The sequence below is a fragment of the Aspergillus bombycis genome, assembly GCF_001792695.1.
Source record: "Aspergillus bombycis strain NRRL26010 chromosome Unknown contig00037, whole genome shotgun sequence".
Classification (NCBI taxonomy): Eukaryota; Fungi; Ascomycota; class Eurotiomycetes; order Eurotiales; family Aspergillaceae; genus Aspergillus; species Aspergillus bombycis.
The window spans coordinates 1-274,624 of NW_019170039.1; the positions used below are offsets into that span (position 1 = coordinate 1).

A 274,624-nucleotide genomic window follows, 5' to 3' on the forward strand; every position below is an offset into this window, starting at 1 on the left:
AGAAAGTCTCTGCATGAATGGTCGTGCACTCAACGAGAAGGCCATTGAGGTCTCCCCATCCTCTAGCCGCGTTCTCGATCGTGCCGCAGAGATCCTCACCCCGTTCCCTCCCTCGAAGAACCGCCCTCGTCCCGGTGACTGGACCTGCCCCTCCTGTGGATTCTCGAACTTCCAGCGCCGTACCGCTTGTTTCCGTTGCTCGTTCCCCGCCATGGCCGCTGCCCCGGATCCGATGGGGTATGGGGCTTTCGGCTACGGCCCACCCTCCATGATGCCACCTCACATGGGTCACGGTCACGGTATGGGCCATTCTCGTGGCATGGGCGGCAACGGCGGTGTGGTTCCCTTCCGTGCGGGTGACTGGAAGTGCGGCTCGGAGGGTTGTGGCTACCATAACTTCGCTAAGAACATCAACTGTCTGCGTTGTGGTGCACCCCGCTCGGGAGCCGCGGTGGTTGCGGACTCCGCTTTCCCATCACCCATGGACCCTCCCTCGGGCTTTGGAATGGGCCCTAACTCCATGGCGAGCACCCCGGCGCCTGGCCCCTTTACCTCCACCGCCGGTGGCTTTGGCGGATTCAGCCAGCAGTTTGGAGCGCCTCCGAACAACTACGCTCTACCCTCGGCGCTGGGTAGTGGCCCCGGAGGATATCCCCCTATGGGTCAGATGAACGCCGGCTACGGCTCCAGCAACACCTCTCACTCCGCCACTTCGTTCGCTAACCCTGCTACGCAGGCCGCTTTCACCGGAGCTGACCATGCAACCTCCACCAGCGCTTCGAACGGCGCTTTCTACGGAGCGGATGGATCTAACGATCCGTTTGCCTTCCTGTCTACCGGCTTGGGCGGCCTGTCTGTCGGTGACGACGGCCACTCCCGCCGCAACGGTACCGGTGCTAGCAAATCTCCTGCTTAAAGCCGCCGCAGTGAATCACTAAGGCGGGGTGGTTGTACTTTTTCCATTTTTCTGTGACGGACCCCCCCATTTTTTGTTTGTGAATACGGTCATCTAGATTGTCGGTATATGCGACGGTTGATTCTCGTTGATGCGCGTTTGTATAGGGAATTCAGCAGTTCTGGTGCATTCGGTTGGGAGGAGCAGGCCGGTAGCGTGTCGTCGTTTCATCGGATTGGATCCTTTATCTTTTGTTATTTTGTCTCTCGCGGCCTTTACGTTGACCCTTTTCGGTATGTTTTACTATTGCGTCTTTGAAGCGATGTTTAAGGGTATAGAAGGCCATCCTGGCAGATGGGCTCGGTTGGTTTCGTACATCCATTCGCGAGTCACTGGGGCTTCTCGTTCTTATTTTCCTTCGATCGGCATGAGCTTCGCACTTTTCTTCGCTTTCATCGTTGTGCATCTGATGAAAGGCATCGCTTGTTTCGATCGCAGTGCGACCAGACGTGGGGGCTCTATCATGGCATTGCATTCTAGATATTTGGTCATCTTATTTTTTGCTTGTCTTGTTTTTTTTATTTTTCCCAGTTCATCTCTGCGCTCTTTGGCAACAGGAATCATTGGAGAATCACGGTATTGATCACGGATGGGATACACTGGAACGGACTCTGTTGGGGGTGTTGGGGATATTCCTTTTGAGCCATGAAAATTTCAGCCGACGGCGGATTTCAGATATGCGAGGCAACGGGTCGGGAATCGTGAGTGCAACAGGGTTGTTCTGAATGTCCATAATTCATTTTTGTGTGTTTTTGATCGTTTCTTACTTTCCTTTACCACCTGTCTTCTATTGGTATCCATGTTCTTTTTTCTTTTTGTCTCTGCAAGAAAAGTCGATGAGTCATCATTCTGGATCTACGCAGTACAGACTTAGAGACAGTATATTGTCTTCCATTTTGTATAGGAATCGATGGGGCATTGTGAGCGAGAGCGAGGCGTTGGGGTAGACCAGGACGCATTGGTTATTATCTGCTGTCTACCTTCTTTTCTACTATAATGTCACATCATGTATGATCCAGCGTTGGTCTCGAGTGATCGTATAAAAGCCTTTAGGCAATATTCAGTCAATTGACCTCATTATTCGCTTTATTGCTATCGCTTTGATTTTGTGGAAATATAAATTTGTCCCTTGAATATATATTTCTTCTCATAGTGCATAACATGATGAAGTTAGGGGAGGATTCGCTAAGTGAAGAGATTGAAACTTGCGAAGAATATTCTCTGTGGGGAAGACAACAATATCGTCAGATCTACGAAACTGGTACAAGCTATATCCCAATTATGCCAATCAAGTATAGAGATCTAGGAGTGGGTGATGGAACTTGGAAGTGGGTAAACGCGCGCCTATGGCGCTAGAGGGGGAGCTCTAGAGGTCTGGAGGCAACCGCGGGACTCGCGTCCACCTCCATCTGTCATCGCTCAAGACGGCTCCCCATCCCAGCATTCTACGATCCGAATCCCACGAATTGCCCTTTCCAATAGCTTTCTCGTCCTCATACTATCTAGTTTTATTTCTCCGCTTTTATTTCGGTTTTCACTGTTTTCCTGTCGCCCATAATGTCCGGATATGACCGAGCTCTTTCAGGTAAGATAGCTTAGTACCTTAGTTCCATGTGCTTCTCTGTGGGATGATCAACTGATTCTAACCAACCTGCAGTATTCAGGTATGGGAACCGTCTTCTGCAGCATTCTGTACAGCTCTTTGACCCCTTTTCAGCCCTGATGGGCACGTCTTCCAGGTGGAGTATGCCATGGAAGCTGTGAAGAGAGGTACGTCACCGCCAACCAGGTCGGCCACGCCCTCCTGCCTGACCACTATCGTTCTTCTCATCTAGGAACATGCGCCGTCGGAGTAAAAGGTAAAGATGTTGTCGTGCTGGGCTGCGAGAAGCGCTCCGCCTTGAAGCTCCAAGATACCCGCATCACACCGTCGAAGATCGCCGTGCTTGACAACCATGCCGTTCTCGCTTTCGCTGGATTGAACGCCGATGCCCGTATCCTCATCGATAAGGCTAGACTAGAGGCCCAGTCACACCGCTTGACCGTTGAAGACCCCGTCACCATCGAATACATCACCAAATACATCGCCGGTGTGCAGCAGCGGTACACGCAAAGCGGAGGTGTTCGACCCTTCGGTATTAGTACCCTGGTTGTGGGATTCGATCCGAACGACACGGTGCCGAGATTATATCAGACTGAGCCATCGGGTATCTATTCTGCTTGGTAGGTGGCTCTGGTGGTCGGTTTTAGAACCCAAGAAGAAAGGCTAATGGGGGTGTGTGTGGGGTGATATAGGAAAGCCAACGCTATCGGCCGTTCTAGCAAGACCGTTCGGGAATTCCTCGAGCGCAACCACCAGGATGATATGGACCGTGAGCAGACGATTCAGCTTACCATCAAGTCGTTGTTGGAGGTCGTGCAGACCGGCGCCAAGAACATCGAGGTGGCTATCATGTCGCCCGGGCAGACGATCGAGATGCTGCCAGAAGATCAGATCGAGGCCTACGTTAAGAGTATAGAAACCGAGAAGCAAGAGGAGGCTGCGAAGAAGAAGACGGCCCGGACCAGCACCACGACGGCGGCTATCCTAACAAGAGGTGGCGGAGAGTCCAGCGACGCCTAGGAGTAGGCTGGTTTAGTGAATTAGAGCTACATGCCTCTGGTTGACGTCCTACACACGTTTTTCCTTTATAATATCGGAGATCTTGCCGAAGCGACTTTACGACAATAAAGAACTCTTTCCCCGTCGTTTATACACAGAGACCCCCGAGGGGTCTCTCTAGGAATATCGTCGTCTAAAGAATTGTAGCCTGACTGCCGGCAGGAGATAGAAAGCATTATATCGTAATCGTCGTAATCCACAGTCGGTCGCCTCCACTTATCCCAGACGATCTTCGGCATCCCTGACGTTGAAGATCGACCGCTCCTGGTGACCGCGCACTCGGTCATCCTTGAGCATTCTTTCCCGCACATCAGTATCCAATCCTGACAAATCGAAAAAGGGAGAAGTAAGTACCTGCTGTCAACACGAGCATCCTCACCCTCTACCTGCAATGCGGGCTTGGGTGTGACGGCCTCCAGCACGAAGTGGTTATCGCAATGCGGGCAATATTCGTCGCTATCAAAAGTTTCCCCTTAGTCATGTGTTCAACGCGTCGCGAAGGATTGACCTACCTCTCTTCGAATTCTGTCGAGTCCTTCCGGAAACACTTCTTGCACTTTTTACAGGCGAAAATCTGTACCAATCTCCTTTAGAATTTCTATGGGCTTGAGAGGGGAGGTAAATGGGAGGAGTACCATTTCGGTGGTCTTCATGAGGGCATGGGATTCTTGTTCATGGTGGCATTCGGCGCAGTCGAACCACTTCCGGCCTGGATTTCGTATGAGTAGGACGATGGCTGTGGTGAATTTGTAATAGACTCACAGCATGCCGAACGAATGGCCACTTGGGCGTTGAGGATGTGTTTACTGCGCGGGAGGGTGTCAGTTGACCGGTTGATGGATTTGCTTAAATTTTTTTTTTTTCTCTCTCTCTCTCTCTTTCTTTCCTTCCCCCCACAGTGGCTTGACAAGGAAGACGGGATCATCAACGTACCACATGATGAAGAGGGATTTGAGTCAGGGGATGAGGGTCTACGTGGGTGGTGGAGGCTCAGGTGGTTTTAAGTGAGGAAAATCGAAGGAAGAGGGTAGGTATATCACGATCCTTAATGGGGAAGCAATCGCGATTATTGGGGAGGGATTAATTTAAAATTATTGGCAGGGCGGAAGCTAAAAATAAAGGCGAGAAGGACGGTCTTTTACCATGGATTCGGGCAGTGGGAACTCTAACAAGAATGACATCGTTATACTCGTTAGGGAGGCAGGTGGTGCTTTGGATAGTAATTTTATTTTATTTTTGGGACCGACAGATTGAATTCGGTATTACGATTGTTGTCAGAGTATTTATTGAATATTTTCGTAGTGGTTGTTTCTTGTTTTATCTTATTTTCGTCTATTTTCGACTATTTTCTCTTTACGCAAAAGACTGGTCTGCTGTACTCGTCATTTTGCCTTCTCCTTTAAGTTCACATTGTCCCCTTTCTATCGCGAGATCGTCGTTACTCCTCAACCGCTCTTTCAACTCTCGCTTTCTCCTTCGCTTTCAAACTCTCCCTACTCTCTCTCTCTCTCTCTCTCTCTCTCTTTATTCCCCCCCTGCAGCCCTCCTTCATTCCCTCCCGCCCGGAAGATCCATTCCGCTCAACGTTTCCCCTCCCTCTCCGCTCCGTCTGTATTTATAGCAGCCGATTCGTTTCCGCCTGACGAACTGCCCGCAACTCCGCCACAGTCTCGACCCCTCGGGTCTGTTAACCGCAACGCTGTTAACCTCGGGGTGAACCACCATACATACCATTGACCCTATTGTCCCTAAGATCTTACCTCTATCGTATCCACCGTTCCATTGAAGCCTATGATCTATCTTTCCAACCCGTCATCGTGTCGGATCTATAGTCGTGGCCATGGAGGGAAACGGTAGATCGAGGGACGGCACCGATAGTGCTCCCATTGTACGTCTGGCGCATTGTCCCTAATGCTGATGAGGGACCCCCTGCTCACACAATCAACCTCTACAGAGACCAGTGTCTTCCCTTCTGTCTCATTTCGAGAACCTATCCCATCGCCGAACTCCGTCCGCCTCTCCAAGCGGCCCCCGCGACCCGACCCCGTACCTGAAATCCCCTGAACCCGTGGACGATTTTCGCTCGGCCCGCGCCTCTCTGGACTTGTCTCGTCCGCGGTCTCCTTGGGTCCCCTCCACAGACTTTCAGAATGGTCAGGGGACCGAGTATCGAAATGGCGCTCCGCGTCCACGTGGGGTGTCCCCGGGACGATCGCCAGGCAGACGGCAAAGCAGACCTATGTCGATGAACCTACATTCCTCGCCGCAACTGGCGCCTACCCTCACAGTAGACTCACCGCGATCCCCTCCACGAGGCTTTGGGACGCATCCGGCCCATAATGAGGATATCCGGGCGTCTCGCAGCCCACCGAATGCTCCGCCGGAGTCATTACCGCCCAGGCCGATTGCGCAGGCAAACTCCCTTACTCGACCGGCCACTCCTACCTATCCATCGTCGGTGCCGACCGAACACAGAATTGCTCACCTGTCTCCAGGCCATCCAGATTCTGCTGCATCGACGCGCGACAGTCCGTCGGAGCGACGGTTGAAGAGTGCTTCGTTACCCCCACCCGCTAACCGAGCGGAGAAGCCTAAAATTCCAGCCAAACCCGCTGGTTTGTCCTTTCATGATGGGAATGGCCTGGCTCCTCGTCAGGAACGTCCCCATGTAGAGGATGGGGTATCTCCCTTCAACACACCCCCGGGCAGTCCCGACAAGTCACCGCCGAAAGTACCATCTGCCACAAAGCCGCAGCCGCAGCCTTCCCCATCTGCACCCGTACCCCCGCCAGCTCGGAGATCATTCGACGAAAGGAGACCTCACCCGAGTGCGCTTGGCTTGTCGGAGCGGCCGCAACCTCCTCGGCGGCCATCTCCGAGACCGACACGAGACACGAAGCCCCTGATGGTGCAAATTCCGCCGCGGCAAAGCTCTCAGCAGGAAACCATGTCTGCTATTCCACATACCGCGCACCGTCTCCAGGGGTTTGAAAGTCCAAGGGAGCCCCCTGGCCTTCCCCCACGGCAGCCGTCAATAGCACGTCGAGGTGCTCGGTCGCCAGGACCACAGCTTGATCGCTTAAGGAGTCCGGTCCAGCCTGAGTGGCCCCCTCGACCGGAATTGCGCCCACACCATACCGGTGAGGTTCATACACCGAGACAGCTTCAACGACAGCCGTCGTTTTCGCGAGAAACCAAGCCCGGACCTCCCCCTGCCATTCCGGAGCGCTCTGTTGTCGATCGGCCGGTTGTGGAGAGGCAACCTGTGCGCCCAGTTCCCGCCCCGAGCGAGGATGAGCAACCTCTCGATGAGGCCCCCGCCCCACGGACGGACTACCCAGATGCGTCTTTGGCCAACCGGCGACCGCCGCTTCTGAAGAAAGGCCCTCAGGAGATCCCGACGCGCTATGACACGCGACTCATGGATGTGTGTGGAAAGTATGTATGCACCACTGGCTATCTGACCCGCGTTTGGGATCTCACGACGGGCGAACAAATCATGACCCTCAGTCATGGCGAAACCGTCAAGTGTCTGTCGCTAGCTTTCAAACCGGGGAAGGGTCTGGAGGACGAGGGACAGCGACTGTGGCTTGGTACCAGCGCTGGTGATCTTCACGAGGTTGATATTGCCACTCAGTCGGTTGTGGCATCACGATCCTATCCATCCCGCAGGGAAGTGATCAAGATCCATCGGCATAAGAAAGAGATGTGGACTCTTGATGACGAGGGGCGCTTGCTCGTTTGGCCACCTGACGAGTCCGGGACTCCTAATCTCCAGTATAGCTACCATAATCCTTATGACCGGGTTGCGCGTGGACATACATTCTCGGTCGTCGTAGGCGATACGCTGTGGCTGGCAACGGGTAGAGAGGTACAGATCTATCGACCCAATGCGCGCGACGACGTATCCTTCAAAGTACTCAAGCGGCCGCTGGGCTCACAGCATTCGGGAGAGGTGACATCTGGTGCTTATACGACCAAAGACGGCGGCCGTGTGTACCTGGGACACGCTGATGGAAAGGTGACTATATACTCCGCTCATGATTATACGTGTCTCGGGATTGTAAACGTCAGTGTCTACAAGATCAACTGCTTAGGTATTGTTGGGGATTATCTTTGGGCTGGGTACAAGACGGGCATGATCTACGTATACGATACGTCAACCAATCCGTGGATGGTGCGGAAGGATTGGCGGGCTCATGACAGCCCGGTGTCTGCATTCCTCCTCGACACCAGCAGCGTGTGGACGATGAACCGGCTTCAAGTGACGTCGTTAGGAACAGATAACTGCATTCGTCTGTGGGACGGCATGCTGGAGGATGATTGGATGGGTAAGTTGCCTGGATCGTCACTGCATGCAACGCAACTAACGAGCGGACAGAATCTCGGATGCAAGCCAAGGACGTGGAGTACTGTACCTTCCGGGAAATCCGCGCGTCAATTTTGACGTGGAATGCCGGTGCCTCCACTCCGGGCAGCGCGCGCACATCGACCTTTATCCAAGACGCTATTCATCCCGAGGACCCCCCGGAGATTCTAGTCTTTGGATTCCAAGAACTGGTGGATCTCGAGAATAAGAAAATTACAGCCAGTGCGTATCTTGTACCTGAAACCTGGGTCCCGTTGATGTTGACTAACGTGTTGCAGAGAGCTTGCTTATGGGAAGTAAGAAGAAGGAGAGCAGTGAGAAAGAGCATATCAGCCGTCAGTACCGCGTGTGGATGGAACATCTAACACGGGTTATCAACGAGTGCATGCCCCTTGACGAGTCGTATGTGCTTTTGCATAGCGCGAATATGATTGGTTTGTTCACATGTATCTTTGTGAAACATAAAGAGCGACAGCGGATCAAGGATATGAGCGCTGCAGAGGTGAAGCGTGGAATGGGTGGATTGCATGGAAACAAGGTACGCGTGCAGCATGACAATGTCTGCCCTCAGGCTGACTGGACCCTGTAGGGCGCACTTATCCTCCGCTTCATTCTTGACGACAGTTCTCTCTGCTTTGTGAACTGCCATTTGGCAGCCGGGCAGTCGCACACGACACATCGCAACAATGATATCGCCGCCATCCTGGAGTCGGAGTCCCTGCCGCCTGAAACTAGTCTCATGACTCGCGCAGATCGTTTTGTCAGTGGCGGGGATGGCTCGATGATCATGGATCACGAGATTTGTATCTTGAACGGAGACCTCAACTATCGCATTGACTCTATACCGCGCAACGTCATTATCGAGGACATTCGCAACAACAAGTTCACGAAGTTGCTCGAACGGGACCAATTGCTGGCATCGAGACGCAAGAATCCAGGTTTCCGCCTGCGATCGTTCATCGAGGCCCCGATCACGTTTGCGCCGACATACAAGTATGACGTGGGCACAGATGACTACGACACTAGCGACAAGAAACGTTCTCCCGCATGGTGTGACCGCGTCCTGTACCGGGGAATAGGCCGGGTGAAGCAGCTCGAATACCGGCGACACGAAGCCAGAGCCTCTGACCACCGTCCAGTCAGCGCATCATTCAAACTCCGGGTCAAGACCGTCCAGCCCAACGAACGCGCGGCAGTGTGGGAATCCTGCCAACAGGAGTTCCAGAAGGAAAAGCGCCGACTTGCCTCGGAAGCAAGGTACGTCCTACTCCGCGACCATTGACCTCTCCACCCAGCCAGATCTGCTAACTGAGAACCTCACAGCATTGAATACCTTATCAGCATTCTCGGCACCGAGCCCCAACAAGCTCGCGCATTGATTCTGGGGGATGGGAACTAATTCACCCTATCTTTAGACCCCCTTCGTTCATTGTTTCCCTAGATGCAGTTACATTGGCTATTGAGCGGATAAGAAGACTAGAGATTAGCGCAAGGCGATGTGTACGACTAATGATTTCACGATAGATATGTATCATGAGCTGGGTTAGATTATGGGGATGGGTAGAGCCTATAGTTACTTGCCTTAATTTTAATTGTGCTGTATCTATACGATGCCGGCTTTGCTGGGAATATCAATAGACTATGTTCTCTGATAGATTGGCACCACCTGACTGTCAATGGTAAATGCTAACCGCCACCAGATGTGGTATAGCGTGCCTAATCTGGTCAAGCGTCTAGCTGCCGCTTGGCGTCGTGGTGCGTGGCTTTTAAAGATGGACGGCAAGATAATCGCCTCCATGTGGGGCTGACTCGAGAACATAACTTTCGACTTTGGCACGTTCCGAGCCGTTGTCACATCGACCTAATCCATTCTAAATAAAGCCATTGTTGTAAACTTGTAATGACCTCCCATTCAATGACAGTCATCACGGAGTCGACCTCAGCTTCAATTGCGGAGAATGCCTGTGCTGCTTGCAGAGAGCAGAAAAGGGGATGCGACAAGATGTTGCCATCCTGCGGCCGGTGCACCAGGTACTGCAATGCATCTTTGACTACGAATCTGTTTGTCTTGCAACACCACTGAGAATGGGAAAAGGCTGAATCGTTCGTGCAATTATCTCTGGCATACCGCCTCCGACGTATCTCCGTCTGAAGGGCTGGCTTTTTTGCTGCGGCCGGAGTTGGACAACCCCAAAACGCCTGGCCTTGATGTCGATCTATTGTACTGTAATATGCTGCACCAAGCCCTGGAAGAACACAGTTCGACTCTCGCTCGGCTTGTGGACGAATACCTTTCCTACCTGCCATGGTTACCGGTTGTTATGGAGCGGCCTTTTATGGAAAGGCTTGAGAGACTAGGTCATGAACATAATGCAGATACTGCGCTACTTGCTCTCACCATACTTCTTGTCGTGCAGGGAGCCCTACCCGATAGAGCTACAAATCCGTCAGATCGAAATTACATCCTGTGCAAAGACCTTTACGCTGTTCTTCAGCTAAGGCGCGCGCCTTCATTACAACTGGTACAGAGTGGTCTTCTGATAGCCTTATATGAGATTGGTGAATCATCCCCGGGAGCGGCCTCGTTGACCATAGCAAGCTGTGCGAGGTTAGGCTACTCAATGAAACTCAATATAGACGATGGGGGTGACTACGAAGATTATCTCTCCTGGGAGGCTGCTGAGGAACGAAGACGGGTGTGGACTGGGATATATTTGCTGGATCGGTATCAGCGTCTCATGAGTAACTGCAATTTTGGAAGGGGCTGACCTTGTTTTGGTACAGCGTCATATACCAGGTAGTAACCGAATTCAAAGCGCCTCATGTATCAGAAGACCTGGCCGATCACTTCCGACTGCCTGTAGATGATGCATGCTTGAGAACAAACAAAAATGAAGCGACCCAGACTCCCTCCCACCAGCCGGTGTCCGTGCCGGTCGATGTTCCAGTCTGCTATTACGCCCGGGAGATCCAGGCTGTTCGTTTTCTCAGTGAAGTACAGTTGCTACAAAGACACGTCGACGTCAATTTGCAGCCGGAGCAATTCCAATCTCTGGACCACCGACTAATGCAGTTTGCGGAAAAGCTGTTTGAGCAGACGCCCCGGGGGTGGGCAGTCTTATGTGGAGCTAATGCGATCACCCTAACGTGAGATGCCTACCAGTACCAATCTAGGGCCGGTACTAATGGACGATAGGGCTGCATTGACCCTTCATTGGATTCGAATTGATTGTGCGGTGAAGTCCCAAACCTTCGGGGCATCTGATGATGCAGAAGCGTCGCTCCTAGCCTTGACTTCGTTTATTAATATGGCCCGCGACACATGCAATAATTTTAATATGCTCAGTGCGCATGAAAAAGTCCCATCTGCACCGCTACCTGCTGTTGTGTGTACGGGGGAAGCTGTCCTTACTGGGATTAGGATGAAGGAGCTGCTTGGAGAGCAGTTTCAGCTAGACTATGAGCCATTCCGACTGGCATTGCTTTACGCGAGGAAATCGTGGAAATTGGCTGGTATGTGTACCACCTTATGTACCATGGATTCGGGATGCTAACTCCCTCAGACCAATATTTGCAGCAAATGGGATGACCGTTGAATCTTGCTCGTGCCTCAAATACCTGTTTTCAATCTCCCTCAACTTGTCTCACTGAAAACATTGTTCATCTGTGCCACTATTGATCGGACTTCCGATCGAGCATCGTCCACAAGCTGCTTAACAGTGGTCACCTCCTTAATGGACCCAACCCCGGTGCCCCTGTTTGTCTTGTGTGAGTAGAGCTCCAAATATTTTTCACGTAGAGGCACTCACGCCCATATAATGGTTCTGTCGTTTTCTCCCCTTTCTCTAGCGTCCCTGTGCCGTTTAACGATTTCTTCATCTGTAACGCCGCTTCGAAAGTCCTCATAGCTGCGACCGATGATGGCCCTGCCATCATATTGCCTAGGCCAGATGTCGGTCGAATTGAACACATCGTGCTTCCGTGATTTAATTGTTGCTGTGGCTCCGTCAGTAGTGGAAACGAGCTTTTCTTTTGTGGAATCCGGAGCTCCGCATTCAACGGTGGCAAGGAACTGAGTTCAATGCGTTAGTATTCAGACGTGCTGGAGAAGTGAGGCCACGACTTGCTCTGGTTCCCATAACGACTCCATCCGCACCTTGCATATGAATATCATTAGCATCGTCCCTATGCTGTATATCATAACCTCTCGAAGATAAATGAAGCTCACCTAACCCCAGAGCCGCAACCATCCCCCTCGCATCAACAATACCACCCGCAGCCAGCAAACGGACCTCCTCCGTCTTACCCAATTCACGAAGCAGCCCCTTCACCTCCGGCACGAGCGCAAGCAGACTCGCCCCCTGCGCCCACTGGTGCCCACCCGCATCCGACCCCTGAACGACGAGTACGTCCGCCCCATGGTCGATCGCTTCCCTAGCGGCCTGGACTGTCCCGACCTGCACGAACACTTTCACATCCCAATTCTCCTTCTCTCTGAGCTGATGAACAGCCGTGATGACAGGCGCATATTCCAATGCATTCGCCGGAAACGAAAGCCAGATCCCGGTTGCCCGCGCGGCGCATAGAATCGGAAGCACATTTTCGATTAGGCCTTCTGGATGGAGCATAAGACAGCCTACACCGATGGGGAGTTTTGCATCTGGAGTTGCGATGCCGAGGAGTGATCGGGTTGCGTTGAGCTCCGCTTGCAGTCTTTCAAGCTGTGGAGACCCCGTTCTGAAGTCGAAGCCACCGGCTATGAATCCTATAATCGAGTTTCTGAGTCTTGGTATTGCTTAACTAGAAGGGAAGGGGGGGGTGTGTTTATAGGGTTGTACCGTAGCCCCCCGTAGATGAAACAGCGCTTGCTAGACGGCTATATGCATAGCCCTCCATGGGCCCATTGGCAATGAAGGGGGACTTAGTGTTTGGGAAGAGTTGATGCATGTTTCCCGTCTCTTTCTCGAGTGATATATGTTGGTGTAAAAATGGCGAAGGAAGAAGAAGAGGGGGCCAACAGCTGTGGTTTAATAGTACGTACGTACTGTCTTTTGGCGCTTATAGACGCTCTTTTGTTGGCTGCCAATGAAAGCTCTCGGTCCAGCATTGGAAGTGCGGCCGCTAGTGCCACCCCACTTGTTTCACTCAACCCCCGTGTCCCTCAGGACGGACACCAAGTGCGGCCGCTAGCGTGAAGTAGTGGCGCTGCCATACTACTTGAACGTTGACTGTTTCATCATATGGGCGCGGCCGCTAGCGTGTTGGTCAGCATCGTCCGTCCTACTCCCATGGCTAAGAATGGAATTGATTGATGAGAATACAGATTTGCCTCCGAATATGTATAAAAGGAGGTTCAGACAGCCAGTTTTTATTTCACACAATACGAACCTCCCCTCCTGCCTGATACGATCGTTTACTTTGGTTGTGCTTTACTTCTTAATCTATACCTCTCATTCACCATGGACCCAGCCTCGGCAAGAACACTCCTATTGATAGGCTCTGGTCCCGGAATAGGTGTGGCGGTGGCATCCTTGTTTGCCCAAAAGCACTTTGATCATATTGCCCTGTTCGCCCGGAATCCATCGCAACTACAAGCCGATAAGGAGACGATTCTATCCTCTGCTGCAGATGTTGGTCGCCAAGTGAAGGTCCGGACGTGGAAAGTCGACATCAGTGATCTGGAGCAATTCAAGGCGGCTTTAACAGAAGTCCAGTCCTTTGGGACACTGGAATGTGTCTATTTCAACGCGGCTCGCGTGGGCGGAAGCAACTTCTTTGATTTCGCTGTTGAAGATATCGAGTTGGATCTGAAGGTAACTGGAATATATTTCTGTCACTGCAGGGCATTGTCTAACGAAAATTAATCGACTCTCTCTAGGTCTCGGTTACGGCCCTCTACGTTGCTGTGCAATGGGCCATACCGATCCTGGCCAGTACCATGCAAACGAACCCAGGAATCGGCGGCATCAAGCCGACTATTCTAGTGACGAGCAGTCTCTTGCCTGTTGATCCGATTCCGGAATACTTTTCTTTGTCAATGGCCAAAGCTGCACAGGCAAACCTGGTCAAGTCGCTGCAGAAATTTGTCGCCAAGGGAACTCGCGTAGGAATGGTTATTGTGGGAGGCATTATATCACCGGACTCGGATTTCTTGAATCCTATCACCATTGCTGAGCAAGCATGGCAGCTATTCAACCAAGATGGCGCCAATTGGAAAGCTCAGGTGAGTATTCTGGAGGATGGAATTGATTGGTGCCCACGCCTTTGAGAATACCTTCCTGTCCTTCTATCCCAGCATAATTAGAGACTTGTTGTGACTCAGCCCGATGCGGCGCAGCTCTATTATAGTTTGTACTGTAGTAATATCCAGAAACATACTCTTGGATGAGAAACGAAAGCATCTTTAGTAGACTATGGTACTGTATTTTAATGCCTTGTTGTTGGTACTTCTGATGTACACACCGACTATACTGATCCCTTTGAAAACCAAAGACCATGCACAGCCATGGCCTTTCTACCGTCACCCACCGTCACTCTGTATAACTGTGTTATCTCCGTTGTCAACTCAGAGTTACTCTGTATACTCTGTAGCACGGGGTGCTGTGTGTACTATACTGGAACTGGAAGCCGGTAATCAGGGAGAAACAAAGGGAAATCACGGTAATTACTGCGAATAACCCCTTAGTCCAGAACAGTACCCATGCCATAACACAACCAGAAAAGAAAAATGAATCTTATGCGGGTGGGTAAATGGATCGCATCCCACGTCACCCAGCTTGGCGAGGGTCGAGTACCGGATGGGACGGGACGGGACGAGACGAGACGGTCCTGGTGATCATATCCTACCCTTATGTAGTGTCCTAATATCCGTATTTTGCGGACATGCCGGATAGTATGCCACGGAGAACCAATAAGAGATATCTCCACACAATGGAGGGTCTTTCTATAACCCGAAGCAGCTTAGTGTAGACCATACGTCTTACCAGTTCAAGTTTAGATCAAGGCAAGGCTGACGACCTTCGCCTTGAAGTTCGACCAGTGATTGGAAGTTCGTCATGAAGTTCGATATGTGGAGTTTATCATGAATCTCGACATGTGGAGTTCGCCAGCCATGGCCAAGTCATTTTATACCGGGCCAGTGGCTGATCACCACCAATGACATACGCTGTAGCAAAAGTCCAAATCTAACGGCCAGTGAGTCTACTACTAACCATAGGCTACCTATCTGGGGAATCTTGAATGTACGAATGTTGCGCAGGGCGGCTGACATACTTGTTTTTATTAAAGGACTTTTTATATGTTGCACACATCTACCTATAAATATGCATTGGAGGACATCTCTATATCCCTCATAGCTTTGCTATATTCATACATCATCGTCTAGGCTATTTTCAATTGCCCTATTCTCTCTGCATCTTTCTTTCCCCGTCAGTTGCTTGTTATGGAAGAGACAATTAGAGGTTCTGTACGGGGAACTTCGGAACCTTTGATCACGGAGGCCCAACAAGTTGAACCTACATTTCCACACCAGGGACAGGACTATTTAGACCCGTATCAGTCATATGCACCGATGACTGCTGTTCCATATCCTTCCCAGTCACCATCCTGCGTGGTGCCCTCAGACCCGAATTTTCCCAATTCATCGTCTGTCTTCTTTCCCTGGCTGCTCAATGACACTATATCGAGACCTACCCCTGTCAATGACGATATTACCAACTCTCAAGCAACTGTCGCCACATACATATCATCTCATGGCCACACCCCAACGCACCCCGGCTCCCCGAGTCCCAATATCCGGTATCCACCTCAGTCATCAACCACCACCACCAACAACAACACCTTAACAACGGACCAGAATTTCAATACCCAGTCCAAAACGACTAAAATCCAGTAAGCTCCTAAGCCCTTAGGTGCTACTTTATCATATCTTGTCCTCCCCCTCTAACAATGCTCTCCACAGGGCCAACAACTCAGCCAACCCCAAACAATGGCGCTGCGACTGGAAGGACTGCAAATACCGGGGCACATTCCGCCATAAGGCAGAGCTGATGCGTCATATTGAGTTCTTGCATGTTGCCCCAGGTTCACACAAGTGTCCGTCTTGCAGGAGGAAGCATAATCGTAAGGATAATCTTGGTGAGCATTTGAAGGTTCGGCACTGAGGGCTTTTGTACCTCCCTTAAATCCCTGCCGTTCCTCGTCTGGTTTTGGAGATATTAGCATGAATGCTCATCTCTCATTTCGGGGTTTGCCGTTTGTGGCGTTGCTTGGTAAGCAGAGCTATGGATTATAGGTTGTTGTTGTTGGATTTGAAAATATTTGGATTATTGAAGTGTTGCTTGTATTCTTTGCTGCGCATCGAGTATATCGAATACTCTGGGAAAGTTGTGTTAAGAATGCATGCGCAGGTGAAATCCACAGGGATGCAACTTTTAATGAGACTTGGTAAACTATTATATAGCATGATCGCACAATTCAGGCACAAGAACAAGATTATGTTCGCATTGCATCAAAAGGACTCTCCACATTAAGCTTATACTAGGCACTGGCTTAAAAAAATTCAATCTACAATCGGGCCACGTCCTTCTCGGCGTTTCTCTCCAAGTCGGCCACTGCCACTCTCTCCCTTCATACTCTTCCATTCCATAGTCAATGCCCCGATCCCCGTAGCACAGGCACAGGCAACCCCAACATAGAACGCATTGACCACAGCCGAGTTATAGCCAGGCAATATCAGAGCCAATTGTTCAGCACTGACAACCTCCCGCAGAGCCGTAGCACCCACCGATACAACATCCCGGGCATCCACCCCCGCAATGCCAGCGACATTCCGCGCCAGACAATTCGCAAAGACATTATTCGCGACGGAAATCCACAATGCACCGCCAAAATACTGCGCAAAGAAAACCAACGAGATACCCGTCGAGACATCCGCCGGGGGAAGCACAGTCTGCGCCGCGGCCGCGGGCTGCTGCATGCCGAGCCCTAGCCCTAGGCCAAAGCAGACCTGGTACCCGATCCAGGCGCTGTGGCCGGTCGTCGTGGTGAAAGTGGTCATCAGACCGGACCCGACCGCCATGAGGATAGAAGCGACGATCATGAACGGAGTGTAGTATCCGGATCTGGTTACGCCTGCGCCGGCGACGATGCTGCCCACCACCAGGCCGATGATCATGGGGAGTGTCATTATGCCGGATTTTACGGCGTTGGCGTCCTTGATTACCTGGAACCAGATCGGGAGGTAGTATAGTATGACCATCATCGCGCCGTTGAGCATGAATAAGTACCAGAAGCCGGAGAGGATGCTGCGTTGCAGGAAGATCCGGGGTGGCACTGTTCCGTTGTCTTGTTTCCATGTTTGGATGCCGATGAAGGATAGGAGGAGGATTCCGGCGAGGACGAGGAGGGCTATTACTCGGCTGTTGCTCCAGGCGTAGGTGGTGCCGCCCCATTGCAGCGCGAGGAGGAGACAGATCATTCCGGGTAGGAATACCGCTGTGCCGAGGGGGTCTAGCTTTGCTAGCCGCTCGCGGGTTGGGAGGTTGTTGTGTGGGGGGTCAGGGAGCTTCAAGATTAATGTGATGATGGCCATTGCGACGGCCCCGATGGGCAAGTTGATGTAGAAACACCATCGCCATGAGACGTTCTCCGTGAAGGCACCGCCCATCAGGGGGGCGATGACGGACGCAATGCCGAACACGGCGCCGATGAGCCCGGTGTACATGGGTCGTTTGTGCAGCGGTGCAATGTAGACGATGATGACGACGCTGCCTGACATGAGTCCCGAGGCACCTATGCCGGCGATGGATCGTCCTACAATGAAGGCCGTTGAGGACGGTGCGGCGCCACAGATCACCGAGCCAATTTCGAAGAGAAGGGTGGCACTTAGGAAGACCCATTTTGGGGAGTAGAATGTATAGATCCGGCCGAAGACCAACTGGAATGAGCAGCATGTGAGCAAGTAGGCACTGCCGTACCAACCGATGTCGCCGAGGGAATGGAAGGTATCTGTGATGCGTGGAATGGCCGTTGCAATGATCGTTCGATCCTTTGATTGTTAGTATTGCTGGTAATGCAAAGGAGGGGGATCTCTAATGAGCGTACTAGTGCTACCAAGAAGATCGCCAGGTATAAAGCGATTGTGATCATGATTACCCTCGGCAACGGGGGATATTCATGGAGATCCTGCTGCGAATGACTCTTGGTCTCATTGATTTGCTCTTCCTGTGTACCCATATTAACATTGGCTGAAGAAGGGGACTTTTGAAGATCGATAGACCGGCTGTCGCTCAGTGTAGCCATATTGAGGAGGGTTGTATATCTAGTTGTATGTGCGTTTGACTAGTTGAACATACACCATATGGTATATTGAGAATATGTGTAATGGGGATTCAGGAAGGGTATAGATATGCCATCAACAACACAGCAATCGTTCGCTTTATAGTTCTCATTGACGCCTAAATATGTCCAGCAGAAGATACCAAATCAGCCTCGGGGTCTATCTCGGGTAGTGAAATGTCTCGGGCCCGAGACCAAGTAAGCCCTAACAAACCACCAATAATGTACCATGAATACACATATGACCTGCCTCGTATTCGGGCACAGCCTCCTGATATCTCATACTAGCAGCTCGGTCGAAAGTCCTCCTGTCCCGAATCCTTATCCGAACTCAAACATACCAATGGACGAGAGTGTAGTATCTCAGAAAGGCTATAACCATACCCTTAGCTACACATCATCTCCCAACATTCTGCGCTGCAGTTATCCTTTCACTTCTCTTAGTCCAAGACTTGTCAGCTGTCTACCTTTCATTTTCACCCTTCCTGAACAAACCTATGACAATGGTAACCGCTAATACCATTTATCGACTCGTTGCTGTTTTCAAAACGTGTATTGCATTTGTCTCAGATATTCCGCAGACCACAGCTGCAGGAAGGGACCAAACCAGTGGCATAGGATTGAAGAACATTATGACGGTATGGAGCTGCCATTTGTCGGTAATAGCAGTTTCCGACAGCCGTGGATGGTTCAATGGGTGGAGTAGTCAAGGTGCCTAGTTCTACTTCGACATCCTCATCCTCTCTTTGCGTCATTTATCAGCAAGTGATGTAGCTTACCATAACATTTAGCACTGGCTGGTGACTCATTTAGCTGAGGCGTGAATCAAATTCAGCTAGTCTCTGCTGTTTGTGTTATTGATGACCCAAACACAACACGGTCAGCACAAAGTGTATATCATCGTCTGATTTCTCTGCGTGAAGCCACCCATTTGCCCAGATATATTCAAGATCTTTTTTTGAATCTGTATCCTTATTTTCAAAGCTAGACCCGTAGATCCCGATCCATAGGTTGTTCTATTTCTAGCAAGGGTGGGAAATCTGTTCTATTCCCGTAGTATGTCATTGACAACCTCTCCACGGCCGGTTGCGTTAATTATACTTGCGATTAGGTAGCGCGTCTCGATAAGGATTGGGCTCGGACGAGGATATCTGCGGTCCTGGGATTGTACAGTGATGGTTCTGTGTTGTGGGAAATCTAGAAGATCAAGGATCACTGTCCAAGACATATAGAGCACGGTATTTTAAATAAGCCGAGAATGCGCTATAAGCAACCTGCAAAGCTTTAGTTTAGTTAGACTATCTTGAACTATTTCTGTTCGTGTGATAAGCAGATTGAATAATTCAAGTAATACACTTGCCACTATCACTTTACCATCCCCCAGTCTCATACTTCAGAACTCAGTTAATGAGTGGCTTCAAGCATGCCACCTAATATTCCAGCCCTTGATTCCACACAGCATGGGAAATATTATGCGAGGGCCCCATTATGGTAATAATGGGCATAGCCGGGAGGGTCCGGTTTTCCAAGCTGGGATGGGTAGAAAGTCCGGCCTCCCAGTCATTTTTGTCGACTTAGATTTCTATGTTGAACTCTAAATCAAATAGCCCTGGTCAAAGAGCTTTTGCCTCACTAGAATTGTTTGTAGTTTAGTATTTCGTGTGCCTTCAGGAGACATTCCATAGATCACCTCTTTGTATGGCGATTCAATGGCCAATCTACCGCCCATCACTAAATCATTTGCTGATGTTTGAGAGCATTGGAGATCCCAAAATTGGGGTGCCTATAGATGTGAGACAGTTATATGATAAATCCGGATCAGTTCCAGGGTTCCCAACGAAGGATCCTCGAGAGGGATCGGGATTTATGCTAATTAGTTGGATAGGTTTTACCTTGGCATTGGTTTATTGAATCCATTGGGACAGTCTTTTGTTTCCCGTTCCTGAATTACTCCGTAATATCTCCGGCCATGGGTATTCTGCATCGTACGTTAAGATCCCACGATTGTGGACGATGAGAGTGGGAAACACTCGAAGCGAGGCCGGAAATTAACCATATAGCCCATCTGAAAGTCGGCTAAATGTGTGCCTATCATTTCTCCACATGGCTTGCCATTCTGCAGCGATTCTTCACTGACATCATGGTCTAGGTAGCCTTCATTTATGCCGGAGATATTAATCCACTAGGGCCAAGACACTACGGACCATCCGATCCTTCCACGTGCAGCCAACACACCTTGAAGAATAGCAGTCTAAGGTCTTAGTATGGACTACTCCTGCACTAGGCGCATGCTCGTCACCAACGGCAGTTCTGCTAACATCGAGGATAGATTAAACCGTCGGAGTGCCCCTTTTCATCATCCGAGCGACGATCCCCAAGATGCAAGTACATTAAGGCCGGGCCCAGCGACGATCACTCTCCTCTTTTTCTTCACTTGCGACCTGGCACTTTTCCTCCCAGGCAAGGATCGGAGAAATCAAAGAAAATTAGGGAAGAAAATGCGCTCTATCGCATACCTTGCTAGCGGTCTCCCGGTCGCTTTGGCAGCCACTTCCGGCCAATTCGATGTTCTCTCCTTCAACGTAGCCGGTCTTCCGGCTATCCTCAACGGCAACGAAGTGCCCGGCGATAAAACCACCAATTCCGAAGCAATTGGAACCAAGTTCGCCGAATACGATTATGATGTGATCCATGTGCAAGAGGACTTCAACTACCACGCTTACATATACAAGACCGACACCCATCCTTATCGCACCGCCACCTCCGGAGGGGCGGGCATCGGATCGGGTCTGAACACACTTGCCAACTACCCTTGGGTGGACTTCGAGCGCGTCAAGTGGGAAACATGCTCTGACGCCTCTGGTGCCGATTGTTTGACTCCCAAGGGATTCACCACGATGCGTGTGCGTTTGGACGAGGGTGTCTATGTGGACTTTTACAATTTGCATGCAGATGCCGGGTATGAACTTCCAACTCCAAAAACTACATATGCCGGTACTGATGTGTCCCAGTTCTGAGACCGACGATGTCAAAGCCCGCAGTGCCAATTTGCAGCAGGTGGCCGATTATATCGGAAACAATTCCGCGGGCAATGCGGTTCTGGTCTTCGGCGATACTAACGCACGATACACTTCTTCTGGCGAGAATATTCGTGTGTTCGGAACAGAGCAGGACATGAAGAACCCTTGGGTAGAGCTTATCCTGAATGGTGTCGAGCCTACGGAGGGAAGTGATCCCTGGATGTGTGACAACCCGACGACGAACAACACCTGCGAGACGGTTGATAAGATCTTGTAAGCGACCCGTGGAGTTAATGTATTGTCGAGTCTTAACTAAACGACAGGATAGTTACCGGGGAAGCCGTTCCATCGAGTTAAGTTCGACCTTCTGGAGCTATGTGGGCACCAAGTTCGAACTCGATGGCCATATTCTCTCCGATCATAACCCTATCGCTTCCAACTTCACATGGACTTTGTCTGACTCAGTGCGCCAGAGTGATCTTTTCGGTGGTCCTCATGGGTATGTATTACTCTCGCCACCCATACATTGACATTCCACTAAGCCAAGCATCACAGAAACTGGTTCAACGACCTCTCCTCTGTTCCCTCATCGTCAACGGGCGAGAACAAACCAAGCAAGATCACCCTTCGGGGCGAAAACCGCGTGGACAGTGTAGGCTTAGCTTTGACTTCGGGTCAGACCTACACCCACGGAGGAACAGGCGGCACTGCATCTGAACTTGCCCTGGCGGAAGACGAATACTGGACTCAGGCGAAGCTCTGCCAGGATAAATACGATAATCATACTCGCATCTTCTACTTGCTGGCGACGACTAGCGCTGGCAATACGGTCAGTACCGGGAAAACGACAGACGACTGCAAGGAATTCACCGCGCCGGACGCGTGGCAGATTGTTGGGTTCTATGGACGGGATGGAGATGAGGTCGATGAGTTGGGATTCATTTATGCGCCGCAGTGATGGGGGTAGCGCCATGGAGGGATTTATCATTCCTTGTATATACTACGAGATCTATTCTGGAAAATATGCTGGGTATTTAGAAAGGCTTTCCAAGTATGTTAGTTTCGAGTGAGATATCGTCTTCAAATGGGGTCGTAGGCTATTTGTTCCCAAGGCATTAAAGCAAGAAAGCATTTTGGAAGCCCAGGAGAGGTATACCATACCACTGGGCGTCTTGACACACTCAACCTTTCGATATCAATTTCTAAACATCCGATAAACAGCAATGGCTATCAAGATAGACCAGTTCAGCATCGTGTGGTGACACTCTCTACGCTTGGGTATCAAGTGTCAATGACAATGCTCGTCTTCAGGTCAGGGTTTTCATTTTCAATAATCAGATAGGAGTTATGTCACAAAATTGGAACCATCCGCGCATATCGGTTGCGGTTGATTCTGTAACACTTCCTCAAGATGTGTGAATTGATCTACCAAGGCACAATGCCTTGATGGCCCATTCACTGATATTAAAGTCAAGTGAATTCAAACAGGCGGCCTTGGTAGCCTTGGGCAAATGGTAGACCTTTAAATATCAGGGAACAATTCTGCTTTCTGATCCAAAGCTCGTATTTTTCCTTCTTCTTCTAACCTCTAGTTTCCTTTAGGTCTTGAGATCTCATACAACACACCATACTTCATAGAAAGGCTACTCTATCCTAGTCATTAACAGGTTGAACTTTTCTTTGTCATTGACTGGAAAGGATCATTACGTTAAAATTCATAAACCATGGCAGAAAAGCGCCCTCATGATAATGAAGATGCCAGTGACAGCAAACACGCTATGCCCTACCAGAAAGCTTCAACAGTGAAGCTTAAACGTCCAAGGTAGGTAATCAACCAAAGGAGACCTCCAACATCTTAATAACTCAAATTAGACGGAACATACCCCTGCCAGGGACGTCCTCATCCCCACTAGTTGATGCACTTCGCCTCGCCAGACAAATACCAGCTACACCAAACGAAACCCCGAAGAAACTTTCGAGTCTCAACCTCCTCTCCAGTGGTGAAACAGCCCAAGTCAATAGTGAGAGCTCAGGGCTTCAGCCTAAGCCTTTGGAAAAGTTAGACACAGTGGTTAAAGATTTCTTTCGCGATGGTCCTGTTGTTGCGTCTGTTAAATTCTATGGTCTTCAGAAATGTGTGCGGGCAGGACGAACACGGATTCAACAGTGTCACTTAGCTCCTTTGGTCATGACACCACTCATTGCCTGCTCGATACCGTGGAACTCCTGCAAGCTCGCTGCCACCCTTGTCCTTCTACTTGCCTCGCCTCCAGAACCTACGTCTACGTTCGAGGCTCTCAAGTTTCTATCTAGATCTCTAGGCGGGCTTCCCACGATGGCAGACGTTCTCAAAACTCCATCAGCTGACCTCGCGAAACGGTTTGTGCAGGCGAAAAAAGCAGCGATTGATGGGAAGGAGGACAAGGTGACAGTGCTAGGGGTCAACCTTGTTGATGTGGAGATGCTTAAGGGTGGTGAAAAGGAGAGCCGCGATATGAACTACTTGTCATTGTCGCATTCTTTTGTTATAGCTATAGCAAGAGAGGGCTTTCGCATTTACCAATCATGGGAAGAGCATGGATATCGTCTGGATCAGTATGTGATGAGAGGAGGTTCTAGACTTCGGTCCTGGGAGGATGCAACGGCTTTCCTTAAGATGTTTCAGAAGCTTTGTCGCTTTCAGGTACGTGGTTTATTATATAACAGCAACCTCTCCGGAGAAATTTAACAATGTACAGGAAACCTGGACAGGTGAACTGAATGTTGCCTATGAACAGTGTTTTGGGGTGGATATCATGTTGATATGTGGTCGAGACAAGCTGCAGCCTCCTACTGTCCGACCCTATCGGCCTTGGGTGAGAATATTTGAGATCAATGACGTGAAGACGGAGAACTTTGAAAAGTTTACTTGGGAAGGATACGTTCAAGGAATGGAGGCGTTGCACTCTCGGAGCCAGAGTGGTTTCTCTAGGGAATGGGTCGGAAGAGCAGACTGGACCTGACTGAAGCAAAGGGTTGTGTTATGTTGATCTTCAGCGCATTGGGAGAGAGAATCAAGAATAATTTATAGGATGTATCGTGTCAAGCCTGTCAGCAGGTAGGAGTGTGACTGCCCTGAATGAACTACTCTCCTTCTAACACCCCTTACTATATTCGTATCTACCTGCCCCTCAGTTTCATCTTCCTCGTCCTAATTTCCTGTTCTTCTTTGCCCTTGGCCTCAGGAACTTGGTCAGTCAATCACCTCTAGGGGTTTCCTACCTTTCTTCACTCCCATCCAAGCCATTTTTGCATATGCCTTGGGTTCCCGGTCGCGTAGTTGTTCTTACCAGTGTCATCTGTACGTCTGGAGAACGTTATATGCGGACATAGGAAGAACAAACGAGGGATAGGAAGACGAGGGAGAGAGAAACGAGGGTCGAAGGGAGTAAATCGTATTCCGAATATCTGTATTATCAGATCGGTATGTTAGTATAACTTGAATGGCATGGCTGAAAGATATATGACTTGCTCATACCGCAGTAGTAAGCGATACTGTATAGGATGTGCGTGGCTCGGGGTTCTCAATGCTGGTGGAAGTTTTCAAAGGGTGAAAATCTCTGATAAAATGATATATCATTGAGACAAAATTGATGACACGCAACTATTCAATAAAGTATTGTTGCCGATGAAGAAATAGAAAAACAACGAACTTCGATTATTCAAAGGAAAGATCCCTCAAGAGACATACTATAGGTACCTTTTTGTTCTCCCAATCTCTAACTTACCAATGCTAGCTGATTCATGAAACCGTGTGACCGCTTGGTCCATCCCCAAATGTGGCCTCAAACTGCACTGACCTATTAATAGACTCCATGGGGTAGCCACTACAAGATAAAAGTATCTATTAGTAAACCCCTTTTGAAAAGGATATCTTGAGCTTACACTTATCGCTGTTATGTTAGTCGTGCCAGTATGTCCTCAACCAGAAAGCAACATTGGTAGTTCTTCTAAGCCTATCGTACAGTACGCCCAATCCACCGCTTGAAGCAGTGACAAATATCTTCCTACTTTGCTGCAAGAATCTCCATTGTCTCCTATCTTACATATATCAAGGTGAAACTTAGGCAATGGGCAACAGGACCACACGCGAACCATTCATGCAAAGCCCAAAACATATTCTGTAATCACAGGTTATGGAGTACCCTGTTCAAATATCGCCATGTAACAATGATGCAAAGAAACCATGTAAATGTCGCAATTAGAGGCATCGCCGTATAATCGTACATGGGTCTTCTTTAAGACATATCTCGTAATTGGTAGACAGGTCATGAAAATTTGTATGCACTCACCGCAACGACCACCACGCCATTTTCATTTCTTCTCGCTGACAGCCCAACCCGATTCCAATAGTATAGTTATCCAGATCTCCATATGGCCATCAAGTCACGCTTTAACTAGATTAATTCAGAGACGGGCCTATAAACCTATACTCTTTCCAAAGCAAAAGCGGAAGTCATCCGAGTGTTCCGCTCCCACTCAGGAAATTAACGATAGACACTCACACATAGAAATCAATGCTGACGATCAGGGTCAGCTCAACGCTCACCGACTCAGGAAAATGTCAACTTCTTACAGGCCGCCAACGCTATTAATATGTCTGTAGTGTACTAGTAGGATCCAAGTACAGGCGTTTCTCCTGATCAAGACCTCCACTTGAGATAAGTTAATATAAACTCGGGCTGTTCGGGATGCCGGAAGTCGGTATTGGGCCCATAAATATACTCATAGTATTTATATATAATATTGTTCTGTGCGTTTATGATTGCCTTTCCGTTGAATATGATTATCAATTATTGATCTCAAAACATTAGTATTTAGTTTATAGTGCACCAGAAAAGTCTCTGGTCATTATGCGTGTGTTATGATTAGCTGCCTCACACTATCAATTAGAAATGATCATCAAATCTCAGACCATGTATGTCACAATAGAGTTCGATTGCCAGGGCTCGGCAGCCAGGATCCGGCGCCCAAATTGCGTAAGCCACGAGTCTTGCTGCCTGCATGCAGCAAACATATGACAGGTGTAACGCCAGCCAATCCTTTACGTTCACTACAATATTCTAGTTCATCGTCTTTTACGAACAAGACTGGTGGCGTAGCGGAACGTGGATTCCATAAAGTCCGTTAAAGTTCACTTAGGGTTATGTGTAGCAGTCTGAAACTCGGCGAAGATCCCGTGTCCAGTAGAGAGGGCAGGAAGGTGCTCCGTCGAAAATAGGGCAAGCCACCAGAAGGTTAAGAGCCGACTGTTTGGTCCCTTCATTTATTTTCGGCGGCTCTTCAGATACGCGAGCTCCACAGAGTCCACTGTTTCAAGCTCATCTTTACCCCTTTTACTCATTCCACGGCACACACGGGCCATGTTCCAGGTTTCCAGAACCGCACTGCCCATTCTGACCATTACCGTTGAAGAAAAGTCTCTGGGTGTTTCACATTTTGACCCTTTTTACCGTTTTGGCTCCTTAAACGCTGGAGAGCTTCGAATGGGCCCTGTTCGAAGCTTCTGTTCCCTGATAGATCAGATCATACGAAATGGACCCAATGGGCGCCAGAAGATCATTTCCTATTCATCCACGGAGCTCTATACTCTTTGCTGTGTATATGATTATCGAATACTGGTTGACAGGCTATATAAGCCATGAAGCACCCCTTGGATAGCACTTCATACCAAACACAACTCTGCCAACTACCAACCTCACACATTCATTTCAATCATTTACTCTTTCACTCCTTCTATCCAACCAAGTATTCACAATGAAGCTTTCTCTGAACCTTCTGCTCCTCCCCATGGCCCTCGGTGCCGCTATCAGTGTCCGTGACGAGGGCCGCCGCGGCAACTACTCTGTCCAGGGCTTGGGCGAGCGCAAGCAGGCCATCGTCAGCGCCGGCGGTAACACCATGGACCTGGCAATTGCCATGCTGGAGAAGTAAGCTCCACCCCTTTTAAACCAGGCATCAAAAAGTATACTGACGGGCAAACGTTAAAGCGACAAGATGGACCCCAGCACCTACCCCTACGGTAAATCTATACCCACCTAGACTGGTCCCGATGAGCCAGCTATTCTAACAGAACACAGGCGACGGCAAGACCGGTGATGCCACCAACTTCGGTATCTTCAAGCAGAATTGGATGATGCTGCGCACCTCTGCCACCGAGTTCCTCGGCGAGAAGGTTGAGGATGTCAAGAACGGCGAGGTCCTGAAGTAAGACACTCTACTGCGTTGTTCTCCTCCACAAGATCTAATATATTTGCAGCACCAACCTCGAGAAGGACATCAAGGCCCGTCACGACGGCGAGAAGAAGTACGGTTTCGATGTCTGGTACGCCGGTCATCGCAACGGCGCGTCCGGTCTCGAGAACCCCAACACCCAGGATATCAACAGTATGTTTTTCGATAATTCCGCATTGATGCCTATGCTCACCAGATGATTAGACTACAAGAGCGCCGTCAAGTGGATCAAGTCTCAGATCGAGAGTGACAAGAAGTACCAGAGCGATGACACCCGTTTCTGGGTCGATGTCGTTGCTATCTAAGCGGCTCATCGTGATGGTGGCTGTTCGCTAGGGACAGATGACATGTGGCGGTTTGGTATTCGGCAGACTTTCATTCTTTTTCTACATTTAGACTCCGGGACTGGTTCCCTGTCGCTCCTTTAAATTTACTTTCAATAGACCGTGCTATTTTACTTAGGTTTCCGTTATTTGTCCGTCTGCGCTATATTCTATAGTGTGAGGTGGGATCAACTCCTAATAGATGCTTTAGACTGAATAAATACTGGCTGACATGTAATACCTATAATACATACATATGGTCATCTACAAAAAGCACATAGTATATGAAAAACAAAAAAGAAACACCTTAAATCCCAGTAACACCAGGCTTCACCCTCTGCAAATTCTTATAGGATGAGATCTCTAGTTTTCAGACTTCGTAGATGCCGGGGCGATTCGTGGAGGATTCGATGGACTGTCGGACTTCGTAGCATGCGGTGGTGTTGCGGATAGCCAAGATAATTTTCATTGAATCGAAGCAGACAATGCGGTTGGGTGCCTCAAGGCCTAAGCATATGTTGTCGCCTGTTGTTATGATCGTTTGGTCGGTGAAGGGGCGGTTGGCCATTCTGGGTGGTGGAAGAGCTGGCCGTAGATAAAGGAAAGGAAAGAGATCAATGAATGTGTTTGTATTGAACTTGTATTATTTCTTGTGATGGTGGTTTGGTGCCATTATTGTATTCTGTGAGGTTGTATATATATATATATAATTGCTTTCGTATATGTCGTGAGTCCTGGACATACCAGCTTTAACGGTGGCGGAAATTAGGCCGGGTATGTCCAACTGGGGTCGCTGTAACTATGAGTTCATGTTTCTTTTCTTGAAAGGGGCATGTCGTTTGTAAAAGATGACGTATAAGCCGAATAGAAAGGCCATTCAGTATGACCTGATTCTCCTTAGAAAAAGCACAGACGTGCAATCAAAGACCAAATGATAAGATCATTGTCTAGGTAACCGCCAGAAGGGACCTCCAGCTATTCCATTTCTGTCATGACGTCTTTTCTGGCCACTGTCGTCCTCATCGGGAGAGGAGAGGAGAGTTAATGGAGGCGAAGATACCTCAAGCGAAGGCGTAGTGTCACCCACATTGCATGTGTCTGTCACATCTCCCAGATAATCTTGAGCTAGAGCAAGGGTAGGCTGGGTGGACATCGTATCGAAGTGCGGTGCCTGAGCTAGCCATCGCTTTACGATAGTAACCGCTTGACATGTTGCCGGGTAGTTATCATTCTCCGAGCACACAGTCACAGAGTCATCGTCTGAGTCAGACAGAGTCAATTCATCTCTATCCGGGTTAGGGAAAAGCTCTGGGAACAGGAAGCGCAGACGCCGCTCAATTCGATCCAGTCTCTTTGATAGGTCTTCGATGGCAGATCTGTGTTTGTCAGTCAATGGCCCTCTTTAGGTGTACACTGCGAGGAGCAAAAAGGGATGTACAGACCTATCACTCCCCTGCCCTTCCTTCCCTGCCGCATCTGTTGGCAGACACTGGTCCCTGGTAGTCCTCCAGTGGTGCACGCCAACGGTCTTCTTGCAACAGTCTCGCCCAGGCAATAGACATGACTGGGAAAGCGATACGTTGTCACACTATTGGGCTAGTCAGTCGTCATCCATGCAAGATGAAACAAGGTAAAGAGATAATATTATCTTACCCTAATCTCTCTCCCCCTGCAATAGTCGCTGTTTGGGTCAGCAATTCCCTCAGACTCAGTGTATAACAAATGCAGCAGATTATCTCAGACCTACCACGTCTTTGACCGAGACCTGGCCCATAACTGCCGTTTCTTGATAGGCCAATCCGGTTCACTATCACTATGGGAGTCATATGCAGGGCGCTTGGCGCCTGTTTGGTGGCAGGCAGTTGTATCGCTCAGGGTGCGTGCCATTATGGTTTATAAACGTCCGTATGTTGTTTGTATTCTGACACATTGCACCTTGATAGTTGTGACTCCCACTCATTTGTATGTACTATCGGCAGGACTCCCGTTACCCGAGCGTGGCGGCCGGGAAACCCCCAGATCGTTCCGCCACTCGGAACGGAACGATTAGTCAATGTCTACGGAATTACGGGAATTGATGCCTTCGGGTGAGTATGTGCATATTCCCTGTCGGATATTACGGATACAGCGAATTTAAAACGTTGATATTAATAGCTCCTTGTGCACAAGCTTGACTGTTGTGTTGAGTGGCCCTTAACTGGCCCGGAATTATCGGAACGAGGGACGGAGGAGACCGTAGCTTTCGGCGAACCTTATTTGCGATCTTATTTGTATTCCAAGGTTCTGGAAATATTGATCACAAATGCCAACTGACGTTGGGTTTATAATCATATCATGACGTACGTGAAGTGTTAACATGGGCTTGTAGTCCTTCAGAAAACAAGACTATAATCATATTCAACTCATTAACTAGTACATATTATCAAGATTATTAGGTTACACTAGACATGAATATACAGTAATCATAAACAAACACAGAGCATAAATCACAAAGCACTAATGGAAATACGCTTGGCTCCCGCATTGCCATTCAACAATGCTGATCCACTGGTCTGTCTCAAGTGGTTGTGGTGCGTGTCCAGGTCCTCGACATCAAAACTGAATCGACGGGGTCGCTCCCAGACACCAACACTCTCATCAGCATCAGTGACCGCTTCGAGCTGCTCCGACGAGAGGCCAAACTTGGTGGCAATTTGCTGCACTCGTTCTTGTGCGGCTGCCAGATCAACACCGCCACCCTGGCCCTCCTTGGCAAGACGGGCTTGCGCATGTTGAAGCAGCTCCAGATGCTGTGTAACAGCCTCGATGGCACCTTCCTGGTGATCGGTGTCACTGTTGAGCAGCTCGGCAAGTGCGGACTCGTGCAACGCTGCAGCAGCGAGGTGGTTACCCGAGGCCGTGTACAGGCCGGACAGCAGCTTGGTCATTTCCAGAGTGACGGGGTCACAGTTACCCCAGACTTGACGGAGGTTGTAGCAGATATCTTTACCAAGTTGCGTGGCGGATGAGACGCGACCGCGGCAGAAACGTGTCTCGACCAGTCGGCGTCCGATCCAGACAACGGCTGGGAGTGACCAGGTTTTTTGGACAATACGCGAGGTCCAGAGCTCGGTGAGAATGGCCTGATTTGTTAGCATATCCATTTTTCTGTATTTTAAGAAAACCCATACCTCCAAATCTTCAAACATTTCATGTTCACCTAGCACAGTGACAAGGTCGTTCAACTCGGCGAAAGGAAGCTCGGTGAACTCCAGCGGGAGTTCCTTGGTCTTGGTCATAATTTCCTGTAGTAACATCTGAGACTCCAATGACATATTCTTTGCAGTTGTCTCTTCGGTACACTTCTTGGTCTGATATCCGTTCAAGTACATGCAGAGTTTGATAGCAGTGAAGATGCTTTCCGGCGTACGCAATCCGTCGGTCAGATGCACAAAGGAGTGGAACACCCCAGTCACATCTGCTGCATCTTGGAACTGCGAACGATCGCAGAGGTCCTTCACCATACTCATGGTCGAAGTAACTATGTTGATATTATAGTCGTCCTGGAGTGATTCCCGCCTGCAAAGAGCGTAGAATTGCTGCACGGTATCCTTCTTTCGGAGCGGCTGTGCCACAGACAAAGTGTTGCAGAAGTAATCGTACAGCCTGTCCTGAGTATCCTGAGCGGAGCTGTAGCGCTTCTGGTTCGTTTGAAGCGTATGAAGCTTCTCTCCAGCTGCCAAGGTAGGCATGAGATCATGGCTGGATAGACTTCGTTGGAAGGCACTGTAGACCTGACCCTCACGGGACAGTTCGTCAAGGATCTGCTTCGACGAGCGTTGCTTACCAAAGACCTCCTCAAATGCAGCGACGAAGACGGCTGGGCGATACTCATTGAGTGATTGGCGTTGAGCGGCAGGTGTCTCGTTGATTACACGCTGGTGCAGGTCGTCAATCAGCCGGTTGCCCTCATCGATGTAGCCTAATTCCAGGTAGATCTCGGCCAGTCTGTGAGCACGGTCAACCAATGCTTCATGGTTAGCAGTAACGTGCACCACTTCATCGACATGGTCATCGAGTAGAGCTGCACCCTGACGACGAGACTCGGGAGATGTTTGAATGGCATGCATCCGGGCAATCTCGCGTAGCCACAAAAGTGTGGTCGGAGCGGAGAGCCCCTGCTGCTGTTTGGCCAATGCTAGCTCCTCAGCATACAGGGAACGTGCGGGTTCCGAAGTGTCCTTCTGGCGGAGATACAGCTGCGCCATTTGGTGCTTAATGCTAATTGGAAGGGGCTCGGACATATCGGGCAAAGCACGCGAACTTTCTGAGGGTGACACCCAGTCATGGGTATTCAAAACCTGGTGGTAGTGGTTAAGAGCTTCCCCAGCATGCTGATCGCTATCCGCGCAGAGAGCAGCAAGTGTAAGGGTTGCATCGCGTGTCCGTGCATCTGTGGGGCCATACAACTTGCGGCATAGCTGCTGGTGCTGGGATGCAACTTGGTATCGCTCTGCGTGACTTCCATGTTCAGATTTGTTCAGAAGTTCCATATAGCCAGTGTAAGTTTTGGGCAGTAGTCCCTCAAGCAGAGCACGGTCATAGCCGTCCTTTTCATCAAATCGTACAAGGGTAGGCCACAGATGGCGGTAAACCTCGAGGGCTGAATCCCACTGCTTGTTCTGCACGTGGATGTTTACCAAGGCCACTGCAGCCTTGACACCAGAAGAACTAACTTTACCATCGCGAATGCATGCTTCGTAAATGCGACGATAGCTGCTCTCAGCTTCGGCTCGCTTATCCAGACGCAAAGCCAAATCACCTTCATAGTATCGAGTGTCGATTGTGTGCTTGTCGTGATCGCCCAGTCGAGATCCAAAGAACTCACTGACCTGATGAAGGAGAACCAGGGCCTTTTCAAACTGGAAGGTAGTCTCATAGAACTCAACCACAGTCTTCACCACAGCGGTGACTGAAGGGACGGCCACCTGATCTGCCGTGATAGAGGCCTTGAATGCATTACCATATACCACGGAAGCAGTCTGTATATCCAGTCGGCGGAACAAACAATATGCATGGTCCAGGGCCAGGTTAGCCAGAATAGGAGCCTCACTTGAAGCGAACTTGGCTTTCGACCGAGGGTCTTCCACTGTGGGCCATGCATGCTTCAGGACCGCCCACGCAGTGTCACTGCCCTCCCGCCACTCTTCATCACGAATGTGTTGTGTTGTCAGTTGATGGCAGAGTGTTAACAGTGGTAAGGTTCGTTTCTCAGCTCCTGCAGAGGCAATAGAATCAATCCAACCTGGAAGGAGCTTACTCTCTTCGGGAGACAAGGCCCCCATGCTTTCCACATTACCCTGGGTCGGGAGGGATCCGCTGGCCAGTGACTCTGCCAGGATAACAGCCTCTGGCGAATATTGCTGACCGCTAGCTTGATAATATTTCCAGATCTGTAGCGACAACGCGCGATCCATATCATCCAAGCCCATTTCGCGTGCTTCGACGCGTAGTTCCTCGGCCCGTGAAGCCATCTCCGGGGATTTGACACCACCCTCAGCCTCCAAGTCTGCTGACAGTTGGCGGAGAATGGCAGTCGCTTCATCAGGTCGTCCTTGACGGCGAAGGAACTGTGAGTAGTAGAAAGCGACCTTTGTCTTTTGATCCCAGGCGGGACTCGTGTCGACACTGCGCGCTGAAAGGCCTGACCAAAGCCGGGTCAAAACAGCTTCAGCCTTGGCCGGCTGCCTGCTATCTTCGTACATTTGAGCCAGCTGTAGCGAGTAGGCAACACGACGTGGATCGGTGGCATCCATAGAGCGCATCATGGTCTCATACTTGTTCCGTGCGATTTCTAGAGCCATCTCATCGGGGGGCGCGATGTTGAAATGTTGAGTGAGGAAGTCAGCAGCCTGCATCGCTTCGGACGAATGGGAACCGTATGTCATGACCGTCTGTCGGTAGAACTGCTTTGAAGCATTGTATGCTGCATCTTCTTGGTTATTATCTCTGTGAGATTTTACCAGCCGATCAAGATATTGCAGGCGTTGGGCAAAACTAATATCGGATGAATCCCATCCAGACAGTGCCATATCACGTAGTGCGTCAGTCTTGAAGCCGGCTACTTGGTCTGCCTTACCACGGCCCTCAGGAGTGGCTACAAGGAGCTGCTCCAACTCGCGGGTGATGGGATCCGATGCGCCAAGCTGGGAACGGCTACGCATCCAGGCCTCATACAGATGATCATTCGCCCAGGAAGCCTTCGCCATGTCTGCTGCACGTGCACTGAGGATCAAACTCTGTAGTAAGGCAGGTGAATCACCGCCCAGTACACTGCGGCGTACTGTAACAGCTAAGCGGTACAGCTCTACAATGCTGGATCGAGTAAACTGAGACTCGCGGTTCGTCAGCTCCAGCTGAGCAAACAGGACTGAATCTGGCATGGCCTGACGGAACGGCTTCTGGAAGTTCAGCTCGTCGCGCTTAGAGCTAGCAATTGGAGACGCTAGCATATGGGAAAGCCAGTAGCGAGCCGTGTACTCCAGCAAAGTATATGCGTCTAGATAACGATCCCGAGCAGTGACGCGAAGCTTATCCCAAGAAACCGCAGTCTCATCAGTGAGCGACTTGCGAACCCAAGCCAATGAGCGAATCAATAGATCATAGTGGGCTTCAGATAGCGAGAAGGGCACTTCTTGGCCCATCAGCGCCCGAGCTTGTATGTGGTCACGAATCAGGTGATGCTTGAAAGTAACAAAACCGTCACGGACGGAGATCAACCGAGCTAGAGGTTGGAAGACTTCACGTTCAGTATTAGATGGGCGGGATGAAACCTTCAGAGTCTTCAAATCCACCGCCAATAGTTGCTCTATCTCCTGGATACGTAAAGGACGCTCTGCAGCCAGGAGCCAGGCAAGGAGACTCTGGGTTCCTACACGGTTGAGGTCAATGCTGCGTATATGTCGATCAATCACATCACCCAAAGTATGCGGGGAGGTCTTTACTGCAGATTGCATTTCATTAAAAGTTGCTAGGTGTCGAATGGCCTCAACGGTGAGCTGAGCCCACACAAAACATCCCTGCGCCCGAGGAACTATGGCCGCTGCCAACGAATCTCGCTGCGATGCATCAAGACCAGAGAATGCAGCATCGGATGTCATCGTATCAACTAAAGCTGTATGGAGGTCATGCTGTGTCAACGAGACATTCATAGAAATATGTTGAGTCGTTGATGCCTCCCGCATGGGCATCTGTGTAGCAGCGAGCGGTCGGCTGAAGACAATGAGCTTGGACGGCGTATTGCGCTCAGAGATAGCATCTTGAAGGCGTTTCAAGAAGGGGCCAACAGCTACTTCCGGATGTTTGATCTGGTCAATGCCATCTACCACTAGCATGAAATGCATGTTTGACTGTAACGCTATATGAATAGCAGTCCATAGCTGGTCCTCCACCCGCGGGTCTGGCGCTCCAGTCACAGCGAGCTCCAGAGCATTCATAACGCCGGAGAGAATAGACTCATGGGTCTTTCGGCTAGTGACACAGCGATCGAGAATCTGAGTTAGGAGACCCTTAAGGATGCTTAACGGCAATGTTGTAATGGGTACATCTGATCTGATTGAGATGGGAATGACGTTCCAGATATCAAATTCCGAAGATACCTGCAACTTTTCCATTGTCCACTGGGCCAATGCACTCTTTCCTGAGCCAGGATTGCCAGTAACCAGCAGCATATTACGCCTGTTGATAGTAAACGTAGTCAAATGTGGATCAAACCATGCAAATGAGCCATCAGACAACGAATGATTATGGCCTTCTAGCAACATATGCAGGGGTCGATCTTGTAGCTCGAGGAATTGGTAAATGGCAGCGAGGTCTAAGGGAGTCTGCTGTTTAGGTGCCCCGGTAGCCAAAGCGACTTGCGACATCCGGCGCCAGTGAGTGGTAAATCGGTTGAAGTAGCAAAAGAATGAGCTATTCACCGCCTCACTCATGGATTGCCAGTGCTGTGAGCGCTCTGCTTCGCGGTATTCCATGGTGACATGCATGACAAGTTGAAGCACATGGGCGTAGATTTCTGCGACCTCTCGCTGCAGGGCTCGGTAGGTCTGAAAGTAGCTTTCCTGCTGAAGAAGCAATGAAATTCCCAGTGTCACCCTGCCATACTGTCCGAATAGACTATCGAGGATGTCGATGTGCTCAATGCCCAGCTACAATGGTCAGCCACTCTTACAGCAAATAGAGTAAAATTTCTCCCTTTACGACTTACTTCGAGTTGTAACAAAATAGCTCCCCAAATCATCATGGCTGCCTCGTCTGCTCCGTCCATAAAGCCGGCCACGGAGTCTCTCAATGAGCCTACCGCAAAGGCTAAACGAGAAGCTCGGTGGAGAGCGCCATCTAACCTACTGCCATCTGGTGGCATACGTCGTAGTCTTTCTGCGGCAATGGCATCAAAGAATACGTCGACGGTTGGAGATTTTGTCAGAATCTCATTTGGAGACATTCCTAACCGTGCCGGACACTCCTTGGAGACATATTCGAGTGTCTCCCGAAGGAGTGGCTGCGAGTTAGAGTCCCCATTTTCAGCAGTGTTCTCCGCCACGGATGAGGAAGACATGCTGTGCAATTAGTTTACTCAATGATGGAGTGCATTAATTAGACATCGAGTACATGCACATGTACCGTTAAGAGATGATTTTTTGAAACTGCGATATCGTCCGTGACAGCCCTTGTTAAGGGTAGGCCCTTTGTCTCCGGTACTTCATGCAATACTGACATCATGAGAGCGATTTCCCCAGTAATATATTCCAAGGCTCATCATCGATCCCCGATTGCGATAAGGACCGTGGTTCGCAGAAGTTAATTGAGCGAAAGATCAATACTGATTGTTGGATGCTCAAGGGAAGAGCAAGGGCTCAAGGAGAACCACATGGATTTGGCGTAGTGTGGTGTCATAAGAAATCATCGCAGTCAGTTACTAGTGGTCAATGTTTGGTTCAATGCGTCATGGCCAATGTTTTGAGGGGTTGTAGGCGTTGATGTCGATGACATCACAGGCTTCGGGTTGGCCGTCGGAACATGTGACATCCGGCCTAGAAGGAATCAGTAAAGTACTAGAATTGGCCGAAATAACAGACATAGTTTGTCCATTGTGCTCTGATAAATTCGTGATGACTTGCCTTGGAGTGTGGTATTGTCTGGCCTTGGGGAGTGATGTATGCAACCACCAATCCATTGCCACTAGTACTAAGTAGTACTAGTAGTAGTACAAAGTTGAATTGGGGTTACCATACCGGATGCCGGCTATATGTTTCATTGGTCAGCAAACTTTATGACGTTATAGCTAATCCAATCAGTAATCGTACTACAAAGGCGGTAGGTATGGATCGTTCACACATAGGCATTAGCTGTATCTAGCGGATCTATAGTTTTTCGCTCATGCACCTTGAAAGAAGATACCTTTGAGACTGTCAACGAAGATGTCGGATGAAACGGTCATTGTGAGCCATCCCGGTACAACAACTGGAAACCGGCATATGTAGAGCTTCAACTGTCGTACAATTTGCGAGACACACCCATATATGTCCTAATAATAAGACTGTAAACACTGTATTCAATTCCCTCCCAGCTTGCTTCGGATGGTGGGAGGTCAACTTGTATGAATCTTATGATACTGCCCAATTAACCCCTCGAAGGGGGCGGAGAAAACATTTTGGATTTATACAATCCCACAAGGGAAATTCATACCCAACGATCCTCAGAAACTACATAGCGCGATGGATCAAATCGCTCGGTTTGTCGTATCAAAGACAAGGCCGGTATCGATAGACGAAATTCAAAGGTTCATGTGAGGCTACACGAGTGGACAAGGGCATTGAGTCCACTGAAAGGAAATGGCCAAATTTACGTGGATGAACTCCATCGAATTCTACTCGTTCGATAACTAACGTCATAGAGCTCGGACTAGCCTCACTAAGCACTTTGCTCTGGGCAAGCCAGGCCAGAGAGAGAAGAGCTCTCGGGCCATACTAAATCTCCAGCGGAAAGATAGTCGTGCTGATGATTACGTGCGATGTATGTCAGAATTTTCTTTCTCGGTCGCCGCTAGGCATTTTACAAGAGTACCTCCCGACGAATTGTTAACTGCAACATCTACCACGAGTTCTTGGGCAGTGCCCACATGTAGTAGTTAAACTGACTGAAGACCACCTGAAACTCGATAAAGGGTGCCAAATAGATGCAGGGAATGCCTCATCTGCTGCCGATCTGGAAGCAATCTGGAACAAATTTGGTATATTGCTAAGCCCTTCCATGCATGGACGTATCCCACGTACTGAGTTGCATATCTTGAGAACATTTCTTCTGCCAAACAGTTAACCTGGGCGGCCATCTGTGGAGTATCCAGTATGTTAAAGAGAGCGAGCAGGAGGACAACACATCCGATCAAAAAGGTGCTCTTGACCATACGGCACATGCGAGATTCAGAAGTCAATATGCGAACGACTCGTGTAGTTATTCCTATCACGAGCAGAATTCACCTCTCGAGGGCAACAGTTCTGCAGCGAAGGGTCTCATTTATCTGGAACGCGCTTGGAGGAAACATCGCCAAGCATATACAGTACGTGGGACGGTTCACGAATCATCTCTGTATAGTTCATGCGTTGCTGACCAGATGTATCCAGTCCAGCGGTATGGGTGGACACTGTGAAGAAGTCCTCCCTTTGTGAGTTGCAGATGTAAGTACTACTGTAAACCTATATTAACCGGTTTATTGTTCACCTCTAAGTTTAGACAACTCACATAAACCAAGTCTTTTATTAAGACACCCAAGCCATCACTATGACAACATCCCATCAATAGGTAGCCAAACGGCCCCAGGTCTGCACAATGTAGAATTCTAAGACCAAACACACGCTACGTCCATCAGTCAGACACATCACAATCAAAGACCAGCCTAGACTCATGCGAGTCAAAATTTACACCTTTCAGCTATACCCAATCCCTATGCAAAGTTCCGGAAACGATTTCCTATTGAACCTCACCTGACCAAGGAATGAGTAAACAAAAGGAACTAGAAGCCGACAGCAATGTCCAAGTATAACCTTTCTCCACGGTTGTAACCAAGGTTGCCAAGCATACTCAACCGTAGGTGCTTACGGGAATAAGTATATATACCAATCAATTCCGTGGTTGAAATGTACTAGAGCTAAGATATGAGACAACGATTTACTGTCAGTATGCTTGTATGGGATGCTGAGAACACCCAAACAGACGAATCATGATGAAATTGATTGAAAATTTAAAACTTCCCTTGGCCAAACTATCGGCAGGGTAGTTAAGACCCGTATATCGTGAATCTCTCACAAATGAATGGATTAGAACAACGAAATGGTGGCGTACGGTAATCACACGGCTTATCATGTTGGGAAGCGCTTACTGATGCGTCAACATTACTCAACAGCCATATTTGGACATTGGTAGCTTATATCGTATCTACAGGAAGTGGGACCGTCCGTGAGTCTCTTACTCTCTAAGAGGGTGTTGCAATCAACTAGGCAGGTCTTATCACTATTCACAATCTTCAGACTCCCTGATATCTATAAATTACTCGATTAATCGAACACGCAATTTTTTGTACCAAATCAAGTCACCAGTTTTTGCCCCAATGATGCAACTACGCTATCGGTATGCAATCTCTTTCATCTTCCGGTTTAGCGGAAGCCCTGGCGTGGTATATCTACGAAGCACTAATATTAGAGCCAACAGTATTAACTCCGAGTACTATGCCCCCTTGAACTACCCCCGAACCCTGGATGAAGCCAAGGAGCGTCTCCGCGTACAAGCAGAACACACCGCCCAGTATGCCAGTGCTCTGGCGGAAGACTTCCAGCGCAAAGCCGAGCAGTTTGAAATGTCCGGTTTATCGAACGAGGAATTCGAGGAAGAAATTGACAAGATGGGTCAAGAAGCAAGGGAGGACATCAATAGACATATAGAAGAAACCACTAAATATCTGAAGGCTTTCATGAGGCACATCTCTAGGACAGAAATGGGAGAGGCAAGAAGGCGGCTGTTGATGGATTGTGCCAAAGAGGCTTTTCATGCCGCGTGGAAAGCTCTCGACTGCTTCCTCTTGATCTGTGTGGAGATTCAACAGAGACTATTGGGGGTTGTAGAAGAATCACAATGGGTGGCTCAGGCAACTAGATGGTCGGTTAGGCGCGCTCTCTCTCATATACGGCAGGTCCTCCAGGAGGATGTTCACTCGATATATGGTTGGTGATGGCCAGTTAGATGTTCTGAAGTTTAGTGGAGTCGGGACACGTTTACGGTGTCAGCTTTAGGTACTACTGCTGGAATTTGCACGAAATTTTATTATTTTAGGAGGTGGACAAAAGACTGCCAGCAGTGTTTCTTCCCTAGATAAGCTTCTATCTCAATGGGCTTTCTTTTCCCAACCCAGCGTAGAGATAACATCAGTCGCAATGTAGCAATAAAAACCCCTCCACTCCAACTGAGACATTCATTATACTTTTACGAACACCCTAAATTAGCGCCTTCCATGAAAAGCTACCCCTATACTGTGGGCGAGGCTAATATTACGATTACTATGAGAGTCTATCAATCACTTTCTTGCATGGTTTCGAGGGGCATATGACGGGCCTGTGCACGTATAATGGACATGGAGATAATTCCCACAAAGGAGCCGCATTCTTTGTTCTTTGGTTGAAGTTTCAAAGACAACGTGGATGCCTCGGCGTGGGGCGTTTGTTACCCACTTGATATATCGATCGAGATTTCAAGCGACCCCATTCGTCGGCTTTTCTTAGTTGAGATTTACTTTCATCTGCCTTTTCGATATTGTTGACATTTATAGCACGCGCCACTCTAGGCTTCCACATAAGCTACTAGGTCCACGGCAGTGGGAGTACGAACACTAGCAATGGATCGTTTCTGCCAAGTAATCACGCAATCATGGATATCAATTTCATGTCAAGCAGGACGCTGATCAATTGAAAACTACTAGTAGCAACTTTATGCGTGAATCCAGCGCCAAGCTGCTAGTTCCATCCAAAAAAATGCTTAGCATGCAATCGGGTTATAAATTCCAGCTGAAAAGCTGCAACACACGCCTCCGTGTGGATAACTTTTAACAAGAAGCTTTCAGCATGTACAATAGACATCCAAATAAAGACAAAGATTGCGGCATATATCGTAACGAGATGGAGACAACGAAACCAGAAAGGGGTATTTATATACAAAAACTACCAGAAGTACGGGTTTCCATAAACATCTGCATAACACTGCAGTGAATCGGGGCAGCTGAAAAGAATGAGTTAGCATAATGTCATCACTACCATGATCTCGATATACTTACTACACCGGATCCTTCCCGAAAATGATGTGCCAAGAATACTCCATCACCCGCGAGGTGACATCGTCTGGCAAGTCATTGGTCAGAACCCAATTATAGTACTGCATATATTCTTCGAAAGAACGCTTCAAAACCTGGTCGCGTGACACGGCGAACTGCGAGCAGCACGGCGCACCAATGACTTCTGGAACTTCGGTATTGTTAAACAGCTCCTTCCAGGCCTGCGCGTAGACCGCCTCGGTCGTTTGTCCGGGGCGCGGAGGGTTCCGTAAGGGCCTGAGCTCTTCGGGGCAGCCAGGTGTTTCCTGGCATCGGAGATTGGCGTAGCCGCTCTGCTGAATAAAGTCGGCTTGGAGGTTGCGGATCGCCACGACGTTGCTGTACTCCATGTTATCGGTGTGCCAGGCAGCCGGCCAGCCGTCTTTATGGCTATGGATGAACACGATGAGCGATGGGAGATCGTGGTAATGTTCGATGATGTAATGGAGGTATGCCAGACTTTCGCGTCCCTTATTGATGGGGGTATGCCGCGTAGCGCTCAAATCATCAACGGTGTAGATCACATTCCGCCATCTGACCTGTCAGAAAACCGCATCCAGGAATGCGACGGACCGAACTCACTCATTTAAATCATTAGCGACCCATGACGTATCCTCCGAAGCCAACTTCGCCATCACAAGCGCTCGGTCATTGGGGACGATGATCGGGGTGGTCTCGTAATTCTGCGGGGAGATCACATCCGATTCCATGGCTGTTTTGTCTACCTGGTCACCCTGATTGCCGTTGTCGGAACCCGCGGAACTACCCCCGAAGCGCCAGAAGGATGATAGCGGCACACGCGAATCATCCTGAACGGTGTCGAGATGGCGCTTGATCAGGAAGATGGCGAGGATCAGGAGTGCGGCCGTACCAACACGGATGGATAGTCTCATTTCATAATATTAGTTGTCGACCCGGTTGAACAATTTGTAGATATGCAGATTCCCGCGGGATCGAAGGGAGGGGGGAAGGAAATGCGGCGCTGTCGGTGGTAATTAAAGGGGGGGAGCTGTTAAGCGGCGTGTTACATGAACGACTAAGTCAAACCCCGGCGACGAGCGTAGGTCGTGCAAAGAGAGGGGAAACAAAAGAAGAATAAAGAGTCCCCAGATTCTAAGCCAAAAATGAAGGGATTGGAAGACAGCGGCGATTATGAGGCCATAGGATGGATAAAGAATGCGTCGGAAACTTGATACGAGAGACAAGTGAAGAAGAGGGGAACAAAAGATACAAAGAAAGAAAGGAAAAGAAAAGAAGACGGGGAAAATTAAAAAATAAAAAAGAATGAGGCAGAAAAATGTGAACCATAGGAATGGCCACGATGCCCTCCCTGAGCAGTGCGAACAGAAAAAAAAAATGCTTATCACTGAGAGGCGTTGACACGCGGATTGGTGGGAATGGAAGGGGCGAGACACAGCTGATCTGCAGGGGCCATCAAGACCTCTTGTTGCGTACGCTTGAAACGAGTTCCATGTTCCCAGTAGATTGGCTGAGATGACCAAGGACTAATTCGACAACGACAATTGTTCTACAAAAGCCGAGTCTTCCTTATGGAGCATCACTTAATCTTGATTTCCTTGCCATTGATTGATTAAATCTCCTAAACACAGCGACACAATTGACTTGTGTTGTCAATCTTCGAAAATTAGGGGGTTAGTCAGCCTCCCAGCCAACCATGGCTAATAATGGGCTAAGATAACCATACCCAACTACCGACGCATAATTCGTCCACCTCGCTTCGTGGCCAAAAGGCTTGATCGTCAACGCCGGCCAAATACAACTCCGTCGGCCTCCGGATGTCACACATCTTGTCCCTCTGTCTCTATATATCATCTGGGCAGAGACGATGTACCCTCTTCAGAACTCAATACAGGGCCCCCGACTGTCGTCCTTCTCCTTCGGTCAACAAAACCCGAAGATCCCGTCTTACAATGATCTAATATGGTTACGATCCACAGTGGAGGAGTCTATCTCTAACGGCCCACCAAGCCTTCTAGTTTGACTGGTTGAATGGTCCGTGGCAGTGGCTCCCGTAGCGCCATCATTTTATTCTTTCAATTTTCCATCTCGCGATTCAAGACTGGAATATACTTCAATAACCACACCCTATATTAACCTTGATGGAAGTCGCACACGCCGGGATTACGTGAACAATCCACCCAGAACGTGGTAATTTCATCACGAAACTCCCAGGCCGATCGTTGAGCTCATAAATATCCGAGAGAGCCCCTAAGGGACCAAGGGTCTACGGAGTCGGGTTGTGCGTCCATGGCCCGGTGATCGACATGTGAAGTCCCTTTTACATCCAGGGTCAGGTTTAAAACTAACCACTTCGGACCATCCTCCTTGTCTGAATGAAGTAAACAATTCTCGGCGAAATCGTGGCCCGCCAGGTGATGACGACGACGCTGGAGACATGCAATTGAGACATGACTTTTGCGTTTTATTGTACTCCATAGCCGATATCGAGTTACCCACGGAGCATTTACCTGAAAATGCGGGGCTGAAACGTCGGTTTCTCTTGCCCGCTTTCTTAATCTATTTTTTCCGGGTTGCTGTGAGGCTCGGTCGTATATCGGGTTTCCCCTGCATTGTTCAGCATCTATATGCTCCCTTCTTGGTCCGACCGGCCCCATCTACAAGTTACCATAACTGTACATTCAAGCAAAGAAGGAAAAAGGAAAACAGAGAGTTTTTTCCAGCCCCAAGGTTATTACCTAAAAACTCACGAAAATATCGCGCAGCGGAGTCGATATCAAAAAGCGGATAGATCAAGCACGGAGACGTAAGGGCACAACTTTCAACGGATAAGTAGAGAACTCTATATTATACTTTTTATTTTTTATTTTTTGGGCGGACGAACGGCGGAGGAATGCAGGTGGCGTTTGCTTACTTTGTTTTGCCTGGGGAGGGAAAAAAAAATAATTAAAAAATAAAATGCCAACCCAAACCCATCAGTCCCTACAAAAAGATGATAGATCTATATATTCCATACAATCAAGGGGCACTACATACCGCTCTACTCAAGGTAAATTTTGTGTAATAAAACATCAATCTGAAAACAAGTAATTGTAATTTTGAGTACATAGTATCAGTCAATGCATTATCCATCGAATTGCAGCAAGCAGGCAGGAAAGAATGTGTATATATGGATCGTAGAACCACGGCTTGGTCACATGCCTATCTTATAGTTATGTTCTGGTGCATACCGATAGACAACCCGTTAGCATTCCCCTGTATTATGATATCATTTTTAGCAAGATTGCTGCAGAAGTGTTGATGCATGGTTGAATGACAGGGAGTGGCGGGTGGGTTTAATATCAGGCCAGGCGTTCCTGGTGACTATATCAACGGTCCAATCGGGTTGTTTTGGAATTCTTCAGGCGAGAATTCCTCGGCGACAGACGTCACGTTTATACTCCGAGACGCTTGCAATGCCTTTCCATTGCTTCGCAGTTTAGATGAAGTCAGCTGTGAATGTGAGTGGTAGGGAGTTGTATCATATAGTACTCTGGTTCTTTTCGTCTGTCAAGTTCTAACTTCAGGGTGCGCGTCTATTGAGTAGTATATTTGGGTATGTTCTCGGACCCTTTGCTGTTTAGAAACTGTAACTTGACTGGGGGAAAAGTGTTATATTCAATGTCTAGGTAAGGATTATGTGGCATACGCTGGTGTCAACATGCTTATAGTCATGTAAACTTCGAGTCATTTTCACTCTCATATTCACCCTCGGAAATATGAACATCAAAACCATGCTTTAAACATACCCAGGCGCCTGCGCCTTCGCCTTGCACACATAAATCATCTTGCCTCGTATAGGAACGTCAACTCACAGAACGATATCAACTTTCCTCACAAAAGGCTAACAGAGAAATAAACAAACCGAAAATTCCAAGAAATGTAACATGCAATATACAATATGCAGCGAACGCCGGACCAATCCAATGCGGATGAAAGAAATATCAGAGAAGAATGTGAATATCGAGAGATTGTCAATGAGGAAACACGGTGGTCAGCTCATGTTGCCCCAACCCGGATTTTAACTGGGTGTCGCAAAATAATGCAATGCGAGAATTGAGAAGATATTTCGCCTGCATCATGATGAGGGTGACAGGAGAGCTGCGCGGATGTCAAGGGTCCTTGATATCAGCGAAAGTCGGTGTCGGACTGGGAGCGCCGAAAAGAGCTCAGCAACATTTTCCTTTCTTCTTGGTGATTTCAATTCTCTCATCGAGCTCATCTCCGACACTACTCGGCGGGAATCCAAGCCAGCTTCGACGCTTGTCACCATGTCCCAACCTAAAACTACCGTTGCCTTCCAGAGTCCCCGGCCCCACCGGCGATGTAACGCCGTCCAGGCCTAATGTAGATCCCTGGGATGAGGTAATGCCAAGTTGTTTATTGCGCTGCTCCACCAGCTTGCGCGTGATGACCTGGAAAACCTCCTCGATGCCCTCGCCGTCCTTGGCGCTGATTTCATGACAGCAGTCCCATCCAATATCTTGTCCCCAAAATCCGCTGCTGCGCTTGCTGTCGAGACCTTGGAGCGTGGTGCTAGACGAATGGCTGACACCAGCCGTCGGTGGGGGAGTGGACGCCTGAGACGGATACAGCTGCTCGGCGACGTAGGCGATGGTACGTTCAAAGGGGACTCGACGACAGGATGGATCCAATGCTACAATGTCCGATTTCGTTCCGACGACATGGATTACAACAGGGTCCTCATCGCCCAAGTTCTTCTTCAATTCCAGTAACCACCCCGTCATTTCCTGGAAGCTTTGTTCGTCCGTAATGTCGTAACACAGGAGACAGGCGTTGGCGCCACGGTAGTACAACCTAGAGATACTGCGAAACCGCTCCTGTCCAGCAGTGTCCCAAATTTGCAGGCGGACAATGGTATCCGAGGAACTGTCGAGGACACGCTTGGTGACGAAGGATGCGCCGACGGTGGACGCGGTTCCCACAGGATTGAAAGCGTTCTTCACATAGCGTTGGACCAAAGACGTTTTGCCAACGCCTGAAACAAGTTGTTAGTCATGAGCGAGAAAGGGGGGAGAGACAAGGAAACTCGGTGTCCGTACCTTGTGAGCCCAAGATGACGATCTTGGCCTCGAGAGATGAACTCATGGCGGGGTAGACGCAAAGGCGGGGCCGCTGGAGAACTGAATTTGCATGTTCCAGCAATATTAATGGTAACCGTAGGACGAAATGGAAGCAACCCGGCAGTGAAAACTACTAGTAGTACTCGTATGCAACGGCATGCACGTCAGATCCCGATGGTAAAATAATCAAGATAAATAAATACTGATATAAAGGAGAGAGAGAAAGAAAGAAAAATATCCCGACAGAAGAAACACAGTGGGTAATAATCAAACAAATCCGGACAATAGCAAAGACGGAAAATCCTCTTTCACAGCCAAAATATGTGGGAGAGGAGAAAAGGAACGAGAAGATGTTTCAGTGGTCGATGGCGGAGACGAGGCTCAAGAGAATTTTACGAGAACATTTTAATTAGAATACCAGTCATCGCGATCATCGACGAAACGTACATTTTACAAGGCGTGACAGGGCGAAGTCAATCAGCTGACCCCCACAGAAATCAAGATCCGGTCAGGTGTCAACCCCATCTTCATTGTTTCCGGATTTATTTCTTCTCGTCAACGCTCAAGTCGATTGTCTTTCTGCTTGGATTTTCTCACCTGACTCTGGGGGGTTTTTTTTTTCTTTCAACGGGAACAATCGAGAACCATTCGAATCGCCAGTAATTACCGATCAACAATCGTTAGTGCGCTCAGACAAGGGGACAAATCCCTTACATTCTTGGCTTTGAAACGAACAATAACAACATGACGGAACACTAATGAGACCTTCAAGCAAGTTTTCGCTTCATGCGAAAACTCTGTTTCGATGATCTATCATGATCAGTTGGAAACTATATGATTTTCATCCACACCGCGATCCTTTAAAATAACTATATACCTCCGATGACATCATCCAGGTACCTCATTTAAATTGGAATCTGCTGTGGACCCCCAGATTAGATCAGCCTAATTACGGATACATAGCCCATGGAATTCCAGATTGTGGACTCTCGTGCCATAGTCCCGGAGTACCCCAGAACCAGGCGGATATCTAGTCTGGGAATATCTGGGATGATTTGACTGCTGGCTTTGCGACACATTCGGTCTCGGACAAACTCTAATTATGAAACAGCGACGACGGTGCATGGGGCCCTACATGCTTCTCAAGCTCGTATATTGAATGATGAATCAAGTGATGTCTGTGGACCGACAAGGAACGCGCAGCAGAAAAAATACATTATAATCTATACAAACAAGGTGCTTTCTCCACAGCGTCCCAATACCCCAAGGAATATGAAATATTATTGTGGAGGATCCAGGAATATAAGATGGCACACCGGGATTACAATAACTCTACAGCCTTGTAGAAAGTATTTGGCAGAATTGTCTAGGTATTGACCCTTGATGCGTGATAGCACGCGATCAAAGACTTCTTCGTGGCACCAGTTCTTTAGCAGCCGTCATGTTGGACGTGACTACCTATAGTTGATGCGGAGATTATGATATACGAACGGCTGCGATACGGCTCGGTTGAAGGTATATAACTTGGAATCGAATCCAGCCTCGCCTTTCCGTCTTTCATCAACTGTCTATATATCAGCTAACACTAAGAATACCATATTAATCTTAGTTACCAGCAGCCTAGGGTACTCTTCTAACCTAGAAATTACTGTGTTCTTTGAGAATACTACAGTTAGTCGCCCAACCTGTGATGACTATAATAGAGAGAATCTTGGTGGCTGTGCAAGGCGTGTGCAGCTACTTTGCCTGTGTCGGATCTAGTTCCGATAAGGTTGCTCAGTTTCACGTCAAGTCCCTTCAGCTGAGGGTAGAAACTGTGCATCTTGGTTGAACTATATATGGCTCCTTTGCATCTCAGGCTGCATTCGGAAGGGAGAACCTCATTACATTCATGTCGTGAATCGAATACGAGCCGAGCCGTCCGTTACCCGAATGTTACCCTGGCACATGATAGTCATACGTCGGAAACTCACCTGAGTGTCCGGGGCAGGGAAGGAATCTCGTAATTGAGCGTGAGGCTGCTGCATCAGTGATCGGTGTATCCGATTCCTCCGTTGAGGTAGCGGATTCCTGGGTCTCATACTCTCTATACCAATTCATTAGATCATGAGGCGTTCATTGCGAGCCCTATTTAATAAACTTTTAGAGGATGAAGAGCAAAGGACAACAGGGGTTATCATAAACCGACGTTATCTAAGCTTGACGGATTCCTAGGGCTGATTACGGCTTAGTTTTCTAGTAGATTTGTGATGTGGTATTATCGAGGGGACATTAGAAGGCAGCGTGAGAGAATAAACAAGTGTTTAGATTAATGCAATCCGGAGATTGATGAAGGACGTTATAGAGTTCCTCCTTGAAAGAGGAGCCTCCGCATCTGCGAATGTTATGCAACCGATCAATAATATCTTAATTGCATTGGAGACAAGAACCACAATCGTAAGAGGCTATATTGTGGTTTACGGTGCTCTGGTGACTTCTCATTCAGAAATTGGCCCACTAGACTCCCCTAACCCTCCCAACATCATTCGAAATTTAGAAGTCAATACTTGATAGACATGCGCTGCATTCAGGTAGTCGGTGTGAGATAATTCATTAGATATAGAAACCAAACTTCATACGCAGTCCGAAAGGTAATAACATCAGCTTCTACATAACTTGAGCTTTCCAGCAGGTAGATGATCCCATTCTCTATCCTTTCCCGCGACCTGTTACAAGGGGCTTCGACAATGCAGTCAATATTTGGCCCATTGGCACACATCTTGCTGATGAGCCACAACACGTTCAGCCGATTGGGGCGGGTTAAGTCCCATTTAGCGATTTACCAAAAGGAATGGGGGTGGGGAACATTGTTGAGATTGCATGTGTACACATATAGGTATAAGAGGAGGACGTGACAAAACCGAAGGTCAAATTTGGTGCGGCTGACTCTTCTGTGTACCCGAGAAGGCTTCGCAACTGAGCAATCCCAGCCGACCTCCTCTCACCCTTACAGTTTCATATCAGAAGAAGGTGAGGACTAGTATAGCAGAGCTTGATGCTGCAGCAAGGGTCGCTATGTCCCAAATCTCAGAGGATTCATTGCGGGGAAGCAGTAAGGATTCAGGATTGTGCAGTAGAGAATGGTCCTACGTATCTTTAGGTAGGAGCCCTACTGGAGTAAGAAGTAGTGTGTTTGGTGACATTGCCACCGTTTGTCCCACAAAGGGTTCTGTTGGTAATCTGCCACAATGCTCATGCTGTGGAATCATCCCCACACCGTATTCTCGAGGGGGACACTTTAGGGGATGCCATTGATGACTTCCCCACATAGGCGTGGGGACTGACTGAACTTTGACTTGAACATATGGGCCGTGTCAAATAACGATGTCTAGTGCCTAGGGGCGGACTAGTATTGTTTTATTAGGACTGTGCCCAAGAGATTACTATCTCGAATGGCTATCAGTGCTCCGTTTGCATTAACTGGAGGTAATTTGGTCGCTCATTTTGGTAATGCGACAGTTGCTTATGTTCCAGATCGGTATTATGCACGCCTATTGGTACTTAATTTCTTACTTTCTTTTTCGAGAGCAATATGAGAAATGTGAAGATTGACTTCGATATTCTATTCATATCAAGTCTAATGCAAATGATCGTCATTCATGACAATCCTCAAAAGTATACACATGATTTGCTCTTTGGCAAGAAAAAAATTCCACAGCATCCGTTCCACGGAGAAAACTCAGGGGGTAGTCATATCTGAAAGCCAAATAAACAAAACGGGGAATCAATTGAATAGCTGCACCGACTCAGGGCAGCCACGGCGCCGAATCCATCGGCATTAAAAAAACGTCAATATAAGAATGGTATATAGAAAGGAGAACCCGGAAATAGAAAATCGGCATTTCACAGGCTTCAGGGTGACCGATGGGGGGAAATATCTCTCCCGATGACACCCATGCACTTTTTTACTTTTGTTTTGGAGAGAGAATTGATCAATCTATTTACTCCGAGGTCGAAGGGGAGTATTCGGCAGCGGCGACCTTCTCAGGATCTTCGGTGGAGTTGCCGAATCCATACTCGTTCGCCTTCTGCTCAATCTCCTCATCAGAAAGCTTCGGCAGTTCCTTGGAGGCCTTGACGTAGCTGATGTTCTCAGTGTAACCCTTGGCGAAGATGATGTCGATTTCCTCCAGGCTTCGGTTGGCGGTCTCGGGGTAGAAGAGCCAGATGATAGGAATGAATAAGGCGTTCAGGGCAGCGAAGAACAGGTAAGTACCCCAGCCAATGTGAGCAATCATGACGGGAGTAATCATGACAACGGTGAAGTTAAAGAGCCAGTTGCTGCAGGTGGAAACAGCGTTGGCCTTGGCACGAGTCTTGATAGGAGACAACTCAGCGGGGTACAACCAGGGAAGAGGGAGCCAAGCAGCACCGAAGGCAGCCATATACAAGAATAGACCGAACACAGCACCCTTAGATATCTGCTTATCATCAGGAATCAAACAAGCGAAGGTGATAACCATGGCAATGGTCTGGATAATAGAACCACCCAAGAACAGCTTGCGACGACCGATCTTCTCGATAAAGAACCACGAAAAGGTGGCAAAGATGGCATAAACAATCATGTTGATGCCACCAATCAGAAGGGCTTCGTCGTTGCTCTGATGCAGGGACTGCTTCAGAAGGACGGGCAGGTAGTAGATCACTGCATTGCAACCTGAAAGTTGTTGGAAGATTTGAGAAGAAGAGCCGATAAGCATACGACGCAGATGTTGAGTACGGCCGCCAGTCAGAAGGTCCCTGTAGCGAGTGGTGGCTCCAGCACCGGAACTATTATTCAAGTTAGTCACTGTCACATCGGGTTAAAGTTTTTTAAGGCAGCAAACATACGCTCTGATAGAATCGATGACCAGGTTCTTCTGGATTTGAGTCTCCTGGTCATGAATCTCAAAACCACCAAGGGCAGCGAGCACGTACTCGCCCTCCTGGATGCGGTCCTTGGAGATCAAATAACGAGGAGAGTCGGGAAGGAAGAACATTCCAACAATAATGATGACACCGAAGACGATCTGGAAAGCAATGGGGAAACGCCACACCAAGTCATCGGGGCCATAGTGGGCTCCAAAGTCAATCCAGTAGGCAATTGCAGTACCAATAGCAATTACACCACCCTCGATGCAAATCAGGAGACCACGGTTACTGGTCTTGGAGCATTCGGCCTGGTATGTGGGAATGGTAGAAGTGTTCATGCCGTTACCAATACCTGTGATAACACGACCAATGAAGAACTGAAGCAGAGGAATATGGTCGACAAATGAGGTAACCTGGATGATGACGCCAATGATCATGACAATGGCACCGGAGAAGATCATCCACCGACGGCCAGTGTGGTCACCAAATATTAGGGCAAATATAGCACCTGCCAAACAACCCAATTCGTAAACAGCGGTTACCAACGCTTGCATTGTATCATCGTCCTTGGTGGCAGTAAAAACATTGTTGAACGCCTTGTCACTAATGATACCAGACATGACACCCTCTGCAAACGATTAGCCTTCCCATATCTTCGACATATTTCCCTAGTTAGAGGCGAGGGATAGGGTAAGAATGACTTACGGTCATATCCGAAAAGTAAGAAACCCATCGTCGCGACGGTGGACACGGCCAACGACAGTGGCCTGCCCGACAAACCAGCAAATGTAGGCGCCATGCTGGGCTAGGTATTCTGAAGAGAGGAATAGGCCAACAAGAGGGATATGCACAACTCGATATGAATCTCCGGTGCAGAAAAAGGAGATCGAGGAACAGTCGCGATCGTTTCCCGGCGGTTTCGTTCCGTTCTTATTGCCTGAGGATCGAACCTAAGAAGATTGACAGGGAAAGTGAAAGACAAGCGATCAAACGCGGAGAAGTCGGGGGGGGAAAGGGGGGATTATTTCTATTTCTCCAGGTACAGGCAGTTGTGGCGATCAGGCATGCCTACTGGGCAGCCATCTGTTATTCCCCCAAAATGATACTCCACCAACCTACCATTTTTCATAGTTAACCGTACCATTGTTTGTTTTGTGGAGCAGGGGACCGGATGCATCAATAACGCTGGTTTAAGCATTTTTTTGGCGCGGTTTGCAAGGGGCTCCACAGCTCAGTGGGCCCAATGGAGTAGTACAGCTGTGACATCACGCATGGGGTTCAGAGGAAAGAAAAAAAAAAAACAAATAAAGAATAATGGGTAAATTCTAAAAAGTCCAGTTTTAAAAAAGAAAAGATCATTCACGCTACTTGATGGATCCCCTGAAGACCTCTCGGCCCACTATCATTGGCACATTCTTCCGTTCCCGATGGCTTCTTCAACTTCTTGGACCTCTGAATGCACAGTTTGCCGACTGTTGCCTCCACCGGGTAGGTATTCGGGTCCACCTTGTGCTTCGGTCGGCCTTTCTCATTCCTCGGTCGCTTTATCAAAGAATTCCGTAGAAGTCTCATTCCGTGTGTAGGGGGTTATGTTTACTCCGTATGGGGAGTAGGGCACAGCGGACGTCACATGGAGCATCCCCGACAGGGCCGACACAGGCTTGACTTTCCTTTTTCATCTCCACGCCCCAGCCCTTTGGGGAAAGTAGAGCGAGGGTTTTCCGTTCCCATGGGGTATTGCCCTTGATCACGGCCGCATGACCTGATGAGATCATCTACCATACCTCTCATCCAGTGCTATTCAAGCCTTCAATCTACGCCATACTACGTTCTCATCAGCAAAATTCGAATGCGGGCTATAGCTTCACGCCATTCCCATCGCTAATAACGGGATCCACGGTCTACCAAAGCTTCTCACGATCGTGCCGAGAAGACGGCTTGAACGCTATCCTCGGACGCTGTTCGGGAAGCCGTTCCCGTTTATTGGTTTCCCGACCGCGGCTAGCGTTAACCTGCAAGGAGAGATGTTAGATGGTGCCAATAATATTCGTGCATAGATCAAAAAATGAGATTATTCATAAGAAGACGACAAAGCAATTTCCATGAGTAATCACAACTGCTTTAGCGAAGGTAGCATCTGTTAAGGAACTTAGGTAGGCGTATCATTTGCCTATCACAGCAGTGATGGGAGATGATAATCCGTGATTTGACGCCGGACCTGATGACCGCATGGGTATCCTCCACCTTGGGTGTGATTGTTGGCTTCTGATAGACTCAAACACGGATTGGTCTCCACGTCCCCAATTTTTTGGTTTCCCATCTTTGGATTTGCATGGGTGATTTTCCTTGCGTGGGTTCGACCCAATGATTGTTTTTTCTCGGCCTGCCGCGGTCTTCGGGACCCGAGAATCCCAACTCCTTACCTTTAGCTGATATTGCTCCGACACAATTGTTCCACCAGATACACCGGCTGAAAACGTATAGTCAATATCGGCTGATCCAAATAACATAGACAAGGGCGACCAGTAAGAAAACTCCTAATATGCCCCGTTTTGTGTAGAAACGGACGCACCAGTCATGTTGCACATCACACGGCATAAGCTTAGTAACTCATATGTACAATGCTCCCTCGTGTCCCATGCGGAGCCCTCGAGCAGAAGTCCACTTCGATAAGCTTCTGCCTTGCTTCGAAAAAAATTCTGTTAGTACCGCACTGCTACACCAAAATCCCACGTTCACGTTCTGTCTGTCGCACCGTGCCCAAACAAATCGTCAAGCCGACAACAACATCCCACGACAGTAACCAGAACAGGAACTACATACGTCAATGCGGCCCCTCACGGATAGACTGCCAAGCGCCAAGGGATTTAAGAAGCAGGGTCAGGAATAAAGCTCTTGATATTGCCGCCTTAGCAGGGATAAGAATTGGACAAGCCCTCTTAGCAAATAGCCCTAAGCGGTGGAGAACAAAGGGTGGTGGAGGCGAAGGTGGGGAGCAGCCAATGCTCGAACAGATCCAAGTGGATGTCAGTAGATCCACAAACGACGCGCACGAAGTGAAAATCGTCATCATATCTGCCAATGACAATAAATTTGTTGCCTGTCCTCTTCGTTAAACACCAATGACAGTTGATCGTTCCTGAGCTCCCAGCGGGCCTGCGGTATACCCTAACTCGTCAGAATTCTTTGGCCCCTCAGGTCCCCATCCAGCTTCACATGGGCCCATGTCCACACGCACACTAACATTTTCATCTCACTACGTCAGAGGCGCATGTTGCATCCGGAATGCGGCGGATGGCTCTCGAGCAATCATCGTGTGTACAGCGAAACAAAATGCTCCGCAAAACCCACACATTCGACTGAAACAGTCGCGATAGTAGCACGGGCGATGTTCACACTTCACGCCCACCACGAGACGAGGCTCGCTCGTTCTCCGAAAAAGGGCTCACGCCCCGGTCGGATACCTGCAAGATGATGTTATCTGACAAACGAACGGTGATAGTCCGATCTGATATCTACTCTGTACGCTGTGACAGCTGTCGATGACGACCACACGTGCGGCGTCTCCCGCAGAAGGATCATGAGATCAGTCTTTAGAATGACGTCGCAGCTGTCACATGCCTGTCCGTTGACACATCCTATATCAGTGGCTGCATACTCGTGTATAGCCGCTGTAGCGTCGAAACATCTGATGCCTGTCTGGGCTTCAGAGGGCTAAATCTGACACCATTCCTCATCAGTCGTACGGTGCATCACTGCATGCAGTCCGCCGTCTTCTTCTACGCCAAAACCCACCATATTGCATTGGTCTCAGCGTCCAGGCAAAACTTCGGCCACCTTCAGACCCATCCCGAGTTATAGAGTCGAGACAGCGGGCCGATGCCGAATTTTCTCGGTCGGCTTGAGGTAACCGGCCCGCCTGCCGGGCAGAGAGGTCTTGGCTAGCCGGTGAAGCTCCGACGGGACAGTAAGAAATGGACGTTGAAAAATGGAAAAGAAAAATCTGCAAGCACACACCGAATACCGAAACAATTGGTTGGTTTGATTAGGTGGAACAAATATGCGAATGAGAATGAAGGTTAGTCATCGTGTTGCTATAGGTTGAGTGCCAAGTGTTAATGGTACTCAACATTAAGTAATAGGAAATATATGATGAGCTTTTGACATGATCAGACGTAGGAGTGCTGTGATGTAGAGAAGCTTGCCAGTAAAATGCGAAGTGTGTAGACCAGTGTTATACCAAAATTCCAGGGCTGGCTACACAGGAGGAAACAGGTCGGGAAGCCGAGAGCTTAAGTACAACAGACTCGGCACGCCGGTGCCGATAGAGCTCGGTGTATGCCGGAGGGCCCGGAAGTAGTCACGAGGCAGAGAAAGGAATAGAATCACGACGCGCCTCAGGGGCAAGATTCCACAGAGATCTTATTATAGCCTGAGACTGGTCTAGATGCTTCAATAAATTAATTCATGCAGTGACGTGGGAAATCTGAAAGATACCTTGTCATTGGATGCATGTTCCCTAAAACAAGGCATGTAGAGTATAGGGGACTGTGATGAAGTCATCAGCCATGCTAGGAGTACGGCAATGATGCACAGTACAATAAAGGGGGAAAGAGATCCATTTTACGATTTCTTCGAGAGTTGAAACTACAACCCAGCTTCTACTGCGCAGTACGTTGCGTATCTTCAGTGTGACAGTCATGTCTCCGTTTGAGCTCTATTCATGCCTTCGAAAACAGAGCCGGGCGTCTCAGTTAGTTGTATTTCATGACTACTTCCTAAGCGCGGGGTCCTAAGATTGAATTATATCATGTTCTTCAAAAGCATAAAAGCGTAAATTGCACTTGAGTTCAAAATGGACGTTGTCGACGACGCATTACTAGTCAAATCACATTGCAAGAAACCAGATGAATGACAGATATTTATCAGCAAACTTAATCACCACAGCGGTATTCATGATGCGGTTTTTGAAGCAGAGGCTTCCTGCTTCCGAGACTGCTTATCTCGTGCATTTGCCTACTAGCAACTATAGAGCATGACGGGTGCTGGATCAACAAAGAAATTCGCCATTTCGAAGGCTTGCGGGAAAGCGCTACGGCCACCAGATAACTGCGCATTGGTAATATATGATTGAAGATCGTCAGCCTTACATCCCAGATCAGCTTCATGCGATTCGAGACCCTAAAGAATTGATGCCTTGCCGCCTGAAAGTTCTGGCCATCGTCCCTAGCATCGTTTGCATAGTTTGCAATTCACTCGGCAATGTTTCTCTCTTTGCTAACCTATATTCTTCTTTCATTGAGCTGAGACACATTCAGCATTCCATATTTGGAAATGTATGCAGAATGTCTCTGCATGTTTACTATTCTTGTCGACCAGCCCTTGTTCCATTCGTTCTGGAAAGCGTGTGTCACAACATCGTGCCCCTTGCTTGGCTTGTTACATGAGTCTTAAGATTCAATTCATGTTTCTGCAAGTCTAGGCCCAATAATGTCTGAAGTTGTATTAACTCGATACTTTTAATTAAACATTGCAATCCAGACTGCATATGCAAGGGGAAGAGAAGGGAAGAAAAAATGTTCATCTGATGTGTTGCCACCTACATACTTGATATGCAAATCGGACTCTCCGCTGTCTATTTTGAAGTCCCCGATCCAGCCAGCCCCAGAAGAATGAAGAGCTGCCAAAACTACTTCAGAAATGATTCACCTCATGGGGACCGCGAGTCAATATACGTAGATCAATTGTAGGGGATGTCCGGCGCTATTCATTCCCAGATCATACCCGATCTAGAGAAATGAATTCCCAGAGAATTTAAAGGGGCTTTAAGGGGGCACCCTTTGTGTTGCCGTGAAATGTTCTCGGGAAAATTGTTAGTAGGTTGTTTGTTCCACCATGAACGTTGTACCAACCGACTGGAACTTGGCAGCTGCCGCAACAAAGTCGGCCGAGAAACACGGTCGCCCGAATCGGATCCCCGCAATGGTTCCCCAGGCTTCGCGGTTTAGCACATCAACTCCCGTTCTTTATCGTTTATCCGACCAACGAGTGCCCTCCGATTGCTGCGAGCCCCATTTCAATTCGCTGTCCATTATCCCGAGGTCCATTCATGCGGTCAGCCTAAGCCCATCTTGTAACCTCGTCTCTTGAATTTCTGGGACAAGACTTTTACTATCTCGCCCACATATATAACTTCCTTGGGACCTCCGGTTTCTCTTCTACCCTTCGATCAGTTCGTCTTGCCACGGAAACAATTCCTACCACTTTTTTTTTTTTTCATTTCCCTTCCAAGATGAGCAAAGGCAAGCTCACCGGCGCTGATGTCGCCCAGCACAACTCCCGCGACTCTTGCTGGGTCATTGTCCACGGAAAGGCGTACGATGTGACCGAATTCTTACCAGGTATAGTACATTGCGGATCTTCAGGCTTGGAGTTATCTAACGGTAGCAACAGAACATCCCGGTGGCCAGAAGATCATCCTGAAGTACGCAGGCAAGGATGCGACCGAGGAATTCGATCCCATCCACCCTCCGGACACCCTAGACAAATACCTCGATGGCTCTAAGCACCTGGGCGAGGTCGACATGAGCACCGTCGAACAAGAAGAAAAGGTTGCCGACCCCGAAGAAACAGAGCGGCAAGAACGGATCAAGCGGATGCCCCCGCTGCAAGCATGCTACAACTTGATGGACTTTGAGGCCGTCGCACGGGATGTGATGAAGAAGACCGCTTGGGGGTACTACTCCAGCGGTGCCGATGATGAAATTGTAGGTGGCGACATTACAGATCACAATATACCAACAGGCTAATTCGACCGCTCTAGACTATGCGTGAAAACCACTCTGCCTTCCACAAGATCTGGTTCCGTCCTCAGATTCTTGTTGACGTGGAGAATGTTGACTTCTCCACGACCATGCTCGGAGCGAAAACATCGATTCCCTTCTACGTGACCGCCACTGCCCTCGGAAAGCTGGGTAACCCTGAGGGTGAAGTGGTGCTCACTCGCGCTGCTCACGACCACGATGTCATCCAGATGATCCCCACATTAGCTTCCTGCTCCTTTGATGAGATCGTCGACGCCAAGAAGGGTGATCAGGTACAATGGCTGCAGCTTTACGTGAACAAGGACCGCGAAATCACCAAGCGCATTGTCCAGCACGCTGAAGCCCGCGGCTGCAAGGGTCTATTCATCACTGTAGATGCCCCTCAACTCGGCCGTCGTGAGAAGGATATGCGTTCCAAGTTCTCCGAGGAGGGCTCCAACGTCCAAGCCAGCGGAGGCGATGCTGTTGATCGCTCCCAGGGTGCCGCCAGAGCCATCTCGTCGTTCATCGACCCTTCTCTTTCCTGGAAGGACATCCCTTGGTTCCAGTCCATCACAAAGATGCCCATCGTCCTAAAGGGCGTCCAGCGCGTCGAGGACGTCCTCCGTGCCGCCGAGATGGGCCTGGACGGTGTTGTCCTCTCCAACCACGGCGGTCGCCAGCTGGATACCGCGCCCTCTGGCATCGAAGTCCTCGCAGAGGTCATGCCCATCCTCCGGGAGCGCGGCTGGGAAAACAAGATCGAGGTCTTCATTGACGGTGGTGTCCGTCGTTCCACGGATATTCTGAAGGCCCTGTGTCTAGGCGCCCGTGGTGTAGGTATCGGACGGCCATTCCTGTACGCCATGTCCACGTACGGGCAGGCCGGTGTGGACCGCGCGATGCAGCTCCTCAAGGACGAGATGGAAATGAACATGCGTTTGATTGGAGCCACTAAGATTGCAGACCTCAACCCCAGCCTAATCGACGTGCGTGGCCTGAGCAGCGGTCACCATGCTTCTGTTCCCTCCGACACCTTGACCCTCCGTGCCTATGATCCTCTCCAGGCCCCTCGGTTTAGCGAGAAGGCTAAGCTGTAGTGGTTGAAGGTTCTCTTCATCTTTGCGCCTCTGGGCTTCTTGGCCTCCTTTCCTTTTGCATGTCCTTCTCATGAACCTTGTTTTGCGGTTATGTTGTTGACGGTCGTTGGTTGATAGATTCGCCACCTTGCCGATTGTATATACCCCATCGTCAGATTTGGACCGACGATATATGATGGCGATTCCTGTACATTTAGTGAAAAGACGTTACACACTACCAGACATATAGACATGATGTCTGGGTTATAAATATAAACACAAAGAATAGATCCCAAATTTGAATAACTTTTATTATCTGCTTTCAACTAGTCCCATACAAGAATTAAGAATAATTATAAGATGTAACGCCGCTAAAACACCATGCATAGCGCACCAAACGACCCTATGTACATGCACACGTCAAACATTACCTCCCCAGGCTATTTACAACCCCCAAGAACAAGACCGACATAAGTCTATCGGCCTTATAAAACCACAACCTGCGGCTTATTTGACAACCCTTTCGAATCACGAGACATGCAAGCTGCATTCACCATCCATCCGCAGCCGCGATTTTCACCACCCCAAACCTTAGCCCACACCACTCCCAAAACACCATATACTACGACCCGGGTCGAGTCAACCCATCCGGAAATATCAAACAGATCTCGGAGGAAGCCAAAGAGCGAGCTGAACCGGCCGTTACGGGCCCGTCGTCGCCGCGACGCACAGAGTCGTTCCCACGCTTTCTGCGCCTCATCCCAGTAGACTGGCTCCATGCCGTAACCAGCGTGGATGTGCCCAAATACGTGGAGGGCGGGCTGGACGCGCCATGCTTCTGTGAGGAGGAATGGGCAGCCGGTGGAGTAGACGGGGGAGAGATCGAGATGGGATTGTGGTGGGGTGTGGGTGACAAGGATGTCGGTGTTTAGGGGCACGGTGCCTGACCAGGCGTCGTAGTGGGGTGGGTAAGTGAAGGCATGTTCGGGGCCGAAGGGGACAAGGGCGGGGATTTGAGGGGCGCCGTAGATGGTGAGGGAGCGGGCGCGAGATCCGGCGGGTGAAGGTGGGGGGAAGGAGATGGTGACCGCGGAGTGTTGGAGGTAGTGGATGTCGCCCCAGTCGATGCGGTGGGGACTTTCGAGGTCATCGATGGAGCGAAGAGAGGCTGTGGAGGAGGAGACCGTTGCGAAAGATTTGTCCCGGTCTTCTTCCAGTCGTGACCGTACGTCAAAGTAGCTGTCATGATTGCCACAAATGACTACTTTGTGGGGATGTGGTAGTCCTTGGAGCCAGTCTACCGCTGCTTGGATCTCGCGCACGCTGCCATCATTGCATAGATCACCAGCGTGAATTAAAAGGTCACCGTCTGGCACATCGTCCCACTCGAGGGTGTGGGTGTCGGAGATGCAGACTACTCGGATGGGGTGGGCGTCTGGTGGAGGTAATCGAGGTGGTCCGCGGAGTCTGAGGAGAATGTGGTGGAGAGGATAGAGGAAGGCGGCAAGTGGGGAGGCGAGGAAGTAATCTGGTATAGGACGGCGATGGTAGGGGGAGGTCATGGTTGAGGAGGCGTTAGGGTGCAGAGGGCAAGTGTAGGCCGGGGGAGACCCGAAGGTAGTCTTTATCCTCGACTGCTGGCCTTCCTTGCCTGAGGTGGAGAAATTGTTCTGCGGAGGTCACTGACGTTGTCTACCGTTCAGCCAATCAGAGGCTTTGTCACCTGCATGAGATCACTAACTTCAACTTCGTTGGCATTCTTTACCACCAATGCCAGCACTTTATGGTTAGATATTAAGTTTTATGTGATGATGTGGATATATTCTTGAGTATCCATGTGTTCTTGCTTGACTTCCATAATCTTTTAATATTTCACAGCTCAGCTTATAAAGCCAGATGTTTCATTCGGCACAATATCATCTGCGGGGAAACGGCATCCGTAGTAACTACTAACTACTAGTATATACATTACCTCACCCGCCTTGAACCTAACTACTAGTACAGTCTTCCTCTAATAGATCTATGCTCTACCCCGGGGCTATATCATGAAGTGTTCCCATTTATAATTCTTGTCTTAATTTACATGAATTAAGGAGCCTTGCTCCGCTACTTTTGAAGTTATACGATATTGTGACTTTCCAAGACAGTCATCTGATTGATTGGGTTGGCTTTGTCGTCCAAGTCCTTATTGGTGCTTATCAATCAAAGACACCGAGATGTCACATTAAGAACTTCTTAGATGACATGCCATCACAGAACAAGTATCAGACCATGTTTACCCATGGAGACCTATGCCTCGCGAATTTCATGCTCAACGATGGAAATGTCACTGGAATTATGGACTGGGAGTCTGTTGGTATCCCGAATACTGGCAGTTCTCAAAGGCTCTCGCAGTCTAGATATAGCAAAATGGTTGGTCCGGCTAACTACAGCAGACCATGAAAGCATATTACTCTGAATCAGCATTCTTGACTCCAACACTGGAGTGATATTCTGTCATGTTATTGCTATCATCTCAGCTGCGGCCGGAGCGCCACCAACGCAAGTAGTCTTTTACCTCCATGGTCAACGCGTATGTACTACTGCTTCATATCCCTAACCACCGTCCTAAGAAACTTCACCATGATAAATTCATAGAAAACGCTGTACATGGCTGATTACGTCAGCCATGGAGATTGATCTTTATACTTGTACATATTAGGAATAGTGATTACCGGTCCTATCTACCGCTAATCATATCGGTTAGGCGGTCTTTTGTTCTGCCCGCTTAAATCCAACCTCTCCATCTCACTCTAACTCCCCCCGTCTTTTAGTTGCTGCTTTATTCTTGTTGCCTATCTCATCTTGTACAGTATTATTCTGGTGTGCATCTCTCATTATGGATGGATCTGACTCTGTTGAGTCGCGGTGGCTTACGCAACTGGCTGCCATGCGGCAGGCCATTGCAGAGCTAAAGCTTCCGAAAGACCCCGCTACAGACCAGCTTGGCTATGGCAGTGACTTGGATCTAGATCTTGACGAGGATTATTCTTCGCCCGGTACTGTCGACGATATTTGGGATGTCATCAGCTCCGATGATGAGTCTAGTGCTGATTTCGAGGAGCTCGATGGTTTTGCTTCTCCCTCAGCGTCGTCTTATGACCAGTTTTGGCTAGAGCAGAAATGCCAGAGCCTAACATCTCAAAAGCCCGGGCTGAGTGCCAATGAGCTAGCCCAACAGATCACAGCTGCGCTAGCGACCGACAGCGGAGACGACGAACTGCAAATGTCCCTGGCTGAGATTGTTGGGTTCGACGACCTGGACTTCGTGATTGAGTTGATCGCACACCGGACGGAAATCCTCAGGAGCGTTCACACTGGCCCAGAGGCGCAAACAGACGGTCTTTTCTCAGGAAGGTTGCAGACAAGGGCAGAACGGGAACAGGCTCTGCGGCAGCAGGACTTCGAACACAAGAATGCTCCATTAATGCCGGCGCAAACGAGACAGGAGCCACAGTATCCCCATGTTTTTAAGTCGCATGACAATAGGAACGTACTTTCGTTTAGTGGAAAGAAATATGGGCTGCCTCTTGGGAGCAAGCAGATAGATGAGCAGAAATACACCGAAGTGGAGGTTCCAGCATCCAGGGTAGGCACTTTGGGAGCCACGCAAAAGCTGGTGCAAATATCTTCATTGGATGGTCTATGTCAAGGCACCTTCAAAGGCTACAAATCACTGAACAGGATGCAAAGTTTGCTGTATGAAGTTGCTTACAAGACAAGCGAAAACATGCTTATTTGTGCTCCAACTGGTGCTGGTAAGACAGACGCCGCGATGCTGACGATCCTCAATGCCATTGGCAAGAATACTATTCCGAACCCTGTTGAACAACCAGAGGCAACAGAGTTTGCCGTTCAGGTAGATGACTTCAAGATTGTTTATGTGGCTCCGATGAAAGCGCTGGCTGCTGAAGTCACTGAGAAGCTTGGGAAGCGATTGGCCTGGCTCGGAATCCAGGTCCGTGAACTGACTGGTGACATGCAACTGACGAAGCGCGAGATCGTAGAAACACAAATTATTGTTACCACCCCTGAGAAATGGGATGTGGTAACACGGAAGAGCACTGGAGACACTGAGCTTGTGCAGAAAGTACGGTTGCTGATCATCGATGAGGTTCATATGCTCCACGACGAACGTGGTGCCGTTATCGAATCTTTGGTAGCCCGTACCCAGCGTCAGGTCGAAAGTACGCAATCACTCATTCGTATCGTTGGTCTTTCTGCCACTCTACCCAACTACCTCGATGTTGCCGATTTCCTCAAGGTGAATAAGATGGCTGGTCTATTCTACTTTGACAGTTCGTTCCGGCCTGTTCCTCTTGAGCAACACTTCATTGGCGTTAAAGGAAAGCCTGGCTCCAAACAATCGCGAGAAAACATCGATGTTGTATCTTACGAGAAAGTGCGCGATATGCTTGAGAGGGGACATCAGGTCATGGTCTTCGTGCATTCGCGGAAAGATACTGTCTTAACTGCTCGAATGTTGAAACAAATGGCTGCTGATGAGGGCTGTGAGAATCTCTTCAGCTGCCAAGATCACGAAAATTACTCAAATGGGCTTAGGGATATGAAACATGCTCGTGCTCGTGAGTTGCGGGATCTGTTCGCCAGTGGTTTTGGAACTCATCATGCTGGAATGAGTCGGAGCGACCGCAATTTGATGGAACGTATGTTCTCCGAAGGTCTGATTAAAGTTCTTTGCTGTACCGCTACACTGGCATGGGGTGTCAACCTTCCTGCTGCTGCGGTTGTTATTAAGGGCACACAATTATACAATCCCCAGGAGGGAAAGTTCGTTGATCTTGGCATTCTCGATGTCCTTCAGATCTTTGGTCGTGCTGGTCGTCCCCAGTTCCAAGATACTGGCATCGGCTTCATCTGTACCACACATGATAAGCTGCACCATTATCTCTCTGCAGTGACATCTCAACAGCCGATCGAGTCTCGTTTCTCCAGCCGACTTGTAGACAATCTAAATGCCGAGATTTCTCTTGGCACGGTCACGTCCGTCCCAGAAGCCGTGCAGTGGCTAGGATATTCTTACCTCTTTGTGCGCATGAAGCGTGAGCCTAGGAATTATGGCATCGAGTGGGCTGAGATACGTGACGACCCCATGTTGGTGCAAAGGCGTCGCCAATTGATCATTCAGGCTGCCCTCGTATTGCAAAAAAGTCAAATGATCATCTTCAACGAACGGACAGAGGAACTTCGAGCGAAGGATGTGGGGCGCATTGCAAGCCAGTACTACGTTCTGCAGAACAGTATCGAAATTTTCAACGAATTAATGCGTGCCGAAGCAGGAGAAGCAGACGTGCTGAAAATGATCAGCATGAGTGGTGAATTCGACAATATCCAATCGAGAGAAAATGAGTCAAAGGAGCTGAACAGGCTACGGGAAGAAGCCGTTCAGACAGAAATAGAGGGTGGAAATGATTCTGCTCATGCAAAAACCAACATTCTGCTACAGTCCTATATTTCGCGTGCTAAGGTTGAAGATTTCGCATTGGTATCGGACACCGGCTATGTTGCACAAAATGCAGCTCGTATATGCCGCGCTCTTTTTATGATTGCATTGAACCGACGTTGGGGTTACCAATGTCAAGTTTTGTTGTCAATGTGCAAGTCCATTGAGAAGCAGATCTGGCCTTTCGATCACCCATTCCATCAGTTTGATCTTCCCCAGCCTGTCCTCAGAAATCTGGATGAGAGGCTGCCCAGTTCCTCTATAGAATCGATGAGGGATATGGATGTTGCAGAGATCGGACAACTGGTTCACAACCAGAAAATGGGCAAGACTCTAGCAAAATTATTAGACAATTTCCCTACCCTCAGCGTGGAGGCTGAAATCGCACCGCTGAACCGCGACGTCCTGCGCATTCGCCTATGCCTCTATCCCGAGTATACTTGGAATGACAGGCATCATGGAGCTTCAGAGTCCTACTGGATCTGGGTAGAGAACTCGGAAACTTCCGAGATCTACCATCATGAGTATTTCATCCTCAGCCGGAAGAAACTTCATGACGAGCACGAGCTCAACTTCACCATCCCACTTTCGGACCCATTACCAAGTCAAATTTATGTCCGTGCGATATCAGATCGATGGTTAGGTGCAGAAACTGTAACTCCAGTCTCATTCCAACATCTTATTCGTCCCGACACAGAGAGCGTTTATACAGACCTTCTGAACCTCCAGCCACTGCCTATTTCTGCCCTCCAAAATCCCATTCTCGAGGAACTCTATGGACAGCGATTCCAGTTCTTTAACCCGATGCAAACACAGATTTTCCACCTTCTCTATCACACTTCTGCCAACGTCCTCCTAGGCTCCCCTACTGGAAGTGGAAAGACGGTGGCTGCAGAGCTGGCTATGTGGTGGGCTTTTAGAGAAAAGCCTGGATCAAAGGTTGTGTACATCGCACCGATGAAAGCACTCGTCCGTGAGCGAGTCCACGATTGGAAAAAGCGCCTCACAGGTCCTATGGGCCTGAAGTTGGTCGAGTTGACCGGTGATAATACTCCGGACACGCGAACCATTCGAGATGCAGACATCATTATCACAACCCCTGAGAAATGGGATGGTATCTCTCGTAGTTGGCAGACCAGAGATTACGTTCGCAAGGTCAGCTTGGTGATCATTGATGAAATCCACTTGCTAGGCGGTGACCGAGGACCTATTCTTGAGATTATTGTATCTCGAATGAATTACATTGCTTCGCAGTCTAAGGGATCCGTTCGGCTGATGGGTATGTCTACTGCTTGTGCAAATGCCACCGATTTGGCGAATTGGCTGGGTGTGAAAGAAGGACTGTACAATTTCCGGCACTCGGTGCGTCCTGTGCCTCTCGAGATTTACATTGATGGCTTCCCTGAGCAACGTGGATTCTGTCCACTCATGCAGTCTATGAACCGACCAACTTTCCTAGCTATCAAAAACCACTCTCCAGAAAAGCCCGTGATTGTTTTCGTTGCTTCTCGTAGGCAAACCCGTCTAACTGCCAAGGATCTGATCAATTATTGCGGAATGGAGGATAATCCTCGTCGATTTGTTCGCATGTCGGAGGATGATTTGGAGTTGAATCTCGCGCGAGTCAAAGACGATGCATTGCGGGAAGCGCTCAGTTTCGGCATCGGTCTGCACCATGCTGGTTTGGTGGAATCTGATCGTCAGCTAGCCGAGGAGCTTTTCGCAAACAACAAGATACAGATTCTTGTCGCGACTAGTACACTGGCATGGGGTGTTAACCTTCCAGCACACCTTGTAGTTGTCAAAGGAACCCAGTTCTTTGATGCAAAGATCGAGGGTTATAGGGACATGGACTTGACTGACGTTCTGCAAATGCTGGGTCGTGCAGGTCGTCCGCAGTTCGACTCGTCTGGTATTGCTCGAATTTTCACTCAAGATTCAAAGAAAGCCTTTTACAAGCATTTCTTGCACACTGGGTTCCCAGTAGAATCCACTTTGCACAAAGTCCTCGATAACCACTTGGGGGCTGAAGTTTCTGCAGGAACAATCACAACAAAACAGGATGCACTGGATTACCTGACGTGGACGTTTTTCTTCCGGAGACTGCATAAGAACCCTTCATACTATGGCTTGGAGATCTCGGCCGAGGAGCACAACACTATCGCCGCTCAGACTATCGCCCAAGATTTCATGATTGACCTGGTCGATAAGTCGCTCGGCGAGCTAGCAGCGTCGTCATGTGTTGTGCTTGATTCCACGACAGGTGAAGTTGACCCGACACCATTTGGCAAGGTGATGAGCTACTACTATTTGTCACACAAGACAATTCGATACCTCATGGCACATGCAAAGCCGAATCCTACATTCCATGATGTCTTGAGCTGGATGTGTTCCGCGACAGAATTCGATGAGCTGCCTGTTCGACATAATGAAGATCTCATTAACGCAGAGTTGGCTCAAAACCTACCGCTATCTGTTGAATCAATGGGAGACCTACCAATGTGGGACCCCCACGTGAAAGCGTTCTTATTGCTTCAAGCCTACATGTCGCGAATTGATCTTCCGATTTCCGATTATGTCGGAGATCAGACCTCTGTTTTAGATCAGGGCATCCGTATTCTGCAAGCTTCGATTGATGTCATGGCCGAATTAGGCTACCTACATGCTTGTCAAATGCTCATGTCCCTTCTTCAATGCATTAAGTCAGCTAGGTGGCCTGAAGATATCCCACTGTCGATTCTTCCAGGCGTTGGTGTTGGCGCCAGAGCACCCTTCCTCCCAGGTTCCCTCGCTGCACTCTCATCTCTACCTACGGGTGCCGTTTCAATTCTTTCTAAGAAACTACAGCTTTCTCCTTCCCAGGCCGCCCAATTTACCAAAGCTGCCTCCTATCTGCCGAATCTGTCGGTATCAGTCTCCAAGGTCTCGTCAATTGGTATTAGTGTGTCCTTGACCAGGCGCAACCCTGCAATGGACTCGGGATACAGGATCTACGCACCTCGATTCCCAAAGCCACAAACAGAAGGTTTCTTCTTGATTGTCTGCAGTGCAGCCTCAGACGGTAAAGACGGAGAACTACTTGCTCTGAAGAGAATCTCCTGGCCTCCTGTCGAGAAGCAGCGCAACTACCGTGGTAATAATAACGCCGGATCGCAGCGCAACGACCGCGGCAACAATAACGCCGGATCGAGCAAGCCCGCAGAGAAGAACAATCATAGAGGTGGCCCTCCTCTCACAATCCGGTCGTCTGTCAAATTCCCAGATACGGCAGCTAAGAATGGCATCAAGGTCAAGGTCATCAGCGATTCGTATCCTGGCATGGAATGGACGCTACCAACCGTGGAAGTGGATATGGGTCCTGAAAAACAGGTTGTGCAAGAGTCGGCCAATTACCCAGAGAAGAGTTGAATGGTTTTCTATACATAGAGATAGAGGTTTAAATAGAAGTCTATGAAACAATTCAAATTGGGTGATCTAAAGCCAAAATACGCGAACAAATGGGAGTATATAAAATGCACGGAATGGATGAACCTAACCGGAGAGAAAAATGTAAAACACCTAATCATCGTCCACTACTCCTGTCCTTTTAAAGATAATCCAAGCTCTCATGAGAAGAAATGCAAAAGAAGATCCGGCTCTCGCTTTCGGCGCCGCCAAAAAAAAGAAGTCATGAAGTTAGAAAAGAAAGACTGAACGCGAGGCTGTGCTCAAGAGGAATGAAAGGAAAGGCAAATCGCCGTCAATGACGTAACGAATACGCCTAGTATAAACCAGAAAAGAAAAGAAGAATAAAACCCATCAGTCGCAATGCTGGTTTCCAGGGCAATCAGAGAGATACGGAGCAAAAGGGTCGTGAAAATAGAAGACCAAACCAAGTCGCTACTCAGGCGCCAGATGCAACAGGAGAAAGGCAGCAAGTGTTAATCCCAAGCACATCATACACTTTCAATACGAGCATCCTGAGAATTGCCATGTCGATGACCGTACTGCCCATCCACCATTTGGGGAGTTCTAGCCCGGGGAGTAAGACGGTCTGGCCGCCGTCCCACCGGGACCAAGACTTGCTTCCTCTTTGATACGGAAACAGATCTTGCGATGGAGATCTCGATGGTCGGGAGGGGATCGGCCGGCTCTGGGTCTTGCTCGTCGTGCTCCTGTTCGGCTTCTGACTCCAGTTCCTCATCCGGGATGGGATCTGCGAGCTCATGCTCATCCGTCGTCTTGTCGTCTTCTTCAGGTTTGGTTTCGTTGGCGAGGGGCATTCGGATGGTGTCTGCTGGTGAGACGGCAGATTTATTACTATCCGAGGGCGATAACGGAGAGAATCTTTGTTGGACGGCGGCAAGAGGCGAGAGGATCGGAGATGATGCCGTCGACTCACTGTTCACTAGCTCCGGCGATAGTTCTTGGGTGTTGAGGGAAAGCGCTGGGGTTGACTTCTGCGATTTTGTTTCGTCTGCAGATGGTTTCCGCTTGTTGATCATCTCCCATTCTGGCTCGCCTTTGGGGTCGACGTAGGTTTGGACTGGCTTGAGTTTTTGCAGGAGGAATTTTTCGTCTTCTGAGTTGATGGTTGTGCTTGAAATAAATGAGGATACTGAGTCTTGGGGTTTGTGGGAGCTTCTTGTGTCGCTGTGAATCATGAGGAGAATGTGATCTTGTTCATTGGACAAATCTTCCTGCCGTGACTCTGCTCTGGATACTTGGTTTCGGAGTAAGGGACTGGGGCCCGGGGGAGGTTTTGCGTGCCTAGCACCTTGGAAGCTTTGCTCTTGTGTGTTGCTGGGAATAGTGAGAGTCTTGGGGAGTTTGAGCGTGTAGGCGAGGTGGCCCTTCGTCGGGGCGGGGGCAGATCTGGTGATGGCGGCGATGCCTGGTGTGGGTTTAGTATTTGGTAGGTGATGTATACCGCAGGGGATGTTGAATGATTTACCTCGGTGTTGGGAGCGCTCATGTTTTCTAGGGTTCTGCTGCGTCTGTTCAACGGGGAAGGCTCGTTTTTGTTGAGTAGAGCGCTGAACATAACGCTGTATCGTTCCAACTCAACACTTGGGATGTCAACCTGCAGTAGAGGTCCCGATTTCGACTCTGCAGGCCGTTGTCTATCCTGAGCTGGCACCTGTGCGACACTGGCATTTTGCTGCTTCTCTTCGGCCTTGACCTCCGGCTCAAGACACGGCCACACCTCCGTATCCATGACATGGTTGGATTTCGCCTCGCGGGCCTGATAGTCAATGGAATGCGAAGAGCCCTGTGCAAGAGGCGCCTGACTACCTTGAACCTGGACCTGGTAAAAAGGCTGGCTTGCGCCCGACGCAACAGCATTCCTCGCCTTGAACAACCCGCCGATTTTCCTCCACTTGCTCGGCTTCCGCTGGATCTGCGGGGCTGCTTTGGGGCGTTCGCGCGCAGACTCCAGCGCTTTCTCTTGCATCTGGGAAAAGGTGTTCTGTGGCTCCACCAAACGGGGACTACCTAGAGCGATCCCGATCATATTTTCTTCCGAGCCATTTTCGCTGTTTGTCGGCGATTGTATCGCGTCAGCTGGAGGCACCGCTATGCGAAAATCGAACCCAGGCCCGGGTATTTCTACCCTCCTGCCCTGTTGACCTGCGTCTGATGTCCGGGGGCGCTGGGTGTCGCAGTTAGCCTGCTGCATCGGCCGATGGTGCGTTGTGCTACCATTTTTCAGGGCCTTGAGGTCATTTCGTGGTACTGCGTCTGTATGCTTAAAGATGGGATTGGAAATGTCTGTCTCCCGTGGGGCACGGGGTTTCCCCAGAAAGAGACCTCGGGCCATTTGCGCAATTTTGCGGCTCAGCGATGCTGAATTTTAATGATAGTATGAGCTGATGGATTCAGACAAAGAAATGACTTCAAATAAAGAAACTAAACGAGTGAAAGGGTGTGAAGGTAAGCTGACATGAGACTCTATCTCAGCATCGGACACGAAGATAATAATAACAATAAAAAAAGGAACGGACAGCCTTCCAGAAGGCCCTGAATGGTGAAACAGCACACGAGAGAAAGAAAAGAGCCAGTCAGTCCATGATAAAAGGAAAAGGAGGGTTCAAGGATGAGGAGGGTTTGGACGCAGTGGAGATTGTCGCAGAGTTATGGATCGATCTAATCAGACACGGGTTGGCCAAGTGTCGCAATTTAATTTCCAGTAGATTGGACGAAGAGAGATCTTCTCAAACAAACCAACGAAAGTCTCAGACCGATGCTGTGGCCGTTGATCAAGCGCCGGGGCGCTTGAGTCCAAACTGTCACAAAGAGGTCCCTCAGCCCCTCCATTGGACCACGCATGGGAGGAACGTGGACGGCCTGGTGCTCATGGCCTTCATGGACTGGTAGCGGTGGATGGAGTCCCTCATTCCCGCGTACCCTATCACGATGCTTATCTGGAAGGTTGCAAATGAGCGTTGATGCTGCGAAATTAAGGGAGGGCATCGTAAGTGACCCACTCGAGTGACCTTTCTTACCCTAGATCAGTCTAGCGGGAGGTGCATGATTGGACTCTCATCTCCCGTGCCCTAACTGCCAGATTAGCGTCAAAGCGTCGGCGGAGACTTTCGTTTGCGTTATAGCCTCACTCCGTCATTTAAAGAGTAATGGGTGGATATCCTGACTCAGAGGTAGACACAATGAAGATCTTTGGTCCAACACAGTTGGGCTGGAGGCGGCAAGTCTCCGTAGTAACGTGATGCTGATTATCCGCATTGGTAAGATACAAAGACTCATATAGAACAACCGGGAGAGGCAATAAAAAAATTAAATGGCAAAAAGATATGGGGCGAGCCGGGATCGAACCAGCGACCTCCCGATCACCAGGTGGTGTTTGAGATGAAGTTGAAACTTCAGTCGAGCGCTCTCCCAACTGAGCTATCGCCCCATTAGATGTTAATTTGGCTCAAATTATTGCATTATCAAAATTTTCCATATATCTAAGGTACAATATGACTGAACATTGGTTTGTAAAAGCAAGCCGGAACAGAACCAATATGTAGTACTCTCATATAGCCAAATAATATCGAATCCTGTGCACCAGAATATAAGACAGATCAGAATTCTCATCTGCAGAATCCACCCAAGTTATTTCATAATCACCGACATTCATGTCTTTTTCATTCATATATTCCTTCCTCAAACATTTCTCTCCAGGGCATTACTACTACTCCTACTCCGCCAAGTTCATTTTCTCGATTGCCGTCTCCACGGCTGCCTCCTTCTCCTTCGCCTTTTTCTCCTCATAGACTTATATTAGCTTGACAATGTCTTTTCAAATAACAACTGCATTCAATCGGCATTCTTGGCCCGTTGGGCCCGCCTTAGCCTGGCCTTCTTTGACTTTGACAGCCCGGGAGCAGGGGCGACAGGAGGCTGGCTGGGGTCGGTGGTGGTTGTGGCGCCAGCAGCACCAGCACCTGCAGCAGGAGCCGCAGTCTAGATTAAATAATGTTAGCAAGAAGAAACCCTCTCCTACCTATGTTAACTTACCCTCTTTCTCGTTTTGCCCCGCAGCTGTCTGCTCCTGCTGCTGCTGCTGTTGGTTTGCATACGCAAACTTCCAGAGCAATAAGTACAAAATAGTACATGAGAACTGGAAAACTTATCCCAGTGAAAACCCCCTGACTATGGTGAAAAGCGGAGCAGATGGACACATTCCCTGGATTTGAGGAAAGTAGGCGGTAGATTTGGATTGGCAGCATTGATTCGCAGGGCAGCAAGAGGCCAAAGCCTGACCACTCAAGGAGTGCTAGAAAAGGCACATGTAGGGGAACCCAATGGCTTTGTAAAGAACTCGATTGGGGTACTAAGTGGCCTGGGATTGGTATACCCAAAGGCCCCTAGTTGAAGGGTTCCAGTCCTCGGAGCAGGGCTCTAGATTAAGGTAAAGCATTGCAATGCCCTATATCCGTAATATCTGCAGTATACACACGGTTGCTGATATAATGAGCAATCGAGGCGTAAATTGCGCGGTTTATATTAAAAACCTTCATATAGACGGTTCAGACAAGCGTGGGGCTATATCCTAGAACCAAGTGCTTTATCATCTCGTAAGCCTCATCAGCGAGTTTAATGGATGGAACTAGTAATCAGCTCCTGTACAAGCGAAGGCTCTATCTATAGAACAAGCCAGCTTCTTAAAGGCAGTGAGATCTGTTCCCATTGACCATATTCAGCTAGGGTCGAGACACTTGAAAACAAGAAGTGTTCATAGGCAGTGAGCTTACAGCGAGTTTTGTGTGTAGAACCCCCAAAGTTCAAGGAGCGATTTTTCACGCATCCAGGAAGGCCATATATGCTGTCAGGGCATTTAGCAGGAATATGATCCACCAGATATGATCCACCAGAGTAGTACATAGTCAGGCCCTGCTGTACAGACCACCACTGAGTATAAAAAGAGATATCCTAGAGATGAGTATAAGTCTTAACTAGTATTGTAGTCCTGAGTTGTGTGGAAACTGCCCTATATATATACCACCTAAATGATTCACTGCTTGTTCAGAAATGAATTGTGAGCGGTTTCCTCAGTGGTTAGGTGACTTAATTAGAAGAATCACATTATAGAATTCAAGTATTCCATATTAACTAGATCTGTACTAGTTAATAGTCTGGGGTCTAAAACACCATTAATAACTGTCAGAGATTGAATAACCATTCAGTCTGATGACTGGACAGTATACCCTATCTCTGGTGTATAGACAATTCGGTGGCCAATCGGTAACAATGGAGTATGTATTCACTGCCTTTTCGATACCGATGAGTGGTCTTTATGCCTGGATAGGACTACAATTTGGGAATATTCTATAGGAATACATCTCCAAGAACCAGTCTCTTGTCTTGATTCTTCATCATCTCGTGCCAAAGGATTCCCATCTAGCTGACAGTTCCTCAAAGTTTATTATAAGCGGGGAAGAATCGGATTCTTCGATTTCGTATAATAAGCATAGAGATCTTATAAGCTGGATTTTAGAAGATCCAGAGATCCATGTACTCGTACGGCCTTTTGTGATGCCAGTGCAAAGTCCCATGATGTGCGCATAGGTCGGGGCATAGGGGAAGGAGAGGAGGAAGGGGACCACAGTAGATATCTACATGATACAAGTCGAGACAAAAGCTGTAGCTAGAGAGACGATTATTATAAAAGGCTTTTGCCAGATGACGAAGGCGAGGAAACATAATTCGATGACAGCACGCCTTGAATTTCTTTTTTTTTCTTTTGCGTAGCTCGCCGAAAATGAGAGTGCCACCACTACATGCACTGCACGAACAAGGTCATTTTCAAGAAAAGAATATATTGTTTATTACCAAAAGAGATCCTACTTTCATGGTGGTTGGTAATACAAAATTTTTATCTAGACAGACATTGTCTGTCCCTGGTAACATGCAGCTATACTAATCAAAACGCAATTACACCTCGTACTCTATAGTGCAAGCAAGGTCTGGGAAACTGGTGCTGCTGAATCCAAGCAAGTTAAGTCCTACACTTTATTTTTTTCCAAAAATAGCAACAACTCGCCCTTATAGCTCAGTGGTACGAGCGCATCACTCGTAGCCTGAGGCATCCATTGGAAGCCTTGAAAGCCATGAGGCATGATGAGGTCCGCGGTTCAATCCCGCGTGGGGGCAAGTTACTTTTTTGTTTTTTTACCATCGTTTAAGTGATGAATGAATGGACTGGAGTAGTTCCGCAACATCCTCAAATTGACGGTCCTAGCTAGTACAGATATTGTATATACCATGAATAGATTAGTGTTAATTCAGGAATGCGCATTGTTCGGCGGCACCTCTTCTTGTCGCAGCTCCCTTCACATATGCCCCATTGAGATCTCACCGCATACTCCCTCCCTCCCCATGGGGATAACAACACATTACTTCGGTGATCAACGATACGATCCGATCTAGGTAACTAATTGTATTGCTGCGTTGGAAACGAGAAAATATATTATAAATTACCCGACCCTACTTCCCAATGGCAACGAACAACCTATCGCCGATGTCACCTAAGCCAGGAACTATCATGCCTCGTTCATTGCATTTTTCGTCCACCGCCCCTGTCCAGAACTCTACTCCCCCAGGCCAAGAGTCTACAGCTCGACGAATGCCCGTCTCGGAGCCCAGTACACTCAGCATCACCACTCGCTTCACGCCCCACTCACGCAGAAGGTGAATTGCCGCTTCGGCCGTAGCGCCTGTGGCGACGATGGGGTCAAGAAGGATAGCTGTGTCAGCAGCGGCGGTGTTGGAGTCAGAGCCATCCTGGCGTTGGTAGGGGAGATTATTGTAATATTCGACGGGTTGAAGGGTGAACTTCTCGCGGAAGAGACCTAAATGGTAGATGGGAACCGGGGCCGGGAGCAGGCTGTTGATTGCTAAATAGTTGGACAGATAATCAGCATTGGGGCCTTTCGAGCGAGTCGGACAACGTACCCTCAGTCATGCCCAGTCCGGATCGAAGAATGGGTACCATGGCGACATTGGCGGGCTCAATATCTTGGGTATCATATTCGATACCTAACGGGGTTTGATCCTGGGAAGTGGATCAACGTCGTCGATCCGATACGATCAGGGGTGATCAATCCTTACCGTTCCCCGCTTTTTAGTTTTCAATACTGTTGAGAAGGCCTCCACACCTAGGATAGTTGTGATCTCATGGACAAGGCTCCTGGTTTCGCGGGTGGAGGTTTTATGGGACCGTAGCTGGGATATCTTGGCTTGTAGGCACGGGTGGGATGAGATATGGACATTCGGGGGAAGAGACATCGTGGTTGAGGTATTCTGGAATATCGTATGGTTCTCAAGGTCGTATGAAAAGAGGGAGATAAGGAGAAGGAAGCTTGTGAGGGGGGACAGAAGCAAGAAATATATACACAATCAGAGAAGTGAGGGGTCGGGGTGTGTCGTGTCACCTGCTCAGGTACTGTACGGTATGTGTGTACATGTACCTTGATGTCAGCGTCCCTTTCTTTTTCTCCGCTTCAAATTCCAAGTCCCTCTTCCTTACCTTGTCATTCCTTCTCTTCCTTCTCATTTCTGCTCTCTTTATCTTCACCTCTAGCCCCTCTCATTGTCGGTTATCAGGAGCTGATAAGCTATCAACAATCACTTATCAGCCGTCTATCCACAACCAAATCATTGTTTATCCACTAAGATACCCACATACTACCATGACCCACTCTCTCCATCCAATCTTCACTCCTTCCATGCTGACTTTTCACAGCTCCTAATTTTCCTTCCCAGCACTACCCTTCACGATAGAGATTATGTGAATCATATTGCGCATTGTCATTCGCCATGCAATCAACAAGCGCCATGCCTGCCAGCGACACCGAACAGATGCCTGAAACTCAAGCGCCACCTCCCACCACCGAGGAAGCTTCGCAGCGCCAAGCCTGGCCATCCGAAGGATATGGGCTTCCCACCAGTGACAAGCCTCCTTACGGCCCCGTTGAACCAACGCTCTCACGAAGGGAACCTGGCGCAAGACCCCTCTCCAAACATGCTACGCAGCTTTTTACCCTTTCATACCTGGTCTTCTTCGCCATTTTCGGCACTTTGGCGCGTCTCGGTCTCCAAGCCCTGACCATCTACCCGGGAGCGCCCGTGGTAACGGGCGTCCTCTGGGCCAACGTAGGTGGATCGCTACTAATGGGCTTCTTCCTCGAAGACAAGAACCTCTTCCGGGAAGAATGGGGCGATGTGGACCAAAACAACAACAACAATACCACGGGAGCCGACCCGAGCGCCGAATCGAAACGTCACAAGTCTGTTAAAAAGACAATCCCATTATATGTCGGCCTAACAACCGGCTTCTGCGGCTGCTTCACCTCCTTCTCAAGCTTCATCCGTGACATTTTCCTCGCGCTATCCAACGATCTGTCGGACCCCTCAGCCCCCAATGGTGGATACAGCTTCATGGCTCTGGTAGCTATCATCCTGACCACAGTCGCGCTCAGTCTCGGCGCGCTCATCTTTGGCGCCCATCTCGCTCTCGCTCTTGATCCCCTAACCCCATCCTTCCCATTCCGCTTCACGCGTCGATTCATAGACCCCCTTTTCGTCATCCTCGGCTGGGGATGCTGGCTGGGCGCCGTCTTCCTCGCAATCTGGCCCCCAGATCGCCATGATAATGGACCAGAGTTCTGGCGTGGTCGCGCAGTGTTCGCTGTCGTTTTCGCACCACTCGGCTGCTTTTTACGTTACTACGTTTCTCTAGTGCTGAATGCCCGACTCCCCTCCTTCCCGCTAGGTACGTTCGCCGTGAATATCTTCGGAACTATCATCCTTGCCATGTGCTATGACTTGCAGCATGTTGATGGCATCGGGGCCTCCTCGCTTGGCTCTGGGACTAGTTTGTCGATACTCACGAGCTGCCAGGTGCTTGCTGGGGTTATGGATGGGTTCTGCGGTTCAGCAACTACGATTAGTACGTGGGTGGCTGAATTGAATGGGCTGAGTCGGCGACGACATGCCTATTTCTACGGAATTGTCAGCATCGGGGTTGCCTTGGGATTTTTTGTAATTATTACGGGTTCCTTGAGGTGGACGAGGGGGTTCATGGAACCCGTTTGTAAGTGATATGTTAGCTGTATGTATTCTATAACTTTATGGAGATGTATAAGATAAAAACCTAATATTAGTTAATGATAAAATGGATGAAATAACACTACAGCTACTATTGGTGTGTAGTTTGTAGTTTGATGTGTACTACTACTGTTTACTGTGTAGATAATAGCAATTGAATTCCCCGCTCAAACAAATTGTATTTTGTGCTAGAATTACTTATAGTACAGGGTACTACAACGCAAAACCATGTGCAGGCCAACAAAAAATAATATCAAACAAACACTGTAAATATAAAGATACGCAATGAACAATCTTCAAGAAAGGAATATCAAAGCATGCAAAACAGTTGCGTCAAACAGAACACGTCAAAAAATATGAGGGGGGTGAGATAGAACGCAAACATTAACGGCGGGGACGGCATAGACACATAAACTCAGAACGATTCTAACTCAAATACATTAAGGCAAAAGCTCAAAAGGAGGTAAAAAATAGTAAACCAAAGTATATGAGAACGAGTGACTTGAAGAGAAGCTTTAAAGTGGTAAGATGAATAGATAACGGACAAGGTATCAAATGATCAGGGGACAAATCGACTGGCAAATTGACCAAACACGCTGATGCGTAGAAGAGAAGCACTAAGGATTAAGAGTGTAATGATGAGTATCAAGAAAACAACAACTCCACCGAGTGCTAAAGTGAAGAACACACAGGACCAGCCGGGTGTCGAGATGTTGCCTTGGGAAACTGCCCGTAAAAACAAAAAAATGATCACACCGGACTCCTGTGAGCTCTTGCAAAAACCAACAGGAATGACGATAAATAACGCAAAGACGTAACGAAACGATTAACGATGAACAAACGTCAGTCAGGAGACACCAGCAAGAAGCATTATGCGGCGGTTCAGATCATAGCATTCCATAACCGGAAATCAAACTTCGCCGCCCACCTTCTTGCACCTCCATCCCGACCCTAAAAATCCGAGATTCCGCCAGTGTCCAAATGCCCAGGAAACGAGAGGAAGAAAAATTGAAAACGTTCATTGATGAATGGGACCCGAGTCAGAGCGAGAAACACCAAGAGTGAAACCCAGCCCCGAGGGCCGAAAAGAGCATCACGGCGATAAAAAAGAAAGGTCAATGATAGTGCGAAATTTCGAACCGAACGTACTTATAGCCTAGTACGCCGTGCCCACACTAGCAAGTGTCTTTGTTGGCATTGGGTGAATAGGTTGGTCCTTGGCGACGCGCAATGAATCTTCGTAGCCAACCAAGGCCTGCGAGTGAAGTTTGAACGATTCGCCCATGAGCTTGGTAATTCTGAGATGGTGTCAGTAACTTGGCTTTAATATTGTGTGTTGAACAGATTGAAACTTACCCCCATACTACCACTCCGTCTAGGATGTTACCCCATACACGGGCCACAGTGGAGCTGAGTTTACCAAAGGCATCGACGGCGTCATCATCGAACAGATTCCGGACTTTGTTGTAGATGGCCATCTCAGCCTCAGTCGCAGGCTCCTCGTCATGTTCCAGGCGATAGAGCCAGAGACTCAAGATGACCATCAGGTCCAAGCCACAGAGCGGATGCTCGACACTCCAGTTGGTTGCAGATGTCTTCGCAACCCAGTTAATTCCCTGGACGGCAGCAATCTCGATGCATTCGAAGCAGGACTGAATAACATTGTTCATCTCCTGGGAGCGCTTCACCTTTTCACGAGCAACTGTCATAGCAGCAGCCACTTCATAAGACGAATGGTACCGCAAGGCCTCCTGGATCGACTTAAGGTCGACCTCCAACCGAGCGCGCGTGTTGCGATAAACAGCCATAGAGTTGAAGATCAATGGATGGCCTTTCTGAGGAGTGCTGAGGGGTACCACGATCGTCTCTGGCTCACAAACTTCAAGAGAATTCTCCCATGTTTCGAGTGCGAGACGGAGCTTATATTCAGTCACAACGTCTTGGAGAGCCTCGAAGCTCCGCTTGTGGTTCCAAACCTGCAAGAACAGAGCGTTTATCAAGACACGAGTCGCAAAAGCACTGTACCGAACTTGTTCGCCTTGGAAGAGGCAGTCGTGAGCTTCGCGAACTGTTAGGGTAGTGGTCGAAGCCAGGCTACGGCGCCATGCCTCATCATCCGTCACATTAAGGTTCCACAGCGATTCTGATGATGGAAGCTCCAGATTATCAAATTCGTCGAAGCTCATTGCGGGAGTGTGGTTGAAGGTCAGCGTGAGCATGCCAAAAAAGATGTAGACCGCGTAGTAGGTTCGACGGCATGACTCGTCTTCAATCCATTCTTCCCGGGTGGGCTTGGCCCCCTCGCGAGCCTCTGTACGAAGCTTCAGTTGATAGCGGTTACCAGCGACCATGTTAGCGAGCAAGCTCTTGATGGAACATGTCCATTCCAGGCCTTTCGGGTCGCCGCTCCAACTCTCGAAGATCATGTTCAGCAGGCTGCTTTGCATAGCCCACAGCGGACATTTTCTCGAATCGAAGTTGTCCTTGTGTTGCAGAAACTGCGTAACAAGCATCTTTGAGCCAACATGGAGCATAAATGCGTGCTGACGCTCAAATGTGTACAGGGCGCCAATGGAGAGTACGGCTAACAATAGCGGAGGCGAGGTGTTTGTAGGCTTGAAAGACTCCTGATGCAAGAAGGGCAAATGATGGTGATACAAATTGAAATACGTCGACAGATACTTGTTCAAGGCTGCCGTCGATGGAAGCTGGAAACTATCGGGAAGCGATCCAAGCGCGTCGGCATTCCTGATACGTTCTACGATCATATTCCGCTCAACTTCATTTGCGATTTGAGGAGCCTTGGGCAGTGTTAGTGCTTGGCTGGGTCCAGGAGACTTCCGGTAGTTCACCGGGCTAACAGGGCCTGTCATCGAGGGATATGGTGACAAGGCGTTCGGAGTAGAATTTCCAGACACTGGTAACGAGTTGACGAGTGAGTGAAGCGAGGGTGCAAGCGCATCACCAACCGGCCCATGTCGCTCCATGCTCGACGATAGTGTATGCGAGTCTGGGCCATTGTCTTGGGTCATGAAGTGTTTCGTATCAACTGGAGAGACCAGGGTGTCCCAAGGCATTTGGGGTAACGTCGCGTTGCCCGACAAATAGGATACAGAGGGTTCTAGTAGTGGACCGCGTCCGGGGGAGAAAGAGCGATCCGATTCAGCACGTTCATTAACCTGGCTGGTAGCAGCGGCTGCGGCCTTATGTTGGAAATCTGTCATCAACATGGCTGCAGTTTCAAGGTCGACCATACCGTCACTGCTTGCCTCAATTTGTTCCAATGTAGCAGGGTCAATTGTAATTGAAGGCTTGGGAGGAGCAGGTGCAGGGGAGGACTTCTGGACACCTGCGCCGCCACGTCGACGGCCCTCGGAAACAAGTGGGATCCCGCCATCCTTGGCGTGAACAGTACGGTCATGGCGAAGCAGGAGATCTCGGCGAACAAAGGTACTCCTACATTTTAGGCACTTGAAGGGCCTCTCTTTTGTGTCTGTTCGAGCAACGCGTCAGCATTGTCCATGTTCAAATACCATTTCTCCATGATGCAAAACTGAAAATCGCGTCCAGAAGCCATATTACAAACGCGACCAAGCCCCGCATGTGAGGATATAACAGCAGTTGTGACTTACGGGAACGTTCATGTCGACTGCGATGTTCACTTCTGCTAAAAGCGCGATTGCAAAATTGGCACTTGTATTTCTTCTCTGGTGCGGATGTCTTCTTGGCCGGCGAGTTGCTGGCCGTGTTCGATGCGGATGGAGCCATTTCTTAGACGGTGCAGCGAAAGGCGGACCACAGATCTTCTCAGCAAAACGATTGTTCGGAAGATTGCGATATCGTCCCTTTTGTGACTTCACACCGGTTCTGAAAGCGAGATAATGACAAGAAGTCTGTGGGTTGTCTGATCATCCTTGGGCGGGGAAAACACTGAAGCACACTATGATATCGGAAGGGGGTCCAGCCACAGGCGGACCGAGGGGGAGGAAAACGAAGCCGTGGCTTACAAGCCAGGAGGGGAAAACGGAATCAAAGGAATCGCAAATACTAAACAGGTCGATCGTAAGAGTATGTAGAAAAGAAAAAAAGAGAAAAAGAGGAGGGGGGGAGGGTGGAAGAGGAGAGAAGAGGGAAAGTGGTAAGGAAAAAAGAGAAGAAAAGAAGAGGAGGAGGGGGAAATATGGATGGATGAGGAGAAAGTGAGTTTAGGGAAGTTCTGGTTGAAGGGAAGGGGAGCGAGGGGGTGGGTATTGAGAAGCGAGTGTGAGAAAAGTCGCGCCAGGACGTGGGCACAAGCCGATGGCAGATTTGGGGCGATCGCTGAATCGCGACAGTGAGGCGGTCGTGTCCAGTGTCGGTGTTGGCGATTTGGGCGGCGAGAAAGCACAACAACAAGGAGAGTGGGAGCAGAGGCACTGGCCAGGAAAAGAGGGGCTTCCGGGCGGGACTCACGGAGGGGGAACAAGCGAACAGACTGTCTCCGAAATCTCCACGCACTGGGTCCTTTAACACCACCGCCAATTCCACCGATAGCCAATCAGCACTCTTGTTGCCCCTTCTGACTAACTGGATAACGAAACTAAACGCTACCCGGTTAGTACACGTCCTTCCGTACTCCGTCCCATACGACTAAATACAGCTTGCATACGGGCCAAAGTATACATCCAAACAAAGCACATCAACCAGCCCACTGCAGCCCACATGGACTGCTGTAAGTTCAAACCCGTCAACCCGGGTCAACCGGGGGGTCTAGAAAGACTTGTTCATTCCGCCGTTTTGTTAGTCCTCAGAGTCTCTCCCATTTTCTTTTTTGAATGTGAGGGACCATCTACATATCCACTTTGCACTACCCATGTACACTGACTCCATTTTCCACATAACACAACGCATTGGGCCCCAAAAAGTTGAAGTGGAAAAATAAAATAAAATAAAATAAATCATATACCGCCATCTTCATCAAGATCTGATTATCATTTTCACAATCTATCCTATTTTATTCTGCACATGCATGGCATTGGGCAGCACCGACATGACATTCATCAGAGCATCCCATGGAATGAATCTGCCATTCCTTACTCATTGGGAGGTTGAAGCATTGCCTTGCCTAAGGAGAGAAAGTGTGTGCTCTCTCCGTGGATGGAAGAGGGTGTTCTCCTCGTATGGACTCCGGAGTTTGATATTATGAGACACCACGAAATGATAACTACAAAGCATAATTTTAATCCTTCACCTGCTCATCCCTGTTAAAGGGAAGCAAGAGGGTCACTTACGGAGTATACTACCGTTCCTTCTCTTATATTAAAAGTCGAACGTCCCGTTGTATCCTCCCTTCCTACATAGCCCTAGGAAACTTTGCTTGATTGAGGATAGTCTACTCTGTAGAATTAGTGTATGATTACGATTTCTTTTATCGATATTATTTCATTGTGGGGTTGGGCCTGGCATGAGCCCATCTTTATCTGGTATGGTATGTAACTCTGTTCGATGGGTTCCATCGGCAGGTACGTAGTGCCGTATACCACCAATACAAGACAGGTTAGTCGGTTCAGAAGAAGTCGATACAAAGCACTTGAGCCTTTCTCAGAAAGTGGTCGGCCGTTGGTTCTGGAGTATCTCGGTCGCAAATAATCCCTATCATTTTATCCCTATCTGACAGCGCAGAACCACGACCCTGGTACACAAAACTGCTGCGGGGCTATGACCACCGAGAGGTTTTCTTTTCATGGTCTATTTGACCTATACAAAGGGAGATGGTACTTATGGAGTGGCAATTGATTAGAATTCTAATCTTGCAGCTTATTGTCGCAGGGTACGGAATACTAAAAGCGGTAGGCTTAAATAATAGGCCTAACTGCTGCTAAGACAGTTCAATCACACGCACCTATGGATAGCCCCTCCAAATGGTCTAAATGCTGTTTTATTTTTTATTTTTATTTTATTTTTATTTTGTTTTACTTTTTTTGTACTTGCTCTCTCGGATTATGACCATTCTCAGCCCCTCGTCAGCGGGGACCCCTTGCCCCTCCAACAAGGATCGAACAGCTTCAAATGCCACGGAATTGTGCGCTTACCGACCTGATTTGTGTGTTCACTCCTTTCATTTCCACCAGCGAGATTCTTTGCACACAGACTCTCGTTGGAATATTTTATTCTATTTTATTTTCTTTTTGCCTAGACCCTCATTCCATTTTATCATTCTTCAACTTGTTCTCTTCATTTTTAGTAATTATTGCAGATCATTTCCGGTGTCTTGAATTATTTTTTATATGGTTTCATTTCATTTCATTTTTTTTTAATAATAAATTTTCCATCCCCAGGAAAAGGTATCTTTGTGATTAATTAAAATTTGGGAGGGGAACCCCTCTCTTAAACCCGCCACCGGACTTATCCTGTTAACAGCCCCTCGGTCCCCTCTTGTCCCTCTTCCCTTCTCTGGCACTGGAAATACCCCCCCCCCCCCCTTCGAATCCACCGATTGATCAACCCCTCCTTCGTTCCCTTGCCAGGAAGCTGCACTGGTAATCCTACGTAATAAACCCCAGTTATTTGGTAATTCACGAATCAGTCGCCTATCACCGAGGTTGCTTCTACTCACCACCCAATCAACGCGTGACAGAAGAACCTGATTGCCTAAAAAGCACCTCTAAACTCGCACCTGGTGGATCTTGGACATTGAGCTCGGCCCTTGGTTCCAGACTCCCTCACCTCATGTCGGCATGACGAAGGAACTAATCTTAAACGTGAGAGCGGAGTACCTATAGCCCAGTCGTAACCCTGGAGAAGAGATCGAGCTGCCTTTCTTGCCGACCAAATTATGCCACTTTTCATGTTTTCTGGAGAGGTCGTCATTGCCAAGTCAGAGATCTTATGTGTACAGAAGTAGGCTTGGCTGATCAGCCACCCGTCATCACATAGCAATAGGAGAATATTGAACGATGTGATATCTCGAGGCGGACTGACAGATCATCAGCCACTCCCCGGCAGATTGGACGATATCCAATTAAATCTTTTGATTTATGAGAAAGAAAAAAAGTAAATTTTGTATGGCGGTTGGCAGTATTGAATTTTATACAACTAAATTTTGTAACTAGCTGAACCTCGACAGAAAAAGAAAATATAATAAAATTCCCCGTGAAGAATAAAGGGACCAGAGGGCAGTGTTGACAGTTGTTTGCCTCTGGTCTTGGCCCCTCCAGCTCCCCAGGTCAGCTGCTCATGAAAGTGGACAATCCAAGGCGCTGCAAGTTTCGACTGTGCGCATTCCCAGCACAGGGCCCGAACAGCAGCTCCTTCTGCCCGCGAGTCAGTCTTAACTTGAGACAGTCAGTCAGGCTACATAATAATGTAACCAATATTATCCATCTACACAGCCTGGGCTTGAAACAACCAGTGTCTTTTGTCTTCCAGGAGACAGTATGTCAGGTGATGTCGGGTTTCCTTTTGCGCCTGCAGAACTACATCATCAGATACAGATTTGTTGCTGTTTTTGGAAATCCAGCACCCAAGCAGACGGCGCATCCTGAATACCTGATCCCATCTGCATCAATGGCATGGGGGATCTGTTCTGGATAGGGACAGAGTTTAGTTTTAGTTTCGGGTTAGTTGGCTTCGGTCAGTTGTGGCTGCCTGCAGGCCAGCAATCGCAATCGCGCCTAATCCCAGCCTCACTCGGAGACGCGCCTTCGTTCCGCGTGCCCCCAAGAGAGCTCCACCGTCAATGGGACAGATTACAGGGTACATCCCTCTCGTTTCCAGGTCAGATGAGTCGTTGCTGGTGTCATCGTCACTACTTCGGCATCCGTGTGCTTGTTCATCCCCCTTTTTTTAAAGTTTCTTAGGCTTTACAAGCTAGGTCATGACGGCAACTGGCTCTATAGCCACAATCTGCCTGAACTATTAGATCGGATACGTTTTTAGATGGGTTTATTATTTGTTTCATTGTTAACAAAGATAGTTTCCTAGAAATAAAGTACAAAGAATCATTCAAAAGGACTCCGTAAAATCCCGGCATGCCAGTGGGGGCCTCCAATACTGAAGGGGGTTGGGAACCCGAGGAGCCCGTCAGACACGGTTAGTTACTAGGGTAACGCACATGACTTCAAGAAGTACCACAAGGACGGTGTACCTTATGCGACAACGTCACTGTCACTTCTGTGCTCACATAGATTGTACACTTCATAGGAGGAACATTACTTTCTATCCTGGTAGTGGTTTTCAACGCGTAGAATGTATTACCCCTCAATGGGCCTGACCCTTGTCGCAAGGCTCCACGACCTGGCATCACCGCTATCCCACCTACTTTTGATGCTCGACAATCAGCACCCACCGCGGTCTTCAGATGCAGGACCCATATATCCACAGTGCCACACTCCACCTTACTGATAACCAAGCCGTTAGTTTATCACTAAGACGAGTTATGTATGTACGTACTTTTTTCTTACCTTCACCGCTTTAATCTGCCAGTGTTGTTGAAGGGAGAGAGCGGTGAGCCGGCAGGCTTACTCTTTTGAGAAGGAAATTTGCCTCGGGCCAGACAAAAGAACCCATTAACTACTATTCGTCCTTCCCTTATGCGCCCAGCCTCTTAAATTCCTTCGAGCTTGAACAACTCGTCGCGAAATCTACTCTGACAACTGGCGGGATTTCTCTTTTTCTCTCTGAGTCTCTATTCGATCCACTTCCCGGTCATGCAGCGGTCCGACCCAGAAACGCCCAGGATACGGAGTTGATGACCATGGGTTCCTGTTGGTGGATAACTAAGTTTACGTGTCGAGAATATGGCGGCTTTCTCGAACACTGTCGGTATTGATTGATAGATATTGCATGCTTTGTTGTACAGATCCAATTGTGGCCTCAGGATAAGAGAGAAACTCGATGTTAAACGGCCTGCGGACTCCGTCTCATCACTATCGATCTAGGCTCGCGCACGGGACCAGAAGAAGAAAATAGTGCAAAATCCTCCGTGCATACCGATCCATCCATTCATGATCGATCATTTCCAGTCCAAGCTCATATTTTCCGGGCGTGTGGCCCCCCATTCCAGTGATGATTCGGTGGGTTTCGCTTCGGGTGGTTTATATTATGTCTATCACTCACTCGTTGTTTCTCTTTAATGCTCGGATCATCATCACGCCCATCGTGTTCATTGCCGTTCCAGAAAGGGGTAGAGAAGCAAAAAAGAAAAAGGTCAAAGTTAAAATCTGAAAGAGCTGGAAACCTTGAAGACTCTCCTGCGCTCAACAAGCGAGTTGATTTGCTGCAGCTACCCGTCTTTATCGTCCCTCTGGTCCTATAGTTTGGTACGCAACCACATAGTCTCAGATGCAATAATGGATCTACGGCCAGTCGATCGCTCCAAAGGAGTGGAAACCCCAAAGAAGATGAATTTTTGAATCATGAAATTCCATCATTCCCGATTTCCGTCCCCACCAGGTACCGTTGCAGGATCCTAGGAACCTCTTCCCCGAAGACCCCGTCCCTACACTAGTGAGCATCGGCAGCATGCAAACCGCCTTTTGGCTGCCGTCCCGGCAACTTCGCGAGATTCCTGGATATGAATAAATGCAGGTTTAGCGGAATCCCCCTCTCTTCCTTTCCCCCCTTCGCCGGCGGGGGGGAGAATATCGGTCTGGAATCCCTTAAACAGGCCATAGCCTTAAAGTCGGTGAGTGCTGGCCATCAGGTTTGGGCAAATTCCTTGATACGGCGGCGCACGTTGTCGGGGATCATATTTTCCCTTTGTTGATTCCTTGACCGCTTCTATATATATTACACATGGCAGTGAGAAACTGGAGTGTTGGGTTCCGTTGGTCCCCACCGATTAGTAAGTGCAAGAGAAAAAAAAAATAAATCCAGAAACACTCCAGATCGAAAAAAAAAAATTTAGAGTGAAAGAGGGCCACCGCCCAATTTAGATCTTTTTCAGTTAGAGTAGCATCTTTCTCATTCTCTCCCTCGCCCGTTTCTTTAAAAAAAATAATTTCTTTTCTCGAACTTCTCGACCTCAACGAGTTTTTTGTGCGGTTTCGCTAACCTGGATTGAAACCTAAGTCTGCCTCAGGCTAGAGTAATTTACAATGCATAAGACGATTCCTACCCACTCACTAATGAGTTCTAGAACACCTTGTAGTTAAAACTCTCTGATTCACCAAGAGATATGTTGTAGCACGTTACTATTTCCTCATGACATTCAAATGTAGCTTTGATAGAGCTGAACCATGGAATTTACCCGTCTGTCCACACTTGAGCGAGTGGCGTTCCATGGTTCACACCCGCTGAACTTCCATGTCAGATGTAAAGTTGTCTCCAGAGAACACGACAGGCTTTTCTGGCGTCTCATTCCAGTCGGCGGGTGAGACCAACTCGGCGTGCATTCGTTTGTCTAATTCTCTGTGTGCTTGGCAATTCGTAAATAGGTTTGCATGGGTAGATTAATTATGGTTAAGCGTATATGCGCTTTTTCGGCGCCTGGCGCGATGGTCTGCCTCGAATTATATATTTCCGAGATACCTAGTCGTAAGCTCACTTAGCACTATGAGCACGTCTAGCTTAGTAGAAAAATGCTTGTTACATAAACTCAACTACCAGGGCGTATATTGAAATGACCTTCTTTTCTCCCTTTAGGGCTAGTTCTTATGATGCGTGTGTCTAGGTTTGAGGTTTGTGTTCAGCTCTTTGTCTTTTGCAAGTCGTACTCGATCTCTCGAAGAGGTTACTGCATGTTTCAGACGGACAACTGAAGTATGCCGCTTTTCCCAATCGTTACTCTCTCATGTACAAAGTATGCTAATAATAATAATAATAATAATACGTACGTACTTAAAGTTTCACAGCATAATAAATACCGTCTTGTGAAGAATTTACCACACAAAAGCAATCATTCATCTAACAAACAAGTGATCGCGTAAAAAAAAAAGAAAAAAAAGAAAAGAAAAGAAAAAACCCCACGGAGGACTACTTTGGACGACCAACACCAACCAACCGGTTCGCTAATCACCGATATACGTCTCCCACCCCCCACCAGAAACGGCCGATTGGAATCAAAGAAGGCTTCTGGAAGAGTATCGGCGTCGATTCTGCGACATCCGGCACAATCTCTGGACCAACCGTCGTCTCCCGGGAAGTTGGAAAGGGGGGCCGGAGCGAAGCCAAAAAAAAGGGGGAGGGGCAGGGAGCGCGCACAAACTAGAGTTCCACCGATTCAGCCTTGAGACTATCGAAATTTCCCTGGTTTATTTCGGATGCATGCTCGCTCGCTTGCCTGTATAGGGAAGGACCAGACAAGGTATTCGGAATATGTTGGTTTTCTTTCGGGATGGTTTTTTCGTAAGGGGTAGTCTTGCGGGATGATCGGAAGGCCTTTTTGGTCCGATAGGCGTGTACCTGGGAAGGATCCTGGTGTTGTGTGAGACATAGTTGAAGTTACTAAGTTACAGGGAGAACCTTGGGGTAGTTATTTGCCGTTCCCATGGCCGTGGGTTGCGTCGTGGATGTTTCCTTGTGTTGATGTTTATGTGTACTTCGAACCTATCGAACTTTAGAGAGATCTGTACGGAGTTTTGGGAATCTTGTACTCCGTACGATTACTTTCTGAATAAACCACTCGTATGGGCCTTACTAGTTCTGGCCATCGACTCACTAGAGAGATAACACTGCCCATAGCCAAATTTAATCCTGTACGGAGTATCCATCGCTTTAATTCTCTAGTAGTCCCAGTAACTAACTTAGGCAGCCGTCGTTTCCGTCAGGGGGATCTACAATTAGATGGTAAAGCAACGGCTACATCGGCACTCACTCAATTCATCAGCCCCATCCACTCCATAGTGGGATAGAGATTGTCATTTGCATGTGAGGGGCTTTCTCTTCCCCCCTCCTCACCCCTCTTACGATGGGGATTCCCCTTGCTAATCTTTTGTCTATCTTTGTATATGTTCCTGATTATCGGTTCCCCCGCTGATTAACTTTATATTGGACGCTGCAAGGAGGGAGATTACGGTGTATATCAGGTTCTGAGTTGGGGTGTCTCGGGGCTTTTTTCGAGTTTGAGAGGCTATGCTTGTCTTGCTTTGGTGTGATTGTTGTGTTATGGTCTTTCGTGGGATTTTCCTGCTCTTAGGGTCTGGTTTAGGCTCGTTGTTTGGATATGGTGTGCTGGGTGACAATTGTCATAGGACGAGGGATAGTTCTACTTTACTATCAGTGCTCTGGAGTAGGTCGTTGACTACAGTATGCAAGTATTATAATAGTAGAAGGTGGTTAAAGTATATATAGTTCAAGCGTAGAGAAATCCGGTGACCCATCGCCGTCGGTGATGTGTACGCATAGTCCATCTTAGGGCCATGTGTAGTAACATTATGCCCTGTGAACATTTAATGACTCGCTATACCATCCCAGAGGCTTTTTGCAAAGCATATAACAACCTTTTAGTAGGATTTCATGGTTGACAGAAGACATATATCCGAATTCGTACTCAGGCTTTCTCTACTTCTTGAGAGCACATAAGTAGACAAACAAGATAGCCTGCACCTGGACACCACTTCGAAAAACACATATGGAAAAGACATTGGGCTACATATCTAGCTAGAGAGAACCTCGTCTTCATTTTTACTCTCGACTTTTGGCTGTGAAATGTACTGGCCATCTGCGGCTTCTCATTCAATGTTCCTGTCGGCTGATGGTTAGATCAAATCACCTCGACCCTGGTGTTTTATCCACTGGTAGGATGGTAGAGTGTCATCCAATGCATATCTCTATCTGTGGGCTGTAAAATGATTCCAAGATCAAAAATTCATGCATTCTAAAGCCAAGAATGCTCTGAATCTTGACTCCGATATATGTTCTGTACCTGGTGGGACCATGCATGATATTGAATATTTCGCCGAAGAACCCCCAAAGTAAAGCACTAGTGTCAGACACACTCTTCATGGCGTCTGCAATAGCTGATATATTCTCTAAATATGTTTAAATCGAGCATACTCCCACTATATGAGTTACTCAGCGACCTAGGCACCGTGCATAGTCAACCATCACGTCGGAGGAGGAAGCGTATAGTTTTATAGAAACGTCGATGACGACGAACGAGGATGCATGTCTACTAAAAGATAAAGAGAGACGCCGGTGGTGTCTCTGATCATTTCATGAGGATGAGACATAGTCGTGTGACTTCTATGTGTGGTTGCGAGCTGCTACCCCCCAGGTCAATAGTCATGGCCGCTTCTAGTACTATTCATTGTACACAACTGCACACCTTATTCTTGGAACCAAACGACATATAAGGTCTAATATACCCCGTAGGTAGTGTTACTTCAAGGCTCGGGTCTGTTAGTATCTTGTCGTAAGTCTGCCACAGCAGGAATCCATCGAAGCTGCTCAGGGAAACGGAGTTGCATCGAAGTGATGACGGTGAGATGGCGGGTGTAGTTCATCACTTTTAGTAACAGTTTACATGATGTACATCTATGGCTCTGCAATATCAAGAATAACTATCTACACCTTCGCTATATAGTACACAATATGTCAACACCCATCCCCATCGCAGATATACGAACGATATAGACATAGAGAACACCACTCCAAGAAAGATCACTTACACACAACAGATACTCTACCTATACCACACACACATCATTCCCTCACACATCCCCTCAATAACCATACCCATCGTCTAAAAGTCCCCAAAACCAAACCCCAGACCCCACAACCTCGTATCCCCATCCTTCCCACCCCTGAACCAAACCTGATATGCCTCCTTTCGCCACTCCAGCCCAACACCCATAGCCTAAAAAAATACAAAGTACAATATCTACGAGAACTCATACCCCTCTCCATAACCAATGTTACGATGTATATAACGCATGGACCACCGGAACAATGCCATGGTCTCAAAGTTAAGGAGGTCAAAGCTGCGCAGGGCAACCACGGTGTACGTCAATGGCGTGGGCAATGCGAGTTGGGGTAAATGCGAAACAAAGCTATGCGTAAAAGTGTATTTGGCTAAGGCGTTGGAACACGTGGTTTTTGGGGTCAGTGCTGGGTATTTTTTGGGGGTGTGGTAGGTGTTGGGATCCTGGGTGGGCTCGATCGTTTGAGGGGTTGTTGGGGTTATATTGATATTGAAATATGGAAGGGCGGATACTAGTATTGGGGAGAAGGTATGATAACATGTGGGGTTGTTTTCGGGGATTAATGGATGGCAATCGAAGGTATGTATAGTTACTGGGGAGGAGTTGACAGTTTGTTGTATATCTAAGTACGGAGTAGACTTACTCTGTGGGAAATTTGGGTTTGCAAGTAACTTAAGGCCGTGAGGGAACAAGATAACTGATCGAAAAGTACGAGAAGTAGAAATGACTATTTCCATATTGACGGGGGTTATCTTGAAGGTACTTTTTCATGCTCCAATATCCTGATAACTCCTCAACAGGCCCAAAGCGTTAGTCTGGAGGCAAGGAGCGATAATGGGAATGAAGCCACAGGACCATGATAGGTTGAATATATTGAGGGTCAGTTCTCCAAAATCGAGAGATCCAATTTCCAGCTCAGGGATGTAGCTAAGCTACCGGATTAAGATTCCGGTTGAAAGGGTACAGAGATACTTCCTATCTATCTATATATCACAATTGGATGTCGGCAACAGTCTGATAGGACGAACTTTGAACGCAGCAAAACTTCGCCCTATGTGGCGTCTGACAGCTCACCTGCAAGGTGGTATGACTTGCTTTGACGTTGCGTTGTGTGTCAAGTGACTCGCGGACTTCTTCGATTCTGGTTCTATGAATCGATAGCGGTCGCTTGGACCGTACATGATATGATAAATGGGGGATACTACCCATAGTGCTCCATACACTGGAAAGATCACATGGGGCGTATACTGTATACTGAAAGTACATTCGGGAATCTCAAAAATAAGGTAGCCCGAGAAAGGAAGCCCGACACAGAAACTTTGCTAACCACCAATTATTATTGCGGATCACAGAAAGAAGGTTAACTAATTAACTAATAGTAACGGCTCACAAGTTCTAGAAATCCTAAAAGCCCCTGATCTGCCGCATACCTCGTCATAATTTGTAGAGCCTGAACGGTCTCGGCTTTGTTCCTTGGGACCTTGACGCGAAACTCCAGTATCAGGGCTGTCCAGGATTACATCACTTTGTTCTGTTCCATGGGTAAGCTCGTATCGAGACTTCTATAATCACTTCTACGAAGAGGGTGGCATGGCATCTCCATATGTGATTGATGGACGGGCGATTGTGTGGGGCTCGTGTGAGTAAGCTATTATCAGCATAGTTTAATAGGGTATTGGCATTGGCATTAGCAGATTTATAACATGTGCCGCTTCATTGTGAACGGTTACCCATAATGGTAGTTAAAGACACTGAGTATTTACCCCCGAGTGACTTCGACTCGGTAGTTACTATCCGAAAATGGTGAGTGGCACTGCGGTTGATCATGAATTGGGTGCCTTCATGCGACCTGCCGCACATAGAGGCAAATCATGGACTATACATCGCATTGAATTGTGATTAATCCTCCGGGAAACACACGCACCGGACATTCCCCATGCGCATGCATATAATGGTAGGAAAGCGGAATACCGAATAAGGCCGGTATGGTTCATGCGTTGAATTCCAGACTTCTCCAGGTTCATGGATGACTATATGTATGGTACGCGGCCTTGTAGGTGCAATAGGGTTTCCCGCGCGTCCCTATGGTGTGAGAGTGATGGTAATTATTGAAGTAATACGTAGTAATATATATGATTCTACTAAGACCCAATTCATTTCGTAAAGTCCCCATCAGTCGAGACTGTTGCGGAGTATTTTTGGAGTGCAACGCGAGCTAAAATTCTCCACAGGAAATGGAGACAACAAGTGGGTGAAAATACAAGTCGGTCAGATACCCAAGATTACGAATGAAACGATCCTGTCTTTTTTTTTTTTTTTTCTTTCTATTTTCCTTTTACTCTTTCGGAGGAATGGAAAGCAGGTATAATGGACAACAAGATCATGTTTATAACTTTATCTGGAGTATCGACGTTTGCCCCCAAAACAATAAAACTAAATAAACCATTTCCCAACTTTATATATTGCATAGTCAACCCAATCATATCTGCCTGGGAAGTCAAGAGTAGCGGAAATGCAGCCGAAATCCCCTAGGTTCCAGCCTCTTTGTTCCGAGAACCACGGCTTCAGACGCGCTTTTAAATCGTAGAGTGATCTGTTTAAAAAACGGAGCAATGAGGGTTGGGTGTTTGTGGTACGGGGAACTGGTTAGACTTTTTAGCGACCAGCAAGCGCCTATCAACGCATCAAAGGCGACAGTTTATGCATGGCCCGTAAAGTCAAAAGGTCCAGAGGGCTCGTGCTGGCTGCTGGTCCGCGTCTCTGTATCGACCTTATTTGGTTTCGTTACCTGTAATCTACCAGGTACTCCATACGTGAGGCTTATGGCCTACACACACAGGGCGCAGTAGTGACTTGGGGCAATTTATAGCCCCCAAGCTGAATGTTTGTGGCAAAAAAAAAAGACAAGCAGGAGGGAAATAAAAATTTATACCCCAACCAACAAGAGTGCATCCTTACACCTTGCCCGATATTATTGTTCCCTATCAGCTGAATGCGGGTGAGAAAAGGGCCAAGAATAAAATTAAAAAGAAAAAAAAGTTATCGAACAAAAAGTGCCCCTCAACTTTCGTTGACCGGCTGTATCAACCACGGGTACGGAGTAGATAGGGTAGGTTTCTTAACAGGTAACTGGAGTACGAGGAAATGGGTAGGTACGGTAATTTAGGTAGGGTGGTATTGAAAATTTACAGACCTACTTCCCGTAGTGGTACCCTCCATAGTAATCGGTGGACGGACCAGACGGTATTGCAGGTTGTCACTTTCCTCCACTCACACCCAGCCCATCTGCCCACCAGCCGAATGGACGGACGGTTGCGAACCTCCCCTAAAACTCCCTGAGACCCTCTCTTTCACTCGCTCTCTTCCTCTCCTGGATGGTCTTTCAGGATCTTGCTCTCCTTTTCTTCGATTTCTACATCCTCAGTGTTCTTCACTCACTCTTCCTTTCAGTCTCACATTGAAACAAAGATCTTCACTGGACGCCATATCCGGGTCCCATTCCAACCGTGTCCTTGCCACTTTTATCGTTATCGCCTTTTGCCCTGCCACCAACCCGTGCGGTGAACCCACTATAGTCTACTACATTTCTCCCACCGCGTGATTCTGCAACCAACCCGCAGCGCATTCCCCTCCTAACGGATCCTTCGACACTTGCTTGCCGATCTAGTCATGACCAACGCCTTTTGTTAAGCTCGTCCAGCCGTTTGTCGCATGGGACGTAGCGTACTGATTACCAGTTTATCCTTGTCTCCCCCCGCCCCCTACCGTCTCCCATTTTACGTAGTATCTACCACAGTCAATTGGAATGCACGACACCCGTTTGACAGAGCCATTGGTTATCGACACTAAATCAGCGCTGGCGACCAAGGCGGGTACTACTATCACAACCACGTTTGCATTTACCGAGGAGCAGGCGTCCACTCCCACGACTGCCCCCGGGAGTCGCAGTCGTGGAAGCAGCCTCTCTTTCCACTACAGAGATAATAGTGTCAATCAGTCGCCTCAAGGAAATCAATCACCCGCTAAGATGGCTGCCACCGGACGCTTTACTCCCAGTCCCGAACCAGCACCTGCTCTGTTCGTGCGGGCCATGTATGACTACGATGCCGACGACCATACCAGTCTAAGTTTTCGGAGAGGTGATATCATTCAGGTTCTGAACCAACTGGAGACCGGCTGGTGGGACGGAGTGATCAACAATAGCGTTCGGGGCTGGTTCCCTAGCAATTACTGCACCATCATTACAGACCTCAGCGAGCTCGAGGAGCATGTATCGAACGGGCATGAGGATGGAGACATCAGTGCGGAGTCTGGCCTGGGAGAGGAGTATGAGGAGGACCGCGAGGAAGACGAGGTTGACTCTGCAGGAAACCCGCGCGACTCACAACCGATCCTGCCTATTGAAGGCACGGGACCTCCAAACGAGCAGGAAGAGGCCGCCTTTTGGATTCCACAAGCGACCCCCGATGGCCGTTTATTCTACTTCAACACTCTCACCGGCTACAGCACCATGGAGTTGCCGTTCGAAAACCCGTCTACGAACGAAACAGGCCCTTACGACCGCAATACCTTCTGTGTGCCCAACCAGACTAGACCCCCCCCAGAACTGATGGCCCGTGGTTTCGAACGAGACGAGGATGAATATGATGGCTCCGCGTCCGAAGCGGAAGGTGAATCATTGATGCTTGCTTCTCACGATTCTATGTCCCGGAGACGGCAGTCCTATATCGACGGCGTATCCCCCGCAACTTCCATGGATTCTTTACATCCACCGTCTGCCACCAAATCGATTAATGAAGGGAAGAGCTCGTTTCGAAGCCTGTCTAAGGCGTACAGCTTTGGCACCGCCACTAGCAGTACTACATCGCTTTCCGACAATTTCCACCGACCTTCTATCTCTTCGGAAGCGCCCTCGCATTTTGTCGACGATGGTGCATCGGCTCCCCTGACATGGCCATTGCTCGTTGATAACATGCGCACCGCTGTCGAGGCCTATCGCCAGACTTTGTTGAACGGGGATCGTTCGGAATACGTGAGAAAGGCCGAAGATATATCTGACCATCTGCGTATGCTTCTGGCTGCCGGTTCCGACACCACGGACAATCACTCCGGAAACCCGTCGATTATCTCTACAAATAAAGCTCTGTACCCTCACTTTAGGGATATGATGTCGAAATTCTCCAAATTAGTGCTCTCATCGCACATTGCTGCAGCCGACTGGCCAAGCCCGGATTCCGTCAATAAGTGTCTGCAAGAGGCAGATGGGGTTATGCAAGGAGTGTATGGTTATGTCGATATTGCAAGACAGCAACGTGGTGACTTTATCCGACGGATCGTTCCGGGCTTTGTGGTAGGTAGCTGTTCAGGCGGTGGCTGGCAGAATAACGGTGTCACTCTCAATGATTCAGGCCCGACGTCGTTCTTAGACCAGGATGGAGGGGACACTCGAGCTGAACCAGCGGTGCCACTTGATGCGGCGCTTTTGGATCATATTGATATTTTGCGGAGGTCATTTGTGGGGAGTATTCGCCGACTAGAGGAACGGTTGTCACTTAACCAGAAGAAGATCGTCACGATTGCTGAGCATCACGAAATCGGCGATTCTGTCTCGGCCGCCGCTATCAAGGTCATCGAGCAGTTTCGTCCTTGGGTCTCTTCTGTCGAGTCGATCAATCTGGCGCCTCTGGGAACCAGTTTTCAAAATCCCCAATTGGTCGATTTCAGTTTACAGAAACAACGAGTGTACGATGCAATTGCCGATTTTGTTCTTGGCTGTCAGGCTGTCACGAGCCCCCTAGGTGACGAATGGGCTGAATTGCGCGGAGACTCTCTCGAAGATCGTTTGAACGCCGTGCGAGGTGTTGCTAGGCAACTCGAGAACTACGTTTCTCAAATCGGATTCTCCCTGTCTCTCCTGCTTGAGCAGATCCCCGAGTCTGCTACAGCTTTCCGTAGCGAGAGTCGTCTGAGTCAAGATAACGACGGTTTGAAGGCTCTGCATAGCCGTGCGGAATCCCAGGCTAAAATTGCGGACGAGTCTATTGGAATTCCATCTTCATACTCCGTCAATCCCCCACATGACAAAGTGCGGCGCAATATGGATAAGGCACAGAGATTCTTTGGACAAGCCCCACCGACTGCAATTCCTCGAGAACCAATCCGAGAGCCTGTCCGAGAGCCGGAAGAAACGCCTTGGTTCTTGAAGATGGATCATGAAGGCGAAGTATTTTACGATACCAAAAACGATGTGCCTACCTTGAAATGTGGCACGCTAGCAGGACTAGTGGAGCACCTGACTCGACATGACAAACTTGATGCTTCTTTCAACAATACTTTCCTCCTTACTTACCGTTCTTTTACTACTGCCGCCGAGCTCTTCGAGTTGCTAACTCAGCGATTCAATATCCAGCCTCCGTTCGGCCTAAACCAAGAAGAGATGCAGATGTGGATTGACAGGAAGCAAAAGCCTATTCGATTCCGTATAGTCAACATCCTCAAGAGCTGGTTTGAAAACTTTTGGATGGAACCGAATGATGAAGCGCATATGAAGCTTCTGGAACGTGTTCATGCTTTCACCAAGGATTCTATCGCTACTACGAAAACACCCGGTTCGCCTCCATTGTTGACGGTTATCGAGCAACGTCTTCGTGGCCAGGACACGACTGTCAAACGACTTGTTCCTACACAAGCGGTTCCCGCCCCGTCTCCTATTATCCCGAAGAACATGAAGAAGCTTAAATTTTTGGACATTGATCCAACAGAGTTCGCTCGCCAGCTTACAATCATCGAATCGCGTCTTTACTCCAAGATTCGACCTATAGAATGTTTGAATAAAACGTGGCAAAAGAAAGTTGGGCCTGACGAACCAGAGCCTGCGACTAACGTGAAAGCTCTCATCCTTCATTCGAACCAGCTGACAAACTGGGTTGCGGAGATGATTCTCAGTCAGTCTGATGTCAAAAAGCGTGTGGTTGTTATCAAGCACTTCGTTAACGTAGCAGATGTATGGGTATTTCCCACCATTTTGATGGCTATTGCTGACAAAATTATCAGAAATGTCGTGCCCTGAACAACTACTCTACCCTGACATCTATCATTTCTGCCCTCGGAACGGCGCCGATCCATCGACTTGGTCGGACATGGGGTCAAGTTAGTGGCCGCACGTCCACAATCTTAGAACAAATGCGTAAACTCATGGCTAGTACGAAAAACTTCGGCGAATACCGTGAAACCCTACACCTAGCAAACCCGCCATGCATTCCATTTTTTGGTACGAGATTAGGATTGATCGACCTAACCCCACCTCTGCCCTCCATTTCTTAGATGTGGAGACTAACTTCAATCTACCTAGGTGTTTATTTGACCGATTTGACCTTTATTGAAGACGGTATTCCATCTCTTACGCCATCGGAGCTGATCAACTTCAACAAACGCGCCAAAACCGCGGAAGTAATCCGAGACATTCAGCAGTATCAAAACGTCCCCTATCTCCTGCAGCCCGTCCCTGAATTGCAGGATTACATTCTCAGTAATTTACAAGCGGCGGGCGACGTGCATGACATGTACGACCGGAGTTTGGAAGTGGAGCCCAGAGAACGGGAGGACGAAAAGATTGCGAGGTATGCTACTACAGCAGGTATAGACATGAGCACATTGGCTATTGCGACCTTGGCCATGTCGATGCGATAATGCTTTTCCTTCTTCTTCTTTTTTTTTCCAAGTTCACCTTCCCACTTGATGCCCCTTTTCATGACCTTGGGTGTTTGCTTCGGTGTTTAGGCCTGGTGTGGCGATACCCATATCTTTTTCAGATACTATTTCTCTTTGAAGGACGTCTTGATTGATCGATTGATTACATGATGACTGACTGTGTTTTTCCTAACGCGTAGACTGCTGTCTGAATCGGGCTTCCTGTAAGTCGGCGAACTCCGTTTCTCCGTCGGGGCATAGATTGCGATACGTGGAGACCCCTGTCGCTGCATCCACTACGCACGTGCCGAGCTGTTCCACCGGCAACCCGACAAAGTTTATCAGGAGCGATCACCCACGCCAATGGCTTCTATGCGAGGTGATTGGCGGCGATAAAATCCCTGGCGTTTACAACGACTCACTAGAACGACGCCGTCTACCATCAATGCGACCGTGCGAAAGAAGGATCAGTCGACATGGCCTTATCAAATTACATGACGCGGCATATTGGAACCTGGGATCAACCTTCAAGGCATACTTGCGCTGCTCGAAAGTGCCAGTGCACCCTTGCTCCAACCGCTCACCAGGATTCCTTGACATCTCCTTCAAGCTGCTTTGATTTCATATGACGCGACGTTCATGTCCATGTCATTATCTAAACCGAAAGGTTATGGCTCGGGCGCTATATGATCATTCGATCATCCTGAGCATATTGTCCTGAGTTGGTCTATCGAACAGCCTGAGAAACAAAATATTTTAAAAGGAAAAAAAAAAGAAATAAAAAGAATAAAACGGACAAGTTGAGGGGGCTTCGAACATTATACGAACTCCCCGACTTTAGCGCCCCACAGCTACTTGAATCGCATGTGATAGAACGATTGCAGTGGAAGCTTGTGATACCCTTGACCTGTTGTTTATGCCTTTTATCTTCAATCCTGCGGACGAGACCACTCTTTACCTTCAGACGCTACCAACTCAACCCCGGCACAGCTCTGCCATCTCTTTTGTTCTTTTCCGCCTTCATCTCCGCGGTCTTACAGTCCCTTGATTTTTTTTCTTTATCTCACCATTTACCTGCATATATTCTTGACCGTCTCGATCGTTTTGTACAGTGGCTTGGCCCGTTTTCCTTTTTTTGTATAAGATTGTCGTCCGTGTCTTGGTTCCCCAGCCTCATGATAAGGGTTTCCACGGGACTGTGGTCTCGTTCACGATTGATAATGATACGTCATGACATAGGATAACATTGTATGTTGTCCCAGCTTTGTACACTCCAAGTGTGAATCTTTCTGTTCTTGTACCTACCTGTTTAACTACGAAGGTATATATGTTTAGTCTTATGTGTTACATCCATGGAGAGTAATTGTACAAGAAAACTGCAGATGCGTAGTCATAAATCGTCGTGTTGTCCAGGAGCATCTAACACTTATGGGCCCAGAAGTGTCGTTGACACCGAAATAAACGCTCGGTAGAAGCTGAAAACCCAACGTAGAGTCGTATCACCAGTTCATAATATCTGTTTCAGTTGAGGCTATGGCTGCTTATGTTTCTGCCTTGCTGTTCTCTCCGATGCCTTGGAAGAGCTTCATTTTAACTTCAGCTGCCAAGAGACCCTTGACTTCCTCCGATACAATTCGCTGCCCATCTCGCACAACCTTTTCCAATTGTTGATCTTTGACAGTAGTGGGTCCGCTCCGTGAGGGATTGCTTTCAATGCCGCGAGCGGCCCGTCTAACTTTCTGGCTAAGATCCATCATCTGTTTGCTACCATAATCACGGGTGGTAAACAGAGGGCTCTGACTGAGGGTAGCGACCCAGTATTTGTTCCACAGAAGTGACAGAATCTCGGTATCAAGAACGCTCTTAAAATGTGATACCTCAAGTGAATAGTAATGGGATGCATGTGCTCCAAAGTCCTCCGCTTTGTTAAGCGGTACCGTCTGGTACTCATCATCCTCTTGCTCTTCTTTGGGTGGCGTGTAATCCTTAGGGAACGTTCTAAACGCTCCGATATCTACCTTCCCCGCGGAAATGGTACGCTCTGGATCAATGACCACGGCAACAAACGGCCCGCCGAGCTGCTGCATATCCTGCGTGGTGACATCGATCCCTGATAACCAGCAACCATACCCGGGGTGACTGTGATACCAGCCGACTGCATTTTCCATCCGTCCCGCATCCCGACATGCCTGGAGATAAGACACCATGTATTCGTTTGCTTCGTCTTGGGCGTTCACTCGAGTCTCTGTCCCTTCGACAGGGAGGCGAAATGCATCGGTTACGACAAAGGTTTCTGGCAGGATGTAGCCTTGCATTAAGCCCATGACTTCGAGGGATCCACCTGAGCGTGCATGCATTACCATCTTCAGTAGCGCGACGGCTGAGATCCGTATCGATTTGAAATAGTGGGGGTCTTTGGCCCATGGGCGCTGCGCGCTAAGGGCTTTGTGTGTTTCTTCATCGTACTGGTAAAGGGCGTCTCTTTGGGGATCTATGAGACTGATGGCATTTTCGAGCTCTGGAGTGGGAGGAAGGTTGTTGTTAGTAATGTGTATTGTCCATGATAATATCGGGGTAATGCATAGTACGAACCCCAAGACTGCTGTGCAGCCTTCTGCATGCTGATGAATGGGTGGTGGTAGTTTTGACAGCAAAGGATGATGGAGCTGTGGGGTAAAATGGTGGAGGAATAGTAGTTTATAGAAAGATTTGTGGACAAGAGGAGTTAAAAACAACTGGCTGACTTTTGGTGACGTCTGATCTATCAGATCTGATCTACGTTAAGCAAGCAGTTGGAGTCCAGACGTGGAGCGGGCGGTGAGCTAACCCATGGCAGAACGGGGCGGTGAGGAGCTGAGTAGACTGTTGCTGGAGTAACGGAACGCCATCAACAGGGGCCGGGATGGAATCTCGATCGCGGCTGCATCTCGAGGTAGCGGCACTATTATTATTGTTCTATCTCATCGCATCACTGCCTCGATTGATTGCCCCCCCTCCCTTCCCCTCTCCACCCTTGCATACGTCTGCAAGTGCTCAGCTATACATAAAGCCTGCGGGTAGCCCCTTGTTCTCGCAGATGACATCCGACCTCTGAGTCAATCGTTTGCTGTTGTTGCAGATTCACGCTGGTGGATTTTGGTGTCTCACAGCTGCAGTGCTGAAGGCGCATCGCCGCCAGAGACTACATGATCACGAAACCTTAAAGACGTGAACATACTCTCGTTATATTTCTTTTGTTAACTTAAAGCGCCGGCATACGCGATGGCCGTGGACACCAGCTACTTGACCACCCAGGTCAACAACATTGTCGCTCAACTGCATGGAATCTATGATGAGATCGGTGTTCCAAGCCATGAGCGCGACTCTCGAGAGGCAGAGGTTAGCTTGCTTGACTCTTCCTTGTTTTTCAATTGATATTAACAAACAACTATAGCTTTTCAGTGCGCTATCCGATACTCTAAACAATCATCTCAAGCTTGTTGACAAGTGAGTTTTACTGGCTTTTCAGCCTGACGGAGGGGCCTCTCGGATGTTAATGGAAATAATAGTGAGAAAAATGAGATGACAGAGGAAGCGCGACAGCTTATACTTGCAATCGAGCAAATGGAGGAGTCTCTACAAGACGAGAAAGCCAATGGCGAGTATCAGCTGAATCGCGATGACTTGCGCATAACTTATCCCCTCAAACGCTGCCTTGCTTTCCTCCGCGAAAAGCATAATGCGCTCAGCAAATTACATCACGAGCGCTTCGAACAGGTCAAGAGTATGTTATGCTGCCGCCGACGATCGAATGGCTTGCTAACGACATGCAGAACTCGTTGTGGCTCTCGAGTCATACTCATCCCACCTCGAAGCGTCTTTTGTTACCATTGCTCTCCCACCTACAGCACCGGGATCTTCGATATCGCCCAGTTTTAATTTGTCTCGTCAATACGTGGATGATTTGAACGACGAGTTTTCAAGAGTTTACGAAGAATATGAGCGACGTTTCGAGTTTGTCAAGACCATTTGCGAAGAGATCATCAAGCTCTGGGCTGAGCTCGGAACCCCTCAGGCCCAAACCGATTCCAACATTGTTAAGCACTATAAAGAATCCCCCGAACAGTTGGGACTTCACCAATCCGACCTGGCCCATTTGAAGGCAAAGCGAGAAAAGCTGTTGGAGGAGAAGAGAAGTCGGGAGCGCAAGATCGCAGAACTCAGAAATGCCGTGGAAGCACTTTGGGAGCGCTTTGGAGTTGAGGAGTGTGACAGAAAAGCGTTCCTCTCGGCGAACCGCGGCTGTGGTCTCCGTACAATCAACGAATTTGAAGAAGAATTGGAACGCCTCAACGAACTCAAAAAACAGAACCTACATCTATTTGTCGAAGATGCGCGATGCCGACTCCAAGAGCTCTGGGATAGTCTCTACTACTCAGAGGAAGAAATGCTTGATTTCACCCCTGCCTTTTCTGATGTTTACAGCGACGCTTTGTTAGAAGCGCATGAGGCTGAAATTACCCGGCTGGAGGCATTGAAGGAACAGCGTGCTTCGGTCTTGCAACTCGTAGAGAGGCATCGTAGCCTCCTGGCAGACAAAGAGGCTCTGGCTGTGTCAAGTCAAGATGCATCTCGTCTCATGGCGCGTGGAGCCAGTGGACAAAGACGTGATCCAGGAAAGCTTCTGAGAGAGGAGAAAATGAGAAAGAGGATTGCTAAGGAGCTACCTAAGGTGGAAGCGGATCTGCGGAAAGAATTAGAGAACTTCGAGGACGAGTATGGCCGGTCGTTCCTCGTTCATGGAGAAAGATATCTCGATGAGCTCACTCCAGTCGTCGCCAAACCGCCGCCTCGCTCTAAGACGCCATCTGCCGGACCAGGAAGCGTGAGGGGAGGATCTATGAGGCAACTGCCCCCTTCTCGCCCTGCCAGCGTGATGAGAGGACCTCCTCCCCCCCGGTCTGCTACAAAAACTCCTACTGGAGGTGGTTCAATGAAATACAACACTATCGGACCATCCCGAGCCCCTTCTAGAGCTGGAGCTAAGTCTCCTTCGAAGATCCCCGCTCGCGTTCCCTTGAGCAACATGCCTCATGGGAGCAACTCCCCCGCGCGCAGTGGTACTCCAAGCCTCTATTCCTCTAACACAATGAACGGCAAAATTCCAACCCGTGCTCCGCCACCAAGGATGCGCGCATTGACTGGTGGAGAATCACGAGATGAGCGAAGCAGCTACTTGTTCGAGCCTCCACGAAGTGCTAGTGCACTGTCTAATGCCTTTGTCCGGCCGGTCAGCCCGGAAGATGTCTATGATGATCGTAACCAACGCTCATTTATAAGCTCTTCGGCTTTCTCACAGCGATCTACCGGATTCTCTCAATCAACACAATCCTCAGCCTCATCCTTGTCCGTAAATTCCATGGGATACCCACGACCGAATCCTTATCTGCAACGTGCTCCCCCACCAGCCCCGAGACAAGTGTCAAATGCGTCAACCATCAACACAGGCAACTCTGGGTCAGAGAACTGGGAGACATTCGACAGTGGGTCTGAGTCCGAAGTTGACGCTAGTGACGTCTACTATGCTAAGCTTCGTGCTGCCCATGGCAAGCGAATGGCCCTTGATGACTTGGCAGGAAAGAAGCCAAAAGGGATCCGAAGCGTTAGCCCAGACGAGCCAGCGGTAAACCCGAATGTTGTCCGCGTAGCGGGGAGTGATGCTGGATGGGCAGACGACCTGGAGCCTTACTAGAAAAGAAGCAAAGTAGGGGTCCATTGCTCAACTAAATCGTTTTGGCTTTTCTTGCTTTCTTCAAACCTCAGGCACTTCCGGAAAGACGGACTTACGAGACCACTCGATGTTGACGATTCTATGATTGCTCTTGCAATGTTTAATTTTATCTTAACCAGACTGGGGACGCTGTGTAATGGTTGAGCTCTCTGGTGATTGGACAGGCTGGGCGATCTGAGTGATGTTGCTGTCGCCGACATTAATTTCTGTGTTAAAATTTTTGGGATTATACCCTGGTTATGTTTTCGCTTTTTCTCTTATGGTGATCTTTGCTCTTAAGCCCGCGACGCCTGTTGGCAACTACAGCAACGATGGGGATGACAACGAACGAAATGAGCCGATGCTTTTTCTATTGCCATCTAACTGTTCAAGGAGACGGGCTACCTTCTTGTATTATGCTTGGTTTGTACGTTTGATAATTAACTCATTCTCTACCGAAAAAAGTAGATGTGGATAGCCATTGACTGGACAAGTCCCTTTACTACTTATGTTTAATTCGCGATTACGTTTGATTCTGCTATTGTACTCTTCTTGTTCTTCTATCTTGTTTGGTGAGGCTATCTGCTTTTTTTTACTTTTTTCATAGTTCTTTTGTTATACGAGTCATACATTTTGTTTTCCGTTTGTTTTGATATCAGCGCAGCGCAATGGTTTGTTGGATCTCTTATGTTAATTAACAATACAATCTATTTTTCGAAATGATCTTGTCCGTCTTGTACATGTAGCCCTAGAAGTAATCTTCTACCTGCGATTACAGGTAACTCCTCTGCTATATAATGCATGGATGACCTCTACCCTTGAGAGGCTCTTTAACAACGAAGACGTTTGGCAGACTTTGGTCCCTAGGAATATATCTCAACTATCAACTACCTCCTCGGCTTCTTTTGCAACGGTCTGCGCAAACACCCGATTCGCATCCTTGTAAGCGTCCCACGCAGACTTACCGAAGGTGATTCCACCCGGATGATAATGGAAACGGGGCCGCAGAATAGAACCTGAACAACGGTCGACTTATTCGCAACTTGGCCCAATATAATGCACTTGAGTCTCCGTTCTAAATATATACTTACTGGAGAATCCGTTGGAGTGGCGCTAAGCAAGCTCATTATCGATACAGCGTAAATACGGGGATCAATCACTCAATTAATCAAGACTCTGTCTCCTGTTAGAGCCTGGTCATAGAACGTCTAGCTATTCAAATACTTCCAAGACGGAATATTGTCCCGAACGCCGTCTAAACCCATTCAAATGAAAGAAATTGAATGTCAAACCCACCGCATCTCTCATTCTCCGTCTTTCTTCCGCCGATCTGTATAACCTCCTCACCCGTGTCTTCCATGCCTTCTCACTCATCCTGGTTCCGAACGGGCTCCTGAGTTTGAGGCAATCAGTTCTGCCTCGATAAACACGGTCATCCTTCAACCGGTGCTTCGCCGGCATCCTCCCAATTGATTCCCATTTCCCCCTCCCTCATTTTCCTTCTCCTTCCCTCCTCCTTCCATACATTATATTAGCTTGATAACTTTCTTCGGGTCACATGTACATTCATACCTGCTTCGCTTTTGCTTCATCACTCTTCGCCCGGTGGTCCCGCGCCTTATAGATTCAATCTTGATTATATACTTTAAATTCGAATATCATTGATAGGTGACTGGCATGAGCAGCAGTACTGACGGCAGCAGCAGCAGTCTATAGTAAATAATGCTGGCAAGAAGAGAGCCCTCTCCGGTATAAGCTAACTTACCCTCCTTCGTTTTTTGCCCCTTGGGGCTAGCTGCTGCTGCTTGCGTGCATACGCGAACTCCCAGAGCAATAGGTACAAGATATATACCGCATGAGAACTGGAAAACTTACACTCGTGAGAAAACCCTGGTTATGGACGGTCACCCCCTTTCCACCTCATTTGCGTCCTTTCGTTTTGTAGATATATGGTCTCCGCCAAGGCAGTTAGATACCTTTTGAAATCGTTGTACTTCTTTATCGGTTCCATATCTACCACAGTATCCGCTGGTTCAGTCAGAATCCATCCACCTTTGGACGCATGCATATTATCTCTGATGCAATAAAAATACCTAGCTATCCATGCTCCTGCCTGCTGCAAATTGCGCGTCCCATTTGTCGATGTCCTCACCGTTAACGCTAGAGGCGTGTGATGTTACTAAAGGCCCTATCGACTGCGTCAAATACCTCTTCGCATCCTGCCGGATCATCCTGGTGTCGCTCCAAAACTCGGCCTGCAGGGCAGTGAAATCGGCCGAGATCTGGTCTTTATTCTCCCATTGCTTTGTATTGGAAAAGTCAGACCGAACCTCTTCTTACATTTCCATTCAGTTGTATTTGATTAATGTTCCACCAACTTGCTCCTAAGAAAAGCGTCGGCCTAGGCTTCCGGGTTTAAAGGGGACCTTGTTTTCGGGGATATCGTGCGAGGACATATCCAGGCTCTTCGTTGGTCTTTCAGGAACATTGTTGTCTGCAAACTCGACAGGCTCTTGCTTGATAAATTTGGCCTTCTTCAAGTGGAATATCCATTATGCAGCTTTGGAGCCCGACTGTGTACGGGAGACTTCGCGGTTCTCGCCAGCTTGCTTTCCTGCACTATTCGTATTTCATTCCCCGTTGTCTGATGAGACTGTAAGCGAGGTGTGTAGCCACCCGTAGTGTCATTCTGTATTGAAAAATCTCCTCGAATTATGAGTGTTTACGTGATTCCACGTTGTCTTTAGCACTCACGATGCTTTCTAAAAGTGCAGTCTCCAGCACTAACGCGTCTTGATGCTTGTCCTCGAACTTGAAGTCTTTTGTTGCCGTGAGCTTTGCTCCAGTATGTGCTACGAAGTCGTAGCCTGGGGTTGTTGTCTCCACCCGAGCATAAACGGGCTTGTACGCGACCTGTAACGACATCTCGGTGTTGGAGTGGTATGTTTTTTTTCTTAAGATCTTTGATATTGTGAAACTGCCACAGAGGTAAACAAAGCCCCTGGGAGGAGGAATTGCTACTCCCTGACAATGGGTTTTGCAGGAAGATAGTCTTGCCATAAGATATTTACTTAGTTTCTTCCTTTTTTTTTTTTTTTTTTTTGCCCCTTGGGACTGGCTAGCTGTTGCTGCTGCTCCCGTGCGTATGCAAACTTCCAGAGTATTAGATAAATGATAAATGATACACGAGAACCGGAAAACTTACACCGGCTAGAAATCCGTTGATTATGGTGGGAAACGGGGCAAAAAGCCACCGAGTGACTTCCCCAGCAATAAGTACAAATATTGGTAGACTAATGCAAGGCTACTATGTATACTTCTTCTGTGCTCTTGATGGTTTCTAGATAGTGTTAGTTGTATCATTTGCTGACCAGATGCACCAGAAGGGGAATGAATACTCTAGATGGGCTAAGAGGGTATGTTTCAGCACATGCCCCAAGCTTACCACCCTGTTTTTGGTGCTTGAAGGATTCCGTCTAGGACAGGGGCCTTGTTTAGAGTTCTGTTCGACATGGCAATAAAGATATTGCTTTCCAGAAGGGGATGTGGAAATATATGTGCAAGTTCTCCGGTGAAGTCTGTCACGTTGGTTGGTTCCCAGGGTAGGGTTGACCTCTAGAGATAGTCTCTCTGTTATAGGGCCATCAAGGATGCAGTATCCAAATATATGAACCATCTGGATAACTTGAGATTCTGATGTTCTGTAGGTTTGATCTGTATTGAACGTATGATTTGGAGGGCAAGATAACAGGATCAATGTACGAAGGTTGGGGGAGTTGGGAAGAGAAAGCGTGGATTAAATCTTGCGAGGATATAGAATGGTTATCGACATGGAATTGAAGTACGCCCTTCATTGAGTTGAGTTAATTTACAGTAATTCACGTCAGTGAGGAATTGTACATATAGTATACACCAAATCGGACGAATCATTCAAAGACGGGAATTATGACTTAGGAGCAAGTGAACCCATCCAGGTGGTGTCCTGATTTTCACTAGACTGGGCACCCTTCACCACCCTAGTTGGACCAGTGGACTCATTCACCAAGCCCATAGTCATCTGCCGTGCCTCTTGAAGTCGTCGCAGAGACTCGGCACGACCAAGAATCACCATAGTTTCAGGGATACCCGGTCCCGGTGCGGAGGCAGATAATGCCCATCGTAGATAGTGGTAGAGCTCCTTCTTGAAGGTCTTGTCGGCAGCGACTCGGGCCTTTTCCGCTTCCTCGGTTGATCCGTAAGCGCCTGCATCTGATTCTTCTGGGAGGATGGCGGAGGCCCCATCATAAGAGGTGATATTGAATTTGTGGGTTTCGATGGTCCAGTGGGCTTCTGGGACAAGGCTGAAGGCTGCAGCTGCTGTGTGGAGGGTTGTCATGGGAATGGCTTGGGGTGGTGACTTGCTGGTGGAGGCAGCTGGGGTATATGGGGGTCTATTAAGAGAAGTGGTGAAGAAGGTGGAATTGCGCTGGACAAATTCCGATGCATTCGTATAGGATTTGGCGTCTGCGCGGAGGAGAGTAGGGAGATACTCCGCTAGCGAGCGAGATTGAAGGATCGGTGCGCTATAGTTTACGGGTCAGACTCGGGCATAATAAAGTTGAATGGGAAGGGGTCGTACAGTTGTTGCGAAGGGCATGTCTCCTCCACAACCTTAGAGACTCTGGAAACCATCTCTTCAAACTCGTTACCACCGTTCGTGGCAAAGCGCTGTGCGTGTGCCTTCTGCAGGAACCAAAGCTTCTCAAAGGCAACAACAGTGTTACCCTTTGTGATTTTGAGGTTAAACTAAAAATGAGTCAATGCCTGTCGTGTAGCGCATTAAGGACTTAAAGAAAGTGCAGGACATACTATTTGCTCCAGCTCTTCAAGGCTGAAAATGTCTGACTTTTGAGTGTGAGACCAGCCTAACAAAGCAGCAAAGTTTACCAGCGTAGCGGCGAACACTCCCTGCGTATCCTTGAAGAAGGTAAGATCTATGTCGGCATTCCGCTTGCTAAGCTTCTGCCCAGACTTGTCCACAAGCAGAGGTACATGGCCGAAGCGAGGCGGCGTCCACTTGAAAGCATTGTATAGAGCGACATGCAGAGGGGTAGAGGGCATCCATTCCTGTAATCCGAGTAGGTTAGAAGTCAATTCCAAGATAATCTCTTAGAAACTCACAGTGCCTCGAATGACATGGGTAATCTTCATGAGATGATCATCAACGACATTAGCGAGATGATAGGTCGGGTGCCCGTCCGATTTGATCAAAATGGGGTCGTCGTACACCCGATCAATCAAGTCCAGCTTGTTCGGCGAGCGATTCTGGCCGGTCTTCCCATAGACAATGTCCTCGAACATGGGATATCCCTCCACCTTCAGCCGAACCACATGCGTCTCTCCCTTCGCCGCTCTGTCTTCGGACTCTTCGGCCGATATCTCCGCACATTTTCTATCGTAACCGGGGGGTAATCCGGCTTGACTGCGATGTCTTGCGAACGCATCGAGTCGATGTGCGGAGCAGAAGCATCGGTATGCATGTCCATTTTTTATCAGATCGTGAGCATGGGTACGATAGATGGCTGTTCTCTCGGACTGTAGACAAACAACTTAGTAGAATTCTTTGGGAATCGGTCGACAAGCGCATTGGAGAGCCTCACCTGTCTATACGGACCGTAGGGACCGCCAACATTAGGACCTACAAACTGCACGTCAACCTCCGAGCAACTTTGTGTTTCCTAATCAATGCCAACCTTCATCCCATTGCAGTCCAGCCCATTGGAGATCCTCATAAAGCCTCTGTTCAGCATCGGGGATAGTGCGTTTCTATATCCATTCGCCCATCAGCCTTCGCGATCGACCGATAAAGTGTTCTAACGCCGCACCTGATCGGTATCCTCAATTCGTAGCAGAAACTGTCCTCCTGTCCGCTTAGCCAAAAGATAGTTGAACAATGCCGTCCGCAGGGACCCTAGATGAAGATATCCGGTTGGCGACGGTGCGAATCGGGTTCTCGCGGGGAAATCAGGCAAATTCGTCTTTTTGTTACCGGCGCGTATAGTCTTGCTTGACGCAACCGAGTAACGGGCTCTACTGCACTGGGTGCAGATCCACGGACGACGGGCAAGAAGCCCGGGATGGGGACGCCTCATGGTCGCGAAAGAGGGCCCAATTATGCGGAGATATTCAGGGCAAGAGCGATGGTGAATGGTTGGATGGGGAGGTGTACCTCTGAACCATCGGAGGTTTGCGGCGAGACTCCGACTGGAGAAAAAAAGTAAAGTTGGAAAAGGCGGACTGAATTTTATTAATTTTATCAGTTTAATCCATTTACCGCTTACAATCAACAAACGCTTCTGGGCTTACCTTTGCCGTCCTTTATCCTTCCTTAGGAGTCTCTTGAGATAGTGTTTTCTCAGAGATATAATTCTTTTGTCGTTCACCTTCTGTTTGTGTTCGGTTCAGTCTCATTTTCATCCGAGAATCAGGGACCTCTCCGTAGCCGCTCAAAAGTATGTGATCGCTCCCCTCTAAGCCTTTTGTTGCTGACTTTGCTGACTTACTCCAAACGCAGTGTCTCAAGCTGAAGTTGACCTCTATGGTATATATCTTAATTCTACATGCTTGTGTCACGCGAAGTTATCGGGAAAATGACTAACGCTATTCCTTTAATTAGAGGTCCTCGGAATCGCCAACAGCGCAAACAAAGATGAGATCCGCAAGGCTTATCGCAAGGTACTGCACCTTAATTCTGATCGTCCTCGATAACTACTCATATATCAAACCAACGATAGGCTGCGCTCGCAAGTCACCCTGACAAAGTCCCCGAGGCAGAGCGTGAAGAAGCCGAGATCAAATTCAAGGCCGTCCAGGAAGCTTACGATATCCTCTACGATGAAGACAAACGTCATCTATATGATACACATGGAATGGGCGCTTTCAACGGATCTGGAGAGCCCGGTATGGGCGCAGGCCCCGACCTAGATGATATACTGGCGCAGATGTTCGGTGGTATGGGTGGCATGGGCGGTATGCCTGGAATGGGCGGTATGCCGGGAGGTCCGCGCGCGAATAAACCACGGAGAAGCCCGAACGAGGAACAGAAGTATGAAGTTAAGATGGAAGATCTGTACAAGGGCAAGACTGTCAAGTTTGCGAGTACGAAGAATGTGATTTGCAGCTTGTGTCAGGGCAAGGGAGGCAAGGAGAAGGCGCAGGCCAAACAGTGTGCTACTTGCGGCGGACAAGGTATGGAAAATAAACGCTTAGCTCAGACGATTATTGGATGGCTGACAAATGACGTGTACAGGTGTCAAGCAGGTCTTGAACCAGATGGGACAGTTCCTTACCACGTCCACCGTGCCGTGCTCAACCTGCAACGGAGAGGGTGAATTCTTTAGCCCCAAGGACAAGTGTAAGAAGTGTAAAGGAAAGAAGACGACGGAGGAGAGGAAGATTCTGGAGATTTACATTCCTCGGGGAGCAAGGTGAACTATGCAAACCATTAAAAGAACCAAGTCAGGCGCTAAACTATTATGCAGGGAGGGAGATAAAATCATTCTTGAGGGTGAAGCCGATCAAGTACCAGGGCAAGAGCCCGGTGATATCGTGTTCCATATCGTGGAAGAAGACCATCCTGTTTTCAGAAGGGCTGGATCCGATTTGACCGCTACCATTGATGTTACAGTGGCTGAAGCCTTGACGGGCTTTTCTCGAGTTGTGGTCAAGCACCTCGACGGCCGAGGTATTGAACTGCAACACCCCAAGAAGCCGGGCGATGTTCTGTCCCCAGGACAGGTCCTTAAGGTTCCTGGAGAGGGTATGCCCATGAAGCGTGGCGACGAACGCGGCGATCTGTACCTGGTCGTCAACATCAAGTTCCCAGACCAGAACTGGAAACCTAGCCCTGAGGTCCTGGAGAAACTCAAGGAGATGCTGCCCAGGCCCGACGCCCCGATCCAGGCTGACACTGTAGACGAAGTCGACTATGATCCTAAGGGTGATCTGGATGAATTCGGTGCCAGGGACGCTCACGGCGGCTCTGCATGGGAAGATGATGATGATGAGGGTGAACCGGCTCAATGTGCGGCCCAGTAGAGGCCAACTTTCCTTGTCTTCTTGCAATTATACCTTTACCGTTTTGTGCATTCGTCGATGAATAGATCTCTTGGATGCATTTGTGCCAACTCTTCTCTGGCATCATGGGCGTTCACGGGAAAACACTTGTTATGAACAAAGTGGGGAAAATTATCCGTATTGACTTATGACCGTTGCTTAACCATATTTACAGGACATGAATAATGCGTGGTAGTACTAGAATACATAGACCAACTCAGCTTCACGGAATGCCGTCATCCGATGCTTCTAAAGGGTCTTTAAGCTCCACTTTCTGGAGATGATCAGTCGCCCCCGTGGGGGGAAAATGTGGGATGGACCCATGACCAATGACTTTCTTGGTGATTTGTAACTACTAGTAGTAGTCTTCTTTACTTTGTCTTATCTGTCATTCGTTGCTAGGACATCCACAGTAGTATGAGTATATATTGAAGCCTCATTTAAGTGCATTACAAATATGTCTAGCATTTTTTGCTCAGTCTCAGGGGCTTGATCCACCACGACTATGTCACACAATTGCCTATCGACAGTCTCTACTCAGGATTACGGCCGACGGATCAAGAGGCACGAAGAGACTATATACCATGGGAGGATATGAAAGGGCCGGAGCATCTCCGTGAGTGTTGCTCAGACGCCGCGTTAGCCGTTATACCATTCTTTACTGACTGGTATAGTGGCAATTTACCGGGACTTGCTAATCCTAAGCAGTACCCCGCTGCTCAACATCGGCCTTGTGGAGGAGTTTCATCACGGGCGGCTAGCGACGATGTTTGCTGCTTGCGTTGCAACCGAAACAGAGCTGTTGAGATTATCGTCTCCTTTGAAACTGCGCCCGAGAGTTGGCTTGGAGTGTACACTAGGCTATGAACTCTGGCAGAAGGAAGTACGGATTCTCGCCGAATCCACTGTAGTATTCAAGCCCCGGCCTGGTCATGCTTGCTTCATTTTGAAAGTGAGAGCTCATATGAATATTGTAGGCCCTATTTCCAAAGCGCGGCAGAAGATGGGCCAGGATGTTTGTGTCTTGGAGTGATTACCGACGGGTGGCATTTTATATCCATATTCCTTAACTTCTTATCGAAGGTCATAGACATCACCTCATGCAATAGCAACGGTATAACTAAAACCTACATATGCCTTTGACGATGGCTGCGCAAGCCAATCTAGTCAGTTATCACAAGTGTTAACAGGTCTAGTACCGAGGAAGAGTCTCCTCGATGGGGAATCCGATTCTATGATGCATAGGGGCGAAACTCACTATTATATGGAAAAGGGGAAGGTTAGCGGTTTGCATCGAATTGCTATGGAGAGAATGGTTCCATGAAACTTAGTTCCGTTGTTGATTCTCAAAAAGACGCCATAAGCCTTTCGCTGTTGTGCAATTCGATATTGATTGTGTATGTATGTAAAAGTTTCGGTCCACCATACTAGCTCGCCAAATAACAGCAACTGGGGTTGCAAGTTGAACATAATATCATGCTAATCTGTGGCCGGGATACATGACTCCGGGGGTAAATTAGAAATGATATCTGAATGGGATCAATGGACACAGCAGATTCGATGCACCCCCATGCATCGATGCTTTGTGATACTAGCGTGGGGTAGAAGAGCGATTGATGGGTCTCCATCATTTGCCCCCACAATCGACCAACACGTACCGAGAATTCATCCAGCTTTCTGACCCGAAGAATGGGGATATGATGGGGGGTTCCTGTACGGTTCTTATTTAAATGGTCCTGCATTCCCGCCGCCCGATCTCCCGTCATCTCTTGCAACCCTGGTTTCGGCATTAATACGGCTGTGGATGTCGGAGATTGTCCGGATTGTTCGGCATTGATTGTGTCCCGCATTTGATGTGATACCGGACAGGGTTACTTAATCTCACAACACTTCGTCTTTCTCAGCTTATTTTTACCATCCGTAAGAGCGAAGATAATTAGACAAAGGTAATCACACGAGAAGAAATATAGCCATACTGAGATTCCAGTAAAGAGAATCGCAGAATGAAAGTGGCTAATGGCCTTCCAGCCCACGATCTAGTACCGACGGCTTATAAATAATATACGATCAAATTATCCCAGGTTTTCTCCCAACCATGTCATGTCAGTCACGCACCTCATGTGAGGGCTGCTCCTGCAGTGACGGGGGCAGCCGACCACCTGTCAACATTGAGGACTGTGAGAGCGAACTGCTTGCCCTTCGGAGGCGTACAGTGGAGCTTGAGAAAACTCTGGCATCCATGCAAGATGGCCGGCCAAACGCCAATGCATCAAGGGCCCGGAAGTTACGGTCGGCCAACTGGTTCAATTGCGAGAGTGACCCGGGCATGATGGCCCTTTACATTGAGCGGTACCTCAACTATGGCATCACCCGGGAAGAACTGATGTCCGGTAAGCCAATAATCGGAATAGCACAGTCCGGGTCCGATTTGTCCCCATGCAACCGCCATCATCTCGAGTTGGTGAAACGAGTCCGAGAAGGTATTAGGTCCGCTGGAGGTATCGCCTTTGAGTTTCCCACGCATCCTATTCAGGAGAGTAGCAGGAGACCCACTGCCTGTATCGACCGAAATCTGTCGTATCTGGGTCTGGTAGAGATTCTCTTCGGATATCCCTTGGACGGTGTAGTCCTCCTGACGGGCTGCGACAAGACTACTCCCGCCGCTCTGATGGCCGCGGCTACAGTGGTGCGTAACTCCCGTATCCCCGCTCATTTGCTCATATAATTGATGTTTGTTCGAAGAATATTCCAGCAATATGCTTGAATGTTGGCCCAATGCTTAACGGTTACGTGAAGAATGACCTGGCAGGGTCCGGGATGGTAGTATGGAAGGGTAGAGAGATGTATGCGGCAGGTGAAATCAACAAGGAGGAATTCATTGACTATGTGTCCAGAGGGTATGTCCAACGATAACCATGGAAGCACATTCACTGACGATGTAATAGTGCGCCATCAGTGGGACATTGTAACACAATGGGAACAGCATCAACTATGAATGCTTTGGCGGAAGCGCTTGGAATGGCCCTACCTGGGTCGGCTGCCATACCGGCTCCGTACCGTGAACGTGGGCAATGTGCTTACGAAACAGGTTTGCGTATTGTTGAAATGGTTCATTCTGATCGGAAGCCCAGCGACATTATGACTCGGGAGGCTTTCGAGAATGTCATTGTAGTTAACACTGCTATCGGCGGCAGTACGAATGCCCCCATTCATATCAACGCCATCGCCAAACATATTGGGGTAGAAGTTTCACTGGATGACTGGGATCAACTCGGATTTCATATTCCACTACTGCTGAACATGCAACCAGCCGGTGAGCTGCTGGGAGAGGAATACTACCGGGCGGGCGGGCTACCCGCGATTATGGCGGAGTTGCTAGATGCCAGGAAGCTGAATGCGGATGCTTTAACATGTAACGGTTTCACAGTAGCCGAGAATGTCCGGGGCAAACATACCTGGGACCGTCGAATGATCAAGCCGTATAACGAGCCACTTCTGGAAGATGCCGGTTTTCTCCATCTCCGAGGCAGTCTGTTCCGATCCGCTATTATGAAAACGTGTGTGATATCGGAGCCTTTCCGACAGAAGTTCTTGGAAAATCCCAAGGACCCGAATGCATTCGAGGGCACGGTTGTAGTGTTTGATGGACCGGAGGATTATCATCACCGACTTGAAGACCCTTCCACTCCCATCGACGACAGAAGTATCCTGGTGATGCGCGGTGCTGGCCCATTGGGGTACCCAGGTGCCGCCGAGGTTGTCAACATGCACCCACCTGGACGGCTTTTGCGACAAGGAGTCAAATCGCTTCCGTGCATTGGAGACGGACGACAATCGGGTACTTCCGGCTCGCCATCCATCCTCAATGCTAGTCCCGAGGCAGCTGCGGGTGGAAATTTAGCCCTCCTTCAAGATGGGGACAGACTCCGTGTTGATCTCAACAAACGGCGCGTCGACATCCTTGTCTCCACGGAGGAGCTGGAAAAGCGGAGAAAGGCGCTAGAAGCCCGGGGGGGTTATGATGTTCCAGAAAGTCAAACTCCATGGCAGGAGCTGTTCAGGAGGGAGACGACGCAGTTAAGCGATGGTATGGTCCTCCGAGACGCGGTAAAATACCAACGACTTGCCCAGCGATATGAGAACCCCCGGCATAATCATTGAAGGATGAATCTAGATACCATCGATGTAAGGAGCTGTAATGATTTGAAATACCCATAACAAGGACTTTTGGTAATTTTTCGGCTGTTCCGGATGTGTGTTCACCGTATAGAATTCCATTATTCGGTCGGGTCTTTCTCGAACCGAACTGACAGTGGCATCGATCATAACTAATTATATTCACGGATAAATTCAACCTTACCCGGGGTACAGTTACAGTACTGTACAATAGTCTGTAGTGGCTGCCTCAATAGATTTAGTAGAGTCAGGCCATTTAGAAACGAAAATATTTGCCTAGTAGCGGTGACACGGACTCAATCTCAGGAGAGAATCGTGCCGGAAAGGGAAGGTTAGAGAAGTTCAGGTGAGGTCAGAGAAAGAGAGTACTCCAGGCTCAGGCTACTAGTAGTAGTAGTAGCAACTTAAAAGAGTTGGTTAGTGTTCCTGTTTAGTAGTCGTACAGCAAGTGCTGATCATGGGATTTGACCCCTCCCTTTAACTTCCCCTCTTGAAATGCCCTCCTCATGATCACTAACATTCGCTATTACCATCCTTTTCACTTGTCTGCTTATTCACTCACTGATGTCTGTGAAACCTCCTTAACTCTACCTGCTGCAGAAACAATAGCGCTGAATCTAGTGGTAGCGCCATCATACAGTTTTCGTGTAGGCAGACATGTTTCGCCGGCACTCTGCAAACTAATTAAGTCTTGGGCTATCAGTCCCACAAGGATGGAGATAGTATAGGTATTCCGGTCAGAGTTCACAGAATTGCCAAGGCTCTAAGAGCGGTGACTGTTTTGCGTTTCTTGCTTTCTCCCAAGTTATGGCCATATCTCGTCACTTCCAACAAATAGCTAATGAAAGGAGATGACTAGGACCGGAATCCTGGCGAGTGAACCGAGCGCCCTGAGTTTGATTTACCAGCCAATCCCACCAATTCAGTGATAGATAACACGCACATGGCTGGGGTTCTTGACCTAACCTGCATCATCTACGAATCCACCCGAGGCCTGCAACAAAGCCGTCCAGAGAACTAGAACAAAGAGAATATCACAACAGAAAATACCTATACGGAGAGCGAGAAAGAAAGCAAGCAAGCAAGAAAAGTTTGATAGCTTACCAATGAGTAAGGCCAAGAACGGGTTTGCTGAAGACGGTGGTCTCGAACCATATCCACCCGGAAACCAAGCCAGGAGGTGGACGCGACATCACCAATTTCTCGAGTCGATCATGTAATTGTTATCAATATTGTCGACTGCCAAGCAATTGAGTCATGAGATGAAGAGACACAGCTGAGGCCAATGGCGGAGCCTATGACAATTGAAGTAATTGATATTCAACACTCACCACACACTCACCATTAAAAATTTATAAAAATATCCTCCGAGTGTGGACCGGTGGGTCTCGGGTTACCCGCGCGCAGAGATTTGGGTTTGCCGTTGCAGCCTTGCAAAGAGTTACGGAGAACCACCGATTTTCCACATTACCAGACTTCGGACCCGCGTACTTGCTTAGGGTCTAGCCTCCAATATCAGAAAAATTTTTCTAGTCCCAGCTGATCTCAGACCGCCCCTGGTTGTCAGGCACCCACATCCCACCATCATTTTTAAAGCTGTACCTTGTGATCTTCCCGTCATGTTCCTTGTTGTTTCCTACACAGCAAATTCCTTTAACATGCTGCTGCCTCCTATCGTCCACTTAGATGCAAGCCTGCTACCATGCGCTTCCTCTGAGCAATAAGAAACGACAGCTTCTGTGTGCACCGTGCATCTCCCACCGCCGCACCACATAGTCGTGTATCCCGGTCTCTTGCATTATCCTTGACTTATCTGTCTCCTTTGAAAAACACCTGTCTCATCAACCTACCATCGCAGCTTCCCGAAATCACCCTGTGCAACTAAGCATAGGCCTAGATCATCGCGGGACGCATATATAGTGCACACCGCATCGTTACGTGTCTCGCGGCTCATCTTCCTGTCCTGCGGGAACCATCCAACTGTACCTTTATCAATTATCCAGACCAATTAACGCCACTGCGCCCGAAGGAGCTATAACCGATTTTCAATCGGACCAACAACCTATTCACCTTAAGTTATCCTTCCAACTTGAGTTGTTTTACTTGTGTTTGTCAAGATGGACGTCGACTTATAAACTATCCACCTTCTCGTTCTTTCTTGATCGCAACGCTTTCCGTTCTCCCGCAATTAAGCGTTTCACTTTGTGCATTTTAAGCCATCTTGCTTCTTCAAACCTCACCTGTCTAGGTGAATCTACCTGCCCATACAACATCGTCAACAAGGTATCATCTCGAATCGTTATGGCGCCCAACCTTTTCCTCTGCCTCCGAGCTGTCTTCTGCCCCACATACTGGTTCCAGCGTGGGGAGCGCATCCAGGGGTCCATCCATAAAGAAGAACATTGGGAATCTCCTGTCCCAGGCATCTACAAATACATCCCTGGCCGTGGATGGCACCTTGTTTACAAGGATGGGAATGAGTACGAAGAAAAACTTCCTGTCCCACTTGTTTACTGTCGCATCCTCCACCGATACATGTTCGAGTATGAACTGGAGGACAGATGCCGTTGGCATTCGGTGACCGTCCATGAAGGCGCTAAGCCGGAAAGATTTCTCTTCTTCCGCCTTGATGACGGAGACACCTGGGTTACTGGATGGGATGCCAAGGGAAAATTCATTCCGGGGCCCTATCAAAAATGGCACTACGACTCGGAAACGCAAACAATGCGCCGAGTACTGTTCCCTGACAGCACGAATGTTTCCCGCGCCAGCATTGTCCCAAGCAAGCTAGGCTAATTGCGACTTCCTCAATAGCCCATCCCTAGGGCTAGCGTCCTGACAGTTTTGGGCCTCTTTACATGGTTTCTCACCATCCGACCATAACGAAATCTGTTCTGCAGCTGGCTTCCTGCAGGACATGGCTTGGCAGGCTAAGAAAGGCATTTGCTATTCTTGAATTATTGAAAGCGAGCGTACAAGCGATTCATTATTTTCTGCTTCTGTTATACCTATGAACATGCTTGATAGCTCGACTGTTACGAATATTTGCTTTACACAGCGATGGTGTTTGGGTTAAAAAAAAAGATAGACCTGCTTGTTTCATTATTTGCGACATGAGCGGTTATATGTCATCACGATGGATATTGGCCGTGATGATTCTTTCGGTTATTACGTGGTTCAAGAACAACAGACTTGAACGGGAGTTTAATAGTGACTTGATAGACATCGATACAATATGGCAGCGGAGCACGATACTGCTCGATTGATAATATTCTCTGTGTATGTTGAATTTTAGGCGGAACCAACCCTAAAGATACGTATCATCTGTAGTAAGAAGTGGATACCCGTTAGTTGCAGTGTTCGATTGGATATGCATGATACCATCCATCACTTGCAGGTAGGATCTATCTGCAGCCCATGTGATTGGTAAATGTTCACGGTGTTTTCCATGCAAGGGCTTCCCGGCCAAGTACTAGTAGGGCATGGCTTATCCCGTCGACAAGATTCGACGTGATATTGATATGCTGGTTCCCGGCTTGTGTCGGGGAGGTATAATTAGGAATAGTAATTGTACAGGCTCTTCCATCTTGGTTCCTTCATCCTATCGGATCACGAATGTATCAATAGTAGTGAAAGAGGCGGTCAAGCTATTTCCACATCAGCCACATACTACTAGTAGTCTCCAGAAACAGCTGTACGAGATAGCAGCCCAAATCTAAACCCTAAACTAGATATCACAAGAACAGTAAAAGAACAGGGAGAAAAAAGAAAAAAGAAAAAAGAGGCTCTACAACTTTGCCCCCTCCTTGCCACCCCCCTTAACCAACTTCTCCAATCCCTTCCTCACCCTCTCCTCCATTCCCGCTTTGGTCGGCCTCATTGTCTCCCTGGCCACAAAAACATGCATATACCCCCCAACAACCTTAACCTCCTCCTCCCCCTGCTTAAAAACCCCAACTTCATAGATAACACTCGACGAACCGAGCTTCGCAACCCGAAGTCCAAGGTCTAACACATCGGGAAAAGACACCGAGGCAAAGTAATCGCAGTACGAGTTGACCATGATACCCACCTGGGACGCTGAGTTGGTCTTTGCGGACGAATCCGAATCCTTATTGTTGATGGAGAAGGGGTCCATGCCACATTCGGCGATAAGCAGCTGTTGACGATGGAGTCGAAGAGCATTGCGTAGACAGTATTGTTAAGGTGCGCGTACATATCGTTATCAAACCTATTTCCCTTTTTGTTTAATATTTATTCGGGGTGTTGTTTTGAATAGTATTTACTGTACCATCTTGTTCGGTATACTTGATGAAAGACGTAGTCGCTCCGGGTGCGACGTTTCTTGATTTCGATCTCTTTGGGGGCCATATTTGGGTCTGCTATGCTGGACTGCTATGGAGGGATGTAGGAGGGTGAGGTTATTAGGCTGGAGACATTGATATGCTTGTTCCTCGGAGTATGTTCTTATCGGATTCAGATGGAGATGTCCATATTAAATGTTATTTCCGAGGAAGGAATTAGCCGAGGTTGCTTTTGCCGGCGCTTTGCCTGATATGGAGTAGATCGGCGGTCTTGTCGATAGTCTATATCGTGCTTAACCCACCGCAATGGAAGAGACCCTGGGTAACTCGGTGGAGGCTTTGGGGGACGGGAAGTCTGCGGATCTGATAAGGGTTATAGCATTGATAAACATGAAGGAGGGTAATTAGTGGCCGTCTAGTCTGTATACCCGGGCATGGTGTGCGATTTTTATGGGTCAAACTGGGGCGTCACAGTTAATGGTCCCGGAGAGCTAAAGAAGGCCAAGCTATTTATATGAATGATGTATATCGTTCATGGTGAAAAGGAAAGAGCAGCATGAGCTCTGTGTTTGTCCCGGTCATGTGTAACTCCTTGAACTTTAAACAGCTATGAGAAGTATCACTGCCAAAGACAATTCAATCTGAACGTCGTACCTGCAATTGGGCTCGCCTGCGAACGAACTATCCTGTACCGAGCAGTAGGTTTATCATAGACGCCCCAAGAGAAGGAACATTCGAGCGCAATGCATAGACAGATTGAAGTTACTGAGGATCGCACCTGCCTTTTTGAGTATCAATCCCAATCCATTACGAGGGTTCAGCAGCTGATATTGTGAGGTATCTATACTCGACCAATCGTTAAGTCATGAAGTACAAGAAAAATTACAATTCAAGAACGCATCTCAAACCATCATCATCCAAAACACGCTCATCATTCCTATCATCTACGCCTCACTGCCAGTTCGTCCCGTCCACACTTGAGAGCTCCACCCACGGAGAGGAAGAAGACCAATCCAACAAGCATTCTCCGAGCACATCAATCTAGAACTGTATAATACTATATACCCAACAGCGTGAAACAAACTACATAACATCATGCACACCCTCTACCTCACTAGCATCGCCGTCTTCGCTACTGCTACATTGGTAGCATCGATCGACCACAAAGTTGACGTCCATAACCAACCCTCACAGAACCATAACTCATCCGAGAAATTCACTCTTCAGTCGTCAAAAGAGACATCAAAAACCAATGACAGTGCATGCATCCAGGTTAAAGATTGCCAGGCTGTGGAAACCCCTACTCCGTCTAATATAACTACGACAGAATCGAAAGATCACTGTCATTCAAACGGTTGGCCATGTATTCATTTTTCATCTTGCTGCTCGCAGGTTTGCCAGTGGACATGGCCGGGAGGATATCCAATTCCTATCAGGCAGTGTGCTTAGAACAAAAACGACAAGGGCTGGAATTGGCCATTCTAGGTTTATCCTAGGAGAATGAGGCAAGATGGAAAAGGCGCTAAGGGGCGTCTGTACAATTGTGTTTTCTGGATATCCATGACTAAAAGAGGAAGCAATTGGCTAACAATCGAATTCATCGTGATTCATATGCTATTGCTCTTTCATAGTTCCTTAACAGATTGTAGAGAAACAGGGTATAAAAGCCCGGTCATGCAGTTGGATAGAAAGAACGAGGAGCTAGATTGAACTGGCAGTCTATCTCTTTGTAGATTGGATAGGAAATGGGCAGTCTATTCTGACTACGCATATGTGAGATAAGTGAAGCAAACTAAGTGCAAGAGAAGAGAGAATGGCGCATTAAATAGGATGTTTCTCTTACGAAGCCGATTGATAAGTTTAGCCTATAGAGTGGTCTGATTGCTCATTTTGTTGCTCTGTGGGATTCCTTTGGTCGATATACGACCATTTCTCAGTCAAATTCCGAGAGGACCCCGAAGAGGTGAGGAGCTTTTCACCCACGTAATGCTGTCTGCTCAACAAGGTCAGGATATTGACGATTATTTGTCTCTCAGAACTATTCCATTTAACTACCTCGACAGCATCTCTACCTTTCGCTCTTCAGCAAATTGAAATATTTCAACCTGGAATATAAAGAGCCTCAAATATACCTCTACTTATAGACAAGTAGGTGTTAGTGCATCTTCGAGGTCATGATTAATTTAACGAGGGGTCAACAGACGAGATTATGACAAGTAAAAGTGCTATTTACCCTTAATGGCATGTTTTCAAGTCTATCCCAATATGATTCCCGTGGCCTAAATTACACTTTTCCAGAGCAAGACAGTTAGAAATCTATAAATCAACTAAATATATAGATGGTACAGCATAATATATATCAAATTCCCTCATAAAACATACAAGTAGCAAAACCAAGTCTAATCAAAGCATCGTTCTTCATGAGCATATCGTTTACTATAAACTTCCATATATTACCTCCCTCAATATATATAAGGGCTAAGCTATGTGCGCTCGTCCTAGTAAATGGATGTTGGTTCCATGAATCTGGGGCAGCAACGCCAAGAACCGTAAACTCTTTTTTTCTTTTCTTTTTTTTTTTTTTTTTTTGAATTTCAGGAACGCCCCTCCGACCCCACGTTAAAATTACTTTTCATCAGTTTAAACCGCCGCCCATGAACTCGTGATACTCTCCATAACCCTTAAATTTGGCTCCTTCACCTCGTGTCCTCGCCTATCTTGTGCGAAAAGGCAGGCTTCCTGCTTCCACCATGGCTCTCACACCCGTCGACACGACACTCAAGGTGCCTCCTCCGGACCCTGTCGCAGAACCACCCAAAGTGGCTGTAACGCCCTGCGAACCACCAACAGGCCCCTATTACTTCGAGGGAGGATTTCGCCGTGTCAGTCCATACCATTATACATACAACACATTCTGCAAGGAGCGATGGAGGGGTCGGGAATTAGTCGACATCTTTATCTCCGAATTTCGCGATCGCCCACCAGAGTACTACGTATGTTCTGACACACGGGATCACAATCGCGCTGGATCATTTTGACTGATTGTATCTCCAGAGAGAGGCCCTAGAAGCCGGCAGAGTCTCTGTTAACGGTAAACCAGCCGGACCGAATACAAAAGTGAAGAACGGCGATGTCATCTCGCATACCCTGCACCGACACGAACCTCCCGTCACAAGCCAGGAGATCGGCATCATCCACGAAGACGATGGCCTCATCGTCATCGACAAACCGGCCGGTGTGCCTGTCCACTCTGCCGGTCGGTACCACTACAACACCGTAATTGAGATCCTCCGTGCCGAGCGTGGTGGTGGTTGGGTGCCCCGGCCTTGCAATCGACTGGATCGGTTAACCTCCGGCGTGATGTTCATCGCCAAAGATCCCAAAGCAGCAGAAATGGTTGCCAGCAAGCTGAAAGAGCGATCTGTGCACAAGGAGTACGTGACACGGGTGAAGGGCAAGTTCCCAGACGGGGTGGTGGTCTGCGACCAGCCCATCATGCAGGTTAGTCCAAAGCTAGGACTGAACCGGGTCCGCGCTACTGGTAAGACGGCGAAGACAAAGTTCCGCCGTTTGGCGTACTACCCCCCTCATGCTCCGGAGCCGGCTGCAGCGAGAGGGGACCGGGCTGCGACGCCGCCGCCTGCGTATTCGAACGAGGAGGATGGGTATAGTATCGTGCATTGTTTGCCGTTGACGGGACGCACGCATCAGATTCGTGTGCATCTTCAGTTCCTGGGACATCCGATTACGAATGATCCGATTTATTCGAATCGGCGTGTGTTCGGGCCCGGCCTGGGAAAGAGCGAGGATAGCGGTGATCGGGATGATGAGATCATGGAGCGGTTGAACAATATGGGCAAGACTGAGCTTCCGGATACGGTTTCGTACCGGACTCATCTTACTGCTGCACCGCTTGTGCCACCGGGTACGGAGTCCTCCGTTATCGAGGGCATCATGTCCCGCGAGCACGAGGCTGCCCTTGTGGAGTACCATAAGCGCAAGGGTGAGAGGCTTTCCGGCGAGCAGTGTGACGTCTGTGGTACGGACCTCTATACTGATCCTGGTGTGCATGAGCTGGGTATCTTTCTTCATGCCGTTGCTTACTCTTCGGATAATGGCGACTGGAAGTACCGCAGCAAGATGCCTTCTTGGGCCCTCCCCCCGCCAGGCATGGATGGTCCTCAGGCAGTCCCTGACTGGGAGCCCGTGCCGGAGGAGGAAGAGATCGTGATCGGGAATGGAACTGTACCTGAGGGCATGGAGGATGAAGACAAGCCGAAGCGGAGTCAGGGAAGTGTCCTTGTTCGGGGCGTGGGAGTGGTGGATAGCGAGAGGCTGCAGAGCAATAGCAGTCTGCTTGATCTTTCCTTGTCGTGTTAGACTTTTTGCTCTCCTATATTTGCATAGACTTGATGTTTACGACTACATGATACCTGTATGCATGGATATCAGGAGTTCTATGTTTTTAGCCGCTGGTATATATGTAGAGCATTGGGTACTTGGTCTAGCATTGACCTAAAGAATATACCGTTCCATAATTCCCAAGTATTGAGGGCATAGACGGGTGCTTAGGATGGCGCAAATACAGGTTGGCAGCTGCAACTCGAAGTGGTACCAGATCCTGCTCTTCTACGGATGCCAACACGGCGCAGAACCCACTCATGAAGTTGCTATTTAAAGCCGGATCTAGGTACGTCCTACGCTCAAACACTACCGCCCGATCAAAAGGGACAAGGCCGAGGAAGGGAATCGCAATGGAAAAGCCCCCATTTCTATTTTATATCCCAGTGCTGGTACCAGCCACCCAATCATGCACATAAGAGAAATTCGTTATCGCCACGAGATGATTCATTTCAATTCACGACCATACAAGAAACCGAAGCGACACCTTGCAGCTTTTGCCAGAGATCCCCATCTCCAATTGAAAATGCTTTGGTATAATGATTTTAATTGTTGATTTAATTAGGCTAAAGCATTTAAGCCTCAGTGGTGACACGGCCCTTGGGGTTGGTAACCTTGACACCAAGAGCCTTGGCCTTGGCGACGATCTCGACGCGCTTGCGGGAGGAGACGGCGTGGCCGATCCTACAAAATCATCATGTTAGTTTGATGCGCTTTTCTGCGTTGCATAGTTCGGTTGAAAGGGTAGGCGTACTCAGCAGCGTAGGTGCGGTTGTGCATGAGGAGGAGCTCAACGTCCTTGGGGTTCTGGACGAGGAAAGCCTTGTGGCCGGAGGGCATCATGTGCTTGGTCTTCTTGTTGGAGCCATAGCCGATCTATCGATTCAAGCCATATCAGTATTCATTGTTTCGCTGAGCAAATCGCAAGTTCGATCACCGGTCGCGCTGTGATATTTCACTTCCGGATCGAGACTGGAACGGAGAAAAACGTACGGAGGGCATGGGAATGTTCGACTTGAAGCGTCTACGGACGCGGGAGTCGATACCCTTAGGCTTGCGCCATGACTCAGGCACACACTTGAAGCGGTCCGACTGGTGGCGCTTGAAGGTCTTGGTGCCTGTATTTTGCAATCCTTGTCAGTGATCCCCGATATTTCAATAGCCCGAGTGTGCATGTGTGGTAGATTGTGTCCCAGAAGTCCCGATGTATATCTCCCAAGTGTTTCATCAAATTGCCCAGTCGTTGTCGAATTCCTTGATTCTTCCTTCGAACAGTGATATCATGCTCCGTCTTTCATCGAAAAATTTCGTGTGAACCTTCCTTAATTCCTCCTTTCGCCGACACTCTTGCTATACATGGGACCTGGGCTGTGGTGGATGTGCTGGACGGGAAAATAGGAAGGCAGGATTTTGACATACGCTTCTTGACGATGGGGACGTGCTTCTTTGCGAGGACCATCTGGATTCCAATTAGTATCAATAACAACGACAATATACGTCCATCATCCCGGAATAGAACATACCTTGTCGGTTTCGTAAGGCCGCTGGCGCTCGAGTTGTCGTGACGGGTCGAATTCGATCTCAAAAATTCGCGCTGAGGTTGGCCGCCCAGTGCAGTCGGGTGCTAACGCCTCGCTAAGCTGAAAATTAGGGTGAAAGCCCTGCCAAGACCTACCGCTTCGGGTCTGGTGTCGATCGTTGGCTGGATTATGTCATCCGGCTTCGACCTTCCTCTCTTATCGTCCCCCGTATCAATTGTTATGCTTTGGTTCTGATCTCCAATTCTACTCCATACCATACTGTACATACATTGTATTATCTTCTATTGTATTGGTCTATCCTTCTACCCCTTTCAGATCTGTAGGTGCAGATTCCGTTTTTCTCCTGACTTCTCGCTACTAGTGAAGATGCCTTCCATCACCTCCAAATCCGCCAATGCTTCCTCCGGTCGCAAGCGGGTCGCAATCCCAGCTCCAGTGGTAATGGACTCGGCGAACTCAACAAGCTCCTTATTGACGCCGCGGCCTTCAAACGGCACATCATAACCTTCACCATTCGCCGTCAACCGATCAAAATCCAACGTCACGACACCGTCCGCGCACGTAAACTCGAAAACGGAATCATTGATCTCCGAACCATACGAGACAGACAGCACACCCGTAGCGCCTGACCGGGTCTTAACCAACGCATCAACAGTATCAACAGGGGCAAGATGCTCCTGCCGCAGCGACGAATGCGCAGCCACCATAGCCAGACCATCACTCTGTCCCAGAATCAACCGCAGTGCAGCAACAACATGAACACCGCCGTCTAGAACAAACCCACCCTTGTACTCGGGTTTCCGACGCCATTCCGTTTCTACTCGCATACATTAGCCCACCCACCTTTTATATCTCCCCGACCGATATCCAATAGAAAGGGCACACATACTATGATACTTCGACCCAGGCTTAATCATACTCCTCATGGTGACCCGGAAATTCTTCACACCGCCAAGTCTACGCACTTCCTGCGCAGCCCGCACAAACTTGCTCATGTACCTCCAGTTCTCGGCCACAGCCCAAATGGTCTTGCTGCTGATGATGCGGGAATTGTGGAGGTTGATCAGGTCCTGCGCCGCAGATAGATCCTTCGCGATTGGCTTCTCAGACAGAACATGTTTCCCCGCTATCAGGGCCTTGCGGATGAACTCTGGCTGTGCTAGGATGGGGAGACTATATCGTGCGTATCGTATTAGCCCCCTCCCCGTCAACTTGCGTAGCTACTGTAGAACCAACGCACGCTATAATAACGGCCTTAATATCCGGCCGACCAAGCAGATCATCGTAACTTTTCCCCGGCCCTGCATCTCCCGAGTACAGGTCAACTCCGGAGACTCCGGTCGCGAGGGCCTGCGCTGAAGTGAGGGACCGCGAATAGATGGCTTTCAAGTCGAATGCGTCCGATGCTTGTACGCCGGGCTAGTCATATTGTTCATGGTTCAGAGAGAGCTATGTTGCCTTGTTCAGTACGAGAAACATACCAGGTGTTCTTCGCGGGCGAAGTTCCCTGTTTCTCTGTTAGGGTTTGTTTTATACAAATCTTGCATTGTGGTTAAACGTACCACTTCCTATGATGGCTACGCCGATGGGCATGGTGGGGGATTCAATTAGTGTTTTTCTTTTTAGTCGAGTTGATGCTTTGTATATCCAGATCTGTACATAAAAGTTTTTTTTAAAAAAAAAGATATGTGTGTTTCGGGACAGAGTATCAATCGATAGTTCGAGAATCTAGGAGTATGAATAGAAGGTCGAACCCTTAGAGTTACTTTTCTTATTGATATTAACCGGGTTGGGTGGGTCTCAGAAATTAGTTCCAGATTTGGCGGGGTTCACAAAAACGTGCGGATTTGAAAGGATATTGTTTTCTATTTTAATTTTGTTTCCGGATAGGATTGGGAAAATACTGGTTTAGATTGGTGTTTTCTGGTGTTCTGGACGTATGTGCAAATGGTATATATATAACTAGTAGAGACATTCTGATCGTTGTATATCTGCACAGAAACACGAATATATATCGTCGCCATGTACATCGACATATGGAGTGGACAGTATGGACAGACATTAATAACGCCCCGCGACTGCCCAACAAAAAAGCCCAAAATTAAATCAAGTGCCTAACGCCATAGATGCTGATCATAACCTTCATGGGCAATGAACCCGAAAAGCATCGAGTCATGTCTCATGCCAAATTTCAAACCATGAGGGGCAGTCGCTGTAAACACCAGGGTATAAAGATAACCAAACCAAACCCAAGTAAAATAAAAGAGAAAAAAAAAAAAACAAAAGAAAAAGAGTATGGCAGACTTCTGTCCGGCGCAGATCACTGACCAACGAGTGTCCGGATGCGCTCGACTCTTTCCATCGCTTTCTCGAGTCGCTCAAGACGGGTCCTCTTCTCAACGTCCCGACGTTCTAACACCGCCACTCGCTCCTCGAGCCGCGCGCGGGCCTTGCGCTCTTGGGCCACCATCTCGTTGGCCTGGCTGAATAGTTGCGCGGTTAACTCCTCTAGCTCGGAACTGGCCTGCGATAATTGTGATTCTGCAGCTCGTCGCAGGCTCTGTTCGCGATCTAGCGCATTCTGCAGCTCGGCTGTATGGTCTGGGCTGGCTTGCCGCGACGGGGGTCGGGAGACGGGTTGCGCGGGTGTTTGAGTCGGGGATGTGTTGCTGGGCCCGCGGGAATGGAGAAAGGATGTGAGAGTCGATAGACGTCCCTGCGAATTAGATGGGGGTGATAGAGGCCGGTTCATTTCGTTGGAGGACGTAGATGAGACGGAGGAGCCATTTCGCGAGGTATATGTGGAGGCCTGAGTCCGGAGACGACGAACTTCGTGCTCATACTTCGCGAGTTTCTCGGCTGTCAAGGGAGATTACAGTCAGTATAGAACCTCTCGCGGTTGTAAGATTATAATGACAATTGAGACATGTCATGGTGCAGTTCCTTACCTGTTTGTGCAGCCTGGACACTCAAGAAGCTAATCTGCCCCTCCAATTCCTTGATCCTTCTCTGATCAGCGGCGTGCTCCTGTACTAGAGTCGTCTGCTGGCCACAGGTTGGACAATTCTTCCCGGGAATAAGACCCGTCGCGTTTATTGTGGGAAGCATGCCAACCAGCGTGGTCGATGTGAGAGCGGCAGTGGTCGTTGTGGTCGACATCTTGCGTCTTTCATGAATTGCTGACAGGTTTGAAAATGGCAGCGTAAGTTGAGTAGGAAATTAGGTTAGGGAAATGAGAAGGATCTCCGGTCAGAACCGTGTCGCAGAAATCGAAGTACGAGTTTCAGAGATGGGGGCGATCCAGTTAAATAGAAACAGAAGGCTAATGTTAGTGACACACACGCATCGCTACCAAATAGGGAAGAAGAAAAGGAAGGGTGCCAGCCGTTAGTGCCAGAAGAATAAGAAAGGCTTCTGTCAACAGACAGAGATGGAATAAGTGCAATGATGGCGGGTAAGCAGTGGAGTTACCCGACGTTAGGCGCCTGTGTCTGGTGTATTGCTAATGTATTGTTTACTTGTATTCTAATCTATTCTTAGTATTTGGGGGTGGATATATTGGATTGGGAGGGAAAATCCAACCACCGTCATATCTTACATGGGACCCAGTTTCCTAGTTGGGTTCCTCAAAATCCAGGTCAATAATATCGGTATTTAAAATGATCGTCTCTCGGGCAATCACACCATCTCAGCTTCTCCCCCGGATTTCAACATGGATTGTCGCTGAGCAGACACACGTGTGTGGATCCCTTTAGTCCCCGCATGTTTGTGACGGATCATTTTCATAAATCCAACGACCTCACTTCTTTCACTGCCTACAGGGGATTGGAAGGGCTGACTTACAATTTGTTTGTTCCAAGGGAACATACCTCTCTGGTCTTTGTCTTCAAAGGAGGTAACTACCTTGAAGCAATTCCTACTTACAAGGAGACTTTCTAACGTCCAGCCTTGCGGCCCTTTCCTTTCCCCCTTGCAACCGTTATTCCCGCCATCTCTCCAACAACCCTCGCTATCTCCTAGGAAACACATACCAGCCATTCGTCCCAGTCATCTATACATCCACTTGCCCCTTACGCAGTACATGAAGATCTGACATTCTTCATGTAAACCTTATTTGTGAAGGGAGCCTTATCGGCCGGTGATATCATGCAAACGCATTTACTTTCGTGCCGCAAAACCGCCCGCCACCACGATCTGCAATGGTGGTAACCCAATTCAAGAAGTGCTGTTATAGCCTCACTTAGAGCAAAACTTGTTAGTATATGACCAAAATACAGACTGTCCAAAAAGTAGCCAGTACAAGGCTATGTCCGTTTCCCGAAACACCTTAGAACTTTCTTATCTGAGAAGCCGATAACCACCGCAGTAACGCCACTCATCGTACCAAAAACGCTCACCATCGTCACCCATCCACCCCGATCACTCAGGAGCCCCGCGATCAATGGCCCCAATACCTGGCCACCGGACCAGGCGACATTGAACAGTCCATACGCTTGCCCCATGCCTCCTTGACTCCCAAAGATCCCCGGCGATTCCTTCTCCTGTCGCTCAACGACAAGACTGACTTCTGTCATGAGAGACACCATCTGAAGGGTCGATGCAATACCTGCGATAAATAGGAAAATATAGAGGAGAATCTGGTCCTGCGTCGTGTCATGTGTGATGAGCCGAAGGAGGAAAAACGTAGGGAAGTCCAGCAGGAATCCAAGGAACGCGATTGTTCGGGATCCGTAGCGGTCAACGGCATCACCTGTTGAGATTGGTTAGTGCAATCGATACTCAGTTAGCTGGTCACCAAACCTACCAACTAGAGGAGAAAAGAAAGATGGCGCGAACAATGGCAGGAAACAGACCCCGACCCAAAAGGGACTCCAGTTGAATGTCTCCATCACATGCAGCGGAAGCACCTATAGCTACCGGTTAACAAAGCATTCAAGATGGTGCGATTAGGGCTCCGCATACAGTGTCGAAAGAAGACCACAAAATGGCATCGACTACGGTCGCTCCAAGGAAGAGTAACACGCTGCTAGAGCACATCAAACGCACTATAGGTGGCAGAGTGGATGTCCTTCCACTCGAAATTGGCTCGCCGCTGGCCTCAGGCCAGCAAACAGAATGACGAGGATTGACTGATATTTCGTCAGAACGGTCCTGTCTAGTGGCTTGATAGCCATTGCCAGTTTCATCCGCACTACTCAGCAAACCCTCTGTTTCGCACGCGATCTGTGGCTGAGTCCATTTCAAAGCGGTTTTCTGCTCAATCATTATAAGTCGAAGGAGGATATCCAGGACGACCAGTCCGACAGCAATCGTAAATACGGCATCGTAACTTATCCGCGATAGTCTATACGGGTCAGCGAGGTAAGGCATCTTTATCCAGCAAATGGCTTACACGACCCCTCCGATAAAAGGGCCAAAAACGGTTCCCACTGTCATAGCCATGGAGACATATCCCATTGCTGCTCCAACTTCGTCCTTTCCCACTGTATCCACAACAAGAGCCATGCCGACTGTCCAGACGACAGCCGCAGACAAGCCCTGCAGGACTCGCGCGATGATCAACGAAGAGAGCGACCGGGCAACCCAGAACATGATAGTCGAACCGCCCAACGCGAGTAGACCGAAGATGAATGGTACCTGGCGGGAGGTACCCTTGTCGGCAAAGTAGCCAAATATAGCTATATTCATGCTGGTCAATCGGGTTTGCTCATGACTATAAGTACAAGGAACTTACGGGACCCAACAAAGATAGCACCCCCAAACGCGGCAAGCATGATAGACATCCATTGCTGTACTGCATGATTTTGTCAACGACTCGACAGCTTCTCTCAACCGCAAAAGAGAAGATAAAAACAACCACATACGTTGATCATCAGGCACAACCACCCGTGTTTTCAAAACCACCGGCAGGATGGGAATAATCTAACAAGCCCATATCCATGAGCACCCGCAAGTAATACGCAATTGAGCTACAACACACCATGCCATAAATAAAAATATCCTATTATCACCGTCAGTACACCTTGAACAGAGAACCAGGTATATGACTCCAAACCGTAAAAACAGCCATCGCAACCACCGAGATCACAAATCTCCTCGATGACCGGAACTGCAGCTTCCAGGGCGGGGAAGCCATCGGCGCATAATTCTTTTGGATATCATTTTGGTGCATTATTTTGTTCAGCTGAGCTGCGGGGTATCAAGAACACAGATAGGGGGAAAAAAGGAAAAAAAAAAAGAAAAGCGTATATAGAAGTTGAAGAGTGAAGACACTCCCCCTTCGTCATGGACAGATCTATAGATCTTTAATAAGACAGAAAAGGCCTGCCGAATATAATATGATTGTGGTGGGTGACTTGGCCAAAGTATATTTTTGTGCTTATCTTTCCAAATCTGGTTCGGTCGACAGCAGCTGAGGTGGGATGATGAAGTCCCCAGCCTCCCCAGGTCCGCATTTCATGTGGATCGGATTACTTATTCGGGGTATCAGAGGGAGAAGCCTACTATCCGTAGTTTCCGTACTCTACTCATTGGGCGGGCCATGGCCACCACAGCATCGCGCTACGTCCGGTTCTACAGGGATTACAGCGCTAGGGCTATGGATGCGGCAAGATGAACAAAAGAAAAACTGTACTGCTCATTCTATCACCTCGTGTTAACCGAAAGAAAGACTTAATCGAGACGCGACGAGAATACAATAAAAACTCAGCGGGGATCCCCTGTGTAAGTTCCGTATATGGCTACCAGTATCAGGGGTTGGAAGAGGGAGAGGGAGCAAAAGGGAAGGATAGTCTTTGTCTTTTTTTTTTTTGTTTCTCTTTTATAAGCCTGGCTTGCAAGATAGACAGACTACCGTTCTTTGGCTCCGGAAAGCACCTCTGCAGGTCGCTGAGTCGTAATCTTATTCGCATGGCTGTCTCGTCAACTAGGCAGGGACATGGCTCCGTTAGAAGAACAAGAAGAACAGGACTCCGCACGCCATTCCCCGATCCCGAACAAGACAACGAAAGGGGGGAATCACTGGACACGACAAAGCCGAGAAACGCGGAAGAAAAAGAAACCATCGTTAAGAATAACATAGCGTCTTTCCATCCAGATCGGCCGTAAAGGTCACGAGTGTATACTAAGTCCATCCACATACATGAGAATCACTAGCTCGGAAGGAAACTAAAGGCAACTAGTAAGAGGGGGTAAAAGGAAACGTAGAAAACTTTTCGACATGCCGGACAACGGTAGCAAAAACTAGACGTGAATCGGGGATCTTGACTGACGGAAAAAGTCGTGAATCAATCAGAGAGAAATGGAGAGTAGAGAGAAGCGGGACGATTGGTATTGAAAACAAACAGTCATCAACATAGCCAAAAAATCTCATCATTTGAAAGGAACGTTGTTCGCAGAGCAACCTCGAAAACGCGCTACTCGGAGATAGCCGTACGCGACAGTGAAAACAAGGCACCGTACGAAGAGCCTCATGAGCAGGATTTCGCCCTGGAAGGAATGTGAAGTTTCGGTCGAGCAATGACTGCATTCGGGGTATCGTTAGATCTATGCGAACGTACGGCCGGCTCCACGGCGGTTGTTACGTTGCCTCGAGCTCACGGTGCTCCAGCCCTCCTCGTCAGCAGCATCAGCTGGCTGAGCAGGAGCCCGCCTCCAGCTACCGTTTTCCTTGCTAGCGGCGGCATCATTTGAGGCTTCGGCCTTCGCAGCAGGCTTGGCCTCCTCTGATTGATCCTGATCAGCGGCCATGCCACTCTCGTCCTCGCCGGCCCGCCGGAGGATCTCGAAGTTCTTCGCACCCTGAGGGGTATCAGCGGTATCTCTGCCGTTAGGATCCGCAGATGTGCCGGTCTTGTCACCCTTAGCCTGGTCCTTGGCAGGTCGCTGCTTGTCGCCCTTCTCAGTCTTGGCCTTCTCATCGGCTTCCTTCTTTTGCCTCAATGCTAGTTGGCGCCGTTCCTCAACCTCCTTCTCTCTCGCAGCGGTATCAATCGGGCGGGCGCCACCGAATGGGCTGGCCCCAGTTCCAGTGCCTGCAGCCGGGGTAGACACGGCCTCGGTCACAGTTCGTTTTTGAAGGTTCAGTCTTGGCCTCGTAGGGGCGACAGGGGATGCAGGAGCGGCAGCGGGGGAAGGAGGGTTACTAGACTCCTTAGGTTGATCAGGACGCATCTTTGATCTCCAGGCGTTATCCATTTCAGCTGCAGTAGGTGCCCGTTCTTGGAATTCACGTCGTGGAGGCCTTGAGCCATCCTGGGAACGTCCCTCACCCCAGCCAGGCGAGCTCTTTCTGAAACTGGATCCCTCGTTGGTGCGAGGACGGCCACCTTCCCTCACTGGCCCGGTCGGAGAGAGAGGACCCTTTCGCTCCCAGTTACCGAAATCGCGGAACTTGCCGTCGGATTCAAAGTTGCGACGTCCACCTGTACGTTCGCTACCGGCATCGGAGAAATTGTCAAGGTTACGTCCGAAGGAGGAGCGGTCAGGGACACGGCGCGGAGCCTCGGGGGCAGGAAGAGGGCCCTTGCGGGTCCAGTCGAATTCCTTGACATCCCGTTCCTTAGCTGCAGAGCTGTCAGTGAGTGTATAATGAACCAAATATCGAGGCACTTACGAGGCTCTGCGATGCTGACCCGGATGGCCCTTCCCTGCAGGGTGGCGCCGGAGAGGTCGAGAGCCTTCTTCAAGCCGTCTACCGTCTCGAATTCGACGTATCCGAAGCCCTTAGGGGCTTTCGTTAACTTATCCTCCACAACACGAACGTTCGTCACAGCACAGTCGACAAAGAGGTCAGAGATATCAGCCGAAGTCGCATCAAAGGACAAGTTTCCGACGTGGGCAGTATACGGGGGCTGAGTGGGGAGGGGGAGGGGCTCCCTAACGGCGTAACCGCCACGTTCACGGTCTTGTTTCTCATTATCAGATGAAGTAAAATACCATAAAGGGGGAGGGGAGTGTACCACCGAAGCCACTGCCGAATCCAGCAGACGAGAGGCCACCAGCACGGCGATCGCTGTCGAACCTGGGCTGAGGAGGGGCTACATTGTATTAGATTTGTCTATCCAGGTGGGTAGCAAGCATCGTGAGCAAGCAGTGTCAATAACGTACCGGCTATTAGACATTTGTATCAGTACGAGGTCATCCGGTCCTGATCATTGGGATAGCATCCATCACTTACCAGGCAAAGGCATGTCATCCATCTCGTCGGCCCAAGAGCCAAAGTCTAATGGTTTAGCACTGATCGCCCCGCGGAGATTCACGGGGTTAACTTACTCTCATCAGCTAAGAAGGTGCTGATGGACATCTTCTGGGCTTTCTGCTTAGGCGCTGGAGAAATGATCATTAGTATCCATTGTCGATTAAAGAAACGACAGCGCTGTCATCAAGCGAGACCGTAATCATGCCTGAGAGGGGTAGAAACGTACCCATGATTGCGGTTGTTGGAAATCCAGAAACGCGCCAAGGGAAGCACTTGTGCGCGTCTCACACGGGAGAGTTGAGAAATAGATAAAAATGACTTCCGATAAGGAAGACTGTAGGAATGCGAAAGGTGGCGTCTAGTTTTGAACAAGACGATGTGAAATGGGGGGTTTGCAGGAGAGCTCCGCAGTGAAGAACAGAGGGGAAAGTGAGTTAACCCGCGAGGATAATTTTTAGTGATGACGCTAGAAAAGTCAGCCTCTAAAAGTGTTGGTGCGGCTTTTCGGTTTGCGCCTCGACCCAAACCCGCGAAGAGGGCTTTTTCTTGCAACCTCGCTTTGCGGAGAAGTGGTCAAACTACTAGAACTCCCCACCTTGTTTTTGGTCTTTTGTTTCTTTTGTTTCTTTTTTCTTTTTTATTTTTATTTTATTATTTAAGACGCGCGAATGAGGATTTAAGTTTTGATAATTTGAAGAGGATTCATAGACTGAAATAGTAAAACTAGGAGTTCATTTGAAATTAAGCGGTTGATCTGCTATTTCCTTGCAGGTGAACGCAAATGGCATTGTTCTAGAATTGTACTTAACGATTTCCAACCTGCAGGATGCATTCTATAATCTTTATTATACAGACGGAAGCATTTTGTTGGCTTGATACAAGTCGATAAACAACTGACGAACAATTAACCTATTATCGAACTGCATAGCAACCGCTGGGCCCTAGGAATTTTGACTCGGGTAGTCAGGAACCCTAGGTGAATGTGGATTCTATTGTTCTCCAAGGATGTCTTCGTCAATTTTATATATTATACCCGCTGAGGTGCTAGATAACCGGACCCAACTCTTATTTCTAATTACTATAATGTGTCTAGCTAAGGGATTAAGACCTAATCCGCATGAAAACCCAATAAACCTGGAGAACAAAATGGTAGCAAAAAGAGAATAGGCATGTCATGTGCGCTCGATGTACATGCATCGCCTTACATAAGCTCATATATCACGTGCACTGCCGCCCTTCGCTCATCCAGACAATAAAAAGATGCCAATGGGCAGCAGTAATGATATATCTGGGTTTGATTCTAGCTTTTGGTTTACGGTCTGGACGGTTCACAAGATGAGTGACCAAAATAGTCAAAATCCGAGTTTAGAATCTAACTCTCTTTTTTCTTCCCTGAAGGTGGGAGCTCTAAGCGGTTAGTGTTGGCTTCGCTCATAGAACCTATCTCTTGATGATTTGAAATATGCACTTTTTTGGTACAACATGTACTGTGTTATCTGGTTACTTACTGGTTTATAATGCAGGCTCTGCAGGCCTTGTCTATGGAGGGATTTCAGGCGTCCTTCGATCTTCTCGCCACCCGGTGATACATTCTATATCGTGTGGTATCCATTGGTTCGCCTGTGGAACCTCTTTTTGGTGTAAGCTACTTACCTTCCTGCTTTCCAGGTGTTAGGAGATTTTTTGGTGTTGAGCTTTCTTTGCAGGGCTGAGGAGCAATATCTTGAAGCTCCATTATGAAGATAATGCCTCCCCGAAACAGCGCGCTTACGTCAGCGCCTTGTCAGGAGGAATTGCTGGCGGAGCCGTGACAAGATTAATGGGTATTTACTATTTAGCCCTCTGAAGCTTTCCTGCCAAGCGCTGGTAATTGGATGTCGATGACTGACGTGTTGACAACGATCAGGAGGCCGGCTCATTCCAGGGGTTGTCGTTTTTTCGCTACTAGGCTATCTCGGGCAAGGCTCATATAATGCGATCGACAAATGGCAAATAGAGCAGGCCAATACTCCATCTAAGCCAATCATTCAGCGGATCGCTGACTCGAAATGGATACCTCTCAAGTCTCTTTCGGATGATGACTATAGAGGGCTTCTAAGCGAAAAATTGCTGAGCATTGAGGCTGAGATGGCACTCCTCGACGAAAAGATCGAGGAACTTGAAAAGTCCAAGTCCCGTGGATCAGATGCAGGACAACCGAAAACTGGATCGAAGTAATGCAGAGCATCGATCAGTATTCTTCCTCTGAAAGATGGTCCTCCCCGTCGGAATGGTTATTCGATTGTTTGTTGGATCGGATTACCTGAAGCCAGATGGATATCGGCGACCTTTATTGCGTGGAGGGATTCCGCCGTTGCAGTTTCGACTAAAAGCGAGTACTACTATGTTATGGATTATCATGGCGTTAATAAGTGATCTCCTGTTCTATGGAGGAGTCGAAACTTGCCCAGTTTTACTTGCAGGAGGGGGTTGAGGGGACAATCTAGTTGAAATTACAGCATGCCCCCTTGGACATACATACATCGTCTTGTACATTAGTTTACGGGAAATGAATGGTCTGTATGATAAACTGTATAATATTAAGATTTATTTAGAAATCTGACAGGCCTGATCTCCATAGACGAGTCAAGATGTAGGGAGGTGCACCCATGGACTGTATCTATTCTGTACTTGGGAGATTGGACACGTCGTTATGACCATTACGCAGGTGGAGGTTTTTGATTGGTGTAAGTAATCTTCCTGGAGGAAGCATTGTTCCGATCCATGAAACGCCTGTAACATGATGGAGAGAATCGTGACGAAATGCAAGGTACTGGTGGACAAGTCAGTCACGAACGAGCTACTAATTACCCAGAACGTAAATCATGAAGCAAAATCCCCCCCACCAGGGTACCGAGAAATAGGGGCTACGTATGTACGTACTTTACAGACCATCGCAGCTCACGTATATGACATGCGCAGTCAAAAAGGGTAAAATGTAGCGTGGAGCCCGTACCCATTTCGTTCGTAGCAGGAACAAGCCGAGACAGCCGACCGTCCAGAACGGAAGCTTACCAGAAGACTCCCCGTTTGGGTCCAAGTGGGCGGCTTTCCGCTTCCAGTTCTGCCCGCGACCAGCTCGACGACTAGTGATTGACCGGCTCGACTTGTCTTTTTGCTTACATGAAGGTTAGATAGATCTATGGTTCGTCGTACCCGAGCCATCCTGTCCTATACTGCATTTCTCTTTTTCCCTCCTACTTCTTCCCTCAGTTCAGAAGCATGAGTGACTCGCAGTTCTTACGTACCTCCTGCGTCGCTTCTCCGGCTGGTGTACAATTCCGGTCTTAACGGAGACCTGGCCCTCGCCGGCTTCGAGCCCTTTGAAGATTGAATGCTCCGGAGGTGCTCCCCACCGTGAAAAAAAAAAAATTAAAAAACCTTGAATGACAACAGAAACTGCCGGCCTTCTTGATCGTATCGCGCGTATTTACTAACGGCCTCCCAGTCTTGTCTCTCGATGGTTCAATTGTTGCGCTGGACTTGTCCTATTCAACGGATCAGCCCTCCTGACCGCGAGCCACGATGACGCTCTTCAGCCCGACTACGGTCCTTGTCGGGTTCCTTCTCCTCTACCTCTCCTCGTTTCTTATCTTCGCCATCGTTCGGATCGCCACGGGAATTTCCATACAACGCATTGGCTACTTCTCTCTCCGCCGCATCGCATACGTCCCGAAGCAAGGAGTACAGATTGAACTTCGTGGCCTTGGGCTGTCTTTACACCCACCTTCGTTTGCCCAACCGACATGGCTTAGTCTTCGATTGACCGATTTGAAAGTGACCGTGGACCCCGCCGCTCTAGCCAAGAGCAAGCGCAACAAAAACCACCCCGATGTATCGGAGCCCAACCCAGGGGATTCTTCCCCGCCAGAGGATGAAGATAGTGTTTCCCTCCAAGGACGGAGCAAGACTTGGAGATCGTTAACTAAGCTAAAGGAGCAAGTGAAGCGGCTGCATCGCAAAATACACTGGTTGAAATTGGTGGACGTCGTAGCGGTCAACACTACCGTCAATTTCCTCGAAGCTGGCCAGATTCAGGTGGGTAGTCTGTCATTGGCAGTGGATACTAGACGCAAGATGGTAGACAGAGGGAAACTATTTCGCCGCAAAAAGTATGAGTCCGGTGAACAACGTCCAGCTGAATGGATAATGACCGTGCAAAATGTCCTTCTTACGGTGGACGGCGGAGAACCAACAGAATTGCTAGACAACATTGGAGTCAATGTACATGGCATACTACATAAAGACCTGGAAGGGCTTAGGGATGCGTCAATTGCCCTAAAGATCGGGAGAATGCATATACCTTACGACGATCTGATGACACTCGCGCAAAGAATCAAGAAGTTCCGGCAATCCTTTTCGGAAGCTTCGAAGAGTGAAGCAGACGATGAGGTGTCGTTTGCAGACTTCGTGGAGGAATTGGACAAGCCTGGAAGCCAGGACGACGCCCTTGTCCAAACCGTTGCCGATTCAAAGGAGTTTGCGAGCTCTCTATTGCGGGGAATACATGAAATTCAGATAGCTTTGAGCTTTTTCAGATTATCGCGAGCTATCCAGCCACCTTCGCCAAAGCAGAGTTCGGTCTATCTTAACATTATATCCCATGAGATAGGCATTGACCTGCACCGGATGGATCAGAATAGTCCCGCCCATCGGATGTATTTCCAGCGGAATGACATCGCGCATCAAGCTCTCCTTGCGGCCATCTCTCTTTCGGTTAGTTTAGATGACAGTTCCGGCGAGACGGATAATATCCTTTACATACCCATGGCCACTACAACCATAAAGACAACCCTCCCATCAAAAACGATTAGCTCGTTCAGTGAATGGAACCCGGAAGAGCGAAACACTAATATCCTTTTCGCGAATCTTGTGGTAACGTCTCCTTCCATCGATTTAGAACCAAGGCATGTTTCCCGGCTTCTGGGCTTGGTTCAGGATAGAACATCCTCTCCCCGTGGGAAGAAGAGAAACAATCATCGACTGATATCCCGGTTGCTCCCTAAAGCGAGTATCAAGCTCTCAGTTCATGAACCTGTACTTCGATTCGTCCTGCCCATCTCTGAAGCTTCCGATGTTTCAGCGGAAGACTACAACCTACTCATATGCTCTATATCTTCAATCTCACTCGACATAGAGTCTTCTCATTCATCGGAAGGTGGCGTCCACTACTCCCTATCGTCTATTTACCGGGTGGCGTCCCACCAACTGTATTACCAAACGCCCTTGGGAGTCAAACATAATTTACTCACAACCGACAATATGGAACTGAAAGTCCTTCTCAGTTCATCCCCAGAGGTATGCGTGATCGCTTCCGGATCGTTGAATACATGTTCCGCCCACATGGTCAATGGGGACGTCAATCGAGGCATTCAACAGGTGATTGAACAGTTCAGAGCCCAAATCAAGCCGAGGAGGAAGGTTTCAATGTCGCTTGAAGAGCGGAAACCTAGTCTTCTCAGGCGTGTTCCCCCTTGGCTGCTCAGGTTCCAATTTGAAGCCACGGGCTTGAGTCTGGAAATCGCTGGTGTGGACGAAGCGGTCTCGGAACTTTCTCGTGGTGTTTCTCTCCAGCTCCATTCATGGACCGCAGATTATAGAGCACAAAAAACCGAACAACCTAATGTGAGTATCGTACGGCGACGAACTCCGAGTCATTCTACGATCGGCGACGAATCACCCTTTAGGTTTCCTCCAACATCACCCCCAAGGCAAACACAACGCGGCGCTGCAGATGGGAGGCGACTCGCTCTTCATGTTCGTGGCTTTGAGGGATTTGTGATAGAATCTGAAGATTATCTGGAGGCGGAGCCTTTCTTTTCGCTCCCTAGGTTCGAGGTGGCTTTAAGTACCTTGAGCGACCGTCTTGGGCCTATCTTCCACATCAATTCCGTGGTAAAGGGTATTTACCTACAGTATTCCCTTTATCGTTATTACTGTGTAGGAGTTGCCGCATCCGTGATCCAGAGCGCCTTCTTGCAACGTTCGCCAAGAACAACACCTCAGACCCCTTCTCCTTGGAATTCGCCTCCTTCATCGCCCCGCCCATTCTCGCAAAGGAATGAGCTTATAACAGCCGATGTGAGAGTCACTGTTGTTCAGATCAAAACTTTCCTTCCCTCGGATCCCCCCATGATGCTCCAAATTTATGGGCTTGCAGCTGGTTCCCACCGACTCTCCGTTCCATTTGTTCGAGCTCACCTAGTTCGGCTCCACGCTGAGGCACCTAAGCTCAAGGGTGTCTGGGCACGAATTATCGGTATGACTAATGTCAGAGTCGATTTCCGCACTGCCAAACTAAAGCAGGGAGTCAACCTGACCGAAGAGAAGTCGATAGACGTGTGGGCTGATTTTATCCGCTTGGGTGTCCCGCACCACATGGTGATGCATCGCATTTTTGACAATGTGATTAATACGTCAAAGGCCCTCAAGCAACTTCACCATCGATTCAAAAACCACACAGCCGATTTTGACTCATCAAGAGACCCAGAGGAACCAAAGAAAGTGCCAAGGATATCACTGCGCAGCAAAGCACTGTTATTTGAGATGGAGGATGATGCATTTGAATGGAAACTAGGATGCATATATCGTGCAGGCCTTTTAGAGCAACGCCAGCGCATGGCAAGAGAAGAGGCATACGAGTTGAAGATCCAGAAAATTAAGGAATGTGATCAACGGCGCGCCTCATCGCGATTACGTGCAAAGTCGAGCCACAGAACCCTTCGCAGTGAGAGGGTTAGCGGGGAGTCGAGAAGAAGCAAAAGTGCCGATGCGAAGCCACGCAGTAGTGATGCAGATGACAGTAAGCGTGGGCGGGGAAGAAAATTCCGTTATGACACTGAAGGTGCAGCCTGTCTCTCGGGCGAATCAAAGATATCGGCAGAAGTGGCCTGGTATCGTCTCCAGGAATACAATGCAAGAAGCTGGAAGAAGAAGATCGATGGTGCCTTGAAGTTCCAGGGTACTTCGATCAAGGAAGTACGAAATCTTTTCTCTGGAGCTGACGAGCCACCTGAAGACGTGGAGGAGACGGAGACTGTGCTCTCGATTCCGAATAGACCCGCTCTTATGGCAGCTTTAATAAGCGATATTAACCTTGTCATAGACAAGCCGTTTTTTCCTTTGGAAGATTACCCAACATTCCTCCATAGGATTGGAAAAGGTATTCCAATGTCTACACAATATGCATTACTCATTCCAATGAGCTTCCAGTTGGACATGGGAGAGGCCCGCGTCAACTTAAGGGATTATCCCTTGGATTTGTTGCACATACCAGCTTTGCGCCCTGGACAATCACCAAGGCTTCCGAGCTGGTCACTTCGAACCAATTTTGTCATTGCAGAAGAGTATCGTGATTATAAATCGGCCAGGCAAGTCCAAGTAGAGCTGGTTCCTCCAACCGAACTTCCAGACGGGTCCAAAAGTCCGTCGTTCGAGATGAGCGTTTGGCGATCGGTAAGCCCGGTCAAGACATACTCTGATCCGACAATCGAGATCAACACGAGTCTCCCAACGAGCATCTCTTGGGGTATGTCGTACCAGCCTGTCATCCAGGATATGATGAAAATTATAGAGGGCTTCACCAAACCCGAAATTGATCCTTCAGACAGGGTTGGCTTCTGGGACAAGATTCGACTGAGCTTCCATTCCCGGCTTCGGATTCTCTGGAAAGAAGACGGAGATGTTCACTTGCGCTTGAAAGGCTCTCGTGATCCGTATGTCGTAACCGGTTTTGGAAGTGGATTCGTCATGTGTTGGCGTAAGGATGTCAAATGGGAAGTCCACACCAGCGATGATCCAAAGGAGTTCATGGGTGTTACCAGTGGGGAGTATGTGCTAGCTATTCCAGACTACAGTCACGAAGCCCGCTTCATGGCGGAGGCCACGGCTCAGGATCTGGAAAGCACATCGTCATCAAGCGAGTTGAAGAATGCGGCCCACTTCAAGAAGGTTGTGATGAAATTGTCAGGCGAAGTGAAATGGGTCGTAGGCCTCGTTTTTGAACGAAATGTCGATGAAAACAGGCGGTCATTCCAGTTCATGCCGCACTATGATGTTGTTCTCCAGAATCCAAAATACGTCACTCCATCCGAACGTGCGGTCTATGACGCTTATCGTGGGTTCCGGAGTAATCATATCCATCTATCAATCTCCGTGCTTGCCCCAGAGAGTAGGGATTGGTCTGTTGACAATGTTGAATCATCCACTAGCTACAACACAGTCCATCTCACTCCGCGGTTCTTCACTCACTTTTACAATTGGTGGTCTCTTTTCTCTGGGGTAATGTCACTCCCTGTTCGTCAAGGTCCATTGTGGCCCGGCATTACCAAGACTAGCAAGAAGTTCAACCGCCATCTTGCTACTGTGAAGTATCAATTGCTCTTCGCTCCTTTGTTTGTAGCTCACATGTACAAGCATAAGGATCGTGAAGACTATGGCGAGGATGTTGTCACAGCGACAGGAATCAAGGTTCGCTTGGACAGTCTGAAGCTTGATGTGCACCAAAGACGTGAACAGGTTAAAACACTGGCAAAGGGACGGCTCAAGCAGACGCAGGCTAGCGCCATGCGGATTAACCAAGCCGAGCTAGATTTGCAAGCTGCGGATTTCAGAGCTGTGTCGGCTAGCATTGAAGGGACAAACTTGGATGATATTGAGCAAAACAAGAACGATATTATCTCATCGTTCCAGCAACCTGTGCCGTCCGTCGATCTTTCCCGGTTTACGATCCCGGATCACAATCTTGATTGGATCGATATGGATGATTTCGTGGAGCTGGATTGGATCCTTCCTCAAGAGTCAAACCCGCGAACGCAGATTTTGCCTTTAGCATTTACGCCACGATTTACTTATTTCCGCCAGACAGATCATGGGGACATAGGTCCGGACGAGACAGGCTACAGTACTTTCGGCAACGAGCCTACTCATGCGTGTGTTATGTCCGAGAGTAATGAACCACGCAGAGTGCAAATGGAGTTGATCAGAGAGCGCTTGGCCCACGTTGAAACTCAGGTTCAGGATTGGGAACGCACAATTGGAGAGCAAGAACTTCGCATGGCCAAGGATGTTGATCAGGACCCTTCATTACGGACAGACCATGAGAATTACGTCAAGCAGGCGCAGTCTCTCGCTCGGCGACGGGCTTTCCTTGCCTCTGCACTTCAACGTCTCGAGCGGCAACTCGCTCGAGAAGAATTGTGCTCAACGAAAACAAGCCCTGAAACTGTCGCAGCTGATGTTACCAACCGAGTAGGGACAGACGCGGACTCGAGTAACGATGGCAAGGATGCGGATATGGATGGGCTTTATTCGTCGCCTCACGACGAGTTTGCCACCAATTTCAACAATCGTTTCATAATACACAATACTCAGCTAAAATGGAACAATTCACTGAGGAATATCATATTGCGTTACAGCCACCAGGTGAGCCAACGGCGTGGATTTGTGTATTACATGTCTCGAAGGGCAGTCAAATTTATCCTTGATATCGTCGACGAACAAAGCAAGAACCAGAGAAGGTATTCCAAGTTGTTCAAAAGCGCATCGAGACGCCCCTCTGATATTCGTGGCCTTGTGGATAACGAAGAGGATGGAACCGTGGAAGATCGTATCGAGCAACTGCTGAATGATGCGAAACGCTTTGTAAATGCAGACGGACATGAGGATCCTGATCACAAGAAACAAGACGGTTCAAAGTCTGATGATTCTAGTGAGAATATCTCACCGGAATTCACACCGCAAAATAGCTACCACTTGCGGCTTATCGCCCCTCAGATCCAGCTCCAAAGCGAGAAGAACCAAAAGTCGGTCGTATTGGTTGCCGCAAAGGGCATGCAGCTGAAGGTCGTGTCAATCATGGACAAGGAACGTGTTTCTGACGATGTCAGTGGACTGGTGCAGCGCCGCTTCTCCCTCGAAATGGATGGTGCTCAATTCTTTGTTGCAACGCAGAAAAATTTGATGAAGCATTTGCAGTTTTACGCAGGCAACAAGTACGGCAATTCTCCAGGCTCGGCATGGCCACCTTGGTTGACTATCGAAGCGATGTTTGATTTTGAATTGAACCCATTCGGTTTCTCGAGAATTGTCCAGAAGACTTCTGCAAGCTTGAGATACGACAAGTATAACAATCTTCGCCTGAAGTATAACGAAGAAGTGGCAAAGGGACAACCCGACCAAGACCGTGGTCTCGGCAGCGAGGAATGTAGAATTGATCAAATCAGCGTCGAGTTCCCTCACTTCCGCGCTATCTGTGATTCGGTTGAATACTACTCTATGTACATTATTGTGCTTGATTTGCTGCTTTACAGCGAGCCTCTGGAAAAAGTCCGGAACGAACGCCTGGAGAGGATCATGCTCAGCTCTGACTTCAGCGACCTTAGAGGCGCACCGGAGATGGTTTTTAAACTGCAGTCTCGGATTCGTCATCTGGAAGAGATCAAGGAGCATTTCCAAATCCATGCCAAATATCTGGACAAACAAGGCTGGGAAGATCGCATGGAGCTTGAAAAGGATCTCGCTCAATGCGAAGACGAGTTGTTCTTCTTGATGAAAGCAATAACAACTTCTCAGCGGAGAATTGATCCAACAATGTCTGGGGCCCATGGCCTCATGCGTTGGAACATATCAGCCCATGAGGTTGTCTGGCACCTTATGAAGGACGAAACCGAACCATTAGTCGAGTTCCAGCTACGAAATGCCGAATATGAACGTACTGACAACAGTGATGGGTCGAACCACAATCTCGTAGCAGTCGAACGACTGTATGGATTGAACCTTCTTCCAGACGCCATCTACCCTCAAATTATTGTGCCGTATCTCGACCAAGCCAAGCCTCTGGACTCACCAGATGATTACATGATTAAGGTCAAGTGGCACATGCTTGAAGCAGTTGCTGGTATCCCTGTTTTGGATAATTTTGAGGTGTCACTTTTCCCGCTCAAGATTCAATTGGAGCATGAGCTTGGCCAAAAGGTGTTCGAGTACATATTCCCTAATGTCGGAACGAATGCATTTGAGAACGGGGGCTTTTCGCCCTTAATGATCAAGAACATGAAACCACTGGAAGACTCCGACGAAGACGGAGAGGAGGTAGAAAGTCTGGCTCCGCCTCGAAGCGCCCATAGCAACACGGATGTCTCAACAGAAGACCTGCAGAAGGGACCGGGTGCTATTGAACTGAGGTTACAACCGACGTTCACGTCATCTGATGATGCTAGACCCCGATCAGCACGCTCTAACCATCTGAAAGGCCTCGCCATGATGCCCCTTCATAAGGATAGCAACCGGCTTGGTCCCTCTGAACCTTCTCGTCAGACAGCGCGTCCGTCAACTAGTGGCGGTTTATCTACTAAGAGATCGGCCGACAGTTTACGGTTACTATCAAGACAAGGTACGGACAAAACCCTTGCAAATGGCTCGGGCGCCAGCGTTGGTGAAGATAAAGGGAAGAAATTCGGTTTAGCCAAACTACCGAATAGAAACAAGTCCAAAGCAGCCACCGACGATCTATCCCAGATGATGTCTCGTGCATCAAATTACATGACGCTAGCCCATGTGAAGGTGCGAGACGTTGTACTTTGCTTGAGCTACAAGGGCAAAGGAGATCATAACCTGGAGGATATCCACGACTTTGTCTTCCGTCTGCCAATTCTGGAATATCGGAACAAAACATGGTCCAACCTGGACTTGGCTTTGCGACTTGAAGAAAGACGTCATCAAGGCTCTTATATCCCACGCACCTGCGATACTTGGAAATAAATTTTCACATCATCGCCCTACAAAACAACAGCAGAAGAAATACCGTGATATAGCGAACTCTGCCCAGCTGCTTCACAACCCTGATAGTGCGGCAATCACGATATCCGACAAAAGTCAGACGAGTCAGGACTCGAACAGCGAGTACTCAGAATCCCAGTCGCAGAGGTCTGTTCATTCCGGAAGCTCTCGACTCTTTCGTTCGAATTCCTTAGGGTCCAGTATGCTCAGTATCGAGCAGAGTGGCCTAATGTCTGATACTCGATCTACTAGTGAGGTCGACGTGGATGCTCGCTGGGAGGTTAGTGTTGAATGATTCTAATAATACTAAGAGTTTCGCTAACCACTGTGCAGCAATCTCGCAGGGTTGTGAATCCTCCATCCCGGCCTATGACTTCAGGCACTGCGATTGCCCGTTCCGAAACTAAGCGCTGGGACGGGGCTGATGAGGGGTGAGCTATATTCATACTGGATGGTAGAGTGCTTGTGCTAACTGCGATTTAGTCACAAAATGACGATCCGTAACTTTGGGCGCAAATTGATGCCGTCCAGAAAGTAATCGTTCAACAGAAAGGGCGTGTATTATGGCTTTACAACCATGTCCGATGGGCGAAGCAAGCTGCTTTCCTGACCATTTATCCTTCTTACCTTACATTTTCTACGTCACTCTCTCGTGGCCTGCCATTTTCTGCTACATGATACCCCAAATGCAATGGGTCGTATATAGGCGTCATCTGTTTCACTGGCTTCATATTATAACATGTTTTTTATTTGCAGTGTCAATTTTATCCTGCTTGGCTAATTGTGATATTTCTTGTGACAATTGCTGTACTTATTCTGTCGTTGTCCTGGGCTTGCTCGAGCAATGGGCCCGAGCCTCCTCTTGCTTTTGCTGTGTATAATTTTCCGTCTTCCTTTTATCTATTATTATCATTACATGGGAGCAGGGGGCGCATTGGAAGGCCTGTACCAGTTTAGCTGTGAGCGCCTGGAGACAAGACGTATACATGCATCGGGTGTATATCTGGACTGGTGTATAGATAGACGGTGTATTGGAAGGGATATTAGCGTTATCTTGTATGTACATTGAAATTTATGCCACAGTTCAATAGTTTTTCCATTTAGTATTACTTCAAACCTCCATTTTCCACCGAATATAAATCATGTTGCCATCAGAACGAATAACGTATCTGAAGACTAACGAAATACAACCCTATTCACCCTGACCAACAGCATTTATAGCCTTATCACAAATCTGCTTAATCTGTCCCCACCTACAAAGCAACATCTCCAACCTACTCTTCTCCCACTTCTCCCCACCATTTCGTCTCCTAGACCCACCTAGCTTCTCCAACATAGACCCAATAATCTCCATCGTCCTCTCACACTCCTCAAGATAAACCCCAATCCAACCCCGAATCACTTCCGCCGACTTCCCTGCATCAAAGGCCCGTTTCGACCGACCCTCAATGTAGATCCGGAAGTCCCGTTTGGACATGTATTTGAGACAGGCGGCTGTTTCGATGTTGGCGCTTACGCCTGTTTCTGTGACTTCGAAGTTGCTTTTCCAGGAGTTGAATTAGTACGAATAGGATCGTGGGGGAGAGTTAGTGTGATGTCGACGTACCCGAAACAGCCTTGGTGGACTAGTTCTTTTTTATCGGTTATTGTTAGGTCTTGGAAGATTATGTCATCTAGGTATATTGAGTCGGATTCGTTCTTGTCTAGGAAGAAGCCGTCTATAGGAATCCTCTTTGGTTAGAGGTATATAATGAGCGTGGGATTAGAGAGGAGCTGACATTCGACGAAAAGGAAGTCGTTTGAGTGGGCGCCGTAGCTCATGTAGACTTCTGAGCCTTTTTCTGTTGGGGTGGTTAGTCCTGCCTAGGAGTCTTCTTCTAGCGTTGGTTAGGTATATGGGGCTTGGGTTGATGTCTTACCGTATCGTTTGGTAGCCCGGAATGTGTAGTCGATATGGTCGAATCGGACTTCACATGCCTTTTTAACTGTTAGGTAGGGAGGGTAAGTGAAAGAGTGAGTGGGCTAACCGCGTTATCCTCGTGATTGAAATAATCAGCATAAGGGACCATCGTGATGGCATCGTTCCAATCCTCTGGCTCGTCCTTCCCGGGGGAAATATAGTAGAAGCTTCTTGAGTTGATGATGAGCCAGTAATATGCGAACGTCTTCCATTCTGTTTTCGGGAACACGGAGAGAATCTGTTCCCAGGCGTGTCTGAGCCGCTTTTCCTCTTGCGCCAGCATGTTCTGATATCGGGTGTCGTAGTCGATGTCTACGGGTACCTTTTCGAAAGAATTCCATAGCCCAGATACAGAGGGTGGGAGCAGACTTGGTGTGGAGGAATTGCCCTCGTCTTCAAAGGCGGAATTTGACCGTCGCAGATGAGCCGGCCATAGTATAGGCGTGCTATCTTCGAGCTCTTGCCAGTTTGGCCAGACATTGCGCCATGCGTCTATCTCTTTCAGGGCTTTGGCGTCCCCGTGCGTGAGATATGCGGCTAGAATGCCGTGGACGGATGTCCCCTCGGGGAAGAGATCCACGAATGAAGACGGGATGGAGTCAATGGATAGCATTGCCGTTTGTGGGACGGTGAGCATGATCTCTCCCTCCTTTCTCATGATGGCTGGTCAATCATTGTAGCGACGTTGTACGGTTGTATTTGTTGACGTACTCACTTCTATGGTCTTCGTTGCAATCATTCCTAACCGGCGGCCGGGGAATCGAGCTGGCGCTATGCCGTTGATCTCGATTCCTTTCGAGATGGCCCATTTTGTGAAAGCGAGGTGCTCTTCACCCGGCAATTCGTCCATCACTGCTGCTGAGTCTCCTACTGCCTGAGAATGTTGATATGCCTAGGTTGAGTTCGTCGCGAATGCATCCAGCTAACAGTAACTGTCTCGCTCCTGGCCAATCAGAGTGCGCAATATGCCGGAAACGGATTACATAAGCCGGCGGAAATTCCGTGATTTCTCATCAAAAAATCTCGAAGGCGACGGAAAAGCTACATTCACGGCACAGGAACTCACCCAGTGACGAGTCGTGGCGATGGCTTCTGAACCGGTCACATCGGGGCCCGGCGAGGCCAACTCGGAGAACCCCACAATGGCAGCCCCAGATTCTAAGATCGACCATGCCGCTTCTATCCGATACTGGAACAGCGTCGCTGCCAACTCCAACACCATGCTGGGCATGCTGGGGAGCTACCCCTGGTATACGCGCATTGATCTACGCGGCTCGAAAAGTTTTCTTTCCAAGGTCCGACGATTGGTACCCGGCTGCGCCACCGAAGGGAAATTGAAGCTGGGAGCTGACTGCGGTGCGGGGGTGGGGCGCGTAACGGAGGGGCTCCTCAAGGATGTATGCGAAACCGTGGACGCAGTCGAGCCGGTCGAGAAGTTCACCCAGGTTATACACGACAGCGCTCTGAAGCGATCTGGCGTCGTGGGCGATATTTACACCGTCGGTTTGGAGGGGTGGTACCCGGAGAAGAAATATGACCTGGTCTGGACTCAATTCTGCGTGGGACATTTAACCGATGCGCAGCTGGTTGAGTACTTTGTGCGGTGTCGTGAATCTTTGGCAGATACGGGAATCGTGATTGTCAAGGAGAACCAGTCGACTGATCCCAATGGAAATGATATGTATGATGACGAGGACAGTAGCGTGACGAGGACGGATGAGAAGTTCAAAGAGATCTTCAAGCAAGCTGGTTTGATTGTTGTCACATCCGAATTGCAGCTCGGATTCCCGAAGAATTTCAAGCTGCTTCCCGTGAGGTTCTATGCTCTGCGGCCGAAGAGTTGAACTCACTTCCCAGCATTGTGATGGGCCTTTATACCCCAGGAGTTAAGATACCAGAGTCTCTGGACATAACCAACGGGGTGGCAAAGCAGGTAAATCAGTGCGATGTCTGGTATTCCTAGTTCCTGGCCTGATATCCCTATTTCCTAATGCCAAGCTCATGCGCGTGGCCCTCCACCGCGTCCTCATGCCCCAACGGAACCGTCCGCCGCTCTGGATACGGCTGGCAGTCGATCTGAATAACTCCTTGATCGTTCATGATACAACGGCATCAAAAGGAGTGGTCATTTCAAGCTTGACTAGCAGCCTCATTAACAACGGGATGCAACTATTGTGCAAAAATATATATTGACCTGAATACATTAGAGCTGGTAGGGTATCTATATACAATACATTGAATACACGTGGATTTTAAGCATATCGTCGTTAACCTTGCTGTCCACAGCTGGATCATTGTCACAATTTCCGCTGAGGAGATACTAGGTTCATGGCGTGGTTGGACCGACTTGATTTTCCAAGAACTGCTGGGTTCAAGTAAAGGCGTGCTTGTTAACCCCCGGCGTTTGCAAGCGCGCAAAGACGGATGGATGAATGAGAAAGGAAAGGCTGATCACAACTTGCGCCTTCTGTCACACAAAATATTGAATCATACATTTGAATGCCCGTCAGACGAGGTAGATCGTGTAGTGGGCTTTTCCTTGTTTTTCTCGCGGCCCCAGGGCCATATATGTTCATGTATTGACTCGAGGCGAGTCCGATCAGCCGGCGCGCTAATATCATCCGTGTAAGGAATGCCTCCTTGACCGCGGTTTTCAGCCCATGCTTTCTTCTCACGACGAAGATCACTTTGGACCCACGGGATGGTAATTAGCGTCCAGACGCCGGCCCAAACGAACGGTAAGGACCATCCAAGCTATGAAGAACGCACTCGTCAGCTTTCCATATAATAAATCATCAAAAACAGAATGGGCAGGTTTACCGTGTACGCAACAGGTTTCGGTGTCGTAAAAATAATTGCAGTGATGACAGCGGCAAAAATAATAGAGCCTCCAGCCCAGAAGCAGTTCATTTGAAAGAGCATACGGCGGAAGTATGGGCTTGAAAGATACCGGACTCGAAGGGCATACCGGTACTTCTGGCCCCCACCCCCATCCACTGCTACCACATCTTCAATCATGACATACAAAGCCGTGGGCATTGTAGAGCCCTTTGGGGTCGAGGAAATCCGGAAAGGGGCCTTGAAACCTAGTACACGGAGAATATCGAGGGCCAAGTAGACACCACCGAAGTAGAACATGACGCTTGGGAGGACCATGGCTACTAGTCGCACTATAGATGTATAAGTATGGGTGAGAGCAATAAACGGTAGGGGACGTTACCATAGGGTTCCTCCTGGACCGTTCCCCTGGCCTCTTGTTAGTATACAACCCACATCCTTCCAAAGCAATGAACACTTCCGAAACTTACACGATGAGTTCAACGGCGAGGATCAGCCAGACAATGGTGAAATTGATATGGAAGAAATCCAGCTGCAATGGAACGTTAGTCCCCGATAGGCTCTATCCTCGAGGCGTCTTGATCAAGCCTACCCATGATTTCCGTGCGTTCAACGGCCGAGCGCGAGAATCCTTTCGAAACAAGTTATAGAGCCGGTAGAAGTATTCAAATACAGAAATTCCTCCTAGCGCAGCTGTCACAATGGTAAAGACTAATTGCACGAGTCGGTTAGCACGTATATCATGTCATGCCCGTGTATACACCAAAGACTATGCCAAGGACATACCCAAGTTATGCGACAGGTTAGTGCCATACCACAGACCGAAGTAAAGTGCTACAGGTTGAGCGAGGGTATCAAAAACGAATAATATCCAGAAAATCGCGATTGACTTCTTCCGTGTCCGTAGCGAGTAAGGGAGCGGCGGAGGTTCCAAAGGGTTGGTACTGGCGGTTCCTTCTTCCATCGCTATAGCCCTAGCGATGGTGAGGATATGCGGAGATTAACTGGGGTTTGACAGTATTGTTGCTGATAGGAGATCAATGGAAGGGAGATTGTTATGCAACAAGATTCATGGTGTGATCGAAGAATGGTAGAAATGATCCGAGTGTGAGTGGCGAGGAACGGGGCTGAGTATTGCCGCTGGCAATGCGCGTTGGGACTGGCGATAGTTTTGTTTGGGCTGCAACCAATTCATTGAGTGCGCCGGACGGTAGAAGATTGTTCTAGGTCGAGAAAGATGAAAAAGGACCGGAAAACGAATGGAGTAATTTTTTTTGGGTCTGGCTGTAAAGTATTTGACTTTTCTGGGTTGAACAAACAAGGTGCCTGACGTAACCGGACCCCGTGATGTCATTTGACATCTGTGTGAGATTACAAAATGTATGTTTAGATAACTAAGTAAATGTCTAAGACGGTATGCCGAGGGACAACACCAGCAGTAACAACAACAGCATTCTTGATTATCCTTCCCTCCGAAAAATAACCATGAATAAATACCTTACACAGTCCACACCTACCTGATTTTCGGTGTACTTAAAGTTTCACCTTCCGCAGGATCAAAAACTTGAAGAAAATGTTGCATATGATTGGTTCCATTTACTGCTATCGGCGGTTGACTGTCGCCGAACTTCCGATGGCAGCGACGTATCTACTAACATACCTCAAATGAGTGTACCTGAGTTCGAGAGTTGATCGTCTCGTCAAGGCGATATTCAGATGAATCGATATATCAGACCAAAATCAGTTATCACTATTGAATCAACGAAGAGCCGAAGCAATATCACAAAATTCTTTGCTTCTCGGTTTACTTAGTTGCTCGCCCTGCAGAACTTCAAGCAAAAGTTGGATAGAAGTACTAGTAATAAACGGCGAATCCGGTCTAGCCGGCCGATCAGCGACGATCCCTTTGGATGATGCATTAGGTGCGTTATGCCGAGAAATCGAGTGCTGTATGACTAATTATGATAGTATAACTATTGTGCAGCGAATTCAAGGAACACAGATTGCGTACCCTGAACTGCTTTGAATTGCTTGAAAGCCTTATCTTCCAAGCCCTTTTTGTTTGAGAAGGAATCGAGTGCTAGGTATCATAGGTTAACCCTATTCGTAAATGAATCAATGATTCCACCACAGAGACTCGACATTCACTGGATGCCTGAGAACCATGGCATAAGTCACGTGCCTAGAGACCCGCCACCCCCACCAATTTGCTGCACATAATTTTTCACTCTACGACGATGGTTCGAATCTCGCGCTCAACGTGGATCGAAGGCTTGTCAAATTTCTTTTTGCGACGGAGAGATTATCGCCCAGGTGATGAGTTGAGATCAATGGGGACATGTCAAAAATTTTTATTCCACCCCTTCCCTTACCTATTGGCCGCGATTCAGCCATGTAAATAGGATGGCCCCGAGTCTACGAGAGTTGATTGATTTTCTCCTGGCAGAGATTGCTCTCTGCGGTGATCAAGGTCAGTTCGCGGTCTTTCCTTTTTGTGTTCTTGTTGTGAGGGTCCACTACTACAGCACCGGCTCTAATTTTGGCGATTTGATATCCAAACCCCTGCATCCAGCTTCCTCTGGCGCTTTGGATCAAAACTCTCTTTTTGTTTCCAATTTTTCAATAACACAATTGGATGTACCATAAGAAGTATAAGGAGACTAATGTATTCCAGGCGCTTCTCCTTCCGATATCTTGACGTTCATCAATACTTTCTATGCCAAGGCTGCACAGGATGCATCCACCCGCAGCCATGTTGTCGACCGGCGATTTCAGGAGAAAGTTTGGTCATGGCTAGCAAGAAACCCTGAAGTTTCTATTGGCGAAAATAGAGAATGGAATGCTCTAAGTTTTAGTGATGTAGAACGTCGTGTTAATGATGCACCCAGCTCTGAGCACACTGCCCAAAATCCAATCCGTGTTTTTGTCTCGAAGGAGAGGACATGGCTTGCCATCACAGGCCATGAACCAGACGAAAACAAACTTCTTGCCACCGAATTTGCTCTACTATCTATCATCGCATCGCGCAAGTCGAATGGTATTGCTCAGACGGAATTGGTGAAACTGAGTGGTCAAGACAAGCGCTCAGTCCCCAAGCGAACTGACCAACTGCAGCAAAAAGGCTACATTGAGAAGAGGGCTATCCAGATCAAATCAACCCGAACTAGTCTTTGCACCCTACGTAAATTTATGCAAGCGGAGCAATCATCTGCAGAAACGACAAAAGACCAATCCTCGGGGCAACCACAAGTGATCGACTATAAGGAATTCAGCAAGCAGCTTTTCAGTATCCTTCGGGAGCATGAGATCATTTCCCGTGTTGATCTCAAGAAGATTCTCGGCTTCGCGGATAGATGGCGGTGGCGTATCCTCTCTCGTGCTCTGCGGAAATTTGAACGCATAGGCGTCTTAATGCGTGTCAAGGCCATGTCGCAGTTTTCTGAAAATGATAAACATTATTTTGCTTGCGTGAAGCTTATACGAGAACCGACCGAGAAGGATTTGGAGTTGTTCCATGAATTTAGTCGAGGCATCTCAACCAATCTGGAGCAGGATGATAATGCGGAACTTGATGAAGATGTAGACCCGAATGATGCGACAAGGGAATCTCCTCTGCTAAATAATGGTGAAACACTCAATGTGATGAAACGCGAGGAGGATACTGATGAAGCTGGTCGCATTCTTCCTGTGTGGTCTCCAGACCAGACTATCCACAACCTGATCCTTGACGTTGTCGAAAAAGCGGGGACTGAAGGAATTATGAATCAGGTGCGTTAAATTTAAAGAGACAAAAAAAAAACAAGAAACAAAAAAAAAACACAGCTACCAGTTATCATTGAGGGAATGTAATCTGACCTACCTACCAGCAAATCATCAGAAAATGCTTTGGTGGTTTCTACCGTCGGCCACTGGAGAACACAATGAGTCGCCTGGTAGAATGTTGGCAGTTGTCACAACCATTGCACCTACGCCACATGGCTATTGTACGAGACACGGTACTCAACCGCACTATAACCCAGTATAACCATTTCACCGCAACAAACTTTGCAAAGCTTGTTGAGACGGGTGAGTCAGCCTGGGAAGCTGTTGAGTTTACCCCGAAAAATCCGAAGGTTGACAAGATTCGTGCACCGCCTGTTGATGCACAACCTGAGCTGGACGAGTATGGACTGCCTGTGGCTGTACCTGCAAAGGAGCTCCTGAAAAATGGCGATGTCTCTCTTTTGGAATGCATAGTGGCAGTGGACCCGTCAAGCTACAATGTCACCAACACTGATGCCGCAGCCATACGACTTAAAGATGGAACATACGGTGTGTTATTCCAAGTCTGAGGAGTATTGATGTTATCTACAGGACTAACGATTCCTAGCACTCCACTGTGGGCAAACCAAGGCGCCAGCGGGAAGTAGAAGGCTTGCTACAAGTTCTGACATAGTAACTCCGAGCAGACCGAAAAGAGCACGTCTCGATATATCGGATTCGGAGATGGGCGATAAAACCCCAGGCAGCTCTATCTCACTATCAAACGTCGGAAACTACCAAGGGATGAGTCTGAAAAGTTCCAAGGAATGTCTGAGATCGAGAAACTTAGAGCTCTTGGTTTAGATGAGACTTGGACGGAGTACAACGCTCTGTTGATTAAACGTCCGCATTCTGGAGTTTATGTCACACCGCGTGGAAGGCGAAGACCTACTGGCAAAAGGCAAGGTCGTCCAAGGATCAGTCGAATTGCTGTCTTCAAGTCTCCGAGGCTGTCATCTTTTCCCTGGTTTATGGAAGAAGCTGAAGCAGGCGACCAAGACGACGGATCACAACAGCCTTCTCGGGAACAGACTGTCGAAGAGGCTGTTGAAGAAAATGCCGAAGACACACCTGTTCCCACACCCGTTCCCACAGCTGCCACGACAAGTAGGGCCTTAGATGCTCCTGAAGATATAGATGCCACACCTTCCCGAGGTACTAAAAGACGCTCAAGGCACCCTGTATCTAAACTTGAATCTAGCCCAGCAACTATGCGCACTCCAAAACAGAGACGCATTACCGACTTTACCACTAAGGCTAATAGTGTTCCTATAATTGCTACTGGAAAGTCAGAGGGCATTCCAGCTGGAGACTCAAGACAGGATAGCCCTGATTTTGGCAACGATGATAAAACCCAAGGGAAGCCATTGAAGCGGAAGAGGGCCGAGTCACCCAGCCAAAATAGCCAAGAGGTTGTAACCGAAAACAGTTCAAGAGAGAGCAACGTTCATGCGACACAGGTCCTAGAGGTACCGTCCAAGAAGCCCCGCGAAGCAGTCCGAAATGAGGGAAACAAAGACGCCACAGGCGCCAAAGACAACCTTCCAACGGATCATGCCCCTGTTAATGACTTAAATGGATCGGCACCAATGGAGACAGAGGAATGCAACACCGCGCCGACAGACAGGGCTGCAGTGGATAAAACACCGGCATCTCAGGCTGTTCTAGACGGCCGAGAAGTCAACGCCAATCCCTTGGAGCGCCCAGATACGGAAAAACTGGCTGAGAACAGCAGAGCGAGAGAAAATGTGAAGGAAAAGAAAGGGTCTGTCGGCTTCATACGGCGAAAGATTATTTTGGACATCGTCGAAAAAGCTGGCGGGGCATTCCCCATGGGAACTGAGATCTGGTACCCGTTCGCGACTGCGTGGAGGAAGACCAAGTACAAAGAAACCCCCGACCTTCGTACGATCAAAGCAACCGTGAAACATATAATTGATGCTGGAAAGCTTCGCCAATTAACCTTTAGTGGCAAGGATAACAAAGGGGTCATGGTAACAAAAAATATCATAGCTAAACCCGACATGCGGGCAGATGACCCCTTGGTCATGGATATGCAGAAAAAGATGCTGGCTGCAGGGTCCCGACATTACATCCCACATAATGTCGACTACGACCCCGAAATGACAAAGACTGGTGCAAGGAGAGTCACTTTTGGAAAAGATGGCAGAGACCCCAACACGTATTCCAAACTTCCTGTCGAGTCAGCACTCACAGTACAATTACAGTATAAACCAGGCTTTGTTGTAGCCCAGGAGAAGAGGAAGGGTCTGAGCGTTCAGAAGCGGCTGTTGCAGAGGATCGGGGAAGGGAAGGAAAATCATTCCAAAGTGGTTCGACTCTTGTCACTCCAGCGACCGTTGGCACAAGACTCTATTACTCCTGGAATGACTGCTGCTACAAGGCCCGATCAAATAGCCAACCAAGGTGGAAGGCGGATCAAACCGGGACGTCGGCCTTCAGTACTTCAAACACAGGACGGCTCAGCCGCCGACGGTGGCCGGAGAATGAGACGCCTTTGGATTCCCATATCGTCTATGGCACCATACGCTATGCTGATGAACTCAAGGCAGACGTTCTATGCAAATACAGGAACATTCTCGACAGACGGAGGCCTTGCTGCTCTGCGGGCTGCAAGACATGACCAAAAGAAAGCGCGAGAGTTACCACGTACTCTTGAGGCTACCAACGACAAAACACCTGAACTACCTCATTCGCTTGATGATTTGTTTAGCCAGACACGGCGACGCCAGGTTGACTACTCCGAAAGTGCAGACCCCCGATCGAACCGGTTCTTCTATGATACGAATGTGATTATGCGATGGGAACTTCAAAATGAAGGACTGCTTGACAAGAAGAGTGCAGATCTTTGGTACATCAACCAGACAGTGCAGGATAGTTTTGATAGCGCTGGAATAGAGGGCAACGTACGGTTTGACATTGATGAACCGGAACTTCCAGCGCGTCCCCTGCCAGAGCCCAGGGTTACCAGACAAAGGGGGCGCCGATCCGACTTTTCTGCACAGCCTGGTACCTTTGGCGCAACGACGCTTCTCGGATCTAACCGACTCCCGATATCTCGGACACTGGCTCCTGGATTAGCGCGGAACCGTCGCTTGGAGAAACTCAATGCATCAATGGCAGCTGGCGATGAGTTCGATACGACAATACAACCCGCTGGATCTCGAGCGCCCGCTCGTCGGAATCGCACTGGATATCAATTGCCGCACTTGCTGACTCAAAGGATTATGATCGCGATTGTTGTAGTCCGTGCCTTAGCCGGGGGTTATGAAGGTAAAATTGTCGACTGGACACTCTTTTCTAGCAGCTTTCCGGATTATGATCCGCTTTTCATCCAAGCGAAAGGGAAGTACGTGTTAAGCAAGAACCGGCTCCAGTTGGCAAAAATGCAGAGCGACTTCCAAGAGCGTTATCTTGAAGCATACAGCGATGGTCAGGTTCCTCCGATCAACTACGATGATCTCGAGGGGTATGATTGGGAATGGGTTGTCGATTGGGCAAACGCTCAACTCGATGTCCCCAAATCCGAAAAGCTCCTTCCGGACCTCCCCGCCACACGAGAGCAATTTGACAGTGTATTCGAGATTCGGGAGGAACTACCGAGCACCCTGGATGACATTTATCAGACCACTCAGCCATTGACTATCAATCGCAAGCGTACCCTTTTTGCAACCGTCCCATTTGCCCTCCCTCTGATCGATAAACACAAGACGCCTACCCCTCCCAAGCAGGATCTTTCTCGCTTGGACGTGGTCAAATCATGGATTCGGGCCAACGTCGTTACTCCGGAAGAGGCATACAGACCTGCCGAGGCACGGCAAGCACTGTCGTACATGGGAAGCTTCATAGAAAACGCCATCGAGTCGTTGGTAACAGAGAGGATCATATCAATGGGTAACCGAGGCAGGATCACGCCGGGCCGCAACTACGACATCACAGATCACTTCCTGCACGCATTGGGACGTAAGCGACTGATTGAAAGCACCCAGCTCCGACGGGCAGCCAGGTTCAAGACGCAAATGCTCGACCCAGAATTACAATCCGAAGGCAAATTCGAGATCAAATATAATGCCGAAGACGGCGACATACTAGCAGTGATCAACCTAGTGGCCGCCCGCAGAGTGACCCTGAGACCACGAGATGCTCCACGCGATAAATATGGGTTGACAGAGGGTGGCTACCTGACCAGACAAATAGACAGGGATAAGCTCCGCTTCGCAGTTGAACTGTACCCCGTTGAAAAAACCTACGTGTACGGGAACCCGATTGAGAAGGAACTCAACGATGCACCGGCGCCCTGCCCTCCCCGAGCTACGAACAACGGGACAGCCTGGGTACCAGAAAAAATACCTCTATGGTGTGATATACACGGTGGCTTCATCAAGCTACTGTGGGATTTGGCCGTCGCCGCAGTAGCTGGTTGTGTCGCTAGCAGACCGGGGCTCAGCGCCGCGAGCATTGCCAGCATGATCAAACCTACAATGGGAGCATGGGAAATCGAGCACCTACTGAAATGGATGACAGAGATTGGGGCCATGCGAAAGGAGGGCCCAAGTGGCGAGAAAGAAGCTGGATGGACCCTCCAGGAATGGTGGTGGATGATACTATGCTAGTTAATCTCATCTATCCCCCTATATTTAAACATGTACAAGTACTATATTTTTCCGTCACTTAATCATGAAGACCAGTAATATACACCCACCGTACTTTACCACCTAATAATACTATAGCACTTGTGCAACAAACTAAGTCAGAATCACCGCACCGCATTCCCCAAACCTAGACCTTCACGTAAACAAGCCATTGGCACAGAGAACAGAAAAAGATGCCTCACACGCAGCCCTAAACCGTTATTCAGGGCGACACCCCCAACCAACCAGCCGCCCCTTTTCATTCTTTTCCTATACATACTTTTCTTTGAGTTTCATCCTGCTTTAGTCTACGGACAAAGTTCGGTCAAAGGAGCACAGCAATTCCTGGGTCGCACCGGGGCGATCTAGAGCGATCCGTGCTCTGGGGCAATGTAGCACACCGGTGCAATTGGGCACGGCCACTAGGCCGGAGATGGTATGTCGTTCGCGTTATTTAATATCTCTGTTATAGGTCTGGCTTTTTTTTTCATGTCCCTTTCAATTAATATGTTCAGTGTTGGCCGTAATGGAGCCTTGAGTGGCTGGTTGGCTTGAATGGATATAAATAGATGGGATGGGATGGATGTTAGTACTTTAGGTATCGAACTAATATTGGGAGTCAGTTGAAGTGTAAGAGTAATGTCTCGAAATCTTACTTGTGAGTAATTATTAAGTGGTACTACTCTGTTGCTGTAGAATATAGCTATAACAGACACATTGTAGATTGAGTAGAGCCTACAGAATGGAAGGGGGAGTAAACTAGAGCCGATGCTCATACACTGCACCATCTGAAGCCATGGATAAAGTATCGCAGAGGGAGCATATCCAAATATCGATCCTATGCTACGTCATGAAGCAATTCCCCGGGCTTCCATCTAACCCGACAGGTCTAAACCGTGCGAAAGTGACCACTATCAGTAACGATATTCCTCGCTGGACTTCCCCCGGCTTCTTCAAGCCCCAGTTCACCGGACGAGTTCAGCTCGTCTGGTAAGTCTACAATATCCAAGAAGGTAGTGTTTCCGGCATATATGCCGGAAGCACACCCTCGAGAGTTTTACGGTAGAATATTCTTGCGCTTTATCACACCGCATCCCCAGACTCAGCCGTCAACTAAACATCTGCGCTAGAGGCTAGGATCGCGTACTGAACAGGGTCGGGTTCGCACGAATCCGGCATGCGGCAGAGGGTTCATGACCGTTGGTACTAGAAGTACTTGACCTCCCGGCCTATGGCATAGTATTCACCTGCCGCTATGGCCTCGTAGAGTCGATCCAGGGGGCCGGGTGGGGGTAACTCGTGCGCGTTATGTGGGGACGGAACGCATGTTGATGTTGGTAAAGTCGCCGGAGGGCTACGCGGGAATCCAGGAGGGGAGTTTTGGTTCTAGGACGGAAAAAATGCTATGTTGGTAGGGGAACAAGGAGGCGGAGTAATGCGAGGATGGGATACTTGTGTCGGTGGCTGAGACGGACGAGAGTTCCGCGTGTCTCGAAAGTGTAGATGAATCAGCGCAGGTCGCATCCGCCGTGTGATTTTGGTCGAGGGCGGTTACGCGCTGGTGTTTTGTTTTCCTGGATGATCCACTTAGAGTTGAAAAGACAGCGGATTTCAAGATGAGATAGATTAATCGAGGTGGTGGCAGGGTCGGCCCTATTCTCGATTCGGATACTGCAGGTTCTAACTTTGAACCCCAGACTGTATATATACAGATGCGAATAGGACTTGATGCCAATCTAGAAGGACTACTCTTTTATGGAGCATGCCAGATGCAAATATCAAGAAGTTACTGGAGTGATGCTCTCATGATATAATGCAAGCGGACAAACAAGCCAACCCCAGAGATGTGGCCACAAAACTTGACTAGAAGCACCTTACATGCAGCACTTCTGGCTGTACAGAAAGATGTCAAAGCTTGGTCGCCATAAGGCCAATTGTATATCCCGTGTTATCTCTGGCTCTGCGTCTTCAGCTTGATACAAGCCCTGCTTTAGTAGATATCGTACGCGTGGGATATTCACTCGGTGGTATTGGGTATGGCTTTTGGTGAAGTAGGGTCTCAGGCAGTAGTGTGTTCATATGACATACTTACATTTGGTACACTGCTAAGTTAACACCTGCAGACCCGGATAGCTGACTCATGAAGATCAAGCTGCCTGAGTCTCCGGGGCCGACTCACAACCTTGTTTGAATAGAAAGCGCGTCTCCATCGGCTGGCTTTGACTTCATAATGCGATAATCACACCGGAACTCCAAACATGACGTGCATCCATTTCTTTCTTTGTTGCCTTGGGGGTTGTGTCCTGAGCGTACGACGATCAACATCGCATAGCCATTAACAAGAGGGGATATTGGAATAACAGTAAACTTACTTCACCTACCATACTCACGTACTCACATACTCTGAAGAGAACCTTGGTGTCTCAAATGACGTTCGATAGAGAAAGATCATGAGTAGGGCCTGGCAGGCTGACTTTGGTGTCTTATAGTAGCGATACATGTTCTGACAGTGCATTTACCTAGATAGACTAGTCGCACGAAATATGCGAGATAGATCGGCTGCCACACACCAGCAGAGACGTCTCACACCAGTATATTGTAGACCGTAGTGCTATTAGTCGGTGGCACTTTCTTAGTCTGTAGCCATGAGTAACGCTCTCTATTTTGTAGAAACCTGTTTCCCCGGGCTCAAGTATGGAAACGGCCTAGACCGCCAATATACCATTGTATATGACATTACATATGCCCAGGACTTACTCCGTACCGAGGTAAACACCGTGCGAGTCTGAGCAGAGCAGCTGAATGGCGCTACGGTCAGGCCGCTGGCGGAAGCGCATCCGCAAAGGAGCATTGATTCATTCATTGTTCCCGCGCAATCCAAAGTGTTTCAATCTTACACGGACCCCTGATTTCTCCTAATTGATCGTGTACTTCTACGTATGGTAAGTGGTTTCTGCCTTGTGTGATAGACGTAAGAACCAACACTGACCTGGTACATTGTCCGTAGCTATCCCATTTAGAGTAGCAGCCCCCCATCCAAGCCCTAACACACTTCCCGCTGTTCTCGTCGAATGTAACCAACACTCTTCACCAACAAAGTAAACAAAGAAGCCCGGGGAAAAGTGACAGAATGAAGTACCGGACTGGACATGAATTGGTGGAATTGCCGTAGCGACTCAAACCTGAAGACTGAATTTGGACGATTGGCATGTCTTTGTTCCAAACTGTACCGCGGCCTGCTACTAGGACTATATTAGGGAGAAGCCCCCATTCATCGACTGGACTTGAAGGCTCTCTTGTTCCTTGCTTCAAGTCATGACGCTATCTCCGTTGCTTCATGTCGACCCAGCAGGGTGTTTTACCCCCTCCTCCCGGGGTAGAGCCCAACTTTATCAATCCCCCGAACCATTTTCAAGGCTGCATCCCGTTCCAAGCGTTTTACTTGACCCTTAACTCCATGGCTTTGGTAATGCGACTCTATACTCGACGATTTATCATACGAGCTTCTCTTAGGATCGATGACTGTAAGTGGTTTCACCCATGTACTGAAACAATATGACTGAACGTGGGTAGACCTCTGTATCATTGCTTATGTATGCAATTCTGTGCATGCCGGATGTTAAAGGTACTAAAGGAACAGCAAACAGCTTTTATCTGTGTGCTTCGCAGCCGCCGTTATCCAAGGCATGAGACTCCGGGCTTTCTCTCGCAACAGCTGTTAACTGGCCTTGCAGGTTATACTTTGGGGCTTGGGCGTCACGTATGGGATATCACACGTAGCGGGGCTGCAACGATCACAAAAGTAAGAACAAGCATCACAGTGACAGAGTTAACTATATGTAATAACGAGACCAGTCTACCTTCTATGGATTCCTTGCTTATGTCCTCTGCCTAGCCTTTTCCAAGCTCACCATCCTCTCCTTCTACTACCGCCTCTTTTCTTCCCAATCCATCTTGAAAGTCATGATTATCATCGGCATCGTTTTCGAAGCAAGTGCAAGCCTCACGTTGGTGGTCGTCTCCCACTACACCTTCAGGCCATTTGAGGAATTTGTGGATCCGACAATCAGGCCAAGAATCCCACGAATAGCCCCCATTGTCTTCTCAGGCCTACTCGGTATGACAACAGATATATACATCCTTGTGCTACCGATACCACCGGTATTAAGATCGAAGGTACCTCTACGGCAGAAGTTAAAAGCTCTAGCCATCATCATTCTTGGAGCTAGGTGTGTCCTTCCAACTCTCTGCGAACTCTTCGACCTCCATCATGGGATGCATCTAACGGGCACACAGTGCATGCACTGCGAGCATTATGCGTGTCTACCATACTGGGCATTTGAAAGACCCCAACGTATTATGGAATATAATGTTCGTGGGATCCGTGGGATACTGAGCGTAAGTCTATTATGAGGATATTGGACCTCCGGCTGACAATAATTTCAGCAGTGCGGTCGAATGCGACCATGCTCTCCTTTGCTCATGTCTCCTCGTTCTTCCCGTCTTTATACAGCACCACTGGCCCAAGCTTAGGGCCCTTTTTGGTAGACTCCGGCTCAAAACTCATGGCTCCAGTGTAGAAGGATGTCCCTTACAGCGCACGCGCTCCTGGCCGGCCCAGGATCAGTGGAATGTTAATAAAAGGGTCGACATTTATATCTTTGAGGAGGTTAGACACTTCGAAAACCTGCCGAAGGCGCATCTTGCGATACATCCTAACCGCCACTTGTCTTCGGCTGATATAGAGCAGGGGGAGGGAAGTGGTTATCGAACGCTTGGTTCTGTGAAATAGAGCGCAAGGTGGTACCTTGGGATTGGATTTATAGTTATATGCTGCATACTCTCGCTACCGAGATTTGTATATTTGTATACGTTATTGTGAATAAAAGTTCATGTGTAGCTTAGCGACCCGAAAAAGCTCAAGTCGATGTAAGATGTAGTGGGATTTTGCCTCTACAGCTGTAGCCTATGGGTGCCCTGTGGTCCAGGTTGCTTTCTGTCTGGCCTACCCATATACGAAATCGCCATGTCGTGAATTCAGTTTAGCGCTGAATCCCCAGACATGGTCAATATTCACGCGGGATTCTCGGGGGCTACTGCACTCGAAATAGTGGGATTGTGTTATTTCCTATGCTGGGATTCATCTATCGGAGTAAGATTTGTAGTGAAGTTGAAGATGTAAGGGGATAAGGGCTAATGAGCTCTAGGGTGCAGTGGAGAATAAAAAACTACATGTAATATCAGTTCTCTTTTCTTTTGTAGGCACTATCAAGGGTGACAAGCTGCGTTATTGTGTGACTGAAGGTCTTCATACATATGGAGATCAGTGATATGGGCCATTCTATTAAAAGCAACCTGTAGTCTTGATGTCTATCTTATAAATTCGATCAATTGCCTTGCATTACAGGGTCTTGTAAGCCCCCAAGGATCTTCCACATTACGTCTGTTAATCATTTCTGGGATTCCTATGGGCCACCCAAGTATCATAGCCATCCTGCAAGAGGCTTCAGTACGTTAGTTGATATTCTCAGGGGTGAAAGGGAGCTCTCATGTGGCGGAGTATCAAGATATTCATAGAATATTGGGAATATACGGTACAGTAGAAATATCAATTCCTGTATGAATGTAATATACTCGAACGATGAATGAGCAATAATGCTATATCTTCACTACGTGCGATCTCTCTATAAAGCCTCTTTATGATGACCTAATGTCGGCTAGTACATCTTCTACCTAAGATATCATTCGCCTCATAATCTTCGCCAAATACAACGGCCATGATCGTTCGCTTCATCTACGAATCCCAGGGAGCTTCCAAAAGGCCCAACCAACACCATGTTCTAGTAGAACTCACTGTATTTTGCCATGTCTCCCATACATGAGCCACAGGCCACTAGCTACGCCGAAAACGCCCTCAACCATGGACTTAGGGTCATATCCAAACAAATTGCCTAATATGCCAATGCCCTCCTGTCAAAGAAGGGCTATGATAATGTTCGCGTCCTGGCCCTGAGATGGTCAAATGACGGCCTGGGACTTGCCAACGTCAGATGGAACTACCACACACAAACACACTCTTCTACAGAGATACATGGCGTCCAGACTGCAGCAAGAAATGCACGCGGTAGTCCTCTTTGGACTACCAGACCTAGCACACAGGCTGTGTCAAATTGCTTATGTTCGCTACGCCGCTTGCAATCGCCCCGTCCTAGAACTTTACCACCTGGTCGTCTGATTATATCTACCGAAGGCCCATGGCACTTGAAGAAGAATTTAGAGACAAGGTTTCGATACCAATGCATATACCATTACATATGCTCTTCAGTTCTGGGAAGAAATAGACCGAGCCATACTCGCTTCCCATCGGACACAAACAAACGTACTGTAATTGGAGGTGAATAGCGTCCAAAGGGACTTTTCCAGTGTACTGGCTCAACTTTGGCGCTATATGATTATCGTATGTGACCTAACTGAAAAGCACGGCCAAATTGCTAAAGACATGAAGCTGGCCGATGTGCAGTACGGGTTCTTGACAACGTATACTGGAACGATTTTCTTTCGAAGGATCGTATCAAACGCCAACCGGATCCTACAGTACAGTAGGGACATCAAAGGCAGCACACAGACTGAACAAGATGCAGATGGAGACTACAGGTCGAACCTCTCCCCGGGAGTGCTTTCTCTATGCGATGCAACCTGCTTGCATCTCATTACGGCACTTCTCAAGGAACTTCAGGCGTTCTCTCTCTCCACTGACACACTCGTTCTAATAGCCCTCCACCCCCCTCTTTACGTTCGTTCTTTTCAACTATATCTGGTGATCTCCAGCAGAGTAAGCAGGCTGGCAGTCCGGCTATTGCAGCAGGCGCTGGAGCGGGTAAAGACCTCCAGGCTCCCAACTCCCACGGTACTTCGGCTCCTTGGTGTCGTCATAATCATCGAGGTGTGTGGTATTGCGTATTGCTTTGAGGGCACTGTTGGTATCATTGAAATTATCAAAGTGCCAATCTCTCGCATCGTTCCATAAGGTCATTGTAGCATGGCTGAATACATACGCTTTTGGTCCTGATCCAGACCTCAGATAGGCCAAGCTGCACACTCTTCAACTGTGCCTACCAGATCGAGTCAGCATATTTTCCAACACTGCCACTCACGTCGATGGCCAATATGGACATCTGCATATTCCAGGCTTGATATACTGGGGTTGATAATCCTCGGTGCCTTTGGCACACTTTTGCAATCATGACAACCGAGTCTTGATTAGTTCTAGAAATTATTTATATGATAAGGGTCGAGATTCATCTCGAGGCTATCTTAAGACTCGGTCCTGGTGGCCTGAAAATACTGTCGTGGAAATATGACTTATTGTGCCGTCGATACTTGGAGAACTCATTATATTCACACCTACTCATCTCTCCGTCTCACTCCCATCTGTCGCATTCATGTTCCTCGATCTTCGTTTCTTCTAAAACACTTGCCTTTACATTATTTACATGGCATCTTCTGCAAGGTATAACCTACTCTTTTCATCTCTAGACCATGGTTAAGAGACAGCTGCCAGTCTAAGCTCGTAGTAAGACATTACAGCAAATCCTAGAATAGAGACTAAAAACGTGTCCTCTATAATCACTCATGGACAGACTCGGTAGGCAGTGGGGTGTTTTGTACCTCCTCTGTCGGGGCTATAGCATTCCTGAGCATGGGGAAGCTGTATTCTCAACCTCGCGAACCAATTCCTTGTGCGCAGAAATGTTGGTACATCAATCACAAGCCTATGTTAATCATCTCTGCAAGATGAATTAGAGATTGCATATTATAGAAGCCGGTATCTTATGGGCACTCTCTCCTGATCCTTAGAATCCTTTCAGACCTTCAGGATGGCCAGGATCTGGACAAAGGAAACAACGGTGATGTTGAATCCACACATGAGTCCGGCCAAGCTTCGCCTGACATCAAGTCAAATCTAGCCTTCTCTATCGAAACTAGCGGGCCAATTTATGTTTTATCAATTCATTGTTGGGAGTCGAAAGAAGACTTTTCATATAGTCTACATAGAAAGGAGACAACACATACCCATTGATAAACCCATTCTTTACTATATCAGATATGTTCAAGTATCAGTTGAACCCCACATATGTACATCATATATACACCAACGACCAGATAAAACATAAGCTCCCTACCCCATATCAACCCCTCGTATACTACAAACCCTAACTCCTACAATCGAACCCCCCTTTCCTCCTCTAAAAGCTGCCTCGAATGCTCAATCTCATTATGCACAAAGCAAATACCCATTGCCTTGACCATCTCCGCAGCTGCAATAGCCAGTCAGTATACCTATGTCGCCATCGTGCAAGGTAGAAAGGGGTTGTCTTACCAGTCATCCTCTGCACAGACGGATCGTTCTCATCTGCCCCGTTTAGCCGGGTGTACTTCAAGATATTCTCAACCCGCGGTTGACGCGCCTTCTCGTAGATCGCTAGTCGGGATGGAATGCCCTCGGCTTTTGTACCCAGTGGGAGGAGGGTAGCTATGCTTAGCGCATCTTCGATGGCCATTGCGGCGCCTTGGCCCATGTCTTTTGTTTCTTTGGTTAGCTTCATATCAACAAGGCAATCAACCATATCAAACACCATGACTGAAAGGAGAAGAGAGATTAAAAAAAGAAAGAAAAAGAAAAAGAAAAAGAAAAAGGTAACATACAAGGCTGAAACGGATGCGCCGAATCGCCCACCAGGGCAGCCCTGCCTCTGACCCAAGTCGGCATTCTCTCCATATCGGCCAACGCCCACACCTTAAGATCGTCACCAGCCATATCGATCATTTTTCGAACTGAGGGAGCGAAGCCCGAGAAGCCCTTTGCCAGGGCTGATTTATCGCCGGCTGCTTGCCAGCCTGTTCTCATTGTCAGTTTTCATAGTCGATCTCTATATGCATGGGAAGAATAGTACCACATACCCTCGTCGTAGCTCCCCGACTCAGCCGTCGGCATGAACCCGACCAGATTGAAGATCTTGTTGTTTGAACAGGGGTACGCAACGACTCGTCTGTCGTTAGCTGCCCATTCGACGAACACGCCTGGGTCCCCAACTACGTCTTTTGTGGCTTCGTGGGTTTTCAGTTCGTCTGTTTGGAGGAGCCAGCGGAAGGTGGACTTTCCTACTGGGTAGGGGGAGGGGAAGTTGGGGATGATGTGGGTACGGAGCATGGACTGGTTTGGTTAGATTTGTTCTTACCATGGCGTTGGTGGATTAGTTTAGAAGACATACATGTAGGCCATCTGCGCCGAGTAAGAGGTCGCAAGTAAATTCGCGGCCATCGTCTAGCGTTACGGTGGGCTGTTCGCTTTCGATGTTTATATTGGTGATTTTGCACCCCAGGTGGAGAGTAGCTTCAGTTCGGTTGAGACGTTCCTTGAGGTAGTTGTGGAGGTCGACGCGGTGGACGAGGTACCATTCCTGTTTCTGTTAGTCTTATATCATGGTGTTTGACTAGGTAATCAGGGGTATAGAATGTACAGATATATGTACATACAGCCTGCCACTGTTCCCGGATCCCGGAGAGCTCTTTCTTGTATTTCAGTTCGCCGTTGGAATCATATCGATGGATCTTAGGTTATCTTAGCCTATATCACACTATATGATTCGATATCATAATAGGCGTTAAGGACTCTACCTGCTCAATCAAAGTCCCTCCAAAGTCCTTCGGATCAACATCCATCCATTGCAACAGCGCCGTGCAATTCGGGGGGATGTGGATAGCTGCGCCTGTTTCTCTTGCGAACTTGGATTTTTCAATGACCTATTGAATTGAGTCTGTTAATTAGCAGCCAGATACCCTGTGTGTTCATGCATAGCCATAAGAGGGCGAATGCGTGCAGACGAGACACGCACAATAACATGATGACCCTGTTTGCTTAGAGCAATAGCTGCGCTGAGTCCTGCGATACCAGCACCGATAATGACGATGCGGAGGGGTTCCGGGGTATCGTCGATTGACATTTTGGTTTTTTTTGCTCTTCCCTATTTGGCTATATTTGTATATAAGTTGTTATGACACGTTCAATCGAACAGGGGTGTCTACGTCGCTATATTTATCTCTATAGTACAGATATGCGGGCTCGGTCTTCGGACTCGGACATGTTGGGGATTGCCCGTCGGGGATAGCGAGTGGATACTTGGATTTCATACCATCGGGAGTCAGTCGAGATCTGCATGAAAGGTGGACCGGAATTAGTATAAGAAATGTGACGGGAGGCCAATTGTGAGCTGGATCAAGGCAGCGGCGCGGTTGGCTCGGCATCTACCGGATCAGAGAATCTGTATACTGGGGTAAGGGGGTAGACAATGGTCCAGAGATTGCCAAATTGGGCTGAATACATGCATATAGACTCTTCTCCTTGCTGCAGAGTTTGCCTTTTGAGATGTCCGGATGAGTATATCCATGAGCTATCTACTACTAAACATCAATAACCCAATGTCCAAGATAAGACGTCTCGGTTTTGAACAGAACCATGCATACTCCATAAACTCCACTAAATCGAAAGATAGAGATATTACCCACCAATATGTGTTGTAGATTCGCTCCAAAACACCCAATCCGTTTATCCATCCAAACGCCCACCGCTCAAATAATCCCAACAGAGTAGCCCAAAGCCAAACTAATCATAATCCAAACTAATCCTCCGAATAAGCCATTCGCCTAAGAATCATAAACACCAGCGCAACCACCACACCGATAATAGCTCGGTCTAGCCAAGGATCCTCGGACTGCTGGGAAGCAACAGCCTGCGCGGGATACGGAGCAGCAGGTTGACGTGGAGCAGCGGCGGCGGCGGCCGAATGTGTTTGCGCGTCTGATCCCGGTACCGGCGTAGAAGTAGCGAGAGACGAAGTAGGAGGAGAAGGAGCAAACACAGCCTGAACACCTTCTTCCGGAGCTGACTGTTGCTGCACTGACTCCTGTGATACGGCCACGGGCTTATCCTGCACGATCTTCTCGGACTGAGTCGCATCAGCATCGCCCTTCTCACCCTCCTCCTTAGCCACAGGACGGACAACTCTCTCATCGCCCATATTCCCAACCTCCACCCCGTTCTCCTTGCAATAATCCCTCCACTCCCCTAGAATGGCCTCGTTGCTCTTCCCACAAACCTCACAGCACCAAGCTCCACTCCGGCGAGCATGATCCCTTCTCACCTCCTCCGAGACATCCAAGCCGCCGACCTGCCCCTTCGCATCTCCGTCCATGAAGCTCCTTATCGCCAGCAGCGCAGTCCGAATCCCCCACGCAGGCTGCCAGGTCTCCTCATGGTGCCCCGAGATACTGAGACAGATTTCCCGATTGACTTCAAAGCGCCCGGAGGGGGTGAGGAAACGGAAGCTCGGAGGCCGAAGCGGGTACGTTGGGGGCAGGACTATGCGGCCGTGGTAGATTCCTGAGGCGTAGGGTGAGGGAGCGGGGGGACCAGCGATTGTGAAGTGCCAGTCGTAGAGGTTGGAGTCGGAGACAGGTTGAGCGTGGAAGTGTGGGGAAGGCGAGGCGGATAGCTCGGCGGCTTCTTTCATTAGTCGGCGCAGGGATGGGGACATTTCGAGTGTGATGTGAGTTGGGTCTTTCTTTGTTGGAGTAAGTATGGTTCGGAGAGGTGGATTTGCGATTGGGTGGTGGTGGTTGTTATTGTTGTTTTGAGGGGGGGGGGTTACGCTTGGTGAGTGGTTTGGTGAATGGCGCATAAACTGTGGAACTAAGGGTATGCAGCGACTAGATGTACGCCATCGCGGAGTTATTTGACCGGAAGGATGAGATTGGTTGGAGAATTACATGATGCCAACTGTCCAGTCGTTAAATGAACGTTGCGGGCGGTTGTTGCCGTTGTTCTCAGGCATCAACAATGGCGACACACCCTGTTGTCCGCCAGTACCTAGAATATAAGAAAATATAACAAAACATAGCATACTATTTCTATCATGCAAAATTCATATTAACATAACTCCGGGCTTCCAGCCTAGCATGCAACCATTACGCCCGCAAGGACATCATCCACATGTAATATGAACACAGTATACCTACATAAATCATAGTATGCACGTAAACACAAGAAGCAAAGAAATGACGCTAAATATAAGCCGCGACCAGGGCTAATCCCAATCTCTCCATTCGTCCGATTGTGCATGTCGCTGGGTGGGCACCCCAGGCTTTCGCGATGCACTTAACTGATCATTCCGATTTTGGAGTAAATCATGGATCTCCTCGGCATCTTCAAAATCACTGTCTCCCGGTCTTGGGCGCGGCGACATCGGTGCCAGGGTCTTCATCGATACACCCGTCGCAGGGCGCTCGGTCTCCTGATAGACGTTTGACGGCTGGTGAGGTATGTACATCGACGGTGTTGCGTCCGTCCCAAGCCAGCTCCGACTGTTGTGCATGTTACGCTGGTAAAGATCCCGATAGTATTGTTGTTCATCACTCGCCTCCTGCTCGCGTCTCTGTCGCACCTTGTCTTGCGCTTCCAGAAATTTCGAGCTGGGCTCCCAATGCCAACCGTCACCAGTAGTAGTGTGAACAGGAATTGGCCAGAGAAGTGGCCGTTCGCCAAATAAGTGTAAGAGATTCCGACGCCATCCGTGATCAAAAGCGTTCGGCATCTTCTCGTTATCCTCTTCGTCAAGATAGCTATGGTATCGATCACGCTCGCGCTGCCTCTCCAACTCTGCATAGGATCGCGACAGGGCCTGTTGGGCGGGAGTGCCCCCGGGACCCGATTGAGAGTACGCAGGCAGGGACTCCTCTCCCTCCTCCGGCCGGGTGACGCCGGGGATCGCATTTGCATGAGCGTCCAAGATCTGATTACCATAGTCCTGAAGCCGATGCCCCAGGCTTTCTGGCTCGACGTTTTCTTGGCCATTGTGACTGTTACCCAGTATGTTTTCGTAGCGGCGACGATCCAGCGCTTTCCGCAACGGAGATACATAGCGCGTCTTTTCTAAACACTCAATCGTGGTCAGGTTACGCACGGCGAGACTAATGTGCCAAACGGTAAAACCCGACAGCACCAGTCCAATAATCCCTCCGAGTATGGCCAACAACACCACATTCACGGGCAATATGGTGTCCATATACCGCGTATCATTTAGCACCTCGGTCCATATCCAACTCGATGCCACCGCGAAGTCAACCCAGCAGAATATCGATGTGTAAATAAGAAACAGGAGAAAGGCCTTGTAGTTATGCAGCCCAACACACGTCGCCAGCCACGGGCAATGATGATCCATCTTCAAAACACATCGTTTACACGTCGAACAGTGATGCGCTCGATCCGGTTTAGGACACTGACATTTTTTGCAGAACCGGGACCCTCCCATGGAATTCACGGTGTATGAAGTGAACTCCGGCAGTTCCGTAACCGGCAGAGCGCTGTATTCATGTCGACTGTTGGCCGACAGTGGTGAGCCGGGGTCGGTGAATACCGCAACGCTATACGAGGCGTTAAGACAAATATAGAGGGCAATGCCGATAATCGAAGTCGGTAAGCCTGGTGGCCCAAAGCAGTCAGTATCCGCATCCTCGCGGGTCGAGTATCATCGGAATAACCTACCGATCCAAGAATTTTGCGACGGCCGTAGACCAATACTGGCTTCAACATAGACTGCCCATGTTGTCAAACCGTAGACGAATGCTAGTGGGAAAAAAGACGCCGCCGCGCAGCAGTAGCGTTCACATCGGAGCGCCCAAGCCCGAGGACGTCGTTTAGGCCAGGATGGTGACGATGGCGGTGAGGCGGCTAAAGTCGCCATCGTGAGTATCTGTGTATTATGGAGCCAGTCGATGGCTTTATCATGAATCTATTTATTTGGATTAAGAGACTTGATTCATCGCGCTAAACAGTGCTTCATTAAACTCCACGGTAGGCAACGGAAAATCCAACGGTTGATGGCAAACGGTACGAATTAACAGATTAAGCGGAATACAGAGGGGTGCAGCAATACTGGAGCGACAGAAGCAAGACAGATAACAACTGATCGAGTGAATAGCACTGGAAAGAAAAGGAAATTACGAAATCAAAATGGTTGAAGCGGATCGATCGTCCAAGATCGCCGGGAGTGGAATCGTCCGTAATTACCGCCCGCGGTATAAATTACGGCACACAGCCCGTCCGTGTCAAGACCAGACAGGATAAATTTAGACTGTCTTCATGGCTGTGCTATCAGTGGCTCAGCCACGTTTTTTTTAGGTGTCGGCCTCAAAGTACGCGTAATGAAAAACGTTGCAGCGGTTAGTCTAGTTGGTGTATGCCTATTGTCTGGATGGCTGTATTTTCCTCTACATCGTCAAGTTCAATACAGGTATAGAGTTTAGTCATCAAATCCCATTCGTCTCCGAGATGGAGACGCTCATCACTAAAGTGATTATACACGCGATGCCCTTGCAAGGGTATAAGTAAATGCACAGGAAATAAGCGGCAATCATCACTCAACGCCGCCAGTCAAATGCCGTGAAGATGACCCGAAACAGAGTATGAGCCCAAAACAGGTTACAGCTATGAAGGCAGGAAGAATCGTTATGTAAACAAATGTGACAGTCATCAATAAGTAGTAAAGGGCGGAAGGAAGAGAACCCAGAATCAGTTGCCGTTAGTGGTGGTAGTATTGGTGATTGTGAAGGGCTCCATGCCTTGTTCACACCAATCGTGTACGGGCTATTACTAGTCAGCTACTAATTGATCAAATGTAGTCAAGAGCATCATGACTTACCAAACAGCTCAGTCTATAACACCACGAGCAATTAGACTTGGGGTACTTGTAGAAGTTCACAATCAAAAGGATGAACCCAATGATAACCGCAACTAAAGCTCCAGCCCGGACCAACCACCATGCCCACCACAGTGGTTTCCGGCCCTTGAAGAAGCCCAAGGGACCAGATGTTTCGGAAGACGAGTTCGGGCCCGTCCGTCCCTTGAAAAGGTTGACGAAACTTGGGCCAGTCGTGGTTTTGTTCTCTTCCTCAGAAGTAGGACCGGCACCACCACTCATCGCCACATAGGGGTTACGGGCGAGCCCAATTCGTTCCCGAAGTGCGTTAGGCGATCTCATAATGCAGAGACCGAGGGCCAGACCCATGACGAACCCACCAATATGGGAGAAATTATCCAGGCCCGGTAGGAGTCCCAGTACGAAAGAGATTCCCACACCAAGCACCATGATAATCAGTTCCACAAATGGCGACGGTCTATCTTTCCAGGTGTAGAAAAGATCTAAGATGAAAAGTGCAAGGATTCCAAACAGAGCACCTGAGCAGCCCGAAGAGGGTTGGAATGGAGCCGCATAGTTACCTCCAAGAACGAAACCCCAGATACCACTGGCAAAATAAACCAAGGCATACCGCCACCATCCCACCATCCGCTCCATATCAACGCCCATCGTCATTTGACAAAGCAAGTTGAAACCAATGTGAATGAAACCGCCGTGGAGGAATATAGGCACGATGAACCGATACCACTGGTTGGGCTCTGGTTGGTCATCGAGGGAACCACCGAGGTGCGGATTTGGAACACCGCTGAAGCCGCACAGTTCCGATAAAGTGCACTCCAAAGCATTCGTGGTTGAATTTGGGCAGGGCATGAGGAAGTCGACCGGAGAGTTCTGTACCTTGTCGACATTCTTCATACACGGCGGGTACCGCGCTCCCATATTAATCTGGATGTACGCCGAGGGTCCGATCATCGGATTGAATTGAGGTTTCGTCTGAATCGGGGATCCTGTGAGTTGTCCTACAGAGCCAATTAGTCCAGCTGAATCTTATAATCCTTTGTGGGCTGACATACCGCTCTTGACCAACTCCGCGATGAACACTGCGATTTGCACCACGGTGAGGATATAGGTCACGAAGGGGATCTTCTTCTTAAAGAAGCCCTTCTTCATCCCTCTACTTCGATTGGGGGCTGATTCCAGCATCGCAGGGTCTGGGGGGTAATGCGTCGGCTGCTGCATCCAGTTGGCAGGTGGTGGGCCGTTTGAGTATTGAGTGTTCTCCTTCAGGGGGATGTTCTCTGCATAGTGATCTCCTTCGTTTAACCTTCCACCCGCCACATACGCGCCCTGGTCGGACCCTAAGGAATGTTGGCTGTCTCGTATGTGAGGGGGTTCGGAGTCAGCATAGGGGTGTCCACTGGGACCCGTGTAGGTGGGCGCTGGTGATTGTCGATGGAACGAGTCTGTATGAGGGATCGCTTGTTCGTATGTTGGCGGGTTGTTGTTGTACCCAGTGTTGTAGTAGCTGTTCGCTGCCATCTTGAATGGTCAGCCGATTAGGCAAGGGGGGGGCGCAAAGAGATTTCTCTTCCTGGCGGTCCTCGCTGATGTGATAAGAAAGTTGAATTATGGTTTTCTTGCGGGGAAAAGGAAATATATTTCCACGGTCTGACCGAGTTGACGGGCAGGAAGAGCTGATGATCAGACGTTCTGACCCATGCACGGCCACGTTTTGGCGGCTGACGACAATGGCGGAAACCCAGGCAACCCCTTAGAAGCTATCGGGGATTAGAGAAGGACCGCGGAAGCTTATGTGCACGCAACAAAGAATAGTGGAGAATGGTGTCCGATGAAGAAAAGGGTAAGATAGAAAAGTTCTATGCAGGAGTAAAAAAAGGAAAGCCAAAGAAAATGAATGGAAAGAAGATGTGTCTTTCTATTCACTACTATTGAGAAGACACCCAAGTTGTTGTCGGTGGTGATATTAGGCAGTCGAATTTGCGGGTGTGGCACTATTTTTGGGTTTGCCGATCAATCATCGTCGTCAGCGGTCGAAATATGAATTTCCCCCAAGCAATTAAACTACTGAAACCCCCGGCCACGCACTCCTGGATGACGAACAAATCCCTAAGGCTGAGCTGTCGTTTGTGGCTGGTGTATGGTTATATCTCCACTACTTAGCCTCGTGTTTACTCTGGTCCTGTTCCTATTGAAGTGTGTACTTCGTATTTAACTTTTTTTTTTTTCTTCCTCCTTTTTTTTTTTCACCCTGCCCCCCAACGTAATTCGTTAACAAACTGCAAATTTTTGTGATGTGATAATTAATTGCATTTTCTATACAACTCATCCCTAGTTCCCTTAATTCAGTGCATTATTCATATAAATTAACACCCATGTACGTTAACATCCAATATGGTTAATTGTACATGGACTCGTATTTTGACATTAAGCATTAATAAACGTGTGCCAATGACCATATAGTAGTCAACAAACTATCCACAGTTGCTCCGGTAGTCAAGGAATCAAAAAGATGTATGTAAGGAAACAAAAAAAGGCGGATCTCTGAGCCAAGCGGACTAGCATTAGGTCCCGCTGGACACTGAAGCTTCGAGTACACATTAACTCTTGCCCAAGCCCGGAAGTACTCGTGCTCACATTATAAGTCGGTCCTTACCATTCAATTCATTAAATCTTTGCGGCGAGCCGCTTTCCAACATAGACGAAGACCTAAACGCCCCGTGCTAACTCCGCAATAAAGAACAAAAGTATATGTAATGATCTAGGGATGGAACGGAACCTTGTTAGCTTGCATGGTGATATGAAGTAGGCTGAACGAGACGTACCACCAAGAATGATTCCCAACGTCTCATCGACACGAAAGCACCGATGCAGAAGGAAGATCAAAGAACATATAGTTTTTGAGATATATATTTATACCACGCGCGTTGATTCAGGCTCTCTTACAACGCACTCTCTCCAGAAAATGACGATAGAGAGCCAACATGAGTCTCCAAGATCCCCAGAGCGGCACCCATCTCCTCGCTGCTATGGCCGGTCAACAACCATACGAGGCGGGTCAGCTTCTGGTAGAGCAGTGTTGGGAAATACAGCAGTAGGGCCCAGAAAAGCAGTGATAGCACCACGATGACGAAGGAATTGGCCACGAGCTTCTCGCCCGGGGTCATGACGTAGAGTCCGAATGTGACTTCGTACCGGTAGTATTCGAGGCGAATACGATCAGCAAACCGCTGTACGGCATTCCGGCGAGGGTTCTTCATCATCATATGGCTGATGACGGAGGAGTTTGGGCTTGCAGAGGTCGACATGGTGGAAGAATATTTATTAATCAGCTCGTCGACCGCGGCTGGAGCGTGGGAGATGTGCGTCGAGGTCGAGGGTGTGTAGAAGGACTGCATTTCAGTTGCCATTGCGTTGTATATTTCCTGAAGCAGGGTCGACGCGTGTGAGAAACAGGTATTTTCAATGTTTCTTGAGAGCCGTTGTTATCCTTCTGGCTTCTGACTCCTCGGATGTAGGGTGGAGAGCAGTCGCGTGGTTCCCCGAGACTGCTCCACTTATACCAGGATTATGATTATTCAAGGGCAGGCACCGTAGGCGGCCAGATTTGAGACAGAACGGCGCGCGAGGTTCTGGCTCGACGTGGAGCTTCAATCAAGGAGGGACAAGGAAATCGAACAATACACGCGCAAAGTACACAGCGGATTCAATTCCGTCCCAAAGAGGGTAAGTGAACCACGCAGTTGGACCAAGAAGTTTACCGGGACGTATTATACAGAGGAGAGAGGATAAGAGGAGAGAGCTTCGCCGGAGCAGCCAAAGAGAGGGAATTGAAGGTGGGAAGGATGGCCTTCGGTAGAGCGCGGATGTGGAAGTGTTCAAGGCGGATCTGCCGTGATGAAGGTAGAACCTGCTACCACCAATCATCGTTTGCTTCCATCGTCATCTTTCCCTGTTGACTTCGGGTTAATCGGCACCTCCCGCTTGGCTTTTTTTCTTTTTTTTTTTTGATGTTACGTAGTATTTACTTATTTTTCTACTTGCCTTGCTTACTTTTGCCAGGTTTGCATACTTTGCCCTCCTTGTTTGTTTCACCGAAAAAGAAAAGAAACATAAGCGAATTTTTAAACGTTAACGGTTACACTTGTGTGACGGTGGAATCCTTAATCAATGGAATGATCGGGGGCAGATCGTGGGAGATCTACCTTATGCTCTCAAATCCTTTCATAACTTCATAACCTCTGTGCACGTCCCCCCGACCGCCATGGTTCATTCTTATGCATCCTTGGCAGGTTCCTCAATTATCGAGATCGTCAGCACTATTGCATATAGTCTCGTCACTTTGGGTCGGCATACAAATAGGCCAACCACCCCCCTTCAATTCCTGAATAATCTAATTTAATGGCGACCTTCCTGGTCAGGTGATTCTAGTCACATGACTCTCTGGGGTTCCTAACCTACATCGGAAATGAGATCTACTGTGAGTACTAGGGTAGTACCTAGACACGACGTTTTCTTCATGGCGAGACAGACCTTTGGGTTCTCTGTGGCGCGCGTACATTAATCTTGTTTTGCCCGGGTGGGAGGATATTCGTATTTTCGTTGTTCTTGAAAAATTTCTTATCCCTGCTAGCGATCCTTCTAGACACAATATATATATCAAATCCATTTCTTCAACACACGCATTGTACCAGGTTTGCATGGCGTAACGTTATGAATACTATGATGCCACAGGTAGGTGGGACTTCAAAATGTCCTATCGTTCTCCCATTGTTTGCTTTCTTATCAGAATCGGCGATAAGTTGGGGACCTTCGACTTCTTCCCATATTAAATCTGAGTTATTAGGGGAGCGGATGACATCATAGGGCCCGTGCACAATTTGTGTATCAAACTGTCCCGCCGCTTACGCACTCACTCCGGTCGATCTAGACTCCTGAGTCCTATTCTTCCTCCCTCCCTCCACATCCCACCATCGCCTTACATTGGTGCTATTCCAACTATCATGGCCGAGGAAGAAGACCCTATTATTCAGGCCTTGCCTCCGGCCACCGATTACCTCACTTACCTGACCTTGTTGGAGTACCAATTGACCCCCGCTCGCTTGCCCATTCTCCACAAGCTCTTGCAGGATGAGGTCCTGACAACCAATATTGGCTGGGACCTAGTTCAGCTGCTGTTGCCCATGCTTCCTCAGTCAATCGAGTGTCTTCAGGATATCGCCCGCTTGGGTAATCCTAGGGAGGTCATCCTGCGGGTGTCCGAAGCCTTGATGCAACTGCAGCCTGAGGATGAGGACGAAGACGAGGATGAAGAGAACGAGACAGCAGAGCCCTCTGCTACTGATGATGCAGAGTCTGCCGATACGGAGCCCAAAACTGCGACCGACAGAGATCTCGCGAAGTCGAATATACAGAATACCCTCCCACGACATGTCATGAAGTTCAATTCCCTTGTTGCCATGTTATCCGTTCTTCATTCCCGCATCCAGACGAAATCCCCGAGCCGCTTTTTCGCAACCTCTCTACAAGCTGTATTGGAAGCGTATACCCTGATGCCAACGAACGAGACAACCATTGCCCTGCTGGAGTTTTTCAGAGACGTGTCTCCCTCCAAGAGGCCTGCACCACCACCCCGCGCTGCAAGCGAGTCCAGCCTGTTGCGAGTCTCCGAAGCTTCTGCGCCGGACCCAGAGGCAGAGGTTCAGTCGCCTAACCCGAGCAACAATGAGCCGGCGCTCATCAAGAGATTCTTGCAATTCGGTCTGATTGAGCTGATAAAGTCCTACATACTGAGCTTTTCGGGGCCTATGGATCCAGGAATGTCTTGGACAGTTCGTTTGCAAGAGAAACTTCAGCCAAGGCATCTGGCGGGCCAAGTGTCGGAGACGGATGTATTTGCCAATAACAAAGACCTAAGGGAGAGGGACATGATCTTGGGGAAAATAACGGTAGGTTCTCCTTGTGTGCCAATCCATGCAGTGTCTGACTTTGTAGGCTCTTTCTCGAGACTTCGGGCTGGATGACCAGCAGCTTCTCGCAGTCGTCTCACAGCCGCCGGATAAACACCCCCAGCCGCTGGACTTCGATGAACCACCTAGGAACGTGGAAGAGATTCCACTTGAAAGGCACGGTGCTCTACTTCTTTTGGCTGCCCGAGCTGCGATGGCCGAACTATTCTCGTCGGGACAGGTCACGCCAATTGCCGTCTTCCCTGAGCTGGCTCAGATATTTGACAACTTTGTCGGCGGACACGATAAGCCGGACGAAATTGCCTTTGGGCAACCTCAGGCACTATTGGACTCTCTGCTGACACTGGCCGTCTTTTCTATGCAACGCTCAGTCGGAGAGCCATCCACCGAAATAGAGTTCCGACGTTTCATCTTGTCCTTAACTGCTTGCACAACGCGACAAAGTTACAACTCCATCAGGCGGATCCCTGGAACCATTCTCCATAGCCACCCGTCTCACATTGTCCGCTTCAAGACTATTCGCCAGGTTCTTGAAGATGATCGTTTCCAACTGATCAGGGACAGTGCTATAGGGTGGCTGAAAGAGGAAATTCTTGACGCTAACAAAAAGCTTTCCAGCTCACCCGAGTCTGACATATTTATCAACCCGCATTATTTCTCCGTCCTCTTCCCCTTACTCTTCAACTCTTCCGAGTTACTTCTCAACGTCTCGTCCGACATCGTAGCGTCATGGATCAAATTCTCTCAAACTCTCACACCATCTATCCACGCCGCTCTAAGCCTCTACTACATTCTCCTTTCATCCTCTACCCTCCGCACCCAACTCCAACTTGAAAAAACCTACATCTACTTCCGCAACCGCTTCCTGGAGCCTCTCAAGTCTCTCCTCCACGCCTTTGAGAGTGATCTTACCCAGAACGGTGGCGACGGAAAGATCGAATCTGCCGTCGGCGAGAACATGTGTCAGGTCGGCATGGCCCGGTCCGTGGGCCTTGTATCCCATGCTGTAGAACAGGTTGAGGATGCCGTGGGCGATGCGTTCGTTGGTGCCGATAACGAGCTCCAGGAACCAAGCATGGATGATGTGGCGAGGGTAGACAAGATCCGGAAGGAGACTGCTTTGTAAATACACGGTCTACTTGCATTCTGATATATATTTATCTCCGCACTTGTCTCTACTGTAAATACACGACCATGTTACAGATGAACTCGTGACTACAAGACAAGGCATGCTTTTTCCCAATCGTCTTCTTTCACAGTCATATTTTACGAAATCCGTAAATAAAACTGTATAAATATATATATCATAGCAATATATTTCTTAAAATACTTGAGCTTGAACCATAAGTGAACATTACTACCGTGGCCACGATTTAACAATACTTAGCCCGGCCCACCACAGGTCTCAATATAAAAATTTATACCACCGCCGATCTATCCTCTAATCCTCATAGCAAACAACATCTCTCTAATACCTTAACTAACTAACCGTCAACTTTGATCAAGGTACTCCATACTAAAGCCATCACTTTCTTTGTTTTACAAAAAACAAAAGAAAAAGAAAAAAAAGGTACAAGGTGGTGATCAAACACACTTTTAATAGCTAACATACTGGCTATATAACATACAATTCGACCACAGACTTCCCAATCAAAATACCAGGAAAAACATATCTTTTCCAGGAAAAGAAACAACAGGCCAAAACAGATCACCCGCCCCATAATGCCTACGTATAGAGACAGATACAAACCAACTAGCCCTGGTCCCGAGACCCAGGAACCAAGGTAACGCAAACAATCCCTGAACGGTGTCACAACAGATACCAGGGTAAGGAGCATGCAGCAACGCGGCCAGTAACAACCCAAACTAAACTTGGAACTATGGTATCACTGTAGGAATATCAGTACTACCCCACCTTACCATATTTATATATCCAGTTCTACAATATCAATCGAAGTCAACCCAATGCAATCCTACGGTGAAAAAGAAAAAGGATTCAAATCCCAAAGTATGTATGAAATTCAAACTATCCCATCCTACATGACCTAGAATTCCCAGCAACCAAGACGACGACAAGACCACGAAAGGAGCGGATGCGAACAGGATAGAGAAGAAAGAGGTAGGTACACAAACAACCAGTCATCCCCTGTCCAACGGGCCCGTTGGTCTTCCTCCCAAGGGTTCGAGAGATTTTTTTGTGGATTTTCTGAGCATAGTTTGAGTGGCCCCCGACGAGTGTCAAGGGTAGGGTAGGATGAAACGCGAGAGAAGTAAGTCGAGCTGGTCATGTTTGGTCTTGAAGCGCGGTAGTTAACGAGTTGGTTGGTGTGGTGGTGGAATTCTGGCTCGGGGGGAGGCTATTGGGGCGCGTTTACATGATAACGCAGCCGCCGCCGGGGGAAGCTATGGTATGTTAGTTGGCTTTTTAAGGTTGAGAGAAAAGAGATGGTGGGGAGTAGATATACCCTTGACAATAGCGGTGTTCTTGACGGAGGGAGACATGTTGATTGATTGGGTTTCCTGGAAGGAAGATTGGTTTGGATAGAAGATTTGGTTGTTTGTAGATGAGTGTGATTGATGAAGAGAAGAAGGTGTGATCTGGCGGGTTCGAGGGGTCTTTATATCTCTGTCTTCAGGGCTGATCTGGCCAGTGAATAGCGCATCCCGAGTTGATTCTTTTCGAGATAGATTGTTGAAATTGGAAGCATTCAGCACCCCGAGGTCGTGTGGCCCCAGATTGATACAGAGACCCGGAACAAAGAAAGGGGCCGGATTGGAGTTTACAGGTCAATGCGGATTCGGGATGCAGTGAATGCATTGACTGGGCCACGGCGTCGGGGCGTTCTTGATATTGTTCTTGACGCCGGGGCCAATCACGGCAACGGGTTCCCGAGAGTGAATGGGGGGGATCGTGGCAAAGGCAAGATTGATCAACATTGCCTTTCTTTCTTCAGTGCAACTCGGCGAATGCGGTGGATTATCTCTGTCCAGTCCCAGGCTGGTATGCGATGTTTAGCGCATCGCATCCAGCGGGCCCAGGTCCCCGTATCTCAAGTCGGCGGCTTCTCTGTCCCGCGGCACGTGGCCCACATCTGCCGCTGTACAGATACAGAACTGTCCCATCTCGGGCACTGCGAGGGAGATGGAGAAAACCAGTGGGGATTTCGAGTCAGTAGTTCATACAGGAGGCACAATCCCGGGCCATGGCGAACTGGCTGGATATTGTTGTCCCAAGAACAATATAGAAAATATGAAAGGGTCTTGGCAGCAAGAACCAAGCTTGGTAAGATATGCACAAAAATGAAAGGGGTTCAACGAATGAATCAATGAATGGATCAATATCTTAAAAAGAAATTCAAATTCATTTAGTTAGCTAGAAACTCATTCAGTGAGAACCTGAATGGAAAAAATCCACGCAATGTACCAAAAAAAGCTACATTAGCTAGAATCATGTGTAAAGCGGCTCCGTAATATCGTTCAATGCCAATCCCGACTTCGCAACGTCCTCTTCAATCAAGAACATCAAGGGCATCTCTACGAGCGTGCCCTTGACCTTACTGAGCAGTTCCTTGACCTGTCGAACCCCCTCCGGACCGCCCGGGAAGTCATCCCGCACAACGTGTCCATACCGATACCGGGCGGGTGGCGAGTCCTTTTCTTCGCCATACGCTTGCTTGTCCGCCTTGTTGAAGAAGTAGCCATAGAACTCCTTATACGTGGACCAGTTGCGTACGCAGTCATCCGGAACAGAGTGGAACACCTTGCGGAATACCTCAGTGTTCGTGTGCGCCCGGCTGTTCCAGAGGCTTTGAAGAGTATCCGCCAATGGGTCTGCCACAAGCCGGCTCTCAGGGGCGTCAAAGTCGAAGTCGTTGGGCACACCGACCGGCTCCGAGTTGGCATCGGGGCGCTGGTAGTCTTGTGGTGGCAGAAGACCAAGGTGCTTGCGGAACAGCTGGCGACGCAGGGAAGCTGCAAAACGGCTAGCGGTCCAGGGCTTGCCATTCATGGTGGACTGAATAGGAGTATAGTCCTCAATGAAAATAGCAATCTCAGAATCATGATCGCCAAGCTGAGACCGGTCGTTCAAGTTGGCAGAACCGCAGATAACCACGCGGTCGTCGGCAATCATGACCTGTGCTGTTAGTGCATGCAATAAATCCAGCAAGGGGAGAACAAACATACCTTGGAGTGAACGTAGAGTTCCTCAGTTACAAACGCGTCAATCTCGGCCTCAGGAGGGCCATCCCAAGGGACGTTACGGATATCCTCTCCATTAAGCATGTAGCACGAGCTGACACTGTTCCATCGTCCAGAGCCAGTCTTGGCGCCAGGAACCTGGCGAGCACCCTGCTGATACTGCTGGAAAGGAGCCGTGGTATCGAATGCGCTTCGGGGAGCGGGAGCTCCTGGGCCATAGCCACCCTGTCCAACAACATTAACGTCATGCTGCTTGCGAGCATCTTCATAGTCGACGCCACTCCTCTGCTCGGCTTGCACGAGCGAACCGCTGACATTGATTCGATCGTAGTTACGGAGATTGTAGAACCGGATATACTCCATAGGGTTGTATCCCTCCTTAGCAACCAGCTCCATGATACTGTTTCCCCCACGGTTAATGCAGTTGTACTGGAACTCCATGATAGCCCGGGTGCCAAGGGTGGAGTCATCTGCCAGATCACCGGCAAAGCAGGGAACAGAGGGAATCACAACAACCATTTTCCACTTCTCGCCGGCACGCGCAGCGCGTAAAATACGCTCGACGATCGCAGCACCGATCTGGTTCTTGACCGGCTTCTGGGCGTCGCCAGTAGCTGTAATGAAGAACTGATTCTCGATATACACAAAGTGCTCACTGTTCCGGATAATCGCAGCATAGGCATCGGCAATTGAATGTTCAGTGGGTGTGCCATTGCTCCACTTAGAAGAGCTACGGAGAATCTGGCAGGACATATTGCCGCGAGGCTGGGAGGGTTGTCCGAATGAGCTCAGACGATCTTGGTACTGATGGACTTGGCCAGCCAATTGACCGCGAAGAACATTCGAGTACTGAGTGAACTCATCTCGGAAACGGCGGGGGATGAGTCCCGAGCCTCTTTCCCTGTCACCGTGTCCGCGCGTGCCCTCGTAATGGTCATCAATGCCACGTGTCTGAGAGTGCGATGGTTCCTGGGTTGCGGGAGGAGTGTAGGCTGCGTACTGTGGTGCTTGACTTTGTGCTTGAGCTGGAGCTTGAGAGTACGCCGGCTCCTGGGTCGGGGGAGGAGGGAAGTATGGTGCTTGGCTTTGCCCCTGAGTCGGTGTCTGAGAATACGACGACCCCTGGGCTGGGGGAGGAGCATAGTACGATGCCTGGCCCTGTCCCTGAGTTGCATTTTGAGAGTGTGACTGCCCCTGCGTCGCGTAGGCCGTATATTGCGGTGGTTGGCCCTGTCCTTGATTGGCAGGCTGCACGTGCGGCTGCTCCTGGGTCGGAGGGGGAGCATAGTACGATGCCTGGTCTTGTCCGGGTGCTTGGCCCTGTCCCTGAGTTGCATTTTGATAGTGTGGCTTCTCCTGGGTCGGGAGAGGAGTGTGGGCTGCGTACTGCGGTGGTTGGTCTTGTCCCGATTGCTCCTGGGTCGGAGGGGGAGCATAATATGGTGTTTGGCTTTGCCCCTGAGTGGGTGTCTGAGATGGCACAGGGCTCTGAGATGGTGGCGGCCCAGGAGGAGGAGGCGGGAAAGATTGCCCAGTGTAAGTATAGTTCTGGGTGGTAGCCGCAGACTGTGAGGAGCCAGAAACAGGCTGCTGGGGAGTAGAGGCAGCTTGGTTATTCGCTGTGGAGGCAGTAAAGTAGCTTGAAAGGCCGGGCTGCGGCGAGGTTGCCGATTGCTGGTAGGCTTGGTTGCCCGCTGTCTGTGCCTGGGGCTTGGTTGACAGATTCGGCCGTGGCGATGCGGGAGGTTGCTGGTAGCTAGATGCTTCCTGGCTGCTAGTGCTAGGCCGGGGAGATGTACCCTGTTGCTGCTGAGCACCAGGCTGCTGTGGGCGGGTTGACGAGCTGGGTCGACCGTACAATGCGAGCCTGGAGTATCTCGCATCCTTGCGCGAGTTATACTTCGTATCGTAGATGAAGTTCCAACGTTCGATGAAGTGTCGCCGCAAATCCTCCACAACATGGCCGTGCAAGCTCACGGAGATATCAGACCAACCCATGCGGGAGGCTGTCTTTCGGTCAAGCTGGTTCTTCTCCCAATGTGAGACATCCTGGAAGTCGAGGACCCTGGCATTGTTGTAGTCTTGGCCTGGGAACACGCTCTCATTTACGTCCTCCGGGTGGACATCGGCGAGTGCGTGCTGGTTAGTATCCCAACGGCCAAAACACATATCTAGACCTCCCATGAATGCAATCCTGCCATCTATAACACAAAGCTTTTCATGGTGTGCCCAGTAAAGAACAACATCGTCGTGCATGCCGTAGATGTTTTTGATGGCATCTCCCGACATTTGGACAAGGCTTTTCGCATCTAAGGACAAGTTGTGGAGAGACGCAGAGATGTCCTGGGCCAAGTTTTGACGGTCCGGCAGATGATCGGGATGGCGGAACACGGCAATATTTGGGTGGAGGTCCTCAAGACAGTGCTTGGTATGATGAGAAGAGACTAGTATAGTTAGCATGACTGGAATGACAATGGCTACATGGCATTCTCATCGAAGTAGACCGTTGTACATACGAGTTAATGCCTGGGTGACTTCCTTGTACACGATAATATTGACTTTCACCCCACGTTGCGCTGCTGACTGCAGCATCCTATCCAATCGGTATTGTTCATTCTTTGTGGGGGGTCGTCTCAAGTAAAGCTCGGGAGACAGCCACCCTTTCGTGATTTGTTAGCCTAAGAGCCGAATATGATTATCTTGAGGACAGAGGCTTACAGTCCAAGATCCAGATTGATTCTCTCGCACTCTCTAGCGCCTTTGAAACGGCGTAGAAGTAAGAGCATCCGTCCACATACCACTTGACATCGTTGCCCTGTCGGTCCGGGGCGAAACTGCCGAATCTGTGCTGTGTCTGTGGCTTTACCTGTCCATATTCGGCATACGCCTCTGGGTCGAGCGCGGTTCCTATGCGCTGGCCGAGATCGGTTCCGATTTCTGCAACAGCGCCCTGGATCTTACCAAACAGCCCGCCGAGCTTGTCTTCTTTGGGTGGCTTTCCCTGAGGCCTATTACTATTATCTTGATACTGCGACTGAGGGGGACGGCCGTATGTGTTCTGCGACGAGCTCTGCTCGTTGTAGTTCTGACCCTAATGAACATCAGCCTTGCGGTTCTATTGGTACATCGGTAATGTAACTGGCGTACACCGTAGTAGTCTTGGTTAGACCCTTGTGTCTGAGACTGGGAGCCTTGAGGCTGCTGGGGCCTGGGAGGTCCCTGTTGCGAATGATGGCTCTTATAAGTTTCCTTGAGCTTCTTGAAGGTATCTCCAACAAAACCCCTTGTGCTTTCACCTTGACCGCCACGAGTCCCGTCTTGGCCGTAATAGTGGCCGTAGGCCAGCGGGTCCTCTCGGTTAGCCATGGCCGTCGCTGACTATCTGCGACTCGGGTGGAATGACACGTAAAAAGGATTGACAGATGCTACACAGCAGGAATGGTAGAAATCCTGCAGAGAGCGTTACAAGAAAGGAAGAGGAGACAGAGGACTCATGGGGGATCATAAGTATTTAACAAGAGAGAAGATGCAACGAGGATCAACTTGACCGTATTTAATTTAGTCCCGCCCATTGCCCCGCCATTCCGAGACACCAGCTGAATGGCTCATTTCTATTAGGCTGCCACTTACGGAGTAGTGTGGGCGGGTATCACTTTCCCCCCTTTGGCTTATAGCATGACCATTAAATGGCGCAGTACTATTAACTTATGTAGATACGCATTGTTTCCTAAAGACTGTTTTCTTTAAAGATGATAATCTGGAGCGGTGGCTGTGCATCCCACGGGAATTGAGTCCGGACTTTTGTTGAGGGGGGAGGGGAACATGTATTCAGTACACAATACCCCACATCAGACCAGATCTATTTATGGTCCCGCAGCAAGGTACGTACTGTATGGTAAAGGCCATGCACGCCATGATGTCACGTTATGCACTCGATGTGTGGCTGAGCCGTAGGGCTTACCTGTCATGGATCCGATTGATCGCTGCCTTCTAGAAACGTGGCTCAGTCTCATACAATTTTCCCCCCCGAGTGGACTCACCTCTTCAGAAAAGGAGAAAAGACGGCTTGACCGCAGACTTCCTGACTTCCCGCACCCCCAGTTCACTTAGTCGACGGGACCCACCAAGTACACCTCACCGCAAATCCAAGGAAACTCCCTGGTTCCCATTGCGTGTAGCATTGCAACGCGATAGCAATATTCAATGCTGTTATTTTCTCACTACAACGTGGGAGCCAAGTAGTCTTACTGGCGGGACAGCCATAGGCTCCTGAATCTTCCTTTGCTACCCCGAATCTACTAACTTTATCTTATCTTGAGTTTATGGTGTTTCAGATCTGTCATTAAGGCCTGTTTGTTTGTAAAAAACACATGACAAAGGCACACTGTATTATTAACTTAACCTGTTAATAAGACCATAGAAAAAAAAAAAATAAAGAAATACATATCTTCCGTTGAAGCGGATAAGATCGCTGAGGTAGAATTAGTCCTAGAAAGCCTGGGGTGTGACAACTATTTCCGACAACGTGATCGGCCTCGAGTGGTTGGATGGCACACTTCAACCACTACCTGCGGACCAATATCGTAAACATCGGAACTCCATAACAATCCATATATCCCTTTCACACATTTCCACGCCAGGTACATATTCTAATAGCCTGTTCTACATCACTACGCCGAAAACCAGGACTGTGACCGAGGCACATTGCCTTGTTTACCAGCGCTACTAAAATTAGACAAAGAGTCACCACCAGAGGGAAGGGCCAAAAAGACTCACCAACTATCAAAGCTTGGGCGTTGACCACCGATTGGGAGGAAGAATTTCCCATATTTTTCGGTGGCCGAACGAACAGGCGCGCATTGCTTTCTTGCAAGTAGTTCGCCAATTCCTGGACGTCAAACCAATCGCCCCCGATTTCCCTCAGAGTCTGCGGGTTGAAGCTGGGTAATGGACTATTACCTGTTGGCTGTGGTTGGTCAAGGGCTGACTGACTTTCCGTTCTGTGACTTTGCGTCGATGGTTGCTCAGGGTGACTGGGTAGGCAAGAGGGGACCTCCTTGAAGTTCATGTAGGACTTCTTGTTTAGCCGAGCATGCAAGGCGGTTCTGAAGATAGATGTGATACTTGCCCTAGTAAAAAGGGATAGAAGTAGCCGAAACGGTCTTTTCAGGGTAGTTAGAGGGACAGAGGAATTGTCGAGTATCAGTAGTCCCTCGTAAAGACAAGCAATCCTTAGCTGTTCTATGAAGTTGGATACTTCCATTACAGCGACATCACCCGGTTTGAAAAAGAATAGACTGCTAGGATGATATCTCAGAAGGGATGGCGAAGGCTGAATGGTTGGGAGCGGCCCCGGACTTTCGGCCTCAGAGAGAACTAGAAGACCTGGCGAGATTGGTGCTAAAGAAGAGAGGCGAGATCTTTCATCATGAGTGGCATTGTTCAGACTACCCTCATCGCCGATGCCCTTCGCTGAAGATAGACATATATGTACCGTCTCCCGCAGACGCTTAGCGAGCTCAGGGTGTGAGGTGAGAACCCGAGATTGGAGCAAGATGTCACTTAATCTAATCACCGACTCGCTCATTTTCTGCGCTGCAGCCTCCAACTGTGCCACGTGTTTGTTTAGCAATTCAACGCTGGCTTCTTTCCGGGAGCGATAAGCCCTTTGCGCCAGGCGCACTTGTGTCCGTCGCCGCTATTATGTGTGAGTAGCTGTACTTTTTACCACGAGGGGAATGACAAACTAAGTATTAACACACTTCTTTCTTGCTTTTCTCTAGCCAGGCTCCAAGGGCTTTGCGCGGTCGCCCACGTTTCCTAGAAGGAATCCTGGCTGTCCTCGTGCTGACATTTTCTTGTTGTTGGGATTGGGCTGGAGAGTCTGGCGTTAGACACGGGCTGATAATGGTGGTGTCTGCTGGCGCATGATGATTGTCCTCGCTCATTTTCTCGTAGACGGAAAGTATGCGATGGTCGCAACAGGGTCAGTGAGGCTAACGTGGCCTAAGACTGCGATCGAGAGTTCAAAATTCCGGACTGGAGGACTAGAGGAGTAATAAAATAACGGGTTCTTGATTTCTAAATGAGAAAGTCCCTTTGTTGTACCCGGAGTTGAGGTTTTATATTCGCAGAAGTGGAATTTACGTTCATCTGAGGAAGTCCTTCCAGCCAACATAATGCAGAATTTGCAGGGATTTGGGGCGCGCAATGGGATCCAGGTATACTTCATTTCAGTAATCTTTTCTCTCGGCTTGGATCACTAATCTATAATCCCGATATGTTGCGTGGTTCTAGCCGAAGGATGAGGCATCTTTAAGTGGCTGAAGCAACAATTAGAATTTAGCTTATGGGCCCGCTAAGGACCGGCCGGGGTATCGGTACTTTCCTTAGGGTAAATGCGAGTCCAATTCACCTCCAAATATTCCGTCTTTTGGTTTGACGAGTTCACTAGCTCGCCGAGACATGCCTCCAACAAATTACAGTGAGGCCTGCAACCAAACGGCCCCAGTGTACTCCGTAAAGTGTCATGAGTTGTAACTTTCGTCTCTACTCCAGGCGGTATTGACTCATGATTCTCCGTAGCCCCACCTGCCTTGCCTCTTCTATCCCAGTTTAGCCGGTAACTCATGGCTTAGAGTGTACATCCACTGCTTCAATCGTGAACAATTGAATTCACAAGACAGCCTTATACGAAAGAGTGACTTATTCTCAGCCCACTGTCCCAGAAACTTCGGGTGGTCTCCAAGAAGAGTCAGCCGTTGATATACCAGCCATGTCTTAGAAGTCTGTAGGCTGTACTTGCACTTAGATGAATTCTAATATATACTCTGAACGGCCCTTAGAGTCGAGGTTATTCCAGATGAGGCCAAAGTAGCAAAGCACAGTGCTGGGAAGGCTTGATCCCCGCTGTAGAGTGAAACAGGACGTTCGTCCAGAAGGCGGGGATGTCTTAGCCAGTGGGCAGCTCCATGGTCGGTCCATTCAGAGTGGATTTTCGAAGACAATGACAATGATATCACTCTCAGCTCTCAGATACTTCGCCGGGAGGGGTTGATGCGCTATGTGATTAGCCCTAGTTGATCACTAATCATGAAAGGCGAAGAGCGAATATTCCAATGATTACAATTGTTGATTAGATTATTCAGTTGGCCAATTAATTACGTTTGGCGAGTGCCATTTCCGGCATCCCTTTGATAGCCAACAGCCATTCAACGTTCTATTAACCTATTAAACCCTAAGCCTTGAGTCTTGAAGCAGATGGTTAGGCTTCCTCCAATTGTATGGATATTTATCCACGGCGGCCCTGCAGCAGTCGTGGTGGTTACGCGCATCTCAAGTGAGCAGTGCAAGCAATTGATTCAATGGTTAATGAATGGCGCCGCGAAAGTCGCTTAAAGCTATGTAGATTGTGTCGGACGATGGAGACTATTGATACGGGATCCCAATCCTCCAGCAACGCTTGTTTGAGCCTCCTAGCCACTAGCGTACTTATGTTATTCACTGATCCTTAGCCAGTTAGTACCTAAATGAGAGTTATTGGAGTACGGTGTAGGGCACCAGCGAACACGACCCTTAGGAAACAGTAACACTGGATTTGCACTCGGAAACCTTACCTTCAATAGGATGATCGAGAGAATTATAGTACAAGGCCCTGTTACAGATACTTACTATATCTACAGATAAGCGTTGACTCGACGCTTAAATGTGAAAGCCCTCTTCCCCCTTGAGTACCTTACTCCGGTTCTGGGTTAGTAGGACTCGACTGAGATGCAACTTATTAAAACATAAGTCTAGAGTTGGAAAGGCATTCTTTGCCACATCAGTGGCTACTTTGTCGAGACATAATATATTCAAGATTTTATAGCGCAAGGTTCGCTTTGGTTAAGACCTAACAGTGTTATGCACACATCCTTTCAAGGATATCATTATCATATTTTCTTTATTCTTCCATCCTTCTATCATTGCAAGAAGAAACGATAACATTAAGCCTGTCCCTGAATTGTGCGCAAGCGTGTCACCATTTGTTTCAACTACTTCAACAGATCCGTGAATTCGTCAAAAGGCAGCTCTCTGAGAAGTAGCGACCACGCGCGCTCATGCGTTTGATCCAACTTCTTCAACTCTTTCAACCATGTTATGACTCCCGCTTTTTCCATTCCCTCCCATCTGTTTAGCAGCTCAAGCTCTTGGTTATATTGATATATGGTACTGCGAATAACGAAGTCCGACACCTTGTCTACCTCTGGTTTCCAACGTCGATCCTGGTATTGTGGACCTAGGTTAACCAGAAACTTGTTAGGGTGATCAGAAGGACTCAGGCCACCCAGGTCATTACGATCATCCCAGCTAAACTCGAACTTACGCGATTCAGCACGGCGAAGGGCCGTACAGAACGCTTGTGTGCGATACCTTTGTAGGTCGATCACATCTTGGGACCTCCTAGTATCGTCATCTGTTATTGCGTCAAGCCCTGCGTACCAAACCATTCTCGTTTAGGAAGGTTGACCTCAGCTGTGATAGTTCCTTCGAGGTATGTAAACTCCTAGGTGCTTTCGAGAACCGAGCTTCGCAATTGGAGGATGTTTGAGATATTGGGGTACAAAATATATTGGCCTTCATCGGTTTTTCTGAGCTATTTATGCTGGCATCTCTGTGGCGAAAGTATCGCCTTGTGGAATATACCTTTCAAGCGGGTATATGATCCGGTAGAGACGCATATACGCTGATACATGGAATCGCAATGTAGGTGCAATATTCCTTTAGTTACACAGACCAACAAAGATAATTGCCATGTTTCACCTTGTGGACCGGCAAAAGTCAGGATATAATGAATGAATGTGTCGGGATTGACGGTGGTGCCCCTCGTGATAATGGGATTCTTTGTAATTTCGAAGCCCTTTGGAGATAGCCGAGAGTCTTTCTATGGGACATCCCTGTATACGACGCCTTAATGTGACTTTCCGATTCGCATCACTATTTGTGATCCACCCTGAGGACGTCTCCACATATATGGCCTTCCTGAATATCCCTTATTTTGCACAGATAATCGTTTCATATGCCATTACTACTATATAGTGGGATGCAATGTTCCACCCCAAGACCGCGGATTTCTCATGGACTGTTGCAAAGCTAGGCTAGGTAGGTTATTAGACGTATGGTGTATGTGTCACTGGAATGATAAACAAATACGATGGCTTTTTCGGAAAGATTCCCTGAAGTATCTGTATTATGCACTCGAGTTTCGATTGGCGAGCAGATAATATCATGCAGCATTTTGCCAATGCACGGCACCTATCAAGCTGACTCCGTTTAGTAACCAGAGTTGTTCCTGCTATAAATTTAAACAGGGGTGGCTAGTCCCTGATATTAGGCTACTACATTCCGACAAATTCAGCACTAGAGCTAGCTCAGGTTGATATAGTCTCTTGATATAGGCTTGGCCCATCATTTCCTCCTTGCCGAGAAGCAGCGAGATATGTACAAGTTACAACTGCTTTTGAGGATACATTTAGTCCGACACGGGGTAGCATTTGTGCCAGAATTGAACCTTTGAAAAGAGCATTAGAGTATGCTGATGCTGGTGAAAGTGCATGGACCTTGTACTGTGGATATTGGAAACTATATAAAGTCCAAATTATGGTATACTTAGCCATCTCCTCCGTTTCTTTCTTTCCCGCCACAGGGACTTTGTTAGATGACCATTAACAAAGAAAGAGGAAGAAACTAATAGAGTGATACATTGTAACTCAGGAAGCTCTCAATACTGCCATAACGCACAAGTGTATAGAACAGAAACCTACAAGCATCAAATAGCCCTTGTTACAAGCCCCTCGGTCTGTTAACACTCTTTAGCTCATATTTCCTTCTTCCCAGTTCTCCTTCTTCTTTTCCAACTTTACCTTACTGTTGCCATCTTCCGAAACCAAACAACAAAATACCCAGAGAACAAAGACCACTCCAGAGCTCAGTCGTTAACGAACCGTCTAGCTGTTATCCTGCTCAATCCTTAGCAGTAGATTGAGCTTTTCAGAAGCACGCTCCTTCACATCATCCTCGGATGGCATTAATGTATCGTATGACACCAGTAGTATAACTTTATCGCCTTGTATACCCTCCAAGTAATTACTGACCAACCATGTAGGCCTTGAAGGATGGTACTCAAGACGACATAAACCATCTTTGATTAACTCCTCATCGCCCTTTCGTGGATCTCGTGGCTGAATCATCGGTAGAATCACATACCAAGCCATTCATTCGATGCGAAAATTGTTCTGAAGATTTTAACTAATGCTGTAGATACAAACGGCTCTCGTAGGCGATTCAGAATGCAAGACAGGATATGCTTAAGAGGAGGATGTTGAAGAAACCAGATGGATAGATTCTACGGGGTCATTAGCGATTATTTATGGTCACCTATTGTACGACACACCAGTTACACGTGGCATTCTCCCTTCAGGTGGTGACGTCTGCTGTGCTGGGTTGCTATATTCCTGTATAAGAGAGGAATATGTAGTATGATGCATTAGCAGTCGTGTGTTAGACGAAGGTAATTTCCATGGTCTTTATCTTACCCTCTCCCGAGGCTTATAAGGGCTACATAGCTTGTTCTATCCGGCTTCTAGGTAGTATGGAAGTAGCAAGGGGTTCCCATAGAGTAAAATGCTGCATGTTGGGTTGACGCGAAAGGTATCGGTGTATACTTCGTTATATAGGGTATATCGTACCCAGAGTTCTGTTGATATCGCGGCTTCGTGATATTGCGCAAATCTGAAGAACTTTTATCTTTGCCGCAACCCATACAAAGACTAGTCCTTCTTGTATCCAGTCATAGAGGCCACAGTCACATGAAGCAAAAATGGAGTGCTATATATTGAGAATTCTTGGAGCAAAGCGAACTTGATCGAGAACAGCCAAATGGATCTTCGCGATGAACGTAATGTGTCAATCAGCAGTAATTCCATGTACAAGTATTTAATCCATTGGATAGGTCTAGAAGGTCATGCTAACTTTGTCCCACATGCTGGCCATTGAAAAGAGCTATCAATTCGACATCTGGTCTATGATCCCCCGGTACAGTTCCGTAGACAAGTTATTAATCATGCATTTGACTTCAAGGTAGGACATGCAAGTGGGGTGTCAAAACTATTCGGTCTGGTGTTGCCTTTGGGCCTTGGTAGCCAACTTTTGATAATGGCGAGCCACTGCAAAACTCCCGGCAGGGAGTTTAGATTTGTCCAAACTGTCGCAGTATGCTTTCCATGATGGACAGCCCGCAAGCATTTCGACTGCCATTGGTAGCAACTTTTTGGATGCTCTCTGGGAGTGGTTCGTGTGTCTTACAGGGTGCCTACCCACCGAACGCGCAGGGAGGCGACTATGAAAGGGATGACAACATTCGTTTTTTTTTCATCTAAGTGTCCGGTTTAAGCCAAGTTCTCTTTCGGTAGGAGATGGAACCCAAGCATCTGAAACGACAAAAATAAAGCTCAGCATGCTACAATGCAGTGTTTCATCCCACGTTGTTGATGGAATTACCCTGCTTAGGTCGCAAAGTTCTTTTGCTCTCCACAACCGTTTTGATCTACTCCATCATTATCTTTGTTCAAGTATTGTAGATAAGGGGCCGAATAACAATCTAAATACAATGAAATATCACAAGAGGCTCAGTATCCCCATAGACTGCGAAAATGTAGCAAGTCCGGTACTCTCGAAGGTATGTCTTTCTTGGAAATTCCATTCCACACCTGATAGTCTACATTGAAATTGGTTCTTCTTTTCCTGCTACTCTCGTCTCCTAATCTAAAATACAGATGTTGTGGGCTATTGGACTTTGCGTTATTATCTCCAATTATGCTGGGAAAATATAAACCGTGGGGGGTTGTGAAGGATAAGCAGCAGAATTGCTTTTGTTATGTGAAAGAGGTAGCGGATTGGAGAGCCTGGTAATCAGGCGTTTCCCCTGGTTCTTTTCTTGAATACTAGTAGATGTATTCGGCGATCGAAATATGCCTGACATTCGATCTTGTATTTCACATTCTTTCCCGTCTTCGTGTGCTTGGAAATACGTTGGTCAAATGTAAATGCCGTTCGAAAGTAGTTACTGTGTCTCTAAAAGGGAACAATTCGAGTTCTTCTAGTAAAACCATCGGCGTGAGAGTATATTGTTCTCCACCTGGGCTTTTAAACTCTTTCAAGCTACATATGTACTTCTAGCCAGTTGTGGCCAGGAGCAAAGAGATGAGGTCCCTACAACGCGTCATTCTGAATTCCCAATTGATCTTCATTGCCTACGAAAGAATTACTGCTCTGTTATTAAATTTGTAATGAGGAATACCCGCTTCCTTGCCGTAAATCGCAACGATTTTCTCAAAACAAGGATTCATAGATTAGTTTCCCGGAAACGACGCTGTCGCGATCTCTTCATATTTTCTCTTTTTTTCTTCATTGCTTTCCCACAAGGTTGCCGAAAATGTTTAGTGTCGAACATGATGGTACATCGTCTTATGTCTGGCTTTTCGTTTATCTAAAAGCTGGACAATCTGGGCCTTTTCGTCGTTCCATTTGGTCGAGTCCAGCGTCAATGCCAATTGTTGCGCCGTTTTACCCTCGGAGTCCTTAATCGAAATATCAGCACCTTTCTCAAGAAGCATTCTTACAGCCGTCGGAGAGGCGCGAAAAACTGCTTGATGGAGCGCGGTTCGACGCTGTACGCCGGCAATCTCATTCAAGTTAATATTTGGCTCCTGGAGGAGGAGGTCCAGAATGGTCTTCTGATCCGTGACTAAGTGTCCAGCCCATTGAGCTGCAGCCAGGAGGAGGGGTGTGGCACCAGCTTGGTTTTTGGCGTTAACTAATACGCCGCGGAAAAGCAACAGACCAACGGCCATGGGGCTCCGTCGTCGTATGGCAAGGTGCAAAGGACTGTTGTGCGTATGGGGGGTGTAGACATTGACATCGGTCTCTTTCCCTTCGCCCCCGACGAGAAGGCATGCCAGCGCATCTAGTTGGTGCTTTTCAAGGGCATCGTTCTTTTGGATGTCGAAAACACTCAAAATCGGTCGTTTGCCAGTATGATCAGGCTTGTTTGTGTCAGCTCCCCCCTGGATCAGATCTCGGACGAGACTTGTATGGCCGGCAAAAAAGGGTTGTTCGATTGCGATTTGCAATGCAGTGCGTCCGGTCTTTCGCTCAACGATGTTCAAGTTGACACCGTGATTGATTAGTGCTTGGACGCATTTGTAATGCTGATATGTACCTCCCTGGATGGCTAGGAGTAGAGGTGCTGGTCGGGGCTTGAGCTCCGTTCCTGGATTGCATCCATCCTTCAGCAGGATTCGCACTGCTTGTACGGCCCCCTCGGCACATAGGCTCTCTAGAATATGCTGGTCTCTATCTAACCATTTCCACCACCTCAGTTTGCTGCGGTTGACTGGGACAATTCTGGTGTCCTGCGTCGAAGCGGCCTCCCAGGTCGTGGTCATATACACCTCCGGACTGAAGGCAGATGTCGGTGGGTCTTTCTTCATGGTCGCCTGTGTTACGCTTGATAGGAGCGCCTGTTTGTGGAGAGACATAGAGCGTTTTTTGGAGCGGGCTTCGGCCGACTGCTCCTCGGTTGATGATGCTTGACTTTCTGTGTTTTTAAAACCCGACTTCATGTTGGAGCTCGATATATTAGATGGCTCAGTTTCCGTACGCGGTTTGGGCTTTGCGAGATCATTGTGCGGATCGTTGGTCGGTGGTACTTTTTCCACTTCTTGAACTCTTAGCTTGCTAGGCTCTAGGCTAGAGGTCTCAGGTGAAGCTCCGTTTGTCTGAGGATTTTCTAGGGAATGTGGCTTCCCCATTTGTAGGTCCTGCTTTCCCTCCTCTGCCCGTGGTTTCTCTTCTTGGATGGAAAGTCTCTCAGGCTTTTCTTCCATTTGGGATTCGGATTTTGTTGTGCCGCTCTGCAGCTTTCCTATTAACGCGCTTTCATCGACCTGTTCTTTGCTGGATGGACTTTTCTTTTTCGGTGGTGGTAGTGATTTCTGCACCTCCTCTACAGCTGCTGACTTCGCTTTTTCAGATCCCTCCTTTGTCCATACTGCCTGATCTGAGGGCTTATCAGACTGTGTCTTTTCAGATCTAGGTCCTTGAAGAAGGTCTGCCTCAGACTTTGGTGCTCTTTGCGATGCATTTTCCTGTACCCCTTCGACGTTTGCATAACCTTTCTGGTTCAAAGAAGATCTGTCACTATCGGTCGTCCATACCCGTTCATTCAGAGCGCCCTCAGTGCTTTCACATCCAGATTCTCCTTCATATGGTGTAGTCTCCCTCGACAATGCCAAAGTCGCGTCGTATTCACACCCGGTAGTAAGCGAAGCAGTTTCAGATTTGCCTTGAGTACCAGTGGAAGTCGATGGTTGAGGCTTGGCTACCTTGGTCGATTGTGCCATCAAGACTTTGTATTCGATTGGAGCTGTTGTCATTTCCTGCTCAGGTGACAAAGATACCGCAGACCCTTCGTCTGGATTGAACATCGTTGAAACAAACTCCCTCTGTTCTTGGTAGCAAGGACTGCTAATTGATCCCTCTGTCAACGGAAGGGGCGGAGGCAAGTCCAGCGACTCAGTGTATCCCCAAACAGTGTTGGAAGATGGTAGCATGTCTGCTAGAAACTCCGGTCCTCGGGTGATTGTGTCAGTCCGGCCATCATCCGCCCAAACATTGAATTCAGGTTCTTCAAGTGGCCATATATTCGGTGACTGGAAACCATGGATGTATGCCGCGCCAATATCCGCTTCGTGCTTGTGCGCTTCACCTTGGACCGTGAGGCCATCAACGGATTCTGCGTCGTCTTCTGACGGAATGATCGTTCTCTCTGACTCACCATCGGCCTGCCCGCTATGCGACTCGGTGGTGTCACCCAACGACTGGTAACTGCCGGTGATCGATAGGCCATCAAAATGCACCATTCTTTCCTCGTCGGAGCTCTCTGCAGAGTAATACGTCGAGTTGTCCTCCACTATTTGGATAGGAACCTCTATACCCGAAGACTCTGCTGTGCCATTAACGCTCTCAAAGGTCAAATTCATATCATCGTCATCAACAGCGTCCAGCCAGTTCTCAATGGTCTGGTTTTTCTCCCGTTCGCGGGCTTTGTCGACAGGGGGATAGAGTAACGCAGTGAGCTGGGCATGTACGTCCGCCGAGTTCCCCGGGGTGAAAGCATCGTTGTCTTGGGGTTGCTGGGTATAGAGAAAGGAGCGTTGCTCGTATACCGGCCAGCAGTCAACACAACAGAATGCGTGAAAAGATGGAGATTCAAGAATCTGCTTCATAAGGTCTCCGGCTTTCGGGCGTTTATTTGGTCTCTCTTGCAGCAGATCTCGGACCCAGGATAATGGTTCGGTGCTTTCATCTCGCACTGCTGCGCAGCTGTTAAGCTCCTCAATCCATGTATCGATCACTGGAAGATTAGCCCACAGGTACGGCTCAGCTCCACGGGGATGTGAAAAGGCATGTAGCTGAGATTTCATCTTCCGAACTGTGCTGCCCAACAGCACAGTAGACATTTCCAGGAACACCACGCCCAGTGACCACATATCACTGGCAGTGCTACGGCTCTGGTGCAACGCAATCTCCGGCGCCATGTACTCGGCCGTGAATGGGACATTGCGATGATTGGTGGTGCTTTGTTTCGAGCCCTTCCAGCTATAGGCGGTTCCAAAATCAGCCACAAAGACTCGGCCATCCTTGATGAGGATGTTCCGCGACTTGAGATCCCGATGGCGGATCTTGTTCTCGTGCAAATACTGAATCGCTCCTGTTAGACAGCCGAAGAATGGTCGCAAACATTCAACACCCCTTCCGCTGCGGCCTAAGTTCTTCAACAATTTCTCCAGATCACAGTCGGCTACGGGCTGCATCAAGAATGCAATATACTTCTCGTCAGTGTATGATGAAACATATCGAACGAGGTGAATGTGAGAAAGTGATTTGAGATACGATAACTCCCGGATTAGAGACGCTTGTCCTATCTTATTGGTCGTGGTATCTCCTCCACGTAGGACGCGTTTTCTCGCGTATGATTGAAGACTCAATCGGCTGGTGACGGCGTCGACTTCTCTGGGTCGAAAAACACAGAAAAAGTGATCAATTACTGTTACGCGCAAGTCGACATAAAAATCACAAAAGCGACATTTGGGGAACTCACCCATATCCACCCCGGCCCAGCGACTCCTTGTAGTAAAAGTACCTCTGAGCATTTCCCGCAAAGCTCAGGTGGGGTCCACCATGGTTATCCAACCCCTTCGCCCCCGAGGAAAGCACGTATTGTTGAAATTGCAGGAATGATTCTCGGAGGCCATCCTCACGCAGGAAGATTGGCAGAGTGTCCTCATTGAACGGAATATGGAAGTCCGTCAACTCGGCCTTGACGAAATAGTCCAGCAGATCCAACCGCTGAATATTCCGTAAAACAATGTATATTCGCGGTCGTTCACTCCATGCGAGTAGTCGATCATCGCCAGTATCTTTGCCTTTGTTGAGGAGGATATCGCTGATTTCGTTGCATCGTTGGATACTCACTCGGCGACTAGCAGCAGAGTTGGTCGCGGATGCTGGCAGACATAAGCGAGCCAACAATTCCTCGATATCAACAGGGGGCGCGGTCGGCGGTGTTGCTCGTTTCCCAAAGACCCCTTGGAATAGTCCCATGGGTCTTAGTGAAAGTGAAAAGGACTGGGACATGGTGCAGCGGGTCTCTCAACCATCAGTCCCGGCTATAGAGAGACATGGAAATGTTAACATGAAGATACGGCTCCTGGGTGCCTAACCAGAATCAAACGCGAAGCCCAACAGACAAGGCTATTGATTATCAAGTGGGGTATGAGGGGCCTCAGCCTCGCGATCATGCAGGATATGACGTGGCGCCTAACGCTCGATTGCTCGATCCCCTTCCTCGAAGGCTCCGAGCCTGGTGATAACCTGTACATCCTTTGTGTGAAGCGATCATGGAGGTATATGGAACAATAGTCAACGTCCTACAGGTATTCGAAACATGCATCAGCACGTATAAACTTATCTGTGTTGCAAACAACGTCGGTAAAGATGGCGACCAGATCATGTCGCGGCTGCAATGGGAATATTATCGCCTCATACAATGGGGCAAAAGATCTGGAATTGAATCCAATTCCCCTTCGAGCCGAGTTAACTGGGAGGTCGCTAAGTCTCTGTTAGAAGAGCAACAGGAGTTGTTGACCTCAGCCGAAAAGCTCAAATCTAAGTATAATCTCGACATTGACGATGAGATTTTAACCGCCACAAAGCTTCAAGAGAAAGCTGTCGAAACTTCCTCTAGCTTGACAAGATTTCTGCGCCATCTCACAGCAGCAGAGTCAGGTAGCCTTCGAGCAAGGGCCATCCAAAGCCAGAACAATCCTCTTCGACGTCTGCGTTGGGCTAGTACTGGGAAAGACAAGACAGATCGTGTAGTAAGCGACATCGCAGAGTTGAACGACCGGCTGGATTACCTTTTGGATTCAGCTGATCGTGAGAGACTCCATGCCGCGTCAGAGTCGTTGCTAAGAGATCTTATCACACACTGTAGCAACCCGCACGAAGTGAATACTATCAATACGCTCTTGAACCATTCAACCTCAGACTCGAACCAGGCTCTCGCTGCAGCCGCATCTTTACGACAGATCTATTTGCTGCTAGCGCCTCCCAAAGGCTCAGAGCAAAGGTCCGAGCCGCGAGGTGCTCCTCTGCAACTCCTGGAGCTTCGTCCCCGACGTCTGGCTTCCGAGGACTCGATGCAGACCTTGAAATACGCGGGTATAGAGCCTGCACTTTACAGCGGACAGAGCGTCATTGTGGAGTGGAAAGTCGCCGGAGATCCAGGGTGGGATCAGCTTGTCAAATATGTCCGCCGACTAGCGTTGCTTTTGAGTAAAATGGATGATCCGTCATTTCATACCCTACCCTGGCAGGGGCTATTACCATGGCGTGAAAGATCGCTATTTGGCTTTGTGTATAAATATCCGGTTCCAACTGAGCAACTCATGGGCTCCTTGCGGTACGAACCTCTCTGTTCCGTGATCCAATGTTCTGCAATTGCCCCGCTAAGCCACCGCGTAAAGATCGGAAAGGATATGGCAGAGACGGTGCTCCAACTTCACACCGCGGGCTGGTTACACAAAGGAATTCGATCTGAAAATATACTCGCATTCTTCGCTCAGAACGAAGAACTTCTTCCAGAGAAAGCCCATCTCGTGGGATTCGAATATGCCAGACCCGACTCTAAGGATGGCTTAGCCATAACCCAACTCCCCTGTGACTCTCTTGGAGCGGATCAATATCGACACCCAAAGGCGCGTGGAGCTCATCGGAAATCATACCGGAAGGCATTCGACCTCTACGCACTAGGCTGTGTGCTTCTTGAGCTTGCGCTGTGGAAGCCGCTGGCGACGATACTTGCCGAGACCTACCCTGCAACTGATGAAGATAGAAGACGCTCGAATGGGAGCCCCACGAACGGAGATCGAGCACCATCACTGCTGTCGTTTCAGACATGCACGTCATTGCAGGTGCTTGTCATGCATTTTGCAGGTAGTATGTTTCGCGATGCCATTGCGCTTTGCTTTGAAGATCGGGCATTCGATGAAGATGGGCTAGATAGACAGAAGGCAATTCTAGAACTTCTGGGGAATATCAGTGTATAATCATGGAGACAAGTTGGCAAAAGCTTCAAACGTGGAACTTTTCTCGGTAGGCCCTGTGACTTGAGCACATAATCATTTGGCACAGGAGCAATACGCCCGCAAGCGCAATCTTCAAATGAAGAATTTGAGGGGTGTTATTAGCAACAATGTGCAACTATAGCAGTATCGACAAAGAAAGCAATGTCTGCCATAGCAGGAAAACTCTCCAACTTGGATATTCTCAGCCAGTCGATCGCTTTCAGCTTTATCCGCCCATATCTTGCATCCAGATATTCCTGTCAGCACGTGGAGAACTCAGGCGTTCAGAGCTCAGCCAAGGCTTTTCTGTAACTATTCATTTGCGAAGATACGTCAGAATTCTAGGCGCTAGTGAGTCTAGTTATGCCAGTTTCGTACATCCCTCGGTTCGTATAAACATGATAGTAGATGAGGACAATATCCTGATGGCTTCGGTTGAGAAATACAGTAGTTACGTAGTGTACCTTTTTTTGCGAAAGATTAAATACATGGGGAGCATAGGTGGCCAAATCCAAGCAACAGTAAACAAACTTGGCAGGGGAACTGTAGTTGACCACTTCATTTCCCACTAATCTATTCAGAGTATGCCGTATACCTGAGTTAGTTTCATGGAAAATGGCTGTAACCAATGTCTGGTACAGCCTCGAGCTCATTCTCAGACGGCCATATTGTTTTCTTCTGTTACTACCTCTTGGTAGATTCTGCCTTCTCTCTGGCGTGTGTTGCTCGGACAAATTTTGAGTCACAGCGTCATGGCTGGCTATATGGGTATGCTAAAGAAGTTGACTCTCGTCTTTATCGCAGAGAGTGACGTGTGGGCCTAATGGATCCTTCTGGTGTATGCCGCTGACACTAGTCGTGTCGTGAATGTCGAACCTGTATACGTTAGACGAAGGCCATTAATTATCTCGCAGGCTCGGAAAGTTCAACTATATGGGTATCACCCTTCTCGGGTTCAGTAGAACTGCGTGCCTTATGAGGACTGCTGCTGGATAAGGTTTTGCAGTCTCTCGCTGTCTGGTATACCAAGGCGACCAGCTTGTGTAACCTATCCTCATCTTTCGGGACTATTCCCTTGTAGAAATAGTATTTGACCATGTTGACGGTAGACATGTTTGCTTGGCCGTAGCAGATTGTTCGCAGGTTGTGGGTTGTGATTTCTCGAAGTGACAAAAGTTGGAAAGCCCTCAAAGAAACTCGATGCAGAACAGATATTCCGCTGCATACAACGTTGGTTTTGTCAATGCTTTTTTTATATGCCTGCTGGTGGACAAGATACCACACGAGCCCAATTATTCTCTTAGACTGCTTTCAGAAAACTAGTGCCACGGCCAGCACCTAGAACTACCAAAACTCAACAGAGGCACAAGAAGGCGAAGACGAAAGAAGATTGAACAGCAGGAAAGTAGAGGCGCGGAAAATGATAGTAGATTGCCTATGAGCATGGGTATTAGGACCTTGACTCACGTTCTGACCCTGCCACGTCACAAACACGCGGGGTAAGTAGCTACCATGTAAGGAATCACTGTCTGGCTTTTGCAGCTTATAGGTAGGAATCTGAGAGTATATGTTCAATTAGCCCAGCTGACCATGTCTTAAGTAGAGGCCCGTTGTATGGCTTTATGTTGCGTTGTTAATTCCTTTCAGTGGGTCTATCAATCCGGGGAGATTTGCAAGGATGGGAGCTAACAGGTGCCCAAGTACCATGATTTACAGCTGCCTGCCACCACTGGCACCATGGTGCACTGCGTTGATATGGATACCGGTTTGATACAGAACGGTTTATTACAGGTCCCTGGGGTTTGCCAGAATGGGGAACTACACCTGGCATCTCATGCAGGGTGATGGTATTCAACATTGTATGATTATCCGGGAATCGAATCGATTGTGCAATGTTTTAACAACTACTATCCATATAATGTAGGAGGCAGGAAGCTGTTGCCAGATAGTGAAGTGGAGCCAGCAAATGGAAGAAAGAAGTCTCAATGGATTGTACTGTCCGACAGGGCTGAGGGAAAGCAAAGAAGACCATACATAGCCAAGTATCACACAGTTTCTCCCATGCCAACAAATACCCTTCGTCACTTTGAATGTTCCCAGCTGCTGGAACATGTTTGTTTTCAAGCAACAGAGTCTCTTCAGCGCCAGGGATATTGCAGTACCATATCTCATAGAACGGATATATAGCCTACCATTGCCAACTCGTAGTAAATCTATAGCTGTTGATCTCCTCTATCAGTATCTTGATCATACAGCTTGATGCGTATTCCTGAGGTGGTGCACCCCAATCATCTGCCCAATCTTGCAACCTTATGTAGAACGTATATCCGTCATCAAAAAATGGATCGTTCCTGATATCAAGTTGACCAAGCTCGACACGCCATTTGCATTCCTCGAAAAACTGGATGAAGTCATGTCTTTGTGAGTCCCCTATGTTCTTGGACTTGGGTTTGCGAGCAGAATCAGTTCTAACACGCGCATAATAAGGCATTGTAGGCTAGGTAAGGGTTTGCCTTTACGGGCCTTTTTCAAGTCAAGCTACCTTCGTTGTTCTGGCCGTTGCAGATTGGGGATCTTTCGTTCATATAACTTTCGAATCTATATGTCTTATTATGCATATCTTGGGATGGATATGAAGGAGGAGATAGGTCATAAGACTGATTTTGGAAGGTTGCATGGGCTTACTGAGAGTGAGGCACGGCGTGTTCTTTACGCTTATACCGAACTAGTATCAGATCGACAGGAGCTTCAGAAGAGCTTACCAGCCATGGAGGTCTCCTGGAGTGCACAGAGACACTAGTCCATACGCAGATAAATATCACCGGTGAGTTCCACAGCCGGTCCCTAGTAGTTAGTTCGTCTACTGGTATCTGGGATCTTTGCTAAAATGAAGCGGTATTCGCAGGGCTGCCACAAGCCCGCGGGCTTTTCCACCACTGCAATCGCAAAAGCAGGGAGAGAACCCGGTAGAATAGATATCCTTCTAGATATACTGTTCTAGTTGAAGAAATATGAACTCTGTCCGGATTTTGCAACTAATTATTCTGCTAAGCTCCTGCCCCCCATGCCCGATATCATGGCTAGTCTGGAACTTGTCATATCAACTATCGCGCTTTGAAAACCGTAGGAAAGTGCCCTATCACTACGCTAGTTCACCTTTTTAGTAATCCGTTTGATGTTAATTTATTAACATTGGGCAATCGGAAATGAAGGAAGATTATTCCTACCAAGGGACAGGTTCACGGTTAGTACCGTTCAGGAAATGCAGGTCGACGAAGAAGAACCTCGTTCTTGGTTAAATTAACATTGGGATATAGAGGGCTTCCAGGCGCTCGCTATTGCATACCACTCATTGACTGAGCCACGAATGTCGAAACTACCATACAGTAGTAATTGTACAAGTACGCATATACTCCCACTTGACTTACATCCCTGAGAGCTTGACACTGGAAGACACCTGCTTATGACCCCAAGATAAACACGATACGGTCCTTAAAATTAACAATGATTGAAAATTCAGTAGCAAATGAATGAATGCACAAGTGAGTTTGACAAATCGACGCAGAAACCATTGTGAACTGAACTCCTTGCTACCAAATGCCGACGGGTGTTGGCGTGATACATCCTTGTATATGACAAAATGTGCCATCATCATTTCAAAGACACATTGCCTTAAGCAAGGTGTTCAAAAACAACGCGCACCAAAGCTTGGTGAAATATTTGTCCCTCGATGATGGAAGCCTGCCCTTTATACCCCAGATCGCGCCTTCGCCATAGAGGGGGCGCCACCAAACCGTGGTGTTATCCTCTTCTCGTGATATTTCATCTTGATGAATGATATTGAATCGATTCTCCTTAATGTAGCGTTCAACCAATTCCCAAAGCGTCTTGTCTTTCTCAGATAACTTGGCCTGTTCATGGTCGGGATAGTGGAATTTCTTTTCGAAAACGAACTCCATACATAACCTGTCGCTCGACTGGGAAGACATGTTGGCATGTTAGGTGGGTGAAAGTAGGTGAAGCAACCGATGGTGATAAAATATGAGTAGCAGGTTGAGCGTCTGGATGGAAGGGTCTTTGGGAAGTCAGGGGGTTATTTATCCCATGCTATTTCTGGTTATGGACTATTTCATAAAGTGGATTATTGGCACGGCATACGGCCAATTCGTAGGTGCAAAATCCTGTACTGCAGGTCTTAATGGGCTATACTCCGTCTAAATACATTCGGACAGTGCCACAGAAGCCGGTATATACATGTGATGAGAAAAGGTAGGAAATATGTCACATTATGGGCTCTTCCCTTTGTACAATTGCCGATAAAGAACAAGGAAATCTTCGTATGAGAAATTTAGCCCAAGGTGTTGCGACTTACTTACCTTGCAAGGGTATCGGATAGGCTAACAGACGTTACTGCCATACCACTGTCATCTCATTCATGACGGCATGAGAAATGAATGATCCAAATTACAGGCTATTGCCGCAGCGTGAGGCCACTGTGTCATTGTTTCGAGAAACTGGATTTATGATCAACGCCTGATAATGTTATAGTAACCAATACGAATCGTCTGTACTGGTGGCACTTTCGGAGTTTCGCACAATGAGAATCAAAACTACTATTATCCAGTGGAGTTTAAACAAAGGGGCCTTTTGTAAAAGGCCAGTATGTTCACGGAATATACCCCAAGGGACAATGGCCTTGTGAAACAAAGGTCTTCGAGAGCATATCCCTCTTTACCTTTGCCGACATGATACGAGGAGACTATATTGTGGGGGGAGTGCAAGGCCAGAATATCGGGGCGAATGATCAACGACAGGGTTAAGTATCTTGGGAATGGGTGTAGAGGGACTTTCGTGCATTCTAGCTAAGGGGAAAGCAAAGACTGACTGTGGTGTGTTTTGTGTGATACTTGGCAATAGGAAGTGGGAGTGATGCGACAAGAAAGAGATCGGCCCGTTGATTGTTTGAGGTGCTGTATAACGTAACCGGCAAGTGACCCGCACCCTCTGAATTCCATAGAAGACTGTCTTTTTCAAATAACAATATCTCAACCAATCCAAGTTCTATCTGCTTTAAAGTTTATATATAGTTTATTATATACTAGAATAATAATATACTAAGCTAAGAGATTTTTTGAATTGCTGGTTACTATATACAGATATATTATACCATATTTTATAGTGTATAGTTAAGATTTATATATTCTAAGACTTTATTTTTATTTAGATTCAGATGATATATAAAGAATATCGGTATTAATTATATACTTTATTTTTAAACTCATAGATTCACTAGTGGGTGAGATATGATTGTTTGAAAAAGACGGTTTTCTATGGATATCAGAGGGTGCGGCTGGCTTACAGGTGCGGGTCGCTTGCCGGTTACGTTAGTGCAGGGATATTAATTAGTAATAGAATTCTGCTTCTATGGTTTTATGTACTGAGTCCTTGACGCTTTTCGTCATCCTGTCTTTCTTTGCCTCCGATGCTTTCGCAGACTGTGCAATGTTGAATGACGATATAGCATCCGGGTTATAGTTTCCACAGCGTAGGGGTTAAAAATCAAGTCAGACATACCCTATACACTATCATTGATCTAGGTCTTGTCATAATACTGTTAGGGGCTAGCCTGTTGCGCAGATTAAGAACAACGACGTAAACCTCCAATCATCTTTGTTTAATACTTAGTTTTAGTTAATGTAATGAGAGATGCATAGATATAGCCCTGCATATCCAAAGCTATATTGTTCAACATAGGAGGCTTGGGTTGTGTATTTGGCACTCGCGATGGCCTATGAGATACCATAGGGCCATCGTCTATCTTATAGGACATATACTTGAGGAAGGCTCTTGTTGGACCTGAATGGCCCTTTCTCGTTTTCTACTTTTTATGCAGTTTGTGATGTAATAATGTCAGTACATGATAGTAATCAAAAGCCCACATTTGATATTGTTGACGCAGAAAAGAAAGGAAAAAAGGTATACATCCATCATGCTAGATATTAAGTCAAATATCGTTTCCCTCTTCCTCATGCACTGCGCTCTCCCATCCTCGACTTTCTTTTCTTCGTTGTCCAAAGGAACAGAAATAGCAGGTACCAGCCTGCTTGGAATAGCCATGCCAGGAAATAGGAAAGATAAACCAATGACCTTAAACAACCATTCATGCCCCCCACACAGCCTAAGGCTTTAGAGAAGGTCAGAACTAGTAGGACTATCGATTTTGTAAAGATTATCGAATTCTTCAAGGAGAGCACGTTGAACCGCCGGAAAACCACGCTTTACAGCGGCATCGAATAGCTTCTCAAGTGCGTCCCACTTCCGATTGTTCATTTTCATCAGATCTTCATGAGCCATTCGAAGCATTTCCCAAAAGCTTGTCAATATATCCGCTTCAGTTGGCGGAAGCCCAGTTGAATTTACGAGAACACCCATGATACATTTATTTTCCTCGAGGGTTTCATCAAAGGACCCTAGTTGTTCACGGTAAACGATATCCCACTTTCCTTCCGCAATAAGGGCTCCACAGGCTTGATAGAACATTGGGTAGCTGTCATAGCGCGAGACATTCGCTGTGACCTTTGCATAGCAATATTTGCCTCTTGCTGTGGGCTGGTTTTCATCTTTTGCCTCGGATTGTTTGTCTTTGCCTTTATCGCCTTTTTTGCCTTTTCCTTCGTCTGTACGATGCCAGTCATAGTACTTGTCAGTGCGGGTGTAGGTGCGTCCAGTGGACATAGTTGATCTTTTTCAACAAATTTGATCGGTGGGTTGTGGCAATGGGACGGAGAAAAGATGGAATATAGATGGACTGTTATTCTAGATCGATCGAAGACTGGGTGGGCTTCTGGGAGCGTTGTATGTTGGAACATTCTGAGCATAAACCACATGTTGAATAGCTATAATTGGGTCAAGACTTCCATGCCCATCAAAGGATGAAGTTGAAACACTCTTTTATCACATGATATTGTCGCAGCGTTCTTGCAAGCTGGATCAGATGAAGACCAACAGTCCACGGATTATTATTATATTTATATAGTGGATGGTAACATGCAGTGGGGATATATCAATACCAGACGAACAGGGGTTTGTTTCAGAGCGGCTCTATATGCCGTTCCGTTCAACGGTACTTTCGGGGTAGTTCGGCAGTGAGTTAACAATGCCTGGTACTTATATATGACCGCGGGGACGGAGGTTCCAGGGATGACGGCATCATCTCAACACCTTGGCCGTGTTACCAGGGATCATATCTTCTTTCTCTTCTGTACAACAGGGCGCTTTCTGCAGGGCAATGCTGCTTTATCGACGAAAATAGCTGGGTATAGGGGGTTCGCGCCATTGACGGTTTCGTCAGTACTTGTCTAGATCTGCCTGGATTCATTGTCACAAGTTGCTGGCCAGGATGTCGATAGGCGTTGCATGACATAGGGGGATGAGGTTGCTAGTTCGCGTACTTGCTCCAGGACCGGAGTCTTTTACCGTACTGTTTGAGCATTGATTAGGAGGGTTTTTGATCTCCAAGAATTCGGGCGGCTGCTTACGCGTTCCAGAATAAATGGTAGAGGAACCATGGCAATGGATATAAATCCTAGCGTACTCGATGCCCATCCAATGCCCAGTGACTGTAACATCCTCGGAGCGGCTAAAGGCAACGCTCCGCCGAATGAACTTCGGAAGAATGTGTTGCCGGCGAATACGCTTGCCACATATCTTGGATAAGACTCTCCCAGGTAATTAAGAATAGATTGGAAGGTGAGATAGAATCCCGGTGCGAAGAAGGCTGTGCCGATGATAGGGACAATCCAGTGTATGCTGTTATGGTTAATTAGTATCTGGTCTGAGAGGCGCTTGCCATGGTGGACTTGCCTTTCACGAGAGGTCCATGCAAAGATAAAGAGGCAAATTGGGATACAGATGGCCCCGACTTGTCCAGGGACAAGGCGGGCTTCGGGCTCAACAATGGCTTCTGGTTTCGCAACTCGTGGCTGGTAGGAGAAATATAGCCACACAACGTATGCAACGACAGACACACCTGCGCCGGCAAGAATACCAAAGAATGCAACTGAAAGGACCGTCAGATCAAATATTGCAGGCCTCAGGGCGATACTTACGGCCTTGTTGTATTGCGGTAAAGTGGTAGATTCCGTCAAAGACTAAGGCATCGTGAGCAGAAGCATATAGGTTTTGTTCGAATAGTGACATACCAAATGGGAAAAGCTCGAACCATAAATACAGTATCCCGTATATCAGCATAGTGTGCATGTTAACAAACAGAATGACCGGGTCCATGCAAGAAAGTTTGAAATCATCTATTGTCTGCTTTACTATGCGCATGGCAAGGTTAGACTCCGGCGTGTCGATGTCCGCTTGGCTTTGGTAAAAAGGATTTCCTGTCTGATTACGGAGTTGCCGGGCTCGACGAAGAAGGATATTCGAATACAAGGTCTCAGGCAGGAGGAAGAAAATAAACACGGTCGTGAAAGCTGTGACGCCGGAAAGAAGCCATAGGGTTGCAGTCCATGTCTCCCAGCGCTCTCTGTACGTATACCATCAGCATGAGATTGCCATGCAAGGCGAATTGAACACGTACATTACCAGCGTACCAAGAATCTAGTATTCACAGTAAGTAAAAGTACCGAAAGCAGAATTGGGAGAGATTCGCATACCGGTCCCAAAATGGGCCCACATACTCCGCTGACTGCGTACAATGCAATGGCATACGGAATTTCGGTGGGTCCATATACCTCCATCAGCGTAGCACCGCCTACACTAATCGGTGCACTGCCAATTAACCCACCAAAAAATCTCAATATGAGAATAGTATGTAGATTCTTTGCTAGTGCAGTGCCGATATTAAACAAACAAAAAGCAAAAGAACCGAGCACATAAACTGGTGTACGTCCGATAGACGGCAGGTTCGATACTGGTGAAAGCTTGAGTAGATTATCGTTAGTGTATTTCCAACACCGAAATAAGTATGTACACGTACAATGAGTGGCCCAATGCCATACGCAATAACAAAAAGGGAGAGTCCCAGTGTGCCCTCTGCAGTGGTAGCGCCAAAGGCCTCTTCAATCCCCGGAATGCTTGGTGTGAAGATTGCCGACGCCGCATAAAAGCTGAAGTTGAGCAGCATAACATCCACCATTACGACCGTCTTGGCTAATGTTGGCCAGTTTCTGGGTATATCCGGATCCTCCGGTCCGTTGAAATCGACCAATATGTAGCGAGCCGCGCCAGGGCAAGTAGCAGAGCTTGAACCCGTGGTTTCTTCATGCTTTGGAATATCGAGATCACGATGTGGGAGCGTCCGGCCATTTGTTATAAAATTGAGTAACCGTCCGAATGAGCTTTCGCGAAGTAGGATGTCCATCGTGAAGATGGTGCAGATTCAGAGAACCACTTCTGTGTTTGCAAACGAGAGAAACAACGGCGGATCAATGGATACTTATGTTCGGGTTGAGATCGAAGGTCACAATTACTTCTTCAGCCACATATTTCAAAATCCATGTCACAGATTATATATGCCCTAAATCAGAGGCGTTCGATACATTGGTCAATACGCCAAGTTCGGAATTCCGAGGTATACCCCGTTTCTGTCCAATGAAATTCCACCGTTCAGCCCGATCTCCGAGTCCGGCATTAAGCTCGGAATGGCCGGACGTCTCATCTTCCTTGAGATATAAATGCTACATGCATGGTAAAGTATGGATTTCGCGAATCTATGATATATTGCAGCTGAAGGCCAAGTTTATCAACATGCAAAACGCTATCTTTAGTTAATCTACCGAAATATGATGCTCGTGAACCACAAAAAGCGAGGTAAAAAAGTGGAAAAGTAAAACCAAAGAAAACAGGGAAGGCTCCGAAAGAATACCACAGCTGTCGAGAAATAGGACGAGCTCAATCGGTTGTTGAATACACAGGAACATAACATTGTAGCATCCGTGTCACGGCGTGGGGCCACGGTATAACTATACAAGGTGCGAGCCGGGCAAGACCGGACCTGGGGTCTGATTATCGTGACCTTTTCGTCCGTCCAGTTGGGGACGGACTGGCCTGGATACCCGTTCTTACAATCCGCCTAGGATCTCCGAGACATAGTCAAACAAGTTAACTGTTGTCGATGCCGAAATTGCCTTGACGGCTGCTGTAAAATAGGGAATTTCTTCCCCGTTGTACACGCTTCGATTACCGTGAATACCGATCGTGACCTTTCCATAGTTGGAATTACTACTCTCCCATAACCCCTTGCGTATGAGGAGTCTTATATCCAAGTCGCCAAGGACAACCGCAGTTGAGGTGCCATTCCGAAGAGTCAGATCCGGGATGTCAATATACCCCAGCTGCGAGTCATCTATGGTAAGATTGCAGCTGACAGTACCCTTTGTTGGCCGAGATTTAGCATTATATTCTAATCGGCAATTTGAATGTTTTGATCTGTAAGACCTTTCCAGTTGAAGTGAAGACTTACCATTTCAACACTAATTGGGGTTGGGGGATTGAAGACAATCGTGGCATTTACATTGTACCCGTCGTGAGTACCAGGATTGATAAGAGCAAGCTTGGTGACGTTAAAGGCGTCGTTACGTTTCATAAATTCTATAATATGAAGGCCAATTAGTAGGATTATCGCGTATACCCATACATGCTCACTAACCCTCAACGTTCAGTCCTATATAACGTAAGATATCATTAGCCTTTACTGGTGCACCCATGTCACACGTCGGAAGATAACGTATGCAGTAACATACCTGGCAGGGTAACCGTTTTATGAATGTCCAAATGGGCGGTGGGCAGTGCTTGCACCTTGAGAGCTGGCTTTCCAGTAATTTTAACTGAAATTCCATCACTTCTGACTGCATCCTCGGCCAGCTTTGAGAAACAGCTGACGCAGGACAAGTCCAAATCCTGGTCAATCTCAAGACGAGCATCATTTCCAAAGTCGATGCGGGGAAAGGGTAGAACCGCAAAGGGAGTATCAGAGCCCGCGTAGTGCATGGAGGCATTGAACCCAGAGAGGTGTCCACTACCCACCCCCACATGGAACTGTTGTGATTGCCGTACATGGAACGAGTTTGGTGTCGGATTTGTGATAGACAAGCCGTCGAAGTCGAAGTCGTACTTATTAATGCGATCATTGGCAAAGTGCGGAACCCCAACGTAAACTCTTTTCCACTGATTAACTGGGTTGCAAACCGGATGCAGGGTGTAGTAGTGAGGCTCACATTGGAAGAATAGTGACCAAGACAACGCAGCCCAGGCCGATCAGATATAGCCACCACCATTTCTTCATGTGGGCCTTCCATCTTTGGAACAATGGTGGTTTTGGAACAGCAGCGCTCTCGTTCTCTTCTAGCTTGAATGAACTTTGCCCCGTGTTACCTTTTGACATTTTCAACAACGTCCCATAGATTATTTCTTCGACTTCTTTTTCCCAGGCAAAGACGCGAGGATTGAGATGCACGACCGATTTGGGTTTGGTCACGTGTTCTGCGCTGGGAATACAACTGCGCCCTATGTAGTTGCTACAAGGCGCAGACAAGTAGAGTGGGGGGAATGGAGGTAGAAAAGAGTCCATCCTAAAGCTGTTGTGGCAATTAAATTGCGGTCTGAACTTATCGGAGGGGGTCCTACCCCGTAGGGCCAATTCCTGACGCCGATCCTTTCACATGAGATACGTCGGATGGATATGTCTTGAATTAGTACTCGGTATAGACCACGGAAATCAGATGGGTGATCTCATGCACGTTGTGAATAGATTAAACCCTTCCATGCGCAATAAGTCTTACGCCACTCAGATCTACACTAAATTGAATTCCAAGGCAGGAACGTTTTGAAAGACGATTTGGTATGCTCGGTTACGGCCTCGAGTTCAGATAAACCTCGGACTTAACCCTAAGAGGTGGGTAACCAGAACTGGTCCCTGAGCCTTCTAGGGTCTCTATTTGTCTAACGGAAGAATAATGTGTGTTGCACAGCGGTAGTACGTAGACTAAAATTAGCTCATTTGATTCATTGACCTGTCGACGGACATGGTCGAAGTCTTGTTTGTGATGCCATGAAATGCTTCATATTGCATTTACCAAAGCTTGAGTGACTACCATCATGACTATTGCCATAGAGCTATCATACAGTCAGAAACACGTGTCTCGACAATATTACTCATGTTAGTAATTTGTGCAGCACAACTTGGGTTGTATATATCTGCTCTTGATATTATATTGCATAGTATTATTCATGGCAGAGTTATTTATGGCTGTGTCAAGGATCAGATTTGACGACTCCTGGCCACAGCTTTACTCTCGTGACGCTAGCACGAACTGGAACTTCAACATCAACATCATTAGTATGACACTGTAATAGCTATCCATGCAAACATAAAACAAATGAAGCTGGGATCAAGAAGAGCGACAATAACTCCGGTACTTTTCTCCGGCATAGCACACGATGACTAAGCGAGGCCTTCGTCACGAGTTTTAAGGGATCGTCGCTCTAAGACATTAGTACTCTTTCCAGTGTCACTCGACGCGGTGATCGAGCTCAGCGAAATGTCGTAGCTACATTAGCGCAGAGCATTTATATTGATGCTTGGTCCAAAGAATGGTGCGACAACAGCAAGACAGGGAAACTGCTAACCAGCAGCAACCGCCTCGGGAGAATGATGATGGAGGTTCCGACAGCCACGAGGGCCTGCCAAATGAACCCGCCCCAAAGCGCCACAAACGAGGGAAATATGTGTCAAAAGCTTGGTATGGAACCAGAAAGTAATAAGTCACAGCCGCCTTGCTGACACCACGCGCCTGTTTTCTAGTGGCCAATGCCAGAGGAGAAAAATCAAAGTGAGAGAGCCAAAAATGTCCCATGTTGGATGTGTCTCTAAGGCTGTGGAATGATTCTAGTGTGATGGGTGCATCCCCTGTCGACCATGTGTCCTCAATGGACGAGATTGCCTCATGCAGACAATCGACATGCGGCGCCGAAGAACAACCGAGCTGACGGAGTCTGGAGCTCCCGACAGGGAGCTGGCTAATGCGAACGCTAGCCGTCAGAACCATGACGATCAGTATGGGGATTCATCTTATTACTCTGCCCGTTTAATATAATCCAGCTAATGATACGATCAGACTAACTGCGAGAGACCTCGCGTCTCGACTAAGTCGGATTGAGCATCAACTAAGCCTCGTCTTGGAGTCAGTGGGCCGCGACAAGGACAGACCAGCTGGCAAAGAGCCGGGAACCGATGGGTCAAGTCACCTCCGGGAGGCCAATGTCCGGCGGCCCATCAGTTCTGATATCTCGAATTCTGTTAGATCCCAAGTACCAGCTTTCTCGGGTGAGTCTTCTATCAACCACACCCTCGACCAAATTGAGGGCTACCTGGAGCATACGGATGTCACGTATGGTAATGCAGAGCGTCCCATGTCTTGTCAGGCGTCAGGTACATCTTTAACTGCGCCAAATTCCCCGCTAGGTGGCTCTAGAGAGACGCGCGAGGCAGTCGATATACGAAAGATCTTGAATGTATATGGCATCGATCCGCGCAAAGATGAATGGGATGGATACATGCACACTTTCTGTGATGAAGTTCACATCCTTTACCCCTTCCTTCATATTCCGAGCCTGTGGGCCAATTATGCAAACATGTGGAATTCTGGCTTTTCTTCCACGGAGCATGAGTTTCAGAAAAGCAAGGATTACCGGATGATGGTCGCCCAGGTATGGGTTTGTGTCGCACTAGGGAGGTGTACGGAATCACCCCGGCTAAGCAGTGAGGAGGGCAAACACTCTGCTGGGTGGAGCATCTTTGAGGCAGCAACAGACCTTATTGGAGACCTTGTAGGCTGTTTTCGGGCGTGCTCAAGGCCTACGGTTACTTTGCAAACTTTCGCGTTAATGGTACATGATCTGACCTGGGAATAACATTCTATACCGGATGCTGATATTTCTGAGAATATCTTAGGTGGTCTATCTCTTTCGACTTGACGCAAATGAAAGAGCGGAGAAGTTCTTAGCGCTTGCCATCTCGCATGCACATCATCTAGGCTTTCATCGGTCTAAGGTCGTCCGACGTATGCCAGTTTTCAACGATGAAATGATTCGGCGACTATGGTGGTCTCTTTATGCCCTTGATCGCCGGTTAGCAATTGAGACGGGCCATCCATTCCTAATACAGGATGTCAATGTTGATGCTCCTCATCCCCAGAATCTGGACGATGACTGGCTCACCCGGCACAAGGAAGACCCCAAGACAAGCAACGAGCTAGAACAAGACATCAAAGCAGCACTTTCCCAAGATCCTATCACACCAATCCCGTACCTATATGCCACCATCCGCTATTCCCGGGTCGTGGGGAAAATATGGGAGGCAATCTACGGGGCAAATATGACAGACGTCATCCCCAGCTCAAGTTTACTAGAATATCTAGACCAGCTCATATCCAGCGCCCAAGTGGAAGTGCGACCAGAGTTTTCCGATAGCCATCACTTCGAGCCGCCAAATCTTGAGCGAAGGAACCCGCTTCGATGGCTCACCAAGCAGCAGATGCTGATGCGAATTGTACGGCACTTCTTCGTCTTATTACCTTCACTCCCGTTTCCCGTTAGCTAACCACATATCCAGCGATGGTTAACTCTCCGCCTCCTCATCCGAAAACCAATCTTGCAACAACGAGCCTCACCCCAGGAGTCCGTTGCCGACATTCTCGAAACAGAAGTCACCTGCATTCGAATCGCCTTCAACATCATCCAGGAATTCAAACAAATTCCCCAATACACGGCATCTGCATTCCCCTTTCTCCACTCACTGGTCGGGGCCACAGTAGTCACTCTAGGCCTGATCATCCGAGAGCCATCTTTCAAAGCAACGTACGGTAACATAACACACCAAGCCGCAACATCGCTCGAAAACTACTGCCGCAAGACATGGGTCTCAGGAAAGATGATCCGAACAATCCGGAGGCTGACTCAGATAACTTTGTCTGTCCTGTCTGATTCCATAGATAGAGCCTCGAAGCGTTCCGCGGCGCTACAGCCAACATCCCAAAACCACATCACGGATACTAACACTGTCCCTCAGACAACACCCTGGACATCATCCACAACAACCCCCCTTTCCAATCATACAAGTCACCCATCCACTGTACAGGGTAGTTATATTCCAATTTCGGCACTGACGAATCAAAATACATCTTCTCTCGCCACGAGCCCTATCCATGCGTCGCATCCAATACCCCAATTAACAAATCCCCAACATACCTCCGAAGGATGGACCATCACTCCAGCGAACCTCGTGACCACGGACTTTGACTTTGAGCAAAGTCTTACTAGTGACCTTATATCGGGTGGTCCTGTCTATGGATGGATGGCCGGAACACAGCCAAGTGAGGCCCAAGATAGAACTGCATATATGGAGATGGGATGGTTGGAGTCGTTGTTTGGGAATGATCTAGGATCTAATGTCATGCTTCCGCCCGAGAGTTAGGCTGGATATTTCTTCTTGAAGTTCGAGGCTCGATTTGTGTTGAGCTGTATCTGAGAAGACTTTTGTTTAGAATAGAAGGTCGTGTCGCTAATGAAACAATCATATGTACTATATCTAAATTCTATCTTGCCAGTCCGGTCGCAATAGCGTTGCCGCTTCCGGTGTCCATAACTAATGTACCGTGAATGCATGTACCAGTCAATGGTCGTCGACGTTCACACGGTGACCCTAGAGGGCAGTGTGGCTAGGCAACACACCCGCATTCTCAAAAGACCGATAGGTTTCAATCCAAGTCTCGAAGGTATCGTCTGTTCGCTGCCAACCGTACCTCCTGGCCTTGTTGACGGACGAGATTGTGCACCAGGACTTGCCGGTCGCCCAGTTGAAGAAGCCCCAGGTGCCCCAATCGAATGCTTCGAGCTTGCCTCCGTATTTCTTCACCACGGCTTCCCAGACGGGACGCTTGTCTTTCGCCCACTCTACCATGTCGATTTCGTTGTTAAGAGTATCGGTTTGGCCGGCGGCCTTGTCGAACTGAGGCTCGGGGGCCTGGATGAAAGCCGTCAGCTAATCATTATGTCTTTTCACTGTATACCATAAAACATACCTCGACGCCGAAATATTTGGCAACATCTTGCCACAGGTATCTCCACACAAAGACATCTCCGTTACAATGAAGGAAGTCCTCATTCTTGCAGTGGTCCTTTGTCGTAGCGTGGATCGTCAAATCAGCCAAGCTAGGTGCGTAAGAGTTGTCGTCTATAGAGTTCCAGAAATACTCGTTACCCGGGAATTGGGCAGGCTGGCCGAGCTCCCGGCAGATCAACATGTAGATGGCCATGGTCAGGGCTTCGGACATTCCGTTTGCTGTGGGATAGCAAAGTTGCGTTAGCTGAAGTAGCTAAGGGTATACTGTCAGGTGAACCAACCGTGAGGAGCGAATCCATTGATTGCGTTCGGGCGGATAATATTCCAGGACCACGTGTTTCGTCTCTTCTGCGCCTCCTTCAGATAATCCTCCTGGAAGTAATAGAAGTTGTAGCCCTTGTCGTCGTATCTGGGCATGTCCTCCGAGAGAGGAAACTTGACAGGCCCGAGGTGAACTCCATAATACTGCGGGTTGTCTTAGCGAACTTCCACATCCAAACGCAAGTAGTTTTAGTAAAGCGAGCAAATACGAGAGACAAACCTTCCCACCGGTTTGAAGACAAACACGCTCCAGATTCGGGCAGACTTCATCCACCGCGTCCATGAAGTTCTTGAACAAAGGTACGTTCTTTTCTTTCAGCACCTTGAAGTCGTCATGGTGCACGTACGAGGTGAAATATGCATGAGTAACTGGTGCGCAGATGTCCCTCAACTTTGAGACAATCTTCTCTACCGGGTCGAGGAAGTCCACGGCCACAAATTCCACGCGAGGGTCGGGCCAGAAATACGCCAGAGGACGCCTGGAGGTCACGATAATCTTCGACCTATATCCGGTTTGCTTCAGCTAATGGCCCTTTCGCCAAGTTAACCAATTGTTGCTGGGACATACCACTCGTTCTTGGGCTCCCGAATCAAGTGCTCGATGATCGCAAAACCACTGATGCCATTGGCACCTGCGACGAAAGCGACCTTACCGGGTAGAGGACTCATGATGGACCTGCTTTTCTGTGAATATAATTGAGGTTCTTAGATGGAGAAAATGAAAGAGGACACTCTTCAACCTCTTTATACACCGGTTGTCTCAGCACCATATCGTGGGCCATAACCTCATTCGGCATCCCGCTAAAACTAGATGGGTCGAGAATCGGAACTTCCATGCAAAATGGCCGCTTTTGCCGATGTGCATATAGGTCCCAGTGTTGCAGACTACGATAGCTGGCAATGAAAACGTTGCATGGCTTTTGCTCGGAGATTGTAGTCCCCATTCTCTGCCGTTCTAACTTGTCTCTGGGTATTTCGGCGGAGCCGATCGACATGGATATGATTGATCTGCAGCACTAGGAGTGCTACCAAGATTCCAGAGGCTGTTGTCTGACGAGTACTGGACGAGTTCAGGTGAGGTGTGGGTCACGTTCGGTGTCCGGCAACGGAACTGTTACAGCAATTCCGTTGGATTTCCGTGCCAAGTTCAGCGGTGCATTTGGGTGTCTCAGTGGTGTGGAAATACGTGCAACTGCGAAATTAGTCAGGATATAATCAAGATTGCGGAATTTTGTGCCTGATAGTCCTACAGGAAGGCAATTTTCATTGTGCTGAGATTGCAGTCTTGGTCGTTGATTCCCAAAGTTTCAATTGGAGTCGTTCGTTACATGTTCTACCTCGGCTTCTTCATTCAAAGTATTATATCTAAGGTCTGTGCAGGTTGATTGGGAGGGAAATGAAACTAATCAGCTCACCAACATGAGATAACTATATTCTATAAGCAAGATAATAACCGCTTCTATAAATATTGAAAGCCATTCGCTAAATTCTAGGCCCTGGAATAAGGGCAAAACACCTATACATGATTCTGAGTCCGATAACACCAGTTCAGCTAGATGATCTTGGAAGCCATCTGACTACGCTGCCTGATCTTTGCACCATATCGATAGAAAACAAATGGGATAAATATCAAAAGCACCTCCACCAATGCCAACATCGTTCCCGCCCAATTCACCCCCATTGCCCCATACATCTTCGAGCCTGCAAGTGGCAATACTCCGCCGAACACATATCTAACCACCGAGTTTCCAGCGATAGCAGAGGCGGCATACATACCATAGCTAGCCGCCAGATAGCTCGTAGCATAGATAAATACTAGCCCATTCCCCAAGCCAAATGGGACACCCGCTAGTATGCATGATATCCAATGGACAGGTGGCCGGGCGGTCCAAGAAAACCAGAACTCCCCGATCGGAATGAGTATGCCACCGATGCATATTGGTCGCACCAATGCCTCCGGTGGGATCTTGCCTGTGACTGGATCGGGTGGATGCTTAGCAATGAGGAACTTGCGGACTAATGGTTCTGAGAACACAGCCAGAGCTATGCCCGTGCCGATCCCCAGATATCCAAGCCCTGCCAGTCCAGGGGACCATTCACGGAGTTGCTGAAACACAATTGGATACCCGACAAAACAGAGGAATAACACGGCATAGACAACGCCCACGTATACGTTCCAGAATAAGCTATTCAGTCAGCACCAATCATAGTTGCAATTTCTCGCTAGGGTGCAGAGGCCGAGGGCTCTCAATCACTTACCATATTGGTTCAAACATGGCCATGATAAGTGGTCGGCTAAGACTAGTCTGCAGCCTTTCCCAGATGCTTTCTTCACCTTTGCTGTCATATTTGGTCCACCAGCGTGTATCACCAGTTTCGATTTGCTTTTTCCTTCGTAGCCTCCTGAGCAGGACAGGTGCGTAAGTCTCTTTCACCAAGCAGAGGCATGCAGTTGACGCTCCACCACATATAAGCACAATCCAATTGATCCAGCGCCATCCAAGATATTGGTAGACAAAGCCGCCGATAATAGGTCCTAGGAAGTGTCAGCCGGTTGCTAAGCCAGTGATTCAAGAAAATAAAGTTTTACCTAGAACCGGGCCATTCATTGCCCCAAGGCTCCATAGACTAAACGCTAATGCTCTGTACTCGGGATGGATTATATCGTTTATAGTGCCAGGACCAGCCACTACCGAAGCACTGCCGAAGAAGCCACCAAAGAACCTGCTTATAACGACGGCCTCGAAGTTTGGTGCCAGTGCCACCGGTAAAACCAAGATAGTAAACAAGGCACCAGTACTTATATAGATTATTCGCCTACCATACACTTCAGACAGTGGTGCAAGGACTAGACAACCGAGTCCCAGACCTATCATGTAGGTGGTCAGCCCAATCAGCACCACTATCCGAGATGTAACATTGAAAGATTCTTGGATTCCCGGGGAGCCAGATGTATATGACGTGGAATACAATATCCTAGAAGCAGTTTAGATAACCCGACCAAATGCTATTATATCATCTAAGGAAGGGGATTATAGTATAGACTATGCTAAGAAAGACACATCGTAGGACTTACACGCATGTTGTAGTGAGTGAAACAGACCAAACAGTAAAGCATTTATACCACAAAGGCCAGTTATTGGGATTCTCTTTGTCATTAGGTTCCCAATCAACTTCGAACGCAGGATCTCGCGATGTAGGGTCAGAACTCTCAGTTAGCTGTCCCATAATGACCCCTATCGGCTGCCAGGCTGCCTGGAAGCATTATTCGACACAAACTAATCATCCTCGGCGGTGCTTTGTATAAGTACCTTAGAATAGTGAGACAGTCCTATGGTTAGTGCCGAATGATGAGCCGTCGTGTGTTTGACGCGAGCATGCACAGACCTTGTAACCCGGCTAGCCGCCCAAGGACATCTTTTCTGTCGGTGCAATCATCTTGCGAGATTATAGATCAACAAATTATATTGGGGCACGGGTCGTTTAGGCTCCTTGGGTGGACTCGGTGGAGCTGGTGTACCGGAATAATGACGGAAATCCGGAACGATTTCCGCCCAAGTATAAAGGGTTGGCAAAGGTATCAATTCTCTCGGCATGTCGATCTGCATGTTGATTACCCACATCCTTGTGATTTTAGACATCAAGCAGAAAGTTTGCATCACAAGATCAGCATAGCGCGATACAAGATGCCGTTCAATGTGGGTATATTGCTCTACTCGATACGAGCAATAGAGAGGTGGGAAGGGGACCGCTTCTACTCGAGTCGGCGTAGGTTTTAGACCAGCCATTCTCACGTGCAGATTGTATATCATTTCCATATAATAGAGTGTATCGGCCAACTATCCCTGCTGCCTGTCGTAAGCATTGTCGGTAAGAGTGGACTCCTCCTTGAGTCTACCGCCCTGGTGTTATATTCCGACAATATGTCATCAACGAGATGTCGACCTACTTTAGCTGAACTTCCTCTGAGTCCAAGTGACCCTCCATACTCGGCATGGGGCCTCTGGGGAGCCGACGATGAAGTCGGAACACTGGTAAATGATTGAATATCCGGAAGGACAAACTATCATACTGATGCATTCTGTCTTAATAGAATCTACTCGATGAATCTACTGTGACTAAAGCAGCCAGTGAAATCCAACTTGGCCGCCGTTTCAGCCTGAAGTAAGAGCAGTCAGAAATGAAATCGGTGTGCGGAGTTCGAAACTGAGTTTCATAGCTGGTCTCTAGCTTCTCCTCGGACGCCCCTGTTCGGAAGACATACATGTGAATTCAGCCATAAAGTATACCAGCATTCTACTGAGCTCATTGCAATAGATGACGAGGTGTGTGGCCAGAAACACCTATACTTCTCAAGGATCAAGCTAACCGTATATTCATATGTACAGTTGCATTTTAACACACAGAAAAGTAGCCAGGTCGATGGGCTACGCCACTTTGCTTATCAGAAGTCTGGCTTATTCTATAACGGGAAATCCAAAGAGGACATCCTAAAAGCGGGTTCCGTGACATTAGGAATTCACCAGTGGCATGACAATGGATTGTTCGCTGGTCGAGGCATCCTGATCGACTACTGGGCATATGTAAAGCGACATGGTAAGGCATATGATGCGACCGGTGGTGCTTCCATTACGTACGAAGAGCTGATGGCCTGTCTTGCCGAGCAATCTCAACTCTCAAGCCAGACTATCGAACTACGAAAGGGTGACATATTGCTGGTTCGCTCCGGGTTCACAGACAAATACGTTGAGCTATCAGAGCACCAGGAGCGACAATCAGCACACATGACACCCCCCAAGACATGTGGGATGGCCCAAGACGAGAGGCTGCTGCAATTCCTTTGGGAGAAACAGGTGGCCATGGTAGGAGGTGATGCGCCAGCGTGGGAGTGCTTGCCTCCTGCCCCATCGTCTAGCTTCCTCTACCATGAAGTCTTGATAGCTGGCTGGGGATGTCCTATTGGAGAATTACTCTGGTTGGAGGATCTTGCTCAAGCCTGTGGTGAGCATAAGAAATGGACATTCTTTCTCACATCGGCCCCACTCAATGTTCCTGGCGGAGTCGGCAGCCCTGCCAACATGATTGCCATTCTTTGAAGATTAACCCCACGATAACAACCGGAGAGATTGGTTTTTAATGAAAAACGGTATGTAGCGATATCGCATATGTAAGGGGAGCCTCCCGATAACGGGAATTCTTATCAATCTACTAGTGCTACCCCTCATCGGCATCCGCCGTCATGTCACCCCCCGCACTCCTTCAGTATCGTTATTACGTAACTTACACCACCAGTAGCCTTCAACTCCCCGCAGAATCAGAACGTTATGCGTACCGTACCATACCGAAGACCGTGATGCAACACCCCTCATGAACTTCTTGGAGATTTGGAGGACTTCACTTATTTAAGACCGACATCTTCGCTTTATGATTACTGAAATTAACATCCTCTAGTATACTTCTGAGTCCAATTGTACTTCTGTTTCCAGATCATCTCAATATTATTCACCATGTCTCTCGCAACACTTGACGTTAGATTCCCCGAGATATCCAACCACCCATACAGTACCCGCTAATAACTAGAGCAGACATCGCAACACCCCAACCTCCCCTCCGCATCCGCGACTCTCTTCCAGGCCAAAGCCGCCAAGAAATTCAGCTTCGAACAGATTGCCCAGCACATCGGTCGCAACGAAGTCGCAACCGCAGCCATTTTCTACGGCCAGGCCAAGGCCTCGCCGGAAGACATCACCAATCTCGCTTCCCTCCTAGAAATCTCTCAGGAGGCCCTGGAGGAGCAGCTCAGCGGCTTTCCTGATCGCGGCAAGTCCGTGGAAATGCCTCCCAAGGAGCCTCTGATCTACCGCTTGTATGAGATCGTGCAAAACTATGGGTATGCCTACAAGGCGGTTTTGAACGAGAAGTTCGGCGATGGTATCATGAGCGCTATCTCGTTCTCGACAAAGGTGGAGAAGGAGACAGATGCAGATGGAAACAACTGGGCCGTTATTACCCTTCGTGGCAAGTGGTGAGTACAATTCCTGTTGTTAGTGTAACGACTATGGTGCTGACAAGTATAGGCTTCCTTTCTCGAGATTTTAAAGGGATCACGCTAGTGTTACGAAAAGGCTGAGTGAGCTTTTATGGCTCGTGTATGTGGATTGATGATCTTATGTCCAATGTATCTATGAAAGTATATAGTACGAATGTGTATGCGTGACGACAACCTGCTTCCTCTCCTTGGTTGGTACAGTGTAGATTATGGGAGCAATACTCCCCGCCGCCAAGATAATTAGTTGATAATTTCAAGATGCAACTCTAGTACAGATTTATGTACAGTAAGTAAAAAATATCTCTGTACGCTCATCGCAAACGAAATAGCGGATGTACTGTACAAGGGACACTTGCAGCAGAGGAGATTTGGTGTAGTAACAAATATCTATGTTGGCAAACACATCTTATTAGACCCAATAAGCAAGTATTTCCATGGAGTCCACAAGGGGAAACTCACTAGATTGTGTTTGTTATAATAGAATGCTAGGGTAGCAAACAGAAGTATGTTTTCAGGAAGCATACAATCCACGTGGTGAAATTCACTTTCAACCCGGTCTGATTCACTTCACTAAAGATCCCCGGACACAACACCCAGTCATAGGATTCTCACACTCAACAATGCTTCTCTAGGATTGGGATCCTGTTTTATATCTCCATCTCTTTCCCTTTCTAACTCAGTCTCGTTTTATCTTCTCCTGATCACCATCTCCTCTCTCCTTGATACTCATACACTCCCCCTCTGCTGGTTTGACTGATACAAGTTGACATCGACATGGCTGAAAAAGCAGGTACCAAGAAGGTGCACTGCACCTACCCTCACTGCAAGCTGGTGTTTAATTCCGAAGGAGAAATGAAGCAACACAAGGCTTTTGACGATGAGCACGAATATTGCGCCCAGTGTGACGAGGACTTCGAAGACGAGGAGCGTCTTCTGATCCACAAGATCAAAAGTGTAAAGCATATCGTCTGTCCTGTTTGCGGCATCGAGTTTCGCAGCGATGGTGGCCGAAACGCCCACATTCGTCAGGTGAGACCTTAACCTATCCCGTGGTCATATTGACTAACCTGATCTCCGGTGAAGAACCACCACTCCATGCAGATTATCCCCTGCCACGGTTGCAAGGCTACGTTCAAATCTGCTAGCGGTCTGATGGCCCATATCGAGAAGGATGAATGTCCCACCATCCGCCACGCTCATCTCCTCCAGGAGCAGTCTAAGAAATTAATGATCAGAGAGGCCCTGGGCGCTGGTGACGGGACGTCCTTGCCAATTATCCCTCCCAAGGGTACCATAGAGGATGCCGACTACGATGATACTGATGGTGGGGTTATGCTTCAAACCGGTGAGGCGGCAAGCCTTGCGATGTCGAACAGAGAAGCCCTCAACAACCAGCCGAAGCCAGGCCAGGATGATCCCACTGCTAGTGTTTCGGCGATGCTTACTCTGAAACACTGGCCGACTTTGGGTGCAAATACCGCCAAGGGAACGAGTGTTGCGCCTAGTGAACTGTTAGCTTTCTCCGGGTTGAGCATCTCCACCGCGACAGGAAAAGACAACAAGTCGTGGAAGGGAAAGGAACCTGTCAGATCGACAACTGATGTCGCGTCGCCACAACGTCCATTCGGCGTTGGAACACTCCCCCCAGGAGACACACTTCGCATGCTCGACCGCGCATGGGACGCGACAAAGTTCTTTGATTCATTCACAGGCCAATACATTTGTCCCTGCAAGAGGGGCTTTGCCACCATGACCGAATTTGAGAACCATGTCCTGAGGGAGAGTCGCATGATGGAAGATAGACAGTACGTTGCCGCCCAACTGACAGATTATTGTCGCTAACTATGCAACCCACTGTCATTAGGTGTCCCGGATGTCTCCGCTTCTTCAAAACTAACGCTGCTTTGGTCGCGCACCTTGAATCGCCAAGCACCCGTTGCCACCTCAATGACAGTGAGAGATACGGTCAGATATTCGAGGAAATCACTGGCGGACTTATCCAAACGGCAGGATATACTGAAGATGGCACGATCAAGTATGAGGCTGGGAGGCTGGAAATAACCGATGGCTGCGAACCTGCCACAGCCACCATTGGTACGGACCTGCGTCTGCGTCCTCAGCGCCGGGAGTTCTAGTGCATTGCTCTGCTGTTATTCGCCTTCTATTTCGTCAATGTTCCAGCTGCAAGGACAACACCTGTGCAATTCGTATTTTCATGTCGGTACGGCGAACACTTTAACCCTGAGAGCGATGTATCAAAGTCTAAAGACACGGAACTCACAAGCGATGTGAGATAAAACAAACTGTTATTCCAATGAGGCAAATTTAGCTAGCAAGATCATGATTTCGACATCGAGAATTTCACAAGACATGTAGACCAATAACGCGTAGACGGGTATAACTCATAGCCAGATGGCCTTCCTCCACACGCCTTCCGATTGTAATCAATTTCCACCAAACTAACAACACTCTTCACAGCACTCAAAGCAAAGGATACCAGCGCAACTGCTCCAGTTAGCTCTCTGGGGATAGCTAGCACAACACGATATAGCAAAGAGGAAGAAATGAGACCTACATTCCACAGCAACAATCACCCGCGCCACCACCACGCAACTGCATTTTCTCTTGTGTGTTCTAAACAATCAGCCTTCTTCCCGACCAACTCGTGTGTAAATCCGAGAAGACATACCGGTTGCTCCGACACAGCACGGTCCACAATGGGAGCAGGAGGACTGGACGGTTGTTGCATCGTCATAGTGTTAGGATCCCAAGTTGGTTGTTGGGTACGGGGAGATTCGTCCTTCGAGGACTTGAAGAAGTCAAAGAGGCCCATGGTGTCTGTCTGGATGAACGCAAACTGACGATGAAAAAGATAACCGCGCTTCAATATATTGCAAGCAAATACGTCTCAGACGATATAGAATATAGAAATATAGAATCTATGCAAAAGAAAACTGCCACCAAAACCCACCCAAACAGCGACCCACGAGCCCTTAAATAAAGCCGGGGCGCGCCACACCGCAGTCAACAATGGAATTGAATGTGGTACCTGGAGCTGCGCCCTTCGGCTAATCGTACATCCCAATAGCCAGACCTCAAAGTGGAGCTACGTCCTCAGAACAGGGGCAACGCCAACCAGTCACGACCACGACAGGCTCCACGTCATGGGCTAAGCCCTGTCCGCTTGCGTTTCCATCGTCGATTGACCGGTGGTTTTTCACGGGGGTGGGTGCCGATTGGACCTGGGCTATATTGCTATCTGTAATATCACTCGACGGTGCGTGCAAGTTTCATTGTTATCGTCAAACATAGGCCTATCAATATCTATTAAAACAATCATGGACAGAAGTAGTCTATCTTCTCGCGTCTTCCGGCGGGAATTACTCGTCGATGGGGTCAAGATACTAGTACGTAAATCCTAACATCCGCAGGCAGCACTGTTTCGTGCCGACGGCCCGCTAAGCTTTGGTTAAGCTTTTGGTTTGGTTCCAGTGGCGAGTGAGCGTCGTGGCCTATTTTTGGGCACTTTTCGGCTACTACTACTTAGTAGTAGTTGTTACTACTAGTACTAGTTAGTTGCTGCAGTGTGGCCTTACTAATCGCCGATGGTATGCTCCGATTCGGGCTATTCGACGAATAAGTACCTGGTTCCAGACTTTCGATCCAGTTGTCTTGGGTCTACTAGTAGTTTAGATTCTAGATTCTGGGGTTTATGCGTTGATTTAAGAAATTGTGATTCAGGGTGTGGATGGGGAAAGGGGGGCCACGTTAATAAAATTCATTCTATGCCTGTGAATATCATTCCAGCAATATACGAACATGTTATTATATAGAGGATGAAAGTTTGCTTGCTGCTAACTACTAATTAATCCTTCATCTAACTAAGAGTTTTGCTGGAACTTCAGTAGATACCTGAACTAGCCCTACATCGCCCAATCAAGTAAAGCCGACCAAGCCAATCACCTGACCCAGTACCAAACTGCGCAAGTGACCCAACCAGACCCCCGTAACTTTTGCTCCAGATTCTCCAAACCCGCCTTATCAGAATCAAAGAGAAAAAAAAAATAATCACCGAAATCCAAGATCCACACCAAAAGCACCCAAACCCAAGCTTCACAACCATACACACCTCGTTCAATCACAACATCCACCGTAAAAAAGAAAGAACGAAAGAAAAGAGAAACACACAATGTCCACACCCACAACGGAACCCATCCAAGCCCGGCGCGAGGAAGACTACGCGCGCTTCAAAAACTACGCCGCCTACACATTCCTGGTCGCATCCCCGATCCTGATCGCCCTGCCGCCCCGGAAACTCGACCACCTGACTGTGCTGCTGGGCACCGCCTTCGCCTTCTCCGCGAACCATGTCACCCACGAGCGCACGGGCCGCAGCATCGTCGACCGCCTGCATTCGAAGATCTCCTCCGGGCGGACGATTGTCCCGTCGGGGTTGCCGAGTGAGCGGGCGCTGGAGATCCAGGCGCGGATGCGCGCGGCGCGCGAGAAGCAGTTGCGGGAGGGGGGGCTGACGACGGAGGAGATTGAGAAGCTGAGGGCGCGCGAGATGCAGGATAAGGGTGTGATGCAGAGGGTGTGGATGGGTGGGGAGTCCGAGGGGTGGAAGGAGAAGAGGCTGCGCGAGGAGCAGGAGGCGTTGGATGCGGGCAAGGGATATGGGGATTTGATCAAGGAGCATATTTGGGATGTGTGGACGTGGGGGAAGAACGATACGGAGGAGGGCAAGAAGGAGTGAGTTGGTGTTTCAACTCTCAGGGAATGAAAATGTATAGTATATTTGGTTTATTTTGCATCTGGGATGGGGCGTTGGGGGTTCACTTTATTTATTTATGTACTTTGTTGGAGCGTTGGATAGGGCTCGCTTTTGTATAGTATGTATAATATGGTTATGCATGAGATGTCATGCTGTTTCTCCGCTTATTGTTGCTCTACTGATGGGTTGGGAAGGCTGTGGAAGGTACACCTGCTACCTGAGCTTGTAAATATCACTATTCTTTGATGACTTACCTTGGTTCATCTAAAAGCCTTATGTCTGCTACCTTTCATCGTTGTAGTAGACGGGGAAGTTCACCTCCATTGGTGGTTTATCTCAACGGTCTTGTTCATATCACTTCTGCTTGTTCTCCAATTTATGTCACTGGTAAAATGCTCAGCAATCAGAACTCTGGCAAGTTATCTGTCGGCTATTGTGTTAGTAAGCGGTATGAATTGATTATAGGCCATACCCTACCAGCGGTAGATCAAACTAGGTAAAACAAACTGTACATCACCATATGAATTCTCGGCCTATATCCTACTTTTTTAGACAGGTTTGTTTGATGCATACCTGGAGATAGGTCACATTCTACAACCTACAATACTATAGAAGACTCTACAAATCACTACGTATTCAGTGAATACAGTGGAGAAAAAAAAACTCCATTTCTAAATCAAAACTAAACAATCAAAAACAAAAGAAAAGAAATTGCTCTCCTCCCATTCGGGCCTTGGAACAAGGGAAACATCCTCGCCACGTCCGTAGACTTTATATGTACGAGGTAAAAACCCTGAACAGGATGCAGAACATAAGAAACCCTTTATTCCATATCCTCCAGCTGACCTTTTTATATAGGCCGCTTTTACCTTTATAAAAATGGTAACCTGTCTTTAAAGACAAGGTTACTTTAAAACCCCCACTGCAGTCTGCTTTATGGGCTAGACTACTCTAACGTCCCCTGATAATACATAGTAGCCTGTCTTTAAAGACAAGGTCTACTGTAATACCTCCACTGTAACCTGCCTTTAAAGGCTAGGTTACTCTTAACGTCCCCTTTTTAATAAAGACAACCTGTCTTTAAAGACAAGGTTGCTTGAAACTACCCCGCGTAGCCTGCCTTTTATAGACATGGTCTACGCTAACGTCCCCAATATAAAACCCCCTTTGTCCTCCCCAACCTACCCATACAGAGTAGGTTGTATACCTAGGCGGGACACCCACGGCACGCTGCCATGGGTGCCCCTATAAAAAAAAAACATCAACCCCATGACACGTCTGCCATGTGGGTTACCCCTTATCCTCCACTTCCCTCGTTTTTATTCCTCCACCTGTAACCTCATTGTTGTGTCCGTTGTGTCGATATAAGGGAGCCATGTGGTGAGTGTGTTTTAAATCAAATGACTTGAAATGACTTGCATGACTCGGAGGGTTATTCGATTTGGCGGGCATCAATGTTTGTTTGTTTGCCACCATGACTGCCGCTAGCCTGCCTTAAACTGATGCAAAGAAGGTAGAAAGATTTAACAAAAGAGAAGCATATCCAGCCCGGCCGCTCCCATTGGGGCGCCCTTTAATTCAATGGAGCCGCCAGCAGTTGGTTGCGAGGTCCACGTCGAAGCATGTTTAAAGCACACTTTTTTGGTGGTTTTGTTATTTTGATCTTTTTTTTTGTTCTTTGTTGTTTGTGTGTAGGCATTGGGCGTCGCGGCAGTCTGGCGCTTGGAGGGTTGATTGTCGATTGATGTGAAGGCCAGGCAGCCCTTATTATCGTCAAGCAGTGACTTGAGCTACCTGGCCTTCATTGAAAGATATGTGGGAAGGCCAGGCAGCCCTTATATCGTCAAGATGTGACTTGGGCTACCTGGCTTCCGTAAGAGTCGATTTAAAAGAAGTACAGGGGAGGGGCCTCAGTCATTTCGATGTCCTGAGGCTCCTCCCCTGTACTCAGGGCGAATTGTGGGGCGGCCTATGAGACGTCAGTTTCATATCTCAGAGTCGGAAGCAGCAGGTGATACTCACAAGGGCGAGTGCCGCCAATTGTTGTTCAACGGAGGGGGACGTGATGAACATGTCGACCATCACCACGTCCTCCACTTCAGATGGTGGGGACGCAGTGAACACATCGACCATCACCACGTCCCCCTGAGGAGGGGGGTGAGGGATGGAGATGCCGCGCTGCCTCACCGGCTGCACGTTAAGCGCGGGCGCGTCGCGCATGATGGTGTCGCCATCCCGGGACACCCGTGGCTTAGGGCCACGGCGTTGACCCGGGTGTCTAGGCGCATTGTTTGGACCACCATGCTGGGGCCCCTCCCTTGGGGAGCAGGACCCCGGCGACTTCTCCGAGGGGTGAATTTTTTGTTTTGCCCTGGCCCCTGTGACTGGCGGGGGCCCTGCTTCTGTACTCTGTTATTTCCATTGGCAGGGTTGTTATTACCTCCGCGGGAGCCACGGGGGTCAGAGGGGGGTGAGGGCCAAGACCCTTGATTGGTCTATATGCCATCGTTAGCTCAATGATCAAGCATCGTCAGACGACATCCACTTACCTCGGGCACCTCGTTGCGTCTCCTGTTCCGGCGTCTATTGCCAGATCCAGTATCCTGTGGCCTCCTGCCGGCGCGGTCATTGGCACCGGCAGTTTGTACGAAGCCGTGACCCGGGTGGGATACGACGGGTCCTTCTCCGACGAAAGCCATGTTATTGCTAACTCGGGGGGGAATGGAATGAAGAACAAACGCTAACAGGTGAAGAGCAGTTGATCGGAACGGAGGAGCAGGTGAATAACAATTTTAGGAGGGTCAGAATTTCACTGCTAGTCTTGGCCGCACTTATTCTCAAGAACGGATCCCTTTCTTTCCTTCGTGAGGAAAAAAGGTTAAAAAAAAGATAACTTTAAGCGTAATTCAAGATTTGTTTGAGGTGCGGTGTGGATATGATATTTTTGGGGGGAGATATTTAAAAGCAACGTTCCGATTTGGGTGTTGGGTTACAAGTTCCTAGTTCAGTGGGGTGCTTATAATGTGTCGAGGTCTATATCGGTTGTTAAACTCGTCTGGACTCTTCGACGCTCGTTTCTTGTGCTCGTTCAGGTGGTAGACAAATGTTATCAAACGAATCAAGTGGGTTGTGTTGGTGGATAGTAGATCGTAGCAGTAGCAGCAATGGAGTCAAGAAAGACGGAGAAAGGAAAGTCTTTCGCAGGGGGAAGAAGGCGAGCGTTAAATACCAGGGCGCCTACGGACGTCACTCTTGCTTAATTGAGCATGTTTGGTTCTTTTCGACGACAGTGGGATGCAACGGTGGTGGTATTATCTGGTAAAATATGACTGCAAGTATATACTTTCAAAAGAGGAAATCTGGGGTAATCCGGGGAACCTGGAGTGATTACCCGGTATCCACGGAATCAACCGCGGTGGTTCATCGTATTTAGCCCCAGAACCTTCCACTTGAGCCTCATGAATATACACAATAGGCTTGTAGTCCGCCATGCTTCTCGAAGAGCATACAGTCCATCCCCATCTGATTCCAAGTAAAAGAGGCATCAATTGGCAGAGTGCCTTTGTTTTGTCTGTTGAAACCCACGATGTTTCACAGGACAGGAGGAGTCCCGGACTTGCGCTTCTGGCGCTTTGTTCTTCGTTGTTCTTCCAAAGAACCGACGTCAGACCCCTGTTCAGAGTCAAATGCCTTCAAAAATTTCTTCTTGCGACCAGTGTCCCATGGTACATCAATAATACCGTCCTGAGGCCTCTCGGTTTTGGTCTTTTTCTTCGGTTTTGCAATACCGCCGGGGGAAGAAGTGCTACCTGTTGACGCCATACTGTCCCGTTTTCTCTTCTCCGGCTTAGAGCTCCTTTTCCTTCTTTGCTCTTCTTTGATTTCCAGTCGACGCTGGACTTCTTCGGAGATGTCCTCTGTTTCCAGAGCCACCGGCGTTACATTCCTCACATCTTCATCGTCACCTGGCATCATCATGTCCAGTCGCTTGCGCTTCTGATACTGCACTGCTCCGACAGGCATGGTATCTGTACTTTCGTTCTCCACCTCCATACTGTCAGTGTCCACCCGGGGCCGTTTCCTCCGTTCCTTTGAATGACTGCGTCGTCGTTTTGACGAGTCGCGGCTAGATGACGTAGACGTCGTCCGGTATTCATTCGATGTCGCAGTTGGTTTTTCTGAAGACTCTCGAAAATTTCCTGGTTCTGTCACAGGGTTACCTTCATGCAACGGTAGCAACGATTCTTCAGCACACAATACGTACTCGAAATCTGTTGCCTAACATTAGCATCATACATGATCATGATTACGACTCAGAAAGAAAAGTGATTTCTTCACGAGAAGGTTCTCGCACAGAGAAAAAGATACAAAAAAAAAAAAAAAAAAAAAGGGGATTGGAAAAAGGAAAAGGAAAAATCGTTCACTAACGAATTGTTTCTTCACCACGCGAAACTGCGTCACCAATCTATTCGTCTTCTCAATCATCCCAGCAACCATTTGCAACGCGTCATCATTAGACACATTATGTTGCACCACCTTCAACATTTCCAGATGTGACGACAGAACCGATTCATGCTGGGCGCAGATCTGTAATGAAATTCATACTCCTTAGCGATCTCTGACATGATGGGTATCGTGCGTCATTAACGCGGGGAGACGTTCGCGCACCTCCGGCCATGATATTCGATTGCGCGGGGCGGTACTTTCGGTCGAACGGGGTTCTGCATGGAGCGCATCATTTTCCTCCTCGACGGTTGGGTTTAGCGAAGGGCGATCGTGGGTTTGTGGCATTGTGATTTGGGAGCGCGCGACACCGAGGTTAAATTTGGGGAATTCTGTGGCGCGTTGATCGGCGGTTGCGTTCTTCAGTTTCTCCGCGCCAAGAAGAAGCTCCCGCTTAAGCTTCAGGTACGCCAATCATGGGGGAGCGATTTATTGGTTCGCATCTAGCCCTACGTTTGTTCACTACCGGGGGGTGAATGTCGTGGTACGGATCGTGTAGTAGATATATATCTATATTTACTATATCCAGCCATACAACTCTACATGGTGTCGATAATATACCAAGCTCACTATACGTTGCTGTCACCCTACTGATAATCATATTCAGATTGCAATCCCTGCGATATATATTATCTTATCGTCCCATGCCAATGTTTTCTTGTGCCCATTGTCAACGCCCGAGATACTGTCACTCCGCAACCTCAACAACCAACTTTGTACAGCTCACCCCCTGGCGCAGTCTGTCCAACCCAGAATTAAGAGCCGCCAAACCCTTGCCCACGACGTTTGGCTGCGGACTCGGCCTGATGCCCCCCTTCGCCAGGTTCTCCCTCAGCCACGTGCCAATCCAGTATCGAAACTGCTCCAGTCTCTCCCCTTCCACCATCGATGGCATCACAAATATCGTCTCCACTCCCTCCACGACCTCCGCATCTGGTGGCACGACGGGTGCCGACGCAATTTTCGCTATCTTCGTGTTCTCCCCTTGATCTTCTCTGAGGAATGTCTTAAGCACAGCCTGACATGCCGCCAGCTGCCCGATAGCAAGAAAACAATGTCGGATCACTAATCCGTCCTCCTTAGCCGCCGAGACGATCGCATCCACAACTCGTGAGTCTTTGTAGTCGAACACACGATCCGCGCCCAGCGAACCTACATAACTCTTATTCGCCGATCCGGCCGTGGCGTACACAGCTGCGAAAGAGGAGTTGCGATCTTCCCGCAATAATCGGGCTGTTTGGACACCCATAGTGCCGACACTTGAGGAGGCACCCCAGATTAGGAGTGCTTCTTTTTTTTCTGTATTAATCCTAGCAGGGGCTTCACCCATCCGGGGGATGCCCATGGCATCCCACGCGCTAAGGGGCACCTGCACGGCGACGGGCAAAGTTGCCGCGTGGTTCCAAGACATGTCCTCACCCGGAAGGGGCACCGCATGCTGCCATGGGACGAGACACCGCTCCTGGAATGGGCCGTAGTCTGGATCGCAGGATTTCCAGACTAAAGCGGCGTATGCAGCGACGCGGGTGATGCCCGGTCGGAAGGACGCCGGGACGTTGTCGCCGACCTCGAGGACCAACCCCGACACGTCGAAGCCAATGACCGTGGGGTAGGCTGGTATGAAGAGACCTTGGTCACGCATGATGGTGTCTGCCGGGTTGAGGGCTACGGATTTGACCGCGATGAGGAGCTCGTCTGGTCCTGGCTTTGGGGTAGAGCGGGTTCGGATCTCAAAGGGTTGGCCTTTGGCTGGGGAGACGGCGGCGAGGTGGGTGGCCATTTGGAGTTTTGTGCAAGTGGAAGTTTTCAAGTCAAGGTTTCATGATTTGATATAGGAAATTCAGGAATGACCTTCTTCTTATACGTATGCTTGGATGTAGTGACGGCTTTGCCTTCGGTTGACTATATCCCAGCTCTTATTAACTTGGTTCTACTCTAGATCAAAAATCTTATATCTATCGCGTAAGTCTTGGCTGCTGTCGATAATTTACGAGTAATATATCAGTACTTAGAAACTGTAGTAAAGGCGAACGACAAGTTCAGTAACAAAGGCCGGATGGATTGTTTATATATGTAGCCGGAATCTGTACACTTTCGTCAGCACTGAGAGTAGTTTCTTTTTCACGGTTGTCATCCCTTACTGTTTCCGTTTTTAGGCTTTCTTAGTTTAGCTTCTAGTAGCCACCAACCTCAAATGGAAATGCTCTGCTGCGAGTCCAACTGGAGTGCTGATAGTGTTGTGATTGGTTTTATTGGACCCACCCACCGTGCCAAAGTAGATTTGGTGCTGTCATTCGGGTGTGCAAGGATCCCGTGACCTTGCGGTCGACAATGATTGATTTGTTCTATTACATAAAGAGGAATGTCAACCGAAAAAGGGTCAGTCCTCTAAGCTTTGGTACTTGGATCTACTAGGATAGAAATTCACCTTGTCATGTTGTCAGGCGCGGGGTAGTCGAAAAAGCAAAACCTCATGATACCGACCATCTACTATCGTCTGGATTGAAGAGAGATATGTATGCTTGTAGCACCGAATTCTCTCCTTAAGACCATTTGAATCATACCCAGAAGGCATCAATCAATATTGCCTGGCAATGAAAGCCGTTTAATACGTTTAGGACTACGGATGGACATGACCCTCTGCTAAAGCCCCTTAGAAATGCTAGCCTGATGACGTTATTATAGAGCATAGATGAGCGTGAAACAGTAAAGGGTAGTCTCATGTTATGACTATTGTTCAGGAATATAGAGCAATATATAGATACCGCGACAGGCCTCATGACATGCCAATCCTGCCCAATTTCGCGAATTCGGAGCGTAAGCGGCCATTAGTATCAGAGGTTTAGGGGTCAGTTGCTGTAAGTTCATCAGGACAACTGCCGTCTTCATCCAGGTTAGCCTAAGGAAGCGTGTGCAGAGGTACGTCCTGGTAGAATACCATGAAGGTTTCCTTCACTAGAGCTGTCATCGTTATCTTCTGCCGGATTTCCACCTTTCTTCCCGGCCAATTTGGCTCCAACTGCCGCAGACCCCATTATCCCAAACCCAATATTCGAGGCTGTCGTAAATGTTCCCGCGGCAGCACCTCCCATTGCAGCTCCTTGTAAGGTGGCAAACAAACTCCCGGCTTGGATACACCCAATTGAAGACTGCCATGCGGCAGCTAGGGAAGCCGCCACTGGCCCCGTAGCGCTGAAACCGACGGCTCCTAGTACTAGAGGGCCGGTGATAGGTACCATTGCGAGTGCTAGTCCCGCGCTGCCAGCGGCCAGGGCTTTTGGATGATCTCGACCAACCGTCTGTCCAAAAGAGATCGTTGATGCCGTTGCCTGTCGTAGACGTTGCATAGTGGTTGTAGCAATAATCCTAGAATCGGAATGGGTCGAGTTGCAGTTCTTGACGAGGTTGAAATGAAGTTCAAAGGACAAAGATGTCGAAAGATTCGTCATGGAAGTGGCGTAGAAGCTCGAAAAAGTGCGACCGAAGCGGGCGGGGGATGAAATACAATCACGTATCAATCGATCAACTCAACCAGGCTGACATGAACACGTGTAAGCGCCTACTATAGCTCAGTATTTCAGTATCACATCCATGAGGGGGACCAATCATGCAGGCCACGTCAGTGATTTACAGTGGGCTGAAGTTCCATTCCCACTGATGCCCCCCTTACTAATACTCCCCTCACAGTCGATATATACCCTTTGTTTTGTAGGCTGATACCTATATAGAAAAATACGGTGGCCCGGACGTAATATGTCATATCTAATACAGAGAAACCCTTTGCAGGACTAGACTAGGTAATCCAACTCACAAGGAATACTTCTTGCTTCAATGTACTCGCAATTCTCGAGAAATGCTAGCCGAACATGCATGACGAGTGCGCCACAACATAACATGACTCGCAAGCGCCCACGCACTCTCTTTTGCCTAGCCTCCCCCCTTCCCCCCTTTAATGCGCAAGAAAAGCCAGCAATGTCTCGTACAAGGTGCGAGAGTTCAAATGGGTGACATATCCCCTCCAGGTATCAAAACCTCCAATCAGGGTAACATTACCTCATCAATCACTATTTCCGAAAGTCCTGAGGTTATAAGATACGTACATCCGAGAGCCAGACACACCAGCTCACATATTCCACTCATCAGAGGTCCTTGTGACAGATAATCTGCGCCTCTTTGTCTTTTGTTGATATGAAAATCTGTTTCTTTCTACTTGGTCCGGCTGTAAATTAGAGTTTTCTTGGCTTTAGAGACGACACCGGATTGTGCATCCAGTAACTGGCATTTACCGGATGTTGACACTAAGTGTCTGTGTGAACTGTGGGTATAACACCGGGGACCACCACGAATGATGGCCCTGCCATGGACCTTGTCTCACAAGCCTAGCTTAAGTGTGCTTAGCGGACCATGGTATAACCCAACCCACAATCAAGCTAACTGGCGGCTAACCTGGGCCGTTTTAACCCCGACGTTGGGCGCGTGGACACACCCAATGCGGTCAAGCACCACAACAGGACTCCCTAATATGGCGCGTCGCAGGGGATTCAGCATCCCATGTACAAAGATTCTCTATTCAAGATCACAAAATTCTATAGTATGAGACGATCGCCGGGCGATTTTGCTATGGATAATCAATTGTGGCCGCCCGTGAGGGTGAGAGACCCTCAGGGCCGCAAATAGAGTTACTAATTCCCATAACCATGGCATACCGTAGGATCAACGCTCCTATATGTCAAGGAAACCCGCAGGGCGTTATAGCTTTTGGTTGCCTGCAACATCTTGATAGCATATACATATTGTAGCACTACCTATCCTCTATGTACGGTGTCTTAGGAATTCAATGCTATTTAGTTTGAACACAGTGTTCCTCAACCAGTCGTTTTGTTATAACCATACATTAACCTTTGGATATTCGAAGGAATCTCTACTGGAGAAGGGATTCCGACTATATAAGGCCATCCCCAAATAGGATCGCAGGGACCTTCGTATATATAAAGAGTGCGGTGGGCTTTAGATTATATAGATATTTCGACAGAACATGGCTTATATAGACAATCAAAACTCCCAGCTGAAGAATCTTAATTGTGTCTTGTAGAGATTAAAATATCGCAAAGAACTTGCACAATATATCTGTATAGCTGTAACTCTGAATCCAAAATCCCCTTACTTATCTGCAGTATAGGCAAGGAAATTGGAATCTATCTGAAATCCTCGGAGGTACAACTAAAATCCACCGAGGAGCTGCAATATATATGGAAGATTGATGATTTCTTACTTGAGTCTCTATTTGACAAATATCTAAGCAAACACTCAGTGGGAGTATATATGCAGCTGTTGCGAGAGGTCGGCCGATCTTTCCATACTGTTTGGTATGAGGATATTATCCAGATATAGATTGAGTATATTAAAATATTATTCTAAATTCTAATATATAGCGTACTAGCGGCCCTCCAATACTGTATTGGATATGCAATATTAACAAATTAAAGAAGAAAGCACTCAACTCCTTGAAAGATTATATCTGGCTGAGAAGAATAAAGCAGTGCTAGAATTGACAAAGACAAAGGTAGAGGACAAAGTATAGACCCAGAAGACTATGATTCAAGAGTCTATATATCTCTATCAACAGAATATGCAGTATTGGATGACTGTGGCGGTATACTACAGAACGAATTATATACAATGTGTGGATTCGCTGAGGCAATTGATTGTATTTGCTCAAAATGTGGAGTTCGAAGCCTCGTCTCTCTTGTCAGAATGATATGGTCAATTACATTATTTAGTTGGTGGTGATTAGGGACACTCCTTACAGGTAGTAACACTAACAAGGGCAGTGGCATATTGCCATGAAGCCATGTAAGCAAGAGATGAGCAGATGATATGCAGGTATACATCTTCCGCAGTGTGCTTTCCATGAGTGATTCAGCACACACAAATATATGCAAGACTAGTCAAAGGTTTTCAAGGACCTGGTTAATGTATTACATCAGGATTATAAATGAAAAATACTACATATGCTGGGTTACTCATTTGCTTCACTTCTCTTTTTCCAACTTGATGCTATTATCACAGTACATATAATATCTATATAAAAGCTAGTGTTGGACATCTGCAGCCATGGTGTATATGGTGATATATTGTGTCAATAGGACAATCACAGAAACGTGAACAGAATGAGGAGTGTTCAGAGGTTGAAAGTCGACACCGCAAGTCGGGCTCGAGGCCAAATAGGGATACGTGTCAGAGTGCCATGCAACCTAGCCATATCACGAGACGGATACAGAGTTTTGTACCAGTCACTTTTGACAAGAGATTTCGTCCGTCTTCGCACTCGGACTTGCGATTGACGATATATGGTGTCGGCCGGATGTCAGCGTCGAGGACTAATTGATCTTTAGAGACATGTCTGGCAAGGGTAAACAGGAGAATATAAACAGGCGTGTGGAATTTCTTTGAGTCATAATCTAATCATTCCAGCCAGGATATGTCCCTTCATGCGGATGCATTGGCCGGCGTGGTCATGTCTGGTGAAAGTCTAGATTCAAACCGACGTTGAATTCAATCCCGTGAAGGCGGTTAGTCAATATCCGGACAGGCTATTGGATCTCAGTTGGAATAGGGTATCGTACCCTATGCGGGATTAACTTATAATACCAGATACTTGACGGAATGGTTGAGGAAGTACACTGAAATCCGACTGTCTATTGCCAAATCCTATTTGTCACTCTAGTGGAGGTACAACAAGCATAGTCTCTCTCTTTTGCACCCCCACCGTAGAAATGAATAGTATGTGGCGCCATAATCTAATTTAGCTAGTGTATCAAGAGATTTGACGAATAGCACAGAGTGAGTTTTAGTCTTAGTTCTGCAGCAGCGCATTCCGATCTAAGAGTTCGAGATTCGCTAGGGTCCTGCAGCTACGTCCGGGAGTTTTAGAATACATTATTTTAGCGCGTTTATCAAGCAATAGGAAAGAATTGTATAGGGACCACGTATCTTCTTGGACTGTAAAACACTCGTCTTTTGCATGTGAGATATCTAATTCTCTCGGTTTGAAGAAACGCATTGGGCTCCTCCATATGGTTCCAGGACCGATCTTGATCTTGAGGGAAACACGGTTTTGAGGGACCAGTAAGAGATCCATGCCCTGTTACCATCGGATGCAATTGGACAAGAGCCCTTGCCGTGTCCAGCCGCGTGTTGTCTTGGTCCGTGGACAACATGTAGTTCTCTGTGTTCCGTTGGGGGTATACCACTGTATCATTCCCATCGACCGCTATGACCTGTAAGAAGGGTTCTTTTCAAGCTTTTTACAAAGATGTCACTGTCCGTGCTGGTTGATCCATCTGCTTAAATCGTAAAGAGCGAATACGTACTCACCGTCGTGACCAGAGCTTATCTTTAGGACTCACCGTCATCTGATGACCATAACGTATAAAAGTGACCCCCCAGGGTCTTCACAACGAAAGACCAGCCGAACTAGTTAGTTACTGGCTGAAATTAAACCACAGTTAATAAAGTTATTCACATTCAATTTATACTGATATAGAGTGTTCCCCCTCCCTCGCTAAAATCATTGTGCTCGCCCACTTGCTCCGAGATTGCCAACAATTCCCTCCATGAGCTTTTCGCTCCGTCTGCCAACTTAGGGCTTCTACATACATTGCACCGTCCCCGACGGGCCCAAAGATCCTGGATACTACTACACTCATGCTCTTGTATCATATTTTTCACCTACACAAACTACCATTGCCTTTGAAGACCATGTGATGCTTTCTTCCCTCTTCTGTTCTCTCTCTTTCACAGTGATTTCTCTGCCTTCACTCTCCTTGGGTATTTATAAAGCACGAGTCCTCCCCACCCTTCTGTTCTTCAATCTCACCCATCCTCTGCTCTTTCTATCCGGCGACATCTCGTCTATCTTATATCACCACCGTAAAGCTCTGATGACCGCATTAAGTTGATGGAAACAAATCATGGACCACACTGATATCGTTGTCATCACAATAATGAATGTGTGGGAGCTGAATAGGCGTGCATTCCAGCCAGATGCTGTTATTCTGGACGAGGCAAGCCTTTTTTGAGATCCTGAAATCTTTCATGCCCTTTCTACTCTGCCCTCTGTGAAGAGGGTCTTGATGGTCGGAGACCACAAGCAGTTGTGTCCGCCAACGTTCAACCCCCCAAGGAGCAAGGATATGGAACATATCCGTATTCGAGAGACTGAGCCAGGCAGGCTATTCATCGGTAATGCTGGGTGTCCAGTATCGTTCCCACCAGAGCCTGTACGGCCCAACCTCCAAGATCTTTTTTACAACGGAGAGGTGCGGTCCGATCGCACTCATTGCGACGTGCATATGAATCCGTTTTTCGTTGGAGCATTTGCGATGGAATGGAACAACCTGATCTGGCATTTACCGCGAGAAATCGGGTCTCTTCGTTATGTGTGTGTCCAGTTTCCAGAGACGCGTAGCGTCTGATCTTTAACGACGGTGAAGCGGAGATCGCCGTTCATTTGGCTGCTGCTATCATGAAATATGCCTGCAATGTGCTTCTTATATCACTATGCAAAGCGTAAGTCCAGTGCAGACTAACCAAGCTCTTCTTATGGTACTAACCTTCATCAGTGGTACGGCTGTCGCCTCAGGTGCTATCCTGCGCGCCCTGCGAAAAGAGGACGGCCCGGAACGAGCGATCTTCTCCAGCTATGGGGTTATGCGGTCAGAGCCCTATGATAAGTATAATAAGGCTCATCTCGAGCAAGTTAGAAAGCGCACGTAAGATCCACACGATAAACTTCCTTATGTAAAGAAAACCATATCCTGGTTTGCAAACCGAGTGAGCCATCACCCCCTATGAGCCTAACATTCAAGGCCAAAGGCACAGGCGAAGCTAACACAGTGCAGGGCGATGTTCTGAGACCAAAATCGGAGTTTATATTCACCGTGAGCCATCATACCTTTACAGTAAGCCGGAAAGAACTTGTCTGTGAGGAGGTTCTCTATGTATCCGATCGGAGCCACAGGAGTAGCTACAGGATAGACCACGAGGAAAATGAAGGTAAGAATCATATGACCTTCTTGCAACGCCATTCAGGGCCCGCTAACCATTTATTGGTGATTCGTAGGCGTAGAGGAAGCGGGCAGGATAATTGTGGATATGACGTACCTAAAGGATGAAGGCCATATCGTTCCGATCAGACCTCCTGGAGCGAACAGGCATTATCTAGTTGAGTTTGACCTTGTTGTCATCGTAGACGGTCGAAACCTGCAGTTCGAAGCTCGCTATCCCCCTGGGTCAACGGGTGAGGAGAGCATCCAAGGAAGAGGACGGTTTTGTATTGCAGCGGCTTTCATAGCGGACGTTTAGTAACTGCGCATTCCGAACAGTCTAGCGTATTGAATAAGGAGTCTTTCTTCGGGTGAGAACAGGCACCAAATTCCTCAAACTCTTTTTTTGCATGTACCCCAGACAGTCTTCCCATACATCCCTTCCACGTCCATTTATTCACATTGGCTCAATTCAGGAATTTGGTTATCTTACTGGTATAATTATTCGCAAGACCTAAGCCTGGGACGATTTTAAACCACTGAACATATATTGACCCCTAGGGCGAAAAGGAAAGTTTCTCACATCAAGCACCTTGATAGTCCGACAAGCCTCCTCAGACCGAGGCTAGACATTCTTAATACGCCATCCCGTAGAATGCTGTGTGGTCTATTGGTCTACAAACTGTCTCAATCACCGCATATACCTCGTGCGTCGTGGTAGGAGGAGGATCAGCCTCATAAAAACTTCCTTGTCCACCCGCCAACCCCATTGAGCAACTAGGAGGGTTATCACTAGATAGACAGACGCCAGGGTCGAGATGGGAAGCGATGTGTTGTAGGTCTCCTGCCAATATCCTTTGTAAGAGGAAAGCATATAGGACTCATGCACATGGTACCAGGGCCGAGCTCTCGAGTGAAACACTGGTTTTAGAGACCAGCAAGATATATCATGCCCTGTCATTCCTTGTGGTTGTTTACAGTAGAGGGATGGTGGGCCGGGCGTTTCTCTCAGTTCTCGTTTGAATGAAATAGCGAAAATATCCATTTGACGGGATTCGAAATCTCCCTACACTTTGACGGCAGTCGGCCGAGTGGCGCAATGGTAGCGCGTTGGTTTCCGGTACCAAAGGTTTGCGAGTTCGAGTCTCGTCTCGGTCGAGTTCTTCTTTTTGCCTATGGATTTTTATGCCAGATGAGCCTGGTACTCTTCAGAGCCATGGGAAGGACGAGAGAGGAAGAGCGCTCAGCGAGGTGTCTTTTGATAAGACAGGTCAAAGGCCCCGATATATTGAAAGTTCTTTGCTAATCAGCTTGCCATTTACATCGTGCGTTGGTCAATTCTTGGTGGTAGGCTCTGTTTGGAGGAAGTAAGTAACTCTTTTAGACTGTCAAGTCGGCAGAGGTCCTCTCACTCTGGCCCAAAACTTCTTTCCTTGACTGTGGATAATCATGACATCAGGTCTGCTAAACAGAACACGCCTTCACTCTCTCAGGGAACAAAATCCCGATACAGATGAAAATATGTTTGAATGTTCTCATTATTTGGTATCTAGACACAATCCTCCAGTCCGGATTGGTTCCATCGTTATCCATGCTAATTGCCCAAGACGCCATAAAATCAATCGACCCCGACAAAAATCAAAGGAGTCTTAATACTTATACAAGCCGCGCTAACCATATCCACAAGGACGGGAGTTTACCACGCACCGGCATCGAAATCAAACCGGGAGAGCTCCTTTTGTGCATCTTCCACGTCCTTCTTTGCTTTCATACGCATGTAGAAAATCGGACAGTCCCTGGACGAGCAGATGACTTCGCAGTGTAAACTGCCCTGGCAGCGCTGGCATTGGGTCCACAACCGCCCAAACCGGACCTCGAGATCTGACACTTTCGTCAACGATCTCGTATACAGCTCGCCAAGCCGCGGCTGACAGTGTTCGCAGACAGCACCGGCCATTTCAGCCTTGCCAGAAAGGGGTTTCTTGCACCCCATGCAGGTCGCGGTTTTCTTCGCAAACTTCATGAGCCCACCCATGGTTGGTGCGGCTACTGAGATGGAACGCGTATGCTCGCCGGTAAGAAGCTGTCCGGCCTTCTTCTCTCCGAGGATGGGCTCGAAGATACGACCGAGAGGGTTTGCAAGTTGATTGTCCAGGTAATACTTGGTGTCGATAGGGATGTTGTTCTCAAGAACATAAATAGGGTCCTCCGACTTCTCGTAGTTCTTTGAGCCACCAGCACCCTTGACAATAACGTATGCAACACGGTCGCCAAGGGTAGGCGCAGAACCCGCATCACGCTTTCGCATACGCTCAGCAAGTTCTACGTGTGCCTGCTTCGCTGCATAGTCGGACTTAGAAAGAGCCTTTGTGATCACAAGCTTCGACATATCGACCTTGTTTTGTAAAAGGTCTGAAATCGTTTCCTTGACATACCTATAGTCACGTTAGTTGTTATGTTATAGTAACGCTATAGACTGAGGGACGCTAAGTATGGAGACTTACTCTTGAGCACCGTCAACATCTCTGTCAATCAAGATCTTGTGCAGCACTGTCTCAATCACATTTTGCACCAGTAAACAGTTGTCACGGCGAACAGTCTCGATACCCTTGGTGTCCATCTTATCATATTTCTCGGTTTTCGTCCAGTATAAGCCAGCGTATCTCTTCTTATTGATGAGGAGATACGGGAAGTACACCTTTTCGAATTCAAGCTTGATTGGCTTAAGGAATTTCGAGGAGACGTATTCCGAAGCCTCTTGTCCAAGCTTCATGGCGTCCGCAAGCTCCGTGACACCAAATTTGACCATGACGGAGTCGGTATCACCATAAATAACTTTTGCATCGTGGGAATAGCCATTCGCAATGGTGTATCGTGCTTCCACTTCCTGCTTCGTTTTTTCGATCATTTGACGACCGTAACTCGTTGTGCTACTTGCAATGGGCAAACATGGCAATTTTCCAACCGTTGCACCCGTGAGACCGTAAACACTGTTAGCGCTGATCTTAAGAGCGAGCTGTCTTCCGTTCAAGACAGCCTTCTTGAAAGGGTCTGTTTCAATCGCCAACTCTTTCTTCGCTCGCTTTCTTGCTGAAAGCAGTTCTTCTAGAATCTGGGATAAGAGACCCTTGCGGACCTTCGTGGTGCAGAACAAGTCTCCATTAGGCGTCACGATGTAGTCCTCATCCTTCTTCAGATCGTACCTTTCAACGGCTTTCTTGTTCAGTAGTGTTGTGTAGCATAGATTATGGGCTTGGATAATGGAGGGGTATAGGGAGGCAAAATCCAGAGTTGCAATAGGAACATTATAGTAGCCTCGAACCGGCTCAATGACAGTAGCACCTTCGTATTCCTGTTCGCTTTCTGGGGTACTGTTTGGAATAACCAGCTGTTGTTCCAGGGCCTTCCGGAATAGCTGACTCATGAATTTGACTTGTTGACCTCGTGATAAAAGGAAATTGAACGGAACACCCGTTACTCTTGCCATCTCTGTATAATTAACGAGGCACATGAGCTTATCCATTAATCTCTGAGGGAGGTATGCGTCCTTAAGACAGTAAACGGCAAGACGTCGCCTTGAGTCCGGCGTTCCGTTGTGCAATTCAGTGATCATCGTGTGGTGAACATCTTCCTTCTGTTCACCCAGAAATTCGTAAGACACAGAGTTCAGTGTATAACTTCTCAGCTGGTGATCTCTTTGGACTAATTGCAAAAGGTCGAGCTGGATTCTTCCGTTTGTATTGGTCGCCTTTGTATCACGGTTGCCCATCTGTTTGCTGGAGAAGCTTGTTTCCTTAGCTTGAGTCATCACGCCGTTCAACCTAGTCCAGTAAGGGAATCCAGTGCACTTCAAGTGTTTCGCTCGGTCCAGGAGATAAGGGAAATCGAAATTAGCAATGTTATATCCAATAATCACGTCAGGGTCAACTTTCTCCACGAAATCACGCCAAGCCATAAGCATTTTTTCTTCTTCTTTAAACTCCAAGATCTGGGTATTGACAATCAGGCTACACGTATCCAAAACAAATACATTCCGGATGAAAGGCTTTGACTCTCCATAGCGAGTCACGACGTTGGCAATCTGGATGACAGGATCTTGGTTTGGTTCTGGAAAGATACCCTTTCGTCCAGCACACTCGATATCGAAGGATAATACACGGAGCGGCGCCATTTTAGCCCATTCCCCATTAGGCGAGTGGGCAATTAGGTCGCGATAATCGACAACGGCTTCGATCTGGCAATTGGAGTGTTTTTCTTTTTGGTGAAGAAGCCGGTACTTTCCCGCCTTGGCTTCTACCCAAGACATGCCGGAGATGTTCGTATCAATCATAAACCTCAGCAGATATTGGATGTTATCAAAGGTGGCAATCTTTTCGATCCCAGTCCAAAGTCCTTTGTAGTTCATGCTTTGGCCCCCGTTCTCCAAAGCGCCTCGCAGTTTGCTGATAAACTTCGGTTCGGTGACGGTGATCTTCAGGTACCAACTCTTTTGGTTCCCTTGATAACCATAGATATTCTCCCTCAGAGTTACTTGAACCGACTGGATCATCGTCTGGAAATTACCGATTCTGCTTTCCAGAAAAGCCCGATACGGGTCGCAGTCTTCTTTCGTAAAGTTCACAGGAGCTGCGATATAAAGGTAATGTTGGAAGCCGGTTACATGCAGCAAGACAGATTGGCCAGCCTATACGGTACGTTAGAGCAATTCGCAGATAATCGACACCGCGCAGACAATACCTCTGTGACTCCAAACAGTCTTACGGCTGGTTTGCCACCCATGAGCGTTCCTTCTTCGGCATCGATCTGTTGGAAGCAGACACTCTCCTTCGTAGGGTCAAACTCGCCAAGCGGAGGCCGCTCCCATTGTTGGTCCTTCTCCGCATTGCTATCCTTCAAGTCATTGATGTCCTGCGTCAATTTCTCAAGAACCTCCTCCTCGAACTGACTCTTCTGTAACTGACTCGAGCCCGGCACTTTTCGTTGGCCATTTTGAACGGGCGCATTGACTCTCGCGGGTGGTTTGCTGTCGATTTTCCGTTTCTTGCTCGCGTCTGGGGACTTCAGGATACCGCGTGGATTATTCGATGCATCACCCAGAACCCGCTTCTGGGGCGTCGCGACAGCTTCGGGCATGACGGAATGATCATAAAACCGCCGCAGTAGGCCGATGCTATCAATGATACAACCTATGTCAAGTAAGGTTGGCGAGTTGTGAGAATTAATCCATGGAGGCACTATAGGCGGAGTCGCGGGCAATTATGCTCCATTCATGCAGGTCGTGTCTTGTTCGCGCCGGACGTGACGCGTTGATGGAAGTCACGTGTTGATAGCTCACTATCTCTCTCTCGTTCCAATTACAGTAGCAGTGTTACGCAAGTCCAGGTCAGGGAATACTATTTGGTTTTCCCTTTTCTTTCTATGTACTCCTTTGATACCCCGTATATCTTGCCCCCTAGATTAATACAATACCACTAAAATTCACAAGGCAGCGCGACTGTCCTTTTTCCGATGACGTCATAAGAGTCCAGCTTGTACTTTCCTCTCCAGTAAAACATGTAGTATTTTAATTCGGATAGAATTTGGCGAGACCTATTCTCCAGTCAATCGCTAGGTACTCTTGGAGATGCGCAGTCGGTAGTCTATACTGAGTGGTGTTACTCATAAAATACCCGGGCAATCAAGTAACGATATTCGAACGGTAAGGTTATTGGTATCTTATTTAAACGAGATCAATATATAGAGTTGAGAATGCAACACAGTGCAGGTATAACTTTGTGGTTACAAACCACGCTTCGTCCAAATAAATAAATGGAAACAGGTCCGCCATAGTTGATAAGATGCTGTAGACAAGCCTGCACCTCAGGTCCAGCTATCACCAACTTGACTAATAAACACCGTTTCCTCCAGAAGGTAAGTTATACCATGGGTGCTCCGCTCTCCTCTGTCTTGTAGATGTTGTTGTAACCATTCAGAGATTCCTGTGTCAAGGTTGCCATATCTCTTCCTTGGAATCTGCTAGGATCCAGTGCTCGCCTGATAACATCATCGACGGGCTGTTCTTCCAGTATTTGAGCCAAGAACTTCGCTGCTCCAGCTGCGTGGGTGACCCACACCGCCGCTGCCATGTATAGACCCTCAATAGAGGGGATACTTCCTACCAACGGCATATTGTCCGGCGTCATTGAGAAAATGCCGTTGAAACGTTCTCTCGGAACGAGCTTCGTCTCTTCCGGTATAAAACGCATGGCATGGCTTAATGTCTCATCAAACTGCCCGATCCAATCACCAATAGCAGTGTCCCTCGGTTCATTGAGAACTGGGGCATGATCATATGAGCCCAGGCCGAAGAAAGTACCATGATCACGAGCGTAGACATGATGCTGTGGCCATCTCACCCAAGGCGCCTTGCGTAATTTTGGTGTGTGATGCTCAGCGTACATATATGGATGTGCAACCGGCACGACTGGAATTGGAATATCGAACTTGCAAAGGTTGGTTGCCCAAATCCCCGTGGCAATAATGACTTTCTTCGCCGGGATGAGCCCTGAAGTGGTCATCACACCATTCACACAGCCATTGACCTGTTGGATTTCGGTAACTTCTGCTTCGATGAGTTCGACGCCCTTAGTTTGTGCGTTTTTCTGGTAGAATGAGGTTATTCTGATAGCGTTCGCAGCCCCATCACCAGGAAAGTGCAAAGCTATTTGGTTGTCGTCATTGACCAGGTCTGGGGCTAAGCCAACTGCCTGTCCGGAGGATATCAATTCGGCACGGAGTCCAGCTCTCTTAGCCAACTCACATCTTGATCTTAATCGGTCGACGCCTTCACAGCTGGTAGCGATCTCAAGACCTCCAACAACATCGAATCCGCCGGGTACCTTCGTGTATTCTCTCACAGTTTCAATGGCAAGGCGTGTAAGAACCTCGGATTCATTGAATTGACCCACAAAGCCGGGAGCATGGCCTGTCGAGCCTTTCAACTCTGAAAACGACCGATCGATAAGAACCACTTTCTTGTCAGTCTGGGATAAGAAATAGGCCAGCGCGGACCCCACAATTCCTCCACCAACAATGGCAATATCAGACGTGGTCTTTGAAGATTCCATCAGGTCTTGCTGCAGGTATTGGGGATTTTGACCTCGAAAACACAAGGAGAAAGTATTCTGGAGGTCATGCATGTCGATTAAATATCAATAATCACGTTGTAGAAAACGGGAGTGGGGTGGTTCTCTTGGTATCTCGTATCCCGAATAGAATCAGGCCATGAACTATATATATCTGTCCGCGTAGAATCACACCGGCAGTACCCGGGGGAGGTGCCGAAGGTTGCCGAATATATTCCGTGAAGGTGGGTATGGCGTGTGTCTATGTAGTAGGTACATTTACAAAACCGAAGAAGATAAACCTCCTTTAGCCCGATCCCAGGTATATGTGGACAAAATGTGGGGTGGAAAGGACAGAGGATGGAGATGGCGGCCTAAGGCAGCATGGCGGGAGTCCACTTTTGGAAGGGACTTTGAATTTGACTCACGGAAAGGATTCCACATCCCACCAACAATGCCCAAGCCCACGCCGAATGAACTCACCGGGCAAGGGAGTTTACCGATCCATCGGGAGACCCTAGTTTGATCAACACGAGCGGATCTTTGATTTGGTGGGATTTGTGGGAATCTGCAACTCTGAGTCAAGAGCGTTGCCTAGTGTGCGCCCTGTTGATGGCATCTGGAATTTAGAATCGAATGGAAGGCGGACAAGGCCAACGGAACCGCGCTGCGTGAGAACCAATTGGAACCAGAAACCGTGGCATTTTCTGAACAACAATTGTCAACTCCAAAGCTTGCCGATCGAGCTGGCTTTTAAAAGCTATCGAGGTCGCCATCGTGCCCCAACTGGTGCAGTCTTTATCAACGAAAACTATATATCGCATAATCTTTCCATCGCGCCCCTTGCAGATATTTGGTAGCGCTCCCTGGTTTGGATGGAGGCTTTATTTTGATCAAACCCGCAACAGTATCTGCTACCGTACCTCCAAGCGACGCTATTAGATGGCCAGTGTCATGTTCTTACGTGGCTCTAGCGTAGCCGCGAATCTGATGCTTCTACCTGTTTGAATTATATTAGTTTTAAAATGTCGATGTTCAGGTCACCTGCAGATTTCTCTTCCGACTCCGAGTCCGAGGATTCTGGCTTGGATATGGGCCCGAACGAACAAGAAGATGCTCCATCAAGCAGATTTACTGCCGAGAAGGCTAAGGCTCCCGGAACGGGAACGAAGTCGCCTCCTCTTTTGGAAGGAAGCAGCTATGAAAGCCTCGCGGGTGATGCAAATGAAAACAGTGAACTTGATGTCGATACCGAAGTTCATTCTAACATGATGACGGCTGCTCTCCTTGAATTCTACTGTCTGAGCCGGGCTGCGGATATTCTCAATGCACAAGAAGGCTCACACAAGCGTTACACACGTGACTCGCCAGAAGTCCAGTACCTTGGAAGAAAGATGTATAATTATAAGTCACGATTTCTCTCCTCCCACGGGGTAATAGCCGGGGGAATTGAAAAAGATGAGCTGCGGACGACAAGGCAGTATTATCGGGATAACCTTGATGTTCTTGGCATGTCGGCACTGGAGGATCTCAACATAGACGATGCTCAGCGGCGTGTACCACCGCGCAGAACAACTGGAGATGTTGTCTTAGCTGCGAAGTCCTCAAATACTGTGCAACGTAACCCAGACCAAGAGTATGCAGGCTCTGCAAAACGTGGATTGTACAGGCCATCCCTTGCAGATATCGGGAAACGACTCCCCAGTGCAGAGAATATCAGGGCTTTAGAAAATCTTCATCTTGACGTAGGAAGTCTGCCAAATCAATCGTTACACCTCGCAGGAAGCTCGCCTGCAAGCTTTCCATTGTTTGAAAGCAACCTACCGACACCACAGAACCACTTATCACGGTATGCGACGGAATTCGCCGAAGTCAAAGTCCTCGGCCGTGGATCATTTGGAGAGGTGTATCATGTGAAAAACCATATTGACGGACAGCCATATGCGGTAAAGAAGATCCCTATCAGCCAGCGACGGCTTGAGCAATTGCAAGATGGAAACGAGAACCAGCTGGAAAACATCATGAAGGAGATAAGAACCTTGGCTCGACTTGAGCACACAAACGTCGTCCGCTACTACGGGGCGTGGGTGGAACAGGCGCATGTATCGGGTTATGTACGAAACAGCCACGAGGTCCCTGCTGGGGCTGAGAGTGAGAACACGGAAAGCGCCCTGGCCGGTCCCGAACCGAGCGACAGCGAGAGCTTCGGAGTCGTGTTCGAATATTCCCAGGCTTCGGCTGGGGATGCTGAAGATGACGAGGATACTGAATCGATTCCTCGTGACTTTGACGCTTTTACCAATAGCCAGGTATCTACCTTTGGAGGGACGGATGACGATATTTTCACGGATGGGTTAAGCTACGACCCATCCAAGCTGCAGATACAACGACAACATCGAGGCGGGCCTCAAGTTCCTGCAGTTGTTTTGCATATTCAGATGTCACTGCATCCCATTTCACTTAGCTCATACTTGAACTCGCAACCATGTGAGGTTAAAGAGGACCAGATACCACGTCGACATTGTTACCACTTGGCCCCGTCATTGAGACTCATGCTGCGGATAATCTCGGGAGTCGAATATCTCCACTCTAAGGGGATAGTACACCGGGACCTCAAGCCTGCTAACATCTTTCTGTCGTGTCCTGATTATCGAGACCCTGAAGGCTGCTCTCCCTGTCAGTTAGATAACGAATCTTCTTCCTGGTACTCCCACCCTCGAATCGGTGACTTCGGTCTAGTTGCCGATATCTCCCACTTGAATGAGCATCAGTCGGACAGTCCCAGTACCTCTTTGCAGCACAGTACGAAGGTGAATCACGTTGTTGGGACAGAGTTTTATCGCCCACCCTTGATTCATCTCACTGTAGATATTGCCGAGAACTCAGGAGAAACGGGCGGCTGTTACAAGGTTGACGAGTCCCTGGATGTCTTTGCGCTTGGGGTGATCCTTTTCGAGCTTCTGTATCGCTTAAACACTAAGATGGAACGCCAGTTCGTTCTAGGCGAATTGACACGCTGTCAACAGGATCAGTCAACAGGATCCGCTCTAGGACGTGCGTCATTCCCTTGTGATTTTGCACAGAAGATTGATTTTGGGGAGGAGAAATATGACGGGGAAGTGTCCATCGCCGAGGAATTGATGACCTGCATCAGTGGGATGCTGGAACCCTTGCCCCAGAAGCGCTGGAGCTTGTCCGACGTCAAGCAGCATCTGCACAATATTCTGACTGTCGCTCAGAGGGCACCATGCTCCTAATGGGGCGTGTCAAAAGCCATAGCTATGCCAGGAGTACTAGCATATTTGCTCACATATTGCATCATTGTACATCTGTCTTGATCAAGCGCTGCGTACATGAAATATATCGGAGACTTGACAAAGCAAGTCGAAGATCATTACGGCAGATAATCTTGTGAAATAAGCATATTACTATTACAATTTAACTCCCATCTCTCTCACGTGCAAGCTGTTGAATGTTGAATGTTGTACTAGGTAATTGATAATACCCTCTTAACTCTCTGGATCACATCTACCAAAGGATCATGTTTAATCCTGCTATTTTAGAGGATGCCTTTACGTGCATGTATCTAGTGGAAGACACATGGAGGATGTCCGCGGTCCTCGGTTTCGGTCAACGTCGCAAGAAAGCTTTCCCCGCATGACCCCGGATAAGATAAAGAGACCCTGATCTACAACCAACGGCCACCACATCCAACCCCAGAGTACCGTTGATTGTTTAATTTTAATTGATCGCATGTCATAAAACCATGGCCCGCCAAGATCACGCCCCAACAGCCCCATACAGTGAGCCCTTGCTCCCCCAGCTCGACATCCAGAACCCATACTACACCGCCCTCCACCACAGTCTTCGCGCCTATGTCCGCAACTACGTAGAATCATCGATTGCACCATACGCCCATGAATGGGAAGCCGCAGGCCAAGTCCCCGAACCCGTCCGCCGGCGCCACTGCGCACTGGGGTTCGGAATCATTCATCCCCTGACCACGATCGAAGATGCCGCCGGACTATCCCTCCCGAACAACGTGCCGCGCGAGAAATGGGATACGTGGTGCTCGCTCATTGTCGCCGATGAGCTCATCCGCACTGGATACGTAGGTGTGATTTGGGGACTGGGGGGTGGGAATAACATCGGGTGTCCACCCATTGCACGGTTTGGAACACAGGAGCAGAGGCAGAGGTGGCTTCCGCGGGTGGCGAAGGGGGATATTCGATTTTGTTTGGGGATTACGGAGCCTGATGGTTAGTGATGTTCCCACCGGAGCGATGGCTACTTTTGTATACTGATGGGGTTTGTTTGATAGCTGGATCGGATGTCGCGAACATCTCGACGACGGCAAAGCGCGAAGGCGATTGCTATGTTGTTAATGGGGCGAAGAAATGGATTACCAATGGTATCTGGGCTGACTATTGCACTGCTGCGGTGAGGACTGGGGGTCCTGGAAGGGGTGGGATTAGCTTGCTTGTGATTCCTCTGGCGGCGCCTGGCGTGACGCGAAGAAGGATGTATAATTCCGGCGTGCATGCAAGTGGTGAGGACCCTTATTTGTCATTGAGATTCTTTCGTCTTGGCCGCTAATGTGCAATGTGCTAGGGTCAACTTTCATCGAACTGGACGATGTCCGGGTCCCGGTAGACCACCTCATCGGAGAGGAAAACAAGGGCTTTCCGCTCATCATGTCAAGTAACTCCATCTATTACCATATCAGACCATATTCGGTCAAGGCTGATCCTGTCTTAGACTTCAACCCCGAGCGTCTCAGCCTCGCCTGTGCATCGTTGCGTCTGGCTCGCGTGTGCGCCGAAGATGCCTTCCATTACGCCGCACAGCGCGAGACATTCGGCGCCCCGTTAATACAGAGACAAGCCATACAGTCGAAGATCTTCAAATTCGGGCTCATGATCGAACCCGCATACGCATTCATGGAACAACTTGTGAATATCATCGAACTAACCAAGGACAGACCCACCGACGATGTCCGAATTGGAGGTATGACCGCGTTGCTCAAAGTGATGTCTACCAGGGCCCTGGAGAAAAGCGTTAGGGAAGCCCAACAAATACTCGGTGGTGCTGGGTATAATAAGGCTGGAAAGGGGGCACGTATTGAGCAGATTAGCCGTGATGCCCGGGTTCATGTTGTTGGGGGCGGAAGTGAGGAGATCATGATGGGTCTTGCGCTGCAGGAGGAGACGAAAGCCCTTCGGACGAGGCGTAAGGCTTTGGAGAAGAAGGCGAGGCTTTAATGTGTTGCTGCCAATCTTACATCTTAATGGAACATATATATATATGTTGCCGGACCATTTTGTTAACGCCAGTTCCGAACCATGATAGCAGACAAAACGCAATATGCTTATGTTCAATGGAAGTAGTAAGTACAGTATCCCATAATTACATGAGTCTTGGAGTACATGTTCACAAGACGAACATCTGAAAAGGAAATAAACCAACGAAGAAAACAAATATTGTCCATCCCTCCTGAAAGACCCTCCGAGCTGACACCAGCGCGCCTGAAGACCAGATTCCACACGACGTAATCAATCAACCAACTCACCCACCCTTAACAAGATCCCAGGGATTGACCGTGCTTCGATGTGGCTCCGTACCCTCAATCTGCTCGATTCGCCGTCTTATCACATCATAGTGCTGCGTCATATCAAGGAGGGCTTGTCTGAGCAACGGGAGGTTGTGAAAGGCCTCGGGTCTAAGGGGGAAGGGTATCGCTTTGCCATCATGTCTACACTTCACTCTGCCATCCTCTGAAGAAGCTGCGGTAATACGAGTCATAGTACTTCCAGGCTCTGGGCCCTTCGTCCATGTAACTGACTTTGAATGCCCAGACCCTTGTACATTAGACGGCCCTTGGATACTGGGACCACTTTGGCCCTGAGATGAGCTAGGCTGCAGAAGCAAGAGAAACCGCTCGGCCTCTTCATCCGACACGGGACGTGCGATGTGAACTTCCTGGCTGGCGACAGGTTCAGACGACGGATCAGTCTCCTCTCTAGGAACAGACGAGCTGCCGATATCTTCAGAACTCTCACAGTTAATACCTAATCGACGACTATCAACACATGTACCAAGACACGCTGAGTGATAATCAAAATATACTCACGATGAGCACAAGTGTAACGTCTACTAAAGCGACAATTCGCGCAAGACCCATGAATCTTCGTGTCGGCCGTAGTATCAGAGCCTATGATACAGGACTTCCACACGCCAAGATGCTCTCTGCAGAACGAACAGGGCTCGGGGGCTTCAGTACCGCGGGTTTGAACGAACGCTGCCAGGCGCGACAGGTTATTCGTGAGCTCTCGTATCACGGGGCGGTTGTTGTTGTCCGTCTGCCAGTCTAGGGTTCGCTGGACGGGGAGATTTGTGTAGTATTCGATTGCGGGGTTGGGGTTCGGTCCTGCGTCGGGGAGATCATGAGATTCTGATCCCGACACAGCGGGTTTGTCTGACCAGTGGACCTCGTTAGCGTGTTGACTAAAGTGAGATGTTCTGGTTTAGCTTACGTGCTTGCTTGGAGCGCTTTGCCTTTCTGGTTGGAGTCGAGGCTGCGCGCTGTTCCGGTCGTGGTGTCGATATGTTTGATGAAGGCGCGTCTCTGGGGTCAGGCTCCGGCTTGCTCTTGGGCTCAGTGTCCATCGGCTCGGGGTTCATGATGGGCATATTAGAGAAGAGCAAATCAGTGGTGGAAAGCTAGAGGATTCGATGAATGTGAAAAGTGTTCTTGTCGAGTCTATCCCCAGATTCAAAAGTCTGAAGACAGCTGAAGGGAGGAAACAAAGCAGGATAAACGACAGTTAAAGGCTGCGTGTTACTCACGTACTAAATGAAAGAATATGTACTGTGTTGACAGCTTTGTCTCGGCATTATCACATAGCCTTGCACATAGTAGTGATGGCGAGCACGATCTACGTGTTTATTGCCTCGTTCGCTCACCATAAACACAGCTGGACGATGCGTAACGACATCATATCGTGTAAGCCAAACAACAGGATTTGTGAAAGGCTGCCTTAAGTTATACTATGGTGTATTTTCACTGTTACTGCTTTGATAATAAGGACATGCAATGTAGATCAATGCCATCTGCACAAGATACTTGGAGCTGTTTTTAGCCTGCACTGATGATAGAAATGCAAGCCTAATCCTAGACTACAGCCACCTCTACTCCAACATACACTCCATGAATAGGTCTTGATATAATTTTAAGATTTCATTGCATCGACATGAAATCCACAAGCCTCACCCAGCGGCCCTTGAACCTAGCATGTTAGACCAGATGTCTACAGCGAGTTAAACCTGAGTGCCTATGATACTACATTCAAGCTCGATGGCGAGGCAGACACAGTCTATTCTACTTCCTCTGCCTATGAATAGCTTCATAGAACGGGAGATCCATAATGCCAACGGACTTGGGTCAATGAATGTTCAAGGTCATTTTTTTTGAGCGATAAGATCAAGGTAGAATATTATCAGCTCATAGCAGCAATAATCATTCAACAAATAGTACTCCAGAGGAAAAGTATGCTTCTTTTAATTTGCTAGTGCATTCAATCTTCAACGATTAAGGTGTCTGAGGGTTGGAGTGATTTGCAGCGCTTAGGGTATTGGCTGGTCAGGAGAGAAAGCACGTGGGTCCGTCCCTTTCCCGGTCACTTGTAAGCACGTCTTCAGTATGGCCCACAATGTATGTAGTACAGAGTAAGCCACTGCACTTAGAAGGAGGGAAATGGTTTTTCAGTGTTCTTCTTCCCTTTACAGTTTCAGATAAACATAAATTCTCATTCAATTGTGAAGGATACTAAAGATTAACGGTTGTCATGAATGGTTGAATACTCCGGAGTACTAGTGGTGGGCAGTGCTATGGAAAACACCCATTGGGTACTCCAGACCAGGTCAAAATACCCACACTTTGATACAAATACCATAAATGACCTAGACTGACCCGGCCTTCCAGGTAGTGATCCCCTTTTAGGCTAATGATCAGGGTTCGCGACAGACCCTGTCAGGCGAAGCGGAAGCTCCCGCCTGAAAAAATTAGGGCTCCGAGGCTAGCGCCGTATAAAGGATCACTAGTTTTATGGCCCTCATCGGATGTCTCAGTTTCTCACTGCATAAGCGAAATTGGACCCGCCGTTCTGGAATGATTGGGTGCTTGGATTAGCCTCGCAGTAATGAGATTAAAGAATGATCCCCCTGAATTTTTCCCCATTTGCATTTGCCCTTGAGTCCATGGAGTTCTAATCCATGGTTCGCCAGGCATAAAGCGGTTTATTCACGACTCTTGATAAAAGACCTGGTATGCGCGCACCCGATCCGATTTCGATATCGTAAAACATCGACGGGTCCCAGAGCACCGATGCGCTGTCTAAGCTTCTGCCAAGTTGGCTTGGCTGTCTTGGTATTCCTCTCTGGGCAAGGGGCCCTAGCCGATCTGGGAATTGACGTGAATAATGTCGGTATGTATAGGGCTGGCTTTAATACATGATGGATCAAGAAATATGTACTGACTCAGTGCTTGCTAGACTCCCTGAAGCAGGCTGGCAAGGCCGTTGCTGCCCCCATGATGGATTTCTACAAGAAGAACGAAACTGAAGGCATTCCCGGAAAGCTCACCGACACATGGTATGTGGCCGGGAGCATGTTCATGACATTGATCCAGTACTGGCAGGCGTCGGGCGACGACACCTATAACGCTGTCGTGTCGCATGACTTAATGTTCCAGGCGGGCGAGAACTATGATTACTATTCGAAGAATGTTAGCGACTGGCTGGTGCGTGGTCCCTGCTGTGTCTATAAGTGCTAGACTACTGTACAAGATCATTAACTGTCACCAGGGGAATGATGACCAAATGTTCTGGGGTCTTGCAACCATTACAGCCTCCGAGGCCGGATTCCCGGAGATCTCCGGCAAGCCCTCGTGGACATCTCTTGCCCGCGTGGTGTTCAACATGGAAATAGAACGATGGGATGAATCGGCCTGCAACGGCGGCATGCGCTGGCAGCTTTGGCCCTACCAGGAGGGCTACACGATGAAAAACGCCATCTCCAACGGTGGGCTCTTCGAGCTTGCGGCCCGACTTGCTCGGTTCACGAAGAACGAGACCTATGCGGAATGGGCAGACCGCATCTGGGACTGGTCTGCCGGCACGCCACTTTTGCAGACCGATCGCTGGTATGTCGCCGACTCAACGTCCAATTTGAATAACTGCAGCGATGCAGGAGACCAGCAGTGGTCTTACAACTACGGCACGTATCTCGCCGGCGCAGCGTTCATGTATAATCATGTGAGTAGTTCGGGTACTCTGATTGGGGTATGGAAGCTGGCTGACAATACCAGACGAACGGTTCAGACAAGTGGCTCAAGCGCGTCGACGGCCTACTCGGCTCTGTATTGACGACCTTCTTCCCGAAGGAAGGTAACGGCGTTGTACTCTCCGAAGTCGCCTGCGAACCCATCTTGACATGCGACCGGAACCAGCTCTGCTTCAAGGGATACGTGGCCATGTGGCTAGCGTTCACGGCCATTCTGGTTCCCTCGACGAGAGAGCGCATCACGCCGAAGCTGCAAGGGTCCGCCGCGGCTATCTCGAAGCAGTGTTCCGGGGGAGACCAAAACCTCTGCGGAGAACGGTGGTATTCAACTGAGCCGGTGGGCCCGACCGGACTGGAGGTGCAAATGGCTGCATTGGGTGGTATTACGAGCAACCTCATGCTCTTTGAAGCGCAATCGCCCAAGACTATTGAGTCCAATCCAAATGCTACCGAGACGGAGATTGACCACCATAATGATGAGGAGCCTAACAAGCCTAAGCCGATCACGACTGGCGATCGGGCAGGGGCAGGGATTATCACGGTCGTAGTCGCAGTAGCTGTGGCTGGGACTGTGGTATGGATGATAATCCCATAGGGGTTGGGCGTTGGCGAAGTGGACAAGCCTGTTCTTGCCACTGATAGAATCAAACATTTATCCTCTATACCAGTGTCTTTATATTTCAGAGTATGCCATAGCGTTTGTTAAGTTCCCTTATTTCGATATTATCCTTACTTTGTCTGACTTTCAGGCATTCCGTATGCCGTGGGAATGGTGCTAGTTTGTTGTATCTGTTGATTTGATAAGATATATAAAGACCTAGCCACCTCCATACCATATCACACACAATGTGCTCCGCAGTCGGCGTATAGTACGCGTAGAAAACGTTCCGACTATACGGCTGAACCGTATTTTTTTTTCGTAGAGAACCTATCAATTGTGCCGTTCTAAGCAATCTGATTCGGGATATCACTCAAAGATGGGAGTTTGTAATGATCCCTGCGGTACTTTAACGTGAGTTGTCACAGATAATGTACCCTTGACCACCACCTATCTTCATGAATTTAGTGCGGAAATTACCTGTGAACGGGGTAGGACGGACCTCTTTATCAGTATGTATCAATGGGTTACTGCTTGTCGAGCAAGTGATAAGCTTGACAGACCTCCACTGTGTTTCTTCACTGGGTGATATACACGGACGGGAGATGATCGATCGACAATCGATCTTCGGTGGGTCGGATCGCCATATCTTACGGCATATTAAGTGAACTCGGCAGTACAAATAATATGCCGGTATTTGTTTCAAGTTCTTCGGAAGGCTGGGCTCAATAAAAATTCATCTACTTTAACTCACGATTGGAGTAATACCGGATATGGTCTTCGTTATTGTAGACCATCACTCTGAGATGAGGGTTTCGGAACTGTCAGCCCTGTCAGGGCTGCAAGGAAGCTTTCTTAATATGTACCTTGTGCCTTGTGTTGTGCAGTGTGAGATGCTTTACTCTTTGTCTATGCATCTTTAGAATACTCGCTGCAAAAATAACAAGGAAAAACAAAGAAAAGGAGAAAGAACCACCATGGAATCGGTCTATACATGACCTGGCGGTAGGGTCGAATCTCCTAATGTGCTCCGACCAGATGGCACCGTCGAGCAGGCCGTGAGATGCGCTAACTCCACGTCGTTGTTCTCCACTGAGGCAGGAGATTTCATCAAGGAGCGCTGATCACATAGGGTTGTTCGGGTGTCCTGGGTCGGTAGAGTACTGATCCCCTGTGAGAAACTAACACTGTCCCAGACCTTGAATACGCGCCGACGGGCGGGAGTTGGACTGTCATCATTAACATTATTCCGGGGACCCGACTGTCCCTCTGACCAGCAGGGACAGTTGAATTTATGGCAGACGATCCGTAACACCGGGGTTATGGTGGGCAGACATGCGCAGACTATACCCACCGCACATTCAATGACGGACCATATCGTCGACGGCCCGATGGTTCCTTATCCACAGGCCCGGTTAGAGGAGGACTGCATCGCCTGTGACAGCTGGAGAAGATACTGAAGTTGTTACATACCAGGGACATTGTGTGGTGAGTACAGGAACAGAGTGGTAAATCGGTAAATACTCACACCGACAACGCTTGCAGGAGGATGGGTTAGCAGCAGTCCACCAAGTGGCCAACAACCTTGCACGACCACTCACAAAATGCCCATCATAAAGATACCAATGAGAGATAGACGGTAGAGGATGCTCCTGTGCAACTGCCAACAGGATCGAATGGGCAGCGACAGAATGGCAACATCGGTGAGAATATTGGGTAACGCGACGCAGTAAAAGGCCAGTTGGAGACTGATGCAATGACCAGGTATGTCGATATCCCACGCCTTGGCTACCGGCGTGCACTGGAAAATGGCGGCTGGCACGAAAGCAGTGGCCCAGAGTGTGACAACCGCACCACAGATCATCGCGCCCACGCGAAACAGACGAGAGATGTTGGTGAAAATACGGCGGTACATCATCAGGATTGAAAGCTTGATGGTCAGGAGATTGATCACGTAAAAGATCTCAAAGACATAGAGCAGCTAGACCAAACAGAGATTATCAATGATGAACTCCCCCTTAGGTCCACCGAGAGGACTTACTTTGGCTACCATCAGCGAGCTTTCAGCGGGGAGATCCACCTGGTTGTATCCCAAGCCATAATGAATCACTAATATGACTCGTCAGCACGGATCTCGAAAGAGATCTCCCAGGGGGGCCCACCTTACTTCCCAGAGCAATGCCGGAGATTGTGAAGAGCAACGCCTACACCCGGACATCTCGTTAGTATTGACGTTAGCCAGAGTCACCGACAGCGGGCCTACCAAGCTTGCAACAATGAGATAGTCATCAGCGCCTACCGTCACTCGGCGGATGTGTCGAGCGACGAATCGAAGCACAATGCTGACGACGGCGAGCACATTGACGGCGATGACATTGTTCCGAAGCCCGTCCGACGGAGAGTTCATTGCTTGCTCGTTTAATTCTTGCGGTCACCCATCTCCGTCAGCGTGGGTGAGGGGATGACGAAGGGATCTTAAATAAAACCCAATCAAGGGAACTTGGCCGAAGGCTCTGCCACAAGCGAGGAGACAGGTCCAGTCGCAAGGAGACGCCATTCGACGTGTCTCAAAAACAAACCATTATCATCGGTGATCCGTGCGCATTCCCGCCGAGCTGGTAGCAGTAGCTGAAGGCTATTGGCTCTTTGGTATGTGATCGTAGTAGATGGAGGCGATCCTCCACACTCTTCACGGTGTTCACTATTGCCCGTCATTCGTGCACTGGCTCTCAGCCCCGGCGCCCACCGTGCGATTGCTCGCATCCTGATACTTGTCAGGTGTGGCCAGATAGGAGTCTAATTGCTCTGCCGATCGTATCCTGGTTGAGCCAACCGGATCGTCAATTCCAACCACGGAAAAGGCAACTATTTAGCGTGCATGCCTCATTGTCAATCATACTGTATAGAGTTAGATGGGATTGATCCTACAAGAAGCTGCAGAAAAAGAACTACGTTGCACGCATCCCAGAAAGTCAGGCCTTTCAGACGCTTCGATCTGTCTAGTAAATTCTAAGGGCCGCCGGTTATGTTCTCTCCCATACTACCCAACTGGAATGTCGATCTTTCTACTGCATACCAAGGATCAACGTTCGACCGAGGGCCTCAGTCAGGTAGTAACTGATCTATCGCCCGCTCACGGAAATGTTACCCGTCTGTGAATACATTGTAACGTTTTGCAGCAACTGTAGGTTGCATCCTAGCCTACAGGAGAGGCTTTATACCTGTCGTACTTATCCAATATGGAGCAATGGCGCCACGGTTGCAACCCCGAAATGTCCACATCCGAGTCTCTACTCTAGGAAGGGAAAACGTCTTGCGATTCTCAGACAAAAGTAGGGTATGTCCGTCGTCCTCCTCCTCCCACGATTCAACAATGGTAGGGACGAGAATCGGTGTCGCTTGCTGTACAAACCGAATATTTGGTACTTTGAAAGCCGGAAGACTGGCACCGCGATCTTTGAGAATGAGATTGGAGCCCAATGACCAAACACCGCGGTCGCCGGCCGCATAAAACAGTTTGGCATGGCTCTCGTATCTACAATACCTTTGGCGTTCGGTGGTCCAGCTACATGCTGCGCAAGGGAAGCCACTGTCTGAAAAGCATAGAGTGCCGGATCAATGCTAGATTAATCCAAGTATTTCGTCCCCCCGCCATGGTCGACGAATCGCTGTGTCCTCTGACTGCGGGACATTTTACTGCTAGTTGCAGCCACTGGTATCTCACTGTCGATGCTAACGTAGCATTCGGGCTGGACGACGGTAGCCTATTTGGATTTGGTCTTTGTCGGGGTTGGAGAGAATAGTGCTCGCTGTGCCAGATACCATATACAAGAGGCAGGGTTGGTGGAATGAAGATGTAAGCCAGAACTATCGGAATAAGGCAATGGATCGCTGTGAACAGGAATAAACACGGTCACCTGGCTGACTCTGCGCAATTAGCGGCAGAAACACCACCGATAACTGCACCATAGCACCAAACAACAACACAGATGCACTTAAACGAGCTGATCATTAGGGTAAGTTTTACCCACCCGTGTACGGAGGCTCATAGCGGCCACGCCGGCCAGTACCCGCGGGCGAGATCGCCATCGGGCCGTCGTTAGCTTCCGCTCGGCACCGCAATTGAGATGTATTTTTGTTGGACATGAACAAAACTTTCGTTATCATACCTATCCACCATTTACGTCCTTTGCTGAAAGTAGTGGGCAACGTATAGACCGTCCACTGCTATCCCGGATACTGTTGAAAGCATTAAGATCCAGCAAAACATGCATCCAATTAAGTATCTCAATAGGGAATTATTGCACTGTTCCACAGCGACTTGGCGATGAAGGCAAAGAGAAAGGAGGACAGAGCCTTTGAGGCTTCTACAAAACCCAACTAGCCCGGGATACTGGCCGTCGAGAGACAATTGAACACGCGATTTAGAAGAAAGTAAGATGGCCGAGCTTCATCCAACGCATACAAAACGCCATTACTGCTGGCTTTAAAAGGAACTGGAGATATGTGATTGAGAAGAGACAGAAGGCGGCGCACAGAAGACGTTAGCCTACACTATCCATATCCTGTCGGATGCCCTGTCTCAAGATAGGATAATCAATGATGTAGATTGGTCGACGAAGACTAACGTAGTCTCTCGATGGATTCAGAATATTGGCACATCTTTAGCATCTAGGGCAGCCTTTCAGGCATCGCATCTTCTCGATCAGGATAATCAATGCGTCTCCTATTTCCATCATGCCGTCCAGCACTTATGCCCATTGAGATTCAGATGAATATCTTCTGAAACCCGACCACCTTATAGAAAGGAACTGTCTAAATGGATAAAATCTTCTACGTACCCTCATGCAAACCGGGATTGCGTGTGTCGAACTAATGGTGCTAGTACGTTTTGCCCAGGTCCACAGAAAACCCTCACCGAGCCATTGTTGTGCGTGGTCCAGCTCTCCCTCGTCCCGATCCACTGGCAGCTTCAGAATACAGGACGAAATAATCGATGCGAGCGATGGGGAGAATTGGTTGTCATATATGCCTCGTCAGTTTAGGATACCTTACAATGGAATGGACTCCATTTCCTGATGTGCAATGGCATCCGTAGAAGGAAACGATTTCATCGCAGTATATGACACCGAGAGATACACCTTGCCTCCACCGATCAAGGCGCTGATGTAGGCTGCCTATTCAATCGCGGTTTTCCATCCGGTGCTTTGCCTGATACGTGAAATGATATGGAACCGACCATAGATCATACTAACCTATACAATTCAAGTATTCCATAATGGCCATGTACGGTGAACCGGCGGCAGGTAAATCCTCGCAGAATACGATGCGAGATTCTCGGGACTCCTCACATGAGCACTCATATGAACAAGTCTATTTACATAATCACAACCACGTTGACCATTGTTTCCAGTTTCCTGCATCAGTCGCTGCTTTGCTGTGGTAGTACAGCCCTGGAGGGTCATGATCCGACGACAGATCAGCTGGAGATGACTGGGACGGGGGCAGTGCATGTCTACAGACTGTGACAGAAGGGCTAGTCAAAATTCAATAGTACCGGCCCGGACACAGGGGCTCTTGGAGACCTGGGGAAGGGTTTCTCAGATGATATGCTCAAGACCGACCTCTCCGGCTCACAACATCGGAATCTCGGGTTTGATTGGCCACGTCGTCAATGTGGAAGTCCAGGTTTAACACTATTGGTTAACACTCTGTATAAACTGGAGCATCTTTGGGGGCCACGCAATCAAGTTAGAAGTCCAGATTTAGTACTATATAGGCTTTTATTAATTGACCCTGTGTATAAAACGTATAAAACTGGAGCCTCGGGCATTACTCTGGATGTGATTGGTCACATCGTCAATGTGCAAGTCCGGATTTAGTACTATCTCTGGTTTATAGGTTGAAACGGAGTACATTTTTCTTAACGAGGCTGGGGCAGTATCTTCCATGGAACTAGGACTTGGCAGCTGTCGATCAAGGCATCTCAGCCTCAATTTTATGTTATGCCAAGGGGTTAACCTGCTGTATGTCTCGGATTGGAAGAGCCTCGGAGAACCTCCTAAGGATGCTGGCTTAGGGGATTGACATGATAGCGCGACGAATTACCCCCTAAACACTTTGAATATTTTGCAAACACAACAGCAGTAGCATACCAGACTATGGCATATAGAGTCACTAGGCATGGTCGTTCAATTCAGGACTGATATCTCTTACAATCCCGTGATATGTATGTGACGGCTAGGCTAGCTAAAGCTACAGAGGTTCCATTATCATCCAAGACTGAATCAGCTGGGAAACATAGCCTTCATTTAGGTCTGAGTAAGGGCTCATAGAAGCTAGGTCTAATTGGGAGGCCAGGTTAGAAGCTCCATATTACAGTATTACTGTCTCTAACAACATGTCATATACAACTCTGTACCTTGGCAATCATACAGTGCTATTCATTTTTTTCATTATCCAAGAACTTTACGAGGAATATGAAGAAGTAGGTCAGGGATAGTGAACAGAAATGCAGTTGCTATGATATATAACATAGTGCTTCCTTGTGTATTCTAACCATATGTATACCAGTAGGAACACAGGTAGTCAAACATGTGAATGACTACAGAGGTGGATCTCACGGACCATGGCCACATTCAGGCGTCCAGGACAAAGGGAAACAAGGCAAAGCATTCGGTACAGATCTAGGATGTTAGGACCTCTTTCTCTGTACATAAAAAGGCAGCCAACCCTCTGAGAGTAGACATATCCCAGTACCATCCACTACACTTCTCTCTTCGCAAACATCCAACATCAGCTGCCACCCTCTACAAAGAACAGCAACATGCAATTCAAGACCCTCCTCTCCTCGCTCTTCATTGCCAGCGCTTCGGCCGGCTGGATTCAGCTGTGCAGCAGCGATGGCCACTGCACCGACGCCGGTTCATCGCCTGCAAACTCAAACAATTGCATGGGCCCTATCCGCGGCAAACCACCGTTCAAATTCGTTGCCCACGATTTCACCCCCGTCTCTATGTCCATCTTCACGGATAAGGGATGCTGGAACAACAACGTTGCCACCTGTGATGGCTGCAAAGACGTCAAGTATAAAGGAAAAGGTATTGATTCATACTGCTGCCCCTCTGGTTATCTGGTTAATTAGTTTCTTTAGGTCCTGTCTATGGCATCTTCCACATGGATGTCGTCTAAGCGTTATTTGTTCGGATTATGAGCCTAACGGGATAAGACTTGTTGGACTGTTGAGTTATACTACCTTCTATGGTGGATTTTGTTGACATATATGATATGGAGGAATCTAGCATATTAGACAATTGATATTTCTGCATGCATCTTCTAAGTCAAACTTAACTATTATTTGGCTATATGGGACGGGGATATCTATCTAAGTAAGCAATGCTGCTCTGAGAAGAGATAGTAGAAATCGTAATTCTATATTTGGTATGGAAGAACTGCACAATGCCAGCGAGGAGATCCTCATATCATGTACTCCTTATCATCCTCGGGCCCAACAAAGTGGTTTGTATAGACTCAACTCGGGGGAGGTCATGAGACTGCCTGCCACCTTCGCAACAATGGACCGGTCTCCCGTCGGCATTGAAAAGACTAGAGACACTAATGTGTGCCAGGCACAGTTCAAGAACCAAGCCAATTGTTATCTGGAAATTGGAATACTTGAAAAGTTAAATACAATTATATCGCTGCTATGTCTAGTCCTCCGGGGATTCGAATAGATGAATATAAGGAGAGAATTAACAAATAGTATACAAGATAGGCAACTCACCAGTGTTTATAATCTTACTTGATTCCTTTTATGGATTAAAGAAAAATATCAACTGAACAGATGTCCACTAGTATTGAATTCTGACAGAGGTCAAGTTCCAGGAGGGCTGTAGACTTGTCATCACGTCTAGTTTCTTGATTGCTGGTGGGTATATATTTCTCATCAACCCAACTGCAACCGTGGAATATTGTAGGCGCCCAACCAGTACCAAACTAGTACCCGTAAGTTACAACTTATGGTTGCACTTAGAGCTTGGTAGAGCGTATTATAAGTATCGTAAGGTAAGACAACACATGACGTCTTTTATCTTATCTCAATCAACATCAACAACAAACCAAAATTTGCTTCTTCCTTCAACTCTTCTTTGGGACACCCCCCCTTCACCACCAAACCATGGTGATTATTGACAATGATTTTATAGATTCTACTGGTAGAATCTCGTGCCCTAGCATTTGATGTCTAGTTCCGTCTTCCCCAGTCCACAGACATGGAGAGTCTTGAAGAAATCACCCGTCCTTGCGATCCTGCTGAAGGAACCGTTGAGGACGGCTCGGCCAGGACCCCATCAGTTGCTGATCAGAGCCTGGCAAACTCACTAGTGGGTTTAAATATAGGGAGCGGAGATGCATCGTTTAAATCCACATCCAGCAACAAAGTATCCGACGAGCAAGCGGACTGGAAATTCCCCGATCAAGAAGATACCTCGACCCCCCCAACCAGAGTGCTCTCTCCGTACGCTCCAGTGCCATACAATCCACCGTCTGCAACTGCCATAAGTGATGATGGCGGTGATGAGGATGAAGAGCCATGTATCGCGACGTCTTTCGAGAGAGACTCTACGCCGACGTCCCTTCAAAAGCGCCGGTCGATGTTCTTCGGTAACAGCGAAGAAGGCATCAACCGGATGCATAAATTCTCTCTGTATGAAACGGCAACACGATTCTATATGGTTGGTATGGACTTGTCAGACACCCGCTTCAGGATTTTGAAGATCGATCGAACGACCGAGACAGGAGATCTGAACGTTGCTGAAGACGATATTGTGTACAGCAAAAGAGAGATGAGTCAGTTACTAGATGCTATTGACGATGGCAATAAGATATCGGGTGGCCTAAAGCTGAGGTGCAGTGCCTGGGCTATGCTGGGATTCATTAAGTTTACCGGCACATACTATATGCTTCTCGTGACTAAGAGAAGCCAAGTTGCTATGCTCGGTGGCCATTATATCTACCAAATTGATGGGACTGAGTTGATCTCCCTGACCAACCCGAGCACCTCAAAGCTCAGACCGGATAAGAACCCTGAAGAGGCTAGATATATCGCTATTCTGAATAACCTTGACTTAACTCGCTCCTTTTATTTCAGCTATTCTTACGACATCACCCACACATTGCAGCGCAATATCTGTCGGGAACGCAGAGCCCACCAAGACGGCTACCCGACGCCTTCTCAACAAGACTACAACACAATGTTCATATGGAATCATCACCTTCTTAGCCCTGCTATCGAGAATTTGAAGAACCCGTATGAGTGGTGTCTGCCAATCATTCATGGATATGTTGAACAAGCGAAGATGTCTATATACGGCCGTTTGGTTTACATCACGATTATTGCTCGCCGATCCCGATTTTTTGCGGGAGCGCGCTTCCTGAAGCGAGGTGCCAACGATCTGGGTTATGTCGCCAATGACGTGGAGACTGAGCAAATCGTGTCTGAAATGACAACCACCTCATTCCACGCCGCCGGCCCCGACCTTTATGCAAATCCTCTCTACACTTCCTATGTCCAGCACCGGGGAAGCATTCCTCTCTACTGGACGCAGGAAAATTCTGGCGTATCTCCGAAGCCCGGTATCGAGTTAAACCTGGTCGACCCATTCTACTCTGCGGCAGCGTTGCATTTTGATAATTTGTTTGAGAGATATGGGGCCCCGATCTATGTCCTGAACCTGATAAAGTCCAGAGAGCGCACCCCACGAGAGTCAAAGCTTCTTCAGGAATACACGAACGCCATAAATTATCTCAACCAATTCCTGCCGGAAGACAAAAAGCTGATCTACAAGCCCTGGGATATGAGTCGAGCCGCGAAGAGCCGTGATCAGGATGTTATAGGAACACTTGAAGAAATTGCGGGCGAGATTATCCCCAAGACCGGATTTTTCAAAAATGGGCATGATGCAGAGTCTGGCCTAAGGCTACAAAATGGCATTGCGAGGACAAACTGTATCGATTGTCTGGATCGCACCAATGCCGCTCAATTTGTGATTGGAAAACGAGCCCTTGGCCACCAGCTTCATGCGCTCGGAATTATCCAAGGGACAACGGTGGAATATGACACCGATGCGGTCAATCTGTTTACTGACATGTGGCATGACCACGGTGATACCATTGCGATCCAATATGGAGGTTCGCATCTAGTCAACACCATGGCCACGTACCGGAAGATCAATCAATGGAGCAGCCATTCACGAGATATGGTGGAGAGTTTCAAAAGGTACTATAATAACTCCTTTCTGGACGCACAGCGACAGGAGGCATACAATCTTTTCCTTGGCAATTATATCTTTTCGCAGGGTCAGCCAATGCTTTGGGATCTATCAACCGACTATTACTTGCACCACGCTAATCCAAAATCCTGGTCAAATAAATCACGGCCCAACTATATAAACTGGTATACACCTGATAATCTTAAGGAAAAAGAGCTGCCACCGCCACCATCCCCGCCGAAGGAGTTAATATCTCGGTATGATGATTACTGGCTCGAATACTATAGACCATTGGCTGTTTCATCATTTTCAAAGATCTTCTCCTATAAGATGAACTCTACCCTTCGTTATCTCCCCTTCCGTCCTTCGTCAGGGGCGCTTTATGATCTCAGTCCTTTTGTGGCTCGAATCCCAAACGAGCAGATCAACAGGGAACGTCAACAGCAACAGCGGAGCGTCAAAATACAGGAGCCAGACTTTGTCCGAGATCGTCCGGAAAGGACACGTTTTGATAATGCTACTCCTGTGCCAAATTGGCGTCTCTCTGCCAATAAAGGGTCTGGGATCATGAAAGACTCATCATTCGGGGCTTCGCAGCCCAGCAATTACACTCAGCGCTCCGCACCTAGCAAAGCGCAAATCGCCCAGTGGACCTTGGGTCAATTGGTGAATGACTCCTTGAACCCATCGGTCACATCCGCGGAGGCAGAGGAGTATGAACGCTATATCAACCACCCCTTGAAGGTACCTCTTGTCGTGACTTCTAGGGATCAACTTACGGCCACCTCTGCTCGTGAGCGCGAATCAAACTTGGATTTAATTGAGTATGTCAACAAATGCAACATTGAAGACTCCGCTCTCAAGGCCAACGCGGATCTCAATATGGCAGACTACGCCGAGTTCCTCAATATATCGGACGAAGGACTCACAGTTTCGGCAGAGGATCATGAAATGAAGCGCTACAAGCGCTACCGGCAATGGTTGAGAGGCAAGAGTCTTTTCAAGCAGCGGGTTGACATTTAAACAGCTGTGCATTTCTGTGCCACGATTCATGAATTATAAATTAATGACGCGATACCCATACGCATCATGTCTGTATTAGCGTTCACAAGTCTTAGCTTAGCATGTTAGATCTACCAAATCATCATTTCTAACGACATTCTATTCTATAAACTAGAAACCAACCACCTATGCTTCCCCAAACAAGCTCCCATCATTAGCATCAATCTCCTCCAACAGAAAACCACGTAAACCCTCCTCCGCATCAACCAGCTCCTGCAACTCCTTTTCCAGATTCTCCTTCGCCTCCAATTGACCCTCACCACCATCCTCTTGAATCGAATTCCGCAAAGCGAACTTCAGCAAATAAACCACACCCCTCAACTCCTTCTTAAGCCTCTCCATAACCGCACCCTCACCCCCAGACAAGCCACCCCTCTTAACCCGATCCACAATCTCCCTCTCCTCCTCACAAACATGAAGCCAGCACGCGCACACCGCACCCAATATCTCCCCGCGCCACATCCACACCCGCGGATGCGCATTCAAAACCACCACCCTCACAACCTCCACCGCACCCAAAAGCATGGGCGGATAAGCCGGCCCAAACGGATTCGCCAGCGTATCATGCACCAGCGGAACAATCTCCCGCAGGAACTTCGTCGTATGGATCCCCAGCTCT

At 48.3% G+C, this 274,624-nt stretch overlaps 79 protein-coding genes across 79 annotated transcripts in view; 35 read left to right on the forward strand and 44 right to left on the reverse strand.

Moving 5' to 3' along the window:
* Positions 1-13: 13 nt before the first annotated feature.
* Positions 14-916, forward strand: ABOM_005992 (putative RNA binding protein (Arp); the record flags this gene model as incomplete). The annotated part of the gene is made up of 1 exon (XM_022533121.1): positions 14-916. The coding sequence occupies one exon, from the start codon at positions 14-16 to the stop codon at positions 914-916; it is 903 nt and encodes a 300-aa protein (XP_022389629.1).
* A 1,596-nt stretch (positions 917-2,512) lies between these two features.
* On the forward strand, positions 2,513-3,578 carry pre6 (proteasome core particle subunit alpha 4; the record flags this gene model as incomplete). Its single annotated transcript, XM_022533122.1, has 5 exons — positions 2,513-2,540; positions 2,613-2,619; positions 2,673-2,725; positions 2,791-3,178; positions 3,251-3,578. 5 exons carry the CDS (start codon positions 2,513-2,515, stop codon positions 3,576-3,578), a joined length of 804 nt encoding a protein of 267 aa, XP_022389630.1.
* A 255-nt stretch (positions 3,579-3,833) lies between these two features.
* On the reverse strand, positions 3,834-4,555 carry ABOM_005994 (CHY zinc finger protein; the record flags this gene model as incomplete). The annotated part of the gene is made up of 6 exons (XM_022533123.1): positions 3,834-3,915; positions 3,972-4,073; positions 4,130-4,191; positions 4,253-4,326; positions 4,380-4,423; positions 4,551-4,555. 6 exons carry the CDS (start codon positions 4,553-4,555, stop codon positions 3,834-3,836), a joined length of 369 nt encoding a protein of 122 aa, XP_022389600.1.
* Positions 4,556-5,457: 902 nt separating this feature from the next.
* Positions 5,458-9,385, forward strand: ABOM_005995 (putative inositol polyphosphate phosphatase; the record flags this gene model as incomplete). Its single annotated transcript, XM_022533124.1, has 6 exons — positions 5,458-5,505; positions 5,572-7,948; positions 7,999-8,208; positions 8,265-8,524; positions 8,576-9,243; positions 9,310-9,385. 6 exons carry the CDS (start codon positions 5,458-5,460, stop codon positions 9,383-9,385), a joined length of 3,639 nt encoding a protein of 1,212 aa, XP_022389601.1.
* An 832-nt stretch (positions 9,386-10,217) lies between these two features.
* ABOM_005996 (fungal specific transcription factor domain-containing protein) lies at positions 10,218-11,575 on the forward strand (the record flags this gene model as incomplete). The annotated part of the gene is made up of 4 exons (XM_022533125.1): positions 10,218-10,711; positions 10,771-11,133; positions 11,183-11,499; positions 11,550-11,575. 4 exons carry the CDS (start codon positions 10,218-10,220, stop codon positions 11,573-11,575), a joined length of 1,200 nt encoding a protein of 399 aa, XP_022389598.1.
* Positions 11,576-11,620: 45 nt separating this feature from the next.
* Positions 11,621-12,933, reverse strand: ABOM_005997 (nitronate monooxygenase; the record flags this gene model as incomplete). The annotated part of the gene is made up of 5 exons (XM_022533126.1): positions 11,621-11,741; positions 11,796-12,058; positions 12,129-12,142; positions 12,215-12,751; positions 12,825-12,933. 5 exons carry the CDS (start codon positions 12,931-12,933, stop codon positions 11,621-11,623), a joined length of 1,044 nt encoding a protein of 347 aa, XP_022389599.1.
* Positions 12,934-13,445: 512 nt separating this feature from the next.
* On the forward strand, positions 13,446-14,254 carry ABOM_005998 (putative short-chain alcohol dehydrogenase; the record flags this gene model as incomplete). The annotated part of the gene is made up of 2 exons (XM_022533127.1): positions 13,446-13,799; positions 13,865-14,254. 2 exons carry the CDS (start codon positions 13,446-13,448, stop codon positions 14,252-14,254), a joined length of 744 nt encoding a protein of 247 aa, XP_022389631.1.
* Positions 14,255-15,673: 1,419 nt separating this feature from the next.
* ABOM_005999 (uncharacterized protein) lies at positions 15,674-16,148 on the forward strand (the record flags this gene model as incomplete). The annotated part of the gene is made up of 2 exons (XM_022533128.1): positions 15,674-15,876; positions 15,947-16,148. Coding segments are annotated over 2 exons (405 nt in total), but the record flags the coding sequence as incomplete, so codon positions are not given.
* A 398-nt stretch (positions 16,149-16,546) lies between these two features.
* ABOM_006000 (MDR family MFS transporter) lies at positions 16,547-18,288 on the reverse strand (the record flags this gene model as incomplete). Its single annotated transcript, XM_022533129.1, has 2 exons — positions 16,547-18,034; positions 18,091-18,288. 2 exons carry the CDS (start codon positions 18,286-18,288, stop codon positions 16,547-16,549), a joined length of 1,686 nt encoding a protein of 561 aa, XP_022389578.1.
* A 2,534-nt stretch (positions 18,289-20,822) lies between these two features.
* ABOM_006001 (endonuclease/exonuclease/phosphatase family protein) lies at positions 20,823-22,302 on the forward strand (the record flags this gene model as incomplete). The annotated part of the gene is made up of 4 exons (XM_022533130.1): positions 20,823-21,283; positions 21,336-21,617; positions 21,673-21,843; positions 21,900-22,302. The coding sequence occupies 4 exons, from the start codon at positions 20,823-20,825 to the stop codon at positions 22,300-22,302; spliced, it is 1,317 nt and encodes a 438-aa protein (XP_022389577.1).
* Positions 22,303-23,068: 766 nt separating this feature from the next.
* On the forward strand, positions 23,069-24,346 carry ABOM_006002 (uncharacterized protein; the record flags this gene model as incomplete). Its single annotated transcript, XM_022533131.1, has 3 exons — positions 23,069-23,166; positions 23,217-24,027; positions 24,083-24,346. 3 exons carry the CDS (start codon positions 23,069-23,071, stop codon positions 24,344-24,346), a joined length of 1,173 nt encoding a protein of 390 aa, XP_022389580.1.
* Positions 24,347-27,140: 2,794 nt separating this feature from the next.
* ABOM_006003 (glycoside hydrolase family 134 protein) lies at positions 27,141-27,922 on the forward strand (the record flags this gene model as incomplete). Its single annotated transcript, XM_022533132.1, has 5 exons — positions 27,141-27,313; positions 27,374-27,405; positions 27,464-27,590; positions 27,643-27,770; positions 27,822-27,922. 5 exons carry the CDS (start codon positions 27,141-27,143, stop codon positions 27,920-27,922), a joined length of 561 nt encoding a protein of 186 aa, XP_022389579.1.
* Positions 27,923-28,880: 958 nt separating this feature from the next.
* Positions 28,881-29,827, reverse strand: ABOM_006004 (uncharacterized protein; the record flags this gene model as incomplete). The annotated part of the gene is made up of 4 exons (XM_022533133.1): positions 28,881-29,316; positions 29,383-29,528; positions 29,594-29,621; positions 29,688-29,827. 4 exons carry the CDS (start codon positions 29,825-29,827, stop codon positions 28,881-28,883), a joined length of 750 nt encoding a protein of 249 aa, XP_022389574.1.
* Positions 29,828-30,426: 599 nt separating this feature from the next.
* On the reverse strand, positions 30,427-36,536 carry ABOM_006005 (tetratricopeptide repeat protein; the record flags this gene model as incomplete). The annotated part of the gene is made up of 3 exons (XM_022533134.1): positions 30,427-31,062; positions 31,111-36,126; positions 36,186-36,536. The coding sequence occupies 3 exons, from the start codon at positions 36,534-36,536 to the stop codon at positions 30,427-30,429; spliced, it is 6,003 nt and encodes a 2,000-aa protein (XP_022389573.1).
* A 1,876-nt stretch (positions 36,537-38,412) lies between these two features.
* ABOM_006006 (uncharacterized protein) lies at positions 38,413-40,202 on the forward strand (the record flags this gene model as incomplete). Its single annotated transcript, XM_022533135.1, has 3 exons — positions 38,413-38,537; positions 38,602-38,655; positions 39,686-40,202. The coding sequence occupies 3 exons, from the start codon at positions 38,413-38,415 to the stop codon at positions 40,200-40,202; spliced, it is 696 nt and encodes a 231-aa protein (XP_022389576.1).
* Positions 40,203-41,184: 982 nt separating this feature from the next.
* ABOM_006007 (DUF3431 domain-containing protein) lies at positions 41,185-42,226 on the reverse strand (the record flags this gene model as incomplete). Its single annotated transcript, XM_022533136.1, has 3 exons — positions 41,185-41,242; positions 41,298-41,867; positions 41,916-42,226. The coding sequence occupies 3 exons, from the start codon at positions 42,224-42,226 to the stop codon at positions 41,185-41,187; spliced, it is 939 nt and encodes a 312-aa protein (XP_022389575.1).
* A 3,294-nt stretch (positions 42,227-45,520) lies between these two features.
* On the reverse strand, positions 45,521-46,460 carry ABOM_006008 (Rab family GTPase; the record flags this gene model as incomplete). Its single annotated transcript, XM_022533137.1, has 2 exons — positions 45,521-46,350; positions 46,415-46,460. The coding sequence occupies 2 exons, from the start codon at positions 46,458-46,460 to the stop codon at positions 45,521-45,523; spliced, it is 876 nt and encodes a 291-aa protein (XP_022389582.1).
* A 3,955-nt stretch (positions 46,461-50,415) lies between these two features.
* On the reverse strand, positions 50,416-52,124 carry ABOM_006009 (putative MFS monosaccharide transporter; the record flags this gene model as incomplete). The annotated part of the gene is made up of 3 exons (XM_022533138.1): positions 50,416-51,244; positions 51,305-51,953; positions 52,031-52,124. The coding sequence occupies 3 exons, from the start codon at positions 52,122-52,124 to the stop codon at positions 50,416-50,418; spliced, it is 1,572 nt and encodes a 523-aa protein (XP_022389581.1).
* Positions 52,125-57,617: 5,493 nt separating this feature from the next.
* Positions 57,618-59,228, forward strand: ABOM_006010 (L-lactate dehydrogenase (cytochrome); the record flags this gene model as incomplete). The annotated part of the gene is made up of 3 exons (XM_022533139.1): positions 57,618-57,726; positions 57,779-58,092; positions 58,149-59,228. 3 exons carry the CDS (start codon positions 57,618-57,620, stop codon positions 59,226-59,228), a joined length of 1,503 nt encoding a protein of 500 aa, XP_022389616.1.
* A 464-nt stretch (positions 59,229-59,692) lies between these two features.
* Positions 59,693-60,769, reverse strand: ABOM_006011 (metallophosphatase domain-containing protein; the record flags this gene model as incomplete). The annotated part of the gene is made up of 1 exon (XM_022533140.1): positions 59,693-60,769. One exon carries the CDS (start codon positions 60,767-60,769, stop codon positions 59,693-59,695), a length of 1,077 nt encoding a protein of 358 aa, XP_022389617.1.
* A 1,316-nt stretch (positions 60,770-62,085) lies between these two features.
* ABOM_006012 (RNA helicase SLH1) lies at positions 62,086-68,118 on the forward strand (the record flags this gene model as incomplete). Its single annotated transcript, XM_022533141.1, has 1 exon — positions 62,086-68,118. The coding sequence occupies one exon, from the start codon at positions 62,086-62,088 to the stop codon at positions 68,116-68,118; it is 6,033 nt and encodes a 2,010-aa protein (XP_022389614.1).
* Positions 68,119-68,645: 527 nt separating this feature from the next.
* Positions 68,646-70,510, reverse strand: ABOM_006013 (uncharacterized protein; the record flags this gene model as incomplete). Its single annotated transcript, XM_022533142.1, has 3 exons — positions 68,646-69,583; positions 69,644-69,677; positions 69,737-70,510. The coding sequence occupies 3 exons, from the start codon at positions 70,508-70,510 to the stop codon at positions 68,646-68,648; spliced, it is 1,746 nt and encodes a 581-aa protein (XP_022389615.1).
* A 4,169-nt stretch (positions 70,511-74,679) lies between these two features.
* Positions 74,680-75,480, reverse strand: ABOM_006014 (uracil phosphoribosyltransferase; the record flags this gene model as incomplete). The annotated part of the gene is made up of 3 exons (XM_022533143.1): positions 74,680-75,089; positions 75,148-75,247; positions 75,304-75,480. The coding sequence occupies 3 exons, from the start codon at positions 75,478-75,480 to the stop codon at positions 74,680-74,682; spliced, it is 687 nt and encodes a 228-aa protein (XP_022389620.1).
* A 549-nt stretch (positions 75,481-76,029) lies between these two features.
* ABOM_006015 (FluC/FEX family fluoride channel) lies at positions 76,030-77,295 on the forward strand (the record flags this gene model as incomplete). The annotated part of the gene is made up of 1 exon (XM_022533144.1): positions 76,030-77,295. The coding sequence occupies one exon, from the start codon at positions 76,030-76,032 to the stop codon at positions 77,293-77,295; it is 1,266 nt and encodes a 421-aa protein (XP_022389621.1).
* A 1,162-nt stretch (positions 77,296-78,457) lies between these two features.
* On the reverse strand, positions 78,458-81,069 carry ABOM_006016 (C2H2-type zinc finger protein; the record flags this gene model as incomplete). Its single annotated transcript, XM_022533145.1, has 3 exons — positions 78,458-78,599; positions 78,658-80,794; positions 80,934-81,069. 3 exons carry the CDS (start codon positions 81,067-81,069, stop codon positions 78,458-78,460), a joined length of 2,415 nt encoding a protein of 804 aa, XP_022389618.1.
* A 13,659-nt stretch (positions 81,070-94,728) lies between these two features.
* ABOM_006017 (putative cell division control protein Cdc25) lies at positions 94,729-99,231 on the forward strand (the record flags this gene model as incomplete). Its single annotated transcript, XM_022533146.1, has 4 exons — positions 94,729-97,926; positions 97,977-98,193; positions 98,275-98,559; positions 98,813-99,231. 4 exons carry the CDS (start codon positions 94,729-94,731, stop codon positions 99,229-99,231), a joined length of 4,119 nt encoding a protein of 1,372 aa, XP_022389619.1.
* Positions 99,232-100,153: 922 nt separating this feature from the next.
* On the reverse strand, positions 100,154-101,232 carry ABOM_006018 (Mov34/MPN/PAD-1 family protein; the record flags this gene model as incomplete). Its single annotated transcript, XM_022533147.1, has 2 exons — positions 100,154-101,130; positions 101,205-101,232. The coding sequence occupies 2 exons, from the start codon at positions 101,230-101,232 to the stop codon at positions 100,154-100,156; spliced, it is 1,005 nt and encodes a 334-aa protein (XP_022389612.1).
* A 641-nt stretch (positions 101,233-101,873) lies between these two features.
* ABOM_006019 (putative microtubule associated protein (Ase1)) lies at positions 101,874-104,343 on the forward strand (the record flags this gene model as incomplete). Its single annotated transcript, XM_022533148.1, has 4 exons — positions 101,874-101,990; positions 102,046-102,098; positions 102,161-102,375; positions 102,425-104,343. 4 exons carry the CDS (start codon positions 101,874-101,876, stop codon positions 104,341-104,343), a joined length of 2,304 nt encoding a protein of 767 aa, XP_022389613.1.
* Positions 104,344-108,304: 3,961 nt separating this feature from the next.
* ABOM_006020 (glutamate--tRNA ligase MSE1) lies at positions 108,305-110,492 on the reverse strand (the record flags this gene model as incomplete). The annotated part of the gene is made up of 7 exons (XM_022533149.1): positions 108,305-108,923; positions 108,980-109,146; positions 109,210-109,467; positions 109,522-109,935; positions 110,001-110,038; positions 110,094-110,166; positions 110,226-110,492. The coding sequence occupies 7 exons, from the start codon at positions 110,490-110,492 to the stop codon at positions 108,305-108,307; spliced, it is 1,836 nt and encodes a 611-aa protein (XP_022389566.1).
* A 48-nt stretch (positions 110,493-110,540) lies between these two features.
* Positions 110,541-112,437, forward strand: ABOM_006021 (putative DnaJ domain protein (Mas5); the record flags this gene model as incomplete). Its single annotated transcript, XM_022533150.1, has 6 exons — positions 110,541-110,550; positions 110,915-110,941; positions 111,017-111,075; positions 111,135-111,588; positions 111,650-111,827; positions 111,882-112,437. 6 exons carry the CDS (start codon positions 110,541-110,543, stop codon positions 112,435-112,437), a joined length of 1,284 nt encoding a protein of 427 aa, XP_022389565.1.
* A 2,113-nt stretch (positions 112,438-114,550) lies between these two features.
* On the forward strand, positions 114,551-116,616 carry ABOM_006022 (IlvD/Edd family dehydratase; the record flags this gene model as incomplete). The annotated part of the gene is made up of 3 exons (XM_022533151.1): positions 114,551-115,141; positions 115,198-115,352; positions 115,401-116,616. 3 exons carry the CDS (start codon positions 114,551-114,553, stop codon positions 116,614-116,616), a joined length of 1,962 nt encoding a protein of 653 aa, XP_022389564.1.
* A 2,316-nt stretch (positions 116,617-118,932) lies between these two features.
* Positions 118,933-119,427, forward strand: ABOM_006023 (uncharacterized protein; the record flags this gene model as incomplete). The annotated part of the gene is made up of 1 exon (XM_022533152.1): positions 118,933-119,427. The coding sequence occupies one exon, from the start codon at positions 118,933-118,935 to the stop codon at positions 119,425-119,427; it is 495 nt and encodes a 164-aa protein (XP_022389563.1).
* Positions 119,428-120,418: 991 nt separating this feature from the next.
* ABOM_006024 (acyl-CoA thioesterase) lies at positions 120,419-120,769 on the reverse strand (the record flags this gene model as incomplete). The annotated part of the gene is made up of 1 exon (XM_022533153.1): positions 120,419-120,769. One exon carries the CDS (start codon positions 120,767-120,769, stop codon positions 120,419-120,421), a length of 351 nt encoding a protein of 116 aa, XP_022389570.1.
* Positions 120,770-123,685: 2,916 nt separating this feature from the next.
* Positions 123,686-125,315, forward strand: ABOM_006025 (pseudouridine synthase; the record flags this gene model as incomplete). The annotated part of the gene is made up of 2 exons (XM_022533154.1): positions 123,686-123,928; positions 123,990-125,315. The coding sequence occupies 2 exons, from the start codon at positions 123,686-123,688 to the stop codon at positions 125,313-125,315; spliced, it is 1,569 nt and encodes a 522-aa protein (XP_022389569.1).
* Positions 125,316-125,911: 596 nt separating this feature from the next.
* On the reverse strand, positions 125,912-128,470 carry ABOM_006026 (oxidoreductase family; the record flags this gene model as incomplete). Its single annotated transcript, XM_022533155.1, has 10 exons — positions 125,912-126,020; positions 126,091-126,212; positions 126,330-126,454; positions 126,756-126,795; positions 126,860-126,971; positions 127,226-127,694; positions 127,767-128,050; positions 128,118-128,296; positions 128,359-128,384; positions 128,440-128,470. 10 exons carry the CDS (start codon positions 128,468-128,470, stop codon positions 125,912-125,914), a joined length of 1,497 nt encoding a protein of 498 aa, XP_022389568.1.
* Positions 128,471-129,197: 727 nt separating this feature from the next.
* ABOM_006027 (uncharacterized protein) lies at positions 129,198-130,036 on the reverse strand (the record flags this gene model as incomplete). Its single annotated transcript, XM_022533156.1, has 3 exons — positions 129,198-129,360; positions 129,721-129,736; positions 129,826-130,036. The coding sequence occupies 3 exons, from the start codon at positions 130,034-130,036 to the stop codon at positions 129,198-129,200; spliced, it is 390 nt and encodes a 129-aa protein (XP_022389567.1).
* A 1,145-nt stretch (positions 130,037-131,181) lies between these two features.
* On the reverse strand, positions 131,182-133,049 carry ABOM_006028 (MFS transporter; the record flags this gene model as incomplete). The annotated part of the gene is made up of 8 exons (XM_022533157.1): positions 131,182-131,627; positions 131,682-131,784; positions 131,840-132,221; positions 132,270-132,555; positions 132,612-132,671; positions 132,742-132,799; positions 132,858-132,878; positions 132,933-133,049. The coding sequence occupies 8 exons, from the start codon at positions 133,047-133,049 to the stop codon at positions 131,182-131,184; spliced, it is 1,473 nt and encodes a 490-aa protein (XP_022389572.1).
* Positions 133,050-134,422: 1,373 nt separating this feature from the next.
* On the reverse strand, positions 134,423-136,220 carry ABOM_006029 (translation initiation factor 4B; the record flags this gene model as incomplete). Its single annotated transcript, XM_022533158.1, has 5 exons — positions 134,423-135,441; positions 135,492-135,729; positions 135,815-135,915; positions 136,056-136,100; positions 136,151-136,220. The coding sequence occupies 5 exons, from the start codon at positions 136,218-136,220 to the stop codon at positions 134,423-134,425; spliced, it is 1,473 nt and encodes a 490-aa protein (XP_022389571.1).
* Positions 136,221-139,640: 3,420 nt separating this feature from the next.
* Positions 139,641-147,875, forward strand: ABOM_006030 (FMP27 family protein; the record flags this gene model as incomplete). The annotated part of the gene is made up of 1 exon (XM_022533159.1): positions 139,641-147,875. The coding sequence occupies one exon, from the start codon at positions 139,641-139,643 to the stop codon at positions 147,873-147,875; it is 8,235 nt and encodes a 2,744-aa protein (XP_022389602.1).
* Positions 147,876-148,095: 220 nt separating this feature from the next.
* ABOM_006031 (uncharacterized protein) lies at positions 148,096-148,431 on the forward strand (the record flags this gene model as incomplete). Its single annotated transcript, XM_022533160.1, has 3 exons — positions 148,096-148,173; positions 148,227-148,324; positions 148,377-148,431. The coding sequence occupies 3 exons, from the start codon at positions 148,096-148,098 to the stop codon at positions 148,429-148,431; spliced, it is 231 nt and encodes a 76-aa protein (XP_022389603.1).
* Positions 148,432-149,085: 654 nt separating this feature from the next.
* On the reverse strand, positions 149,086-150,703 carry ABOM_006032 (putative ribosomal N-lysine methyltransferase; the record flags this gene model as incomplete). The annotated part of the gene is made up of 6 exons (XM_022533161.1): positions 149,086-149,434; positions 149,500-149,611; positions 149,672-149,734; positions 149,813-149,870; positions 149,921-150,502; positions 150,569-150,703. The coding sequence occupies 6 exons, from the start codon at positions 150,701-150,703 to the stop codon at positions 149,086-149,088; spliced, it is 1,299 nt and encodes a 432-aa protein (XP_022389604.1).
* A 235-nt stretch (positions 150,704-150,938) lies between these two features.
* ABOM_006033 (N-terminal protein methyltransferase) lies at positions 150,939-151,697 on the forward strand (the record flags this gene model as incomplete). The annotated part of the gene is made up of 1 exon (XM_022533162.1): positions 150,939-151,697. One exon carries the CDS (start codon positions 150,939-150,941, stop codon positions 151,695-151,697), a length of 759 nt encoding a protein of 252 aa, XP_022389605.1.
* A 643-nt stretch (positions 151,698-152,340) lies between these two features.
* ABOM_006034 (uncharacterized protein) lies at positions 152,341-153,655 on the reverse strand (the record flags this gene model as incomplete). The annotated part of the gene is made up of 6 exons (XM_022533163.1): positions 152,341-152,607; positions 152,674-153,023; positions 153,074-153,099; positions 153,162-153,223; positions 153,284-153,402; positions 153,478-153,655. 6 exons carry the CDS (start codon positions 153,653-153,655, stop codon positions 152,341-152,343), a joined length of 1,002 nt encoding a protein of 333 aa, XP_022389606.1.
* A 1,439-nt stretch (positions 153,656-155,094) lies between these two features.
* ABOM_006035 (putative TFIIIC transcription initiation factor complex subunits Tfc3) lies at positions 155,095-161,126 on the forward strand (the record flags this gene model as incomplete). Its single annotated transcript, XM_022533164.1, has 5 exons — positions 155,095-155,161; positions 155,366-156,459; positions 156,558-157,002; positions 157,061-157,125; positions 157,200-161,126. 5 exons carry the CDS (start codon positions 155,095-155,097, stop codon positions 161,124-161,126), a joined length of 5,598 nt encoding a protein of 1,865 aa, XP_022389607.1.
* Positions 161,127-169,364: 8,238 nt separating this feature from the next.
* Positions 169,365-171,148, reverse strand: ABOM_006036 (uncharacterized protein; the record flags this gene model as incomplete). The annotated part of the gene is made up of 8 exons (XM_022533165.1): positions 169,365-169,462; positions 169,525-169,785; positions 169,851-170,042; positions 170,106-170,358; positions 170,417-170,605; positions 170,682-170,756; positions 170,823-170,948; positions 171,041-171,148. 8 exons carry the CDS (start codon positions 171,146-171,148, stop codon positions 169,365-169,367), a joined length of 1,302 nt encoding a protein of 433 aa, XP_022389608.1.
* Positions 171,149-171,823: 675 nt separating this feature from the next.
* ABOM_006037 (ubiquitin-conjugating enzyme E2) lies at positions 171,824-172,738 on the reverse strand (the record flags this gene model as incomplete). Its single annotated transcript, XM_022533166.1, has 1 exon — positions 171,824-172,738. One exon carries the CDS (start codon positions 172,736-172,738, stop codon positions 171,824-171,826), a length of 915 nt encoding a protein of 304 aa, XP_022389609.1.
* Positions 172,739-173,287: 549 nt separating this feature from the next.
* ABOM_006038 (DHHC family palmitoyltransferase) lies at positions 173,288-174,943 on the reverse strand (the record flags this gene model as incomplete). Its single annotated transcript, XM_022533167.1, has 2 exons — positions 173,288-174,681; positions 174,745-174,943. The coding sequence occupies 2 exons, from the start codon at positions 174,941-174,943 to the stop codon at positions 173,288-173,290; spliced, it is 1,593 nt and encodes a 530-aa protein (XP_022389610.1).
* An 827-nt stretch (positions 174,944-175,770) lies between these two features.
* Positions 175,771-177,436, reverse strand: ABOM_006039 (rhomboid family membrane protein; the record flags this gene model as incomplete). The annotated part of the gene is made up of 3 exons (XM_022533168.1): positions 175,771-175,845; positions 175,901-176,916; positions 176,971-177,436. 3 exons carry the CDS (start codon positions 177,434-177,436, stop codon positions 175,771-175,773), a joined length of 1,557 nt encoding a protein of 518 aa, XP_022389611.1.
* Positions 177,437-178,857: 1,421 nt separating this feature from the next.
* Positions 178,858-179,325, reverse strand: ABOM_006040 (serine palmitoyltransferase small subunit family protein; the record flags this gene model as incomplete). Its single annotated transcript, XM_022533169.1, has 1 exon — positions 178,858-179,325. The coding sequence occupies one exon, from the start codon at positions 179,323-179,325 to the stop codon at positions 178,858-178,860; it is 468 nt and encodes a 155-aa protein (XP_022389589.1).
* Positions 179,326-180,918: 1,593 nt separating this feature from the next.
* ABOM_006041 (uncharacterized protein) lies at positions 180,919-183,010 on the forward strand (the record flags this gene model as incomplete). The annotated part of the gene is made up of 2 exons (XM_022533170.1): positions 180,919-181,863; positions 181,910-183,010. 2 exons carry the CDS (start codon positions 180,919-180,921, stop codon positions 183,008-183,010), a joined length of 2,046 nt encoding a protein of 681 aa, XP_022389562.1.
* Positions 183,011-185,332: 2,322 nt separating this feature from the next.
* On the reverse strand, positions 185,333-189,450 carry pld2 (putative phospholipase D (PLD); the record flags this gene model as incomplete). The annotated part of the gene is made up of 5 exons (XM_022533171.1): positions 185,333-186,019; positions 186,070-188,528; positions 188,601-188,744; positions 188,803-189,175; positions 189,232-189,450. The coding sequence occupies 5 exons, from the start codon at positions 189,448-189,450 to the stop codon at positions 185,333-185,335; spliced, it is 3,882 nt and encodes a 1,293-aa protein (XP_022389591.1).
* A 1,255-nt stretch (positions 189,451-190,705) lies between these two features.
* ABOM_006043 (bZIP transcription factor) lies at positions 190,706-192,032 on the reverse strand (the record flags this gene model as incomplete). The annotated part of the gene is made up of 3 exons (XM_022533172.1): positions 190,706-190,806; positions 190,861-191,782; positions 191,847-192,032. The coding sequence occupies 3 exons, from the start codon at positions 192,030-192,032 to the stop codon at positions 190,706-190,708; spliced, it is 1,209 nt and encodes a 402-aa protein (XP_022389590.1).
* Positions 192,033-198,560: 6,528 nt separating this feature from the next.
* Positions 198,561-202,788, reverse strand: ABOM_006044 (uncharacterized protein; the record flags this gene model as incomplete). Its single annotated transcript, XM_022533173.1, has 2 exons — positions 198,561-202,197; positions 202,286-202,788. 2 exons carry the CDS (start codon positions 202,786-202,788, stop codon positions 198,561-198,563), a joined length of 4,140 nt encoding a protein of 1,379 aa, XP_022389593.1.
* Positions 202,789-203,084: 296 nt separating this feature from the next.
* ABOM_006045 (uncharacterized protein) lies at positions 203,085-204,794 on the forward strand (the record flags this gene model as incomplete). The annotated part of the gene is made up of 1 exon (XM_022533174.1): positions 203,085-204,794. One exon carries the CDS (start codon positions 203,085-203,087, stop codon positions 204,792-204,794), a length of 1,710 nt encoding a protein of 569 aa, XP_022389592.1.
* Positions 204,795-210,998: 6,204 nt separating this feature from the next.
* ABOM_006046 (uncharacterized protein) lies at positions 210,999-211,547 on the reverse strand (the record flags this gene model as incomplete). Its single annotated transcript, XM_022533175.1, has 1 exon — positions 210,999-211,547. One exon carries the CDS (start codon positions 211,545-211,547, stop codon positions 210,999-211,001), a length of 549 nt encoding a protein of 182 aa, XP_022389595.1.
* Positions 211,548-212,250: 703 nt separating this feature from the next.
* ABOM_006047 (MFS transporter) lies at positions 212,251-214,182 on the reverse strand (the record flags this gene model as incomplete). Its single annotated transcript, XM_022533176.1, has 7 exons — positions 212,251-212,292; positions 212,351-212,871; positions 212,921-212,962; positions 213,014-213,345; positions 213,400-213,419; positions 213,476-213,742; positions 213,799-214,182. 7 exons carry the CDS (start codon positions 214,180-214,182, stop codon positions 212,251-212,253), a joined length of 1,608 nt encoding a protein of 535 aa, XP_022389594.1.
* Positions 214,183-214,882: 700 nt separating this feature from the next.
* ABOM_006048 (DUF3712 domain-containing protein) lies at positions 214,883-216,204 on the reverse strand (the record flags this gene model as incomplete). Its single annotated transcript, XM_022533177.1, has 5 exons — positions 214,883-215,194; positions 215,284-215,411; positions 215,470-215,484; positions 215,564-215,979; positions 216,038-216,204. 5 exons carry the CDS (start codon positions 216,202-216,204, stop codon positions 214,883-214,885), a joined length of 1,038 nt encoding a protein of 345 aa, XP_022389597.1.
* Positions 216,205-217,780: 1,576 nt separating this feature from the next.
* ABOM_006049 (fungal specific transcription factor domain-containing protein) lies at positions 217,781-220,293 on the forward strand (the record flags this gene model as incomplete). Its single annotated transcript, XM_022533178.1, has 4 exons — positions 217,781-217,875; positions 217,937-218,708; positions 218,773-219,369; positions 219,433-220,293. The coding sequence occupies 4 exons, from the start codon at positions 217,781-217,783 to the stop codon at positions 220,291-220,293; spliced, it is 2,325 nt and encodes a 774-aa protein (XP_022389596.1).
* A 228-nt stretch (positions 220,294-220,521) lies between these two features.
* On the reverse strand, positions 220,522-221,931 carry ABOM_006050 (SDR family oxidoreductase; the record flags this gene model as incomplete). Its single annotated transcript, XM_022533179.1, has 5 exons — positions 220,522-220,842; positions 220,901-221,160; positions 221,223-221,406; positions 221,483-221,765; positions 221,831-221,931. The coding sequence occupies 5 exons, from the start codon at positions 221,929-221,931 to the stop codon at positions 220,522-220,524; spliced, it is 1,149 nt and encodes a 382-aa protein (XP_022389586.1).
* Positions 221,932-222,814: 883 nt separating this feature from the next.
* On the reverse strand, positions 222,815-223,871 carry ABOM_006051 (caffeine resistance protein; the record flags this gene model as incomplete). Its single annotated transcript, XM_022533180.1, has 3 exons — positions 222,815-223,448; positions 223,522-223,798; positions 223,853-223,871. 3 exons carry the CDS (start codon positions 223,869-223,871, stop codon positions 222,815-222,817), a joined length of 930 nt encoding a protein of 309 aa, XP_022389587.1.
* A 1,314-nt stretch (positions 223,872-225,185) lies between these two features.
* Positions 225,186-226,358, forward strand: ABOM_006052 (uncharacterized protein; the record flags this gene model as incomplete). Its single annotated transcript, XM_022533181.1, has 4 exons — positions 225,186-225,296; positions 225,356-225,426; positions 225,482-225,587; positions 225,651-226,358. The coding sequence occupies 4 exons, from the start codon at positions 225,186-225,188 to the stop codon at positions 226,356-226,358; spliced, it is 996 nt and encodes a 331-aa protein (XP_022389636.1).
* A 411-nt stretch (positions 226,359-226,769) lies between these two features.
* cyn1 (putative cyanate hydratase) lies at positions 226,770-227,361 on the forward strand (the record flags this gene model as incomplete). Its single annotated transcript, XM_022533182.1, has 3 exons — positions 226,770-226,790; positions 226,848-227,287; positions 227,340-227,361. The coding sequence occupies 3 exons, from the start codon at positions 226,770-226,772 to the stop codon at positions 227,359-227,361; spliced, it is 483 nt and encodes a 160-aa protein (XP_022389628.1).
* Positions 227,362-228,085: 724 nt separating this feature from the next.
* Positions 228,086-229,446, forward strand: ABOM_006054 (putative C2H2 finger domain protein; the record flags this gene model as incomplete). The annotated part of the gene is made up of 3 exons (XM_022533183.1): positions 228,086-228,340; positions 228,395-229,116; positions 229,176-229,446. 3 exons carry the CDS (start codon positions 228,086-228,088, stop codon positions 229,444-229,446), a joined length of 1,248 nt encoding a protein of 415 aa, XP_022389627.1.
* Positions 229,447-229,649: 203 nt separating this feature from the next.
* On the reverse strand, positions 229,650-230,144 carry ABOM_006055 (uncharacterized protein; the record flags this gene model as incomplete). The annotated part of the gene is made up of 3 exons (XM_022533184.1): positions 229,650-229,816; positions 229,887-229,935; positions 230,001-230,144. The coding sequence occupies 3 exons, from the start codon at positions 230,142-230,144 to the stop codon at positions 229,650-229,652; spliced, it is 360 nt and encodes a 119-aa protein (XP_022389635.1).
* A 1,356-nt stretch (positions 230,145-231,500) lies between these two features.
* ABOM_006056 (uncharacterized protein) lies at positions 231,501-232,067 on the forward strand (the record flags this gene model as incomplete). Its single annotated transcript, XM_022533185.1, has 1 exon — positions 231,501-232,067. The coding sequence occupies one exon, from the start codon at positions 231,501-231,503 to the stop codon at positions 232,065-232,067; it is 567 nt and encodes a 188-aa protein (XP_022389633.1).
* A 1,903-nt stretch (positions 232,068-233,970) lies between these two features.
* ABOM_006057 (uncharacterized protein) lies at positions 233,971-234,784 on the reverse strand (the record flags this gene model as incomplete). The annotated part of the gene is made up of 4 exons (XM_022533186.1): positions 233,971-234,054; positions 234,108-234,463; positions 234,526-234,580; positions 234,635-234,784. The coding sequence occupies 4 exons, from the start codon at positions 234,782-234,784 to the stop codon at positions 233,971-233,973; spliced, it is 645 nt and encodes a 214-aa protein (XP_022389634.1).
* An 892-nt stretch (positions 234,785-235,676) lies between these two features.
* On the reverse strand, positions 235,677-236,876 carry ABOM_006058 (uncharacterized protein; the record flags this gene model as incomplete). Its single annotated transcript, XM_022533187.1, has 3 exons — positions 235,677-236,356; positions 236,510-236,672; positions 236,754-236,876. The coding sequence occupies 3 exons, from the start codon at positions 236,874-236,876 to the stop codon at positions 235,677-235,679; spliced, it is 966 nt and encodes a 321-aa protein (XP_022389637.1).
* A 400-nt stretch (positions 236,877-237,276) lies between these two features.
* On the reverse strand, positions 237,277-238,368 carry ABOM_006059 (zinc-binding alcohol dehydrogenase family protein; the record flags this gene model as incomplete). Its single annotated transcript, XM_022533188.1, has 1 exon — positions 237,277-238,368. One exon carries the CDS (start codon positions 238,366-238,368, stop codon positions 237,277-237,279), a length of 1,092 nt encoding a protein of 363 aa, XP_022389588.1.
* A 1,062-nt stretch (positions 238,369-239,430) lies between these two features.
* Positions 239,431-240,037, reverse strand: ABOM_006060 (interferon alpha-inducible IFI6/IFI27 family protein; the record flags this gene model as incomplete). The annotated part of the gene is made up of 2 exons (XM_022533189.1): positions 239,431-239,471; positions 239,527-240,037. 2 exons carry the CDS (start codon positions 240,035-240,037, stop codon positions 239,431-239,433), a joined length of 552 nt encoding a protein of 183 aa, XP_022389585.1.
* A 7,294-nt stretch (positions 240,038-247,331) lies between these two features.
* On the reverse strand, positions 247,332-250,768 carry ABOM_006061 (DNA-directed DNA polymerase delta POL3; the record flags this gene model as incomplete). The annotated part of the gene is made up of 3 exons (XM_022533190.1): positions 247,332-248,070; positions 248,140-250,319; positions 250,373-250,768. 3 exons carry the CDS (start codon positions 250,766-250,768, stop codon positions 247,332-247,334), a joined length of 3,315 nt encoding a protein of 1,104 aa, XP_022389584.1.
* A 782-nt stretch (positions 250,769-251,550) lies between these two features.
* Positions 251,551-252,813, reverse strand: ABOM_006062 (NAD(P)/FAD-dependent oxidoreductase; the record flags this gene model as incomplete). Its single annotated transcript, XM_022533191.1, has 1 exon — positions 251,551-252,813. The coding sequence occupies one exon, from the start codon at positions 252,811-252,813 to the stop codon at positions 251,551-251,553; it is 1,263 nt and encodes a 420-aa protein (XP_022389561.1).
* A 950-nt stretch (positions 252,814-253,763) lies between these two features.
* Positions 253,764-255,995, forward strand: ABOM_006063 (putative protein kinase; the record flags this gene model as incomplete). Its single annotated transcript, XM_022533192.1, has 1 exon — positions 253,764-255,995. The coding sequence occupies one exon, from the start codon at positions 253,764-253,766 to the stop codon at positions 255,993-255,995; it is 2,232 nt and encodes a 743-aa protein (XP_022389560.1).
* A 509-nt stretch (positions 255,996-256,504) lies between these two features.
* ABOM_006064 (acyl-CoA dehydrogenase family protein) lies at positions 256,505-257,999 on the forward strand (the record flags this gene model as incomplete). Its single annotated transcript, XM_022533193.1, has 4 exons — positions 256,505-256,997; positions 257,060-257,287; positions 257,350-257,439; positions 257,497-257,999. 4 exons carry the CDS (start codon positions 256,505-256,507, stop codon positions 257,997-257,999), a joined length of 1,314 nt encoding a protein of 437 aa, XP_022389583.1.
* A 304-nt stretch (positions 258,000-258,303) lies between these two features.
* On the reverse strand, positions 258,304-259,419 carry ABOM_006065 (DUF3716 domain-containing protein; the record flags this gene model as incomplete). Its single annotated transcript, XM_022533194.1, has 3 exons — positions 258,304-258,806; positions 258,869-259,213; positions 259,272-259,419. 3 exons carry the CDS (start codon positions 259,417-259,419, stop codon positions 258,304-258,306), a joined length of 996 nt encoding a protein of 331 aa, XP_022389559.1.
* A 1,702-nt stretch (positions 259,420-261,121) lies between these two features.
* On the forward strand, positions 261,122-262,672 carry ABOM_006066 (glycoside hydrolase family 76 protein; the record flags this gene model as incomplete). Its single annotated transcript, XM_022533195.1, has 4 exons — positions 261,122-261,221; positions 261,288-261,535; positions 261,600-262,049; positions 262,103-262,672. 4 exons carry the CDS (start codon positions 261,122-261,124, stop codon positions 262,670-262,672), a joined length of 1,368 nt encoding a protein of 455 aa, XP_022389558.1.
* Positions 262,673-263,663: 991 nt separating this feature from the next.
* Positions 263,664-265,082, reverse strand: ABOM_006067 (uncharacterized protein; the record flags this gene model as incomplete). The annotated part of the gene is made up of 6 exons (XM_022533196.1): positions 263,664-264,073; positions 264,149-264,213; positions 264,277-264,656; positions 264,717-264,784; positions 264,843-264,879; positions 264,939-265,082. The coding sequence occupies 6 exons, from the start codon at positions 265,080-265,082 to the stop codon at positions 263,664-263,666; spliced, it is 1,104 nt and encodes a 367-aa protein (XP_022389557.1).
* Positions 265,083-269,501: 4,419 nt separating this feature from the next.
* On the forward strand, positions 269,502-269,866 carry ABOM_006068 (uncharacterized protein; the record flags this gene model as incomplete). Its single annotated transcript, XM_022533197.1, has 2 exons — positions 269,502-269,775; positions 269,829-269,866. 2 exons carry the CDS (start codon positions 269,502-269,504, stop codon positions 269,864-269,866), a joined length of 312 nt encoding a protein of 103 aa, XP_022389556.1.
* A 1,079-nt stretch (positions 269,867-270,945) lies between these two features.
* On the forward strand, positions 270,946-273,966 carry ABOM_006069 (phosphatidylinositol-3,5-bisphosphate 5-phosphatase; the record flags this gene model as incomplete). The annotated part of the gene is made up of 1 exon (XM_022533198.1): positions 270,946-273,966. One exon carries the CDS (start codon positions 270,946-270,948, stop codon positions 273,964-273,966), a length of 3,021 nt encoding a protein of 1,006 aa, XP_022389555.1.
* Positions 273,967-274,131: 165 nt separating this feature from the next.
* The window catches only part of ABOM_006070 (Tti2 family protein), a gene marked incomplete at both ends in the record, with an annotated part of 1,942 nt that continues 1,449 nt past the window's right edge, over positions 274,132-274,624 (reverse strand). Inside the window, one exon of the mRNA XM_022533199.1 lies at positions 274,132-274,624. This exon is cut by the window's right edge and continues 1,024 nt beyond it. Within this exon, the coding sequence (XP_022389623.1) occupies positions 274,132-274,624 (493 nt within the window).